The sequence below is a fragment of the Schistocerca nitens genome, chromosome 4 (genome assembly GCF_023898315.1).
Source record: "Schistocerca nitens isolate TAMUIC-IGC-003100 chromosome 4, iqSchNite1.1, whole genome shotgun sequence".
NCBI classification, from domain to species: domain Eukaryota; kingdom Metazoa; phylum Arthropoda; class Insecta; order Orthoptera; family Acrididae; genus Schistocerca; species Schistocerca nitens.
In genome coordinates this window covers 291,463,969-291,702,283 of record NC_064617.1, presented here as the reverse complement: position 1 = coordinate 291,702,283, position 238,315 = coordinate 291,463,969, and the positions used below count along the sequence as shown (strand labels likewise).

The 238,315-nt window shown below is 42.5% G+C and overlaps 2 protein-coding genes and 2 pseudogenes across 2 annotated transcripts; 2 read left to right on the top strand and 2 right to left on the bottom strand.

The window, feature by feature from the left end:
- The first annotated feature begins 36,392 nt into the window (after nucleotides 1-36,392).
- On the top strand, nucleotides 36,393-56,678 carry LOC126253015 (MAPK regulated corepressor interacting protein 2). Its single transcript, XM_049954073.1, has 6 exons — nucleotides 36,393-36,515; nucleotides 36,627-36,717; nucleotides 37,118-37,230; nucleotides 46,281-46,334; nucleotides 46,547-46,603; nucleotides 53,294-56,678. Exons 1-6 carry the CDS (start codon nucleotides 36,464-36,466, stop codon nucleotides 53,362-53,364), a joined length of 438 nt encoding a protein of 145 aa, XP_049810030.1. The 5' UTR covers nucleotides 36,393-36,463; the 3' UTR covers nucleotides 53,365-56,678.
- Nucleotides 56,679-64,779: 8,101 nt separating this feature from the next.
- LOC126252257 (uncharacterized) lies at nucleotides 64,780-228,467 on the bottom strand. The gene is made up of 12 exons (XM_049953130.1): nucleotides 228,348-228,467; nucleotides 207,828-208,017; nucleotides 181,023-181,174; nucleotides 173,593-173,844; nucleotides 164,159-164,464; nucleotides 146,031-146,256; nucleotides 134,078-134,205; nucleotides 118,998-120,366; nucleotides 102,663-102,856; nucleotides 84,683-85,060; nucleotides 77,695-77,878; nucleotides 64,780-65,632 (listed from the first exon to the last, which is right to left on the bottom strand). Exons 2-12 carry the CDS (start codon nucleotides 207,994-207,996, stop codon nucleotides 65,475-65,477), a joined length of 3,516 nt encoding a protein of 1,171 aa, XP_049809087.1. The 5' UTR covers nucleotides 207,997-208,017; nucleotides 228,348-228,467; the 3' UTR covers nucleotides 64,780-65,474.
- LOC126254253 (5S ribosomal RNA) lies at nucleotides 73,556-73,673 on the top strand (annotated as a pseudogene).
- LOC126254014 (5S ribosomal RNA) lies at nucleotides 211,431-211,548 on the bottom strand (annotated as a pseudogene).
- Nucleotides 228,468-238,315: the final 9,848 nt, after the last annotated feature.

The following is a 238,315-nucleotide window of genomic DNA, read 5'->3' as shown; positions in this document are numbered from 1 at the left end:
ATTTTTAGTACCAAAACCAAATTTTCCCATAACCCTTTCTTCTACTACCCTTTCTTCCAAATTCCAGCCCACCATGACTATTATGTACCGAATTAGCCATTCAATATCCTCATATACTTTCTACGCCTCTTTATCTTTGGCTTGCGACATTGGCATGTATACCTGTGCTATTGTTGTTAGTGCTGGTTTGCTGTCAATTCTGATAAGAACAACCCTATCACAGCACTGTTCACAAGAACTCACTCTCTGCTCTACCTTCCTATTCATAATGAATCCTACTCCTATTATACCATTTTCTGCCACTGCTGATATTACCCTATACTCATCTGACCAGAGGTCTTCTTTCCATTTTAATTCACTGACCCTCACTATATTTATTTTGAGTCTTAGCATTTCTCTTTTCATATTTACTTGCTTCCCTACCACATTCAAAGCTCTGTTATTCCAAGCACCAATTTGTAGAACATTATCCTGTCATTCGTTATTCTTTCTTTTTTTTCATGATCACCTTCCAGTTGGTAGTCCCTTCCCAGAGATCTGAATGCAGGCCATTACAGAATCATTAGCCAATGGGGAGATGATTATGACATTTTTTAATTACAGGCCACATGTCCTGTGGATACATACAAAGTGTCTTTAATGCAGTGGTTTCCATTGCCTTCTGCATCCGCATGCTATTGGTCATTGCTGATTCTTCTGCTTTTACGGGCAGTTTCCCACCCCAAGTGTAATAGAGTGCACTGAACCTCTGTTCACTCTTCCAGCATCTTTCACAAGGTCATTGACTGGATAACAATTATTTCTTATGCCAAAAGTATTTGTCCACCATTGTTGATGATTTTTATTCAAAATTTAAGTAGCGACATGGTTTGAACCAAGGAGTCAGGATATTCAATTACTGATTAAAGATGCTACCCCAATACCACAGGTAAAACTGATAACTGTACACATATCACCAAAGTCTTTTCAAGGATCTACTCTCTTCCCCAAAATTTTCTTTCTAAAGTTTTTCGTTGCTAAGAAAAAAAGTCATTGTCAGCTGGACTGAGATCTAAACAACCACAATACAAGTCACAAAAATAATTTCCTTGCAGACAATGGTCTAGGGCTCACAACGGACAAATTTCGGTGATTTATATGTAAAAGTGATCATAAATCATTTATCTTAGCATACTGGACAAATGTGGGCAATAAAACATGTTCGGTAGTTAAGCTCAGACCATAACTGGAAATCAGCATATCAGAAAGGTAACTAATGACACACTCAGAGAGTTTAGAGACAACTGATGGGAAAAACACTGGGAAAAAACTTCCAAGATAGGCATAAACTTTTCTTAACTTTTTAACTCTAAAACAAATGAGAGTAACATTAAACATGTGGATTATAGTATTTTAGCCAGGAAGTAAATATCTGCCTAATTAAGAGGCCAAACTGTAAGAAAAAGTTAAAATTGTATTACTATGAGAACTGCAAAATCCTCCAATCCCTTACCAAAAAATGAAAACACAGGCACTATGCTGTATAAACAGAATATTTCAAGAGTAAATCAAGATCAGACAGGAGCATTACGAAACAACAAACAAATGGAAAAGGTGAGAAAAATGAAATTCAGGTCACAGATAGTACCTGTGGCAGAAACAACACATTGCAATCATTCATCAGCAATGTCAGTGATTACTTCCTGATAATGGGACAAAACAGTGCACCTGTTAATAAACACACAGATTTATTCTAAGACACATTTACACCACCAGTAAACACTAGTTTCAAAGGTACAACCATAAGAAAGTTATAAAAATTAATATGTTACTACAAACAAACAATGGAAAATCCAAGATGGAATGTAACAATGTTATGAAAAGGAAAGTTGCTACTCACCATATAGCAGAAGTGCTGAGTCACAAATAGGTGCAACAAAAAGACTGTCACAAATAACCTTTCGGCCAGCAAGGCCTTTGTCAAAAATAGATGACAGATATATATATATATATATATATATATATATATATATATATATATATATATATATATATATATATATATATAACACACACACACACACAAAAAAAAACTGCATCTCCGGCAGCTGAAGCCACAATGCAAGCTGCAGCACCACTTCATGATGGGAGTGGCGACTGGGTGAGAGAAAGGAGGAGGCTGGGGTGGGGAGGGGGAGGGACAGTAAGGTAGGGGTGGGGGACAGTGAAGTGCTGCTGCAGTGCTGAAAACTGATTCCAACCTTATAATCCTACCTGTGGACAAAGGCTCCACCACTGTTGTTTTGAACTGCAAGGATTACTGCCAGCTGTCAGATGCATTCACCTACAAACCCATTCCAGGAATCCAGCAGGATTTCCAGTCACTCCTCATATCCTTAGGCCCAGCCCAGAATCTCTTCTCAGATTCCACCTCTCTGCTCACCCCTACCATTCCCCATATTCCTACCTTCTACATACTTTCTAAAGTTCATAAACCAAACCACCCAGGATGCCCCATTGTGGCCAGTTACTGTGTCCCCACTGAGACAATCTCTGCTCTCATAGACCAACATCTTCAACCTATTACCTGGAACCTACCCTCCTATATAAAAAATACCAACCATTTCCTCCACCGACTCTCCACAGTTCCTGTCCCTCTACCACACGGTGCCCTGCTCATCACTAGTGATGCAACCCCCCCCCCCCCCCCCGCCCCTTTACGCCCATGGCCTTACCTTCCTAGTCGTCATGACCAACTATATCCTCACCCAAAATTACTTCTCCTTTGAAGGCGTTATCTACAAACAAATCTTGGATATGGCTATGGACATTCGCAGTGTGCTCCCTGCCGCCGTTGGATAAGCAGCTGTAGCAGCAAGTCGTATACTCCTAGCTCACTCATTTGTTACATAGTTTAATTCTTAATTTCTTTGCATGTTTTTGGTACTTGCATTGTTTAATTCATAAATTTCGGGCATATTATAGTATTTGAGAGTTGTAGCATCGCGTTTTAGTACCTGAATAGTGTAAATTCGCGTAGTCGTTTGTCTTCTGTTTTTGTTTTGAACGGCCAGTGTCGGTTGGTCACAGTCAGTGTGCTCCCTGCCCCGTTGGATAAGCAGCTGCAGCAGCAAGTCGTATACTCCTAGCTCACTCATTTGTTACATAGTTTAATTCTTTGCGTGTTTTTGGTTCTTGCATTGTTTAATTGATAAATTTCGGGCGTATTATAGTATTTGAGAGTTGTAGCATCTCGTTTTAGTACCTGAATAGTGTAAAATCGCGTAGTCTCCTTCCGCCACCAAGCAGTGTGTCAGCAGTGCGCAAGTAGCAGCATTACTGCATTTACTAGGCAACCTTGTATTTTAATAACCATTTAAATTTTGTCGATTTGTATGCGCTCTCTGTAGATTAGTTCAGACGTTCTTTGCACAACAGTTTTTAGCATGGATAGGGACTGCAACTGCTGTGTTTGGATGCAGGCTGAGTTGGCATCCCTTCGCTCCCAGCTTCAGGCAGTGTTGGCTTCGGTCACACAGCTTGAGGCTGTTGCCAATGGGCATCACTGTGGGGGTCCAGATGGGGGTTTGTCGGGGACGGCCAGCTCGTCCCACGCATCCCCCGATCGCGGACTATGACTGTGGTTGCCCGGGATACTGCCCGCATTGAAGCTGATCCCTCACCTGTGGTAGAGTGGGAGGTCGTCTCAAGGTGTGGCAGGGGGTGAAAGACATTCCGGAGGGCTGAATGGAAGGCCTCTCCAGTTTGTCTGACGAACCGGTTTCAGGATCTGTCTCAGGCTGATACTGATCTTCGGCCTGACATGGCTGCTTGTCCTGTTCCAGAGGTTGCCCCTCAGTCTGCAAGATCTGGGCGGTCGCAGAGGGTGGGCTTACTGGTAGTTGGGAGCTCCAACGTCAGGCGCGTAATGGGGCCCCTTAGGGAAATGGCAGCAAGAGAGGGGAAGAAAACCAATGTGCACTCCGTGTGCATACCGGAGGGAGTCATTCCAGATGTGGAAAGGGTCCTTCCGGATGCCATGAAGGGTACAGGGTGCACCCATCTGCAGGTGGTCGCTCATGTCGGCACCAATGATGTGTGTCACTATGGATCGGAGGAAATCCTCTCTGGCTTCCGGCGGCTATCTGATTTGGTGAAGACTGCCAGTCTCGCTAGCGGGATGAAAGCAGAGCTCACCATCTGCAGCATCGTCGACAGGACTGACTGCGGACCTTTGGTACAGAGCCGAGTGGAGGGTCTGAATCAGAGGCTGAGACGGTTCTGCGACCATGTGGGCTGCAGATTCCTCGACTTGCGCCATAGGGTGGTGGGGTTTCGGGTTCCGCTGGAAAGGTCAGGAGTCCACTACACGCAACAAGCGGCTACACGGGTAGCAGGGGTTGTGTGGCATGGGCTGGGCGGTTTTTTAGGTTAGATGGCCTTGGGCAAGTACAGAAGCCAGAGATAAATTCTGCCAAAATTTTTACAAAGGTACAGACGGTGTTTAGAAAGGATAGATTGCATGCAACCGGTGGTGGAGTGTTCGTCGCTGTTAGTAGTAGTTTATCCTGTAGTGAAGTAGAAGTGGATAGTTCCTGTGAATTATTATGGATGGAGGTTACACTCAACAACCGAGCTAGGTTAATAATTGGCTCCTTTTACCGACCTCCCGACTCAACAGCATTAGTGGCAGAACAACTGAGAGAAAATTTGGAATACATTTCACATAAATTTTCTCAGCATGTTATAGTCTTAGGTGGAGATTTCAATTTACCAGATATAGACTGGGACACTCAGATGTTTAGGACGGGTGGTAGGGACAGAGCATCGAGTGACATTATACTGAGTGCACTATCCGAAAATTACCTCGAGCAATTAAACAGAGAACCGACTCGTGGAGATAACATCTTGGACCTACTGATAACAAACAGACCCGAACTTTTTGACTCTGTATGTGCAGAACAGGGAATCAGTAATCATAAGGCCGTTGCAGCATCCCTGAATATGGAAGTTAATAGGAATATAAAAAAAGGGAGGAAGGTTTATCTGTTTAGCAAGAGTAATAGAAGGCAGATTTCAGACTATCTAACAGATCAAAACGAAAATTTCTGTTCCGACACTGACAATGTTGAGTGTTTATGGAAAAAGTTCAAAGCAATTGTAAAATGCGTTTTAGACAGGTACGTGCCGAGTAAAACTGTGAGGGACGGGAAAAACCCACCGTGGTACAACAACAAAGTTACGAAACTACTGTGAAAGCAAAGAGAGCTTCACTCCCAGTTTAAACGCAGCCAAAACCTCTCAGAAAAACAGAAGCTAAACGATGTCAAAGTTAGCGTAAGGAGGGCTATGCGTGAAGCGTTCAGTGAATTCGAAAGTAAAATTCTATGTACCGACTTGACAGAAAATCCTAGGAAGTTCTGGTCTTACGTTAAATCAGTAAGTGGCTCGAAACAGCATATCCAGACACTCCGGGATGATGATGGCATTGAAACAGAAGATGACACGCGTAAAGCTGAAATACTAAACACCTTTTTCCAAAGCTGTTTCACAGAGGAAGACCGCACTGCAGTTCCTTCTCTAAATCCTCGCACAAACGAAAATATGGCTGACATCAAAATAAGTGTCCAAGGAATAGAAAAGCAACTGGAATCACTCAACAGTGGAAAGTCCACTGGACCTGACGGGATACCAATTCGATTCTACACAGAGTACGCGATACAACTTGCCCCCCTTCTAACAGCCGTGTACCGCAAGTCTCTAGAGGAACGGAGGGTTCCAAATGATTGGAAAAGAGCACAGGTAGTCCCAGTCTTTAAGAAGGGTCATCCAGCAGATGCGCAAAACTATAGACCTATATCTCTGACGTCGATCTGTTGTAGAATTTTAGAACATGTTTTTTGCTCGAGTATCATGTCGTTTTTGGAAACCCAGAATCTACTATGTAGGAATCAACATGGATTCTGGAAACAGCGATCTGGTGAGACCCAACTTGCTTTATTTGTTCATGAGACCCAGAAAATATTAGATACAGGCTCCCAGGTAGATGCTATTTTTCTTGACTTCCGGAAGGCATTCGATACAGTTCCGCACTGTCGCCTGATAAACAAAGTAAGAGCTTACGGAATATCAGACCAGCTGTGTGGCTGGATTGAAGAGTTTTTAGCAAACAGAACACAGCATGTTGTTATCAATGGAGAGACGTCTACAGACGTTAAAGTAACCTCTGGCGTGCCACAGGGGAGTGTTATGGGACCATTGCTTTTCACAATATATATAAATGACCTAGTAGATAGTGTCGGAAGTTCCATGCGGCTTTTTGCTGATGATGCTGTAGTATACAGAGAAGTTGCAGCATTAGAAAATTGTAGCGAAATGCAGGAAGATCTGCAGCGGATAGGCACTTGGTGCAGGGAGTGGCAACTGTCCCTTAACATAGACAAATGTAATGTATTGCGAATACATAGAAAGAAGGATCCTTTATTGTATGATTATATGATAGCGGAACAAACACTGGTAGCAGTTACTTCTGCAAAATATCTGGGAGTATGCGTGCAGAACGATTGGAAGTGGAATGATCATATAAAATTAATTGTTGGTAAGGCGGGTACCAGGTTGAGATTCATTGGGAGAGTGCTTAGAAAATGTAGTCCATCAACAAAGGAGGTGGCTTACAAAACACTTGTTCGCCCTATACTTGAGTATTGCTCATCAGTGTAGGATCCGTACCAGATCGGGTTGACGGAGGAGATAGAGAAGATCCAAAGAAGAGCGGCGCGTTTCGTCACAGGGTTATTTGGTAACCATGATAGCGTTACGGAGATGTTTAATAAACTCAAGTGGCAGACTCTGCAAGAGAGGCGCTCTGCATCGCGGTGTAGCTTGCTCGCCAGGTTTCGAGAGGGTGCGTTTCTGGATGAGGTATCGAATATATTGCTTCCCCCTACTTATACCTCCCGAGGAGATCACAAATGTAAAATTAGAGAGATTAGAGCGCGCACGGAGGCTTTCAGACAGTCGTTCTTCCCGCGAACCATACATGACTGGAACAGGAAAGGGAGGTAATGACAGTGGCACGTAAAGTGCCCTCCGCCACACACCGTTGGGTGGCTTGTGGAGTATAAATGTAGATGTAGATGTAGAACACCCTATGCCTACCTATTCATGGGCCATCTAGAGGAATCCTTCCTAAACACCAAGAAATCTAACCCTCTCACCCGGTTCGGATTTGTTGATGACATCTCTGCAATCTGGATTGAGGTTGAGAACACCCTATCCATATACCTCCAGAACCTCAACAGCTTCTCCTCCATTTGCTTCACCTGGTTCTACTCAACCCAGCAAACCACCTTCCTAGATGTTGACCTCCACCTCAAAGATGGCTACATCAGTACTTCTGTTCTTATCAAACCTATTAACCATCAGCAATACTTCCACTTTCACAGCTTCCACATCTTCTATACTAAGAACCCCTTCCATACAGCCTAGCCACCTGTGGTTGTTGCATCTGCAGTGATGAGCAGTCCCTCTTAAAATATACAGAGGGTCTCGCTGAAGCCTTCATAGACCATAACTTTCCTCCCATGCTTTAAAAAAATAAATCTCCCATGTATTATCTTTCCAGAGTCTCTCCATCTCCAAAGTTCTCACCTCTGGCCACAGAGGAGCATTCCCCATGTAGCTCTGTACCACCCACTACTGGAGTAACTGAATTACATTCTCCGCCAGGGTCTCATCTACCTCTTGCCATGCCATGAAATGAAAAATGACCTGCCCAATATCCTTCCATCCCTCCCACAGTAGTATTCTGCTATCCACTGATCCACTGAACCTACACAATATACTCATCCATCTATACAGAACCCCTGCTCCCAGCTCCTAACCTCATGGCTCATATCCCTGTAATAGACCTAGATGCAAGACCTGTCCCACACACCCTTCCACCACCAACTACTCCAGTCTGGTCGCAAACATCACCTATCCCATCAAATGCAGGGCTACCTGTGGAACCAGTCATGTGATGCACAAGTTAAGCTGCAACCACACTGCTGTATTCTTTGTAGGCATGACAACCAGCAACCTGTCCGACCACATGAATGGCCACTGTCAAATTGTGGCCAAGAAACAAGTGGACCACCCTGTTGCTGAGCATGCTGCCCAACACAACATCCTTCATTTCAATGACTGCTTCATAGCCTGTGCCATATGGATCCTACCACCAACACATTTTCTGAATTGCACAGGCGGGAACTTTCTCTGCAATATATCCTACATTCCTGTAACCCTCCTGGCTCCTGGCCTCAACCGTCATTAGTCACTGTCCCCATCCATCCAGCCTCTTCCCTGTTCCCATTTCAACACTACACATCCCTCATTTCACCATTGCACCCAGTCTCTTTACTTCTCTTCTTTTCTCCTACCCCCCCCCCCCCCCCTCCCCCTGACCACTCCCCTGCCTCACGTCTAACCACCCAACTCCACATAACTGCCCTACCCTCTCTCCATCACATCCCTGTGTGCTCCCCAGCAGCACATCATTGTCCCCCACCCCTGTCCTACTATCCCTTCTCCTCCCCACCCTAGCCTCTTCATTACTCTCACCCTGTCGCCATTCCCATCATGCATGGGTACTGCTGCTTGCAGTGTGGCTTCAGTTGCCAGAGACTGCAGTTGTGTGTGTGAGGTGCATCTGCATGATGTGTGTGTGTGTGTTGTCTATTTTTGATGAAGGCCTAGCTGGCTGAAAGCTTATTTGTGAGAGTCTTTTCATTGTACTTCTATCTGTGGCTCAGCATCTCTGCTATATGGTAAGTAGCAACCTTCCTTTTCATGATATGTTGCTACAAGTAGTTAATCATGTATGTATGATGGTATTTATAGCTGAGTATTAAATGCTTCATAGGATAAACTTTGGACTGTCTTTGTAATCAGACAATGTCTCAAGGCAAGTTTCTTGACACACTTCAAATAGGCTGTTGGGCATAATGACAACCAGACTGAAATGTGCATTGTGAATAGTGCAGTATAATTAACATTCACAATGGAGCATAATGCCAACTGTAAAAGAACAAAATGAGCCAAAGTATTATGTGCATTGCTCACTGTGACACTGAATGCTCCATGGTGGCATTGTGGGTATGTGATATGGTTAGGAGCAGAAGTGAAGTGTGTTTATAAGGGCATGCACAGGTCTCCCAGCCCTTAGTTGTTAAATGTGTTCAAGATGTGTAACTACCTTTACTGTATTCTTGTTTTTGTCAATCCATGACCCTTCCTATACTGTATCTGTAGTATCCTCATCGCCACTGTAGCGTCCTTGTCACCACTGTAGTGTCCTGTACCCAAGGAAGCAAGGGCGAGGATGCTGATATGGATGGCCGATATCCTCTTTCTACAATGCAAATGCACACATGGATTAACTTGGTCCTTTATTTACATGAACAGATAGCTGCTACATAACTTTAATAGAGTCCATGTATTGTAGCACAAGATAACCCATAATAGTCCTCTTGCAGACAATATTGGTAATCTTGCTATAATGTGATGCTGTGTACTGTCACAGCTGGAGACGTGAACAGAGCCCTCACTGCAAATAAATGACAGATACCAAACTGAAGTGTGAGTTAGTCCATCGGTGACTGAGAGTTAGTGGCTGAGTTAGTGAGATAGTGAGGCCCTCCAGTCTGCAGCGGTGACCTAAATACTTGCTGTCAAGAGGGCATTGGCAGCGTGTTGCTTGTCAATTTGTCTCTGGCCTCTCTTGTGACAGGTGTGCTTGATCCAGTGCCTACTCTCAATCTTCATGCTACATCTTTGCTCTTTGACAACTGGTGTGCTGGAAACAGCTTAGGCCAGCACATTCTGTGACCCAATAAATCCACTGACATAAGCAACTCAGACAAATGACACTTTCTTGTGGCCTAGTGTCCAGGAATGAGAATCTCAGAAACAGAAACCCTAGTCAGCTGCTCAGGTACTACTGTCATGACTATCTACGGGAAGTGGTTGAAACCATGAGTAAGTGGCAAGGTGTTGAGCATCCATCATCACAGAATGCAGAGTTTGGAGGCTTGCTCAGTCTGTAAAGTACAGTGCTGGTGTAGGCAGAATTGTTTCAATGCTCACTATTCAGCACATATTGTTGAAAATGGGGCTCTACAGCAGATGCCCTAACATGTTCCCTTGTTGACCCAATTATGACTATAGCAGGCACAGGACATCAAGATTGGATGATCAACCAATGAAGATTGTGTCATCTGATCAGATGAATCAAGTTTCTTGCTACACCAGGTTGATGGTGATGTCCAGATGTGCTGTCATTCAGCAGAATGGCTGCTTAAAAGATGTGCTGCATCACAGTCACAGGCTTGTGGGAGCAGTATTGTGCTGTGGGGAACATGCACCTGGCCTTCCAGGGGACATATTTCAACAACAGAAGACACCATAAAAGCTGTGGCTATGTGAACACTATTGTGGACCACATGCACCTCCTCATGCTTGATGTCTTCCCCAATAGCAAAGCCATCTTCCAGCAGGATAACTGTTCATGTCACAAGTTCAGAATTGTGCTACAGTGGTTGGAGGATCATCATAGTGAACTGACACTGATACTTAATTTGGCAACATTTTCTGATCTGTGCCTGATGAAACACATCTGCAACACTATAGGTGCTAGACCCATGTTCCCAAAACACCAGCCCATATTATTCAGGAATTGAATGATGTGCATAGACATCACGTGCCACATACCTCTGGAAACCTAACAAGGGTTGTCAAATTCACACCTCACTGAATCACTGGTGTATTTCATTCCAAAAGTGAATCAACCTGCTATTAAGTATGTTTTTTCTGCACCATTGTGTGTACTATTTTTTTAATAGCACAAGCTAGCAAGTTGCACAGGTAATAAAATACCCAGGATCATTGGCACTTTACTGATAAAAAATCATGGGGTCCAAAAACTCTTTTAAATTGAATATACTGGTTTTGCAATTACATAAAATAACTTCATTACTTACAGATTGCAGTGGCAGGGGATAGTGTAGATAATTTGTAGCCAGCCATGCTTGACAAGGCTCTGCATGTAACAACTACAGAGACAACACAGCAAACATAGGTCACTTGGGAATGATATATGACTGCCAGGTGGCTAGCATACACCACTCAGCTTGCTGAAATTTTTAGTTATTTTGCACAAAGTATGTAAACAAACATGCCATATCATGAGCAGATTACCCAAATTTTGACATACTCTCTGCCAAACCAAAAAATAAAATACTCATAAACACCTTAAACCACATAGTCCATAAGAATGATATAGTCCACAACTACTTCTCTTTGAATGATAAATCCAGGTTAATTAGTCCACATGAACACACCAGACTTCAAGAATTGGAAGAAAATTGAACGATCTCCAGTTTTTACCCTAATCTGGATGGTAGTCTAATGTTTCTCTGCAAGAGGCAATGAAAAAAATTATTGTTAAGGTTTATGTGACAAGCCTGTTTATATTGCTCATCAATTACCATGTAATCTCTTACACATGGCCATGCATTCATGCAGTCTTAATATTCAAATAATTATGCCTGTAGTAACGGCAGCAGAAGGCATAATGTTTGAGCTTTATGTAAAAGTGTCTCATGGCTAACATAATGAGCTGATGAACAAGAACTATTGTTTTTGGTATTTGCTCCCAACTCCATAGAGAGGAAGACAAATGAATGTTTAAAAAAGAATATATATCATTGTCTTGCTACACATTGCAGAGAACAACAATCAAACTGAGATACCTCAATGGCAATACAAGCTGATGAGGACATACAACCAATAGGAGTACATCCAAATTTGTGCATTCTGGAGTTATTAGACCAACTAATCTCAGAGGACCATAATTAATATAATATGTATAGCATTTGCACCAGAAGACAAACGTGGCCTATTATTACTTAGTGCAAAGGTCTAATTTGGTTTTCCCTCAGTGCTTAATGGAGTGTGACAAGGAATATTCATTCAGTTATGGCCCTATGAGCTTGATGTAGAATCTGCAGTGTGTGCAGTTTTTTGCCACACTTCTATTACTTCTATGCCCTAATTGGCTTGTTAATCTGTGTACAGTAATTGATAGACAGCTGCAGCAGCCACAAATAATAAATGTTATTACTATTATTAAAATTATAGGTATACCAGCATATGTTGTGATGGTGTATTTCTACATATATGACCCTCCAAATATGTATGTCTAAATGATCATATAGGTTTAGCTTGGAGGGTAATGTACCAGACGACAAGTCCAAAGTTCTTGGGTTCAAGCCCCCAGAGATTTGAGGATTTTTTTCTATTGCTTATCACTTCTTTCACCTCTGACAATGATTTGTTAATGTGCTGAATGCCAAGTTGTATTGTCTTTGTTTGGAGTTGAAGTTAAATTGTAGGTCCGCATATAACTGGTTAGGTAAGTCAATTCAAGATTGGTTCTAGGACCTTCAGGTGTCGTTATTGGCAAAGTTGTGAAGATTTTGAGCCTTTTATCAACTATAAAACTCACTGAATTGCACTCAGACAACAATTGTGGGTACTGTCTTTGTGCTTGTGCTTCAACATTTTTTTTAGAGTGGAAAACCACAGAATATTGACTCATTTCTCATTGAATAATTTTCTAAGTGGCTCTCAGTTCACTTCGTATAGGATGCTCTGCGGAAAAAAAAAAAAATTTGAAGAGTGGTAATTGTTGTAACTAGGAACACAGGGGTGACCCGACTGCCTGGCAGCTGCCTTGGGCAGTTGTAGGCATGTGTTTACATGTCAGCGCATACTTCACTTACCATAGTGGCCCAACTTCTGGCTCCTGTGGTGGTAGGTGAAGTAACCAGCAGGTTATTAGACTACTCCTTCATTGATGGGGGCAAAACCAGGCATTGCCATCCAAGATGCTGTGACCAAAGAGATGTCCAAGGCATCCTTGGCAGTGCTGGGGATGGCTGCCAGAGGCACAAGAAGTTCCTGCTCCACCCAGACCCACCAAAAGTGAGTGGACTGAGTGGAATGAGACATCTCCTCAGCCCATTGGGACCCATGGACAGGACCATTGATAATGGGGCCATCTTGATGTCACAGTCCATGTTGGGGGCACTGGCACAGACTGCGATGATGATGTACTGAAGACAAGAGGCTCTGGCAATGGAGACCCGGTTCCCATCACCATTGATATTGGTACCTGCTCAGTACAGTGGGAGGTGCTGGTACCTGCTGCAGGAAGCAAAACTACTGTCGGTGCTGACAAAGTCCCCACTGCCAGGATAGGTGGGCATGACCTGGCTTGCATAACTCCTCATCCCCAGTCTCCATGCAGCCAGAGCCAATGAAGAATGAGGTATCAGGGCGATGTTCTGGGGAGGGGGCCATGTGCTCACCCTGGAATGCAAATGTTTCTGGTGGCATGTCACAAGCCAATTAAGTCAATCTTTGGTGTGACCCATGAAGGCACAGCAACTACACCAGCTGTGGATGATGGGCAGAATCCACTGGGGGCACCATCCAAACACCCCAGCCCAGACTGTTGCACAAATTTCAATGAAACCACCATCACTGGGGGTGTCTGTCATGCAACAAGATTTTGAACTGTGTCTGCAGCTGATGGCCACGCTGAAGCTTGGTGGAACTCTTGGCCCCAATTGACATAGTTCTAAGAATTTTAAAAAAATGTGAGAGTGTTCCCAGTTAGGAAATCTTCTATGTACTTGTGCATTTGCATCTTAAATGTTTGGACAAGGCTTTCCACCTGACTTTTCAACTGTAGATGGTTGGGAGGTGGCATGATGTGGGAAATACCATTATGTGTACAAAAGTCCTTGAAAGATAGTGCCACAAACTGAGGACCATTGTCCAAGGGCAGGGTGCAAGGCAAGCCTTCTATGGAGAATATCTTCGACAGGGTCTCTACAGTCACATCTGCTGTTAAACAAATTATATGAGGAAAATGAGAAAATGCAACTACCAATAACCAGAAAGTGTTTATAGTATCAGTGAAATCAGTGTGGACTGTTTCCAAGGTTGTATACAGGGCGTACCAAAGTGAAAAAAAAAGAAAAAAGAAAACAGCATGCAGCTAATCTGGCAGAAAGTGTTCTTCCTCCTGACTAAGGCCCAGTCAAAACACTTGGCAGTGCGCGAACAGTTTTGTGTGAGTGATCCGCCAGTGAGACTGTGTAATAAATGGAGGACCTCATGCCACAGAGCCATCGGAACCATGACATGGGAGTAAACACTACTGTCAACAGGAGAATAATGCCATTCAAGAGAGAGCACAATGCACAAAAATTCTGAAGTGGGTCCGATGGCAGCCTGGATGGCGGTTGGGCCACCCATGTTAAATCGTGCACGCAACCTGCTGGAGCACCGGATCCACTGCCTTAGCAGAGGCAACATGGGAACTGGTGATATGGAAACCATCCACTGTGTGCCTCACCTCTGTATCCAGTTGAAAACAAAGCAGTTCCTGTTGGTTGAATGAGAGGTCAAGACCCATGAGGGGGCAGGAAAGAGCATCCACATTCACATGTTGCAACATGGGATGAAAATGGACCTCATAATTGTACTGCCACAAGAACAGAGCCTAGCGCTGGGGACAGTCAGCTGCTTTGTCTGGTAAGGACGCTGAGGGCCCACATAGGGATACCAAGTGTTTATGGTTCATAATTAATGAAATTTGGAATGTACAAGAACATATGAAATTTACTTAAGGCATAGAAAATAGCAAGAGCTTACTTTTCCACCTGAGAATAAGGTTGCTGCACCGAATTGAGTGTTTTCGATGCAAAGACAAAGGATTGTTCAGAGCTATCTGAATAATGATGAACCGAGAGAACCCCCACCCATACTTGAAAGCATCCATGGCCAAGACCAGAAGCTTGATGCAATGAAACGTTGGAAGACATGTCATAGAGTGAGGATCATCCTTAAAGCTGCAAACCATACTCACAAGTTGCAGACCAACAAAAGAGCATGTTTCCATAGCAACAGATGTAAGGGGTGGATAATAGCAGCCTCTCTGGGCCATATTGTCATGCAATGCCTGAAGTTCTTGCAGGTTAGCTACAAGGAGGAAAGTTTTAATTGCAGTAACATGTTGTTCCATGGGGTGTACACCCTGCCAGGAAATTTCATGACCAAAAGAAAAAATGGAAGGCTGAAGTAGTACTTAGGAAGATTACATTTGAGGCCCACCATCTCTCGGACAGTAAACAAAACATGGAGGTTATGTAGGTGATCCTCTGTCATAACACCTCTTATAAGGACAGCATAAAGAAAGTTATTGCAATGTGGAGCACTCATTATGACCTGTTCTAAAAATTTTGGAAGATGGCAGGTGCACTAATGAACTGAAACATTAGCCATCGATACTGGTAAAGGCTGAAAGGGTTTTGATGTCTCATCCAACGGAATCTGAAGATATGCTTGGTTAAAGTTGATTTTTGAAAAAAAAAAAAAAAAAAGAGGGAGAGAGAGAGAGAGAGAGAGAGAGAGAGAGAGAGAAGAAGAAGAAGAAGAACGACTCCCAGCCAACTCAGTAGGCAACTCCTCCAGGTGAGTCAGGGGTAAATGTGTACATCTTGTGACGAAACAAGCTGGGATCTCTTTATTTCCTCTCTTGTTTGCTATCTGTCTCCTTAAATAAATTCAGTTTTTCATTTTGCATAATTACCGTTAACATACATGAGTATAATTTGCATTTTTAAAAAAGAGGAAGGTTGGCCTTCAGTTTTAAAGAATATAGCCCCAGATCTAATTTTGTGCTTAATTTCATGTATGTCATCAATTTCCTAATTTATTTTGACTATTCCTAGTTAATACTTTTGTTATAGGGCGAATTCAGTAATTGTTTCATAACTTATATTCCATTGTTGACTTATAAACAAATAATAATTCTGTAATAATTATAAACATTTGGAAGAAGTAGTACTAGTATTCTTAAAGTATCCATTTGGCTCTATTCGAAAATATATTAGCAAAGCCAGCCCTTCATTAATTCCAAAGTAATTACCAGTTTTGTCAAAAGTATTGTTTATATTATCATATCTGTTAATTTCATCATTTAAACAAATAATTCGGCCTAACCCTTGCAGTAGAAGAAACTGTTAAAAATAAGGAATTTTTTTCTATATATTCAGTTAATGGAATGAGTTATGTTTTAATTGTAATTTCTGTAACTTAAACATCAAACAATGTATAGTTTCAGTACCTATTATTGTGATTATATATAAAGGCCCGATTTTTTGGTCCCAAGTCAGTCAGTCCACGACCAATTTTCAGACAAGGAACCTGTGTTGATTAGGAGTGAAATAAGTGTAACACAAATAGGCCATGTGCTAAAACAATGACAGTGTGTTCAATACATACCATATTATTCTGCAAGAACTCTATGGTTAGGTTTTTACTGCTCATAGATATTCAACAGTAAACTATTGTTGCAGTATGCTGGTGTTTGCCTGCATACTATTACTGAGGCTTATCAAAAAGTTAACCAATAGAGATTAACCACTGGAGAACTGGCTCTATTAAGAGTGTATTATTGGGAGGCTGCGAACAGTGAAAGTAAAGAACTGTGAAATGTAACTGTGCAACTGTTGGTTACATCATTTACAATGATCACTGTTGAACTTTCACCTCCATTTTTCAGCCCATATAACAATGCAGTACATCGACACCAAGGACTATTAACAAAGAATTAAGCAGGTGAACATCACAGTTTGACTGTGCTTCAGTAGTGATGGTGAAGTCACCACAGAGCCAAAGCCGGCCCAATGGGTTCTTGATGATCACTAAGGGCATAGCTCATTCACTTGTAGAAATCAGTAAGTTACTCCCAACGATGTTAAGAGATCCAGCTTTGTCAACCTGATCATATAATGCTACTGGCACTGGCTGCACCCAAACTAAGCAAGGGCAGTTGGAGGGTTTGAGGGTGATGTTTGCCATGAAATTGTTTGAATTGTTTATGCAATCTAATGCTGGGCAAACTGATCTGAAAACTCAGAACACAATGAATCCAATTCATGATAAAGGCAGTTAATCACTGCACAGCACCTGTAATAGAATCATTAATCAACAAGTATATGATGGAATGGACAACTGGATAGTAAACTGTATCAACAGTGAATTTACTGAGAATAGGAATCTGCTGTATGTTATAGCTTACCAATGGATGCCCAATGTGTGCCATTGGTGAGGGGCCAAGCCTGGCTTATGCCTGTGACTTGGGCAGTGACAAGAAAGTGTCAGGGTTAACTAACAGGATTAGTGGCTAATCCATCACTCATACTTCAATGTAAGGTTTGTTCTGGACTGCAGACAACAGTGAACACAACAACAAAACAATATCAATATCAATGTCCATTGTGTCCTGCAAAGACTACTAGTTGAATGGCAGGGGGAGGGGGCCTGGAGCAGAGATCAACATACTGCTACCAAGTGTTCCTTTTTTTTACATTTGTGGCTTCTGGCACTAGGCCCACTGCCTGAGTCATGCCACCTGCCTGTGCTGTGTAAAACAAGAGGGGTATGAATGAAGTGGTGTTGACTGTTCCTACTGCTGACAATGTACCTGTCCCCATCAGCCAGGTTGGTTTGTTTGTACTTCACAAGCTTCTCTTTTCCAAGCATGCATGGCTTCATGCACTGGGCCTGCACACCATCAACAACAGCGACCTTTCTCCAAGACTCTGATTGATGGCCTACTGTGTGAGAGACCTAACACAACTGTGCAATTTTCAGACCTTCTTCCAACATAGGTTTCTTAAACTAAAGGGCACATTGACACATCTACTCACCTGGAGCCAAATGAATGATCATGTATCTGACCACAGTGTCTGCGTAAGACTCCTGAGATTTAGGCATGATGAGAACTGACAAAGATGGTGGAGACCATGAAGCTCAGCTACCCCAGCTCAATACAACGGCTGTAGCTGCTTGCGCCGGCCGAAGTGGCCGTGCGGTTAAAGGCGCTGCAGTCTGGAACCGCAGGACCGCTGCGGTCGCAGGTTCAAATCCTGCCTCGGGCATGGATGTTTGTGATGTCCTTAGGTTAGTTAGGTTTAACTAGTTCTAAGTTCTAGGGGACTAATGACCTCAGCAGTTGAGTCCCATAGTGCTCAGAGCCATTTTTGTAGCTGCTTGCAACTTTGGTGTAATTCAACACTTTCAGTGCCACATTCATTCACTTTCAATGAAAGGAGGACAGCAAATTACATATATTGTCAAAACAGAGAGTTTCTGTTGCTGGTTCTTGCAGGGGAGATAACTCTCACAGTAAATGATACATATGAGGGGGTGTCCATGATATTAAAAAAAAAAAAAAAAAAAAAAACCGCTTCACAGACCTCCTTCTTGACCCAGGGGAGGTGGGGGGTGGTGGACGGGGTCAGGGGATTGGGGGGGGGGAGAAGATGGGGGATGAAAACTGGTGTGGTGACTTGAGTAAAGTCTCCATATAAGAGCCAAATGGCAGAAAAACCACAGAATTCAAAGCACACAAAAATTCAGTCCTTGCTTGTGGCCATTTGTGATTTGTGTCCTGACTAGGACCATAAGAAAACATGTGTCCATAAGAGAGATATGGTTTATTGGGTCGCAGAGTGACAATAGCAGTAGTACAGTGTAGACAGATACACTGAGTGACAACCATCAAACAAAAATGAAGGTGGTTACACATCTCAAAACCATTAACAACTGGGGACCTGCAGGCTTGTGCATCTACTTATAAAGATGCTGTCCCCATCAAGTATAACTGGTGTAGGGTTGTGCAAGCACTGTGGACCAGGTGAGGGTAATTGGTGACCGGACTGCCCACACAGTCCAACTCAGGTAATTGCACATGCACCATCTGAATGTTGGTGCACACTACACTTGCTTTAGTGGCCCAACTCACATCCACTGTGGCAGTAAGACTAGTAAGAGGTGGGGTACTGTGGTAATGTCAAACATTCGAAAAGCCATTTTTTTACAAAATGTGTTTCCAGAGCTGCTGTGTTCTTGGTTTTCTGATGCATGTTCCTAAACTTGTTCCAAGTGCCAAATCATATAGAAAATATTTCAAACATTTGTTACTCAATGACACATGGTGTTTGTGCCAAGCAGTACTTTCCTCTAGAACTCCAAAATTTAAAAACTTTGAGAAATGATTTTTGTTGACTACAGTTCTGCTGCTTCACTGCTGTATTTCTACACTTATACCATCACAAGTATAATGTAGTGCTTCAATATTAATGAAACTTGATACCAAAGCTATGTTGTTGGCATGTAGAACCAGTCAGTTCTCTGATATGATTCCTAGAACATTCTTAGTAAATTATTTATTTTCTATTTTGTCTCACTATATTTTGCAGTGATGAGGTGAGCGACATAATTCTAGCTTATCAGAATACCTCATCAATTTCTTAGGTACATGTAAGTTATGTGCAAAAAGAGATATGCTGTATTTTTATAAATACAAGATTTGGTACTTAGATCATTTTATATTTTCACTTTTCATGTATCATCACTGCGCTGACAAAACCCTTTATGCACACAGTTTTACAAAAGTGGACATAGTTCAGACTTTTCTCTGGAACTATTCCTTAAAATTGGGCAATTGAGACTTTTACAGTTACTGCCCTAAAAAGCATTTGAACATCTCTGGCTACATGTTTGTGTGTAAAATTTTGGGAGCAGAAATGACTTGATAAACTGAGAAAGTTTGCTTCACACTGCCAAATTTTGTGTCTCGCATAGTGCTCTTTCCATACACATGGCTACATTCTATAGAAAAGGGTGTAATGCCTATACATTTTTTGGGTGCTGCCTTACAAAGGTTAGCTTGGTTTCTGCTTACATGCAGTGTGATTGACTCCAATTGAACAGCTGTGCTGGGAGAATCAGTATGGAATTAGATGAGCTGCTTCAGGTGGCTACTGTATCAGACCTGGGTTTGGTTCCTGTAAATACTATTGGTAAATGGGATTTCACAACACATGACCTGCATTCCAACAGGAAGGGGAAGGGTGGATTGGCCAGAATGATAGCAAAATCTTTAAGGGGGGGGATTCAACATTGAATGAAATTAAACTTAATGAGAAGCTCAGACAGTCAGATAATAGGAAAGCTAAAATATCACAAGATTCTCAAAAAAAGTATTGTGAAAAATAATGTTAGTATATTGCATTATTCTCATAGAAGTAGAGTGAAAAATAATGTCAGTATATTGCATCAGAACATTAGGAGATTAAAAAGCAAAGTGGATGAGCTTCTCGTTTAATTAGAAGATTTAGAACCTGAGGCTGGAATAGATGTACTATGCCTGTTGGCACATGATATAGTCACAGATACGGGAAAAGTAAACATAGATATTTATAAGCTTCCAGCACATGTAAGTAGAAACACCAAGGAGAGAGGAGGAGTTCTCATATATATCACAATTTATAATAGAGTGAAAAATTTAGAAACTAAAAAGTTTTGTGTAGAGCAAGATATAGAAGAGTGTAACCAGTGAGATTACACTAAATAACGGTACTTTTCATAAATTTTGTTACATTCCATTCCGTATTTTCCATTGTTTGATTAATGGTACTTTTGTAATTGTTACTGTGTAGAGGCCCCCATTCAGAAAATTTCAGCTATTTCTGAAAAACTTGGATTCTTTGTTGTGTTGTCTGTCATACAGAGGGAAGTAAATAATTGTTTGTGGGGATTTCAACATAGATTTTCTGAAAGCATCTGATAGAAAGAATGACCTTCAAATATTACTTGGTTCTGCAATTTGACGTCAATTATTGAGTTTTCTACCCAGGTAGTATAGGAAAGCAGCACATTGATAGTTAATGTTTTTGTAGACCAAAATAAATTTCATCAAATAAAACTGTTTTTTTTTTTTTTTTTTTTTATCATTATGCACAGGTAGTTACAGTATATGACATAGTTCTGTCCAGTAATGCAAAACAGTCCTCCAAAACAGCTTATTCAATTAATGGTCTAACAGTTGGAAACTTTAGGGAAAGCCTGCAACAGTTAGACTGGTATGAGATGTCAGGGAACCTGATGATAATTTAAAATTTAACCTATTTCATGACACCTTGGTGAGTATATTTGAGAACAGTTTCCCTAAGAAAACAGTGGAACACAATTGTAAGAAACCATCTAAAAAGCTGTGGCTTACTAAAAGGAAAAAATATATTGTAAACAGAAAAGGGAAGTGTATCTTATAGCTAAAAGGAGTAATGATCCAGAAACAGTCAAACATTATAAAAACTACTGCAATGTATTAAGAAAAGTTTTTAAAAAAGTTTTTAAAAAGTTCAGGAGTAAGTGCATTATGTCTGAGATTAATACCTATGATAACAAAATTAAAACAATTTGGAATATTGTTAAAAGAGAAACAGGGTACCCAAGAGCACAGGAAGATTGTATTTCCATAAAACTCAATGAAAAGTTTGTTAATAAAAAGTCGGAAGTATAAAATATTTTTAATAATCATTTTTAAGTGTTGTAGAAAAAATGGGCTGCAGCTGTTCATTAGAAAATGCAAGGCTATGTATGGAAGAGGAAATAATGATTCAACTTGATAAAATTGAAATTCAACCCACCTCTTCTACTGAAATTAGGAAAGTAATAACTTCACTCAAAGGTAAAAGCTCACAGGGAAATGATGGCATTGCCAACAGAGGGTTAAAGTCCTGTTCCCAACAGATGAGTAGGATTCTCAGTCACATATATAACAGCTCACCGAAACATAGCATTTTTTCAGATAGACTGAAATATGCTATTGTTAAACCATTGCATAAAAGTGGGATAGGTCTGATGCTAACAACTATTGCCCAATCTCATTTCTGACAATTTTATCCAAAATTCTTGACAAAGTATTGTATTCAAGAGTAGCTTCACATATTTGTAAAAAGAAGTACTAACAAAATTTCAGTATGGTTTTCAGAAATGCTTTTCAACAGAAAATGCTATATATGCTTTCACTGGTCAAATATTAAATGCTCTGAATAACCAAACATTACCTATTGGGATTTTTTGTGCTCTCTCAAAGAACATCAAAATTTTCTAAATAAGATTAAGTACTGTTTTATGAGTGGGACAGTGCACAGATAGTTTAATTCATATTTTACTGGAACAATGCTGAAGGTTGTACAGTTAGTCTGAAACTTTCAACAGAGTCCTGTAACTGGAGAAGTATCAAGAATGGTGGTGCCCCACAGGGTTCAGTCTTAGCCCCTTATTGTTCTTGTTATATATTAATGACTTGCCATTCTACATCCATGAAGAGTCAAAGCTAGTTCTTTTTGCTGATGATACAAGTATAGCAATCACACCCAGCAAGCAAGAATAAGCTAAGGAAATTGTAAGCAATGTCTTTCAGAAAATTATTATGCAGTTCTCTGCAAAAGGACTCTCACTAAATTTTGAGAAAACACAGTATATACAGTTCTCCACAGCAAACAGCATAACACCATTGATAAATATAAACTTCAAACAGAAGTCTGTTGCTAAGGCTGAATATCCCACCCAGGATCACCTTGCACACATTTATTTAAGGAACTAGGGATATTCACTCTACCTTCACAATACATATAATCATTTATGAAATTTGTTATTTATAACCCACCCCAATTCAAAATAATAGCAAAGTGAATAGCTAAAACACTAGAAGAAATCATGATCAACACTAGTCTGGGTTAGATCTGTCTTTGGCACAAAAAGGGGTGGATTATGTTGCCACAAAAGTCTTTTGCCATTTACCAAATAGCATTAAAAGTCTGATAGATTTAAAAACAAATTAAAAGACTATATTTTGTAAAGAAATCTTATGTTAAACTGAGACATTCCACTTCCTTGTGAAATGTCATATTCATGATCCATGGAACAAGTGTTAATGCAATGTAATGTAATGATGACTGTCTGAAAATAAATGCAGGAGTGCTTCTCCAGTCATACAATCGAATACGTTAGCAATGGAAAATATTGGAAAATATATACTGACACTATCATTTTATACTTAAACAAAATGGGACTGATGACAGTAGCAGTCTGGTCCCTTCAAACCCACAAACCAACCTTAAGCAAAATGATATGAAAATATGGAAAACCAAGACATGACTATGCAGAATACAATAAATAAATATTTTTAGAGGTTTTTGTTTGCTGTTAGGCATTATATTGGTAATTTTTGTCAGCTGAGATTCATTGGATTAATCCTCAGAGTGTGTAGTACACCCATGAAGAAGGTAGCTTACAAAATCTTTATTCGGCCAATACACCACTCTCGTTTCTCAGTCAGTGGGACCAGTAAGGCTGACAGAGGAAATAGAGATTATCTGAGGAAGAGTAGCATATTCCATTAGAGGTTTGTTTAGTAAGCATGGAAGCATCAAGGTGATGCTCATCCTCTAAGTGATGTATTGTGCATCACATTGTAGTTTACTGTTAAAATTCTGGGAACTTGTGTTCCTAGAAAAGTCATACAACATATTACTTCCTCTTAAATGTATGTGTATCCACAGAAGATTTTATTTTTTCATATGTTCCATTCACAACTACAGCAGGAATGGGAGGAAGCAACAATGCTGTAAGTACAGTTTAACTGGAAACAACAGAAATTGTTGATGGTCAACTGCTTCTATGTCACTGACCAATTATGTAGCAGAAACCATCAGTGTACCCACATATCAGTATCATAAAATGTAGGTCTCCATAACATTTGATTTCCACAACCATTTAGCACTGTAACACAATCTTTGTGAGTAAGATTTGAAACTGTTTCCAGTTGGCTATCAACAATTTCTGTTGCTTCCTGTTAAACTGTATTTTATTGGTGGCTAAACTTTTCTGGTTGCTGGCAGGTCATTAAAGACTTGTGTTTCTAATGGATATCTTTCTGGCCTATAATAAGTGATTTTAAATCTTTCTATAGTCCATTCCCGTGCTTAGTATTAATTTGATTCCATGAACTAAGCTGTTCATTTGAAAGATAAATATATCTAAAAACAAAGATGATATGACTTACCAAACGAAAGTGCTAGTAGGTTGATAGACACACAAACAAACACAAACATACACACAAAATTCAAGCTTTCACAACGAACGGTTACTTCATCAGGAAAGAGTGAAGGAGAGGGAAAGACGAAAGGATGTGGGTTTTAGGGGAGATGGTAAGGAGTCATTTCAATCCCGGGAGCGGAAAGACTTACCTTATGGGGAAAAAAGGACAGGAATACACTCGCATACACACACATATCCATCCACACATACATAGAGACAAGCAGACATTTGTAAAGGCAAAGAGACTGTAAAATTTTATCTATGACTTGAGCAAATCCTTACACAGGGGTGCAGGTGTCATTTGAATTACCTTTCTCTGTTATGGGACTGTTTATCATCATCATAGCCTTTCTTGTACCAAATGTCTGCATTGTCCTCAAGCAGAACCCTGACATCTGCAACTGTAATATCACCTGCTTTACACCCTACCTGGTGAGGACAAGAGTAAAGAGAAGGCTCCAATAATTGTTGCAAAACATATGGGTCTGCACAGTGAATTACTTAAAGGTATATATTTTTCTTTCTGTTTCTTACTGCCTCCATCCTACTGATGGCTCAAATGGCTCTGAGCACTATGGGACTTAACTTCTCAGGTCATCAGTCCCCTAGAACTTAGAACTACTTAAACCTAACTAACCTAAGGACATCACACACATCCATGCTCGAGGCAGGATTCGAACCTGCGACCGTAGCAGTCGCGCGGTTCCAGACTGTAGCGCCTAGAACCGCTCGGCCACTCTGGCTGGCCATCCTACTGATGCATTTGGCTCATGTATGAACTGGAAGAGTGAAAATTACATTCCATTGTTGAGTGGGCACTGTTTGCTTCCACCAAAAAGTGAGATTTCTCCAATATTACTTGATTAGCATTGCTGCCTCTAGCTCACAGGGTCCCAGGTTCAATTGCTGGCTGGGTTGAAGATTTTCTTTGCTTGAGACAAGGTGTTTGTGTTGTCCTAATCATTTCATATCATCTTCATCAATGTGCAAATTGCCAAAGTGGCATCAAATAGAAAGACTTGCACCAGGTGGCAAAACAGCCCCAGATGAGGTCTTCTGGCCTATAATGCCATACAGTCATTTTATTTTTATCATCCTCCCTTCATCTTTGTGTCAGGTAACATACTTCCTCACTATAAGTATACCATCATGATATGCAAGTGGTATTTCTTTTCTCCCAAATTCAGTGCATCGCAAATGCCACATTCATGTCACCAGGGCTGGAATATGACTATCTGTGTACTGCCCAATATATCAATTTTGTGTGAAATGTAATGTCCTAAATTACATTTCAACATACATTAAAACATTTTATCTGTCTCAGGGACAGGATATTACAGAGATCAGTTCAAACTACTTTAAAACACAGTATGAATTCAATAACTTTTTCTTCATCTTTGGGTCCATCTGTACCTCTGTCAGTTCTAATTTAGCCCTGTTGTATGAGCTACACCTATACCACCCACTGTGTTATAATTGTGATCTTTCATCTAAATGCTAGAAAGTATTCTTTTTATATCTGTTGTTGAAACAATGTAATATTTTTATTCCCTGATACTTTTGCCATGTGTACTTAGTCTTTCTTCCCCTCTCTATTATATTTTTTTCATGTTTCAATTCCTGTTAAGATGCACTTGTTGAATTACCTGTATCTTGTGCACATCAGTATGTATACATTTACATATTTTGTATTGATTTGTCATTGAAAATATGTTAAAATATTCGCCTTATTCCATTCTTTCAATATGTGGTACTTTTAATAAATAACTCTCAGATTTTCAGTCAAGTGGCAGTGTTGAGGTACCACAACATTTCAACATGTGTCATATTCTTTGTGTTCTGCTGAAGTGATGAGCACTGCAACATCTTGGTGAGTGTCATACTCAATATCTTCTGGCAAAATGCTGAGATACTCTGAACAGAAGATGAGTATGACATTTGTTGATGTGTCAGGCTATATCAACACTGTCCTCCAGTTGGAAACCCAACAGCTTTTCATCAGCAGTATACAAATGCAAAGTCTACACTCACACATGTGGTATTTTCGTTTTTACTGTCGTGTTTTTCAGGCTCAAAGGTCTCCTTGCAGTGAGTTTAAAGACATTCAAAGAAATGTCCTAAGAAAAGCTGAGGGTTCTGACTTGAAAAATTGAGTGTTTCATATATACAGCTACAAAGGACTCTATTTAAAACAAGGCTTTTAAATAAAGGTTTATATGTTTACTGTTCTTTGTACCAGTTCCTTTATGGAATACACTATCGGCATATTCTTTTCTGAGCCCAGAAGATTATTCCCTATCTGATAACTGATGTGAAATATATTTTACCTAAAGTCTTTTAACTTCAATTACATTGTTTAAAAGCATAAATAAAACTGTTTACCTTTTTCTACCATAACATCAACATGATTTGTCCACATCAAACTTTTATTTACAACAACACCAAGAAGTTTAGACAGGTCATAGTTATGAGATCTGTGTCTTCATACTTTATGTCTGATGTGTGTTCTGTAGTTTTGTTAGTCCTGAAATGTACAATCTTAGTGTTACTCAAGTTTAATTTAAGATTGTTATCTTTAATCCAAGCATAAAGTTCATTAAGTGATAGTTTGACTTGACTGAGTACTTGTTCCTTGGTTCCACCACAAACCAATGTTGCTGAATTATCTGATCAGTTTGCAGAGCTAATCTTTGCTTTCTACATTTTAAGTAAGAGAATAGCCAGCCAGGAACCAATAGATAGCCAGTTTGCAATGGTGATAAAGATAATGTAAATAACTACAGATCCATCACAATTTCCTCCTGCATCTCTAAAGTATTATAAAAAGTTATCTATGACAAACTTACAACATTTATAAATAAAAAACAGCTTTTTATGAGTGCATCAATTACATCTTAAACCTGATGGATAAAAAACAGGAATGAATAGGAGTATTTATTGACTTGTCAAAAGCCTTTGTCATGTTGTTATCGTTGTCTTCAGTCTTGAGACTGGTTTGATGCAGCTCTCCATGCTACTCTATCCTGTGCAAGCTTCTTCATCTCCCAGTACCTATTGCACCCTCCATCTCTAGGTCTCCCTCTACAATTTTTACCCTACACGCTGCCCTCCAGTACTAAATTGGTGATCCCTTGATGCCTCAGAACATGTCCTACCAACCGATCCCTTCTTCTAGTCAAGTTGTGCCACAAACTCCTCTTCTCCCCAATTCCATTCAATACCTCCTCATTAGTTATGTGATCTAACCATCTAATCCTCAGCATTCTTCTGTAGCACCACATTTTGAAAGCTTCTATTCTCTTCTTGTCTAAACTATTTAACGTCCATGTTTCACTTCTATACACGGCTACACTCCACACAAATACTTTCAGAAACAACTTCCAGACACTTAAATCAATACTCGATTTTAACAAATTTCTCTTCTTCAGAAATGCTTTCCTTGCCATTGCCAGTCTACATTTTATATCCTCTCTACTTCGACCATCATCAATTATTTTGCTCCCCAAATAGCAAAACTCCTTTACTACTTTAAGTGTCTCATTTCCTAATCTAATACCCTCACCATCTCCTGACTTAATTCAACTACATTCCATTACCCTCATTTTGCTTTTGTTGATGCTCATATTATATCCTCCTTTCAATACACTATTCATTCCGTTCAACTGCTCTTCCAAGTCCTTTGCTGTCTCTGACAGAATTACAATGCCATCGGCGAACCTCAATGTTTTTATTGCTTCGCCATCGATTTTAATACCTACTCCGAATTTTTCTTCTGTTTCCTTCACTGCTTGCTCAATATACAGATTGAATAGCATCAGGGAGAGGCTACAACCCTGTCTCACACCCTTCCCAACCACTGCTTCCCTTTCATGTCCCTCGACTCTTATAACTGCCATCTGGTTTCTGAACAAATTGTAAATAGCCTTTCGCTCCCTGTATTTTACCCCTGCCACCTTCAGAATTTGAAAGAGAGTATTCCAGTCAACATTGTCAAAAGCTTTCTCTAAGTCTACAAATGCTAGAAACCTAGGTTTGCCTTTCCTTAATCTTTCTTCTAATATAAGTCGTAGGGTCAGTATTGCCTCACATGTTCCAACATTTTTGGGCCTTGCCGTTGGTGGGGAGGCTAGTGTGCCTCAGCGATACAGGTGCAACCACAACGGAGGGGTATCTGTTGAGAGGCCAGACAAACGTGTGGTTCCTGAAGAGGGGCAGCAGCCTTTTCAGTAGTTGCAAGGGCAACAGTCTGGCAGTCTGGATGATCTCAGACTTCAAGAAGAATATAATAATTCCAATCCCAAAGAAAGCAGGTGTTGACAGATGTGAAAATTACCAAACTATCAGTTTAATATGTCACGGCTGCAAAATACTAACATGAATTCTTTACAGACGAATGGAAAAACTAGTAGAAGAAGATCAGTTTGGATTCTGTAGAAATATTGGAACACGTGAGGCAATACTGACCCTACGACTTATCATGGAAGCTGGATTAAGGAAAGTCAAACCTACATTTCTTGCATCTGTAGACTTAGAGAAAGCTTTTGACAATGTTGACTGGAATACTCTCTTTCAGATTCTGAAGGTGGCAGGCGTAAAATACAGGGAGCGAAAGGCTATTTACAATTTGTACAGAAACCAGATGGCAGTTATAAGAGTTGAGGGGCAGGAAAGGGAAGCAGTGATTGGGAAGGGAGTGAGACAGCGTTGTAGCCTCTCCCAGATGTTATTCAATCTATATATTGAGCAAGCAGTGAAGGAAACAAAAGAAAAATTTGGAGTAGGTATAAAAATCCATGGAGAAGAAATAAAAACCTTGAGGTTCACCGATGACATTGTAATTCTGTCAGAGACAGCAAAGGACTTGGAAGAGTAGTTGAACGGAATGGAAAACATCTTGAAGGACGATATAAAATGAACATCAACAAAAGCAAAACAAGGATAATGGAATGTAGTTGAATTAAGTCGGGATGCTGAGGGTATTAGATTAGGAAATGAGACACTTGAAGTAGTAAAGGAGTTTTGCTATATGGGGAGCAAAATAACTGATGGTGGTCAAAGTTGAGAGGATATAAAATGTAGACTGGCAATGGCAAGGAAAGCGTTTCTGAAGAAGAGAAATTTGTTAACATCGAGTATATATTTAAGTGTCAGGAAGTCGTTTCTGAAAGTATTTGTATGGAGTGTAGCCATGTATGGAAGTGAAACATGGACAATAAATAGTTTAGAAAAGAAGAGAATAGATGCTTTCAAAATGTGGTGCTACAGAAGAATGCTTAAGATTAGATGGGTAGATCACATAACTAATGAGGAGGTATTGAATAGAATTGGGGAGAAGAGAAGTTTGTGGCACAACTTGACAAGAAGAAGGGATCAATTGGCAGGACATGTTCTGAGGCATCAAGGGATCGCCAATTTAGCATTGGAGGGCAGTGTGGAGGGTAAAAATCGTAGAGGGAGAACAAGAGATGAATACACCAAGCAGATTCAGAAGGATGTAGGTTGCAGTAGGTACTGGGAGATGAAGAAGCTTGCACAGGATAGAGTAGCATGGAGAGTTGCATCAAACCAGTCTCAGGACTGAAGACCACAACAACAACAACAACAACATCATCATCATATTCTTCTTGAAGTCTGAGGGAATATCACCTGTCTCATACATCTTGCTCACCAGATGGTAGAGTTTTGTCAGGACTGGCTCTCCCAAGGCTGTCAGTAGTTCTAATGGAATGTTGTCTACTCCTGGGGCCTTGTATCGACTCATGTCTTTCAGTGCTCTGTCAAACTCTTCATGCAGTATCATATCTCCCATTTCATCTTCATCTACATCCTCTTCCATTTTCATAATATTGTCCTCAAGTACATCGCACTTGTATAGACCCTCTGTGTACTCTTCCACCTTACTGCTTTCCCTTCTTTGCTTAGAACTGGATTTCCATCTGAGCTCTTGATATTCATGCAAGTGGTTCTCCTTTCTCCAAAGGTCTCTTTAATTTTCCTGTAGGCAGTATCTATCTTACCCCTAGTGAGATAAGTCTCTACATCCTTACATTTGTCCTCTAGTCATCCCTGCTTAGCCATTTTGCACTTCCTGTCGGTCTCATTTTTGAGACGTTTGTATTACTTTTTGCCTGCTTCATTTACTGCATTTTTGTATTTTCTACTTTCATCAATTAAATTCAATATTTCTTCTGTTACCCAAAGATTTCTACTTGCCCTCGTCTTTTTACCTACTTGATCCTCTGCTGCCTTCATTACTTCATCCCTCGAAGCTACCCATTCTTCTTCTACTGTATTTCTTTCCCCCATTCCTGTCAATTGTTCCCTTATGCTCTCCCTGAAACTCTGTACAACCTCTGGTTTAGTCAGTTTATCCAGGTCCCATCTCCTTAAATTCCCACCTTTTTGCAGTTTCTTCAGTTTTAATCTACAGTTCATAACCAATAGATTGTGGTCAGAGTCGACATCCGCCCCTGGAAATGTCTTACAATTTAAAACCTGGTTCCTAAATCTCTGTCTTACCATTATATAATCTATCTGAAACCTTCTAGTATCTCCAGGGTTCTTCCATGTATACAACCTTCTTTCATGATTCTTGAACCAAGTGTTAGCTATGATTAAGTTAAGCTCTGTGCAAAATTCTACCATGTGGCTTCCTCTTTCATTTCTTAGCCCTAACCCATATTCACCTACTATATTTCCATCTCTTCCTTTTCCAACTGTTGAATTCCAGTCACCCATGACTATTAAATTTTCATCTCCCTTCACTGCCTGGATAATTTCTTTTAGCTCATCATACATTTCATCAATTTTTTCATCATATGCAGAGCTAGTTGGCATATAAACTTGTACTACTGTCATAGGCGTGGGCTTCGTGTTTATCTTGGCCACAATAATGTGTTCACTATGCTGTATGTAATAGCTTACCCGCACTCCTATTTTTTTATTCATTATTAAACCTATTCCTGCATTACCCCTACTTGATTTTGTATTTATAACCCTGTATTCACCTGACCAAAAGTCTTGTTCCTCCAGCCACCAAACTTCACTAATTCCCACTATATCTAACTTTAATCTATCCATTTCCCTTTTTAAATTTTCTAACCTACCTGCCCGATTAAGAGATCTGTCATTCCTCGCTTCGATCCGTAGAATGCCACTTTTCTTTCTCTTGATAACGACATCCTCTTGAGTATTCCTCACCCAGAGATTGGAATGGGGGACTATTTTACCTCCAGAATATTTTATCCAAGAGGACGCCATCATCATTTAACCATACAGTAATGCTGCATGCCCTCGGAAAATATTACGGCTGTAGTTTCCCCTTGCTTTCAGCCGTTCGCAGTACCACAACAGCAAGGCTGTTCTGTTTAGCATTACAAGGCTAGATCAGTCAACCATCAGACTGTTGCCCCTGCAATGACTGAAAAGGCTGCTGCTCCCCTTCAGGAACCACACGTTTGTCTGGTCTCTCAACAGATACCCCTCCGTTGTGGTTGCACCTACTGTACGGCTATCTGTATCATTGAGGCACGCAAGCATCCCCACCAACGGCAAGGTCCATGGTGGATCATAAAATTCTGCTATCAAACTTGAAAGATATGGTAATTGAGGTCTGTCCAACAAATGGATCAGTTCCTTCCTGACTTATCGTAAGCAGACAGTATGCATCAAGCACAAAAATATTGAACAAAAAACTGTATCCAAATACTTATCTGACTCAAAACAAAATTAAATATTGTGTACCCCAAGGATCAGTAATTGGACCCCTTCTGTTCCTTCTCCAGCTAAATGATCTACACTTGAATGTTGATGCACATAAAACAATCATATTTGCAGATGACACCACAATTCTACTAAAAGGAGACAACAGTGAACAGTTGCAGCAGACAGTGAATGTGGTCACGAAACAACTTAGCAGCTGGGCACAGAATAATCAGTTTTTAGTAAACAGTAAAAAAAACCATTGCACTAAAATTCCACAATGCTCCTAACAAGGGCACGTTTATCCCATCAGTCTCTATCAGTGACAAATCAATTGGTAAAGGTACTGAAACCAAATTCTTAGGACTTTGGCTGCACCTCAACATCAGATGGAATAAGCATATTGAATATCTCAATGCAGAACTGAATAAAACATGTCACCTTCTTTGCTCATTAAAGTCATGCTGTAGTGAGAAAACAATAATAAATGCATATCATGCCTACTTTCATTCTCGTCTTAGATATGGGGTCACATTCTAAAACAGCTAATAGCACTTGTAAACTACAAAAATGGGCCATTAGAATCTTGTTTAGGCAGAAGCCTAGAGACTCTTGTAAACCTCTGTTTAAGAAATCTGGTATTCCTCCTTTACCCTGTGTATACATTATGGAAACCCCTTTTATTCTTTAAAGCAAATGTAATAGGTAAGGACGGCAGATTGAAGAGGATGTAGATGAAGATGAAATGGGAGATACGTTACTGCGTGAAGAGTTTGACAGAGCACTGAAAGACCTGAGTCGAAACAAGGCCCCGGGAGTAGACAACATTCCATTGGAACTGCTGACGGCCTTGGGAGAGCCAGTCCTGACAAAACTCTACCATCTGGTGAGCAAGATGTATGAGACAGGCGAAATACCCACAGACTTCAAGAAGAATATAATAATTCCAATCCCAAAGAAAGTAGGTGTTGACAGATGTGAAAATTACTGAACTATCAGTTTAATAAGTCACAGCTGCAATATCCTAACGTGAATTCTTTACAGACAAATGAAAAAACTGGTAGCCGACATCAGCGAAGATCAGTTTGGATTCTGTAGACATGTTGGAACACGTGAGGCAATACTGACCCTACGACTTATATTAGAAAATAGATTAAGGAAAGGCAAACCTACATTTCTAGCATTTGTGGACTTAGAGAAAGCTTTTGACAATGTTGACTGGAATACTCTCTTTCAAATTCTAAAGGTGGCAGGCATAAAATACAGGGAGCGAAAGGCTATTTACAATTTGTACAGAAACCAAATGGCAGTTATAAGAGTCGAGGGGCATGAAAAGGAAGCAGCGGTTGGGAAGGGAGTGAGACAGGGTTGTAGCTTCAAATGGCTTGGTTCAAATGGCTCTGAGCACTATGGGACTCAACTGCTGTGGTCATTAGTCCCCTAGAACTTAGAACTACTTAAACCTAACTAACCTAAGGACATCACAAACATCCATGCCCGAGGCAGGATTCGAACCTGCGACCGTAGCAGTCGCACGGTTCCGGACTGCGCGCCTAGAACCGCGAGACCACCGCGGCCGGCTGGGTTGTAGCCTGTCCCCAATGTTATTCAATCTGTATATTGAGCAAGCAGTAAAGGAAACAAAAGAAAAATTCGGAGTAGGTATTAAAGTCCATGGAGAAGAAATAAAAACCTTGAGGTTCACCGATGACGTTGTAATTCTGTCAGAAACTGCAAAGGACTTGGAAGAGCAGTCTTGAAAGGAGGATATAAGATGAACATCAACAAAAGCAAAACGAGGATAGTGGAATGTAGTCGAATTAAGTTGGGTGATGCTGAGGGAATTAAATTAGGAAATGAGACACTTAAAGTAGTAAAGGAATTTTGCTATTTGGGGAGCAAAATAACTGATGATGGTCGAAGTAGAGAGTATATAAAATGTAAACTGGCAATGGCAAGGAAAGCGTTTCTGAAGAAGAGAAATTTGTTAACATCGAGTATAGATTTAAGTGCCAGGAAGTCGTTTCTGAAAGTATTTGTATGGAGTGTAGCCATGTATGGAAGTGAAACATGAACAATAAATAGTTTAGACAAGAAGAGAATAGAAGCTTTCAAAATGTGGTGCTACAGAAGAATGCTGAAGATTAGATGGGTAGATCACATAACTAATGAGGAGGTATTGAATAGAATTGGGGAGAAGAGGAGTTTGTGGCACAACTTGACAAGAAGAAGGGACCGGTTGGTAGGACATGTTCTAAGGCATCAAGGGATCACAAATTTAGCATTGGAGGGCAGCATGGAGGGTAAAAATCGTAGAGGGAGAACAAGAGATGAATACACTAAGCAGATTCAGAAGGATGTAGGTTGCAGTAAGTACTGGGAGATGAAGAAGCTAGCACAGGATAGAGTAGCATGGAGAGGTGCATCAAACCAGTCTCAGGACTGAAGACAACAACAACAACAACAAGAACATTGAGATATGACACTACTGATTTTTTTATCTGGTTAACTGAACATATGCATCTTCTCCTTTTTTAAGTTATCCTTTGTACTTTGGTAATTATTGTTGCCACAACCACATCATGGTCACCAATACCAGTTTCGATGTGGACATCCTCAAAGAGGTCAGGTCTGTTTCTTGCCATTACGTCCAATTTATTTCCATCATGAGTGGGTTTCTGAACTGTCTGTTCTAGATAGTTTTCAGACAAGGCATTCAGTAATGCTTCATAGGATGTCTTTTCACGCCCACCACTAACAACACTGTAATTTTTCCAGTTGATTGTTGGATGGGTACGGTCTCCTCTAATGATTACAGAATGATTGAGGAACTAACATACAAGTGAACAAGCTTTCTTTGAAGTGTATGGTCATGTCAGGAGATGAGTCTGCTGGGTGATAGAAGAATCCAATTATCATTTATTGCCTACCCGTGATACTGAGTCTTGCCAAAACAATCTCACATGCAGCTTCAATTTCTATCTTGGTGGATCTGAGTTTCTTATATACTGTAACAAATATGCCACCTCCATTTCCCATTTGCCTACCATTTTTATGTACACTTAAATTTTCTCCAAAAATCTCATTGCTATCGATTTCAGGTTTCAACTAACTTTCTGTGCCTAGAATTATGTGAGCTCCACTGCTTTTCAGGAGTGCTTCAAACTCTGGTACTTTGTTGTGAATGCTTTTTAGTTAATCATTAGGATTTTAATACTCTTATAAACTTCTTTCGATCTTACACTGATACTTCTGAGTTTCCGGTAGCTATTGTTATCTGGTTAGGCAGAGTGCCATCAAACCTAAAGAACCCTTGTGTGCACCCCATGCAGAGTTGGCTAAACAAGTAGCAGCCTCTGATGTGTAGTACACATCTGACCGATTTAAAGGAACCCTATAATTCTCAACCTTACTGCGCAAGTGCAGGAAGTCACAGCCTATCCTGCCACAGAACCTTCGAAGACTCTGGTTCAGTTCTTTCAGTCGACTCAGAACTAAAGAGCCATGATCAGTTCTGGAGACAATGCTGCAAATTGTGAGCTTCCTTGAAACTTCAAGTGCAAGACTGGTCTTCTCAGACTTCACTGCCAGTTACTGAAATGACCCAAGTATGACCTCATAGCCCAGATGACAGGCATCATTTGTTCCAACATGCAACATAATCTGCAGTTGGTTGGATTCTGTTCCCTCAATGGCTGCCAGAATAGCCTCTTCAGCATGATGAATGAGGTACCTGGGCATACACATTGAGTGCACCTGGTATTCTATCCTGTCCCTTGCTGCCATTTCCCTAAGGGGTACCATAATACTTAAAATGTACAGTTAAATGCAAAGTATGATCAAACTGAACAAGTACAGTAAGTCAAGATATTTACAGACACTTATGTTCTGCCTGTAACCAAACCATACCATAACATATGATACCGTAATTACAACTTCTTCCTGAAGCAAATTAGTTCATCATATTTCACTTTCATGCTGATTAGAAACTGCATTTCACGAGAACATTTGTTTAAATGCAATATAAATTTTTGTAAATGAGGCAAACGTGGTAGGGTGTTAATAAGCCTTGTTAACATACCTTGCACATTCTTTCTCATCAAGAAAATATATTATGTATTGTCTGCTGTATTCAGAAGTCAATTAAAAATAGTGACGGGTGATTAGTGTTGTTCAGACACTGGGTTGTCATAGTATACGTGCAGGTTACGTCGTTTTGTTCATTAGGCAGCTTCAGGTCAAGGGAGTTTTACAAAAATCTGACCAATCGAGCCTGCTTACTGTAATAGAGAAACTCAGATATGGACGATTTTCATCCATAGGCAAATTCGTATGACTACAAAAGCAGTCTAGCACACGCGAAATACAACGATGCGCTCTTATTCTGATGTCCAAAAGAGTAATTACTTTTCCAGGCGCATCTTATAGGATCTATATCATTCTTTTATACATGTTACTAAAGAAGGGCTGTTTCTTAGTTTTCATCCTCCTTTAGTGTCTAACAAGGGAACAAGCAAAACTGCACTACGACTGCAATGTTTTTAAACGCCCGCGCATCTGTTATTCATGTGTCACCCGAAGTTGCTTGTTTGATTTTCTCCCTATCGAGCACTCTCATTGGTTCTTCTCCTTCCTAAGGTCACCAAATGAACGATACACGGCATCGTGTACGGGCTATGGAAATCGCAGTTTGCGCAAGAAGAGTGCAGAGAAAATGTATACTGTCTCCAAAGGGCCAAGTAAAATCGTTGCTAAAACGAGGCGAGGTGCGTGATAGGATTAATAAGCGATGCGATTGAAAGTCCTGATGCCTATAATGTGATCTTCCCCGCCTGTCGTCAAGCTGAATACATGAAAATAATGAAATTTTATTGCAGGACTTTCACACTCACAGAACATAGAAAGGCTGGAAACACTGAGGGACCAGACGAAAAAGCCCTTGGACTCCGATCAGGGTCAAGTTATGAAGTAAGTGAATAATTGGATGAATATTGTATTTGTTTGTTTTGCCAAAGTTTACGACGACCTGTTTAGCAATCGTTATCAAACACTTAATTATTATGTAATGCTAGGTCCAGATATATAATACTGGAAGATTTATCAAGAAATCGCTATAATTTACCCCTTTTTCATTTTATAGTAAAACCAAACGGGAAGTAGTGTTGTTAGGTAGCCAAGGTGTTTTAGAGACAACTGTTTTCATCGGAGTTAGTAGTGCGCTAATTTGGGTCCTACGCTGTATAGAAATAAAACACCGTAGAATGTATTGGAAAGCAAGCGATATACTTATGAATATTAGGTTTATTTATATTACTTCTCGAAGAGATTATATACTAGAAAATTCTGCAGCGTTGTTTTGTTGTTGCAGTGTGCCGAAACCCGTGTTCCACAGTGTGAATGGAAAACGATCCAATAATCAGAGAACGCAGCAAGAAGTTATTAGTCCACAACACGCCGAGCTGATAAACTTCGTTTGTGAATGTAAATAATATCAATATCTCTTGAAAAGTACAAATTATGCAAATCACCCGAAGCATATGTTTACTTCTTGGTTAATGAATTTTTTTAAAAAAAATATTAGCAGAGGTTGTGCTGTATATTTTTTTACATTTTGTTTTGTCGCAGGGGAGTTTCGAAATAAGGGAAAGTTTTTTTTCTTTTTTTTTTCTTCGAGAATTATTACATTTATGTAGGATTTTGCATACTGGACTGAATTAGGTAAGTTGTTTAAATACCTACTGCTGAATTGTCTGAATGTTGGGGTAAACAGTACAAACTGGTGCAATTAAGGTGTCTGAAGACATTATTCCGCAGCTACAGAACAAATGCGTGATAAATGTCAACATTTTTATTTTGGTTGGTAACAAACAACAATTGAGGCACTCTAGTGATACTGTAGATTATCCAGGAGAGAGAGGGGGGCAAAAAAACCACATGAATTACTAAACAGAAAAAAGTGCTCTTTATGCTTCATTAGAATGTTCTGTTGTGAATTTGAGAGGTAAAAACAGGAAATAATGTGAGTATTGATTGATTATTAAAAAAGTACAGGGAACAAGAGAAACTTTCATATAGCATTGAGTTAGTTGGTTTCATGTTCCAGGGGTAACTTTGTAGGCTACAGTAAATTATCATGATGTGGTTGACTTTCTGAAGTGAAGAAACAGAAAAACCTGAATAAGTTGTAGAATAACAGGAAGTACGAAAGGTTCGTAAGACCTACATCAGGTGTACATAATAAGCACAGTTGAGTAAAAGATGTCTTGCTGCTAGGCCAAATACCCGTTGTGGCAGTTATCTGAGTTGAAAGAAATATGAATATTATAATCTCATGCAAATGAAATTTTTGATGGTTTTTTTCGTGACTTCATCAGTCCTGACTTAATATTTCTGTAAGCCATGTAAATGAACAGTTGAGCTGACTCAAATGAAATCTCCAATTTATTACAAATTGCTGATATTGGGAAATGGGAACATGTTAGTTTTGGCCTCAGCCTGAGTATGAGAGTGTGATTGCAGAATCCTGAAGATTTTAACAAGAGAAAATGTTTGGGAAAGGCAACAATCACACAGTGTAGACTCACTGTGGATACAGGAGTCATAAGGTCCTCTTTTTAACAGCAGCTACAGGCAAGTATTCTTGAATGAAGTTAAAATATAATTATGTGTATATGAAAAAAAATTTTATCCCTCTAGATAATCAGGTGGTTGCAAAATGACTCAACACCTTGATGGCCCCTTTGTTAAATTACCCTCTGGTAATGAAAATTTGAGCAGGTTGCTGCTGATAATAGCGGAGTATTTTATGTTGATTGTGCCTCTTACTGTAATTGAGAGTTAGGTAACATTAATCATGGATTGTATCTAAATAGAAGGAAAAAGTAGATAAGATGGTGGTATTGCAGAAGTGTAGGTATACCCATTGTCAAACAAGGCAGCTTTCTTGTAATTATACTAAGGGGGAATTTTTAATCAATAATTTTGGGATTTGATAAATTAAATCTTGAATACAGTTGTAATAATGGGAGGCCCCTGTGAAATTTGTAAGAATACTCTGGAAAATAATTTTTTTTATTTCTTCAGAACATTGAAGAATTGATGAAGTATATAAAAATTGTATGTGTTTATACGATTACCATAGTATGGAAAGTGGATGGGTTGCATCTACCGATACTGGATGTCACTTGGACCTGTGCTGTAATTATGTGGTGTAAGGTTTCATTAATGTGTGTTGAGAAATGGAGCAGAAGTGCTCTCTCAGGTTTTCTTGGCATGAATGGACAATGATGTGCTCCCAGGAGTTCAGCAAAGTAATTGTTTACACTTTATGTACAATATTTCAACTACGAATGTACTAGTCGTATTCAGGTGCTGTGAGCTGTTCTGTTATGTGTAATACTTGCATCTTGGAGTCCAGGTGCCGAGTAAACATAGCAGCACAACTCGCAGCACTTGAAGAAGATAAACTATCCCAAGAAAGCCCACTTCTAAAGTTTCATGAACCCTCTGTAGAAAATGAATGCAGGAATATACTACGATCCTCTGTGTATTGCTCACATAGGGATTGTGAGGACAAGATTAGCTTAGTTACAGTGCACACAGATGTGTTTGTGTGGGAACAGGAAGAAGCCCTAATAATTGGTTCAATGGAAAGTATCTTCTGCTGTGCATGTTATAGAGGTTTCCAGAGTATTGATGTTGATGCTGACGGGGTCAGCCATTGAAATATTGTACATAAGGTGGAAATAATAACTGGGCTGAATACCTGGAAGCATGCCATTAAGTAATAGAACAGAATGCTGACAATATTTCTTTTGTTTTTATATTATTTCTTGGGTTTTTGATTATGGTAGTTGACTGACCTGTGGTGCTTGAATACATTTGTGTACACTGTCTGAACTATAGGCCACACTGAAAATTTCTGCAACCAATTACACATTGTTTTAAAACTGTCTTGTGTGGTTGTCAGTTAGTTTGTAATGTGTTCATCTTCATATTTCACAAATTATGAAATACTTTTATTTTCATTTTCATTTGATAAATGCAATAATGACTGTAAAGTTCAAATAGGTTAACTGTGAAAATAAAATGTGTCTGGTTCTGTGAATTCTAAGATCTAGCTTGTTGTTATTGGTAAAGTATTTGACTATTTAGGACAGGTGATGGTGAGACTAATCCATCTTGAAGTTGCGAATCTGTGCTTTCAGAGAACTATTAGCTGCACACACAAACTTTATGGCGGTGTTGATGCCTAGGCAGTGAAAGAGTTCAGTGATCAGTTTCAGTGTGCCAGATTTATCTTGTGATTGGTATGAGCATAATCTGTTTTACTACACAGCATTTTGGGGTCGACAGAAGCGTCCGATCCCACGTGTCAGCTTTGACCCGTGACGTAAGGGTGTTGTCGTGTGTGACGTCATGACGGCGCGGAGTTTGGTTTGAGTGTGGCTGTCTCCAGTACTGTTTTATCTTATTTTATTTACTTTTCTGATCTGTTCATTCTATCTCGTGAGTTTTTTTTTAATTTAAAAACACTTATTACTTATTTTAATTATCTGTTTCCTCCAATTTCTGTTTTAGTTTATTATATTTATCTTTCTGATCTGTTCGTTCTATCCCGTGAGATTTTTTTTTTTTTTTAAAGACAAAAAACACTAATCAGCTACTGAAGCATCTTTATCTTCTATGGGTTGCATGGGTTACGACCCCTGGGGAGGTGGGTGGGTATTCATGCATGGCTGTCTTCACTTACATGTCGTAGCTACGCAAGGCATCTAAATTTGTTTATATTTAGTTTGCCCCCCCACCCAAAACACCCCGTTTCCCGCGCTTGTCCCGTTAGTTTCATTAGGCTTCTTGTGGAAAGTGTGTGTGTGTGTGTGTGTGTGTGTGTGTGTGTGTGTGTGTGTGTTTTTCGATGTATTTTCGTCCTCACAATGTGTACATAACGACTTCATATGCACCATATTGGAATCGTGGTTTATGGTCGTTTCCGCCATATTTGTGACGTCATGGGTCAAAGCAGACAGGCGGGCTCGGACGCTTCCGTATTTCCGCATTTTGTTTAGGATTTTAACATTGGTATTAATACAGATAATCTTCATAAATGTGAAATTTCTCCCAGCACATAAAATGCATAAGATATGGTAGACAGGCACTGTAGAGAGACCAAAATCATCCTTTACAGATTCTAAAAGGGTCCTAATCATAGGCGGCAGTCAGGAACCACATCTCCATAGAATATGACCAGTCCTGTTGGAAATACTTCCTGCATAAGGCAAATACACCATAAACTTTGGTGTCACCTTATTATTTTCGACTCTCTCCAGACACACAATTCATCATCTGAGCAACACGCATCTCATCTGTCGTTCACTATAACCATTGTAGTGAAAGGTGACTTTGAGGTGGACTAACTTGGCTGACAAATTTTCAGGGTCTGAGATTAACTGGGGTCTTCCAAGCCAAAGTATTATTTACATCTTCATGATGACCTGGAAAGTAACAACTATGTCTGAAGAGTGACAACTATCAGTCTGAAGATATTGATTTGTATATATTTTTTTTAAACACAGGCAACACTTCCAATAGAAGTGGTCATATGCTACAGAAACGTGATGTGAAACGTACGTTTTGACCACCGTCTAAGATTTGGGCCCTGTCTGGGATCTGTTGATTTTAGTTTGCATAAGGTGTGTGTTGACTGTATCCCTTGGAGTTGGGGCACATCATACACTGATAAACAGTAGTGAACATATTTTGCCAGCAGAATCAGTTTTCATTGTAGATGGTTAGGGTCATTATGTTAAAATCTTTTGTATGGTCTGAATCAGTTCGTTAAAATAGAAAGATTTAGATGATACCTTTTCGCTGTTTGTTGTATAGGATAATGATATCAGAAACTCTTTCCTCTTGTCTGAACATTTGACACGAGTTGTTTTTTTGTTTGTTTTAACTTCAAGAAAACCTATTAATTTCTTACTTCCAGTCTGAATTTGTCTCTTGAGTATCCAGACCACTCTCTCCAGATTTCTGTGTCAGATCCTAGAGACTTTGGAATTATTATTATTATTTATTCTTTCTTTTCTCAGATGTTATATCTGGTCAAAAATGGAAAGTGACGCGGACCTTGGTCAAGCGTGACTTCCTTTTAACTGTACGGTATATGTTACATTGCATTTAGGAACTTTCGGGTAATTGAACATGTATCAATAATTACAGATTTCTGTAGTTGTATATATAAGTTTGGATGTAGCTGTATTGCGTTGATGTACTGGTGGATATTGTGTGGTATGACTCCTGTAGTTGATAGTATAATTGGTATAATGTCAACTTTATCCTGATGCCACATGTCCTTGACTTCCTCAGCCAGTTGGATGTATTTTTCAATTTTTTCTCCTGTTTTCTTCTGTATATTTGTTGTATTGGGTATGGATATTTCGATTAGTTGGGTTAATTTCTTCTTTTTATCGGTGAGTATGATGTCAGGTTTGTTATGTGGTGGTTTTTTATCTGTTATTATTATTATTATTATTATTATTATTATTATTATTGCTGTTATTGCCAAGGTTCCTAGATTGATTCATTCAGTAGAAATCTGAAGAGTATTGCATGCTAATGATTTTTGTCTGTCCGCTACCAACATTAATGATTTATGTTGCATATAAAATCAGCCAATTTTGGGACCTTGATGATTCAAATTTCTCTGTTTCTTTTTCCCTTAGTTGAGTTTACCTGTACCCTTGTTAACAAATACTATAAATTCTAACAGTTTTATATTTGAAAATTTCACGCAGCAATTAAGCAATTCTTACTGAGTGGTAATTATAGTACGCAAACATTCTCAGTTTACATGTTGTCTCAAGTCTGGGCACAGTTTGAGTTTTCAATGAAATTCTCCATTGTCTTTGTTGGGAACAATTGTTGTGGCTGCTGCTGTGGTAACCGTTCATAGCCCATAGGCAGCTTGAGGCTGATCCGTGCATGTCATGATTATTACATAATACTGCCAAAGGATTTGTCTGTGGCTGTGTACTGGTGGTGGCTGTGCTCTTGTAGGGGCATAGACTATTCAGTACATTCCTGTATGTCTTCTCAGTGTTGAGAGCTCACTTTCAGTGACTAATAGAATTATACCTGCTGTCCCAATTGAAGTTGTTCTTGCATAGCCATAGTTTTATTGCTTCTTTAACAACAGAATCCCAGTGTGTAGGAGTGTGGGACAATATTTCTATTTCAGCAAATCTTATTATGTATTTATTTGTAAGACTTTGTTCAGCAACTGCTGAGGGTTACAGTTTTATGCAAGGATGTCATAGTGAGAATCTTCGCTCTCGTCTCTTACTTCCTCACAATATTTGAGTCTCATTGAAGCTGAGTGGATTACAGTTGCCTTAACTGGTAGTGCTAGTTTCCAAAGTTGGTGGCAGGTTGCTTGCATTTGCACGGGTCACCATCAATTTCAGATACTTAAAATTAGTGTCCTTTGTCCAAACAGATTTGCTGCTTCTTTTTTAACTTAATCTGAGCCATGACATGAAAAAAATCATGTATGTGACATTACAAGTAACAGACTTCGAATGAAAACTTTGTGCAGATGTTTTGGGTTATTTACTTTTATACTGTGTGTCAGAAAAAGACTGCTTAAAATTCATATGACAAACATACAGAGGGTGATCATTAAAGCCATTTTTATACAGTTGTTTCTATTTCTGGTAACTTTTATTACTTAGATACGTTAGCAGGTATACATTATAAGTTTAATGAATATGTAATTTAATTTTTTAGTAAGTCTAACACCTCATTTTGATTCTTGAAGATTAGTTACGAGAAACTTTTGGTTCTCATATTTAATGTAATGTACTCCATTCTGAAGATCTCATTCTCTCACCATTTTGAAATTTCACCACTGTTTGTAAACACATACGTGAAAAACATAGTTATTGTTGGAAAAAAAACAACAAAACAGAATGGGTGTTTTTTAGAGTTGGTGTTTAATACAGTTTTTTTTTCAGATTTTAGTAAAACTGAGCAAATGTTACAGCAGTATCATGCTACATATCAAATTAATGTAAACCAAACCCTTTATAATGACACCAGTTTCAGCTTGCTCTCTGAACAGTGAACAATGTTCATTTCTTGAAATTTAGAACCAAATGAGCTTTCACATTTTTTTATTTTCTGTTGGCTATGGGTCCATATAGTAAACAAAAATAATAAACAGTGGGGTTCAAACCTTTGATTTCATATTTATTATGGACTGATACATTATCAGTGCTTATACATTGTCACAATAGTAGCAGTTGTGTTGTGATGTATGGTTAGGTTGTCTTTTTTTTCTTTTCTTTTTTTTTTTTTCTTGCCCCTCTGCTAATGCTTGGCGTGAAAAACAATGCATTCATGTGTGTGTGTGTGTGTGTGTGTGTGTGTGTGTGTCAGCATTTCACAAGACAGACAGGACTTGTTTGTCCACTCAAGGAGTGGAACCTTCAAGGAAGTGTTCCCCACACACTGCTCTGCTTCCCATTATAGTCATTGTGGTGGGTGGGGCACCGCTTTCTGGTTGAAAGTCTCTTCGGGTTTGTTGCTGGAGCCTCAAAGCAATGTGATTCAATATTTGGGAGATGCAACTGTTTTTCATCTTCAGGAGAATGCGGCTGCTGCCGCTGAGAACTCAGGGGGCTCAGCAGGAGTGGCAGCAGTATCCTCCTGAAGGTGGCGAACAGTTTGATCACCGAAACATTGAAGAATCAAGTTGATTTTTAGGATCTGGTCACAAACCTGAAGAGACTTTAAAGACTTATTGCACCAGGAAAGCCTGTGAAGTCATACTCCTTTCTGCTGCAGTCTAGAAAGGTATAGCAAATAATACTCTATGTCCAGAACAGAAATTATCCTTATATTTCCACATTCCATACACAGGGTGTATGCAGGAAGTCTGGTTGTCCACATAATTGCATAATTAACTGAATTTTTGTGAATATACATTTTTACTGTTTATGTTATATATCCTGAAAGTACTTCCTGGCGTATTAAATCTGAACAGTGTGCTGGACTAGGATTTGAACCTAGAGTGTTGCCTTTCATAGTTAATATGGAGGTTGACTGAAAAACCACGTGCATAGCTGTGCACATTAGTATGCCACATGACTAGCTGGTACTCACATCCACCTCAGTTACAAGATTCACAAACATTTCAAAAAATGTTCTCGCACGTTCACATGGATTACACTGGACACAACTGGATGGGGTACACATTTTGCACCCTGGTTAGGGAAAAGGGGGCGGCAACAGTGACAAGCGGCTTATCTGGCCAACCCTATACCAGTAACGTAGCCAAATTCAGATTAACATGCCGACATGGCTCAAAGGCAAGAAAAACAGAGGAGACTTTTACTGACAGTACTGTCCAGGTATGACTCACTTACAGAGACTTTACAGTTTTACCTCCGCCAGTACCTCTCTGCTAATTTCCAAACTTCGCAGAATTACTCCTGCATATATACCTACAGTTAGCATGTGAAATATTTTGAGTAACGTCATCTGTTCAGATTTGATAATCAATTACAGGACGTTCTTAATTGTAAAGAACTATGCAGCTATTCTTTCAAATTTCCACATTTTGTCAGTCATTTGCATTTGTTTCACACCCCACACAAATGAACAGTATAGTGCATAGTGGATCACTTGAGAATTTTGTTACAGTAATCCACATCTGCATATACAGTCTGCAAGCCACTGCGTGGTGTGTAGTGGAAGGTACTTCGTGCCAAGACAAGTAATTTCCTTTCCTATTCCATTCCCAAATGAAGCAAGGGAGGAATGACCATCTGTATGTCTCCACATGAGCCCTAATTTATCTTATCTTGTTTCCATGGTCATTATGCAAAATGTAAGTGCTTTGCCTATTCCCTAAACTTTTTTAATGGTGTCTCACAGAATGTCATCTTCCCTCTAAGGTACCGGTATCAAACCTAGCAGCATGCCGTTGAATTGCTTCAATGTTTTTCTTTAATCCCAACTAATAGGGATCCCAAACAGTCAACAGTTAGTCACACAAGTGTTCTATGCACGCTGTCCTTCGTAGATGTGCTTCAGTTTCCTAAAACTTTTCCAATAAACTGAAGTCGACCATTTGTCTTCCACACTGGCATTCTTAAGTGCTCATTGAAACCAGTTTCACTTGTAAATCAGTATTAATACTACTATAATCATAGACTGCTGTGTCATTTGATTTTTAACAGCATACCCCTGCTCCATTTGAGACTTCTAACAGCTTGTTTAGACCAAAGCCCACCCCCTCCCAAAATTTGGCCAGATTTACTGCATCTATGAAATAAATGCAGTGTGTGAATTGAGTGATAACATACTGGTGTAACTAATCATTAGTAGAAGTCCATAGTTTTTTGTACTAATGGGCACTTTCTAGACTTGGAGTGTACATGGTGGTCTTCATAGTCTGTGCTCAGTGCTATTGTTTTATGTTATATATTGCTCTACCCAAAGAGTTAACAATTGTGTTATCATTTCAGCTTGGCATAGGATATGCAAAGAATATGAGCAAGAACCATCAGAACATGATCGAGGTGAGTATTCCTCTTGCACCTCAGGACTTTGATTTTGAATTGTGTACGTACCTTTATACTCTAGATTAAGGTTAGTCCATTTTATTACTTTGTCTAATTTTCTTTTCTTTTGTGAACTCCACATAAATATATATTGCAATTTTTAGTTAGGTTTTGTCGTATAATTGGATTATACTGTTCACACATTCCATTTTCCCCATTTCTGTTCACAGGTTCTAATCATTGTATAGTCTATTACAATGATGGCGAACGAAGTCCAGTTTTACAGGGTAAGTCTATATGAACCAGATAACTGACAATCTGTAAACATATGTCTAAATACTTGCTTCAGCATCTATACTTCTGTTAATTTAGAGCTAAAATTTAAACACTGGGAACATTTAACAGGGTTTGTATTGTCACTTTGGCACCATTAAAATCTTGACTCCGAATAAAATTTGTGCTAATAGCCCATGAGAAACAAAGCATGATTTAGACATGTTGATGAGTTTATTTATTCTATATGGAGGCCATGTGGGTGGGCAATGATAGGAATAAACAGAAGAATAAAAATAGCCTAATTGCTTTTGCAAAGATAAATGGAATTTTCCAAACTAAGTATTCAGTAAATCTGTGAAGGGAAGTTTACAATCAGTGTGAATTATCAGTTTTGACTTATGGCAGTGAGACAGTTTAATGTGAAAACAGTTCAGAAATTGAAAGTTTTTCAGTGACTGATGGACACACAAGTGTTTTAAATTACTGGGGAGTCATGAAAACAAACAAATGGATCAGGGTGCAGACTGTATTTGAAGAAGTAATGATGACTATAATGAAAATGAAATGATGGCAGCAGGGCACATAGCCAGATGAAGAAATGGTAAATGGACCAAGGAAGTTCTTTGCGGATGTGAAGCGGTAAGAAAAGTCAGAGACAACACTCTAATGGAAGATATGTAGACAACATATGTAAACATGCAGAAGAAATGTGGAAGTGTTTAGCTGAAGACCATAATGCATGGAAATGTCTGGAGGAGGCCTTTATTCAGCTATACAGGTCAGAATGCTGGCAACAATATAGCTAAATGCTACATTTTCCATTGAACTTTATCAGGATGCTGGGAAATTCACAACTGAAAGAGGAGACAACCAAGGAGGTTCTGTATCACCTAAACTTTTCTCGGGAGACACAGAGAAAACGTTCAGATCCTTAAAGTGGAAAAAAAAAAGATTTTAATGATATAACTGAGAATAACTGTACCACCTTCATTTTTGATGACGACATTGCACTTTTTGCATCTAGTGCAGGTAAAGTTACACAGTGAGTGGAGCAATGTAATAAAGCAAGTTTGACTGAAGTCCATAAATCAATTAATTGTGATGTATAATCAACATAATGGAAGCAAACTGGAGTAATACAACACAGTTATATAACTAGTGGATTAATTCTGAATGAAGCAAAAGAAAAGTAAACCAGAAGAGTAAAAATGAGCTGAACTGTTTTTGAGAAGGTAAACATTGTTCAGAAGCAAGGTCTTAGGGATTTTTAAAACCAGTTTTGTGTTATCAAGTGAGATATGGAATTTTGATGTGGAAATCATTCTTAATATGAAGATTACTTGTTAGGAATTACTAGAAGAGACAGTATGACAAACATATGAATCGGGGTATATTCTGGAGTGTAAAAGTAATTATGACTGATGTGGTCTAGATGGTGGCTGGTAGTTATCTTCCAAGAGATAGCAAGGAAATGCAGTCACCTCGTAATGGAAGGTGGGTAGGTGACACTAGAAAACTTAGGAGTGAGGTGGACTCATAGCAATAAAGACAGTAATGCATAAAAAAATTGTAGAATATGTCTGTATCCAGCAATGGATGTCAAGTGGGTGATGTTTATGTTGAAAGGTGTTATTCCAGAAGGGGATCGTGTGTGTCTTCCATCTGTTGAATATGTATGCTGGGTGAGTCACGAGGTTTTCCCCCGGTTTCTGGAGGGTATTCCTTAGGTTACTTGGAACAAAAAATGTAGTTAAAGTAATGGGATCAGATCCATAATTAAGGAGCTACAGCAAAAGGCAAGGAAAAACTTTTATTTTAGGATTTCACTATCTAAAATGCGCATAATAATTAATTTAAACAATTTTTAGCAGTTTCTTACATTCAGAGTGGATTTAAAGCAAGCGTTCAAAATTTTCTCCCTGCATGTGAAGGCAAAGATTCCCATGTGAGTAGCATTTTGTAATTTCACGTGCTTGTTCCTTATTGGTGTTGCGGCATCAAAAATGCATTGTACCAATTCTTCTCATGTTTCCATCTTATCTTCGTACACGGTGTCTTTCATCCACCCCCAGATGCAGTAATCTAGAGTTGTTAAATCTGGGGATCTGACAGGCCAGTTGATAGGGCCCCTCGCGACCTATCCATCGATGTGGGAATTTCTGATTAAGATAAGCTGTTACCACATGGTGGAAGTGTGCAAGTGCCCTGTCATTTTGGACGAACATGTGGCATCTTGTTTCCAGAGGAGTACCTTCAAGAAGGTGCAGTAAGACTTCTTGTAAAAGGTTACTGTACATCTGACCAGTTAAATTTTCCAGGAGAATAAACAGCCCCAGTAACTGTTCACACACCACACCACACCAGACATTGACACTGAATCTGTGTTTGAATTGAGATACTATCGTGGTATGGGGATTTTTGTCTGCCCAGACATGCATGTTGTTGTTGCAGGTTGTCTCATCACTGAACATTATGAAGTGGTAGAGCTACCAGTTTCAATTTAACCAGTTACAAAAGTGCAAATGTTTGGCACAACTATGTGGTCCTAAATGTTGAACTTTCTGCACATGAAAAGGATACAGTCCATTCTCATGAAGAATCCTACATACCTTAGATTGTGAAACTTTCAACCGGGTAGCTAGGCATCTTGTACTTGAGCGAGGACTGCGCTCTACTGAATTAAGAATGTTTTCCTCTTCTTGAAAGTCACGATGTCTTTCGGAGTGAATATGAATACTGGGAAGAGTACCAGTTTCCAGCAATGTTCAGTATGTTTCACAAAATGTTCGGCACTCAGAATCCTATAATTAGGATACCAACGGTGATATTCTGCAACAGGAGCTTTTGCATTACCATCATAGAAACCCAAAATGTACACCCTCTCTCCATACTCCTGCAATGAAAACTTGTATGGCATTGCAAAGTGTACTGTACACAGGAGACTATAACAGTAAACAGTGACTGCAGTATCGACAACGTGGTTGTTATGCAAATGTAACACTCGCTGCACTTGTCTACCTAAGACTGATTGGGTGTCCTGTGAAAACAAGTGTAGTGCTCCTTACACCATGGTATGTTTTGGAATTCTGTTGTAGCTCCTTAATTATGGATCTAATCGCATTACTGTATTTGTGGTTTTTGTTTCAAATAACTTAAGGAATAACCTCCAGTGACCGGGGGGAAAACGTCGTGACTCACCTTGTAGATGTAGATGTAAAAGTTCAGAAGGTTGATATACTAGGAATTTAAAAAATAATAATTTATCCTCTTACACTCATTGCCAAAAAGGTAAAATAAACTCTTGTCCATGCAGCGAAGAGCACAAAAATTATTTTTAATGTGTCAGAGACAATGTAAGTTAATGTTGCTCATCTGTTTTCATTAGTTGCACATAGTAGTTGTTGCTTAAAATGATATTTCACAGTACATCATGTTTGTAAAGCAAGATATCATTGCCTTTTGTTCCACAATGCCATCCATCTGTGGCTGATGTTAAAGGCTGTAGAATATCTCATAATTGACATTGCACTGTGTATTCAGCACAAAGTTAAATGTTCAGTAATGGGTGGTAGGTGGTCATGCTGTCCCAGCCACCCTAAACTTGATATGGCTGCATGTAATCAATCATGGCTGGAATATAAAAAAAGAATGGTCTACTAGAAGGCTCTTTGCATTAGATCTTGATGTAAAAGTGCAGTGGAAAGAGCTTTCCAGTTTCATTAGTATTGTGTTTTGAAATGTCATAGTGCTGACAAGTATGGGATCACAACTGACCTGTCCACAGATGGTAGGGCAGATCATGTTGTATCTGGTACTCTGAAGTATGTTGCCAAAATACTGGTTGTCATATTAAATAGTAGGGGAGTAAAACACTGTTGTTTTATAAGGTGCATAAGTGTTCATATTTTATAGTTCAAAATTCTATCACATTTGTATATTAATGTAGGCTGTTATGCCTAGCTGTGTTCTCTATTTCTGTTGCCTTGATAGTTTGCAAGAGGATCTTCAAACTTCATGTGGGGTATACTCTGCTTATTATGTGTGCATCTACTATTAATGGAAAATGAGTCTTGCCATGGGAATGCCACAGTAAACTTGCTGTTGCTAACAGCAAAGAATCTGTCATCACAGCTTACCAGCATTTACTTTCGGATCAGAGAGAGGATAACTTTCTCAGGCAGCCTTTTTTGAACTGAATGCAGCGTGAAGATTATTGACTGAAGTGAGTGCATTATTTGTTACTCCACGTGAGAGTTTGGATCCATAATTTGGGATGTGCTCCAGGACAACTTACTTAATTACTTCCTACAAACACAGTGAAGACTAAATAAGGAGCTGCAGTAACTCTAGACTACTCACAGTTGTTGCAGTATAAACGAGTGTGTGCCGTCCTCAGACAGGGATGATGTCCACTTTAAGAGCAGAGCTTAACAGCATGACTGTTGATTTACGTTCTTTGTACCACACCTCATGGACATTTGGAGTCTCATACTGTAGCTTTACTTTCACCTTTTAATCCAAAGTGGTCAACTATACAGTTAATGTTGATATAAAGTGGAATGAACTGAACCTGATTTTGAACTTGTTAGATGGAAATATTATATTTGTAGCAAGTGTGAAAGAGATTTATAAATGTGTAGTAAAAATTGCTAATAATTATTATAGTTGGTCCACTTCACAATTTACTGTTGTATTCTAAAATTGGACTTTATCCTGGATCATTGCTAATAATAGACAGTGTTGTACCATATGGGCCATCCAGTACAGTGTCGCCCTACTAGACCTTTTCTTCTGCAGTTCCTACGTCACAAAGACTCTCCCTTGTCTAAACTGGCACCCTTATGTTCCTGGGGTCTTGACATTAACAGAATCCATGTATTACTACTGGTTGAATTACACAGCCCTGTCTTCTTTTTTTTTCTTTTTATCCACCCAGCACCCTGTTTACAAGTGCATGGATAGTGAGATTTCTTACCATTTGTGTAATTTCACTTACCATTAGGCCCCATGTTGTAACATTGTGCTCTGCCCTGTTCAGCCACTGCATCTAATTTCACTAACTGTACAAGAAACACTGCAATTGAGCACCTGTAATTGGCAACTTCACCACCCTAACAGACCTTCCATCTCACTGATGAAATTAACCACTCATAATCATGTAATCTGAAACCACAGTTTCTTTGTCATTTGTACTTTCCTATACTTTTAGGTGATGCTGTCCCACCTTGTGCAGATATTGTGACATTACACACTGCTGGCATACCCCTGACAATCACAGCTCTACTCCTCCCCTTTCCAATAATGGTATCAATTTTGGAAGACAGTATTTTTGTAGCATGCTCACACATAATGCTAAAGAATAAGTATCTTACATAGTCATTTTAAGTTTAGTACATACTGTGCACTGGGAGTTACTGCAGATTGTTTAAAGTTTAGGTATGATAAGGCAAGTAAACAATGTTCCTTTATTACATTTACCAACACATATCCTCTAATTCTTCTTGACTCATTAGTATCGTGTGCCACACTGGGAGTCTAACTCAGATCATGGTTATTGTAGGCAACACTGCATGGAGTAATTAATAATAATTTCATGTTGCTCAGTGGCTTGGTGAAAGTCTTTTTAACTAGGCATCAGTTCTGTTACTTGCATGTCCCTAACCTACCCCAGTTGTAAAATCAGGATAAGGGACCTACAGTTTAATGTGGAATGTGAACTACATGTTGTTTCTGGCAAATCTACACATCACTGAGAAGTGAATGCTTGGTTAAAAGCAGACTGGGATTTGATCCCACAACCTTGTGGCTTCCAGGCACCAAATTTTCCAGTAGACCACCAGGCATGATTGAGTAATTTAAACTGGACTTGTGATCTGACAGTGGTTAAGGCACTAAAAATGAGTCGCACCCCAGTCTGGCCATCCTGATTTAGGTTTTCCATGGTTTCCATAAATAAATTAAGCTAAATGCCAATATTGTTCCTTCCCCATTGTTGTCCTGTAAGAGCTTGTGCTTCATCACTAATGACGTGGTCAGATAGACATTACAGTCTAACATTGCCTCCTCCCTTCATCACACTCTGATAGAAAGTTTGCATGTTAATGCCCCCCCCCCCCCAACTTTCTCAAAGTTTCTCATGGCTCTTCAGCATTTTGTGATGGGCAAACAGCCCTATAGGAAAGGATATGCTTTAAAATTGCTTAGCTACAGTCTAGGCGATAGCTTAATAATGAAATATTCACTCTGCAGGTGTGTGTGTGTGTGTGTGTGTGTGTGTGTGTGTGTGTGTGTGTTTTTTAGTAAGCAATAAATGATGGTTATTCATAGTTTTTTAATGTAATAATACACCACAGGGGAAGAGTAGAGCAAGAATGTAAACAGCTTATAATTTCGTATTTATCTGATGATTGCATAAAACAAAAATTTGAATGTTTTTAAAGTAGATGTGTAACACAAATAATACTTTTGTTTAATTTTGAAAGCTGAGTGTAGAATTTAAATGTTCTGTTGTCTTCAAAATAAACTGCAACCCATGAATCTTCTCTGTTGAACTGCTCAACATGAAAGCTGAATAAATTACAAGTACACACTACTGCAGGACTCCACATTCTCTTGAAGCTGTTCCAGCTATGACTTTGCTCTACCACTAATTTTATAAAACTATAAATTAAGTATTAATATTATTTTCTTTCATTTTTCAGATTTTAAACCATTTGACCTCGAATCTTGGTGGGGTAAACGATTGTTCAATAACATCACAAAATCTATATAAACAGTCTTTTCCATGAGTAAGCAAAATGGATCGCAACAACACTGCTCAGACTACTTTGTGCAGTTGATGTTGATATTACAGCAGACAGTAGGCTCACATCTAGATGATTGAGAAGTGATATCTCCTTCATGAATTGGGCAGCTGGTAGTGTGTGGAAAATTTGTAGTGGCTCTTACCAGTAGCACACAGTGCCATAGCCGAGCAGACAAAAAACAAAACTACATGACTTGCCAATCATCACTGCAGTTCAGCTGTGAAACATTCATTAACTATGACTGATATCTCCGTGTGGTGTAAGTGTAAGACTAATAACAAATATTTCATTTGTGTGATTCCTGTGTGAACTAGTGCAAGAAGGACATTTATCTCATTCAATCCATAAAGGTTCTTTATGCAGAAAGTGACATTGGACACATACAGCTACCCTGAAGAAATTAAATGTAAGGATGAATCAACAGTGAAATACATTCACAGTATTTGTAATGCACCAAGTCATGTTGTTTCGTTTGTGCTCCAGCTTCTGGTGCTGCAGTGACTTGTGACGTGGTGAGATAGTGATGAGAGTGAGAATATAGACTAGTCCTTGTAGCAGCCAAAGAAAGCAAGAAGTTTCCACCTTAAATTTTAAAAAAATAATATGTATGCTACTAGTGCTGCAGGTGAGGAACATTGTAGTTACTTCAGTTTTATAATGGACAAGGTGTAAAATTGAAGTAATTCTGTGTTCATCAGACCAACAGATGCCTTTGCAATACTATTTATTTGCATCTTACAATCAGTGTGCACCAAGATATGTATATATTTTAATAATGATGCAGGAAGTTAATAGTAATGTTGTTATAATATGAAGTCCCTTGTAATGACAAATGAGTTTGGCATGAACCATTGGTTAAACATTTCTGAGTTTCCTATAGTAGTGACATAATATACTGATGATGAATTGCAACCCTTAAAGCATTTAAAATGTTAATGAGAGTTATTTTTTGATCTTTACTGCATTTGAAACCTCTTTGCTCATAGCTGTTGTTTGTTGCTTGTTTGATGAAAAAGAGGAAATTATACTTTGAAAAATTTTAGATGATGAACTTTTCTCTGATTGAGGGCAGTAACATTGTTACTTTTCATACACCACTGCCTTAAATGTTGTGAATTATAAGTTTTTTTTATAAATCTATATTTTTCCTGTATTTGTTGATTTTATATGAGGAATTTATCAAATGTTCACAGATTTATATATGTTTATACTTCATAATTGTACAATAATTATGACATATAATATAGTCAGTCATTTATTACAGAAACACTTTAAAATTTTGAATGTTAAGTGTATGTAATTTTGCAGATGTGATCTGAAATTGTTAATGCACCAATCATATAAGATTGAAATATGTTCCAGTGAAAATTTTAATCAATTTGTATACAATATTTTAGAGAGTTTATGATTATTACTGTGTGTTCCACAGCATCCTCCGAAATGAGTTGTAGAGCTATTTCAAATGTACTTGAAATAAGTCAAAACATACCATATGTATAACTTCTGCCTGATGGTCGATTCTGTAACTTAAATTTTTGTTTCAAATATTTGAAAACTCTTTGAGGTAGCTAGTAGGGACTGAACTTAATTAATATTAAAAAAAACACTACCAAGGTGTTCTGCACAGGAAAATAGGGCAAGTTTGTAGTGTGGCTCTCTTTCTACAGAAAAGTAGCAGATATTTGTGCTAGAGCATTGCAGTAAATGTGTTTACTTAACAAGAAACCCTTGGAGTGTTTTCAAGTTCAGTACAAATCAGTGCAGTAGAAACCTCCAGTAGTTCCTGTTAATTTTTTTTATCATTTTTGAAAAAATAGTTACATGTTGTTGCTTATGAGAGTTCCTCATACTGGCTTAATATCTGTGTATCACCATTGAACATAGATGAATACATTGCCCCAAAGCTGCAGTTCATTGTGCATGGACAGTTAAAAGTTGTACATTGTCTCCCACTCCCTCCCCCCCCCCTCTCCCAATCCCATACCCTCTCCCCTCTCTCCCTCCTCCCTCCTCTCTCCCTACCTCCCCCCCTCCCCCCCCCAGATAGAGAGAGATAATAGGGAACAAAGGTATCTTGCTTATATCTTTTGGAATTAGAAATCACAGTTAATTTTCTTATTATTTGCACTATACATTTCATCTGTTGAATGCAGGTGATAGTTTACAAATCTATTATCAAAAATGAGACAAAAAATAAGCAATTTCTGTGTATAATATCCATTGTTTTATAACTTTTTAGTGTCATATAAACTTGATTTTTAGGACTGAAAGGGTTTTGTAATCTTCAGAAGGTGGAAAATATTACTATTTTTACCTGTGATATACACTTTCTTCAGCAAGAAAATTGAACAATTTGGATTGTTACACCATTTTGTTCATTCATAATGGGCACATTGTTCAGGACACTGTATTGTAAAAGTGTCACTTAACAAAGAAATAGATAGTTTTCATATTCAAAGTTAAATTAAACTGCAAAACCTGTGAATGTCTCAAAAGGGAGATTTTGTTGTTGTTGTGTCTTGCAAAAGATAGGTAATATACGACATAGTACAAATATTAAGGGCGTTAGCATTTCTGTAGTTTATCTTGGCGCTGAAGAGCACTGGCTGACTGCTTATATGTTTGAAAGAACTGTGAAGATAGACGTTTGTGACAGTTATGGACATAGTACAGATGATACTAAATGCTTTAGACAGATCTCGTTGATAGTACATGTGCCTGACAAGAATAGCAATAATATTAATAAGATTGATTCGTACCTTAATAGTGGTAAAATAAAAATTTAAAGATTTTACTTTTTCTGGAGCTATCTGAAATGAAAGTTCTTTTCTACAATGTTATATTGTTCTCAGCTGGCTGCTGCAGGAAATAAAAGACAGTTGTTATATGCTTGTACTTTGTCTTTATTTCACAGACTCCTTAGTAACTGGTTTTTGAAGCAAGTTTTTGAACTAATTAAAGATCAGTGCAAGTCATTCTAGATCATACCTGAAATTTTTTGTAGTTATAGTACTGCTCAGTGGCAATTGTGTTCTATTCAGATTGATTGTTATCATTATTGAAATCTGCTGCAACTTGATCATTGTTGCTAAAGATGTACTGCAGAGACAAAAATTGTGCTTCTTAATGCAAGATGATGATGTGCTCAATGTAAATTTGGTACATGGCATAGTTATTGGTAAGTTAGTATGAGTAATAAAATATTATTGAGCTACAGGAAGATTACGTGTGTGAGATGGAAGGCGAGAAGGGACCTCTTGTTGGAGAAGTAAAAAACTTTCGATTATGGAAAAAATAATTTTTTTTTGCATGATAATTTGATTTACGCCATTCTGTACATTCCCATATAAATTTGAAAGTTGTTTGACTCCAACGGGAGTCAGTAATATCGTTAAAAGCAATAATGTTGGTCTTCTGAAAATGGCGCTTATTGGAAATAAAATTGACCAGACACGATGCCCATTTTCAAAATCTCGCAGCTGTGTATGCAAAACACCAAATAGCATCTCTTAAATTTTAGAGGCATTTTAAGGGGCTCAGAGTAGTTTTGTATAAAAGAATGACGTTTTGTGATTAAAATAATGCCAAACAAGTGACCCTTTTTATGTTAATTTATAAATGCCTACAAAATATTGCCAATTTGCCATTGGCCACAACATAAAAATGTCAGTACTTTGTCAAAACAAAGCAGCACAGACTTCACTAATTTGTCACTTTGGGACCAACGTACTTTGTCTTAAATCGATGTACACTGCAGTTTGCTAGTGGTCTGAAGAGGTTAAACACATAATATGCAACATTAACTTAAATACCTAGGTACCATTTGCCAAAAGACATTTTAAGGGCAATATATATACTAAATTTCTTTCTTAAATATGTACCATTAAACAATGGTAATAAAGTGAAACATTAAAATCTATTCTCTGAAGACACATCTTTTCCATCACATACATTCAACCTCTCATAACTCACCCAAATTCAGAGAGAAAATCTGTTTTTTTCCAAACTGTTTAGGATTTAATGCTGAACGTAAAAATTTCAATATCTCAAAATCTATAATTTTCGACAACAGGTCCTTTTTTGTTTTCCTAGTCACATATGGAGACAAATTAACTGAAGCTTTGTTAAATAGGCCAGAAAATATCAAAACTTCACTGACATTGCGCACTAGATGTGGTTCAGGTTGTATTGTATTGTATTGTATGTTAACCGGGAACCTAGAAACGACAGAGAGGCTCCGTCCTCGTCGCAGCCGCAGTGGTCCACAACCCAACGACGACGTGGGTCAGGTTACTAATGGAAAAGCTCAGAATTTATTCTTTGACAGACCAATGAATTCTTGTCACTTCGTTGTGTTCACTTCTAGGAACAGTATCTCTATGTGGAAAAATCCAGTCTACACTAAGTCAGACCTATGGCACTTGGGAACTTCTGTATAACTGGCTCGGAGACCGGTACGTGGTACAAGGATTGCAGGAAGCGAAAGGTGTACTGCCCCTAACAAAAGCAAGATGAATGAAGCATTTTGGTGTTCTGAATAATTATACAGATTAATTACATTTTTTGGTGCATTCAGACCATATAAAGTCAAAAGCACTTCTGATAAAAGTGCATACTGTATTGCCATGTACCCGTGGTCTAGGGTAGTGTCTTTGACTGTTCAAATGCCCTTGGTTTTGATCCCAGGCACTGCTTAAATTTTGACTAAAGAATCATCAGCAGTGGTGGACAAAGTCTTCCAGTATAAGGAGTCGACCCTTATTCTGCCAGCAGGCTTATAGAGGCATAAGAGTGGACAGAATTTCAGGGCAACACCTTGCCCTTATAGTGGGGAACTGCCCTTAAAAGGAAAAAGGACAAGAAATGATCAGTGAAAGGAAGATACAGAAGCCTGTGAAAACAATTGCATTAAAAGAAACTCTGTATCCACAGCATATGCGGCCTGTTGTTGAAAGTGCTATGATCCCTCCATTGGCAAAAGGATTCTGGATTTGTCCTTCACTTGGATTTCTGGAAGGGGCTGCCAAGGACGAGATAACCATGAGAAAAAATTGAATAACCAATGAGAGGATAACATTCTACAAGTCAGTGTGTGGAATGCCAGACATTTGAAAGTGGTAGGGAAGCTAGAAAATCAGAGAAGGGAAATGCAAACGCTCAATCTTCATATAGTGGTGGTCAGTGAAGTGAAATTGAAAGAACATAAAGATTTCTGTTTAGAATAATATAAGGTAGTATCAGCAGCAGAAAATGGTGTAACAGGAGCAGGATCCAATATTGAATAGGAATGTCAGACAAGGAGCGAGTTACTGCACACAGTTGTTCTCATCAGAACGGACACAAGCAAATGCAAACAGGAATAGTTAGATATACATCCCGACTAACATGCAGAAAGTATGAGGATACTGAATGGGTAATTCAGTATGAAAAGTGAGATGATGATCTATCAATCGTGAAGGATTGGACCACAGTAAACTTATGGGCAAAGTGAGCTTGGTAGTAGAAAGGAGAAAAACTTCATTTAGTTCTGCAATAAATTTCAGCTAGTACTAATTATGGGAGGAGGTGTTACACTTGGAAAAATTCTAGCAGGGTTGCATCATGGTCGGAGGGATTGCAGAATCAGACTGTAAGAGAAATAGTCTCAGGTCACAATTTAAAAATAACAAAGAGAAGGCTGAAGTTTAAGAGAAGTGTTCAGAAAAATCAATGTGCAGAAATAGTCTCAGGTCACAATTTAAAAATAACAAAGAGAAGGCTGAAGTTTAAGAGAAGTGTCCAGAAAAATCAATGTGCAAGGAATGGGATAATGATGTTCTAAGGAATGATGAGGTGCATTTGAAGTTCACTTAGGGTATAGATACTGTGATAACAAGTACCACAGTAGGCAGTTCAGTTGAAAACAAGTGAACAACTCTAAAAAAGTGCAATCATGGAGGTTGCAAAGACGAATGTAGGTAATTGAAAAAAAAAACCTTGGGTAACATAAGAAATTGATCGACAAAGGAAGGAAATACAAAATGTTGACTGAAATTCAGAATTGTAGCAATGTAAGTCACTAAGGACTGAAATAAGTGGGAAGTGCAGGGAGTGTAAGTGAAAGGCTGCAGGAAAAATATGAAGAAATTGAAAAAGAAATGGTCATCAGAAGGACTGATTCAGCATATAGAAAGGTTGAAATAATCTTTCAACCTTAAGAGTGCAATGGGAGTTCTGTTGTTGAATACAGTGGAGAGAGAGGATAGATGTAAAGTGAAGGCCTACATTGGAGGCCATTATGAGGGGGAGACTTGTCTGATGAAATGAAAGAAGAAATGGGAGTCAATATGGAAAACATGAGCGATCTGTTATTAGAGTCAGAATTTTATAGAACTTTGGAATACATGATCAAACAAGACAGAAGAGATAAATAACTTCCCTTCACAATTTCTAACATCACTGGGAGAAGTGGCAACTAAAGTTGGTATTCAGAATCTATGAAATTGGAGACATACTATTGGACAAATATAATCAACACAACTCTGGAGATAGCAAGGACAGATGAGTGCAAGAACTGTCACACAATCAGTTTTAACAGCTCATCCAACCAATTTGCTAACGATGGTAATATACAGAAGAATGGAAAAGAAAATTGAGAATGTGTGACATGACGATCCATTTGTCTTGCAGAAAGGTGAGTGCAGCAGAGATGCAGCTCTGACGTTGGGTTTCATAATTTAAGGTAGACTGAAGGAAAGTCAAGATACATTCATAAGACCTGTTGACCTAGACGAAGTGTATGACAGTGTAAAATGGTCAAGATGTTTGAAATAATGAGAAAATAGGAGTACACCATATGTATATATGGGTAATATACGAGGGCTATCCACAAAATACATTACGTTTTTGTCCGTTAGGGGCAGGGCTAGCGTGGCCATCTTGATGTCATGGCATTCCGCTGCTCAGTCGGCATCCTGCCGTGCTAGTGAGACGTTCGTGCTGTACTCTGTTGAGTTACTGTGACAGTTTGAAATGTCAGCATTAATTGAAAATGCTGCGAAGTGTTAAATGCGTGCTGTAATAAGGTTTCTGACTGCAAAAAACTGTAGAAATCTATCGGCAGCTTTGTGAAGTGTATGGGGACAACATAATCACTGAACGTGGAGTGCGTCAATAGGTCATAAAATTTAAAAATGGCCGAACTAACATTCACGATGAAGAGCGAAGTGGAAGACCCAGCATAGTGACTGCCGAACTTGTCGAAAAAGTCGATGCCGCGGTCCGTGAAAACCATAATTTCACAATAACGGAACTCTATGAGTTTTCCACAAATTTCACAAAGTTTGTTGCACGAAATCATTACCGAAAAGCTTGGTTACCACAAGTTTTGTGCAAGATGGATACCAAAAATCTTGACAGAGATTCACAAAAATCAGCGAATGGCTGCAGCGTTAAAGTTTTTGGACGCTTATGAGAAAGATGGCGACTCATTACTCGATTGCATTGTTACTGGTGACGAAACATAGGTTAAGCATGTGAACTGTGAGACAAAATTGCAGTCAATGCAGTGGGGGCACACAAATTCCCCCCAAAAACCCAAGAAATGCATGCAGACAATGTCGGCAAGGAAGGTGATGGCGACTGTCTTTTGGGACAGAAAAAATGTGATTTTTGTGGATTTCCTGGAAAGAGGCACTACAATAAACTCTCAAAGGTATTGCCAAACTCTGCACAACCCCAGAAGAGCAATACAAAACAAGCGCAGGGGAAAGTTGGGCTCAAAGATCTTGCTGATTCACGACAACGCCCGGGCCCACACGGCAAATGCCACTCATGAAGTTCTCGAATCTTTTAAGTGGGAGTTGTTTCCTCATCCGCCGTACAGTCCCGATCTGGCACCGAGCGACTTCCACTTATTCCAAGCAATGAAGAAGTGGTCGGCTATGCAGCATTTTGATGACGACGCACAGCTTCAAGAAGAGGTAACCATGTGGTTGAAGGCGCAGGCGGCCGAATTTTACGACGAAGGAATTTCCAAGCTCGTCCATCGCTACAATAAGTGCCTTAATTTAAATGGCAACTATGTAGAAAAGTAGTGTTTAAGTGTGGCTTTCATCTGTATATAATAAAAAAAATTTCCAATACTTTATTTATTTTTAATTCCAAAACGAAATGTACTTTGTGGATAGCCCTCGTACAATGTGTATATACAATATGTACGAGAACCAAGAAGGAACAATAAAAATGGGAGACCAAGAATGAAGTGCTTGTATAAGAGAGTTTATAAGACAGGAATGCAGTCTTCCACTCCTTCATCAAAGAAGCAGTGAAAGACTGGGATGAGAGATATCAATGATCACATTTATTGCTAAGATTTCTGTCCTCAGTGAAACTGAGGAAGAATTACAGCACATATTGAAAGGAATGATGTGTAAACTGAGCACAAAATGTAGACTGATCGTAAAGGAAAGAAGGACAAAAATTATGAGGAGGAAAATAAATTAGATTAATGATGTAATAAACATTAAAGCCAGGGACGGCAAAGTCCTCTTAACTAGGAAACAGAATAATGTGTGGAGGATGAATAAAGGATGGCATAAAAACAGAAGACTAGCACAGGCAAAGGTGGCATTCCTGAGCAAAAGAAGTCTACTAATATCAAACACTGGCCTTCATTTGCGAAAGAAATTTCTGAGAATGTACATCTGTAGCACTCCATTATATGGTAGGAAATCATGCTCTGTAAGAGAACCAGTGAAGAATAGAACTAAAGTGTTTCAGATGTGGTGCTATAGAAGGTTACTGAAAATTAGGTGGACTAATAAGCTAAGAACAGATGACGCTCTTCACAGAATCAGTAAGGAGAGGAACATGTAGAAAATATTACAAGAAACAGGGAAAGGATGATAGGATGTGTTTAGATAACAGAGAATAACCTCCATTGTAGTAGATGGAGCTGTATAGCGTAAAAACTGTTGAGGAAGACAGAGTGGAATACATCCAACAAATAATTGAGTAAGTAGGGTGCATGTGCTACTCAGATGAAGAGATGACACAAGAGAGGAATTGATGACTGGTCGCATCAAACCAGCCAAAGACTGGTGACTCAAAAAACTGTAAGGGCAACTTTGCAAAAGCAAAACTTTATCTTACTTTCATTGGTACAGTGTTTCTTGGCCATTTTACAGATGTAGCTAAGGACATATTCAAGGTCTCCTTATCTGGCAGTGTGCATCTGCAGAAGAAACACTGTACTACACTGGTTGAAATGGCATTGGATCTCATATCATTTAAAAACTTGAGAGCAGTTATGTCAATGAAGGATAGTGTTCAGTTTTTTGGGCTGCTTAGGTAATTTCATAAGTCCATAGTTCCATATGCTAGTGGTACAATTAAAAAGCCCTTCACAATAAATGTCTTCCTCCTTGGAATAAAAAAGGCTTAGAATATAATAGTCATTTGTTCATAAACGTTCCAATATGGTTATAGCATGAGGCTGATGCATTCTTAGAGTGAGTTTGAATATGGGTAAATGTTAGATAATGAAGCTATCTTTTATTCTAATTGTTTAGCCAGTAAAATTTTTGATAGATCATATAACTTCTCACACAATATTTTTACAGGTTGCAATGGACAAATGTGGAGATATGGGAATCTTGTATCTTTGTATTTGTTCTTTTTGTTAACAAAATGTAAGAGAAGCATATGTATGCAAACTGATGAAATAATTGCTAGGCACAGATGTGTAGAACAGTATTCTTTCCACGGTATTGGAAGTATCTTGAATAAGAAAACAGCAATAACAATGTTTAACAGAGCCACAGTATTCATCACCTACTTGCAACCTATCACTATTTCTCTGACATTGCTATTTGTGAATGATTCAGTAATGTTAATATGCAGGTTGCTGCAGAAGTACCAAGTATTTTTTACCTTGTGTGCCAGACCTGGATTGTAATCTGGACTCTTGTCTTTAACACCTAGTGTTCCTTAATCTGTCAGCTCCCCACAGTATTTCATCTATATCAAATGCTATTTTTGGCACATATCACTGGATAGAAATGAAGTTAAAAGTTTCATTCAGCCATCCTCACTTAAATTTCTGATGGATTTCCATAATCACAGTAAGCAGACACCTGTATGATTACTGTAACAATCCAGTCACTGTTAATTTGTTTCAACATGTCACTACAGTGTCCAGTCATGGTAAGCTTTAGGGTATTTTCTGCTACTTCTGTTCAGTGTTAACTGTTTTTAGTAGCTATCTGTAAATAAAGGACACGGGATGGCACCATAAATAAAATTCTGGCTGGGTTTGTTTACACTGGATATGTAATAATTAGATTGAGATAGGTGTGTTATGTCCATTCATTAGTGTCACGTTCCAGTGAGATTCAATGTTCAAGTAAACGAATGAGTTTTTTTTTAACAATGTATTGTAGTTATCCTGTATGTATGCTCTATAATACATTTGAACATCCCACAGTGGTACTTGTCTGCTAATAGAGTAAAATGCCATGCTTCCAAATGTATACAAGTGAATATGAATGTATAATGGGTACAGAGAGTCAATCCATAATCACTTCTCTATGCTTATAAATTCTTTTCAGTTGATCACATAATCAGGATAATGATATAAATAGTAGAATTGTAAAAATAATCCTAAGTATTGTCATTCAAATTGCATAATTGAACATATGCATCCCAGCTGCTTTGACAAAATTTTTTTAACTGATGTGTTGCTGAGAGAGCCATGTTGAAAATCTCAGTTATTGAACAAAACACCTAAATATTTACTGGCTTGTTGTTAGATGATTTCTCTCTGAGACAGAAAATTTTGCTAGCTCTCAGCTGAGGTTCTGCATAGTATATCTCAGAATTAATGGTCAACATGAAACTGTGTATAGTTAACTTTTAAGAGCAGAATGTCTTCTATGGGATCGTAGCTCACTCATTTTCACAAAGTTATCTGTGTACGGGGAACTATTAAAAGCTGGAAATCTGTGTTGAAATATTTTACTTTTGTTGTAATGTTGAAATAACTGTGCACTGAATATCTGACTTTGAAGCATGTTTGCTAGAACAGCTGTGGAGGTTTTTCAAGTTGGGGTCCTAGTCAAAAGGGAAATCTGTTATCTGGGTTGGAAAACTATGGACCCCAGCAATCATTGCCTGGAAGTGTGATTATGGTTGTGGTCTGCTACATAGAGTTTTTGTGGATTTTCCACAGTGTGTAATGGATATTATCTTGAATAGCAAGAAGTTTGAATAACCATGAGCTAGTATCATTTGACAGTTCATAAATGTTGTTAGATGAATTTGTGGGAATAGTTGTCAGAGGGAATGTTAGCAGATCAATCATATATAGGCTCAATGGCAGATAAAGTAAGTGACAGGCCTCAGACCATTGGTAAGGATTTAAGGAAACTGAAATTTGTCTACAAACCAGATTACATGACTGACAGTTGTCAGGTTATACTAACAGGCTCATTAATCAGGAACAGAGAAATGCAGCACAAATGCTCATGAGTTAGTTTCACACATGTTCCAGAATCTCAGCTTTTAGGTACCTGGAACCATGCAAAAGCCTACTTACTAAATTCCAAAAACTAGTTTTTAAATTGAAAGCTATGAATATTCTTCATACACATATGTGTGTCATAGGGCCAGTGAAGATAAACATAAAAACTACAACATATTACACAGAATTATATAAACAGTCTTCCCATGTTCCATCCATGAATGAAACAGGAAGAAATCTAAATATTGGTACAATTGCACTTAATAAAGGTCTGTACAGTACAGTTGTAGATGGAGATCTTGGAACTGGAATGAAGTTAAGTGTTAGGGACACATAAAGAAGCTACTTTTATGATGATGCCATTGGTCAAGTTGCACATGGGTTCTCATTCTCATGGCAGAAGTCACATTCCTTGACTATTTTTAAAAATATTTTATTCTTTAATGTTACTGCAAGGCTACTGTGATAACTGCAGGTATGCTCTGGATGGCTTGGCTGCATAGAGAGAAAGAAATGGAAATGCAGTGAACATGTGTGGCCCTGGGAAGTGCAGACCTGGATGCTGAATACTCCATCTCAGTGGTCAGCACGACTGGCGGCATCCATACGGTGTATCTCTGCAGCGACAACTGTTAGCAGCCGTGCCTCATCATCTGGTCCCAGTGCCACGGCCTTGTCCAGCTGTAGTCCCAGCTGCAGCCCACCAGCATAGCTCAGAATGCTCACACCCATTCCTGTGAACACACACAGCCACAGCTAAAGCCAGTGCTGAGGCTTGTTAGTGATTGTTTAGAAGAATCAGGGAATCCAAACACTTTTCTTTGGGTAGATCTTTCCTGAGATGGCTTATCACCTTCCTGTGCTCTCTGTACAATGTGTCATATATGTAACCATGCAGTTCTGATCCAAGCTTAAGGCAGGGCAATATTTCAGAGTATTATATGTGCTTAAATAGTAGATCAGAGTTAGAGAAATTAGGAGTCATTGTAATGACACATAACAGAACAGCATGCGATTTCAAAGGATTGACTCCTACAGTGTCCACTGTGTCATCTATTGGAACTTTCCCCATGCAATGACAAAAATGGAGCAGACCATGTGTACCTATTTCTCAGTTAACTTTCTGAGAATAAATTAGGGGGAAATGTAAGAGTCTAAAAAATGACATGCAATCTTCCCCCCTGGATCTGCTTCTGCTAATGCTCACACCCTACTGACATGAGGGTTGCTAAATGCTTTAGGGTCCAGATAAGATATCATCATCTTAGCATGCTACATGACAAGAATTTGGACAACTATGTGAAATGAGAATCCACCTTGTTCAGAACGTTTAGGGAGAGTGATTAATATTTCAGAAAGGGGTTGTATGGGCAAGTAAGAGTTAAAAAATGCAGTTGATAATGTAGGCAGCTGGCCATGAGTTCAGAACTACAGATGCCTGAAGCTGATTCATTCACTTTCTACACACAGTGTGGCAGGTCCTGGGGTGTTATGACTGCTACAGAGTGGTGGTGGTGCCATTCTTCTAGTTGTCAGGGTAGCAATGGCTCTCCCACATGGGCATTGTGGGTTCAGTGGGTTGTCAAAGGTTACAGGAATCCATTGTTGGTGAAAGTAGCTGCAGCAAGACACATGGCATGAATGTAAGCTATTTATTACTCCTGCAAGCCACAGCAGTTACAGGTGAACATCCTTGTTTGGTGGCATGACAAGGGCATCAAAATGAAGATCTCCATGTTCCATTGGCCACTGTGCTACACAGTGGTGAAAAGTTGTATTTCATAGGTGACGGGGATCTTGGATTAAGGGTTTGACTGTAAGAATGATAGAACACTCCACACAAAATAAGCCCAGATTTGAGATGTGGTACCTGACCCAGGGATGGATACTTATTAAGGTGAATCTGGTTCTAAATTATATCCACAAGGCCTAAGTGAGATGTGGAGGATACTTTATATCTTAGTAGTAGTGAGAGACAAATGATTCTCTTATATGCCTCCATATGCACCCTATTATCTTAGTCTCATGATCCTCACACTTGGTATACAATGATGACAGCAGAGTGGTCATACAATCTTCCTCAAATACAAGCTCCCTGATATGACCCAACTCAAAGGATTTTATGCAAGATTTCCCTTAGAACTTCCATTGCACTTTCACATGGGCTACAGTTAACAGGTACAATCTGAGCAGGGTATTTCTAAATCCATTCTTGGTCTGCTGCCATGCAGACTTGACAAGGACTCCAAATGCTGGAGCAGTACTATAGAACTGGACAAACTAGTGTCTTGTATGCAGTTTCCTTTGCAGCTGCCCTACTTGCCAGAACATTTATAACAAATCTAAGTTTTCCATTCACTTTCCATAGCCTTGACTTTAAGAGTTCATCTCACTTCATATCATCTCTTGATATTACCCATAAATATGTAAACAATGTGAAATGATTTGAATAGTTGCCACTAACCTTGTAATCAGACATTATTGGATTTTCTCTCTTTGTTATGGATGTCCTGCATTTACCTATCCTTAGCTGGAGATCTCTGGAGTACCAGCTGCATCCTAGTTTCATTAGACTTGAGTAGATAAGAGGCTCTGTCTGGGTCAACATCTATTTCCCAACATTTCATGGGAACACTATGTTTTCCGTTCTTCAGATAAAAACACTTCCACAGGATGACTGTACCATGCGGGAGCAATAACACATGCTTAACTAAGAGGACTTTGAATAGCCCACTGAGCTCAGGAAAGAATTCTGTAGTAAAGTGCACAGTGGTTTGGAAGATTCTAGAAAAATTCAGTTCGAGTATTAAATGAACAGAGCAATCATTTATGGAGGTTTCTCTCTTCAGTCTGCAAAATGGTCTTCAGTGTATAGAAAGTGGATTGAAATCAGTGGACTGTTTGCAAAATGGGACATAGTTAAAAATGGCTGTCAACCGGCAAGCAATGCAGATGTAGAATGCAAAATTGTTAGCACTCAGCAGCCATGAAACTCCAACAGACTTTGAACTACAGCAAGAGCATTTTATTGTGCAAAGACCTAATGCACACCTTCATTGATGAATTAAAGGATGAAGACATAACTGATGTGAAGAACAGAAAGATGAGGTTCACTGTCAAGCTAGAGAATGCAGCTCCATTTATACTTACACGTAAGTCGCCTTCATTGCCCAAACACACATCGACTAGTTTCATCCACCTCAGTTTGAGGCCTTATGTCGCTTAACCTGTGTGATTTTTGTCACTGTGGCCACATCACCACTGCTTGTAAGCAGTAAAGTGTGTGTGGGAAACATGTCCAAGTCCCCCATAACGCAGTTCCAAGAAAACATTCAGACTATTGTGTCAATAATGTAAGGCATTCAATGAACAAAATAATATACACGAGACAGAGATTACAAATCAAATTCAGTATCCTGAAGCATAGATGTCTGAAAGGGAAGGCAAGAGAGAGAATCTGGGGGTATAGTGTCTGTATAATTGACAGCCAAATGAAAATGGGACAGATGGAAGAAAGTAAGCAAACTGTTCATTATTTCGCCATAATTGTTAATATATTTACCCCACTGTGATACAAGATGGACAGTGTCCATATGGAAAAAATGTCTTCTACTGCTTACGGAAACATGATTGTGCCCAGGTGTGCGTCTCTTCCTTTGAAGCAAATTGATGGCCATGAATGTCTTTCTTCAAGGTTCTAAAAGTATGGGAATCACATAGGGAGAGAGCGAGACAGTATGGGGGATGTGTAAGGGCTTCCCAGCGAAACTTCAGCAGCATTCTGGAGACAACCTGGACAACATACGGTCCTGCACATTTGCATACAGGCTCAATCTCTTCCCCTGTGATTTCCATATTTTTGGAGCCATAAAGAATAACATTCGTAGCCGTCATCGTGCTGCGGATGAAAAGTGCTCACCTGGGTACAATCATGGTTCCTTAAGTAACCACAGATAGTTTTCAATGAAGGCATTGACGATCTTGTCCCACAGTGGGATAAATGCGTAAACAGTTATGGTTATTAGTATTACGTTTGAAATAGCAAAGAGTTTATATAATTTTTCCATCTGACTCATTTTCATTTAACTGCTCCCTATTTTCGTTACCTGAACAGAAATCGCATGCACTTCTCAGGATGATTTTCTATGATTCCACAAATCAGCATATTTAAAATTATGAAGTGCAACGGCAAAGACCTTCACTTTCTCAAGTATTTCATAACTTGAGTTTGTTTGAATGTCAGGCTGTTCATAGTAAATTATACCACTGCAATGGCGCTGCGGCAATTTCGGCTCTGATTTACTAGTAGCCTTTACAAAATATTACCAAGTTTCCTGTGTCGCCTCCTCAAACCTCGCTCATCGAGGCACAGAAATGAACAATTTCGATTTGTCGGTTTGCGGACAACGGCAACTCTTCCCAGCCCAAAGTATCCGCAATAAATCTATCATTTATCTCCTCCCATTTTCCACAGGGACAAACTCTTCCCCTGCTACACATTTTTTTTACAATTTGCCTGTGTCCAAAGGAGGTCACTGATATCTTGCTGAGACCACATTCAGTTTTACATGGCAGAACGATTTTACTAGACTTTGAAGAACATGACCATGCTATGTTGGAGGTGTTTTCATCTATATTTCAGCTACGGGCCCAGATGCAGTCGAAAAGAAAAATACCGTTTTCTGCGCAAGAAGAGACGAAAAATGTGAAAGTTCAAGGTCGAAACGATGTTCTGTCCGGTAATTGGGGCCTTCTTAAACTGTATTAAATGCGCAACACATCATCGATGCTGCCATACTGTTATGAATTCTCCATTGGAGTGGCTGCATTGTGTCAAACTAGGGAGACGACGACCATCTTTGTTTAGTACTAAGCTGTTAACACTCGATTCTGCTGACCAGTTTGAGGGTTGTTTTGGAAGGTTTCCCACATTCGTCTTTTCGGATACTGACGCTAAGTTACACTTTGTCCGTAGCTTCCAAAACACAGTTCGTCCAATTTTTATTATAGCAGTCAACAATAAAGATTACAAGATACGAAAAAAATGCAATAAAGCCATTAAAATGGTCAGATGTGAAGTTTTGTAAGCACAAAAATGTTATAGATGACATCGAAAGTGTATAGGAGTTTTTAAACTTTATTTGTTGTTTCATCACTTTGAGTACTAATCTGTGGCATTTTTGTTCTTATCCTATAGGATTTTCACAATCGATCTGATTTTTTTTCTATTGCATATTTTAGCCATCAGTATCAACCTACTATTATTGGTGTGTAGATAAAAGTATTTTTTGTGAATATTTTCTAACTTTATTTTCTGACTCGTAGGACACGCTAGATTTAATGATACAGCGTATCACTTCGGATCGTTAAATCTAAAAGGTGCTATGCATAATAACTATATAGGTAGATGTACATTGCTTAAACTAAGGAACTGCGCTTATCTTTTAGTTATTAATGTAATATACCTTCAAAAATATTGACAGGATGAATATCAAACGTTTGACATAAAATAAGTTTCGCATACATGCTCTCAAGTCTAGTTCTTGGGCAACGACACGTTCCCATACTCACTGAATCAGCTGTACAAAAATGTGGCAGTTTAGAATCTTCCTATCTCTTGGATAAACTTCTGTGTACCCCCATGTTCTGACGCAAAGAAGATTTATCAGGCTTAAAAATTTTTACTACATTGTTTGCTTCTGTAGCGAAAAAAATACGAGAAGAAAGAAATCACCCATATCAGCCCCCCCCCAACAGAATCTGTTACGGTGGTCTCGCTCGCCACAGACACCGCTCTGGGCATTTCGCTTTGTAATTCATAGGTTGGCACCAGACATTAGTAGAACTACTGCTAGAGGCAGCTACACAGTTACTGCGGCTGTTAAACCGATGGTCAAGCCCCCCTTGGACACGCCCTCCTCGGCCCTCGCAGGCAGCACCGATATTGAAGCTTGTAATAGGTAGCCACACTTCAATAGAGTCTCTACTACGGCTGCAGGTACCCAGCCTCTGTATCTCCGTGATTAGTGCATTACAGACTTGGATATGAAACTGGACACTTGATGTCCTATTGGACCTGACTGCATTCGTATTCTCTTTAATCCTTTATGTTAAATAAACGATTTTTACCTAACTGTTCTTGAGTCTCTTATTCTTTGCTTTCTTCCTTCACAACCCAAGCATCGCTACAGGTACAACGGTTGGATCAAATATACTTGGAATAATTTTCATGCAAAAATAAACCTCGAATCTGCTCCACATCGCCAGTTGTTGAAGATATGAGCCCAAGAGTGTAGCTATAGGGGCAGTTAGAGAGCAAACTCGAAAACTATTCTTTGCGACAAAGACACTATGACCAAACAAAGAAAAACACAGTGGAAATTTACAGAACAGCAAAACGGTTCAAAGCCATCAAATTGTGCTTTACCACTCTTAACTGACAAGGGGGGAGGGGCACAACGTTGGGATCACAGATTTACTTTAAGCTTTGTACGCCCTTAATAGGCCATTAAAATAACATAATGTGCAAGTACTAAGGCGCACTATTCTGGCAATTCCGAGAAAATCGCAAGAGAAGTTTTACAACACGTCCATTGTGTAACTGATGTATCTGTACAATGATGCCAATCGCAGGAAGCCACTGTGGTCAAGCGGTGCCGGCATGGTAACACAGCGTGTCTGGTCAGAGGGTTAACTGCCCTCTGTAATAAAAAAAAATTAAAAAAAACTGAGTGAACGGGAACGGATGTCATGCAACAAACAGTAACGAACAAAATGAGATAAAAAATTCTCAGAAATTTCTTCCTCAAATTACGGTCTATGTTTGATACTAGTAGACTTCTCTTGGCCAGGAATTCCCTTTTTGCCAGTGCTAGTATGCTTTTGATGTCCTCCTCGCTCCGTCAGTCATAGGTTATTTCGCTGCCTAGGTAGTGGAATTCCTTAACTTCATCTGCTTCTTGATCATCAAGCCTGATATTAAGTTTCTCGCTGTTGCCATTTCTGCTACTTCTAATTACTTCGGTCTTTCTTCGATTTACTCTCAGTCCAGAGTTTGTACTCACTAGATTGTTCGTTCCATTCAGCACATCATGTAATTCTTCTTCACTTTCACTCAGGATAGCTATGTCATCAGCGAATAGTATCATTGACATCCTTTCACCTTGTATTTTAATTCCGCTCCTGAACCTTTCTTTTACTTTCATTATTGCTTCTTCGATGTACAGATTGAACAGTAGGGGCGAAAGACTACATCCCTGTCTTACATCCTTTTTAAGTCGAGCACTTCGTTCTTGGTCGTCTACTCTTATTATTTCCTCTTGGCTCTTGTACATATTGTATATTATCCGATTCTCCCAATAGCTGAGCACCATTTTACGCTGCCGAACGCTTTTTCCAATTCGACAAACCTTTCCTTTTTTTTTTTAGTCTTACTTCTATTATCAACCGCAACGTCAGAATTGCCTCTCTGGTGTCCTCGTCTTTCCTAACGCCAAAATGATAAGTCACCTAACACATACTCAATTTTCTTTTCCGTTGTTGTTGTGGTCTTCAGTCCAGAGACTGGTTTGATGCAGCTCTCCATGATACTCTATCCTCTGCAAGGTTCTTCATCTCGCAGTACCTACTGCAACCTATATCCTTCTGAATCTGTTTAGTGTATTCATCTCTTCGTCTCCCTCCACGCTGCCCTCCAATACTAAATTGGTGATCCCTTGATGCCTCAGAGTATGCCCTACCAGCCGATCCCTTCTTCTAGTCAAGTTGTGCCACAAATTTCTCTTTTCTCCAATTCTGTTCAATACCTCCTCATTAGTTATGTGATCTACCCATCTAATCTTCAGCACTCTTCTGTAGCACCACATTTCGAAAGCTTCTATTCTCTTCTTGTCCAAACTATTTATCGTCCATGTTTCACTTCCATACATGGCTACACTCCATACAAATACTTTCAGAAACGACTTCCTGACACTTCAATCTATACTCGATGTTAACAAATTTCTCTTCTTCAGAAACGCTTTCCTTGCCATTGCCTGTCTATTGCTATCCTCTCTACTTCGACCATCATCAGGTATTTTGCTCCCCAAATAGCAAAACTCATTTACTACTTTAAGCGTCTCATTTCCTAATCTAATTCCCACAGCATCACCCGATTTAATTCGACTACATTCCATTATCCTCGTTTTGCTTTTGTTGGTGTTCATCTTATATCCTCCTTTCAAGACATTGTCCATTCCGTTCAACTTCTTTTCCCGGGTCCATTGCTGTCTCTGACAGAATTACAATGTCGTCGGCGAACGTCAGAGTTTTTATTTCTTCTCCAAGGATTTTAATTCCTACTCCGAATTTTTCTTTTGTTTCCTTTACTGCATGCTCAATATACAGATTGATTAACATCGGGGATAGGCTACAACCCTGTCTCACTCCCTTCCCAACCACTGCTTCCTTTTCATGTTCCTCGACTCTTATAACTGCCATCTGGTTTCTGTACAAATTGTAAATAGCCTTTCGCTCACTGTATTTTACCCCTGCCACCCTCAGAATGTGAAAGAGAGTATTCCAGCCAACATTGTCAAAAACTTTCTCTAAGTCTACAAATGCTAGAAACGTAGGTTTGTCTTTCCTTAATCTATTTTCTAAGATATTATCGTTGCCAGGGCAACGGCCTTGCCGCAGTGGATACACCGGTTCCCGTCAGATCACCGAAGTTAAGCGCCGTCGGGTGTGGCCGGCACTTGGATGGGTGACCATCCAGGTCGCCATGCGCTGTTGCCATTTTCCGGGGTGCACTCAGCCTCGTGATGCCAATTGAGGAGCTACTCGACCGAATTGTAGCGGCTCCGGTCATAGAAAACCACCGTAACGACTGGGAGAGCGGTGTGCTGACCATACGGCCCTCCTATCCGCATCCTCAGCTGAGGATGACACGGCTGTCGGATGGTCCCGATGGGCCTCTTGTTGCCTGAAGACGGAGTGCATTCTTGCCAGAAACTTGGATGCATGAGCTTTAGAGCTGATTGTGCGATAATTCTCCCATTTGTCAGCTCTTTCAGTCTTCGGAACTGTGTGGATATTATTTTTCCGAAAGACAGATATGTCGCCAGACTCATACATCTACACACCTACGTGAATAGTCGTTTTGTTGCCACTTCCCCCAATGATTTTAGAAAATCTGATGTAATGTTATCTATCCCTTCTGCATTATTTGATCCTAAGTTCTCCAAAGCTCTTTTAAATTCCGATTCTAATAATGGATCCCCTATCTCTTCTAAAGCGATTCCTGTTTCTCCTTCAATCACATCAAATAAATCTTCCTCCTCAGAGGCCTTCAAGATACTCTCTGCAGCTATCCGCTCTCTCCTCTGCATTTAACAGCGGAATTACCGTTGAACACTCTTTATGTTACCATCCTTGCTTTCAATTTCACCGAAGGTTATTTTGCTATATGCTGAGTCAGTTCTTTCGACAATCATTTGCCGGCCGCGGTGGCCGTGCGGTTCTGGCGCTGCAGTCCGGAACCGCGGGACTGCTACGGTCGCGGGTTCGAATCCTGCCTCGGGCATGGGTGTGTGTGATGTCCTTAGGTTACTTAGGTTTAAGTAGTTCTAAGTTCTAGGAGACTTATGACCTAAGATGTTGAGTCCCATAGTGCTCAGAGCCATTTTTTTGACAATCATTTCTTTTTCTATTTCTTCACATTTTTCATGCAGTCACTTCGTCTTCGCTTCACTGCAATTCCTATTTATTTGATTCCTCAGGGTCTTGTATTTCTGTACTCCTGAATTTCCCTGAAAATTCTTGTACTTCCTTCATCGATCAACTATTACCCATGGTTTCTTCACAGTTAGCTTCTTTGTTCTTATGTTTTTCAGTCCAACTTTTGTGATTGCCCTTTTTACAGATGTCCATTCCTCTTCTACTGTACTTCCTACTGGGCTATTCTTTATTGCTGTGTCAATAGTCTTAGAGATCTTCAAGCGTATCTCGACATTCCTTAGTACTTCTCTATCCAACTTCTTTGTGTATTAATTCTTCATAACAAGTCTCTTAAACTTCAGCGTACTCTTCATCACTACTACATTGTGATCTGAGTCTATATCTGCTCCTGGGTACGCCTTACAATCCAGTATCTGATTTCGGGATCTCTGTCTGACCATGATGTAATCTACCTTAAATCTTCCCATATAACCTGGCCTTTTCCAAGTATACCTTCTCCTTTTGTGATTCTTGAACAGAGTATTCGTTATTACTAGCTGAACTTCATTGTAGACCTCAATTAGTCATTTCCCTTTCTCATTCCAAGTACTAAGTCCATGTTCTCCCGTAACCCTTTCTTGTACTCCTTCCCCTAAAACTGCATTTGAGTTCCCCACGACTATTAGATTTTCATCCCCCTTCACGTAATGAATTACCCGTTCAGTATCCTCATATACTTTCTCTTCATCTTCAGCTTGCGATGTCGGCGTGTATACCTGAACTATCTTTGTCGGTGTTGGTTTGCCGTCTATTCCGATGAGAATAATCCTGTCACTAAACTGCCCTACCTTCCTATCCATAGCGAATCCTACACCCGTTATACTATTTTCTGCTAATGCTGACATTACCCTATACTCATCTGACTAGGAGTCGTTGTCTTCTTTCCATTTCACATCACTGACCCCTACTATATCTAGATTGAGCCCTTGCATTTCCCTTTTCAGATTTTCTAGCTTCCCTATCACGTTCAAGCTTTTGACATTCCACGCCCAGACTAGTAAAACTTTATCCTTTCATTGGTTATTCAGTCTTCTTCTCGTGGCCATCTCCACTTTGGCGGTTCCCTCTTGGAGATCCGAGTGGGTGCCTGTTCCGGAATCTTTTGCCAATGGAGAGATCTTCGTGACACTTCTTCAATTACAAGCCGAATTTCCTGTGGGTGCACGTTATGTCTTTAATGCAGTTGATTCCATTGACTTCTGCATCCTCATGCCGTTGATAGTTGTTGATTCTTCCGCCCTTAGGGGCAGTCTCCCAGCCCGAGGGCAAGAGAGTACCCTGAAGCTCTGTCCGCTCCTCCGCCATTTTTGACAAGGCCGTTGGCAGAATAAGGGAGACTTATTATGCCGGAAGTCTCCGGCTGCCAATGTTGCTTATGTGTTTGAAATCGGGACTGAGGACGTTTCGATTACTAATTAAAGGCGCTACCCCTAGACCATGAGTGTTGGCCATATTGGTGTTTATTAAGATGGCGTGTGCCCACCCTTCGCCTTTATGTACCCTTAAACTCTGCTGGAGACACTTCCAGTGAGATGTCTGAATATCTGTGGAGGAATGGCAGGCCATTCTTTCTCAAGAACCGAAACGTGAGTAGGTAGTCATTTTGGACGGTGTGATGTGGAGCGAAGTCGACGTTCTGACTCATACCAGGCCAGCGCATTGCAGCAGTGTAATTGTCCAGAAACGTTTGCCTCACAGATGCTGCTTTATGACACGGTGGATTTTCATACTGATACAGTCGTGGTCTCCAAACTGTTACTTACTGTATGGAGTACACAATGCTGTAAAATGTGTTCATATACTTCCACATTTAGCGTTTCCTCAAGAGCGATAAGAAGACCACTTCATAACCACCAAAAACACCGCCATACCATAACACAATGTCTTCCATATTTCACTGTTGGCATTACACATGATGATAGGTAACGTACTCCGGCATTCGCCAAACCCAAAACCCTTCCAACGGACTGCCATAGGGTATAGCACGATTCATTACTCATTTCCAGTCGTTCATTATCCGGGAGCGTCGATCTTTACAGTACCTCAAGCGTTGCTTGTCATTAATTACAGAAAAGTGTGGCTTATGAGGAGCTGCCCTACCATTGTACCCCAATCTTTTCAACTCTATACACAGCCATTGTGCTAGATGGACTGCTGGCAGCACTTTGGAACTCCCGAGTGATACATTCTGATGGAAATGGAAATGAGCGTTTGGCGTCATTGGCCGGGAGGTCCCTTGCGGGGCAGGTCCAGTCGCCGTGGTGCAGGACTTATTTCATTCGAGGGCCACATTGGGCGACCTGCGCCCCAGATGGGGATGAAATGATGATGAAGACAACACAACATCCAGTCCCTGAGCGGAGAAAACTCCCCGACCCAGCCGGGAATCGAACCCTGGCCCGTAGGACGGCAATCCGTCACGCTGACCACTCAGCTATCGGGGCGGACTACCTTCTGATGATTTCATGCGATTTTTTTATAACCACCTCCCAAAATGATCGACGGTCCCTTTCCGTGAGTACGTGAGGTCTTGGTTTAGCTACGATTGTTTCTTTGCGTTTCCACTTCACAATCACACTATCAGCAATCGACCTGGGCAGCTTTAGGAGGGTCGAAATGCCCCAGATGCATTTGTTCCTCGGGTGACATCCAATGACTAGTCCACATTCGAAGTCACTGAACTCTCATGACCGACCCATTCTGCTTCTCTGCTGACAAAACAGTACTCCCCTTCTCCTTCTGTATTGGTAGGCCAGCTTCTCATGGAGGCTAGTGGACAATTTTGCATTACGTAGGGTATTCTGGATACTTGTGATCTCATAGTGTACACAGCACTTGACTGACACGGCCCACGTCATTGGTGGAGGTTTACATGACCGCCTGCTACCATTTCTACACACTGTACAGCATTCCAAAGCTGTCAGTGTGCTGTTCTAAGGGACTGACCAATAGTTTGTCCAACGAACGTAATTTACCGCCCTAGAGACTAGAAAATGGACAGTGATATGCTATGAGCGAGAAACTGGTATTTAGTACGTACCGTTGGAGCCCCTGTTGGGCACCCAGAAGACGAGGTCTCGCACCTCGTGCCCAGCGATGCGCACGCGGTGGTCCGGCCCTTGTAAGTTGCTCACCACGAGGCTGGAGCGCGTGCTTCGCAGCGCGGGTCCCAGCAGCCCTGTCGGCAGCACACTAGCCGCAACTCGCATCAGCCACCAGTTCACCTGCAGGAAAGGATGCAGTGGGTTCATTCATACCGCAACACTGCGCATATGCCGCCTCAGTACCACCACCTATATACACACTGAAACGCCAAAGAAACTGGTATAGGTATGCGCATTTAAATACAGAGATACGTAAACAGGCAGAATACTGTGCTGCGGTCGGCAACGCCTATATAAGACAACAAGTGTCTGGCGCAGTTGTTACATCGGTTACTGCTGCTAAAATGGCAGGTTATCAAGATTTAGGTGAGTTTGAATGTGGTGTTATAGTCGGAGCACGAACAATGGGACACAGTATCTTCGAGGTAGCGATGAAGTGGGGATTTTCCCGAACGACCATTTCACGACTGTACCGTGAATATCAGGAATCCGGTAAAACATCAAATCTTCGACATCGCTGCGACCGGAGAAAGATCATGCAAGAACGGGACCAACGACGACTGAAGAGAATCATTCATCGTGACAGAAGTGCAACCCTTCCGCAAATTGCTGCAGATTTCAATGCCGAGCCATCAACAAGCGACAGCGTGCGAAACATTCAACGAAACATCATCTAAATGGGCTTTCGGAGCCGAAGGCCCACTGTTAACCCTTAATGACTGGACGACACAAAACTTTACGCCTCGCCTGGGCCCGTCAACACCGACACTGTTGACGACTGGAAACATATTGCCTGGTTGTACGGGTCTCGTTTCAAATTGTGTCTAGCGGATGGACGTGTACGGGTATGGAGACAACCTCATGAATCCATGGACCCTGCATGTCAGCAGGGGACTGTTCAAGCTGGTGGAGGCTCTGTAATGGTGTGGGGTGTGTGCAATTGGAGTGATATGGGACCCCTGATACGTCTAGATACTACCTTGACAGGTGGCACGGACGTGAGCATCCTGTCTGATCACCAGCATCCATTCATGTCCTTTGTGCATTCCGACGGCAATACCAGCCGGCCAATGCGACACCCCAGATGTCCAGAATTGCTAAAGAGTGGCTCCAGGAACAAAAGGATGGGTCAGTAATTAAGATCTCTTGCCCCTTACTTACGAAACAGTTCAACATGCATATGGGGTACGCCGATAAAGCAGACATGCTGAAATCTCTATATGAGATTGACAGGAACAGCATTTTTTGGCATATGCTGGACGTCTGTATTGTAAATGCATTCTTGTTGTTCCAAGAAAGAAGTGATGGGGCAACAATGTCTTTGAAGGAGTTCCAGATTGTGGTGGTCCATAACAGACTTATTGGCACAACAAATGGCACACCATCAAGAAGGTGCAAGATATGAAATAAAATTCAAAAAGACGGTGCTTCAGGAACTGAGAGAAATCAAGAGTGAACACATTCCAGTACAAAGAGGAAAAAAATGGTTCAAATGGCTCTGAGCACTATGGGACTTAACATCTGTGGTCATCAGTCCCCTAGAACTTAGAACTACTTAAACCTAACTAACCTAAGGACATCACACACATCCATGCCCGAGGCTGGATTCGAACCTGCGACCGTAGCAGTCGCGCGGTTCCGGACTGAGCGCCTAGAACCGCGAGACCACCGCGGCCGGCTACAAGGAGGATCTAGTCATTGTGCACACTGCAGCACAAAAGCTGAACCTCTTAAGAGCAAAATGTCATTGCAACGTGTGTAATGTGGGATTGTACCTGGGGAAAGTCCGAAATTGCTTTAAAAAATACCAATCGAAATTATAGATGGTTCAAGAACGTGTGTCCCAGTGGTTTCGCAGTGAACCACCTTCATTAAAGAACTAACTTTTTTATTTAAAAAAATTCTTCTATTCATCACTTATGAGGCTAATAAAAGTGACTTTGTGAAAATTATTAGAAGTTTACTTGTTTTTGACATATTGGGAGTCAAAGGGATAAGCACTTCCGCTGTCCACGAAGCTCCCCAGACGTGAACATTATTGAGCATATCTGGGATGCTTTGGAACGTGCTGTTCAGAAGAGATCCCCACCCCCTCCTACTCTTACGGATTTATGGACAGCCCCGCGGGATTCATGGTGTCAGTTCCCTTCAGACATTAGTCGAGTCCACGCCACGTCGTGTTGTGTCAGTTCTGCGTGTTCTCGAGGGCCCTACACGATATTAGGCAGGTGTACCAGTTTATTTGGCTCTTCAGTATAGTTCAGCAGTTCACCTACACCGTAGCACCCAGTGGTTATCACTGAAACAATCGGGTTTCAGTTAACGTGACTGTTAAAACCACTCAAAATAAGCGGTTTCTGAAGTAATTGATTTTCAGCAAATGACACTAACGTCCACGCTCTCAACGCGCAATTGTGCTTTATTTATAGTGGTGGCAAAACATAAGCTCACCAGGAATTGTATACGTTTAAAGCGAAATGGTGAACTGTTCGGAATAAGGGGGTTTTGAGGTATAATAACTCGCTCGTCTGCGCCACTTCCTTTCATAATTTTTGCTTTTATGATATTACGTTGGAGGGAAGTGAAGGGTTCTGAGGAGCGACATAATGCATGACGCTCTCGATCAGTTACGCAGCGCCTCTCTTTTGGAATGAGTTTCCAAATGCGTGTTAGAGTCTAATGTTCTCGATCGACAGCAAAGTTTGCTCACGATCTTCATTGGATTCTTGGGACTGCTTAAGGAACCCTCTTACGTTCACTACTATTGTCAATATATTCACAATACGTCAATATACTGACTGTCTGAGGGTGAGTATTGACGTATTGTCAATACTAGAAATATTAACACAGCAGTGTTGATGACCCCAAAAATATTCACCAGTTTGACAATATTTGTTGTTCAGTTGTGTGCCATGTTTCGAGAAACAGCCGCAAGGCGATAGCGTGTATCACAGAACTAATGTTTACATTTGCACTTCCTACCAGTCTTGACTCAACAAGGAATAAACACACCGTTAATGTTGAAGATTATTGAATGTTACAGGAGTAATTCTTGTCCATGGAATCAGTGGTCACCTAATTAATTCGACTTGAGCAAAAACCTTGATGGGTCTTAGCAGTTATTAGACATTTATCACTTGCAATATCCGGAAATGAAAATAGAAGATTTGAAAAGGAAAATTAACACGCTGCTTCCAAATTTCCGCAAGCAGCTGAAAAAGCGGAAGTGTCGGAACGTCAGACATTTATACACCGAACAACTGAACAGTCAGCGAGCTTGGTTTTCGATTTTTTCCCGTATGATCATAGGTAATTTGTCGTATAGTGTAAGAAAATTTTCGGGTCAGTGGTTCGGATTTCTGTCAAGAGATTCACGCGAGAAAAGTAATTTCCTTCTCTTTAACCACTCACGAAGCAGTTTCGTCTATTTCATTGTTTTCGGTTGTTTTTGTCAGCCAGTGGGAACATAATTATGGCACACGATTTTTCCTGGTTCGACATGTTGTCTTCACGAAATCGTTTCACTAACTGAAAATAATGACAGTATTATTGATGGAGTGATGCTCACTAAAATATATTGAAGATTTGACATTACATTGTTGACAGTATTATTGTCGTAAATATTGAAAGTGTGAGGGTGTCTTTAGTCCTTTGTCTTTTAGCTGTTCTGGTGTATTGAGAAAGACTCAACCGTTTCCTAGACTTTTTTCGTAAACGAAACGAAATAAAAATGTCATAAGTAGGTACCCAAATCACAAAGAAAACATAATAAATCGGTTTTTCCTAGTGACGAATATAAATAAAACCTATGGAAACAAGCAAATAAATGTCGCTAAGTTTTTAATACACAAAGTAAAGTCAGTAAATCCATATATCCTATCCAACTAAATCGATGTCAGTTTGTATGCGTAGATATAAAATTGCGCGCTTATTCTGTCACTGACGTAAACTTCCGAAAAGACTTGTGTATCCAAGGGCAAATTCGTTCCTAGGAAAGAAATTAAATAAACCTATCGAAAGAAGCAAAGGTAATGTCATTAAGTTTTTAACACACAAAGCAAAAATCAGTAAATCAGTATACCTTAGCTGAGTAAGATCGAAGATTGCGGTGCTTAATTCTGTCACTGATGTTAAGTTTTCGAAAGGGGACAATGCACCTTTCACTCCGTAAAAAAAAAAAAAAAAAAAAAAAAAAAAAAAAAAAAAAAAAAAAACCACATAGGGGTTTGGTTCTTTGTGCATTATGAAACTAAAAGTGCAATCTATTGGATCTTAGATGTACTACACCTTGATGCTTGAATATGCAAACTACTGATCTGCGCAGAGGATTTTAGGTAAAATTTTAAATTATGATATCTTTTCTTCCGCGCCCCGATTTTGATGAAAGTAAGTCTGTATGTTGTCCCAAGCTACGCTAAAGCAACCTGTCAACATATCACGACAATTCATCTAGGAGTTTTGGAGATTAGCGTATTCAAACAGACAAACAGAAAGACAGGACGATTTTAGATGAAACATTATATCCCAATGTCTATTCTTCCGTCAACCCATTTCGATGAAATAAATCCTAGACTTTGCCCCAAGTTATGCTCAAGTTATTTTTTTTATTTTTAAGAAATACCCGCCATTTGACTGTTAACAATGGATTTCTATATGACTGTGGTCCCCCATGAAAGAAAGATCATTTGTCTAGTATATGAGAAACAGTACCACCACAGCTGTATTTTGAGACTGTCTTTATTGTCTCACATGACTAATTTCGGCGACACATTACCACCATCTTCAGGCCCCACCACTGCCATAAGAGTCTTGTGCGACCGAAACTAGTCGTGTGAGACAATAAAGACATTCTCAAGACACAGGTGTCGTGGTACTGTTTCTCATATACCAGTATATCATCAGCTGAAGTCTGTCTTCCATGCAATACAATGGAGTTTGTAAGGTGCCTCTTAGGTGAGGAAGACATTTTTTACCAGTTTTAATGAATTGTTGTCTCTTATTGGTGTATTCACGATATTTAGGAAGTGCTGTAGTCCGTAGCCGGACATGAGTCGGAGAGCATTTCCCACGACAATTCATCAAGACTAGTTAAGTACGAACTTGATCGGAAATTCACGAACTGTGACGAAACTAGTAAGAGATACGGACTGTGCGCCAAAGTTGGCAGTCGGCGTTAAGAGCTGTTCCTGTCTTGTTCGATGGTAGCCATGCTCTCGGTTACGAGTAGTTTCTGACAAGAGTGTTTCATTATTGATCTAATAGGAATAAAGTGATATTACGGCATTCTGAATGTTAATTTCGAATATATAGATACCCCAAAGTTGATAGACAGCAATTTCAGATAATTAGCTTCCACCGACAGAGATATACAATGCGCCAATGAAGAATCTGCACGGACGACATTTTACGAGAGCTGCACCGCGCACAGGTAGGAGGAAATCCGACGACACGACCGACCAAGGCGGATCAAGGAAGGTCCGACTTACACTCGCAAATTCCGGGTGGAATACCACCCTCTACGGACTCGCGGCTAAGCTGAGTAATAACAGTATCAGTTTAGAAGCGAGGGGATCTTGCAACTTCGATATTCGTCTAGTAGTTTTGAAGATTAGCGTATTCAAACAAACAGATAGACACGAAGGATTTACTTTCTCTACCCGGGGACTGCGTGTTTGTGTTGTCCTCATCATTTCATCATCTTCATCATTAGTTACAGTGGCTAGACTGGACTGTGTAAAAAATTGTACTGAGTAAAAATGTGGAATTTGTACGGGCGCTGACGACCGCGTATTCGAGCACCCCAAATCCAGACATCATCATCATCACGAATGATTTACAGTGTTACTATTAGTATAGATATTTGCGGTGTGGGTCTCTAGATTGCAGGCTAGGTAGCCCGTGCGTGAACGAGTCCCTGTCCCTAAAACAGAATGCGTATTCTACGTTAACGTTTCGTGCAAACGTCTGGAGCGACTTAATGTCAGTATAAATTTGAAAAGCTGGCCGCGGTTGCCGAGCGGTTCTAGGCGTTTCAGTCCGGAACCGCGCTGCTGCTACGGTCGCAGGTACGAATTCTGCCTCGGGCATGGATGTGTGTGCTGTCCTTAGGTTAGTTAGGTCTAACTAGTTCTAAGTCTAGGGGAATGATGACCACAGCAGTTAAGTCCCATAGTGCTCAGAGCCATTTGAACCATAAATTTGAAAACTGAATAAATCACGGAATAATGTAGATAGAGAGGTAGAAATTGACACACATGCTTGGAATGACATGGGGTTTTATTAGAACCAAAAAAAATACAAACGTTCAAAAAATGTCCGAGAGATGGCGCTTCATCTGATCAGAATAGCAATAATTAGCATAACAAAGTAAGACAAAGCAAAGATGATGTTCTTTACAGGAAATGCTCAATATGTCCACCATCATTCCTCAACAATAGCTGTAGTCGAGGAATAATGTTGTGAACAGCACTGTAAAGCGTAGTTATGGTGAGGCATTGGCGTCGGATGTTATCTTTCAGCATCCCTAGAGGTGTCTGTTGATCACGATACACTTGCGACTTCAGGTAACCCGAAAGTCAATAATCGTACGGACTGAGGTCTGAGGACCTGGGAGGCCAAGCATGACGAAAGTGGCGGCTGAGCACACGATCATCACCAAACGACGCGCGCAAGAGATCTTTCACGTGTCTAGCAATACTTTATTCTTTTTTGGTTCTAATAAAACCCCATGTCATTCCAAGCATGTATGTCAATTTTTACCTCTCTATCCACATTATTCCGTGGTTTATTAAGTTTTCAAATTTATACTGACTTTTTGATCACCCGGTACCTCGAGCCTGATGAGCGAGTAAATTGCGCCCACGACCGCGTGTGAGACGCCACGGCCTCTGCGAGGACGAGAACCACCGGAAGCCGGCTGCCTACCTGGTAGTCCGGCGACGCGCGAAGGAGACGCGAGCGCCGCGCGACCTCTCGGAGGCGGCGGTTGGGCGGCAGGCGCGAGGCGCCGGCCAGCGGCAGCGGCAGCAGGCCCACGGAGAAGCGGTTCTGGAGCGGCGGCCGCGGGCCCGGGCTGTCCAGGAAGCTGGAGACGTCGGTGGCGGCGGGGCGCGGCCGGTCCTCGGGGGCGGCGACGCGGGCGGGCAGCACGACGGTGGCGCAGCGCGGCGCGCGCGGGCCCAGCCGGCGGTCGAGCGCCGCCGCCAGCGCCGCCAGCAGCACGTCCGTGAAGCGCGCGCACTCGCGCCGCCGCACGCGCCGCACCGCCTCCAGCAGCCGCGGCTCCGACAGCCACGTCACCACCTGCGGGCAGCACAGGGCGCGGCTCTACAGCGGGCTGCCCGTCTCTAGCGCACTGCTCGCCACTACAACTGCAGGACCGGGAGGTGTATACAGTCTGATCAATACTGTTGCGGCCACATGTAGTAAGCGCTGCTTCGCGCAGAGGAGAATGGCAAAACAGAGGCAGCCGGCGATCGCGGCATTGCGGAGTAGGCGCGGCACAGATAGCCTTGCTGACAGTTGCAGTCTACGAACCGGCTGACGCAAGGTCGCACACAGACCGAGCGCCGAGCGAAGCGTGGAGAGTGCTGAGTAAGGGAAGTGAGGCCAGCACGCTAAGTTACGCTGCAATATACTGCGGGAGTAATAACAAGCTGCCACTGAGGGTAAGAAACGTCCTCCTGCCAGATATAAATAGTGGAGCGCAGGCAGCAACGGACAGACGCCATTTGGAAGCAGTTCGGATCTGAGGACGGATGGTCCGTGTCCGAATGTTCAATCTTCGTAGGTGACGATTCCGGAAGTCTGTTCCAGCTCGCAGGAGTCATCCGTTCGCCGCCAGATGTCTACTTCAGCCCTGGGGGTCGGCCCGAGTCCGGTCGGCACCATGGCTGACTAACTACAGCGAGAACTTCCAGCAGGACCGACCGCAGCGCGGTCTTGGGCACAGGAGCCGCCGGGGACTGACGCCCGGACTCCACGGCAACCTGGCCTCACGGCGCGTGGTCCGTCCATGACGGGAGCTCGCGGACATCGCGACTGGCGGCTTCCCAGCCGCCGGTGCAGCAGGCGGCGGCAGCTGACCTCACGGCGACGAGGCTCCACTGGGCTGCCGAGCGGCGACGAGTTCATCTCAACCACAGGGCATCCTGACTTCAGCGGAGCGCTGGTGGCGCGCGTTGCGCGCATTGTCGGAGAATCTACACAGCAGCAGCCAGGCGGAAGGATCCGCAGGGCTGGGCAGCGGCGACGAGGGAGAAATTGTAAAGAAAGCTCAATAAATAATTGTAAAACTCCACGCCATCTCAGTCTTTGGCGCAGCCACTGTGTCTGCTGCTAACAAGTACTGCAGAAGTCGTAACAAGTAGCAAACGGCCATAACAAGTACTGCAGAAGTTCTAACAAGTGGCCATCTGACATAACAATACTATCCGGACACCTGTCAGTGGACGGTAATATGGGGTGCAGCCGCCCTTCGTCTTTATGACGGCTTGTACTCTTCTGGGGACACTTTCAGTATGGTGACTGACAGTCCATTCTCCCCCAAGAGCCGAAACCAGAAAAGGTAGTGATGTTAGACGCTGGGTTCTGTAACGAAGTCGACGATCCAACTCGCCTCAGGCTTGTCCATTTCAGGACAGCTGTTGTCCGCAGACAGTTGCCTCAAAGACGCTCCTTGAAGACAATGTGCATTCTCGTGCTTGTACAACTACACTCCTGGAAATTGAAATAAGAACACCGTGAATTCACATAGACACAGGCAACAGAGCATGCACAATGTCGGCACTAGTACAGTGTATATCCACCTTTCGCAGCAATGCAGGCTGCTATTCTCCCATGGAGACGATCGTAGAGATGCTGGATCTAGTCCTGTGGAACGGCTTGCCATGCCATTTCCACCTGGCGCCTCAGTTGGACCAGCGTTCGTGCTGGACGTGCAGACCGCGTGAGACGAAGCTTCATCCAGTCCCAAACATGCTCAATGGGGGACAGATACGGAGATCTTGCTGGCCAGGTTAGTTGACTTACACCTTGTAGAGCACGTTGGGTGGCACGGGATACATGCGGACGTGCATTGTCCTGTTGGAACAGCAAGTTCCCTTGCCGGTCTAGGAATGGTAGAACGATGGGTTCGATGACGGTTTGGATGTACCGTGCACTATTCAGTGTCCCCTCGACGATCACCAGTGGTGTACGGCCAGTGTAGGAGATCGCTCCCCACACCATGATGCCGGGTGTTGGCCCTGTGTGCCTCGGTCGTATGCAGTCCTGATTGTGGCGCTCACCTGCACGGCGCCAAACACGCATACGACCATCATTGGCACCAAGGCAGAAGCGACTCTCATCGCTGAAGACGACACGTCTCCATTCGTCCCTCCATTCACGCCTGTCGCGACACCACTGGAGGCGGGCTGCACGATGTTGGGGCGTGAGCGGAAGACGGCCTAACGGTGTGCGGGACCGTAGCCCAGCTTCATGGAGACGGTTGCGAATGGTCCTCGCCGATACCCCAGGAGCAACAGTGTCCCTAATTTGCTGGGAAGTGGCGGTGCGGTCCCCTACGGCACTGCGTAGGATCCTACGGTGTTGGCGTGCATCCGTGCGTCGCTGCGGTCCGGTGCCAGGTCGACGGGCACGTGCACCTTCCGCCGACCACTGGCGACAACATCGATGTACTGTGGAGACCTCACGCCCCACGTGTTGAGCAATTCGGCGGTACGTCCACCCGGCCTCCCGCATGCCCACTATACGCCCTCGCTCAAAGTCCGTCAACTGCACATACGGTTCACGTCCACGCTGTCGCGGCATGCTACCAGTGTTAAAGACTGCGATGGAGCTCCGTATGCCACGGCAAACTGGCTGACACAGACGGCGGCGGTGCACAAATGCTGCGCAGCAAGCGCCATTCGACGGCCAACACCGCGGTTCCTGGTGTGTCCGCTGTGCCGTGCGTGTGATCATTGCTTGTACAGCCCTCTCGCAGTGTCCGGAGCAAGTATGGTGGGTCTGACACACCGGTGTCAATGTGTTCTTTTTTCCATTTCCAGGAGTGTATCTTCTTGGAACTGTTCCTCTACTTACGTAAGTAAAGCGATTATCAATCCGAACATTGTTTTGAACATCACAGTGCTTTACTAGGCATCGTCCTCTTGGAACTGGTACACCATTGCCTTCCTCTGACATTCGAGCGGACTTACCCAGCCAGTTACAGGAGGACGTACAGTTTAACGTGGATTCTGAACCACGGTGCTACTCTCCTGACCTACACGTCTGCTATTACTGCTTCTCTATTGACAACAAAACACTCCCCGTCTACTGGTGGGTCCGCCTGTCGTGATATCTAGTGGTTAATTCTGCTTTACGTACGGGTGTCCGGATGCTTCTGAACAGATGGTGTAGTCTGTCTGCGGACTGAAAAGTGAGGAGGCTAGTTCCCGCTCTTACTATCACGCTGTCATAAGGAACAGCCACTACCGGGGGGTATATACAGTATTTTCCAGTAAACGCATTAACAGTGTGAGGGTTACAGAATTAGAACTAATGTACTAAGTGGAAGAAAGGTAAATGAACAGAATCTACGTGAATCTCCGCACTCAGCACTGGACTGCTGTACAGAAAACTGACTTATTGTTAGTCATCTGGTATGGGAGTCGGAGCGTTCTTCCAGGAGAGGCCACTTCACCTGCCACAACCGGTTTTCGCTCTCCAGCTTACAGAGATACGATATCACTTCCCGAAAATTTCCCTATTGGACATTTACAATATACGAGGGAGGCCAATAAGTAAAGCAACACATTCTTTTTTCGAAAGCAGATTGGAATCCTGCCTCGGGCATGGATGTGTGTGATGTCCTTATGTTAGTTAGGTTTAAGTAGTTCTAAGTTCTAGGGGACTGATGACCTAAGATGTCAAGTCCCATAGTGCTCAGGGCCATTTGAACCATTTGAAAGCAGGCTAGCTTTATCCGGATTACAACACACACATCATTCCCCACTTTTTTTGGCTTCAGAACTCTATTTTTCAACAAAAACTCCGTTTCAGTAGTGCAGCGAGGTGTTTGATTGTGATCCGTCGATCGCCTTCGCCATCTTATTGGGAGGTAAGTATGCCCACGTGGTACCAATGTACTGGTCGACGTCTGAGGCAACGTCAGGCTGCATCAATAACTTCCCCATCATCCAGATGCAGCTTCTCAAGCAGTGCATTCTTCATTGGGCCACACATACGGAAGTCGGAAGGTGCGAGATCCGGACTGTAGGGTGGATGAAGAGATACACACCTTTGATTATCCCAACTGGTGGACATATGTGTCAGAGACGTTCAGTTGTGCAGCGAGATGTTTGATTTTGATCCATCGATCACCTCGAATGAGAGGGTCCACACGTTACAACACTGCAGGAGTCACAGCTGTGAGCGGCCGTCCGCCACGCGGGAGGTTTCTGCGATCTTGTTGCGATGATGACAGATGCCTCGCTCAACGACTCCTCATGCTTTTGTTCACTGGTAGGTCTCTGTAACCATTCTGCAAGCCCCTATGAATATCTGCGATGCTCTGGTTTTCCGCCAAAAGAGACTCAATGACAGGTCTCTGCTTGGAACGTACCTCCTTTACCGGCGCTAGTTTTAGGGCTACGTATAGCGCTGCGAGTTACCGGAGCTTCATGAAACTACAGGAGCTGAAGCCGGAATATTCCACGACGTCCCACAACAAATTCTGCATTTTTCAACCAAATTTGGTCGAGAAAAAAAAATGTTACATAACTTATTGAAAGCCGTTCGCAGTAGGAGGAATACTAAATTTGCAGACGATCTGGCGTACAGAGGTTGTAAACTTTATTATCAATGCTGCCACCTCTGGCAGCAACAACGGCTTTAACCAGCGAGTCGATCTGAGCTTGTATCTTTGTTAGATACGACATTCTATTCAGCTTCATCTCTATTCCAGAGTTCACCAGTCATAGTGACCGGCGAGTGGTGAAGTGTCAGTCTCTCGGTGACCCACAATCAGGTTTTTGCAGTACGTGAGAGATCTGGAGAAGTTGCTGGCCAGGTCAGCAGTCGAACACTCTCTGCACCAAGGTACGTGAAGACAGCATGGGGAACATGTGGTCTCATATTACGTTTTTGTTCTTGAACAGCAAATTCTAGATCATGTTTTATTAATTTCTAATAAAACACCATGTTGCTTAAAAATGATAAAACAAGTTCAATGATTTCTCCTACTACAAAATGCTTCTGTGTACCCAATGTCACCCCATACCATCACAACAGGTGCTGATCCGCCTGACAACGGCGAATGTAACGAGGGAACGTTCGTTCATATCGGGGTCTCCAGGGACGGGTAAATGCATCATGATGGTGTATGGAAAACCAGGACTCGTCTCAAAATACGACATACGATCAGTCCTGTGCCCGTTGGGCACACAACTGTCTGTGCGTTCTCTCTGCTGCTATGTCTCTTGAAGCCGCAATAAAGGTCGCCGCCCTGACAATCTGTGGTCCTCCAGACTTCGTCTTAAGCCCATTTCCTGATTTAAGGTAGGTGTGTCGCTGCACGATGCTGCACTGCCGATTTCGTCACCAACAGGCCCGAAATTTCCTAGTGTTTAGCGTAGTTTCTTACAGCATTACTGAATGCGGCTGTAAATAGGAGTGTAAAGAAAGGTGGGAAGATATTACTGAATAGCAAAAGCGACGAAAACAGATTTTAGGTCATCTGACCGGTCAACAACAAAAATTCATCTCCAGGACCGAAAATGTTTGTCATAAATGGGCAAAGTTCAAGACTATTGTACAATGTCCCCTAGACAGGTATGAATCGAGAAAAGTTGTGAGAGTTGGAAAAGACCCGCCGTGGATACACAGTCGTGTTACAAGGGTAGTACGATAACAAAGAGAGCTCCAATCCACGTTTAGACGTAACCAAAGCCTCATAAACAAACTGAAAAAGATCAAAATTAGCGTGAGGCGACATTCGTGAAGCATTTAACGATTTCGAAAGAAAATTCTGTTTACCGATTTGGAAGAAAACCCTAAGAAGTTCCGGTATTATCATATGTTAAATCACTAAACGGATAGAACATATCTGTTCAGACACTTGCTAGTAGATGTTTGTTACATGAAGCGTAGCAACAACTTTCGATAAACAAGCAACAATCAAATGCACTTTCTGAGTGAGAAACCCGCTGCGTGATGTTTCATTATACAGCGCGTTTCAAAAGTGATGGTCAATAATCAGGGATATGACAGGAATGATCATTCCAAACAAACAAGTCAAGTAAACATGGGTTCTAAAGCGCATACCTTTGAGCTATGAGCAGTTCTTGATCTTCGATACTGTGAAACAAATCTCTTCCACTGCAAGCGACGATGAACAAGTGCTCATACCTCTTAAGGTATGCATTTTAGAGCACATATTTACTAGACTTTTTTCTTGTTTTGATCCATGGTACTACTTCCCCAATGTGGAAAGCAAAGAGCTTACAGAGGAAGAGATTTGTTTCACAGTATCGAAGATCGAGAATTGCTCATGGCTGTTAAGGTATCCGTTTTAGAGCCCATGTTTAGTTAACTTTTTTTATCTCGAATGATCGTTCTTGTCACATCCCCGAATATTGACCATCACTTCTGAAACTCGCTGTATGCATAGTGAAGATGGCGTTACTGTTTTTGCTTTGGGCGGTTCCACTGAAATGCTAAGCAAGCAATACACTTCCTTTTGTTGATTCTGGCTTCATACTGCTGCATTTTAAATGCCCAGCAGTGCAGTTGAGTACGTTATTGTCGCTTAGAACCTGAACACTATAGGATCCATGCTGCATTGACCTTTCCTCGTGCGTCGCCATTCGTGTGACCATTAGCTTTATACGAGACTTGGAAGTTTAGTAATAGTAACTATTTTTTTACAACATAGACAAAATTGATACATATTTGAAAGTTTTAATGTCCTTCAGAGTAGTCGCCAGCATAGTGTGTAACCCGCTGCTAATGATGTGGAAGTCGTAAAATACCCTTAGCAGCACCAGTGGTGTTTATAATTCTAGAGGAGCGGTTAATCGCCCGACGAATCTCTGTAACAGTTCTGAAACGATTGACATGAATTGCTTCTTCTATTTGGGAATCCAGTTTAAGTCACAAGGGATTAAGTTCGGGGAGTGTGGTGGGCAGTACACCGCTTCCCAGCCCAATCTATCGAACAACTAGTCACAACTTGCGTCATATGTGCCCGAGCATTGTCCTGGAAAATGGTGGGCAGGTCGTGCGGAAAGCGTCACCGCTTGTAACTCTAAGCTTGTCGCATGCTGTTTTCCGAAAATGAACCTCTTACAGAAAGTGGCGGCGACACTTTCTGCAAGACTCGCCAGTCATTTTGCAAGACAATGCTCGGGCGCATAAGATGCAAGTTGTGATTGATTTGTTCGATCGTTTATAGGAGATGTCAGGTTTCAAAAACTTTCTGTCTTCTCTAGTGTGATGCTGTTTAATGTAACTGAACCCGGGGTTCGCATATTTCAGACCTAATTGTGGGTTCAAAAATGGTTCAAATGGCTTTGAGCACTATGGGACTTAACTTCTGAAGTCATCAGTCCCCTAGAACTTAGAACTACTTAAACCTAACTAACCTAAGTACATCACACACATTCATGCCCGAGGGAGGATTTGAACCTGCAACCGTAGCGATCGCTCGGTTCCAGACTGTAGCGCCTAGAACCGGTCGGCCACACCGGCCGGCTACTTGTGGGTATTAATACACAGCCCATATTGTTAGAGTCGACCACACCAACTTTCATTTTGTTGCTAGGAGCTATCTGTGGTTGTAATAGCAATTATGGCATCTTTAGCGTACAGCACAGCCTGTGGGACTTCTTTCTGTATACTCCTATGATGGCGTCCAGGATGAGAATAAACAGCAGAAGCAATAAAGCAGATCCCTGATGTACGCGTACTGTTGCAAGGCAACTTCCGGGTAACCCTGCTCCGATATTTTCTCGACTACTGGTTACTATTTGTAATCTCGCCTAGCCAATAAGTACCTCTGGTCACCTCCGTGGTTTCGTGGTTAGCGTCTCTGGCTACTAACCCAGGGGGTCTTGTTTTGAATTCCATGTGGAGAACTCAGATTTTGTGATGAAAGAGTCTGGAACGGTGTTCACTCAGCCTCGTGATGCCAATTGGGAATCTATTTGATAAATAAAACAAGCAAAGGAACTGATACGAAAAGCGCAGAAGTGATGTCAAATCGAAAGTCTTGCACTAGGCTAGTAGCCTGTTGACATTTTTTTGAGAAGTGTCTCTGGAACACCTTGATCACGGATGCCATACCGTGTATCAATTAAGGGGGCATATGGACGGAGGCTTTTCCAAATGGAAGTAAACCAGACCAGGGGCTCCTCTTTATCTCTGCGTTTTTGTATGAGATAGCAGACTGAAAAAATTTCGTCTGTGATACCACATTCTCTGATAAAGACATTTTGCTTAACAGTATCTCACAACATACATGGACTGAATAAACTTTTGTAGTCTACAATGCGTGACTTTCATGATCACTTTCTTTGGCTGTATGTATGCTCGTACGGTACTGCGCTTCAGTATTCGACGCAAATGGACTCACTTTTGGGGTAAGCCTGGCGAAGTAAGTACGATGAAACGACCGTTTATAAAGGTTGCAAAATCGAACTCTCAAACTAGCTTTGTAGGATGTCTCGACGGCGGGACAGAGGGACAGAGTGGGCGATAGACCAACGCCTTTTAAGAGAAATTTGGATGTCACAGAACTGACAGATTCAAAAGGGCGGCAGGGTGAAGCGCAATAATGTCACCAAGTGGTCGCACCCGATGGCGGAATAAATTTTCTTGTAACATCGTAATTTCAGTGTTTCAGATCGACACCAAAAAGGACAGTTGAGGAAGAAAAGGAAATACTCTGACGGAAAAAAATCCCCAAAACAACAAATTGTTAATGTAGAATAATGAAATTTGTCTACATAATATATTTCAGTAATTGACATTGAAAATTCACAGGTTAATGTAAGCACAACAAAAGCCATTGCAAATGTGAAATGCTGGTACATTACACTTAGGTGACAAAAGTCATTGGATAGCGATACGCACACATACAGATGGCGGTAGTGTCGCGTACACAAGACATGAAAGGGCAGCGCAATGGCGGTGCTGTCGTTTCAACTCAGGGGATTCATGTGAAAAGGTTTCCGACGTGATTATTGCCGCACAATTGAACTTTGAGCGCGGAATGGGACATTATATCTCGTAAATTAGTACGGAATTAAATATTCCGAAATACACGGTGTCAAGAATGTTCCAAGAATACCAAATTTCAGGCAATTACTCCTCGCCTCGGACAAAGCAGTGGTCTTCACTTAACGACTGAGAGCAGCGGCGTTTGAGTACAGTTGTCAAGCAACACTGCGTGAAATAACCACAGAAAATGAGGGACGAACGACGAACGTATCCATAGGGCAGTGTGGCAAAATGTGGCGCTAATGGGCTGTGGCAGCAGACTATCAACGCGAGTGCCTTTTGTAGCCATCACTGGCAAATGTAGATGTTGGTGTGTGGGGGAGGAATGTTGGACGTGGATGGAAACTGTCAGGATGCGCCGTATTAAAACTCGGCCACGATCTTCAAGTATTTTTTTATTCCCGCCTACAGTGCTGCATTCCTCTCTGTCTCTGTCACAGGGTCCCGTGATGCCGAGGATGCAAAACAGCTTGGCGTAGAAGGGCTACCTCAGCGACCCATGCAATGTACTGCGGCATGCCGGCCATGTTCAGCCACAGTGTTTTGACAATGTCAGGATGCACCAGCACCCAACTCAGTGACCTTTGCCTCAGGATGCCTCCGGCATGTGTTGGGAGTCAACAGAACTGCCCGCGGTAGTGAGCCGTCGAGTGGCCTGCCGCTGGCTGGGTATGGACCCCGCGTTGGCCTCAGAGGGTCAAACCAGCCACTCGCCGTGGACTGGAACGCTGGCACTCCTCCTGCTGCTGCATGTAGCCCGTGGTGTGACACGCCCCACCGTCCAGGGGAGCTGCCACATTTGAATCCCCTCGTTAGAAAACCGGCACCTACACTCCTGGAAATGGAAAAAAGAACACATTGACACCGGTGTGTCAGACCCACCATACTTGCTCCGGACACTGCGAGAGCGCTGTACAAGCAATGATCACACGCACGGCACAGCGGACACACCAGGAACCGCGGTGTTGGCCGTCGAATGGCGCTAGCTGTGCAGCATTTGTGCACCGCCGCCGTCAGTGTCAGCCAGTTTGCCGTGGCATACGGAGCTCCATCGCAGTCTTTAACACTGGTAGCATGCCGCGACAGCGTGGACGTGAACCGTATGTGCAGTTGACGGACTTTGAGCGAGGGCGTATAGTGGGCATGCGGGAGGCCGGGTGGACGTACCGCCGAATTGCTCAACACGTGGGGCGTGAGGTCTCCACAGTACATCGATGTTGTCGCCAGTGGTCGGCGGAAGGTGCACGTGCCCGTCGACCTGGGACCGGACCGCAGCGAAGCACGGATGCACGCCAAGACCGTTGGATCCTACGCAGTGCCGTAGGGGACCGCACCGCCACTTCCCAGCAAATTAGGGACACTGTTGCTCCTGGGGTATCGGCGAGGACCATTCGCAACCGTCTGCATGAAGCTGGGCTACGGTCCCGCACACCGTTAGGCCGTCTTCCGCTCACGCCCCAACATCGTGCAGCCCGCCTCCAGTGGTGTCGCGACAGGCGTGAATGGAGGGACGAATGGAGACGTATCGTCTTCAGCGATGAGAGTCGCTTCTGCCTTGGTGCCAATGATGGTCGTATGCGTGTTTGGCGCCGTGCAGGTGAGCGCCACAATCAGGACTGCATACGACCGAGGCACACAGGGCCACCACACGGCATCATGGTGTGGGGAGCGATCTCCTACACTGGCCGTACACCACTGGTGATCGTCGAGGGGACACTGAATAGTGCACGGTACATCCAAACCGTCATCGAACCCATCGTTCTACCATTCCTAGACCGGCAAGGGAACTTGCTGTTCCAACAGGACAATGCACGTCCGCATGTATCCCGTGCCACCCAACGTGCTCTAGAAGGTGTAAGTCAACTACCCTGGCCAGCAAGATCTCCGGATCTGTCCCCCATTGAGCATGTTTGGGACTGGATGAAGCGTCGTCTCACGCGGTCTGCACGTCCAGCACGAACGCTGGTCCAACTGAGGCGCCAGGTGGAAATGGCATGGCAAGCCGTTCCACAGGACTACATCCAGCATCTCTACGATCGTCTCCATGGGAGAATAGCAGCCTGCATTGCTGCGAAAGGTGGATATACACTGTACTAGTGCCGACATTGTGCATGCTCTGTTGCCTGTGTCTATGTGCCTGTGGTTCTGTCAGTGCGATCATGTGATGTATCTGACCCCAGGAATGTGTCAATAAAGTTTCCCCTTCCTGGGACAATGAATTCACGGTGTTCTTATTTCAATTTCCAGGAGTGTATTTATACGCATCCGTGCGCCTCTGTTTTGCTAGCACGCTGCTCCGAGTCATGTAATCTTTACACCTAGGTAGGCCAGTGGCCTCCTTCTGCCTGTAACATGCGCCATGAAAACTGCTGCGTTTACTCTTTTCAGTGGCTCTACGGCCCTGTGGCCTCCATTCTACTTCACAACCGCTGGTAAGCGTAACTTACTGTCAACAGGCCCACGCCTTGCTGTAACTTGTGTGCTCCGAAATATTGCACCAAATCTGACTTTTTCCTATCTTAAACAGTGTTACAGCTACACTTTGCTAACAGCACGACATCGCTTGCAGCGCTCCTCCTGGGCTCCTGGCCTTATCAGTTGGATCCTGGAGGACTGGAAAACTGTGGCCTGGTCAGAAGAGTCCCGATTACAGTTAGCAAGAGCTGATGGTGGACATCGAGAGTGGTGCAGACCCCACGAAGCCATGGACCCAAATGGTCGACAAGGCACTGTGCGAGCTGCTGGTTGCTCCGTGATGGTGTGGGCTGTGTTTACGTGGAATGGATTAGGTCCTCTGGATGTTCGGGTACTCTGAGACCATTTGCACCCATTTGTGGAAGTCATGTTCCCAAACGAAGATGGTACTTTTATGCATGACTATGCATCATGTCACCGAGCCACAGTTGTTCGCAACCGGTTTGAAAATCATTCTGGACAGTTCTAGTGACATGAATGCCCTCTAACATTTATGGGTCATAATCGAGAGGTCAGTTCGTGCACAAAATCCTGCACGGCCACCACTTTTTCGATTATAGATGGGTATAGAGACAGCATGGCTCAATATTTCTGCAGGGGACTTCCAACGACATGTTGAATCCTTGTCACATGGAGTTGCTGCACTATGGCGAGCATAAGGAGGTTCGATACGATATTAGGAGGTATACCATGACTTTTTTCACCTCAGTGTAGTAACCGGTATTACCACTAGAATCCATCACTTGCTTATCAACATTTGTTAGCCAATCTGAAGATGTCTTGGTCAGGTGAATCGCGCCTCATTGACGAATAAATGAACAGTAATTTCAGCATCGCAACCAAGACTGTTTTCTTCTGCTCACTCCTCGGTTTTTAACAGTTATTTGTGGCACTGTGGTGCCAGATACTCCTGGAATTGCTGCTTCAGACGGTGAAGATGTGCCTCAACTATACCACCCTCTCGATAGTGCCACAAGGCTGTCTGGAGCCCGGTCTTCTTGCGAAAGTACCTTTCCACTGCGAACACTCGTTTACAGTGACTACTTTCCTGCAAAGTCTTTCTGCAGTATCGTGGAAGGACCTTCCAACTTCCTGTAGCCCTGTTACATGACCTCGTTCAAACTCGGCGTGCCATTGATAATGGCGTCGTCATCTTGAAAAGCATTCCTGGCTGACATCAACCCACTACGTCTAGTCTCAAAGGTAAATAATGCTCCCAAATGTTACAGTGTGTATTTAAAGCAAACCTAATTTGCATCCTCATATCGGCACTAGTACAGCCACTCTTATGCGACTGCCGCGAAATTTGAATAGACATCTTCCAGTTGTAGAAACACGCCTAGCAACTTTCGTTTATCTCGCACAACTCCTTCTTAGTCTTGGGATTTTTTTCCGTCAGCGTAGAAATGTACATAAAACGACTGAAGGAACATTCACCAGGACTACCAAAGATCGAGAGGAATACTCGTAAAGAAGATCGATGCATTTACGTATTCAATTCTGCCTTGTTGTTACTGCTACTCCGAACAAATCCTCGGTCGTGAATTAACGTAAGAGCCCAATCTACAGGTCATCCTAGAAAAATCCTACAATAGTCTTAAATAACTAAAACCACTAACCGGCCGAACATCGGGATAGCATATATCTACCATTGTATTGTACTATATGGAACTGGGGACCTAGAAACGACGGAGTGGCTTTGTCCCAGCCGTAGCTCTCAGTGGTACGCAACCCCACAACAGGCTACAGCAGTCCACTCAAATGGTTCAAATGGATCCCAGCATTATGGGACTTAACTTCTGTGGTCATCAGTCCCCTAGAACTTAGAACTACTGAAACCTAACTAACCTAAGGACGTCACACACATCCATGCCCGAGGCAGGATTCGAACCTGCGGCCGTAGCAGTCGCGCGGTTCCGGACTGAGCGCCTAGAACCGCTAGACCACCGCGGCCGGCAGCAGTCCACTCACCCTACCGCCGCCCCACACCGAACCCAGGTGCGGTTCGGACCCCTGCCCCCGGGAACGTCTCACACCAGACGAGTGTACTCCAATGTTTACGTGGTAGAGTAATTATGGTGTACACGTATGTGGAGATATTGTTTTGTGCAGCAATCACCATCATAGTGTAATTGAGGTGGAATAAAGGGAACCAGCCCGCATTCGCCGAGGCAGATGGAAAACCGCCTTAAAAACCATCCACAGACTGGCCGGCACCCCGGACCTCGACACTAATCCGCCGGGCGGATTCGTGCTGGGGACCAGCACGCCTTCCCGCTCGGAAAGCAGTGCATTAGACCGCACAGCTAACCGGGCGGGCTATCTCTACCATACTACACACTCTAAAGCCTTAATCCTACCAATGCTACCTTGCGCCACTGTAGCTTGGTTTATGGCTTGACCAAAATTCTATGATTTCTTCCAGATCCTCGAATGCTACACAGTCTGCGTCGCCTTCCATATCCGTCTTCATCCCCCACTAGCACCGTGTACGAACTTTTTAATTTTTTCTCTCTCCTCTCACATTGAACACTTCCCGTAAACTTGACACCAACCACCCTATAGTTTCATCGCTAAAGATTAACTCTTATATTTTGTCTCACTTATAGCAACACATCCCCCCAAATTTACACCTAGACATTCCCTTCATCCTGTTCCAACGAAATTTTAACCGCCTCCATCTATCAGATCGTGAAATCTGCCCATCCTCTTAACTTCAACAGAACACACCCACCCCATTTCCTTCCTTTCTTTCAAAAAATTTGGTTCAGTGTCCCTCTCTCTTTCTCCCGCTCCACATAATACCCAAAACACCATTGCCCCCCCCCCCCACCCCAAAAAAACCCCGCCAAGACTTATTTTCTATAAGTTAAGTGCATCATTTTATTATACAGTCACCCATTGACTGTATTTTATAAATGTGCAAACTTCTGTTTTACTAATATTGAAAACATGTGGGTATTATATATTTTTAGTTTTTTGTAAATTATGTCTTGTATTTTGTAAATGCTCTCGTCTGAAGAACGACAATGTAACTCTACCAACGTACCATCGCCCTCATAAGCGAGGGGATAAAAACAAAATGAAAAAAACTAGAACGGTATTGTGTAGGGGGGGGGGGGGGCGGCGAGGCCTCTAGCGATCGTTTCGAGTCAGAAATGCACTCATAGAAGAAGTTTGCTTTGTTGAGTGTCCGGGACCGATACGAGAATTTTTTCCACACACGCGATATATCATTCAACGAGCCTTCCCACGAAATTTCAATCACAAACATTCTCCTCCGAACGCGAAAATATTTTGTTGACGCCAACCTACTTAGGGAGAAAGGATCATCATAATAAAATAAGGGAAATCAAAACTCGCACAGAAAGATACAGGTGTTCGTTTTTTCCGCGCGCTGTTCGAGACTGAAACAATAGAGAATTATTGTGAAGGTGGTTCGATGAACCCCCTGCTAGACGTTTAAGTGTGATTTGCAGAGTATCCATGTAGATGTACACTATGTGATCAAAAGTATCCGGACACCCCCAAAAACATACGACTTTCATATTAGGTGCATTGCGCTGCCACCAACTGCCTGGTACTCCATATCAGCGACCGCAGTAGTCATTAGACATCGTGAGAGAGCTGAATGGGGCGCTCCGCAGAACTCATGGACTCCGAACGTGGTGAGATGATTGGGTATCACTTGTGTCATACGTCTTTACGCGAGATTTCCACACTCCTAAACATCCCTAGGTCCACTGTTTCCGATGTGATAGTGAAGTGGAAACTTGAAGGGACACGTACAACACAAAAGCGTACAGACCGACCTCGTCTGTTGACTGACAGAGACCGCAGTAAATTGAAGAGAGTCGTAATGTGTAATACGCCGACACCTATCGAGACCATCACACAGGAATTCCAAAAAAATGGTTCAAATGGCTTTGAGCACTATGGGACTTAACATCTGAGGTCATCACTACTTAAACCTAACTAACCTAAGGACATCACACACATCCATGCCCGAGGCAGGATTCGAACCTGCGACCGTAGCGGTCGCGCGGTTCCAGACTGAAGCGCCTAGAACCGCTCGGCCACCAACGGCCGGCCAGGAATTCAAAACTGCATCACCATTCACTGCAAGTACTATGACATTTAGGACGGAGGTGAGAAAACTTGGATTTCATGGTCGAGCAGCCAAACATCACGCCTCGCTTGTTGTAAGGAGCGTAATTTGGACGACTGAACAGGGGAAAAACGTTGTGTGGAGTGACGAATCACGGTAAACAATGTGGCGATCCGATGTCCGGGTGTGGGTATGGCGAATGCCAGGTGAAAGTCCTCTGCCAACGTGTGTAGTGAAAACAGTAACATTCGGAGGCGGTGGTGTTATAGTGTGGTCGTGTTTTTCATGTAGGGGGCTTGCACCCCTTGTTATTTTGCGTAGCGCTATCACAGCACAGTCCTACATTAATGTTTTAAGCACCTACTTACTTACCATTGCTGAAGAGCAATTCGGGGATGGCGACTGCCTCTTTCAACACCATCGAGCACCTATTCATAATGAACGGCCTGTGGCAGAGTGGTTACTCAACAGTAACATCCCTGTAATGGATTGGCCTGCTCAGAGTCCTGACTTGAATCCTATAGATCACCTTTGGGATGTTTGGAACCCCGGTTTCGTGCGAGGCCCCACCGACCTCAGTGCAGCACTCCGTGAAGAATGGACTGTCATTCCCCAAGAAACCTTCCAGCACCTGAAGTATGCCTGGGAGAGTGGAAGCTGTCATCAGTGCTAATCGACGTGACTGTGTCAAGCGCTACACTACTAATGGAGTATTCAAACATTACGGAATTCTTTTTCCTATTCATCTGCATTAATTTACATTTATCTGTTGTTGTGTACATAGTTCCGCGTAGTCAGCGCGTACACAACTTTCCCACTAGAGCGCGCCCCGCTAAGCACAACAGCGCAGGCGCAGCGCTCGTCCGTCTCCGCACTACGAGATGGCGCTGTCTTAGAGACGGACCAAATTTCGCTTCCGCCGATCCGCGTATTAATATGTAACGCAGCCAATGAGATTGCTGCTAACGTAGAACCTTTTCTCCTCGCGGATCACACTCGCGCAGTGATACATGAACGCGCGATGTATTATAACGTGTGTACAGACCTCCAATTAGTCAGTCTGCATTTGTCTGCACCAGTCTGTACCAGTCTGCATTAGTCTGTACCAGTCTGTACGAGTTCTACATTTGTCTGTACCAGTCTATAGTCAAGTTTCAGTCTGCGCCTAATAAGATTACCATATTCCTGTGAAAAAATGAAATGTCGTGTGACGAGGGCCTCCCGTCAGGTAGACCGTTCGCCTGGTGCAAGTCTTTCGATTTGACGCCACTTCGGCGACTTGCGCGTCGATGGGGATGAAATGATGATGATTAGGACGACACAACACCCAGTCCCTGGGCGGAGAAAATCTTTGGATTGACAGTCTGTCGCGCTGACCACTCAGCTACCGGGGGCGGACTACCATATTCCTGTACATAGCCATGAAGATAAATGTATAGATACTTTTGTCAAGTATCAGAGATATATGTGAGAATAAGATTAACGTACCAATACCAAAGGAACTTCAGACTGTCAATTGTAAATAGCATCCAGAACCAAGTTAAGTAATTTTTATGCTTGTTATTATTTTAATAAATGGGTGTGAAAATTAATCAAGTTCTGTTTAAAGTTGGTCACCGTCAATCTGCAACTCTAAGCGTGCAAGTGGCATTTCTATCGTCTGACGTAACGGCAGAAGATAAACACGCCACGATAAGACCACGAGACATATTGGTGACACTCGCCTACTTCGTTAGAGCGACAAGTTAAATAATCTGATGGTGTGTGTACTGAAGGTCTTACAGTACTCACACCACAGTGGGCCAACAACATATTGAACTCCAGCATTACCAATGAATGGTGTCACGAACTTGCAAGTCATTTTAACTAGGTGTCCGGATACTTTTGATCACATAGTGTAGATGTAGATGCGCAATCACTTAAGATTTTGGAGCTCTACGCTTGGCACAGTCAGTTGATCAGGCTGGTTTTGACGCAAGTGCGTAACGCGCCCCCACAGGAACAAGTAGTCTATTCTGGGCAGAAAGTACTGTTTGAACCGGCCCTGAGAGCCGCCCCCACCTTGTCCCCGGAGAGCTGTCCGGCGGGGCAGGGCAGCTGGTGGTCGGCGTGCAGCAGCGCCTGCTGCAGCAGCGCCGCCGGCGTCAGAAGCAGCGAGCAGGCGCCGCGAGCCGCCTCCAGAGCGCCGGCGGGCCGGCTGCGGCTGGACTCGCTGATCGCCTGCAGCAGCGGCGCGTACGGGCTGCCCGAAGCACCTGCTGGCACGCAGAAGCAACTTTGCTTTCCTGTGGAAAGTCTACAGGGCTGTTTAAGGGCGAGGGAGGAAGGAACATTAGGCTGTAACGTCCTGTCGACGACATCTTAAGGCGAGTGGGACCCAAGTGATGAAGGCCGTAGGCTATACCAGTTCTTTTCGGATGCAAGGGAGAGACTAAAACATATCGATCTCAGCGGCGGTATTTCTTAACAGGACACGGCCCTTGCCCCACGCATTTTAAGTGCGTAAGTCTGAGGCAGACACCAACATCTACATCTACATCTACATGACTACTCTGCAATTCACATTTAAGTGCTTGGCAGAGGGTTCATCGAACCACAATCGTACTATCTCTCTACCACTCCTCTCCAGAACAGAGCGCGGGAAAAACGAACACCTAAACCTTTCTGTTCGAGCTCTGATTTCTCTTATTTTATTTTGATGATCATTCCTACCTATGTAGGTTGGGCTCAACAAAATATTTTCGCATTCGGAAGAGAAAGTTGGTGACTGAAATTTCGTAAATAGATCTCGCCGCGACGAAAAACGTCTCTGCTTTAAAGACTTCCATCCCAACTCGCGTATCATATCTGCCACACTCTCTCCCCTATTACGTGATAATACAAAACGAGCTGCCCTTTTTTGCACCCTTTCGATGTCCTCCGTCAATCCCACCTGGTAAGGATCCCACACCGCGCAGCAATATTCTAACAGAGGACGAACGAGTGTAGTGTAAGCTGTCTCTTTAGTAGACTTGTTGCATCTTCTAAGTGTCCTGCCAATGAAACGCAACCTTTGGCTCGCCTTCCCCACAATATTATCTATGTGGTCTTTCCAACTGAAGTTGTTCGTAATTTTAACACCCAGGTACTTAGTTGAATTGACAGCCTTGAGAATTGTACTATTTATCGAGTAATCGAATTCCAACGGATTTCTTTTGGAACTCATGTGGATCACCTCACACTTTTCGTTATTTAGCGTCAACTGCCACCTGCCACACCATACAGCAATCTTTTCTAAATCGCTTTGCAACTGATACTGGTCTTCGGATGACCCTACTAGACGGTAACTTACAGCATCATCTGCGAACACCCTAAGAGAACTGCTCAGATTGTCACCCAGGTCATTTATATAGATCAGGAACAGCAGAGGTCCCAGGACGCTTCCCTGTGGAACACCTGATATCACTTCAGTTTTACTCGATGATTTACCGTCTATTATTACGAACTGCGACCTTCCTGACAGGAAATCACGAATCCAGTCGCACAACTGAAACGATACCCCATAGGCCCGCAGCTTGATTAGAAGTCGCTTGTCAGGAACGGTGTCAAAAGCTTTCCGGAAATCCAGAAATACGGAAACAACCTGAGATCCCCTGTCGATAGCGGCCATTACTTCGTGCGAATAAAGAGCTAGCTGCGTTGCACAAGAACCATGTTTTCTGAAACATGCTGATTACGTATCAATAGATCGTTCCCTTCGAGGTGATTCATAATGTTTGAATACAGTATATGCTCAAAAACCGTACTGCAAACCGACGTCAATGATATAGGTCTGTAGTTCGATGGATTGCTCCTACTACCCTTCTTAAACACTGGTGCGACCTGCGCAATTTTCCAATCTGTAGATACAGATCTGTCGGTGAGCGAGCGGTTGTATATGATTGCTAAGTAGGGAGCTATTGTATCAGCGTAATCTGAAAGGAACCTAATCGATATACAATCTGGACCTGAAGACTTGCCCGTATCAAGCGATTTGAGTTGCTTCGCAACCCCTAAGGTATCTACTTCTAAGAAACTCATGCTAGCAGCTGTTTGTGTTTCAAATTCTGGAATATTCCATTCGTCTTCCCTGGTGATGTGTGGGGAAGGAGGCTCTCCAGCACATCGTCTTCTTCTGCGGTCAATATAGCAACAGCACACACATATTACACTTAAACCTCAACAATATTCAAGACACTATACACGCAGTGTTCAGAGACGAAGACCAACGGACCATGTTAAACGCTATCACTGACGATATATCCAAAGCGAAATATAGAAGCCTCGCGGGATTAGCCGAGCAATCATGGACAGTGCGGCTGATAACGGCGGAGGTTCGAGTCCTCCCTCGGGCATGGGTGTGTGTCTTGTCCTTGGGATAATTTAGGTTAAGTAGTGTGTAAGCTTAGGGACTGATGACCTTAGCAGGTAAGTCCCATAAGATTTCACACACATTTGAACATTTTCTTCGAAATATAGAGAGTATGTCCGAGACAGACAATGAGTCTACATGCAAAGACAGGAAGGAATCTACAGGGTGGAAAACAACGTTGATTCCGACGTGGAACCAGGTGATGATACTGATCCCGACACGATCATCAATGAAAATCAAGCAATACCCAAAATAAACAACGAAATAGCTTTCTTTCTTTTTTTTTTTTAAAAAAAAAGAAAATTAATCTCAACAACTCTGTATGCAAGTAGAAAAAGAACGTGCTGACAACATGGTGTAAAGACAATTATTAGAGGTTAAGGTTTGGTTTTTAGGAAATCTAGATGGCGCTGAGCACTATGGGACTTAACATCTGAGGTCATCAGTCCCCTAGAACTTAGAACTACTTAACCCTAACTAACCTAAGGACATCACACACATCCATGCCCGAGGCAGGATTCGAACCTGCGACCGTAGCAGCAGCGCTGTTCCGGACTGAGCGCCTAGAAACGCTAGACCACCGCGGCCGGCGAAATCTAGAGTTGTTAGGTTTAGATGAAGAGCTGTGATTGGCGGTCGGCGGCTTGATGGAACATTCAGAGGCACTCACCATCGTACATACTTGGTGAAGTGACGTTCTTCCACTATCATCTTTCCTATCTTCTCTTTTTATTCTTCCAAAAAAATGTGGTTATGGTTTGTATTTCTTTTTTTCCAAAATTATGTTAATTTCATAAATGTTTACTATCTTTTATTTATCCGTTTTAAATGCAAGAATTTTTTCATTTTAGAAATATTTTTCCGAATTTATAATATACGTCTTAAAGCATTAATACATCGCAAGAATCATAAAAGAAGGTTGTATACCTGGAAGAATCCTGGAGATACTAAAAGGTATCAGATAGATTATATAATGGTAAGACAGAGATTTAGGAACCAGGTTTTAAATTATAAGACATTTCCAGGGGCAGATGTGGATTCTGACCACAATCTATTGGTTATGAACTGCAGATTGAAACTGAAGAAACTGCAAAAAGGTGGGAATTTAAGGAGATGGGACCTGGATAAACTGACTAAACCAGAGGTTGTAGAGAGTTTCAGGGAGAGCATAAGGGAACAATTGACAGGAATGGGGGAAAGAAATACAGTAGAAGAAGAATGGGTAGCTCTGAGGGATGAAGTAGTGAAGGCAGCAGAGGATCAAGTAGGTAAAAAGACGAGGGATAATAGAAATCCTTGGGTAACAGAAGAAATATTGAATTTAATTGATGAAAGGAGAAAATATAAAAATGCAGTAAATGAAGCAGGCAAAAAGGAATACAAACGTCTCAAAATTGAGATCGACAGGAAGTGCAAATGGCTAAGCAGGGATGGCTAGAGGACAAATGTAAGGATGTAGAGGCTTGTCTCACTAGGGGTAAGATAGATACTGCCTACAGGAAAATTAAAGCGACCTTTGGAGAGAAGAGAACCACTTGTATGAATATCAAGAGCTCAGATGGCAACCCAGTTCTAAGCAAAGAAGGGAAGGCAGAAAGGTGGAAGGAGTATATAGAGGGTTTATACAAGGGCGATGTACTTGAGGACAATATTATGGAAATGGAAGAGGATGTAGATGAAGATGAAATGGGATATAAGATACTGCGTGAAGAGTTTGACAGAGCACTGAAAGACCTGAGTCGAAACAAGGCCCCGGGAGTAGACAACATTCCATTAGAACTACTGATGGCCATGGGAGAGCCAGTCATGACAAAACTCTACCATCTGGTGAGCAAGATGTATGAGACAGGCGAAATACCCTCAGACTTCAAGAAGAATATAATAATTCCAATCCCAAAGAAAGCAGGTGTTGACAGATGTGAAAATTACCGAACTATCAGTTTAATAAGTCACAGCTGCAAAATACTAACGCGAATTCTTTACAGACGAATGGAAAAACTGGTAGAAGCGGACCTCGGGAAAGATCAGTTTGGATTCCGTAGAAATGTTGGAACACGAAGGCAATACTAACCTTACGACTTATCTTAGAAGATAGATTAAGAAAAGGTAAACCTAGGTTTCTAGCATTTGTAGACTTAGAGAAAGCTTTTGACAACGTTAACTGGAATACTCTCTATCAAATTCTGAAGGTGGCAGGGGTAAAATACAGGGAGCGAAAGGCTATTTACAATTTGTACAGAAACCAGATGGCAGTTATAAGAGTCGAGGGGCATGAAAGGGAAGCAGTGGTTGGGAAAGGAGTGAGACAGGGTTGTAGCCTCTCCCCGATGTTATTCAATCTGTATATTGAGCAAGCAGTAAAGGAAACAAAAGAAAAATTCGGAGTAGGTATTAAAATTCATGGAGAAGAAGTAAAAACTTTGAGGTTCGCCGATGACATTGTAATTCTGTCAGAGACAGCAAAGGACTTGGAAGAGCAGTTGAACGGAATGGACAGTGTCTTGAAACGAGGATATAAGATGAATATCAACAAAAGCAAAACGAGAATAATGGAATAAAGTCAAATTAAATCGGGTGATGCTGAGGGGATTAGATTAAGAAATGAGACAATTAAAGTAGTAAAGGAGTTTTGCTATTTAGGGAGCAAAATAACTGATGATGGTCGAAGTAGAGAGGATATAAAATGTAGACTGGCAATGGCAAGGAAATCGTTTCTGAAGAAGAGAAATTTGTTAACATCGAGTATAGATTTAAGTGTCAGGAAATCGTTTCTGAAAGTATTTGTATGGAGTGTAGCCATGTATGGAAGTGAAACATGGACGATAACCAGTTTGGACAAGAAGAGAATAGAAGCTTTTGAAATGTGGTGCTACAGAAGAATGCTGAAGATAAGGTGGGTAGATCACGTAACTAATGAGGAGGTATTGAATAGGATTGGGGAGAAGAGAAGTTTGTGGCACAACTTGACTAGAAGAAGGGATCGGTTGGTAGGACATGTTTTGAGGCATCAAGGGATCACAAATTTAGCATTGGAGGGCAGCGTGGAGGGTAAAAATCGTAGAGGGAGACCAAGAGATCAATACACTAAGCAGATTGAGAAGGATGTAGGTTGCAGTAGGTACTGAGAGATCAAGCAGCTTGCACAGGATAGAGTGGCATGGAGAGCTGCATCAAACCAGTCTCAGGACTGAAGACCACATCAACAACAACACATCGCAACCTCTTCTCTGTCTTCATAAATTCTTATCAGCTATTCATAAATAATTAATTTTGAGATTTTCTTTTCTCAATTACCTGTAAATCGATAAGTATTCAAAGCTTTAATATTATTAATCCTTATTAAAAACAAGAAATAATAAATAAGTTTCACATTCTGTACACGTAAAATCTCGTATTGTGAAAGTACGACCTGTCGCAGAAACAAGCTGGCAGATCATTTGTAAGAGGTAACCAATAAATAAAAATACCGACGACGAGGTCGTAAGAGGCATAGCTTAGGACAGTATGAGTATCGCCGGTGTAGTTTTCATGAAAGGAGGTTTCGTACATGTAAGAGAGCCGGAGACATCGGAAGGTTTCGGATAGATTACATACATCATGAAGTAACAGATTTCAACTGCGAAACATTTCCAGAGGTACGGGCATAATCTGACCGTAATTAGTTTATGAACTGAAAGTTAAAACTGCGGAATTCGCAGAAAGTTGGAAATTAAGGAAGTGGACCCTGTATAAATTAGAAACGTAGGAGAATCTTGAGAGTTTCAAAGGAAACATTTGGAACCATTGACTGAAAGATGGGAATGAGTCGGAGCTGGAAACAAATGGACAACTTTGAGAGATATAATACTCAAAGAAACAGAGGATCTAATATGTGAAAAGACAATGACTAAGACAACTGCATGACAAAACATGGCATATGGAATTTTACTGATGAAAGGAGTAATAACAATGTAGCAAACGAACTGGCAAAAGGCAACACAGATGTTTAAATAAGAAGATTGGCAGATAGCGCAAATGACGAAGCAGGAATGGCTAGAGGAGAAATGCAGATTTGTAGAAGCGTGTGTGTCTGTGGGAAAGATAGATATGGGAAAGTTAAAGAAATCTGTGGAAAAAAGAGAAACAGCTACATGTACACTCTTTGACATAAAACTCGACCGGCGGCCGGCCGCTGCAGAGGCTAAGTCTGCGCCGATCGCGACATGGGACAAATAAACTGGCCACCTCGCTAATTCTCTAAGTCCAGCTATCTGCACAATCTGGCGACACTGTAGACTGCGGCACGTCCTGGAGGAAGTCTTGTCCCATGTTAGACAAAAGGTAAACTATATACGCCCGTGGTCTAGCGGTAGCATTCGTTGTGTCTGTCTACAATGTCTGTGGATCGAGACCAGCTGGTGCAGAAAATTTTTATAGCAAAAATGGCTCTGAGCACTATGGGACTTAACTTCTAAGGTCATCAGTCCCCTAGAACTTAGAACTACTTAAACCTAACTAACCTAAGGACATCACACACATCCATGCCCGAGGCAGGATTCGAACCTGCGGCCGTAGCGGCCACGCAGTTCCAGACTGTAGCGCCTTTAACCGCTTGGCCACACCGGCCGGCCAATTTTTATAGCCTCTTCTCTCTGAATGCTGAAGACGTGAATGTAATGGTAGCGCAGATTCAATGAATTTCACTTTCTGACACACCGATAACAAAATTTTATCCAGTAACCATTTTGCGGCATATTTCTTGCAGACTGTCTGTCGTCTTCTGGTTGCCGTATGCGGCAAAGCTCCGGGATCCATTTGCTGGCTAGCGGCAGCGGGCGTGGCGACAGCAGCGGCGCAGCACTCCCCCGTTCTGTATTGAAAGAGCCTGCTACCGCTCATCGCTTTTCATAATTTAAAACGCTTTATTATTAAATGTTACTCCACAGAAAATTTCTACGATTTCCATTCTCGCTCGAACGCAACGGAGACAGACGCCCTGATTAGTAGATGGGTATTGTATTACATTAATCGGCAAGATATGCCCCACATATGGACAATGAGGAAGTCTGCGTCTTCATACGTTTCCTCCTTGAAACCTGTATGGCCAGAAATTAATTTTATAGACTGGGACGAAATCAAACCACCTCACTACATTCGATGATAGGCGAAAAGTAACTTGAAAGTTAATGGAATTTGATATTTCCGTTGAGTAATTCGGTGAACGGTAAAGTGTTAGAATTCAGTTGTAAAGAAGGTAGGACACAAATAGGATGCATGTGACGAGCTATTATACCCTAAAGACCTGGCACTCACCACAAAGGTCTGATGAAGAAAATGATGAAGAGTGGGTGACTGATTGCTAGGAACCATTAGTTTATAAGTTGGAATGTGTTGATTTACCATAATTCTTATTAGTAATGGTCAATTTAAATTCATGGTTTTGGTTAGTTTGTTTCAAAATATGATGTGGAAGTGTAGGAAAATACTATCTCGTGGCTTTAACTGATCGATCTGCTAACAGAAATTCATGGTAGAAAGTAATGCTCTTAATTTTGACCTGAAAGAATTAGTTTTCAAAGAAGTCATTTGTAGCTTGCGTGTGTTTCAATCTGTAATTCGACGAGTTTCTGAAATTCATGGATAAAGGCAAGGTTGCTAATTTAATATGAAAGATTAAGAAGTCACCTTTTGTGAAATGAGTCAGTAGAAATTTACGGGTGAAGCTGATTCTTAGAATAACGGGATTTGAAAGATACGTGGGAATCAGCGAGATTACTTTCCTGAATTGAATAAAGGGGAAACAGCATAATAGTAATTCGTGTAGCTATACTATGCACGCTATACAAGAACTGTAAGTATTGTGAAAAGTTCTGTGTGTTTATTTAAGTATCTTTTTGACTGGAGCTTCTGGATGGTATATTATTTAATGGTGCAGAGGTATAATTAGGAAATCAGTCTAGGTAACTTGTGGAGGTTTTTTTTCAGTTGCAATAACGTGCCGCGCACGAATATGAGGGGAACGTAAATCTCGGACTCGCGACCGCGCGAACTTTCCAACCACGCGAGAGTTAGTTAACGTCCAGGCACGTCAATAAATGAGAGGTGTTTTTGGGATCAGACAGTGACTGAAGAAGTTATAGAATTTTTCTAGTGCTGGTCCGCGTGGAAATACCATCATTGCTTTGCCCAGTGGTAATAAGAGTGATAGTGTGTTGCTGTGACGTAATTAATCAAGCATTGTGGGTTATCCTTCATTCCTTCCCGTGGGTGAGGTTATCTTCGTAAGAGACCATAGGAAGTAGAAATATATTTATATGTGCTGTTACAAGATCAGCAGTTAGGCAATTTTATCCTATATGTTACTGGTAATACCGTTAGTATGTTTTGAGAGATGAAAGTAAGACAGAATGAAAAGAAAAGAAAAGAAATAGCTTACAGAACGGAGGAGGAGTTATTATGCAGGCCCAGTTACAATTCCGGTTACTTACGCATTTTCTTTAAACACAGTCGGTTGATTAGCAGTGTACGAAATTTGGGGTTAACATTTCAAAATCAAACATTTATCCGTTGCGCATACATTTGTTTATTTCTTTGAGTAAAGAATTTAATTATTAGTTACTATGTGTAACGCAGTGACACATTTAATGAGAATACACAGGGTCATTTAGCTTTAGTAGGTTTCTGGAACACTTTAGGACCTCACAACTGGTTTGGCCTTCATTTTTCTTCCTGTACCCTACCCATCCTCCCTCGTTTTATATAATTGCTCGAAGGCGTTGGCGAAGTGATAAGGCTCAATTCCTCGAGAGATTGTGATGATCGTTTATCTCCCACCATGTATTCTCTATATTTTCCCAGAGAGTTTCTGAATTCCTTGACCCAGGTGGTAACGACCCCGTAACCGCCGCCCACACATTTTCAGTGGGGTTGAGGTCCGGAGATTTTGGCACGGAAGGAAGAAGTTTTATTCTCTGCTGACCTTGGAACCAGTTATGGACGGCTCTGCTATTATGAATCGGGCTATGGTCCTGTAAAGAAATGATCATCCATTAACACAGAAATTAAATACTTCCGACTAATACATGAATAGATAATTTCCATACTGTGAAAAAATTCGACAACTGCAATGGCTCTGTAATCTAAGCTACAGGTTTATAAATTATTCGGAGAATTCCACATTCCAAAATACTTTGCCAATAGCTATTGACAAAAACCTACGGTGACAAGGGAAGGGTGCTGGAACGGAGATAGGAACACAGAGTGAATGGTAATATAGTTTAAGGCGCCAGTTATAACACGCAGCAGTGCCTTGTTCGCACAGGAGTAAATACTCCCCTTACCATAATCGTAGCTGACGTATACAGCCCGCAACGTGAAACATGAGAGTATGGCCACCTTTTGCATGAAGCGACCATTTTGAACTGAAATACGTTTCCTAACTCAAACGCACTCTACTATATGTGTTTTTTTCATTAGTTCCAGTTTTTCTGCAAAAGCTTTATCTTATCAATTCCTTCCGCTACTGCTCTTTTTTTAAGTTGCCTAAGGGACCAAACTGCTAGGGTCATCAGTTCCTAGACGTAGAAACTGCTTACACTAACTTAAACTAACTACACACACTTTCATGCCCGGGGGAGGACTAGAACCTCCGGCGGAAGGAGCCGCAAAATCTGTGACACGGCGCCCCAGACCACCCGGCCACCCCACGCGGCAACTGCTATTCTAAAGGTCACAACTAAGAGACCATTCATACACCCTCCGTATCATATGTTTTCTGGAAACCTCTCAGGATTTGTGGCAGTAGTACTCTTCACGAATACCAATTTACATCAACAACAAAACAAGACTAAGTCCCTGCAGAGACTAGAATTAACTGTCATCGACACGAATTTGTGTTGTTTACATCATCTAGGTGTCAAACAAGACGGTAACAATTACTGAAGCAATAAACGAGGTTATTATTGATGTATTAACTATGGCAGCTATGAAGATAAAAACGTATGAAAATGCACATCAGCGCATTTTCCCATTGTCTCTTTCTTCATCAGTACATTACATTCTTCTTTGTGAATCCACTATATGAGTTCCATGTGTTGGACTATTATCCATAATAACACCTGATATTCTAGTCATGTATAACAAATTTCACTGAAGCTGACCGGTATAAGTGCACAATTCATTCGTAGATTTCAGTGGTGTAATGTGCTATCGGGTTGGCGTCTGGCAGTGCAGCTCCACTAGGGCTGACACAAACAGGCTGTGGATAGCAGTGAGGCATTTCTGATCTGTCCAATGCTTTCTTCATATTGCTACTGTTTTTGGTACTTGGCAGACGTTTTGAAAGTGTTTGGCATACCTGTGGTCATTCACTCTCTTTCAGTCACACACATGTGTGTGTGTGAGGCACCATGCTCAATTCCCATAACATTACCTTTTTACATTGATGAGTAATCTGGATAGTCGTCACGTTCATGTGCCATCTACATCGCAAATTTAATATTACGGTCCTAGGAACTACCCTGCAATACGTTTTGTGTTTCATGTAATCGGAACTATCTGCATTAATGGTCATCAGAACAATGTTAGGGAACAGAATGCAGCAGTGCCTTGGTAGCTACTTGGGGACCTGCTTGAGTCGAGTTCTAAGGAAAGGGTAGTTGCTGGTTAACATTGTATTACAATAGCGAGAAGTACCTAATTTTCCTTTTTCTCTGCAAACTTCCAGAGCTAAATTCAGTAGCAAAATGCTAAGAAGATATTTGCATTGTGCCAACTCAACGATCAACCTATTTTTATAGGTTTTTATTTTCACAGCCATTGTCGTTCTGCATGGCAATAAACTTCATTCAGTATTTGCTTGTTCTCGTTACGATTATAATTGTCATACTCTCACTCGCAAGAGTTTTCACATCCCTATTTGGTATTGATGCACATGAAGAGTGCCTATGAAAGAAGGGAATACTGAATGTTACGTCATGCAGAATACACTCATTTACTTCGGCACCTCGCGATCAACGCTACAGGAGAAGCGAGATACATAAAGTTGACAATGGGAGGACAGATATGGTGGCACAACTCTGCAACTACTCTTGTTGATTTAGCACAGTGTTACCAGATAAACTGGTGCTGCGGAATCGAAAATGTAGTACGGACTTTGCCACAGTAGCAGAGAGCTGCTAATTTCGGACCATGACCGTGGATTACCCTTGGGTCAGCTGCTGGTTAGAGTGTTGCAACTGTAAATGCAAGGCTTTGTTTGATAGTCTTGTGCTGATGCTGACTGAATAAATTATGCCAGTGGATAAAAAACGATTTAGTTTTGAGACCTAACCGTCGAGGGGGGGGGGGGGGCACAGCGGTCTGCTTCATGAATTCCAAGCAAAAAAAAAAAAACACAAAAAACAACGCGGGAAAGGTTCGAACAACTACTTTCATGCAGAGACATGCATTTGGAATCTGTTCATCGGTTAAGGGGCCAAACAAGAGGGTAACATTACTGAAACAATGGTCAGGCTACTTAGTATATAATAGAGCATACAGATTCCAAGGAGGAAACGTATGAAAAAAATGGTTCAAATGGCTCTGAGCACTATGGGACTTAACATCTTAGGTCATCAGTCCCCTAGAACTTAGAACTAGTTAAACCTAACTAACCTAAGGACATCACACACATCCATGCCCGAGGCAGGATTGGAACCTGCGACCGTAGCAGTCGCGAAACGTATGAACACGCAGACTTCTTCATTATCCATATGTGCGGAATATCTTCCGTGTTAACGAAAGTAATATCCCGCTTTACCTCGTCTTAAATCCCAAATGAAATGAATGCCATAAGGAATCGAATATTTGTTGATTGCATCTCTTCTTGCTTCCAGCCCTACCAACATATTTCTTCATTCTCGTGGTAATCATGAATGACATTCTATATGTATGCTGCAAAAGATTGCACGTGGACACATTCCACATCGATGTGCAAACCGATTGTGTATCTTACATTATATTCAATTCGAATAAGCTTTAGATGTATTTTTACTTCCTTTGTATTTTGAGATGATTATGAACGTTATGGAAAATTATCTCACGTGCTTTGTGCTGAATGAGAAACACTGAATCATCCGTTTTGTTTCCCTACGTTGAAATGATATAATGTCGGCGTCACAGCCTTCTTCCATGCCAGAAACTGAAACTTGGATCATTCTGGATTAATGATAATTGAATGCCTCAGATGTATAGATAGCCGACAAGGCGACGTCAGAAACTATCAGGGGAGAACGCCGCAAAGAAACCAAACGTGCGCGCGCGTCTCCCCTCTGAAGAACCGTATCGGAAAATCACGACAAGCATTTCGCTAAAGAGTTGCCTCGTAAGAGAGCTGAGAATTGGCAGCGTCGTAGCAAGTATTTGTCAACACAGTGGTAGTGCATTTACTTCCGGGTGTAGCCTGGCTTGCCTCGTTAAATTCACTTGCCATTAGTTTTTCACATCGAAGATTCATACGATATAATCCACTGCAAGATGAGACACTTAGAAAGTATATTTAATTTCTGGACTCTAAGAACGGCTTTCTTCACATAAGTAACACCTATTTGTGTGTTTAATGTTGCGTTTTGAGGCTCAGGCAATATCGCAGTGACTATAGTCCACCTGTTGCCACCACTGTGTCGTTAACTCAGCGGTTCCCTTATGAGTTGCGGTGTTAGTGCTATACCAGATGACAGTTCCAACCTCGGTGAAAGCCGATGAACATAACCTTTTATTTTCCATTTTAATTAATGGAGTTGCAAACTGCTAGTAAAAATTCCTTATAAGAAATCTCAAGAAGGCCTTTACACATAAATCTTCGTGCAATTTCGAATTATGTTAATATCATGGATGTCTGCTTTATAAATGCCAAGGTGCTTCACTGTAAAATAGTTTCTGAAAAGATTCAAACCGACTGTCAACGATACGAATTTGAGCTTTGTCCGTCATATAGGTCTAACATGTCAGGAGGTTGTTTATTATGTGAACATGTTGAGTAATATTGTTCCTCTCTTCTAAATTTTTGCAATAGCATTTAACTGTAGACGTTTTATGACACCGGTGTTAGCAATTCCTTTCCGTTCTGTGAAACCTCAAAAACGATAAATTTTTCTCGTTTAAATATGATGACCTTAACTGTCACTTCTGATCAACATTAAATACCTTTTGAATTCATGCATAGAACTCCAAAGGTTCAGTGTTCCTACATTGCTACAGAGCATGCATTGCAAGGTATTCACACAGTTTATCGCATAGACTTACCAAAAGGAATGAAACAAAAACTGTAATACACTTGTCACCACAGACGCTCTCTCTGGCTTGACGAATGCATCCGAATATTGGCCAAAAGTTGCACAAATAATTGACTTTGAAAGGAAAATAAGCGAGGTAGGAAGCATTTATAAATTCATCGAATGTAGTGAGGTGGTTTGATTTCGTCCCAGTCTATAAAATTAATGTCGGGCCATACTCAGCTTTTGCCGGTTAATCTAATACAGTACCCATCTACTAATCAGGGCGTCTGCCTCCGTTCGAGCGAGAATGGAAATCGTAGAAATTTTCTGTGGAGCAACATTTAATAATAAAGCGTTTTAAATTATGAAAAGCGATGAGCGGTAGCATGCGCTTTCGATAAAGAACGGGGAAGTGCAGCGCCAGCGCTGTTGCCACGGCCACTGCCGGTAGCCAGCAAATGGATCCCGGAGCTTTGCCGCATACGGCGACCAGAAGACGACAGTCTGCAAGAAATATACCGCAAAATGGTTGCTGGATAAAATTTTGTTATCGGTGTGTCAGAAAGTGAAATAGATTGAATCTGCGCTATCATTACATTCACGTCTTCAGCATTCAGAGAGAAGAGGCTATAAAAATTTTCTGTACCAGCTGGTCACGATCCGCAGACATTGTAGACAGACACAACGAATGCTACCGCTAGACCACGGGCGTATATAGTTTACCTTTTGTCTAACATGGGACAAGACTTCCTCCAGGACGTGCCGCAGTCTACAGTGTTGCCAGATTGTGCAGATAGCTGGACTTAGAGAATTAGCGAGGTGGCCAGTTTATTTGTCCCATGTCGCTATCGGCGCGGACTTAGCCTCTGCAGCGGCCGGCCGCCGGTCGAGTTTTATGTCAAAGAGTGTACATGAAGAGTTCAGACGGTAAGCAACTGCCAAGCGAATGCTAAAAGATGGAATAAATACAAGAATTTTATAAAGGAAAGCCTCTGCAGCAGCCGGCCGCCGGTCGAGTTTTATGTCAAAGAGTGTACATGAAGAGTTCAGACGGTAAGAAACTGCCAAGCGAATGCTAAAAGATGGAATAAATACAAGAATTTTATAAAGGAAACGATCTTGAAACGAATATTATGGAAAGGGAAGAGAAGGAGGTAATATGGGAGATATGATACTGGATAAAAATTTGACAAGTCGACACAAAGCACATTCCCTCAGAATTACAGAAATCCTTAAGAAAACATACAATTACGTAACTACTTCACCTGCTAGGCAATATATATGTGTCAAGGGATATACCTCTCAAGATTCAAGAAGGATGTACTAACTCCTATTCCAAAGAAGACGGAGTGTGAATATTACCGTACCATCAGTTTAATAAGTCATAGAGTTAAAATGGTGATACTAATTGTTTACAGAAAAATTGAAAAACTGGTAAAAGGTATGTCGGTGAAGATCTGTTTGGTTTCTGGAGAGATGGTAGAACGTTCGAGATAACACTGAACCCACGACTTTCTTTATCTTAGAAGATACATTGAAGAAAGGCGAAACTACGTTTATAGCATTTGTTAGACCGAGACAAAGCTTTCGATGTTGTGAACTGGACTGCACATTTAGAAATTCTGACAGTAGCAGTTATGGGGAACAGAGAGTGAAAGGTCATCTACAACAGAAATCAGAGGACAATCGTAAGGGTAGAATGGCAACAAAGAGAAACGTTCGTTTAGAAGAGCGTGAGACAGAGATGTAGCTTATCTCAGATGTTATTAGTTTATACACTGCGCAAGCAGTAAACGAAAACAAGGAGATATTTGGAGGCAGAATTAAAGTTTTGGGATAATAAATAAAAGCGTTGAGGTTTGCAGATGACGTTGTAATTTTGTCAAAGACTTCAAAGGACATGGAAGATCGGTTGAACAGAACGGATAGTGTCTTGAAAAGAGATTATAAGATGACCATCAACGAAAATAAAAGACAGGTGATGGAATGTAGTCGAATTAAATGAGATGTTGTGAGAATTAGATCAAGAAAGAGGAGACTGAAAGCAGTAGAGGAGATCTCCTATATGGACAGTAAAATAAGACATGACGGTCAAAGCAGACACGATATAACATGCAGAAAGGCAGTAGCAAGAAAAGCATTTCCGAAAAAGAGCGATTTTTTGACATGTAATACAAATGCAAGTGTTAGGAAGTATTTGTCCGGGGTGTAGGCTCACACACAAGTTAAACAGTTTAGACAAGAAGAGTATAGAAGTTTCGAAATTTGCTCCTACAGAAAACCGCTGAACATTAGATGGATAGATCGAATAGATAATGATAATGTACTGAGTGGAACTGTGGAGGAAAGAAATCTGTGGCAAACTTAACTAAAAGAGGGGACCGGTTGATAGGGAACGTTCTGAGGCATGAACGAATCATCATCTAATAATGGAATGATGTGTGGGAGGTGAAAACTGTAAAAATCGTAAAGAGAGGCCAAGGCTTTACTACAGTTAGCACGATCAAATGGATGAAGATTGCAGTAGTTACGTAGAGACGCAGATATTTTTACATGATAGACTAGCGTGGTGCTGGGAGCTGATCAGTAAAGTTATGGTTTCCATCGCACGTGCTACCTCTATGCACCAAAAGTCTAGAGCACAGCATTTCTTTGTGATGATACCTTGAGGTGTGGAGAGAAATGTGATGTACAAAACTGGGACTATTAGCTTGGTTAGATCCCAGGACCATACGTCCTAGAAAATAAAAAGAGTGATATAATATACTGCACCATTTGCGGTCATAAGCTGCGCTTCTACGCGCAGGAGTTGACCACCTTCAGGAACGAGCTTGAACTTCGGAAGTTGCCTAGCCTTGCATTCAGAGCTCTTCTGCCGTCCTCCAGTAGGCAGATCCTTGTTACGCGGCTCCATCTGCTGAGCCTGTATTGTGGTCACTTGGGCTGCTTCAGTTTCAGTACCAGGTTGGAGAGACACTTCTTCTACTTTTACGGCCGGCACGAGCAACGACGGTTTCTGCGGTGCGTCATCGACGGCGATCTCCTTTTTTGCTTCGGGACTGTCTTCGAAATTAACTTTCTTGACTGGACTGTTGTGAACTTCAAGTACTGCAGCCGTCTCGGTATCGTTGTTGTTCCGGTTCACTTCCTGCTCGATGATTGACGTCTGCGGGAGAGTTTCCTTGTCAGAGCCGTCCAAAACCTCGACAGGGCCGAAGGAAACGGATCGCGCCAAGTTTTTGGACTTGGTTCTCTCGGGCGTGTCGGGAGCAATGGAGCGCTCGTCATCGTGAGAGAAGTTCCTCGTCAGCTTCCTGCAGCTGCCGTCGGTCGCGCTGTAGTAGTATACGGTGGTACCCCCGCGACTGTCGAGCCCGCAGCTGCTGTCGCAGAGGTCGTCCGCGAAGGCGGCGGCGCCGCCGCTGTAGCAGTGCAGTCTGGTGAGTGCCGGAGCACTGGGGCTGTACGGCCGGTGAGGGGTCTGGCCGTTGAGGACCCTCCGCGGGGGCCGGCGGACGGGCGAAGCGGGCACGCCCGGGATGTAGGGCGGCACGGGCGACGCCGGCCGCTTCACGGGGGAGTCCGGGGGCGCCAGGGGGGACGTGGGGCGGCTGCCGTCCCCCGCGGGGCACTGCCCGGCCCCCACCTGCGTGGGACACCTGCTGTTGACCGCGGCCGTGAACGACACGGCGTCGCCCGCGGCGTCGATGAAGCACTGGAAGGGCGTCGCGGGCCGCGAGCTCGGCGCAGAGTGGAAGGGCGTCGCCGGACGAGAGCCCGGCGCCGAGCTGTCGCGGAGGCCGGGGGTGGCCGGACGCGGAGGCGCCCACGCCGCGGGGGAGGAGCGCCGGGCCGCCTCCACCCACACGGCCAAGTCCCTCTCCCTGTCGCCTGGAGCCGGATCCGGCGCTGGAGCTGGGGAGCGAGGCCGGAGAGCGGCGACCGGCGGCGCGTGCTCCGTCTCGGTGCTGAGCGACGCCGGCGGCTGCGGCGGCCACGCGTTGGTCGTGGCCGGCATGGCACGCAGCGTCGGCACCTGGCAGATGATGGGCGTGGCGCGGCCGTCGCCGGGCGTGCAGGACGTCCGCTGGAAGAAGCTCGCTTCCGAGGCCGGCGGGGGCGGCGTCGACGGTGGAGACGACTGCGGGGAGCACGAAACGTCGCTCGTGTAAAACACAGTTTGTTATCTGATTTGATCCATTATAAATGGTTTTTGTTTATATAAGATATTTTCTATATGTAAGGTGCACAACAAGTTGTGTGCATTTTGGCATACTATGTCTGATTCATAATTTTAGGAGTCTTATTTACTGTTACATTCCATCTTCCTTCTCCTCCTGTTCGCCTTCAGTGTCACTTTTGTCGCTGTCACTCTGGGCGTCACTGTCCACCTTTGGATATTGTTGTTTCGTTGCTGTAGGCATGTCTCTTATGTCGTGTCCTCGGGTACTCTCCATGTGTTGTTTTTGGAACACTATTTGTTGGTTCAATGGTTCAAATGGCTCTGAGCACTATGGGACTCAACTGCTGAGGTCATTAGTCCCCTAGAACTTAGAACTAGTTAAACCTAACTAACCTAAGGACATCACACACATCCATGCCCGAGGCAGGATTCGAACCTGCGACCGTAGCGGTCTCGCGGTTCCAGACTGCAGCGCCAGAACCGCGCGGCCACTTCGGCCGGCCACTATCTGTTAATGCATGTAGTTGTGCCCGTTCTCCTTTGTCTCTTATTGCTATGTATATATGCATGTTTCTGTGTAGTCTAAGTGTAGTGTACGTCTATTGTTAGCGTACTGCCCACAGAAGAAGACAGCGTGTTCTGAGAAAACTTCTTCTCCGCATGTGCGTGTGGGAGTCTGCTTCATTTTCACGCGTCTTAAGTGCGTGGGAAAAGGTTCGTGTCCAGTTAAGAAATGTACCATACCGCGACTGGGATCGATATGTTTCATTCTCAACCGCTCATGTCAACGAGGAAGTCACACAGTCTACGTCCCTTATCGCTTACATTCCATTCATCTTGCCATGTATCCAAAGGCCAACTTCTTAGATGACTTGTCTTCTGTATCGGTACACCAGCCATTGTGTGTACCTTATCGAGTCTGACCATCTTTAACCAGTACCGTACAGCTATGTATTTAATCGTAATATCTGTGGGGCATATTACGAACACCATACACAGTGCATCCATTGAGATGGTGCCGAAGGCTCCAGATAGATACTTCGCAACTCTCGTCTGACTGGGTCTTTGTTCTTAACCAGGTTCAGTCTGTGTGCCCACGTGATAGCTGCGAAGCTGTGTACTGATTCTAAGTAGTGCGGAGTGTCAAGTTTCATCCCAAAGGCAGGTCAGTAATCGTGTTGTACGGCCGCGCGGGGCAGCCGCGCGATCTGGTGTGCCTTGTCACTATCTGCTCGGCTCCCCCTGTCGGGGGTTCGAGTCCTCCCTCGGGCATGGGTGTGAGTGTTGTCCTTAGCGTAAGTTAGTTTAAATTAGAGTAAGTAGTGCGTAAGCTTAGGGACCGATGCCCTCAACAGTTTGGTCCCATAAGACCTTGCCACAAATTTCCAAATTCATGTCGTACTGGGAGCAACAACATCGTGCGTTCGCAGGGTGTGCTATTTTCGCCAAGGTGAATCTGTGGTGCGCGTGCAGCGTGGCCTTCGTAAGCATTTCGATTCCTGCTCGTGAGACAGTATTGAATTGGGTGTTCAAAAACTGAGCCCATTATTTGTCCTATGCAGTATTTCAGAAGTAAACTTGAATAAATATTGTACTTTGTGTAAAATGTTCAACTTTTTTTCGCGGTTACTTCGTGTACTATTCAAATTCCAAATCGTCAAAGCATTGTGAAACACCCTATATCAGGACATCCCTATGTAAAGGAATTGACTACTAGATATCACGACAGCCGGACCTGAGAGTATTGTTATGTTATAGTTCGCTCCACGTACGATTGCGGTTCGTGCAAGTCGAGAGACGGACGGGGATTTCATTGTTGCCGGTTCTAAGCGCCGGTTGCGGTAAACGCATGCAAGTGCTCTGCGCTTGAAGAAAGCACTTATATTGCAAATTATGTCTCTCGCTTGCTTGTGCAGAATTTGAACGCTTACCGCCACTATCCGCTGTGACAACTAGCAACAAATGGAATAAAAATTCTCTAAATAAATTTCCTAACATCACGCTTAATCCTCACAACGGCTACGAAGAAGAGAACAGTATTGAAAGCTCATAGGTTGTCGAAGAATGCGGGACGTAGATACGCAGAACAAGCCTAAACTCGACCCCCATCGTTCGTGACTCCAACTACAGTAGAGGAGTAACAGCAGGAGGGCTCAGCGATTTCGAACGTGGACTAGTCATCGGATGTCACCCGAGTAGCAAAGCCAACAGGGACATTTCAACCCAGTCGACTGTTGGCGATGTGGCTGTGAAGTGGAAATGTGAAGGAACAACCGGAGCCCAGGTAGGGATCGTCGAGCATTGTGAAATGTGGTTGTAAAAAAAAAAAAATAAATAAAAAAAAAAATCGCATGAAATCAAGGGAAGGAATTATTTGTGACTTCGAAAGTGCTACCACCAGTATAGATTGCACAATGACGATGTGTAAGGATTTTAAAATCATGCGGCACAACAGTTGAGCAACTCCTCGTAAGTCACACATTTCTGTTCAAAAAATGTGTGTGAAATCTTATGGGACCCAACAGTTAAGGTCATCAGTCCCTAAGCTTAGACACTACTTAACCTAAATTATCCTAAGGACAAACACAGACACCCATGCACGAGGGAGGACTCGAACCTCCGCCGGGACCAGCCGCACAGTCCCTGACTGCAGCCCGCTAGACCGCTCAGCTAATCCCGCGCGACACACATTTCTGTAGTCAGTGGTAAGTGACGCTTGAAGTGGTATAAAGAAGGATGAGATTATACAGTGGATGGCTGGAAGGGAGTGAGGCGGAGTGATGACTCGCGTTACGCCGTGCTGCAGTCCGATGAAATAGTTTGAGTTGGGGGAATGTCTGGAGAACGTTACATGCCGAACAGGGCTTGTGGCAATCCGATGGAAAACTTTGGGTCTGCCGAATGGCTGGAGTACTTAATCTAACTTAAACCAACTTACGCTAAGGACAACACACACAGCCATGCCCGAGGGATGACTCGAACCTCAGACGGGAGGAGCCGTGTGAACCGTGGCAAGGTGCCTCAACCGCGCGGCTACTCCGGCGTAGCGTTGCAAAGCGTTACGAAATCGAACGAGCATGTGAGGATTGTAATAGGGAAGGCGAATGGTTGATTTTGATTTATTGGGAGAATTTGAGGAAAGTGTGGTTCATTTGTGAAGGAAATCACATATAGGACTCTGGTGCGCTATATTCTTGAGTACTGCTCGAGTGTTTGGGATCTGCACTCGGTCGAATTAAAGGCAGACATCAAAGCAATTCAGAGGCGGACTGTTGAATTTGGTACCGGTAGGCTCGAACATCACGCAAGTGTTACGGAGATGCTTCGGGAACTCAAACGGGCCGACCGCGGTGGCCGAGCGATTCTAGGCGCTTCCGTCTGGAACCGCGCGACCGCTACGGTCGCAGGTTCGACTCCTGCCTCGGACATGGATGTGTGTGATGTCCTTAGGTTAGTTAGGTTTAAGTAGTTCTAAGTTCTAGGGGACTGATGACCTCAGATGTTAAGTCCCGTAGCGCTCAGAGCCATTTGAACCATTTTTGAACTCAAACGGGAATCCTTGGAGAGAATGTGACGTTCTTTTCGACGACCACAATTCAAAAAAGTTAGATAACCGGCATTTGAGGCTGACTACAGAACGATACTATTGCCACCAACGTACATTTCGCCTAAGGACGACGATCATAAGAGAAGTTAGGGCTCGTACTGAGACATATAGACAGTCGTTTTTCGAATGGAACAGGAAAAAAAAAAAAAGAATGGTTCAAATGGCTCTGAGCACTATGGGACTTAACAGCTGAGGTCATCAGTCCCCTAGAACTTAGAAGTACTTAAACCTAACTAACCTAAGGACATCACACACATCCATGCCCCAGGCAGGATTCGAACCTGCGACCGTAGCGGTCGCGCGGTTCCAGACTGAAGCGCCTAGAACCGCTCAGCCACTCCGGCCGGCAGTAGTTAGTGCCTTCAGTAGTTACAATCTTTTATTCAGCTGGCAGTATAGGCGCTCGTTGTATTGCAATAGTTCGAGTAACGAAGATTTTTGTGAGGTGAGTGATTCATGAAGGGTATAGGTTATTGTTAGTCAGGGCCGTTCTTTTGTAGGGATTATTGAAAGTCAAATTTCGTTGCGCTGAAAAAATATTGTGTGTCAATTTAGTGATGGTCAGAATAAGTAAAGAGAAAATGTCTGAGTACGTTCAGTTTTGCTCAGCTGTTTGAAAATCAAATAACGTAAGGGGTTTACCAGCACAGTTATTTATGAATTTTCTGAGGGGATGTTTCAGAGGAAAAGTTCGGGCAGGATGATTTTTTATTACAGCGTGACAAATGCACTTTGTCATAAAGCATCAGCTGTGAGGCAACGGTTTGTGGACAATAACATGCGTGAAACTGGCTGGTCTGCCCAGAATCCCTACCTGAACTCTGGGATGGCTTAGAACGACGAAATCGCTCCAGACCCCCCCGCCCACCATCCAACATCGCTAGCTTCTCTAGTCTCTTCTCTTGAGGAAGAATGGGTTGCCATTTATCCACAAACATTCGTACATATAACAGAATGTGTCCCCAGCAGAGTTGGAGCAGTCATAATGGCGAAGGGTGGACGCACTCTATACTAATGGGCCGTAATATGTGTCTGGACACATTCGATGTGTTAGTTTATGAAGAACACGCGCAGGAAGAAGGGAGAAGATGATAGAACATTTGTTAAGACATCAAGGAATACCTTACAGGTAGTATAAGATTTTGCAGAAGGTAAAAATTGTAGGGGAACTCAAAGGTTCTAATATATCTAACAAGTAATTGAGGATGACGGTTGCAGGGACTACTGTGACGGGGGAAAAATAGAACAGGTAGATTCAGTTTTCCTAGATTTCTGGAAGGTGTTCTATACTGTTTCTTGAGTAAATCTGCCTAAATCGCTTATTATGTTTCTTATTTATGACGTCGTTTCGGCTACTGCCATGCTCAGATCGAAACTTGGAACCTATAAAACAACGTTCAGTGTCAGAATTTGACACTGAACGTTGTTTTAGCAGAAGTTGTAAATTTTAAACAGATCACAGCAGTAGCTGAAATGACGTTCTAAATAAATATGTTAAGCGATCTAGACTGATCTAATCATGAAATGTCCCAATGTTCACGAACAAATTCAGGAAAATTACTTCCGTCTTGAATATGTTCGACACTGCACCACATCATCGACTAGTTATCAAGATACGATCGTATAGACTATCTTCGCAGTTATGCTTTTGATTGTAGGAATATTTAAGTAACAGAATATAGTACTTCACACATGTGCCGTGTACGGCGCTATGAGATGAGGTTGGCACTAGCCGCCTAGGTTGGTCACGCTTCCTCTCGCCGGTATGGCGACCAGTTATGGCGACCAGTCGTCGCGGGAGATAGCTAGAGAGACAGTCCCAGCGTTGGCGCGAGAAGGAAGGGAGCGGCGGACGCAGTGCTGGAGTTGTGGACAAGCAAGCGGCGTACCGGAATGTTGGACGCTAAGATTGCTTCTGGACGATGCAGTGTCACTGGGGAACTGTGTACGGCCAACGTTACCTCCCGATCTGTTTTCTGTTCATTTGGCCGGCCGGGGTGGCCGAGCGGTTGTAGGCGCTACAGTCTGGAACCGCGCGACCGCTACGGCCGCAGGTTCGAATCCTACCTCGGACATGGATGTGTGTGATGTCCTTAGGTTAGTGTGCAGCGCGGCGCTTATGGATCACTGATTTGTTTCTTGTGTGACTTGAATTACGTACCCCACGGCAGACTGCTTCTGAGGGTGCTTATTAACGAACAAGAGTAAAGTTCTGTGTGCCTTGTTGTATCAGCAGATGGCGTTTGAATATTGATACTAAAAATATTCACGAACTAGTTTCATGCCCTGTCTCTGCTTATAGAAGCGCCGGTGTTTAAGCGCCGTGCGTCGCTGGTGTATGTTGTTGTTGTCTGCTTTTTGATTGAACGGCTGGTGTGATCCTTATACGAGGACTGAATGAAAGGGGAGTTCCGCCAAGGACCAAAATCTACAAAAAGGAAAGGGAAGAAACCGTTACTTATTTATATTATTTACTAGTATATATTGAAGTATGAGTTGTTAGCTCTCTGTGTAATCCTGTTCCTGATTGTTTGGTGTATGTTTATTTAATATGCCTGGAAGGTATTTGTTCCTTACGTATTGTGTTGGTTCAGTTTAAAGTCAAAATATGCGGATTATAGCTTCCAAATATCTAGTTTTGTCTGTTATGATAAATCCCTATGCTGGACAGGACGAATCGTAGTGGTTAATAATATTTCTTATATGTTAAGTTTGTTCTAAAGGTTGTGGCCTGATATTCTTATTTTAATGTATTTTTTGGGGGTAGTTATTCAGAAAACGGCCGATGGAGCTCCAGTCAGTATTCTGCGGAAACTGAAATAAATCTTACTAAGATTATTAAAAGAATCCCTCCTCCTGATTTCGTATATGAGAAGACTTATATGTTGTCTTTGGTGGTTTATGTACATGGTAGCTTATTTGTGCAGTTAAATTGGTTTTGACATGTGTCACTGAACTCAGTCGAATGCTCCATTCGCATTCCCGTCCGAAATTTCCATTAACGCGCTTCACACTGGACACCGAATGTACAGCAAAAACGAAAGTTACAACGTGTGTGCTCCAAGGACGTTTCCAATATACATAAACGATCGGTTGGATAGGTTCAGCAGAATTATAGGTCTGTTCGCGGCGATACTTGTATGTACAGAGAAGCATCGCAGTTGGACGGCTGTAAAGAGCTGCAGAAAGCCTCGGACAAAATTTCCACGCGCTGTAATGAATGGCAGAAGTCTTTAAATGTGGGTAAACGTGGGATAAGGTCTATAACGAAGAGAGAGAACGTATAGTAATCGTACCTGATTATAAGAGTAATGGTTAACATCTTGAACACGTATCATTTTATATGTGTTTTGAAGCGATATAAAATGGGACTATGGCATAAAATTAGTATTAGACAAGACTAATGGAAGCATCAGATTTGTTGAAAAGGTTCTGGGAAAATTTGATTCTTTTTTAAAGAAAATCACAATCAAGATGCTAGTGCAACCAATTCTAGAATCTCCTTCCAACTATGGAGCCCTTATGAAGTTTATATGGCAACAGACTTTGAACGAATTTAGAGACGCACTGCTAGTATGATAATAGGTCGCAAAAACCCATACAAAAGTGTAACAGAAATGCTCGGCGAACGTAAGTGGGAATTCGTGGAACAAAGATGGCATTTGGACCTCCAACTAGGCACCCAAGAATGACCATTGCACTGATACGATGGTTATGTTTATGTACAATATTGCAGTATGTTGTTTCCGTCATTAACAGGCCGAAGCGAATCCCTGGCCAAATGGGAGGTGGACAGTCTATAACTGCCAAGGCAATAACCATTTTTACGTTAAGTCCAACCATTTTTATTTGTAATTCAAAGTTCGTTCCAATATACATTAAAAGTAGGAGCAACTACAGTAAAGTTTCCTGTGCTATATTACGGACACAATATAAATGGAAACAAAAGGAAAGAATGAAATGTGTGAACGGAAAGACAACCATCAGTAACCCTGTGTCTCAATAGGAAGGGGGGCCGTCGGTCTCTAGCTCTTCATTCCTGCTTTATACCCCTTCCCAACTGTCACGGTTTGTGGCTACAAGCCGATCCACAACCGACGATTGGTCACCTGATTTGGAAGGGCTGTTACATTTTCTTTATTGGTGAACAGCTTTGTAAAGTTGAATGTAAAATTGTATTTGAAAAACAACGGTTGCTATAATCTTATGAGGACTCGCTGAATTCTTGGGGACTGTCAGATTGAAGTCCCGTAAGTTTTGTAAAACTCCATCACAACAAACAAATTGAAAGCATTCATTGAGTCAAATACAAGCATTCATTGCAAGTAGCTTGGAATACCCACCCTACTTAGTATCCAACAGAAAGCCTCAGTAGCCCAAAACTACTAATCGATGTAATACAGAGCTTGCATTCTTCTCTCTCCTCCATTCCCTCAAAACTTTGACCGGGCTTAAGACAGCATCACCATGATATCTGCTCACTTTAAGTTCTGTCATGGTCAACGTATCTTCGGAAGATATGCGCTTAGATTTTCTCAATCGTTTATCCTCAATTACAGGAATCCTCTACGAGCTCACCAAATTCACCATATATTTAAAATCCGGCAAGCTAGGTTCCAGCATCCCATTATTTACCCCAATCCTGAAATGCTGTCGCATCTCTACCAAAACACCCCATAGACTTTGAAACTATACGCCCATCCTATCCTGTCAAAACATCTTCATCAGACTTCTATCGTCATGCAACGATAATCGCGCTGTACTTTATCCTTTCTAGCAAATCTAGCCCGGTCCCCTCTGTCGCTGCCCAAATCACCACTTCCCTTCCTTTCCGCCGTTTCCTTTATTTTACACTTCGTAACCATAGCACTGGCACCAACCTAATTTACTTCAGCGTTAAAAGCCATAATTTACTACCACTCACCACTTCACATTACACTCATTCCTATATTTCAGCCAATTCACCCATACCCCTGACTTTACAAATCATTCAGCCTTCCATCTCCTAACATTATCTTTTACCACTTCATCAATTTAGTGCTGCGTTGTTTCTAACATCCTCATCACGTCAGCGTAATCGATTTGATAAAAGAACATGTTGTAACACCAACACTTCATGTCACTCGCAATATTTCAAATGGTGCAAATGGCTCTGAGCACTATGCGACTTAACTTCTGAGGTCATCAGACGCCTAGAACTTAGAACTAATTAAACCTAACTAACCTAAGGACATCACACACATCCATGCCCGAGGCAGGATTCGAACCTGCGACCGTAGCGGTCGCTCAGTTCCAGACTGTAGCGCCTAGAACCGAACGGCCACTCCGGTCGGCTCGCAATATTTGTTCGTTTGTAAATAATGTTTTATCTGTATATTCTGCATACTTTGTTAGTGTTTATGTTGATTTATAATACTGTAAAGAATATGGAATTTTTTTGTACATGCATTGTAAACTGTAAAATACAGGGCGTCTATAAATGAATATCGGGGTTTTAACGCTTTATAATATTTATTATATTAAACTTAGAGTTATAAATGATATGTCAAATGAAAGAGCAACTCAAACAGTTTTACCAAGAACCTTATAAATGTTCAATGTGAGCACCATTTGTCACACGGCATACATCAATTCTAATGCCGAGTCCTTCCCAAACGTTGATAAGTGTGTCTTCTGTGATTGTAGCAACAGATGCTTCAATCCGGGTTCTTAATTCAGGTAGGTCTGCTGGTAGCGGAGACACGTACACACGATCCTTGATGAAGCCTCAAAGCAAAAAATCGCATGGCTGGATAGGTCCAGCGCTTGGGTACAGTGAAGTTCAACTAGTCGTGGAAACATCGCGCGCTGCGCATGCGCACTGGTGCCAAACACAACTGTTTGAGTTGCTCTTTCATTTGACATATCATTTATAACTCTAAGTTTAATGTAATAAATATTATAAAGCGTTAACACCCCGATATTCGTTTATAAACACTCTGTACTGTATAGTTCACTGCTTAATGTACAGGTGGAGGTAAAAACGCTCCAAAGACCAAGGTTGAGGCTCTCAGAAGCGAGCTGACTAGAACAAAGAACCGGTCGGTGGTTAGCCAGCGGATCTTACATACATCCCCGCGTGGTACCAGTTTCTGACGGATGTTGGCTCTGCCTTTAAACATGTAGAATGCTAGTATTGTGCTCTGTAGCAATTAGTACGTGGGAGAAGAACCTGTACGAGCTACGTAAATGGTGAGGCTACGTCCGTATAATACAGAAACGATTGCTGCACTTAGCATCGTCATCTCTGGCAACCTGTTGATTTCATCAGAAGCGTAAAAATGCTTGGGCAAGTATTTATTGTATGTTCTTTTTTGGTGAATATAACGACATAATTTACTATGTGTCTGTATCCAGCCTGTCATTGCTCCAAGTCATGTTACCTGTGATAGAATACTGATCAGATTCCCAAAATCTGCCTGAGATTCACAACTTTAAAGAAAGACAGCAAAATCTATTCCACCAAAGCTTGTTAATGACTGATCTTGATGTAAAATTCATATACTGACCTGAGCAGAGGCACAGCTGTGTTACTGCTGACCTCAAGGCTTGAGGAACCATCGGGTAGTTCGATTCCCGGCGGGGTCAGGGATTTTCTCTGCCTCGTGATGACTGTGTGTTGTGTGATGTCCTTAGGTTAAATAGGTTTAAGAAGTTCTAAGTTCTAGGGGACTGATGACCGTAGCTGTTAAGTCCCATAGTGCTCAGAGCCATTTGAACCATTTGAACCATCGGGTAGGGCTTCAGGATACGGATGGTAGTGATTGAGGGAACTCTGACGGCGCAGCGGTTTGTCAAAGGTATCATGTGTCCTCGTATGTTACATCTCATGCGACAGCATCTTGGTGCCATTTTTCAACAGGACAATGCTCGCCCACACACGGCACGTGTCTCTATGAACTGTCTGCACGTTGTTGAGATACTGTGGTGCACAGTAAGTTACCCAGATCTGTACCTGATAGAACATACACTCATGTTCAGAAAAAGCAGAACACCTTGAACGATAGATATAGGACGTTCATATTCACAGGACATGTATATTAGTATGTTCCGCAAAAATGATTAGCATTTCAGTCACTTCGGTTCAGCATGTGTCCAGTTGCTTAGTAGGCACAGGGTACGCCATGGGCCCTGATAACACGTTCCATGCGTGATGGCAGCGACGCGTGTAAGTCACGAATGGCGTCATGCAATGTAGCCATCCATGGTGCATTCACTTGTTTCTGAAGTTCATCTGTGGTGCTTGGCATTGGATAACAGTGATGCACCCGTATTTCACCATATCCCATACATTTTCGATTGGCGACAAGTCTGGTTATCTAGTGGGCCAGGGTAAAAGGTTGATATACTGTGACAAATGATCGTGTGGTAGTGCATTGTCTTGCTGAAAAATGGCGTCTGGGGTGTTGAGCAGAAAGGGCATAGCTTCGGGTCGCAGTATGCCATTCACTTAGGCCACAATGGTCACATTGCTCTGGACACGCACCAATTGTGATTTCTGGTTGTGGCCAATAGCACCCCACACCATAAGGCCTTGAATTGGCGTTGCATATCTCTTGCGAATGGAGTCACTGTGATGCCACTCCCTCTGTCTGCGGCGAATCAACATGCGGCCATCATTTTGAAACAAATAGTACCTGGATTCGTCCAAAAACACTGTCCAATGCCATTCCTGTCCCCAGTGACGTCGTTCCATACATCATTGCCGTCTAGCATGTTTCTGCACATTCATCAAAGGCAGGCGGAGAAGCGGACGACGTGTACGTAACCTATGCCGTCATAAAGGACGAAGGACTGTCACCCCTGATAGTGTACGATATGTTGCACTGTTCCACTAGAGTCGAGGAGGACGCAGATCTGTACTACAATTCCATTGAAGTGTCCATCTTCTCTGGAGGTGGTGTGAATGGTGCTACTGACCTACCTCGTTGTGTTTTACTGCCTTCCGTGAACCATTCAGCACACACCTGTTGCACTGACGACACACTTCGTCCCACACCAGCAGCAATTTCCCAGATGTATGCATCACATTCTCTGATGGCAATAACGCACCCTCATTCAAACTCACTGACTCGAGAATACAGTTCGCGCATATATCTGAGAGGCGTTCTCCACGTCTGCTCAAGTCACACTGATCCATTAACTTCGGTCTATAGCGACAATGAGAACTGCAGCCACATTTTACCGGTAGGTGGTGTTGCCCCGCGATATTGATGTTGATCTTGAACCCGCGAGTCTCCTATTTTTTTTATAAGTACATAGACCTGTCTATTTCTACAATGGTTTACATCAGTTTATAGCTTGAACGTTTAGTTATTTTTCGACATAATCACCATTTCTGTTGACGCATTTTTGTAGACGCTGTGGCAGTTTTTGTATGCCCATGTCATACCAGCTCACTGCCATGCTGTTTAGAAAGTTATTAACCTCTTCTTTCACCTCGTCGTCGGAGCTGAATCCTTGGGACCACAATTAACGCTGACAGGTACTGTGAGACTCTGGAAAAACTCAAACTGGTAATTCAGAACCGGAGAAGAGGAATGTTGAGCAAGGGCGTACACATTATCCATGAAAACGCTCACCCACACATCGCTCGGCAAAACGTTGCTCTCCTGCAACTGTTTCAGTGGAACATAATCACCCACTCACCCTATAGTCCTGACTTCACGCCGAGTGACTATCACCTGTTCCCTAGGTTAAAAGAACATTTGTCCAGAAAGCGAGTCAGCTCCGACGACGAGGTGAAAGAAGAGGTTCATAACTTTCTAAACAGCATGGCGGCGAACTTGTATAACATGGGCGTACAAAAACTGCCATAGCGTCTACAGAAATGCATCGACAGAAATGGTAATTATGTCGAAAACTAGCTAAATGTTCAAGCTGTAGATTGATGTAAACCATTGTAGAAACAAACAGGTCTATGTACTTATAAGAAAATAGGAGACCATAGTTTTGGGATTACCCTCGTACAAATGTACATGTCCTGTTAATATGAACATCCTATCTCTAGTGGTTCAGAGCGTTCTGTTTTATCTGGACATGAGAGTATGTGGGACCAGCTTGGACGTCAACTCCGTCCCATTGACAGTGTTCCAGATATTAAGGACCATTTGTGGGCCATCAGGAGAGGGTACATCAGCTTTGTGACACCCTTCCCAACCGAATCATTACATGGATCCAAGCTGGAGCGGGTGCAACATAATACTGAGAACTGGCTTCATACTAAGATCTTTGTAAATCTGACTCCATAACGTAATCACTGCAGTACATCACTTATCGTCTCAACCGGTGAAATTTCGTTTCGTTTACTCTGCCTCTTCTGGAGGGACTGTACTGGGCGTTCAGGAACAGCCTGAAAAGCTTGTAAGGGCGTTACTGGATAGGTTGTGTTAATAAAAAACGATACGTTGCGTCGTTTCCGAGTTAATTAGCAATGAAGTTAGCCAGTCAGGCAGCTGCGCTAGGAAATTCAAGGTACCCGCCAGAGACGGTGTCGCAAAAGGGGATCCTTGTTTGATCTGCTAAAGCAGGACAAGAGAAACGATACAAAAATTGGATATGGGACGGTAGTAAGGATAGAACGTGAACCAAAGGCTGAGCAGTCTCGTGCGCTATCATCTCCGCCATGAGGACGCCTGACTTTAATTGTATCTGGCGGGCCGCTTGAATCTGCTAGCGCAACGGCCTGATTTGCTAACTTAAATGCTGACTAACTCAGATGTGGCGCAACGTACTGAATTTTTTCTTAACAGTTATTTCTCAACCCAGCCTACCTAGCAACACCCTTACGGGCTTTTTAGATTGTTTCTGACCGTCCTGTACATTAATGCATTTGACTGTTGTCTGTAGTAGTGCATTTTGCTGTTGGAGGCGGTTTCAGCGACGCAGGATGGCTTTTTTAATGGCAGTGTTTAGCTGATGCTAAACATAGTCAGAGGCTCTTGGTGGTTCTTAAACACAACATTCTTCAGATAATGACGCAGTCTTTGTACACATCTCCGCTGCTCGCTGTGCGTTCCCTACCTGTGGGGAGCCTGAGAGCGCGTGCGTCAGCAGGTGCAGGAGGGCCACGCCATCTCCCAGCGAGTGGTGCACCCTCAGAAGAACCGGGAACACCCGGAAACCGCCCCCGACTACGCCTTCCGGCAGACCTGCAACACACACGGAAATCACTTCCCTGCTTCTTAGCTTGCTTTCTAGTTTAGTTTTCAGAATGTTTCCATTCTGATAAACCATCCAAACTAGCATCCGATGTTCCTTAAAACATCCTACGTTATTACGACCTTCTGGAGCTTCGTCGACGTCACAAAAAGAATCATTCGATTTGTCACGTCTATATTTCTGAAACTAATAAACATATACAATGAATTTTGTTTTTTGATGAACAGGAAACACAATAAAGCTTTTTTTCATGTCTTCATAGGTGTTCAATATGCCCCCATTGAGATGCACGGCATATGTCAATGCGGGCCGGCGGTCGGGGAGAAACAAAACGGAAAGAAGTGAAGGAATGACGAGATACAGTTGAAGTTCTCTAAGGCTATAGATACAGCAATAAGGTATAGCTCAGTAGGCAGTACAGTTGAACAGGAATGGAGATGTCTAAAAACGGTCATCACAGAAGTTTGGAAAGAAAACGGAGATACAAAGAGGGCAAATGCGAAGAAACTATGGGTAACATAAGAAATACTTTGATGAAAGGAGGAAGCACAAAAATGTTCCGGGAAATTCAGGAATAGGGAAATACAAATCGTCGAAGAATGAAATAAATAGGCAGTATAGGGAAGCTAAGACAAAATGGCTACATAAAAAATGTGACGAAATCGAAAAAGAAATGATAGTCGGAAGGACACACTCATCATACAGGAAAGTCAAAACAACCTTCGGTGACATTAAAAGCAAGCAACGGAAATTCCACTGTTAAATGCAGAGGAGGGAGCGGATAGGTGGAAAGAGTACATTGAAAGCCTCTATGAAGGGGAAGATTTGTCCGATGTGATAGAAGAAGAAACAGGAGTCGAATTAGAAGAGAGTGGGGATACAGTATTAGAATCAGAATTTAAAAGAGCTTTGAAGGACTTAAGATCAAATAAGGCAGAAGGGATAGATAACATTCCATCAGAAAAATGCCGGCCGGGGTGGCCGAGCGGTTCTAGGCGCTTCAGTCTGGAACCGCGCGACTGCTACGGTCGCAGGTTCGAATCCAGCCTCGGGCATGGATGTGTGTGATGTCCTTAGGTTAGTAAGGTTTAAGTATTTCTAAGTTCTAGGGGACTTATGACCTCAGATATTAAGTCCCATAGTGCTCAGAGCCATTTGAACCATTTTGTCAACGTAGTATTCAATTTGTTCTCACACTTCAGCTAATACGTCTGAGTTACAGCTTCCATAGCTTCTGTTATGCGATGTCTCAGTTCATTCTTTGTTGTTGGTAACGGAGGCACATAAACAGAAGCTTTTATAAACCCCACAAGAAATAATCACATATAGTCAAGTCCGGTGGCCTTGGAGGCCAGTAATGTAAGGCTGAATCATCTGGTCCAGTGTGACCGATTCATCAAATGGTTCAAATGGCTCTGATCACGATGGGACTTAACATTTGAGGTCATCAGTCCCCTAGAACTTAGAACTACTTAAACCTAACTAACCTAACGACATCACACACATCCATTGCCGAGGCAGCATTCTAACCTGCGACCGTAGCAGTCGCGCGGTTCCAGACTGAAGCGCCTGGAACCGGCCGGGATCGATTCATCGTTCAGTAATCCTTTAATTTAAAAATTCCCACACTCCCAAATGCCAGTGTGGCGGTTCCCTATCCTGCTGGTGAATGAAGTCGCTCGAATCAGTCTCCAACTGTGGGAAAAGAAAGTCCTGAGGCGTATGAGATATGAGCTTTCTATAACAGTGTTCTCGGGAAAGAAAAATGGACCGTACACTTTTTCCCATGAAACCGCGCAAAACACATTAAATTTTGGAGAGTCCCTCTCGTGTTGTACAGTTTCATGTGGTTGTTCCGTTCCCCATATTCTCATATTATGGCGGTTCACCTTTCTATTTAAATGGAATGTTGCCTCGTCACTAAACTGTCATCCTCCATCTTGCCAAGAACGAAATTACAAAACACCAACCGTTGTTGTTTGTCACCTTCACTAAGAGCTTGCAGTAGTTGATTTTTGTGTGGTTTCATGTGCAAACTCCCACGAAACACACGCCAGTCGGACATCGGGGGGCATGCTGAGCTGTCGAGTTGCACGGCGAAAAGATTTCTGCGGTCTCCTTATGAAACTATGGCGGATCCGTTCCACGTCTGCGTCAGACGCGCGAGGACGGCTCGGCGATTTGCCTTAACACAAACTACCTCATTCTCGGAATTGTTCATGCCATCGTCTTGTGACGTCTCCTGTCAAGACATTCACGAAATCGTTGTAATGTATGTGAAAAAAAGAAACATTTAACTGTATTATTATTATTATTATTTCATTTCTGTATGAACGGTTGTCGATTATGCAGACTCTAAAAAAAAGAAATAATCTTTTTTCATCTTTATGTTTGTGCAATAATTATGTATCTATATTTTGCAAATAACGCCTGTGGTCGGCGAGTATAGAAATCGAAGCAGACAATGATAATTAAAAAAGATAACATAGATGCATATTAAATTGCCTATAAATAGTGGAGGTTAAAACATAACTGTCTCTCTTCTTGTAGCCGTCAAAGTTGTAAGAGCCTGTAACGCTCGATTGACGAATGTAAAATGTGTGTACTTTAAATTTATGTTGATTTTTGAATATAGAGATTGTTAAAAAATCTTGTAATAATTTATTGCTAGCTTGCCCAGTATTTCATTCCACATTTTTAGCCGTTTTCAGCATATTTAGAATTTTTCATGACGCAGAACTGTGCAGCGATCGCGGGAGCTGCTGCCGTGGTAAATTAAAATTAAATTGAATGAAAGCAGTTTTCCTGCAATTAAGCGGGCGGGTAACGGTACATTAAAATTATTTCTTTCAGCTTCCGGGAGACCTCAGAGGTGAATGGTGGATTTTATTATGTCATTTTTAGGTGGACATGAACAACTGCTATTACAATATCAGTGACGTAAATAATTTAAGTAAATCAGAGCAATAACATTTTACTTGTGTGATATCAAAGACTGCTGTGATGAAACCTGTTCTGGCTAATAATATAAAAAACAAATTTCATTGTTAGTTTCATGCTCTCGTGTTAGTCGTGGCAATCAATAGTGTTCATATGTCAAAAAATCCACTGCAGCTTTTACGTTTAGCGAACATAGCATGCTGTAACTTCTGTACGTGTAATAAGAGTAATTTTCAGTGCATTTCAGAGATGAAAGTAGCGAAGGACATGTTTAATTTCATAATTAGTTACGGTAATGATACCGTGTTCCATTTCTAACAAGCCAGATCAGGGTTATATAAAAATAGTTTGCAAATTAAAGATCATACGTGCACAGCAGGAAATCTTTTAGTGTTGTGCGAATCCCCACGTAACAGATTAAGGCGCATAAAGTTAAAATATTTTCAACTGCAGAAACTAATAGTGAGAATCGCATTTTATCTGTTGTGCTCGCAATAATAAGCAATATACAATTAATTAAAATATTATGCCATATAAACTGCGTATAAAGTCAAAAGCGGGGTGGGGATTACGCAACATTCTACAGCTCCGTGCTGTAAGGGGATCCACACCATAACTAGTACGAAAGTCACGCTGAACAGTTATTACTGAAGCACACTGCGGAAAACGTAGAATACAAAACGCTTTCTGTTGTCCGGCACCATTTGTACTAGAACTGAAGTGGGCGCACACCGCTGCTACCTAGCGGGAACCATGTAAAACTCGACAGTTTCCTCTTTCAGACAGTACGTTGTACACGTACATATCTCAAATAACATAATAGTGTTTAAATCGAATGCTTCTTTTTGATACACCCTGTACTTTGGGATTCATTTAACGGGCTCCTGAAAGGTTCAAAATCATGAAACGTTCAATTTTTAGTTTTTTGCATTTAAAAATTTACAGGCTTCCCCCTTTCAATTGATATACAATTTATTCAGTTTTGAAGACTACAACTATTTTTAAGATATTTTTGAAATGTGTTGTGGATGGGTGTGCCCGCTGTGGCGCTGTTAAACTGCTATCAAATGTTCTATTCATGAATCTACATGCTCATCACGTACATTTCAGTGATGTGAGAGAACATAAGTGTTACCAAATAAGTGTTGTGGTTAACCTGTGATAGTTCGAAATATTGCTCGCTCGATCGTCGTGTGTTTCATGTTTATTTTACTCTTTTGTAATCTTGCTAATATTCGTAATGAATTCTGTTCACTGAAGTCTCTGTTTCATTGAAGAATAATCACAGGTAAACGTAAAGTGACTAGAAATCCTCTGAAGGCTTTTAAAAAAGGAGAAATGTTGCAAAGCCAAAGATAGGTGTTATTACCGTAAACAATAAAGATTATAACCAAGTGTGTGAACCTAACCTTGCTGGTACACCTGCCTACTGGAATGAAAGTGAGAGATAAATTACTTTCCAGACGAAGCTTGGTTCAGTTAGTGAAAATTATGAATGTTTTATGGGCGAATCGGATGTGAATGAAATATCTGATATGTCTGTTCTCAACGGAAGTTGCAAGTTGTATTCAGTGTAGTGACGTCGGCCTAGAACTCTCTATAAAAAAATCACATAGAACTTGCCAGTGAAATGAACTGAAGTTTAGTAGGTGTTCATACAAGACGACATTTTGGAACAGTGTTGCAGTAACTCCAAATCAAGAAAATGGTAGCAAAATATATGAACACAACATTAGATTTGTTCGTGACTTGCGTCCAACTGATAAGGGTGCTACTACAGGTGCTGTTTGCCTCGGGCATGGATGTGTGTGATGTCCTTAGGTTAGTTGGGTTTAAGTAGTTCTAAGTTCTAGGGGACTTATGACCACAGCAGTTGAGTCCCATAGTGCTCAGAGCCATTTGAACAGGTGCTGTTTCCTGTGGCATGATGAATCTTCCAAATCCTCCAACCAAGTTTACGAACTATAATAGATTTATAGGAAATAAATTAGAAGATGTCTGTACAGAATCTATGAAGATAGCTCTGAAAGAGGCAATAATAGGAAACAGTGGTAACAGAGACTTGACTGCAAGCATTCGATGGTACCTGGCATAAACGTGGACACACATCTCTTCATGATGTAGTATCTGCCACCAGTACGTACACAAGGAAAGTTTACATATAGCAGTAATATCTAAATATTTTAGGTGTCCACAAAAAACTAAAGGTGCACATGAAAATAATTGCACAGTTAACTATAGTGGTAGTAATGGAGGAATGGAAGTGGCTGGTGTTGCTAGTATATTTCAATGTTCTTGGACCACAAAAGAGCAAAGTTAACAACTGGACGAGGAGAAGAAATGGAGATCCATACAGAAACATAGAAACAATCACAGACATAATAAGAAAGAGGCGATTGAAGTTTTACTGTCATATTTACAGAACGAATGACAGTAGGCTAACGAAGAAAATTTTTAATTTTATTTCCAAATTAAAAAACACCGTAGGTTGGCTGGAAGAGACAAGAAGGAACTTGAGAAAACTTAACGTCACAGAGGGTACCATACAGTACACAGAAAGTTTGAGGCTTCTGATCAGTATCGCAAAATTTCCTGTCGAATAACAAAATTCGCAGCCTAGGAGGGTGACGTCAAATGAACAGAGGCAGGCCATCAGCCAGCGCATGAAGAAGTTCTGGGAAGATAAGAGGAAAAAGATTGTACATGTGTCTTGGGTTCTAAGCGGCCTTTAAGTGGTCGAATTCTGTAATAAAAAAAATGGAAAAGAAGTACGTGGGCAGGACTTGAACCGAGACCACGGTGTGGTAGTCGCAAACCTTACCACTTCCAGTACAGTCGCTCGATCGAAACATCACTGTGATTATGAATATAGAAAGTACGGATAAAACTTCAATATCGATTTTCTCGGAAACTAGGGGTGTCGCATGAAGAGCAGCTAGCCAGGTTCCCAGGACACGTCGCTCTACAACACACCAAAGATTCATCAAAATCCACCGCTAATAGGTCTGATGGTTCTCTTGTTACTCAGCTCACGTACTTCGGCTGTCGGGAGCCAGTGAGAGGGCAGGCCAACAAATTTAGTTGTAACGACACGCTCTGTGCGGAGAAAGATAGATATTGGCATTTGGGTCACACGTAGATACAGTTCAAACGTTCTGGAGGAAGATTGTGGTGGGTTGATGCTTCAGAATGCTGTTTGGAGTAACTGGGTAAGACTGTTGCTTGCTGGAGCCACTAACCGTGCCTTTGACCCCCGTTTCGTTCATTGCTGCCGTGTTTCAAGTATATTTTCAGGTAATGTTGATACAAAGTAACTTTTCGAACCGTGTATTCGACGATTTTCTACGCCATTTTGTTATTGATTTATGAGCTATTAGAATCCATCCGCACACGTGGTTGGCGTTATACGGTTATAAACTTTCCAACTGTGAGAAGAATTTATTTACGTTATTTCTCTCGCAACAGGCACTGGAAACAATTTGTAGCTTTCATTGCGGATGTTATAAGGTGATTAAGTGATTCATAACGTTGTAAATCAGTTATACGGTTATCTATACTGTTCATGTGGGACTACTATTTATGTACTATTTTTCTTATGACATTGTAACATTCACGTTCTTAGATTTATTGTCCGCCGATTTATTGCAATATAGAATTTTCTGTTGTCCTCCAGTGTAGCCATGTAGCTTCGTTCGTTCGTACTGATGCGAGGTGGGCTCATGGCACCTGACCCCATCGACAGCCTCATAGTTTCTTTCCTCCCTGAACTTTACGTCCATTTCCAAATTTTTGATTGACTTCGTTCGCTGCTTGCTCAATGCATCGATTGAACCACATGGGAGACTGGCTAGAAGCCTGTCTAACTCCCTTCTAAATTACTGATTTTGTTAGATGTCTTTCAAATCTTATAATTGTGGTGTACAATTGTAAGAGTTGTAGATAACCTTTCGCTCCCTGCATTGTACTGCTGCTGCCCTCAGAATTTCAGATCGTCACTGTCAAAAGCTATCTCTAAATCTTGAACTTCTACAAACATAGGTTTGCCTTCTAACAATCTGTCGTCGATGATACGTTGTACAGTCAGTATTGCCTCGCCTGTTCCTGCACTTCTCCTGAAACTGATCTTCCCTAAGGTCAGATTCTGCCAGTTTTTCCATTCTTCTATAAATAATTAGGTCAGTTATTTGCAACCTCGATTTATTAAACTGAAGTTTCGATAGTTTTCACACCTAATAGCATCTACCTTCTTAGGAAGAGGGATTATGACATTCTTCTTGCAGTGTGAGAGTATTTCGTCTGTTTCATATATATTACTAACCAGGTGGAATTGTTTTGATATGGCTGGTTTCCCCAATCAAAATTTATGAGGTAACGTCGTCTACTCCAGGGGGCATATTTTCGCTTAGGTTTCAGAGCTCTGTCAAATTCATCTCAGAGTGTAACCTCTCCTATCTCATCTTCATGTACTCGCTCTTCCCTCTCGATAACATTGTTTTCAAAACGTACACACCATAGGAGGATATGTAAATGGTTCTGAACACTATACGACTTAACATCTGAGGTCATCAGTCCCCTAGACTTAGAACTACTTAAACCTAACCTAACATAAGGACATCACACACATCCATTCCCGAAGCAGGATTCGAACCTGCGACCGTAGCAGCAGCGCGGTTCCGAACTGAAGGGCCGCAACAGCTCGGCCACAGAGGCCGGCTGATAAGTATTGCAGTTCTCTGTGACAAGTAAATCGGCCACCAGAGTGTATTAGTGTTGTTTTTGTTAAGTGTTGTTACCAGGCTTGGTGGAGTATATAAGGTACGTGAACAGCAGCAGATGTTGTGTCATTACTGTGAAGGGCAGGAAGATGCCGGGTACTCGGGTGACCGAGTTACGAGCATTTGACAGTCTGAAAGGTTTCTCATAGTAGGTCTCCTGGAACGGCTTGTCCGATCGTGCAGTATTCGGATTTGTGACGCATTCGAATGAGACGGTGGCACGATGTTGAACTGCATGGGAACGTGAGGGCAGACATTCCAGTTGATCCACCACAATGGAAGATCGCGGTATTATGCATATCGTAAACCTGTCACATGGGCGCCTGCCATCAGAGAACAAGCAATGGCCTCCCTACAGTACTCTGTGTTACCTCACACCACTGGTCCGAGAGTAGCAACAACCCAACAACGGAATTACTCTCCCACGCGTAGGCTGCCTTTACCACCACATGTGATGCCGTGACCGGGAAGCTTGGATTGCCGATGAATGGCGTCGCATTGAATTCAGCGATGAATTGTGGTTCTACACTATGCTCGATAACCATCCTCGGTGAATATGGCTATGGGCTGGGGATGGATCTCATCCTACCAAAGGTTTGGAGAGGCACGGCGGTGTTCACGGTATTGGGGGGAGGGGGCGGTATGACCACATCACAGCTGGTAGTGACTGAGGGAACTCTGACGGTACGGTGGTGCGTAAAGGAGATCGTCAATCCTCAGATGTTACTGCTAAGAGAGCGCATCGTAGTGTACGAGGTGCGGCTAGAAAAAAACCGGACTGATGCTGGAAAAAACATTTATTTACAATTATTTACAATTTCATGTTATCTCCTTCAATGTACTCTCCTCCTCGGTCTCTACACCGCTCCATACGAATTTTCCACTGTTCATAGCAATGCTGCAGATCATTTTCGGTAAGTCCATACATTACTTCCGTCGCTTTTTCTTTTACTGCTTCAACAGTCTCAAATCTAGTTCCTTTCAAAGCTGACTTGACTTTAGGGAAAAGAAAAAAGTCACAGGGGGCCAAATCAGGTGAGTAGGGTGGATGATCTAAGATGGGAATGTTGTGTTTTGCCAAAAACGTCTTCACTGACAACGCACTGTGAGCTGGGGCATTGTCTTGGTGAAGGATCCATGAGTTTTTTCTCCACAAATCGTTCCGTTTTCTCCGTACTCGCTCACGTAGGGTAGCCAGGACGCTAATGTAGTAATGCTGATTCACTGTTTGTCCCTCTGGTACCCAATCAATGTGCACAATCCCTTTGATGTCAAAAAAAAAAAAAAAAAAAAACAGTCATCATTGCCTTGAATTTCGATTTTGACATTCGTGCTTTTTTTTGTCGTGGAGAACCAGGAGTTTTCCAATGCATCGATTGGCGTTTAGTTTCGGGATCGTAAGTAAAAAATCACGATTCATCGCAAGTAATAACATTTTGTAAGAAGGTGGGATCACTTTCAATGTTTTCCAGGATGTCAGAACAAATCATTCTTCGGCGTTCCTTCTGTTCAATTGTGAGACACTTTGGAACCATTTTTGAACACACTTTGTTCATGTTGAAACTTTCATGAAGAATCTGCCTAACACTTTCCTTGTCAACTCCTGTTAACTCAGACACTGCTCTGATTGTTAAACGGCGATCTTGTCGAACAAGTTTACCGATTTTTTCAATGTTTGCATCAGTTTTTGCTGACAATGGTCTGCCAGTGCGAGTGTCATCACTGGTGTCTTCGCGGCCATCTTTAAATCGTTTAAACCACCCGAACACTTGTGTTCGCGATAAACAATCATCGCCGTACACTTGTTGTAACATTACAAACGTTTCACTTGCAGATTTTCCTAGTTTGAAACAAAATTTGATGTTAACACGCTGTTCTTTCTGTACACTCAACATTTTCCAACGCACAGACAAAACGTCAACTACTTAAAACAGACGCCACGGGCAGACTGAGTGCAGGAGGCAGATGAAACTCGAGCAGTAGGCGGAGTGAGAGTCACGTGACGGGCCACGCGACTTTCAGCCTTATTGCATTCGTTTTATTGTTTCACCAGTACTAGTCCGGGTTTTTTCTAGCCACACCTCGTAATTTTTCACCATGACAATGGTCCTACTCTCGTAGGCAGCAAGGTCCCCTGATAGAACATGTGTGGCATCTGTTCGGACGTCATTTCCGTACCAGTGTCAGTATCCAAGAAATCGGGGGCCAGTTACAACAGTTATGGGGGGCAGTTTGTCTCAGAAGAGGATACAATGACTTTGAGTTATCAATTCTCTGGTTTGTTGCGACCCACCACGAATTCCTCTCCTGTGCCAACCTATTCATCTCAATTATTTGCTGGATGCTCTGTCTTCCTCTACAGTTTTTACCCTCTACAGCTCCGTCTAGTACCATGGGAGTCATTCCCATGCCTTAACAAATGTCCTATCATCCTGTCCCTTCTCCCTGCCAGTGTTTTCCACATATTCCTTTCCTCCCCGATTCTGCGCAGAACCTTCTCATTCCTTATGTTATTGGTCCACCTAATTTTCAACATTCGCCTGTAGCACCACATCTCCAATGCTTCGATTCTCTTCTGTTCCAGTTTTTCCACAGTCCACATTTCACCACTGTGCTCCAAATGTACATTCTCAGAAATTTCTTCGTGAAATTAAGGCCTATGTTTGATACTAGTAGACTTCTCTTGCCCAGGAATGCTCTTTTTGCCAGTGCTAGTCTGCTTTTGATGTCGTCCTTGCTGCGTCTGTCTTTGGTTACTTTGCTTCCTAGGTAGCAGAATTCCTTAATTCCATCTACTTCGTGACCACCAATCCTGATGTTAGGATTCTCGCTGTTCTAATTTCTACTACTTCTCATTATTTTCGTCTTTTTTCTATTTACTCTTAATCCATATTGTGTACTCAGTAGATTATTAATTCCATTCAGCATATCATGTAACTCTTCACTTTCAAAAAATGGTTCAAATGGCTCTGAGCAATATGGGACTTAACTTCTGAGGTTATCAGTCCCCTACAACTTAGAACTACTTAAACCTAACTAACCTAAGGACATCACACATATCCACGCCCGAGGCAGGATTCGAACCTGCGACCGTAGCGGTCGCGCGGTTCCGGACTGTAGCGCCTAGAGCCGCTCGGCCACTCTGGCCGGCTCTTCACTTTCACCCAGGATAGGAAGGTCATTAGCGAATGGTATCATTGATATCCTTTCACCTTGAATTTCAATTCCAATTCTGAACCTTTCTTTTACTTTCATCATTGCTTCTTCGATGTACAGATTGAACATTAGGGGCGAAAGGCTACATCCTTGTCTTACGCGCTTTTTAATATAAGCACTTCGTTCTTGATCGTCGACTCTTATTATTCCTTCTTCGCTGTTGTACATATTGTATATGACTCGTCTCTCCCTACAGCTTATCTCCACTTTTTTTCAGAATTTCGAACAGGCCGGCCGAAGTGGCCGTGCGGTTAAAGGCGCTGCAGTCTGGAACCGCAAGACCGCTACGGTCGCAGGTTCGAATCCTGCCTCGGGCATGGATGTTTGTGATGTCCTTAGGTTAGTTAGGTTTAACTAGTTCTAAGTTCTAGGGGACTAATGACCTCAGCAGTTGAGTCCCATAGTGCTCAGAGCCATTTTTTGAATTTCGAACACCTTGCACCACTTTATATTGTCGAACGCTTTTTCCAGGTCGACAAATTCTATGAACGTGTATTGATTTTTCTTCATTCTCGCTGCCATTATTAAGAGTATTGTCAGAATTGCCTCTTTGGTGCCTTTACCTTTCCTAAAGCCAAACTGATAGTCATCTAACACATCCTCAATTTTGTTTCAATAAAGACGGGAATAGCGTGACATACCCTCTCAACTGGTGAACTTTGATTTGTTACCGCCTTCCCTTCCGGGCGCTACTTTTTCTTTTATCGAGCAGTGTGTGATGCACATAGCATGCTAATAAATAATTGAACGAAACTAACTAAAAGAAGAAAACAATAACCTCGTAGAATGTCGTTGGCTTGGATTAGCTTGCGCAGTGTTTCAGCATGTCGCGATATTCAGTACGGAAGTGTGTGTGGAGGACACCGGCCGGCCTGCCCACCCACCTTCCTCCATGGCGGTGAGCGGGTCCTGGCCGGCGTCGGCGGGCCCGGCGGCCAGGGGCGCGGCGCTGACGAGCACCTCCCAGCCGGCGGCGTGGCCCTGCGGCAGCGGCGCGTTCGCCAGCTCGCACAGGCGGCGCCGCAGCGCCCCCAGCCAGCACCACTGGCCGCCAACCCCGTGCTGCCGCCTGCCGCCCAACCTGCACACGCCGGCGCTCTGCTGCAGTCGCTGCACGGCCAAAGCTGCACGCTCACCAAACAAACTGTGTATCGGCTCAACACGAAAGCACCACCGACGGATATTCTTCTCACTTATGGTATCTTCTTTTTTTTTTGCTTGTTGACCGTCTAACTACAACTGAATGAAACACAGTTATCGAGCCATAAGCGTTTCGCCTTTACTCTCTGCGAGGCGTCTTCAGTGGCCTGCAATATGTACATATTTCTACTGTTTAGTTTACATTTTGGAAGTGTATAACACGCCCAGGTGCACAAATGGGTGGGTTCCTTTAAACTGATTTCACTTCTGCTTTTCTGGACCGTGCGCCCTGTCCACATCACGTACCTGATAATCCCGCTGCGGTCGTACTGTTCTGCTCCACACTGCTGCTGACTGGCCTGAAATTATCTATCTAAATATGCAGGCGGGTTTAGGGGAGCCACTCAACGTCAAGCACAACACTGTCCTACGTCTGGAATGAATATCTGTATTTTGAGACGATAAGAAATCACAGGTTGCACTGTTTACTATCTAAGTCGTAATTGTTTATTCCAAATGACAGTCTTGATGATTATCTGTCCACAATATCACTTGGGCGAGCGTACGCGAACCGAACAGGTCCCGGATGTTTGTTGATGATGCGAAAGCCGAATAACGGAACGAAAGTTCTTACGCTTAGCACGCAGACACATATTTCTTTTGGTACCAGTCCTCCTTGTCACTAGTAATGATATAACACTGATCATAAAGTTAATTTTTCAGTTCTCAGTTCTCACATGTACGAGCGTACGCGTAACTGTCGCGGCGCGGCTGATTGTTGATAATGCGGAACGCGATGATCGAACGCACCTTCACACGCTCTTTTGTGGTTAATAGTATTACTGATTCATATTAGTTTATTCTTGGAGACCGAACAGGGCGCGGATGATCGAAGCTGTGCGACACGCAACGAGAGGATACACAAATACATTATCGACGGCACTGCTCATTTTTTCATTCCTCCTGACGCACTTTCCTCTGAATCACTTCCATATTTCATCACTTTACTGTAACAGCACTTGTAGCAACACTACAACCTGAATACTAACAAAGCTTCTTACAGGCAGAGCTACCCACAACATAACACACCAGTTCCGTATCCCGGGTTCGACTCACTACAGACACGGCTGCCCGCAAAGATACTCCACAACTAAGCCAGCGATATGACAATACACTTACAAGTGTATATATAGATTATAAACAGTTCTGGTGGTTAATTTTTCTATGGCGCAGAAAAATTTTAAATTCTGCTTACATGTTCCCTGATTTTCTGCATATTGCGTTTTAGTTCCGTTTCTGACACTGTTCTCCTTATAACTGCACTAGGAACTGAGCACTTGCTTTGAAGCTATGCTTTGGTTTGTGTTGCGGACTGTCGAATGTTATGCCAAAGATCAAATGTTATTTCCATCTTTCAAGTGTAATTTTTTTCCTTTTTTGCGATGTCTGTGATCTGATTGTGTATCCAAGGATATCTGTGTGTTTTAGTGTGTATTATTTCTCATGGTTTTTCATTCACCTTATTTTCATATCTTGTTCCATTTTTGTAGGATGGTGGTTATGGTGTTTTACGTGTTCCGCAAATGTGGAATGATTTGTTTCGTACTTCCAACACCTGATGCGTTCTTTGTATCGTATTTAAACGCACGCACGCACACACACACATACACACACACACACACACACACACACACACACACACACACACACATACGAGGGGCGTTTGAAAAGTCCGTGCAAAGTCAGAGAGATGGCATCGCCGGCGCGTATCGAGGTCATGTTTAGTTAGTAGCATCTTTGGAAAGAACGCACACCAAGTTTCAGCCATAGCGGTCTATTTCTCTGTGTTTGGCGATCGTGTGAATCAAAGAAGTCGCTGGATTGTCAAAAAATGGACGAAAAAGAATTTCGTGTGGTGATTAAACATTATTTTATGAAAGGCAAAACGCCTCAGCAGACTAAAGAGATAGCCGGCCGCGGTTGCCGAGCGCTTCTAGGCGCTTCAGTCCGGAACCGCGCGACTGCTATGGTCACAGGTTCGAATCCTGCCTCGGGCATGGATGTGTGTGATGTCCTTAGGTTAGTTAGGTTTAAGTAGTTCTAAGTTCTAGGGGACTTATGACCTCAGATGTTGAGTCCCATAGTGCTCAGAGCCATTTGAACCATTTTTTGACTAAAGAGAAGCTTGATAAACAGTGACTCTGCACCTTCGATTACAACAGTTTATAAGTGGTTTCAAAATTTTCGGAGTGGCCAATGGGCCCAAGTGATGCTGAACGTTCTGGACGCTCTGTGGAGCTTACGACTCCAGAAATCATTGATAAAACCCATGATATGGTGATGTATGACAGAAGAGTTAAGGTGCGTGAGATTGCTAGTGCTGTGGGCATCTCGAAAGAACGGGTACATAATATTTTGCATAAACATTTGGACATTAGAAAGCTATCCGCAAGATGGGTTCTGCGATTGCTCATGCTTGACAAAAAAACGGAGACCTGTGAAGTGTTGCAAGGATGGTTTGCTGCTGTTTAGGAAGAATCCCCACTACTTTAAGCGTCGTTTCGTAACTGTGGATGAAACATGGATACATTACTATATTCCTGAGGCCAAAGAACAATCTAAACAATGGGTTACCAAGGGAGAATCGGCACACAAAAAGAAAAAAATACCGAAGACTATTTCTTCCGCCGGAAAGGATTTGGCGACTGCCTTTTGGGATTCGCAAAGGATAATCCGCATTGACTATCTGGAAAAGGGTAAAACTATTACAGGTGCATATTATTCATCGTTATTGGACCGTTTGAAAACCGAGCTGCCAGAAAAACGCCGGCGATTGGACCGCAAAAATGTTCTTTTCCATCACTGTAATGCACCAACACACACCTCAGCAGTTGTGGTCGCAGATTTAATGGAAACAGGATTCCAACTCGTTTCACATTTCCGCTATTCTCCAGACTTGGGTCCCTCGGACTGCTATTTGTTCCCCAAGTCGAAAAAATGGGTGGCGGGACAAAGGTTTTATTCAAACGAGGAGGTGATTGCAGCAACTAATAGCTATTTTGCAGACGTGGACAATTCCTATTATTCGGAAGGGATCAACAAATTAGAACAGCGTTGGACGAAGTGTGTAAGTCTAAAAGAAGACTACGTCGAAAAAAATAAAAAAGGTTTACCCCAAACACGTAAGTATTTTTTATTTTTGCACTGACTTTTCAAACGCCCCTCGTACATAAACTCAAAAAAGGACCAAAACAAATACCGTTTCACAAACACACACGAAAGCGGTGCACATGAATGCATACACAATTAGATCGTAGATATTACTCGAAAGTTGGCAATAACGTTTTATGTCTGCAATAACATCCGACAGTCGGCCACACAAACCAAAACATAGCATCAAAACAAGTGTTCAGTTTCTAGTGCTGTGAAGTGTGGAAAACAAAAACCCAAATGGCAGTCATAAGAAGAACAGCGCCAAAACCGGAACTACAACACAACATACTGAAAATCATCCATGTAACCCGTAAGTAACATTTCAAATATTACTACGTCATATAAAAACCAACCACCCGAACTGTTTATAACCTATATAATACGTTGTCCCAAAATGAGAACTAAACAGTAAAAATATGTGCATATTCCAGGCCACTGAAGATGCTTTGCAGAGAATAAGGGGGAAACGGTGAAACGTCCCCTTTGAACAATTATACATGACTGTGCTTAAACTGACACACAATATTTTTGGCGCAACGCAATCTGACTTTCAAAAATCCCTACAAGAGAATGGCCCTGACTAAATTAACCTATACGTTTCACAAATCACTTACCTCACAAAAATCTTCGTTACTCGAACTACTGCAATACAGCGAGCGCCACTACTGCCAGCTAAATAAAAGATTCAAACTACGGAAGGCACTAACTACTGATAGGCATAGTTAGCAAATGAAAGATTTTAATAGAGAACAAACAATGTATTTACCTTAATAGTGTTGAAAAATCATAATATACATAGCAGTTCATGACATCCAGCCTTACAAATTTCAAAACTCCGCCATTTCTCTCCCCACATCCACCACTGCTGGCGGCTCACCTCCAACTGCGCAACGCTACGCACTGTTAACAGCCAACTGCCCAACGCTACAATGGCGAGTATTACAACAATGCAAAGCAGCCACAGACGGCACACAGCACAGCCAGTGATTTCCATACAGAGTGCTACGTGGCGTTACCAATAAGAAAACATAAACAGCCTACTTACAACGGGTATGGCACGAAAATTGTTTCATCCAGTTGTAGTAAGACCGTCAACAAGTAAAAATTAACAATGCGCCGTAATATTACACGCAACTGAGGAAGACAGGACTACAAAAGTAGAAGATTCTTCTCATGTGCAAAATCATAAGGGTTTCACTGTGCAAAATCATAACAGTCTTGTAGAAAAACTGAGGTTTCATTAAATTGATGCCCTACTTAATAAATGGCTTACGTCGTACTAAATTAATGAAATACTGAAAGCCGTATGGCAGATCAGTAAACATGCACAAGGAAGGACGTCTTACTAAAAAGTTCCACAAGGCTCAGTCTTAGGTCCTGTATTGTTTCCCAGAAATGCGAAGTACCTTACATCTAATGCAAATACAATGGAATTTGTCCTTTTTGCAGACAATTACTCCGAGCACACAGCATATGAAGGTATTTTAAATAAACACAAAAAATAATTATAGATGACACTAGCTGTTACCCACTTCTTCGCTTGCAGATCAGTGATTCTGTTATGGTAAAAAACTCTGTGATGGTGAGAAAATATGCTAGAGTTAATGAATATATAAGTGTACAGTAGTGTCGATATATATGTGTGTATGAATAGATGTTTATGGTGCTTGTAAATAGGTACACCGTGAGTGTGTTTTTATTTTTTTGCATTGTATCTAAACTTAGTTAAAAATATTAAAAACTACAAAAACTTTTCTCCCTCATCAATTATTCATTTCAAGATTTTAACACCGACGCATCAAAAATGTTTTGGTCTTCCTTCTTTTGTAAGGACGTACAGATTTTGTGTGCTGGATAAACGTGAGCACGCCACATAGTGTTGTCCACGAGAAAAACATACCTTTTTCTAAAAGCACACGGAAACTTTGAGTGCGTGCCCTTGGGTTTCATTTATACTCCTTCCAAAAGCAATTTTTAGCGGGAATTGCGATCTTTTAAAATTAAAAGGCAAATCCGTCAGTATAATTGAGATTCGTGCAATCAAAAGACTTTCTCCTTTAGCTGAGTCACTAGTTATATTAGCTCGAACACTATTTTGACTCAGACGTGTAATTTAAAAGCGGGTACAGCTACACATTCTAGTCGCATCGAGATTTCTCATTAAGACGACTAGATCATCAACCTTTAACTTCAGCTTGTGAGAAGGCACTGCTGGCAATTCCGAAGAGTTAAGAAACCTATATAGTAAGAGGAGACTTGTTCAGTGTCTATATTATCAACAGAGATATACTCTACAACATCTGCTTCTACTTGTGACATAATTTTATTCTTTAGCTGTCCTATTAATTTATTAGTCAGTGCCATAATTGCCCTTTCACACAGCCATTCGTTATTTCCCATATTTGCTTGCAGTTTAGGATAAACTTTGCCAACCAATCCTTCGTACTGTGAACAATATTCCAGAATTCACGATGTAATGTAATCATACCTTTGAAATCTGTATCAATATGGTCTTTGCCGATTTTCAGAGAAGCACCCGGTATATGGCGCAGATTCTGTGTCACTGTGAGGTTACATGCGCATATTTGTTGTTAACATAATTTTTTAACGTTACCATATGATTGTAGTCTCCTTTAAACATGCGTTTACTTCACCTCTGGATGTTTCTCTAGTTGTTACGGGTAGAGTCTGCCAAGACGTTGTACATTCGTCCCAAACCAATAGCTTACATTGCTACAACATCCGTTCACGATCGCTATTTTTATTGATGTTACAAATAGGTATGTCTTTGTGAGGTAAGTTCAACGGCAGCTTTTCGGTCATCACTAAGCAGCGTGGCAGCTATTCCAGAGAAGGCTGCTGCAGCAGCAGCTCTTTTAATTTAAGAATTTGTTCTAAGATCAAATTTAAAAGAAAAGTATTAACAGATCCTTCCAGGAGCATAGTGCAAGTCTTTTTATTTGACGCCACTTCTGTGGCCTGCGCTTCGATGATGATAAAATGATGATGAGGGCAATACGTGTACACACAGTCGTGAATGGAAAAACACCTCGACGGGTAGCGAACTCGCGACCTCAACACTCAGAGTTACAAAGGTGAGCACAAGACCACGACCTGTTCAGGCAAAGCACTAGCCGACGTGTCTCCAAAGCTAGAACAAACGCGAAACGCTAAGCGGCTAACGTGCACGGGACTTTCACTGATACTAGTATGGATTAAACACGTAAAGGACTGTATAAGCACTGTATTCATTACGTTGAATCGTATTATGTAGAACATATCAAACAATAAATGTATTTTCACAAATACGATGAAGTTCTAAAGTCGAAGAGCAAATAGCTTTTTCGAAGAGTAATTCTTGTTTCATATTTAGCGTTATATTATTAAAATCAAGGAATATGTTTACTATACACTTTCTAAAGTAGCCTATGTTCTTCCTCAGCGTTCAAGCTATTTCCGTATGAAATTTCATCAAAATCGGTTCAGCTGTTTTGTCGTGTAAGAGCAACAGAGACAGCTTCGAACTTATAATACTAGTATGGATACAGGTACGGACTGTGAAGTGTCACTTCCTGCTCTCCCATGTTCCCTACCCCTGCCTGCTATTGTAGTCGCTCCAGGCAGTTTCCAGCTGCAAGGGTACTGGGGTTTTTATCCGGTTGTAGCGGGCTGCCCTTGAGCTAGTTTGTTAATTAGTACTTGTCGTCATAGGTTTCACTGAACTCCTTTTGTAAAGTTAATCCCAGCGGGAGAAGTATTTATAGTGGGTGATTTATGTGTATATGTCAATATTTTCTGACTGTATATTCATTTGTGCCGCTATAAGATTTTTATTATTACTGTTTTCCTAGATTGTTATATCAAGTATTGAGTTTTTTGGATAATTGAGAACGATTTCGTTTTCTTCTTATACATGTGCTCGTAGAAATTGCGTGGTGAAGGCTCCGTCTTGCACAACCTCCAGGCAAACTCCACTGCCAGCAAAATCCTGCGCTAGATCACGTTTACTACTCGATGAGGGATGAGGAAACTCAGTTCCATTATGCACCCCCTTGAGATAATGTTTCGACATTTAGATAAAGGAGGAACCGTAATGCCTTCATCCATAAATAGGTAATCACACAAACATCCGTTCGTATGCGCATAGCTCTATTCCTGCGTATGCATATTCGTCTTAGACCAAATGTTATCCCAATGAATGGCATAAGTTCGTACAATACAAAATCAGGTATCTCAAGGTAGACAAGTTACTTAGTTTAAGTCGAGGATTATTAAATTAAGAAGTGGACTTGTTTTTATCCTGATTTGGTTGCCATCTTTGGAATCAATTGTCTACAAAAAAATGGGCTTTACGTCCGAAACCTAGGTAATGTTTCATGAAGCAAGGCAGAAAAGTGTTTTGTTCAGCTAATAGAAGTAAATAAACATACGTATTAGAAATTGAAATGCGTCTTTCTTGCTGCAGTCTGTGTTTATTTATTTTTCACACGCGTTTCGTCATTTACATAACGGTATTTTCAGTAGATTTCGGTTGGAAACACTTTAAAAAATTAAGAAAAGAGACACCAAGTGAAGAAACATAGAACAGAAATTGCTCACAGTTCTCGTAAGAAAAATCTGCAGTTCCTGGCAGGTCAGAAGTTGTGCTCCACAAAAAATTTATGGAATTTAAATACTACAAAACAAAAATATCGTGACGTAAAAATGAATCGATGTTTTATAAGCAAGTGACGGTGTGACCTCTGACTTAAGACCAGTTGAGAGTAACGACAGATTTCAGCGAGTAGCTATTAAGGCCACTGCCGGTGTCTTAATGTTATAGGCGAAACGCATCCCTAACGTAACTAAAGATAGAATGTAGCAAGAAAAAGGCGTTTCAGACTAAAAACGAATATGATAAATTACGTTTACTTCTTCAGACCGTATCGAATGGAACTTTTGGTACGCTTTAATCATCGGAGTATAGCTCGTCTTTGTTTTCACGAAGGTATGAAGCGCTGTCAAACGCTTTATTTAACTGACTTCGATGCTTCAAGTAATGTTTCCTGTAATCAGCCTACCTTACTGATGTTTATTTTATGCGAATTCCACAGGAAATGCATTCCGGAGCACCTCTTGATTTTTGGTTGGTTCTTTTCGTTATGATGTTGACCAAACGTCAATTATCAGTGAGTCGATGTCAGTATAACTGCAACAGGTCATACTTAATAACATTTACTATGTCATACATCTCACTTGAATCCGATATGTTTTACAATTGAAGGCATATAGCTACTCGTTACTTTTATTTGTGTCATTCGAGCTTTGAACCATTTTCAAATGAATTATTGCCGTTACAAGTTCGTCGTTCTTTTGGCGAATGCATTTTAAATGCCGCCACTGTCCGTTTTCTATTCATTAAAATGAGTACTGCGGTAACACAGTTTTGATTAGCAGGTAAATGTAATATACGCTGATGAGTGTGTGGCTAGAAAAGTTATTTCGCACAGGTCGACTGCATCGTAGAAAACGCGGCTGATGAAAGAGAACGATATGTGACAACACAGGTGAAGATGGGTGTTTTACCCGAAACGCGTTTTGGCAAAATAACGTGCAACAATGTGACATTGTTGTAGTGTTTAAACGATTTAATCCACAGCCATGGTGCTTAGCGTTATTGTCATGAACTACATCATCATTTCCCTTTAATATCCCTTTCACTGTAGACCACACAGGAAATCCTCAGTTTTCTCTACATCAACCTCATACTCCGCAAGACACCTATTGGTGTGGGGCGGAGGGCATTTTTTGTACCACTAACTGACCCCTCCAACCCTTTTCTACTCGCGAATAGCGCGTAGGAAGAACGATTGTCGGTAAGCCTCTGTACTGGCTCTAATTTCTCGAAGTTTCTACTCGTGGTCACTACGCGAGACGGACATAGGGGGGGGGGGGGGGGGGGGGGGGAGTAATATGTTGTCCGACTCTTTCCGGAACGTGCTCTCTCGAAATTTCAATAGTAAATCTCTCCGTGATACACAACGCCTCTCTTATAACTGCCAATGGAATTTGTGGAATTTGTTGAGCATCTCCGTAACGCTCTCGCGACGACTAAACGATCCCGTGACGAAACGTGCCTCTCTTCGTTGGCTCTTCTCTATCTCTTCTGTCAGTCCTATCTGGTAGAGATCCCAGATAGATGAACAAGTGCCTTATAAGCCACTTCCTTCGTGAATGAGCAACATTTCCTTAAAATTCTTCCTATCAATCTGAGTTTGGCATCTGCTTTTCTGACTATTTGTTTTATATGGCCATTCCACTTAAGGTCGCTCCGATTAGTTACTCCTAGATATTTTACTGCAGATACTGTTTCCATCTGTTTGTTGTCAACACTGTACCTATACAGTAGTGGTTTTCTTTTCCTATGTAAGCGTAGTATGTTTCATTTATTTACGTTCAGGGTCAACTGTCGGAGCCTACACCATTCATCAGTTCTCTGGAGGTCATTCTGCAAATCGTTACTGTCTTCTGGCGTTGATACTTTGTTATAGACAACCGCATCATCTAAGAACAGCCTTAGAGAGCATCCGAAGCTTTCTACTAGATTATTTTGTAAACAGTAACGGTCTTATCACACTTCCTTGGAGTACACTAGAAATTGCCTTTACATGTCGATTTTGTTCCGTCAAGAGCGACGTGTTGAGTTCTGTCTCCAAGGAAGTCTTGAATCCAGTCGCAAATCTGCTCCGATACTTGATAAGCTAGTATTTTTTCACGAAACGGCAGTGCAGGATGGTGTCAAATGCCTTCCTGTTGTCAAGGAACACGGCATCAACCCGAGCGCCATTGTCTGCGGCATTGTGGATCTCATCGAGGAACAGAGCGAACTGAGTTTCGCAGGATCTCTGTTTGCGGAATCCATGTTGAGTTCTCCAAGAATGTCATAATTCTTGGGCATAAAACATTTTCCACAACTTTACAACAGATTGGCGTCAACGATATAGATCCACAATTGTGTGCGTCTGTCCTACGATCCTTCTTAAAAGCGGAAATGATCTGCGAGTTCTTCCAGTCGCTAGGTACCTTGCATTGCTCAAGGGATCTACAATAAATTACTGCTAGATGGGGAGCACGTTCTTTCGTGTAAAATTTGTAAAATATTGCAGGTATCTCATCTGGTCCTAACGTCTTTCTACTTACTACCATTTCGCGATACGTGAAATTACACTAATGAGCGAAAACATTATGACCACCTGTTTAAAACAGTATTCATCCGCCTTTGGAAGGCAGTACGGTAACTATTCCGCCTGACATGGATTCCACAAGTCCTTGTTAGGTTTCTGGAGGTATGTGGCACCAGATGTCTATGGACAGGTCTCACAATTCGCGTAAATTTCAAGCCGGAGGTTTTCTGGGTGCAGAGCGGTCACCCGATAGTGTTCCCGATGTGTTCCATCGGTTTCGGATCAGGCGAATATGGTGGACAATACGTAAACGTGAGTTCACTATCGGGGCAACTCAAAACACTTTAGCACGATTAAAGGCCTTGTGACGCGATTAGTTAGGCTGGTGGAAGGTGCCATTGCCGTCGGGGAAGGCATCAAGCGTAAACTGGTACAGGTTATCCGTAATAAAGTTCACGTTGTTGACAGCTGTCATGGTGCCTTAGCATACTGTCACAGGTGCCGTGGATGTCAAAGTGAATGTCATCCACAGAGTAGTACGAGGTCTGTTCCTGAACATTCGTAATTTGGAGAGAAACGCTATTGGCATCCCTGCACACGCCTGTGTTTAATGTGTAACTGCATAAAGTTTCATTGTTGTATATCTGTTAGGTATTGTGTGACCCAGTTTGCGAATTTCGACACGCAGAGTTAGAGGAGCAACGCTTCTGCATTAAACTGTGCGCGAAACTCAAGAAAACCTTTACAAAGACATACCAAATGATGCAGGAAGATTACGGTGATGAGTGATTAAGCCGTACTCGGTGTTACCAATAGTTCATACGGTTTAAAAATGTCTGAACGGAAGTTAAAAATGAACCTCATTCAGGACGCCCTTCGACGTCTGCCGACGAAGCTCATAAGGTCAAGGAAATTGTGCGTGCCAATCGAAAACTGGCTGTCCGAGAGACTGCAGAAGAATGTAACATTTCAGTTGGATCATGTCATGAAATCCTGACACAGCATTCTGGAATGCTTCGTACTGCCGCCAAGCGAGTCCCACGGCTCATGAGTCAAGACCAGAAAGACCTTCGCCCCGCAATCTGTGAAGAGCTTTTGGATCGCGCAAATGAGAACGAGATGTTCCTTAAGAGAATCATAAATGCTGATGAGACATGGGTCTATGGTTATAATGTTGACACAAAGGTTCAATCTTCACAATGGGTCGGGAAAGGTTCTCCAAGACCAAAAAAGCTCGTCAAGTCAGGTCAGATGTCGACGCCATGCTGATAGTTTCCTTTGACCTCGAAGGATTCGTTCATCACGAATTCGTGCCACAGGGACAAACTGTTAATCGATGGTACTATCGAGAGTGTTCCCACGCCTGCGAGATAGTGTGAGAAGGAAACGGCTTGAAATGCAGCGAGACAGTTCATGGCTCTTCGATCAGAATAACGCACTCGGTATGTTCATCCCTGTTGATGCGTGATTGTTGCACTGTGCTGCCTCATCCTCCGTGTTCTCCAGATCTGGCCCCTGCGGTTTTTTTTTATTTTATATGCAAAGTTGGCAACTTCGTTGAAAGGACGAAGATTTGCAACGACAGAGGAGATAAAACAAAATTCTCAGATGGCGCTTCATGCGAACCAGCAAGAGGCGTACCAAGACTGCGTCCGGATGTGGAAACGGCTCTGGAGGCGATGTGTCGATTGTGGAGGAGAGTATTTTGAAGGACATCCCTTGAACAATAAGTACAAGGTACCACAGAAAAATTTTGTGGGCAAAGTTTTGAAATATTTTGAACAGACCTCGTACTGCACTCGCCGGCCTGCCTCCGTGCCGCAGCACATGTTTTGAACAACCATTCACCTGGATGCTGGCGTATCCGGACACGAGTGTCAACCTGGTATGACTAGAAACGTGCTTCATCCGCCCAGCCTAGCCATTTCCATTGATTCGAGGTCCAGTCTCTACGATCCTGTGCCCAAGGCAGTCGTATTTGGCGATGTCGTTCCGTCAAAATGGCAGCACGCAGGAGTCGTCTGTTGCATAACCACATGTTCAGCAACGTGCGCTAAACGGTGTACTTCGAGACATTTGTGCATACATCATCACTGCACTATGCTGTCAGACCCCGCTTTGCAGAGCGGCCAAGCGTCCGTCCTCCACGTCTTGTGATGAGGGGTGGACGTCTAAAATCTTTTCGCCTACTCATGACTTCGCCGTCCTTCAACCACTTCCCATAAGTGCTCACGAAAGCTGCACGCAAACAGTTGACCTCCCACATCACCCGTTGGTTCGCTCGTTCCCACGGCCGCGCCATAACAAACTGACCCATATCAAAGTAGGTTATGGCAATGGATTTACTCATCTGCGGCTCCTATCATCGCCACATTTATTCCCCATTCGTCTCTGCTCCGCAAATATACTTTCCTCGACGTGTCACGAGATGGAATTCAGTCTCGCAGTGGGCAGTGGTCATAATGTTTTTGCCCATCAGTGTACGTTCCCAAAGTTCTTCACGGGGTGCAGCTGGAACTCAGATGGACTAACTGATCCACACAGGATCTTTCAGGCTTGTCTACATCATCATCGTTTATCAGCACAGGTCCTATTTTGTAACTTTTATTTTTTATATTCCTTGCCAACTATGTCAGCGATTCTTAAAGAAACGACATGGATTACTAAGAAATGTAGACATAAAAGTATTTTTCCTAGTAGTTTGTTTGGTAAGTTATGAAATACGTGTAACTTTGATCTAAAAGAATCTTACTACTATTCAATGGCTTTAGTACATTCATAAACATCAGCAGCCTGTGGCGCACCCCTTCGCCATTACGATAGCTTCAACATGCCGCGGTGGACATTCCACGCCGAATTTAACATTCCAAATTAAGAGAATATCGCCGCTGCGTGATGTCAGTTGGCGTTGGACTGTGACCGTGAAGTGTGAAGAGTTCGCACTGAATGACCGTGGCTATGAAGGAGGCGGAATTTGTTAGTTTAAGAGAAAATTGTTGGATGGCGAGTAGTTTGGCATTAGCATTAGCAAAGCATTTAGCAAAAGCACAGAGAGTGCTGACGTTGCACTTGGTCGTAGACGCAAGGCTTAAGGAAAATCAAGACATATTCATAGCATACAAAGGAATTAAAGATATTAACTACCAACGAGCACTGATATCAATGGGGCAAGTTGAAAATTTGTGCCAACCGGGGTCTGAACCCGAGTCTCCTGTTTATTAGGCAGAGTGCTGACCACAATCCAATCTGGACACAGTGACCACCACAACAGCACGAACTACCCTAGCGCACCTCGTGACAGATCCAGATTCTCAACTTATACCACACACTACTGATGTAGTGCCCCTGCTCATTAGCCTCTCCAATCTCTCCAATTCCCGTAAGAGTCTGAGCTTGGTGTGCATCTGCACTGAAGAATCACTGGCTGTCATCGCTGTAATTATATGTGGTGTCTCTGTTCATTCGAAGTTGTTAGAAAGAACGGACACCATATATTCATAGAATCTGGATACCTCACGTGTCGCTTGCTTTTCCCACAGGCTCTGCCTCCGAGACACCTCCTAGTGCATCCGACGCGGTGGATCCGCCTTCACAGCACGGTGAGTGGCGGGTGGCAACGCGTTCGCGTTGCTCGAGGCACAGAGCCAATGAGGAGACTGGCCGCCTGGCCTCACCCATTCACCCTGTGAGTGGACAGGAGGCACCTCCTTCAGCAGGGTTCGGGCGGGTATATTAGGGGAGATATTTACTAGTTGTTTGGAGCTCCAATGTTAGGTGTGTTATGAACCCCATTAGGCAGATAGCATTCAGGGCTAGAAAGAAAGCCAATGTGCACCCGGTATATCTGCAGGTAGGGTCTCATTCGAGACGTGGAGGCGGTCTTGCCTGTGGCTATCGAGCGTGCAGGGTGAAGTCACCTGCTTGTTGTGGCTCACGTCGGCACCAACGACGCCTGTTGCATGGGTTCTGAGGCGATACTCAGTTCGTGCAAGTGGCTTGCGGACGTGATGGAGACGGCTGGCCTCGTGCGCGGGGTGCGAGCAGAGCACGCAGTTTGCAGCATTGTTCCCAGAGTTGATCGGGCTCCTTTGGTTTAGAGCCGAGTGGAGGGTCTCAACCAAAGGCTTCGTCGAGTCTGTGATGGTTCAGATTCTAGACCTGCTATATCGTGCGGGGATTTGTTGGACTCTCGCTTGACAGACCAGTGGTGCACTACACAATGGAAGCAACTACTCGGGTAACAGAGTACCTGTAGAATGCACACGAGGCTTTTTTAAGGCTAGGCTGTAGTGTGAGGTGCTCTGATGAATACCCGCCAGTGTAGCAAGGGAAGTCAAACGCTGTCCAAAATAAAGACAATTCGACTGTTACAATTTTATCAGAAAACTGTCGCAGTATTCGTCTTAAAGTTCCCGAATTTAGTGCCCTCCAGGAAAGTTCTCGTGCTCTTATTATTCTTGGGACCGAGAGCTGGCTCAAACCCGAAGCGGAAACCTCCGAGATATTTAGCGAGTCCTAGAATGTATATTTGAAAGACTGATTAGAGGCCATAGGAGTTGACAAAAATCTTGTCTCTAGTGAGGTCGAAGTTGAGTGTGACAGTGAAGTCACATGGCAGCGTAAAACAGTTGTGGGTGTAACCCAATTAATTGTTGAATGTTTCTTCCGGCGACCCGATTCTGCCGTGACAGTTCTAGAGTCATTTAAAGAAAGTCTACAGTCAATAGCGCGTAAACACCCGGATCATGCAATACTAGCTGGATGCGACTTTAACCTGCCGAGTATAGATTGGAATGTCACGGCTTCATTGCGGGGGGTACAGACAGACAGTCATGCGAAATACTTTAGCACATTTGCTCTGTCTTGAGCATCTAGCTCGGCAGCCCACAAGCAATGGAAATATGTTAGACCTTGTAGCTACAAATATGCCGAACGTTATCGACGGTGTGAGTACAGAAACGGGCATTAGCGATCATGATGCCATTACAGTAACTATGACTATGGAAGTTAATAATCAGTCAAGAAGGCTAGGAGAGTGTTTGTACTACGTAGAGCAGATAAGCAGTTATCAGCATTCCAGTTAGAGAGTGAACTGGCATCAGTTAGTTCCAGTAAGATGGGTGCAAAGGAATTATGGGAAAAGTTTAAAATAACGAAATTCGGCATATGCTGAGGAAGCAGAGGCTGTTGTACTCTCAGTTCAAAAGCGAACGCCCAAATGACGACAAGCGAAGATTGGTAGAGATTCGTGCGTCTGTGAAAAGATGTATGCGCGAAGCATACAACTACAACCGTCACACATTAGCAAAAGATCTGGCAGAGAACCCTAGAGAATTCTGGTCTTACGTAAAATCGCTATGCCGGTCGAAGGCCCCTATTCAGTCCCTTGTTGGCGTGGCAATTGAAGATGGCAGAACGAAAGCCGAAGTTTAAATTTCACGTTCAGGAAATCGTTCACACCGGAGAATCGTACAAACATACCGTCAGTCGACCACCGGACAGACTCCAGTACAGACGACACAGTAATAAGCATCCCTGCCGTAGAGAAACAGCTGAAGGATTTGAAAGCAAATAAATCACCAGGTCGGGATGGTATCCCAGTTCGATTTTACAAAGAATGCTTTACGGCATTGGCCTCTTATTTAGCTTGCATTTATCGTGAAGCGCAAAGTCCCAAGCGACTGGAAGAAAGCGCAGATGACTACAATATATTACAGATCAAAATCTCTAAATTCTGTTTGCCGCAGAACACTTGAACATAATCTCATTTCGAATATAATACACTTTCTTGATACTGGAAAGTTTTGTCCACAAATCATCATGGTTTTAGAAAGCATCGTTCACGGGAAACTCAGCCTGCCCTTTTCTGAGAACTATGGATGAAAGGCAACAGGCAGATTCCATATTTCTGGATTTCCGGAAAGCATGTGACACGGTGCCCCATTGCAGGCTGTTAACGAAGGTACGAGCATATGGAATAAGTTCACAGGTATGTGAGTGGCTTGAAGACTTCTTAGAATCAATTATGTTTTCCTCGACTTTGATTTTCAGAGACAAGAGTATCGTGAGAAATGCTCAAGGGAAGTGTGATAGGAGCGCTGTTGTTCTCTACATACATAAATGATTTGGCGTACACTGTGGGCAGCAATTCCGGTTGTTTGCTGATGATGTCGTGGTGTACGGTAAGGGCCGAAGTTGAGTGACTGTAGGAAGATATAAGACGACGTAGCCACAATTTCCAGTTTGTGTGATGAATGGAACGAGCCCTAAACGTGGAAAAATGTAAGTTTATGTGGATAAGTAGGAAGGTCAAATCTGTAATGTTCGGATACAGTATTCCTAGTTTCCTGCTTGACACAGTCAAGTCGTTTAAACATCTGGGCGTAGCGTTCCAAAGCGATATGAGATGGAAAGAGCATCTGAGAACTGTGGTATGGAAGACGAATGGTCGACTTTGGTCTGTTGGGAGAATTTTAGGACACAGTGGTTCACCTGTAAAGGAGATCGCATACAGGACACTGGACACTGGTGCGACCTATTCTTGAATACTGCTCGAGTGTTTGGGATCCGCACCATGTCAGATTGAAGGAAGACATCGAAGCATTCAGAGGCGGGCTGCTAGATTTGTTACTGGTAGGTTCGAACAACACGTGTTGCGGAGATACTTCGGGAACTCAAATGGGAATCCCTGGAGGGAAGGCGACGTTCTTTTCAAGAAACACTATTGAGAAAATTTAGGGAACTCGAATTTGAAGCTGACTGCCGAACGATTCTACTGCCGCCAACATACATTGAACGTAAGGACCACGAAGATAAGATACGAGAGATTAGGGCTCATGCGGGGGTGTCTACACAGTCGTTTTTCCATGGCTCGATTTGCGAGTGGAACTGGAAAGGAAGTGACCAGTAGTGGTACAGGATACCCTCCGCCATGCACCATACGGTGGCTTGCGGAGTACCTATGTAGATTTAGATGTACATTCTACCAAGTGAAGCGCTGCGTTTCTAACTGAGAGGTATCGGCAATACGACGTAAAGGAGTGTAACGTTTGAGAGGTGAATGATGTTATACACTTTTCAGCTGTAGAATAAAAAATTTAACCAAATAAGGCTGTGGAAAATAAATGCTCGTACGTCATCTACAAGAGGGCTCCCACCAAAGTGTTAACGTAACTGTTTCTCATTTCAAATGTAGTCCGCCCCCGGTAGCTGAGTGGTCAGCGCGACAGAATGTCAATCCTAAGGGCCCGCGTTAGATTCTCGGCTGGGTCCGAGATTTTCTCCGCTCAGGGACTGGGTGTTGTGTTGTCCTAATCACCATCGTTTCATCCCCAACGACGCGCAAGTCGCCGAAGTGGCGTCAAATCCCAAGACTTGCACCTGGAGAACGGTCTACCGGACGGGAGGCCCTAGTCACACGACATTGTTTTAATTTGAATTGTCATTGGTGGGGCTGCCTAGGCCGCAGCGCAGGTAGCCTGCGGCAGAATGCTTGCCAGGTGCTCCAGCAAGCTCTGCGCTCGCGCCACTGACCTGGCGGCGTCCTCGTCGAGGTCGTCTTCGTCGTCGAGGAAGCGGACGTGCTCGCGGACGACGGCGTCGAGGCGCAGCGGCTGCGGCCGTCGCTGCCAGTAGAAGTAGCCCAGCGGCGAGTGGCGGCGCAGCAGCAGCAGCTTCTCGGGCAGCGCGCCGCTCTGCAGACGCTCCAGCAGCAGCGACCGCAGATGGCGCAGCAGCTGAGCCCCGTCCACGCCGTCGTCCTCCACCTGCCCACACACCGCGTGAACAGTCTCTCTGTCTAACTGCAAACACACAGTTTATTATTTTTTTATTTTACATTCGTGTCCGAAATTAACCATAAACTCACGAGGTGTGGTCTCTCGGACCGCGCGAAAATTTTCAAACTCGCTTCCAAGGCCAGTTGTGGAGGAATGCTTCTATACTCCCACTACCCTCCTTAAACTTCCAAGCTCGTGTCTGTGATGCAGCGTCAAGGATAACCGCAGCCATGGTCTCCGAGCTGATAGTCGATGCTGCTGCAAACGTCGTCGAACTGTTCGTGCAGGTGGTTGTCGTTTTGCAAACGTTCCCATCTGTTGACTCAGGGATCGAGACGTGGCTGCACGATCCGTTACAGCCATGCGAATAAGATGCCTATCATCTCTACTGCTAGTGATACGAGGCCGATGGGATCCAGCACGGCGTTCCGTATTACCCTCCTGAACCCACCGATTCCATATTCTGCTAACAGTCATTGGATCTCGACCAACGCGAGCAGCAATGTCGCCATACTATAAACCGCAATCGTGATAGGCTAAAATCCGACCTTTATCAAACTCGGAAACGTGTTGGTAGGCATTTCTCCTCCTTAGACGAGGTATCACAACAACGTTTCGCCCGGCAACGCCGGTCAACTGCTGTTTTTGTATGAGAAATCGGTTGGAAACTTTCCTCATGTCAGCACGTTGTAGGTGTCGCCACCGGCGCCAACCTTGTGTGAATGCTCTGAAAATCTAATCATTTGCACATCACAGCATCTTCTTCCTGTCGGCTAAATTTCACGTCTGTAGTACGTGATCTTCGTGGTGTAGCAATTTTAATGGCCAGTAGTGTAAAAATGTCTTGGCACGAATGTATCGTTTTTATCTTTATCGAGTTTGATGAAATTGTTAGTTGGTCTTTGGAGGAAGGTGTCTGTGATATACATCAAGAAATAAACGAAAAAGACGACACAGTTCTGAATATCTAACAAGAGTATCACTCAGAGGAAGAACTTCAGGAAAGTTGTGATGGGGATCTGTCTGTTTCTTCAATGAAATAATAAAATATCTGTTAAAATCGAATGTGTTCCGAGTGCTGATAAGGAAAATGTAGTTCCCAGCAATGACTGTGAATTTGACAGACTTTCTTTTTGTACCTATCGGGTGGAATTTTTATGCGCAAATTCAAACCCTGAAATTTGGTTTTAGTTGGAAATTATTTGCTACAGAGATTGTATAATTTTGCAGACTGTAAAATTCAGTACTCTGACAGTCTATTTATGTGTACTATTTAAAAGAACCACACAACATTATGTGCTTTTCTGTCATAAATTGTAAAATACTACAGGCTTTGTTTCGTGCAATAAAATAAACTAGACGCATTTAAATCTCTTCTTAAGTTGCCAATCCTAAGATTGATTTGCAGCAGCTCTCCATTCAGTGCGATTGTCGGCCAGCCTCTTCAATTCCGTGAAACTTCCGCATCCTAGGTCCTGCATTATCTGGCTTATGTACTTTCTTCTAGGTCTGCCTCTCGCCCTTTTGCCCTCCACAAGGCCTTCCGTTATAGTATGGAGAAGACTTTCATGTCTCAGAATGTGTCCCATCCATATATCTCTCCTCTTCTTGACCGTCTTCCAAAGAACTGGAACTTCCTCCGCTCTCTGCAGGACTTCTTCATTTGTCATCCTGGCCGTCCATGGAATTTTTAACATCCTTCGCAGACACCACATTTCGAATCCTTCAATCCTTCTTCTTTCGTCCTCTCTAAGTGTCCAGATTTCGCTGCCGTAGAGAAGCACACTCCCAACAAAGGTCTTTATTAACCGCTTCCTTAACGACAGACTTATCATATTTGATGTGAGGAGTCCTTTCCTTTTATAGAATGCAGTCTTTGCCTGATTTATTCTACTTATTACATCTTTCCTACTACGACCATCTGATGTTAGTCTGCTTCCCAAGTAGACAAAGTCTTGTATTTAAATAACACTCAAATAATTGTAAAAATATATGTTATTTAGCATAAATTAAAATTTTTTGCCTTAAATCTCGGTTTAATAGAGGTTTAATAGAGGTTCGCCGATGACATTGTAATTCTGTCAGAGACAGCAAAGAACTTGGAAGAGCAGTTGAATGGAATGGACAGTGTCTTGAAAGGAGGATATAAGATGAACATCAACAAAAGCAAAACGAGGATAATGGAATGTAGTCGAATTAAATCGGGTGATGCTGAGGGGATTGGATTAGGAAATGAGACACTTAAAGTAGTAAAGGAGTTTTGCTATTTAGGGAGTAAAATAACCGATGATGGTCGAAGTAGAGAGGATATAAAATGTAGACTGGCAATGGCAAGGAAATCGTTTCTGAAGAAGAGAAATTTGTTAACATCGAGTATAGATTTAAGTGTCAGGAAGTCATTTCTGAAAGTATTTGTATGGAGTGTAGCCATGTATGGAAGTGAAACATGGACGATAAATAGTTTGGACAAGAAGAGAATAGAAGCTTTCGAAATGTGGTGCTACAGAAGAATGCTGAAGATAAGGTGGGTAGATCACGTAACTAATGAGGAGGTAATGAATAGGATTGGGGAGAAGAGAAGTTTGTGGCACAACTTGACTAGAAGAAGGGATCGGTTGGTAGGACATGTTCTGAGACACCGAGGGATCACCAATTTAGTATTGGAGGGCAGCGTGGAGGGTAAAAATCGTAGAGGGAGACCAAGAGATGAATACACTAAGCAGATTCAGAAGGATGTAGGTTGCAATAGGTACTGGGAGATGAAGAAGCTTGCACAGGATAGAATAGCATGGAGAGCTGCATCAACCCGTCTCAGGACTGAAGACCACAACAACATCAACAACAATAGAGGTCCCAGAGACTCCACCTCGTGGTATAAGTTACAGGAAGGTGACCTCGCGAGTTAAGGGTTAAATCAACAAACCGCTAGGTCTAATTCAGGATATAATCATACAGACTGTCAACAATATCGTTACGATTCTGTTCTGCACGGAGATGGCGTTCCGATGAACGGATAACCACGCCATTAACGACGTCAGGACAGCCATCAAGCAGGGTAGTGTTTGCAGCGTAGCGTCGCATTCATAAAAGCTGTGACCACAGTCACACAGGGTGCAGAACGGCACCGAGTAGACGCTTCTGCTAAGGAGGGCCGTAGGAAGAATGGAAGCAGGAGAGTCGCAAACTGACGTGGCCCGATGGTTTAATGTGAATCGTTCTGCTGTTTCCAGGATGTGGCGACAGTTTATAGAGATCGAAACTGTACCCAGAGACCAGGACAAGACCGACCACGTGTGACATCAGAAAGGGGGGGGGGGACCGTTAGTTGGCTGTAAGGACACGACGGTACCGCCTTAGTACTGCACGGCAACTGGCATCTGACCTCGCAGCATCTCCTCCACGTATTGTATCGAGGCAAACGGTGTATAGAAAGCTTCAGCAGAGTGGCCTTTTTTGTTGGAGACCTGCTGTCTTTTTTACCTCTGGCGTGTCTTCACAGAAAGGAGCGTATGGAGTGGAGCCCTCAACATGCCTCGACGGTCGGAGCGCAGGCCAACGTTCTTTTCACAGATGAGTTCAGATTTGGTCTGGAGAGTGATTCTCGAAGGATTTGCATCTGGAGAGCACGCGGAATACGATTTCGAAACCAAAATATTGTGAAAAGAGATCGATATCGAGGAACATCCCTAATGGTGTGGGCAGGGTTTATGTTGACCACTAGAACAGCTCTTCATGAAATTCTACGGTAGAATCAGCAAGGAGTAGCTGCTACCGGGTACCGTGAGATCTTGGGATCTCATGCACGGTTGTTGCGAGGTGCTGTGGGCTCAGACATCGTACTGATGGACGATAATGCTCGACATCATAGAGTACGGGTGGTTGATGTTTCTTTGGAAACGGAAGATATTGCACGCATGGCGTGACCAGTCCGCTCTCCCGCTTTGAATCCCATAGAGGATGTCTGGGATGCACCAGGGAGACGGGTTGCATCACGTCAGCATCCACCAACCACTCTCCAACACTTGCGAGCAGCTCTGCAGGGAGATTGGGCGGTATTGCCTCAGCACGAGATTGACGACATCCTTCACAGCATGTCCCTTCGTTGTCAGGCCTGTATTGGTGCCATAGGTGGTCACGCCCTATGCGGAGTGGAGTAACCACCTCTCAGAATGTCTGTGCAAATCCATTAAGTTGGAAAAAAAACGAAGAACATTTTTGTCTACAGTTATGCACACGTTCTGTAATCTTTAAATCGTTTCCACTTTACTATCATCTATTTATACAGTTTTGTGGCACAGTTAACGCAACCTGGCAATATTTCCGTTCGTTTGTTGCTTTAATTTTGGACACCACTGCATATGTCGATTCGTAGGACCAAATTGAAGAGCAAGTCTCCCCGATAATGGAACATAAGAGTAATAACAGATAAAATGAAACATGTATGAATCCTATGTAGACTACAAGCCATAAATTTAAACAAACGTAACCAACAACGTAACACTGGAATTAGCTTAATTTTTTTTTAATTTTTCCAGAAGTTCCTCTACAGAACAGGAGTGAGCCACGAGGAAACTCATCTGTTTGGACTTGAAAGTGCTTGATTAATACTAAGATTTGAACTCTTGTGGCAGCTTATTCGAAATAGATGCAGCAGAATACCTCTCGCCTTTCCACACAAGAGTCAAGGACCTAAGTTTTAAATGCAGATTGGATTTCTCCCTAGTATTAACTGAGTGAAAGCTGCTAGCTCTTGGGAATACACTGATATTGTTAACAACAAACGGCATTAAAGAAAATATGTATTGAGAAGCCAGTGTCAGAATTCTCAAACTGCTGAAGAGGGGTCGAAAAGAGGTTTGAGAAATTACACCACATATTGCTCGAACCACCCGTTTATGAGCCAAAAATACACTTTTTGAATCAGAAGAGTGGCCTCAAAAAATAATACTATACGTTATAAGTGAATGAAGCTGTAAATTACTTTTCCTGTTGTACTGTCACGTATTTCAGATACTGTTCTATTAGTAAATAAAGCAGCATTTAGCTTTTAAGCAAGATATTGAACTTGCGGTCAAGAGGACTGCGGGTGGTGGCACGTACTTCCTTTGGCTGCTGTTGTGACTTGACCAATCAACTTCTTCTGCATAGCTATATAAACATACAGTCTCGGTTTCAAAGTTATTTGTAGAGCTACATCTACATCAACATGCATACCCCGCAAGCCGTATGGTGCGTGGCGGGAGGTGCCCTGTCTACTACTAGTCATTTTCTTTCCTGTTTCACTCACAAATAGAGTGAGGGAGAGGCGACTGTCTATATGGCTCCGAACGAGCCCCTATCTCTCTAATCTTATCATCATGGTCCTTACGAAAAATGTACGTTGGTAGCAGTAGAATAGTTCTGCAGTCAGCTTCAAATGTCGGCTCTCGAAATTTCCACAGTGGTGTTCCTCGGAAAGAATGTCACCTTCTCCACAGCAATTCCCATTTGAGGTCCCAAAGCTTCTCCGTAGTACATGAGTGTTATTCGACCCTACTGGTAACAAATATAGCAGCCTCTGAATTGCTTCATCGTCTTCCTTTAATCATACCTGATGCAGATCCCAAACACTAGAACAGTACTCAACTATGGGTCGCACTAGTTTCATATGTGCAGTCTCTGCAGATGAACTATGAACTAAACTTTCCTAAAATTCTCCCAATAAACTGAAGTCCATCATTTGGCTTCCCCACTAAAGTCCTTACATGCTCATTCCATTTTATATTTGCTTCGCAACGTTACACCTAGGTATTTAAACGACGTCACTGTGCCATGCAGCACCTTACTAATACATTATGGGTTTGTCTTGCATTAACTTACATTTTTCTACATGTAGAGCTAGTTGCCATTCATCAGACCAACTAGAAATTTTTTCAAGTCATGGTCCCTGTAGTAAAGCAGCAGCTGCGAGGCAGTGCTTTGTGGACTGTAACATTCGTCAATGGATAAGCTTGCGCAGACTCCCGACCTCTGAGATAAGGATTTCAGAAGTATAAGTTCGATTTCTCATGCAGCAAAATATTTATTAAGGGTGATAAACAAAAGACTTCACGAAATACTGGAAAGAAAGTATTGCAAAGGCGTAGTAGGGACTTAGAAGAGGGAAAGGAACAAGAGGTGCAATACGACAGCTGCGAATTATAGGTGAGAGACGATGAAAGCGGAAGAGAAGTTTATGCTGTTTTCATTGACTTGCAGAAAGCCTTTGATACAGTGGAATTAAATAGTGGACAGTCTAAAGAATGGTGGCGACTGGAGGGTAGAAGACTGATAAAAAAGAACCTATACTTAGAGCAGCAAATACGAGTACAGATTGGGAATGAGATGACAGAGGAAAACACAGCTGGAAGGGGAGTGAGGCACGGCTACTGTCCCTTCTCTGTACCGTTTAACATATATTTGGAGTATACCGATCAGAAATATTTGAAACAAGATAGAGGAGTGGGGTTGTGGTAGGAGGATAGGATGTATTCGATTTGCGGATGATATGGTATTACTGGAAGAGAGCGAAACAACTATGACTGGAATGTGGAAAGAATTAAATAAGACATGTGAGGTGTTCGGAATGAGAATTAGTAAGGAAAAGACAAAACGTATGTTGATAAGTGCAAGAAAATTAAGAACAACTATAAAGTTAGGACAGGAAGATACAGAACTACTTGGTGCTTTCAGACTTCTGGGAAGCATTATTACAGACGATATGAAATGAAATAAGTAGATGAAAGCACGGATAGCAATTGCCAAGAAAGCGTTTAATAAGAAGATGAGGGTTCTATGTGGGTGCATGGACAGAGACGCAAGGAAGACACTGGCGAACTGCTATATATGGAGCATGGCGTTATACGGAGCTGGGACATGGACACTGAGGAAAGAGGGAGAAAGAAGAATGGAAACATTTTAGAGGATGGAAGGGGTAAAATGGGTAGACAAAATGAGAAATGAGGAGATGTTGAGAGAAGTGGAGAGAGAAATTTTAAAGGTAAAGAGAAAGAGGAAACACAACTGCATTGTAGCACTGCTGCTACGGTCGCAGGTTCGAATCCTGCCTCGGGCATGGATATGTGTGATGTCCTTAAGTTAGTTATGTTTAAGTAGTTCTAAGTCTAGGGGAATGATGAGCTCAGATGTTAAGGCCCCTAGGGCTTAGAGCCATTTGAGCCAATTGTATTTCATTGGACACTGGATTAGAGGAGATTGTTTATTGAAGGAAGCTATAGAAGGAAAGGTGAATAGCAGAGGAAGAAGAAGAAGAGGGTGAAGATACCAAGTGGTGGATAATGTAAGGATAAGAAACATAAGAAAACTAAGAGGTTAGCCAGTGAAATGACTGCATGGAGAGCTACATGTTAAGACCTGTCCTAGGGCAGGACACTGATGACTATGATGATGTAGTGACGGATGAGTTACAAAGTCAACTTCGCTCCAAACCCCAGCGTCGAAACTCTTCAAGAAGAATTTGCTGCCATTCCTTCACAGACATTCGGACACCACATCAAAAAAGTCGCTAGGAGGGTTCAAGCACTCATAAGGTAAAGGGTGTACACACGGCGTATATCTGTCCAGTAATACGTGTTTGGGTACTTTTGAACAGATGTCGTTGTTGCTGTTGTGGTCTTCAGTCCAGAGACTGGTTTGATGAAGCTCTCCATGCTACTCTATCCTGTGCAAGTTTCTTCGTCATCCAGTACTTACTGCAACCTACATCCTTCTGAATCTGCTTAGTGTATTCATCTCTTGGTCTCCCTCTACGATTTTTACCCTCCACGCTGCACTCCAATACTAAATTACTGATCGCTTGATGCCTCAGAACATGTCCTACCAACCGACACCTCTTTCTAGTAAAGTAGTGCCACAAATCTCTCTTCTCCCCAATCCTATTCAATACCTCCTAATTAGTTATGTGATCTACCCATCTAATCTCCAGCATTCTTCTGTAGCACCACATTTCAAAAGCTTATATTCTCTTTTTGTCCAAACTATTTATCGTCCATGTTCCATACATGGCTACACTCCATACAAATACTTTCAGAAACGACTTCCTGACACTTAAATCAATACCTAATATTAACAAATTTCTCTTCTTCAGAAACGCTTTCCTTGCCATTGCCAGTCTACATTTTATATCCTCTCTACTTCGACCATCATCAGTTATTTTGCTCCCCAAATAGCAAAATTCCTTTACTACTTTAAGTGTCTCATTTCCTAATCTAATTTCCTCAGCATCACCCGACTTAATTCGACTACACTCCATTATCCTCTTTTTGCTTTTGTTGATGTTCATCTTATATTCTCATTTCCAGACACACTCCATTCCTCCAATAAAATTCTTCAGGGTATCAGACCGCATCGTCATGATTTAAAATGCGCATTTTAAATCATGACGATGCGGTCTGATACCCTGAAGAATTTTATTGAAGAAGACAACGGCCGCGGAAGTCTACGCTTACACACTCCATTCCGTTCAACTGCTCTTCCAAGTCCTTTGCTGTCTCTGACAGAATTACAGTGTCATCGGCAAACAGATAGTTGGTTTGAAACTTCCTGACAGATTAAAACTGTGTGCGGACCGAGACTCGAACTCGGGACCTTTGCCCTACAAACTTCACAAAAGCTCTTCTGCGAACGTGCATGGTAGGAGATAAGGTACTGGCAGAATTGAAGCTGTGAGGACGGGTCGTGAGTCGTGCTTGGGTAGCTCAGTTGGTAGAGCACTTGCCATCGAAAGGCAAAGGTCCCGAGTTCGAGTCTCGGTCCAGCACAGAGTTTTAATCTCTCAGGAAGTTTCATATCAGCGCACACTCCGCTGCAGAGTGAAAATCTCATTCTGGAGATAGTTGGTTTGTAGGAGGGGACCAAACAGCGAGGTCATCGGTCCCATCGGATTAGGGAAGGATGGCGAAGGAAGTCGGCCGCGCCCTTTAAAAGGAACCATCCCGGCATTTGCCTGAAACGATTTAGGGAAACCACGGAAAACTTAAAGCAGGATGGCAGGACGTTGGTTTGAACCGTCGTCCTCCCGAATGCGAGTCCAGTGTGCTAACCACTGTTCAGACAGTTTTTGTGTGATTACGTAAGCCTGGTTACTGCACGCGCGGCGCCTGTCCGCATGGTACCTGCAGCGTGGCGAGCACGTTGATGACGGAGCGCGCGGCGTCGTCCTCGACGGCCCAGACGGCGTCGGGCCCGGCGAGCAGCCCTGCGAAGTCTCGGCCGGTGGTGCAGGCGAGCACGGCGGCCGCCAGGCGGCGGTAGAGCGCGCACGCCGCCACCAGCGCCGCCGCCCCCGGCAGCGCCGCCGCCGCCCCCGCCACCCACGCCGCGCTGCACGCCACCCGCACCGCCCACGCCTCCGCGCGCTTCCGCTCCTGCCGGCACCCGCGCCCGCAGCTCATGTACACACCACGACAGGCGTCGCATAGGCAACCAGCTGCACACCAGTTACGTTACTTATCAATACTGCTACTTCCACAGCTTTCAGGACCCATTAGAAGCAAATGAGCAGAAGAAAGAGTTAGTGATGTTTTTCAAGGATGGATTGTCCCTTAACCCTTTATCGAGCATACACAGAAATATTATGGTGATAAACAGGACAAGTACGAGTCTTGATCATGTATACACAGAATGTCCATAATTAATGTTCCAATTTCAAAAATCTGTAGAAAAACAATCACGCCTCGGAATCACGTCAAATTTGAATAGCATATTATTAATCACGGAGAAAAAAAAAAAGAAAAGACGGCGCTATAGGGGCCTTAACGTCAAAGGGGTTAGGTACAACTGACAGATGAATCACAATACGACATCTATGATTTGAGTTGCACATTACACCATCCGTACTGTTCAAGATGCCTGACTGCGTGAGTTCGGCAGTCAAAAGTTGTTGCACTGTCAGTTAGATAAGCCCGTCCACCAACACAACACTATACGCTACTGGCCATTAAAATTGCTACACCAAGACGAAATGCGGATGATAAACGGGTATTCATTGCACAAACATATTACACTAGAGCTGAGATGTGAGTACATTTTCATGCAATTTGGGTGCATAGATCCTGAGAAATCAGTATCCAGAACAATCACCTCTAGCCGTAATAACGGCCTTGATACGCCTGGGCATTGAGTCAAACAGAGCTTGGATGGCGTGTACAGGTACAGCTGCCCATGAAGCTTCAACACGATACCACAGTTCATCAGCGTATTGTGACGAGCCAGTTGCTCGGCCACCATTGACCAGACGTTTTCAGTTGGTGAGAGATCTGGTGAATGTGCTGGCCAGTGCAGCAGTCGCACATTTTCTGTATCCAGAAAGGTTGGTACAGGATCTGCAACACGCGGTCGTGCATTATCCTACTGAAATGTGGGGTTTTGCAGGGATCGAATGAAGGGTAGAGCGAAGGGTTGTAACGCATCTGAACTGTTACGTCCACTGGTCAAAGTGCCGTCAATGTGAACGAGAGGTGACCCAGACATGTAATCATCTGAAAAAATGACGTTTTGGCATTTTTACACCCAGGTTCGTCGAGTACACCATCGCAGGCGCTCCTGTCTGTGGTGCAGCGTTAAGGCTAACCGCAGCCATGGTCTCCGAGCTGATAGTCCAAGCTGCTGCAAACGTCGTCGAACTGTTCGTGCAGATGGTTGTTGTCTTGCAAACGTCCACATCTGTTGACTCAGGGATCGAGACGTGGCTGCACGATCCGTTACAGCTATGCGGATAAGATGCCTGTCATCTCGACTGCTAGTGATACGAGGCCGTTGGGATCCAGCAGGGCGTACCGTATTACCCCCCTCCTGAGCCCACCGATTCCATATTCTGCTAACAGTCATTGGATCTCGAGCAACGCGAGCAGCAATGTCGCGATACCATAAACCGGAATCGCTATAGGCTACAATCCGACATTTATCAAAGTCGGAAACGTGATGCTACGCATTTCTCCTCCTTACACGAGGCATCACAACAACGTTTCACCAGTCAACGCCGGTCAACTGCTGTTTGTGTATGAGAAATCGGTTGGAAACTTTCCTCATGTCAGCACGTTGTAAGTGTCGCCATCGGCGCCAACCTTGTGTAAATGCTTTGAAAAGCTAATCATTTGCATATCACAGCATCTTCTTCCTGACGGTTAAATTTCGCGTCATCTTCGTGGTGTAGCAATTTTAATGGCCAGTAGTGTACAACATCGGATGGGGAAAATCAGTTTTTAACTGTCCTTGGCCCAGCAACCGCATAAAAATCGGTTTTTAAGTGCCGTGAGACTGGCGAAGTACATGTTCAATATACTGTCCAACGTTTTCTGCCATACGTTGACATGGAAAAACAGAACGTTCGACAACACATCGAAGCGTCTTGGGCGTCTTCGCCGGTATTCGGAGCGCAGTTCGAAGAGGAACTCATCACTGAAGACAATTCTACTACAGTCATTGATACTCCAGGCCGAAGACTTGCCTGGAGACGCCACGTTCAGCGATAGGACACCAACTTGACTGTCGCTCGCCATGCAGCCTGATAACGAGGAGTGATATTCTGGGGTGCCATTCCTTTGCTAGCAGGACCCCTTTGGTTGTCATCCGCAGCGTATTTACCGCACAGCGGTATGTCGACGATAGTCTACGTCCCGTTTTGGTGCCTCTCATGGCAAGCCATGCTGTGCTTAGATTTCGGCAAGATAATGACTGTCCGCACACGACGAAAGTTTCTACTGCTAGTCTTCGTGCGTGCCAAACCCTAACTTGGCCAGCAACGTCGCCGGACCTCTCCTCTATTGAGAAAGTTTTGAGCGTTATGGGCAGCGTGAGCCGTGCATGGCTCGTGCTCATGCCATTTATTGTTTGTCATCTTCTATTACGGTACTGTCGCCTCGTTTTCTTGTTCGATTTAGCGGCGTCATTAACTTCCTGCCTGACTTGTCCGTATCGATAAGTCCACTGTCGTACCATCTCTGGAGTGACCGGTAGTATTTCTGGGTCGTTGTGTGTCTGGCAGTCAGTTCGGGAGAGACCAGCAGTGCAGTCGGGACGCAGCAGCAGGGAAAACGGGGACGGAGCGCCGGTCAGCGCAGACAGCCAGTGCTCGCCCACCGCTGGCCACACACATGAACTGTCCGACGGAGAGAGATTGGAGCGGGACGTCTCATCGGCCGACATACACTCCTGGAAATGGAAAAAAGAACACATTGACACCGGTGTGTCAGACCCACCATACTTGCTCCGGACACTGCGAGAGGGCTGTACAAGCAATGATCACACGCACGGCACAGCGGACACACCAGGACCCGCGGTGTTGGCCGTCGAATGGCGCTAGCTGCGCAGCATTTGTGCACCGCCGCCGTCAGTGTCAGCCAGTTTGCCGTGGCATACGGAGCTCCATCGCAGTCTTTAACACTGGTAGCATGCCGCGACAGCGTGGACGTGAACCGTATGTGCAGTTGACGGACTTTGAGCGAGGGCGTATAGTGGGCATGCGGGAGGCCGGGTGGACGTACCGCCGAATTGCTCAACACGTGGGGCGTGAGGTCTCCACAGTACATCGATGTTGTCGCCAGTGGTCGGCGGAAGGTGCACGTGCCCGTCGACCTGGGACCGGACCGCAGCGACGCACGGATGCACGCCAAGACCGTAGGATACTACGCAGTGCCGTAGGGGACCGCACCGCCACTCCCCAGCAAATTAGGGACACTGTTGCTCCTGGGGTATCGGCGAGGACCATTCGCAACCGTCTCCATGAAGCTGGGCTACGGTCCCGCACACCGTTAGGCCGTCTTCCGCTCACGCCCCAACATCGTGCAGCCCGCCTCCAGTGGTGTCGCGACAGGCGTGAATGGAGGGACGAATGGAGACGTGTCGTCTCCAGCGATGAGAGTCGCTTCTGCCTTGGTGCCAATGATGGTCGTATGCGTGTTTGGCGCCGTGCAGGTGAGCGCCACAATCAGGACTGCATACGACCGAGGCACACAGGGCCAACACCCGGCATCATGGTGTGGGGAGCGATCTCCTACACTGGCCGTACACCACTGGTGATCGTCGAGGGGACACTGAATAGTGCACGGTACATCCAAACCGTCATCGAACCCATCTTTCTACCATTCCTAGACCGGCAAGGGAACGTGCTGTTCCAACAGGACAATGCACGTCCGCATGTATCCCGTGCCACCCAACGTGCTCTAGAAGGTGTAAGTCAACTACCCTGGCCAGCAAGATCTCCGGATCTGTCCCCCATTGAGCATGTTTGGGACTGGATGAAGCGTCGTCTCACGCGGTCTGCACGTCCAGCACGAACGCTGGTCCAACTGAGGCGCCAGGTGGAAATGGCATGGCAAGCCGTTCCACAGGACTACATCCAGCATCTCTACGATCGTCTCCATGGGAGAATAGCAACCTGCATTGCTGTGAAAGGTGGATATACTGTACTAGTGCTGACATTGTGCATGCTCTGTTGCCTGTGTCTATGTGCCTGTGGTTCTGTCAGTGTGATCATGTGATGTATCTGACCCCAGGAATGTGTCAATAAAGTTTCCCCTTCCTGGGACAATGAATTCACGGTGTTCTTATTTCAATTTCCAGGAGTGTATATTTGGTCCTTTCACCGTTTCCGAGCCTGCGCAGTCGGTCGGTTGGCGTGGAGCAGCAAGGAAGTCCCCATCGCGCGGAGTCGGCTCGGAGCCGCTGGTGGCGTGCACGCGCGGTTGCTGCTTGCGAGTGCTACGAAGTCTTTCGCCCACCGATCTTGGACACGAAAGTTCAGTCCTCACCTAACCTACTATCGAACCTCAACTCTTTGCATTTCTTCGTTTGATCCTACTTGTCGCCTTGGGATATTCCTGCGAGCAACAACGTGTGTGTATTTAAGTTGGCCAAGATTCCAACCTTATTCCTGTGGAGTTTAACATAATTTAATTTATTCCGTGTTATTGAAGTTGAGCAGCGGTACTTTCTACCTTTTGGCCGTTGATGTTCCGGTTACCTGCGCTGGTCGTTGACGTAATTTTCGGTGGTGTATTTTCCTCGTTGTGTTGTTGCTGTTCAGCGCAGCTGATGTGTTGTTGGTCTTTGTGGGCGCCAATATTCTTTGTGTCGTTGTGGTCGTTTTGCTGGTTGCGTCGAGCAGAACTGGGGGCGTTTGTGTTTTTCTCATCATTTCATCACCATTCGTGAACGTGGCGAGACTGGACTGAGCGCTGATAACCGCGCGGTTGAGCGCCCCACAAACCAAACATCATCGTCATCGAGCAGAACTGATTGATAGATTGGTCGGTCGCCTGTCTGTCGGTTGGGTTGCCTTCAGATTAAGAAGTCACCGTACAGGCTGCCTGTCTCATCTAAACGCGCGTTAGTGTTACAATCACAGGCCGACCCTTGCAAACTTCTGAGCGCCGTTCCTTGTGTGCTACTTAGTAATTTCACTTTCTGGGTTTTACTTATTTGGTTGACGTGCGGCCTTCAGCCGAGTTTTAATATTTCTTAAATTAATGTTCTTGTTTTGCTCTTTTGCGTGAAATGTTTTTAAGATAAGGCCTTCTGCCTTTTGATTGTAACTCTCCTTATTGCTCAATATGCAGCCTCGCACTAAGTTCCATTAAAATTAAACTGATAAGACCTTCAGCCTTTTTAGATTGAAGATTTAGAAAATATTTTTGGGTGAAACATCCAGAATAACCTTATAATTCAATTTCTTGCTTAGGCCTTGTGTCTTGGATCTTGAGGGTGGCCTGCAGCCGATCTAAAGTTAATCAAGCGAGGTCGATTAAAGTTTTAAGTGTTTTGCATCCTTATTCTAATACTGTGTGTTGATAAATAAAGTTTGTATGTTGAGTGCAGCTGACAGGAACTCATTTTGGCCCCTTTCCACAACCTAATCCGCTCTGTCCTGCTAGCGCAGGTGTTTCACAGGGCTCTCCAAGCATCTTGCGGTTTTAACGCTCTAAAGCGCTAATTGGACAGAAATTGTCACGATGTCCTTCAGGAGGGCATCCAACAACTTTACCAATCAATACCGAGCCGAACAACTGCTTATGTTATTGACTTGCTCATTTTGTGGAACTCTTTCTCTTGAATAAATCATCCAGTTTTTCTGAAATTGTAATCATTTGTTTGTCTTTGCATGTACTTGCGTCTACCAATTTCCGCCCTTCGCGATGCGTCTTTCTTTTAGTGTGTGCAACACGAACAGCAAAGGTCCCACGTTTCTCGCTTCCCGCGCCCGGGTTCCCGGGTTCGATTCCCGGCGGGGTCAGGTATTTTCTCTGCCTCGTGATGACTGGGTGTTGTGTGATGTCCGTTAAGTCCCATAGTGCTCAGAGCCATTTGAACCATTTTTGAGCAAAAGTCCCAACACAATTGCCAGGACACACTTGAAGTTACTTGAAACATTAGACAGTACAGTTTTGCGTAACGTTTTTCCTTTGCCGCAAACCGGGACAGAAAAACAAAACACTTAGAAAAGGACAACTGATTTCCTCAAAACTACACCACTGGCCATTAAAACTGCTACACCACGAAGATGACGTGCTACAGACGCGAAATTTAACCGACAGGAAGAAGCTGCGGTGTATGCAAATGATTAGCTTTTCAGAGCATTCACACAAGGTTGGCGCCGGCGGCGACACCTACAACGTCCTGACATGAGGAAACTTTCCAACCGGTTTCTCATACACAAACAGCAGTTGCTGCTCGCGTTGGTCGGGATCCAATGACTGGTAGCAGAATATGGAATCGGTGGGTTAAGGGGGTTAATACGGAACGCCGTGCTGGATCCCAACGGCCTCGTATCACTAGCAGTCGAGATGACAGGCATCTTATCCGCATGGCTGTAACGGATCGTGCAGCCACGTCTCGATCCCTGAGTGAACAGATGGGGACATTTGCAAGACAACAACCATCTGCACGAACAGTTCGACGACGTTTGCAGCAGCTTGGACTATCAGCTCGGAGACCATGGCTGCGGTTCCCCTTGACGCTGCATCACAGACAGGAGCGCCTGCGATGGTGTACTCAACCACGAACCTGGGTGCACGAATGGCAAAATGTCATTTTTTCGGATGAATCCACGTACTGTTTACAACATCATGTTGGTCGCATCCGTGTTTGGCGACATCGCGGCGAACGCACATTGGAAGCGTGTATTCGTCATCGCCATACAGACGTATCACCCGGCGTGATTGTACGGTGTGCCATTGGTTACACGTCTCGGTAGCCTCTTCGGCACTTTGAACAGGGGACGTTACATTTCAGATGTGTTACGAGGCGTGGCTCTACCATTCATTCCATCTCTGCGAAACCCTACATTTAAGCAGGATAATGCACGACCGCATGTTGCAGGTCCTGTACGGGCCTTTCTTTATGCCCAGGCGTATCAAGGCTGTTATTACGGCCAGAGGTGGTTGTTCTGGGTACGGATTTCTCAGGATCTATGCTGCAAAATTGCGTGGAAATGTAATCACATGTCAGTTCTAGTATAATATATTTGTCCAATGACTACCCGTTTATCATCTGCATTTGTTCTTGGTGTAGCAATTTTAATGTCCCGCATTGTGGACAGCGCACCGACCTTGAAGGCGTCTCGGCGCGCGTTGAAGAAGAGCGCCAGCAGCAGGCCGGTGGCGAGCCCCAGGTGCGCGGCGGAGGGTAGTGGCACCGGCAGCGACAGGTGCTCGTACAGGGCCAGCGCCGACGGGCTGGGCGGCGCCTCGGCACGCAGCTCTGCGGGCACCGCCGACACCTGTTAGCACTCCTTCCAGTGAAAGATCTTGTGACGGCACTACCCGTCACCACGCGCGCGGCAAGTTGTGACTCCCGCGGCTACTCGTCGCGTCTGAAGAGCGCGTGGCTGTACCCAACCTTCTGGCCACACGGTGAGTTGGAAGGACGCTAACAACAAGGTCGGTTGGAATGCCATCCACTAAAACAAATTAGTATTTTAAGAGTAATTAAATATACCATAATTGGTATTAATAAATCAAACGTTCGTTGATATTGTTGGGAAAAAGAAACAATAAAATGAACCATTTTATTGAAATAAAGAACACATAACTCTATGCCCAAAAATTTTCGGTCTTACATGTATTACTTTACCAGTGTCAAATCACATAATCAGTTACTTTCATCACATTACTTGACTGGACCACTGTATTCCAACAAAGTCGACAATTCATTATAAAATAATTAAAAATAGCAAAAAATGTAATAAGTGTTCCATAGGTGTTTGTGGCTAAACACCGTTCAGCGTGCATTGTTGAACCTTGCCTCTGTAGCTCATGAACTGTATGTGTTTCTATGTTCACCCATAGACATCATCAGTTACAGTTACAGCCGGCCGAAGTGGCCGTGCGGTTAAAGGCGCTGCAGTCTGGAACCGCAAGACCGCTACGGTCGCAGGTTCGAATCCTGCCTCGGGCATGGATGTTTGTGATGTCCTTAGGTTAGTTAGGTTTAACTAGTTCTAAGTTCTAGGGGACTAATAACCTCAGCAGTTGAGTCCCATAGTGCTCAGAGCCATTTGAACCATTTTTACAGTTACATTGGGGACGCGATCATCGAGACTGCACTGTGAATCACTGGAAACGTGTCGTTTAGTCGGATGAATCACTTTCCTTGTTACAACAGATCGATTCTCGAGTCCAGATACTCCGTTACCCAAGCGAATGGCTGTTCGGAGTATTCACTGTACCACAATCACAGGCTGTTGGGTGATATTCACGTGGTCTTCCATGGCACCTATGGTAGCAATCGAAATAGCCAAGACGGCTGTGCTCCATGTAAACATTATTGCGGCACACCTGTATCACTTCATGCTTGACGCCTTTTCCGACAGCAGTGGCATGTTCCATCAGGATAGCATATCACAAGGCCGGAATCGCGCTGCAATGGTATGACGAGGATGACAGTAAACTGATGACGTCTTGACCACCAAATTCGTCTGAGATGAACCTGATGGCTCACATGAGGGACACTGCAGTCGCCAGGTATTGCCCACAGGCTGAGAATGTACGAGAATCGAGTGACCTGTGCAATGGCATCTGATGTCACATACTTCTGGAATCATACCAAGAACTTATCGAATCCAAGTCATGCAGGACTGCTGCGACCAAAATACTAGTAATGTTTTGAGTCAGCAGTTATTTATATATTTACTACCTGAGAAAGCCAGCGTTGCCAAGGTATTTATTTATTCCAGTCTTCTCTTCCACCTCCTCCTCCATAATGCCTCTATCTGTCTCGTACTTCCACCTCTCTCCGTCCATCTCCCCTTCCCCCTCTCTCCGTCCATCGCCTCCTTCTCCTCTTTCTACCTGTCTCTTTCTCCCCCCTTTCTCTGTCAGTCTCTTCCACCCTCCCTATCCACCTCCTGTTCCCTCTATTTCTGTCCATTCCCTCCTCCTCTCCCTCTGTCCATATCCTCCTCTCCATGCTCTGTCCATCTCCTTCTGCTCTATCTATTCATCTCCTCCATCCCCTCTATCCTCCTCCACATCCCCTATCTCAATATCCTTATTCTTCCTTCCTGTCTCCACAGAGCTGTGAACGACTTCTTGTGTACCACCTGTAACGCACTGCGATACTACCCTCACAGCACACCGGTTCTGCGGGAAATCCAATTGGACATGCGGTTCTCTGGATTCTTAACAATATTGAAGAACTATTTATTCAACCTCCCTCTCCAAGCCCCTATGGGAGGTAGGCGTCCTTACCTCCAGAGCACTTCTTTCCAGACAGTAAGCAGCATATGAACCAAGTATGGTTGAAATCCATACAGTTATTTAGGTGTAGAGTGAAACGTACATATATACCAACATCCACCCATCCATCCATATATATGTGTCATGGTGTGAGAATGGCCTATTGTGCTTTATTCACTGCTAAAGCTGAAGGGTACTTTAGCTTGATTAAAATCTATTATACCTTTTCTATGTGGCTGATGATAACTTTTAGCAAACATTTCGTGCATTATGGATAGATCTGTGGTTCACTTATGTCTTATCTGACTTGTTAAATATAGTAATTGCTGTATTAAGAAACAAAGGAATTAAAGACGTTAGCTGCCAGTGGGCACTGATTTATATCAACGAGACAAATTGATAAAATATTCCAGACTGGGTTTCGAACCTGAGTCTCCTGCTTACTATGCAGATATACTGACGACTAGGCCATCCAGACACAGTGGTCGCCATAGCTGCACGCAATAACCTAGCACGCCTCCCATCGAACCCAAATTTTCAACTTATACCACACACTACTAGCTGCCAGGGCAGTCTATGCGGTTGTCGTGACCACATTTTCCAGATGGCATACTGGTCAGCGCATCTGTATACAAAGCAGGAGACCTGGGTGCGAATCCCGCTCAGGCACAAATTTTCAACTTACGCCACTGATATACATCAACGCCCAATGGCAGCTAATGACTTTAATTTCTTTGTGTCGTGATGCATAGTGGCGGCAGCATCAGAATGGTGTTTGTTTTTTCGGGCATGTCTGAAAGAACAGACACCACACACATTGTTCTCGTTAGGAACTGGTTTCGCATTTCGACAAAAAATATAGAAGGCGACGTTTCCATGTGAACAGAAAATCGAACGACATAGTGATAATGTAGAATCAATGTTTGTGAAAGTATCACAACTTCTAAATAGCTCACAATAACTCAGAACAACATAAAATTACATAATTCATACGTAAAATGATTATGTTATAAAATATTATGGAACTGCATTCTCTAAAAGAACCACGGGGGTCTGAAAATAAATGAAACGGAAGAGAAATATGATAATGACTCCGGAAACATAGTGGTTACTGCAGTCTTGTCTAGCATCGTTGTACCTCTCCTCGTATGCGAATTTCGCGCGTGCCTCTTCTGTGGCCTGGCACATATTTGTCTGTTCTGTCCACAGGTGGTTTGCAACCAAGAAACTTTGACGTTAATTATAGCCCAAACAAAATAGTGGTAGAGCGTTTTTAGTATAGTAAATGTCTGCACATCAAAAAGTCGCCCTTTGTAATTATTTAAGACACGCGCTTTAAGGCGCTGTGTCACGGATTGGGATGCCCTTTCCGCCGGAGGTTCGAGTCCTCCTCGGGCACGGGTGTGTGTATTGTTCTTAGCATAGGTTAGTTTTAGTAGTGTGTAAGTCTAGGGACCGATGACCTCAGCAGTTGGGTCCCCTTAGGAATTCACCCACACATATTTTGTAATTATTTAAGCAACAGTGAAGAACGATCTGTTATATATGTACTATAAAGTAATGGTAAAACGTAAGGAGACTGAAAATACAGAAAAATAATAAATCATGTAATATAATATACAAATGTACTGCTGAAAGTGTGGGTGTACATGCTTTTACAAACCACAATAGCATTTGGAAACACTGGCATGGCTGTAAGAAATCGAATTCCTAAGGTAAAAAAAATAAGTACTGAAATTCATTGGCATTTGAGTCATTTTTTCCTTGAATGGCACCAGCGCCTAGTCCTGAAACGTCTCGGTTTCTGGGTACATATCTGTGTTTCATTATTTTGTAAAATTTAGTGCCAATATATTCCGTATTAGCCAGTTATTTTCAGCAACTTTTCATCAATTCAGAAAGCTCATTTTGCTGGTACTGAAGACCTCATATTTTAAAACAAAACACACAGATTAATCGAAGTAAGTCAAAATCATAATAAAAAATAACGAGACCAATAATGGGCGAATCCCGCACCATTCTGCGAGAGATTGTAGAAGAAAAATGCCGTACATACTTTGTTTGACAGTTACAAGAGAACGACGCAATACCACATCCGTCACTACGATGTACTAATACACTACTGGCCATTAAAATTGCTACACCACGAACATGACGTGCTACAGACGCGAAATTTAACCGACAGGAAGAAGATGCTGTGATATGCAAGTGATTAGTTTTTCAGAGCATTCACACAAGGTTGGCGCCGGTGGCGACACCTACAACGTGCTGACATGAGGAAAGTTTCCAACCGATTTCTCATACACAAACAGCAGTTGACCGGCGTTGCCTGGTGAAACGTTGTTGTGAGGCCTCGTGTAAGGAGGAGAAATGCGTACCATTACGATTCCGACTTTGATAAAGGTCGGATTGTAGCCTATCGCGATTGCGGTTTATCGTATCGCAACATTGCTGCTCGCGTTGGTCGAGATCCAATGACTGTTAGCAGAATATGGAATCGGTGGGTTCAGGAGGGTAATACGGAACGCCGTGCTGGATCCCAACGGCCTCGTATCACTAGCAGTAGAGATGACAGGCATCTTATCCGCGTGGCTGTAACGGATCGTGCAGCCACGTCTCGATACCTGAGTCAACAGATGGGAACTTTTGCAAGACAACAACCATCTGCACGAACAGTTCGACGACGTTTGCAGCAGCATGGACTATCAGCTCGGACACCATGGCTGGGGGTTCCCCTTGACGCTGCATCATAGACAGGAACGCCTACGATGGTGTACCAAACGACGAACCTGGGTGCACGAATGGCAAAATGTCATTTTTTCGGATGAATCAAGCATCATGATGGTCGCTTCCGTGTTCGGCGACATCGCGGTGAACGCATATTGGAAGCGTGTATTCGTCATCGCCATATTGGTGTATCACCCGGCGTGATGGTATGGGGTGGCATCGGTTACACGTCTCGGTCACCTCTTGGTCGCAATGACGGCACTTTGACGTTACATTTCAGATGTGTTACGACCCGTGGCTCTACCCTTCATTCGATCCCTGCGAAACCCAACATTTAAGCTGGATAATGCACGACCGCTTGTTGCAGGTCCTGTACGGGCCTTTCTGGATACAGAAAAAGTTCGACTGCTGCCCTGGCCAGCACATTCTTCAGATCTCTCACCAACTGAAACGTATGGTCAATGGTGGCCGAGCAACTGGCTCGTCACAATACGCCAGTCACTACTCTTGATGAACTGTGGTATCGCGTTGAAGCTGCAAGGGCAGCTGTACCTGTACACGTCATCCAATCTCTGTTCGACTCAATGCCCAGGCCTATTAAGGCCGTTATTACGGCCAGAGGCGGTTGTTCTGGGTACTGATTTCGCAGGATCTATGCACCCAAATTGCGTGAAAATGTAATCACGTGTCAGTTCTAGTATAATATATTTGTCCAATGAATACCCGTTTATCATCTGTTTTTCTTCTTGGTGTAGCAATTTTAATGGCCAGTAATGTATGATGGTGCGTCATTTGTAGAAAATCCCACCGGATCGTGACGTAGATCATTCCAGTTACATCGGTGTTTAGTTTAACACACTGTCGTCGTTGTGAAATCGTTTGACCCGTGGTGATGCTTCACGTGGCTACAATAAGTCTTACTGGGCTAAGTCCGGCCGCTCGGTTTATACGGGTAAACAAAGTCAGAGCGTGAGAAATTGTGCGATAAATGGTAGCCTCTGTGTTATTACGCAATATACATGCCGCAAGAGCTTGCGTAACTTTCTATTTCAGGAAGCACGTAAGTTGATTTAACAGAGAGAACACGCGGAAAGATGGCGTTTTACGGATTCAGGAAACCTTTCGTGAGTAGCCTGTGTGGCATCAAGTTTGTCGAGCTCTCCATGATACCAGGCAACAGCCCTTTACTCTCCGTGTAGGTCACCATAGCACCACATTCAAGATTTAATGCCTTTTCTCTTCGTGCCAGTTATGCACGCATTTGTCACAAGAGGTATTTGATAGAAGTAAAAGCCATTCGTTTCCTCCGACGTTCAATCCCTCAACGAGCGAAAGGAAGGGAAGGCTGATTTCGAAAGGTTATGAAAATACATTGCCTGAAGAAAAAAATGAAGCACCCATAAGACATGGTCGGATTTAAAAGTAATTTTGTAATCGTACACACCATCGGCATGTATTTATATGATTAGAGTTCAAACTGCCTGTGACAGATAGAACGGCCACCCAAGTGGATTAGTGTTGCCGGTGTTTAATGTTGTTGTCAAACCTGATAGGATATATAAGAGATGTGAAAAGAGTCAGATGTTCGAGCTGCAAAGACGGGGCGAGTTTTCTCACCACAGACAACGAGGATCCGTTTCCGTGGGAGCTCGCACGGTATCACGTCAGTGAGCGAGGCGACTCGCATTCTGAAGGACGACTGTTGAAATCCGCATCCAACCATTCGAATTACAGGTTCCCTTGCTCACCCTAAAAAGCTCGCGGCAAATGGTGCGATGGTTGCTTTGGAAGGGCACGGCCGATCCTCGAAACAGTCGGACCATGTGCTTCGTCAATAATGACCTCGATGTCGATGGGACGCTAAACTCTACTTTTCTTTCATTTTCTCCTTCCGCACGACAACAGAGTTTTCAGGAGTACGTAGAGACCGTACAGCCTCACTAAACTTTTTTTTTTCAAAGCTAAACAATATCTTCGAAATTACGAACCAACGTTGCGATTGCATGTGACGACGGAACTTGACCTCGAAAATGGATTTGACAGTGGCGGTCGGGTACCTGTCAAACTGTGACCACATTGGAAGAAAGCCCGTACGGCACTGCAGGCTGTGCACCGTCCCACTGCTCAAATGTCCATTACTGCTACATCGGTCACGTCATTTTCCTACTTCGGAGACCGCTCCGTGCGAACATCCTGTCCACGAATCTGGTGACGACAGATTCTGTTGAACTGGACGATCACACTGTGAATGCTCTACTTCACTTTTAAGTCCATATTACTTCAGTGAATCGTCAACCAGTTCGAAAGAACTTTTTAGTTTGGAGATGCGAAGCTATTTCCGACGATTATCAGAGCTGTACCTCGTATGGGTCTTGGCAGATTTTCTTCCCACGAAACTGTTTGCCTCACAACCATTTTAAAAGCATGGCGGTCTCTCGCCTACCAGGTGCTTCTGGCAGTAGTGCTCAGGAATGCCGCCTGCTCGATTTGACACTGCAATGCTAATACCGGGCTACCCCGGCACTAACTGGAGCTGTGCACTGGCTGAGCGCCGAACCTGGAACACTGCGCGAGGCGTCGCGAGCACCCGGAAGAATGCCTTATCTCCAGTGCAGGCTATCACTTCCGCTGCTGGCAGTGCACTGCAGAGTGGGCTGATTTGTGTACAGTCTGTCGAAGTGCGTTTCTTGCGTACATTGGGTACGTTAGTTAGTAATATCTGTATATTTCATACAGTGTTCACACATTTAGTAGAAAATACACTACCGCGTCGTGTCTGTGCAGCGCGTCGTCACTATTTTAAAAGGTACCCAGCAGAAGGGCCGGTATTAGTTTAGCGCCCTGTGACATGACAGGAAAGACAGAGAGAGGGGACTCGCCTGCTCATTCTTCAGCAGTAGAAGGTTGTGGCTGGTTCTAGCGCACGGGAGCACTTTTATCAAAATAGGAAAACCATCAAATCACACGGAAAAAATAAAATTTCAAGGGAAACATCACGACTTTGCCCAAAAAGGTCAGTTTTCTGATAACATTTAGTTTACATGATGCATGAAGAAAACTAAGCAAAAATTAAGGAAAACAAACTGAAATAGCGCCTTTTTCTTTCTAATAATTTTTTATACTACATTTGGCCAGTTCTTATTATACATCACACTAGGACGTTCATCTTTGACAGCCTCTTTCGACCTTTTTCTATTATTTTCTCCAACCTCATAATCAGAAATGGGAATCTTTTCACGTTTATAATGTTTTGAAATATTTCAAGAAGCAGTTCTTACTCTTCAACATTATAATTCCATGTCATGTTTTGTGCCTTCATTGATACAGAAAAAAACTGCATAAATATGTTTTTCTAATAAGTGAAAGCGTTTAAGCCGAATTATCATTCACACTGGTATACAAACAAATATGAAAGAATGTGTTAAAACCTATCCAAAAAATAGGCTTAGTAGAGTGTTTTGTGTATGTGGGAAATATGTCACATCTGAACATTATAAGAAGCATGTGTAAGTAGGCTGTTTAGGTTTTTATGTTGGTAACGTCATGTAGCGCTCTACAGGGTGTTACAAAAAGATACGGCCAAACTTTCAGGAAACATTCCTCAGACACAAAGAAAGAAAATATGTTATGTGGACATGTGTCCGGAAACGCTTACTTTCCATGTTAGAGCTCATTTTATTACTTCTCTTCAAATCACATTAATCATGGAATGGAAACACATAGCAACAGAACGTACCAGCGTGACTTCAAACACTTTGTTACAGGAAATGTTCAAAATGTCCTCCGTTAGCGAGGATACATGCATCCACCCTCCGTCGCATGGAATCCCTGATACGCTGATGCAGCCCTGGATAATGGCGTATTGTATCACAGCCGTCCACAATACGAACACGAAGAGTATCTACATTTGGTACCGGGGTTGCGTAGACAAGAGCTTTAAAATGCCCCCATAAATGAAAGTCAAGAGGGTTGAGGTCAGGAGAGCGCGGAGGTCATGGAATTGGACCGCCTCTACCAATCCATCGGTCACCGAATTTGTTGTTGAGAAGCGTACGAACACTTCGACTGAAATGTGCAGGAGCTCCATCGTGCATGAACCACATGTCGTGTCGTACTCGTAAAGGCACATGTTCTAGCAGCACGGGTAGAGTATCCCGTATGAAATCATGACGGTGAATCGAGGAAGTACAGTACATACTGACGAAATTAAAATGAGCTCTAAGATGGAAATTAAGCGTTTCCGGACACATGTCCACATAACATATTTTATTTATTTGTGTATGAGGAATGTTTCCTGAAAGTTTGGCCGTACCTTTTTGTAACACCCTGTATATGAAAATCACTGACTGTGCTGCGTGAAGGCTGTGGTTGGTTTGCATTGTTGGAGTAATATTCGTCATTGTAGTGTTGGGCAGTTGACTGTTAACAGCGCATAGCGTTGCGCAGTTGTAGGTGAGGCGCCAGCAGTGGTGGATGTGGGGAAGTGAGATGGCGGATTTTTGAGAGCGGATGATCTGGACGTGTGTCCATCAGAGACAGTACATTTGTAAGACTGGATGTCATGAACTGATATATATATATATATATATATATATATATATATATATATATATATATAATATGACTTTTGAACAATATTAAGTAGTTTGAATCTTTTATTTAGCTGGCAGTAGTGGCGCTCGCTGTATTGCAGTAGTTCGAGTAACGAACATTTTTCTGAGGTAAGTGATTTGTGAAACGTATAGGTTAATGTTAGTCAGGGCCATTCTTTTGTAGGGATTTTTGAAAGTCAGATTGCGTTGCGCTAAAAATATTGTGTGTCAGTTTAAGCACAGTCATGTATAATTGTACAAAGGGGACGTTTCATATGTCGACCCTTAGCCTAGGATACCTCACTGGAATCTTCTGATTTTTTCTTGTAGTTTGTGTAATTAGTGTAGCTTTTGTTTATTGCTAGCGCGTAATTGTAGAGAGAATCTCCTTTGTGGTTGCAGTCTTTCATTGTTGTACAGTAAAACAGTTGTGGCATGCATGTAGATTTGCACCAAGTATTTCGCAGCTGCGCTTGCGATTAACTAGATATTATTTTCAGTGCTATGTTAATGTGTTTTCTTATTTTTGCTCTTCAAATTGTTCTTTTCTGTGTTATCGTGTGAAATATTGTGACAATTATGGCGTGTGAAAAACGTAATACTAGGCTGCAAAGTAAACTGAGAAATGACAGTGAAGACGAAAGCAGCGTGTTAGCACCACCGTGTATTGAATTAACTAATGTTCAACATAGTAATTTGGTAATTGTGCATAGGGAAATGGAGCGGGCGGCAAACAATGGTGTAGACAGCGAAACAATTAGTGAACAGGGAAGCATTATCGATCGATCGGTCGGCAACAGCCCGCCTCAGGAATCAGGAATAACAGAACACAATCTTGATAATACTGCAGATTCAGGTTTTGGGTCCTCACCGTTTTCTCAAATAAGTCAAGACTCATTTTCTGCTTGTCAAAATGTGAATGTTGCCGGTGCAACTTCACTGCCGAAAAGCACAGAGGAACATGTTTCAGACACCAGTGCATTGTTATTACAGTTAATGCAACAAATGGGACAAAGGCTACAAAAGTTAGACACAACGCTTGAACAAAATCAGAAACAAATGGGACAAAATCTTCAAAAGTTAGACACAATGGAACAAAAGCTTCAAAAGTTAGACTCAGTGGAACATACGCTTGAACAAACACGTGAAGATTTAACTACTGAGTTACATAAAATCGAATCGAAATGTCAAAAAGTCTGTAATGACGTAAAAACACAAATTTGTGAGCATTTCCAACCTATTTTGTCGCGGCATGAAAAAAAGATTACAGAATCACGAAGCAGCCATAAAAGAACTGCAAATTATTGTTCATGAAAATCATGAGACTTTGCAAGCTAAAATTGACTCAGTTGCATCTACCGATTCGGTTACGCAACTTGCAAAAACTCAAGAAAACATAAAGGACACAGTAGAAACGATTTCAACACAAATGGACTCTCTGAAACTTGGTTCAGAAAAACACACTGAGCAAATAAGTACACTATCGGAGAAAGTAGCCGAACTTTCAGATCAGTTCACTAACTTATCTGCAAAGGTAGATGATGATCCGAATGACACAAGACCCGTAGCCATCACTGACACAGAAGAGTATGAACAAATTAAGAAATTCAAACAAAATCGGAATAAAAGTAATACGCAACACAAAAGAGAAATCGGGGAAGTACAAGATCAGTTGGCACAAGTAATACAAAAATTACATATTTCAGAGGACTCTCGCGCTCCAACACGGGCAGAGGGACTTAGAAAGACGGAAAAGCCACAAAATAATAACACAGCGCATTTCGGAAATTATGAAAGAAATTGGCAAGGTGCACCGAATTTTGAAATGGAACCGCCGAAACGACGTAACAATGACCGACATGCGACTCGCCGACACGATGATTTTGACTATAAGCTGTTCATTACTGCACGTAAATTCAAAACATTTAAGAATTCTGGCAACGACATTCATCCACAAGCGTGGCTCCATCAATTCTCTCATTGTTTTCCTCCCAACTGGTCATTAGAGCACAGATTAGAATTTATGTGTGGCTATTTGGAGAATGAACCAGCTGTAAGAATGCGATCGGTCATTCACGATTGTCACAGTGAAGGAGAATTTTATCATGCCTTCCTCTCAGCATATTGGTCTGAAGCTACACAAGACCGAGTAAAACATAGCATCATAACGATGAAACATTCAGAACAATCTGAATTTTCCAGTCTTGTGAAATATTTTGAAGACATGTTGCACAAGAACCAGTACCTGTCAAACTCATACAGCCCCTCAGAACTCATCCGCATTTGCTTAATCAAACTACCTGAACATTTACGACATATTATTTTGGCAGGACGTTGCAAAGACGACATTGAAGCTTTTCAGGCACTGTTACAAGAATTGGAAATTGACACTGACAATCGCGGAACGCGAAAACAGGAGCACAACAATTACAGGTCACATCCGTCACAATTCCGCAATGACAGAAATAATAAATGGACCCGACAAGGCTATTCTCACAACACAAATCGTGACCAAAACAGACACCACCCGTATGACAACCGTTGGCAGAGTAGTAATAATTACAGGGAAAGATCACCTCTCCGTGGTAGTGACTATCACAGAGACAGAGAAACAGACAATATGGGAACCAAAATAATTATTATCAAGGGAGACAGAAGAGACGCAACAGTCTAGCGCGCAGTTACGATTCAGGGAGAAATTCTCCACCACGTGACTGACAAGAAAGAAACTATGGAATCTACCGACATGACGACAGACGATATGATCGTAACGACAGACCTGAATTGCATCAGAACTGGCGGGATTCAAACAGGGCAGGGCCCTCTCAGCAAGGTGAATTTGTAAAAGTTAGGTCTCCAAATCCCAATAACGACGCGGGCCATCAAAGAGACAATAGGCAATGACTCATACCGCTGGGAGCCACAAAACGTACTTATGAAACTGACGACGCAGCTGCCGTAGCTAGTAATTACGTAAAAATGGAAGACATTAGGGACATCTTACTCCAGGAACACGACGTAAGACATAACAACATTGCATATCCTGTGATTTACATTACAGTAAATGACGTAAAATTTACGGCAGTATTTGACTCTGGCAGTCCCATTTCAGTAATTAGTGAAACAGCCTTTAGCAAATGCAACAAATCGAACGATTGCCCCACACTTCCGTTACATAAGATTAAACTACAAGGTGCAATCTTTGGAAAAAGTGTAGATGTACGCCAACAAACCAACTTAGAATTCTTTTGTCAAAGCCACAGCTTCTCTATGAACTTTCTTATTGTTCCATTATTGTCGACGGAAATTATATTGGGAGTAGATTTTTTGAATGAATACAAAGCAATCTTAAACTTTCACGATGCTGAAATAAGTTTAGAGAAAGAAGGTAAGTCAATAGCTTTGAAATTTGAAGATTGGCTCTCAAACCATGACGAAGAAATTAATCGGCTTTACCTCCTGTTAGACAACAGTTCGGAATTTTCGACAGAACTTGACACTAACAATCACTCTGCAAGTACGGATAGGGATGATATCGACGGCGCATTTGATACTAATGAGTTAATTCAGAATAAAATTCAAACAATTGAGAATTGTAATGACACTGATAGGCAAGACCTTTTTGAGATTTTACAACCACATTCCACAGTTTTTACTCACAAAACAGGAACAATCAAGGGATTTCAATACCAATTTCGTGTTCGTGAGCACACTAAATTTTGTGTTAGACTATACGTAATTCCGGCACATTATAGGGACTGTGTTAGAACAGAAATACAATCTATGCTTGACAAGGGCATTATTGAGCCTGCAGTAAGCTCATACAACAACCCATTACATGTTGTTGAGAAAAAAAAACGGTCGATCAGACTTGTCTTAGATTCGAGACAAGTCAATACTATCATCATTCCTGAAACAGGCAGGCCGCCAACGTTGGAAGAACTTCTTCAAAATTTTAATGGTGTAAAAGTGTTGTCTTCTATTGATCTCAGATCCAGCTTTTATCAGATCGAACTTCATCCAGAATGTAGAAAATACACAACTTTCCTTTGTTTCGGCGTTTGTTATCAGTTTCGGAAACTTCCTTTTGGTTTGAACATTTCTTCGGCAGCATTCATTCGCGGGCTAAATTCCATATTACCTGAATTCTTAAAACGTCACATCACCTTATATGTGAACGATATTCTGATAGCAGAAGCCTCATGGGAACAACACAATCGCATCCTCAACAGCGTGTTACATATTTTTGCAGAATCTGGAATTACAGTTAACTTGGAAAAGTCTGAATTCGGTAGGACAAAGGTGAAGTTTTTGGGACATATTATTTCTGCTGACGGCATTCAGCCGGCTCCTGAAAAGTTAGAAGCAATCAGAGCCATTGCAGTTCCACCCACAAATAACAAGTCCGCAGTTTTCTAGGTCTCGTAAATTTTTATCGTCGTTTTCTGAATATGCAAATTCTAGTTACACCAAAACTTTGTTCTCTCACAGGAAAAAATACTATTTGGAACTGGGACGAACAAGCACAGTTGGAATTCAATTCTTTGAAAGAAGCGTTACTTAACGCGCCAATACTAGCTCATCCAGATCTGTCACAAGATTTCTGCCTTAGCACGGATTCTTCTAAAGTCGGTCTTGGTGCCCATTTATTTCAAGAAGCCATAGAAAATGACACTACTATTCAGAATACCATTGCTTTTGCTAGCCGAGTGCTAACAAAATCTGAAAAAAATTATTCCGTTACTGAATTAGAAGATTTAGCTATCGTTTGGGCATTTAACAAATTCCGTTTCTTTCTTTCTGGTAAGCACGTAAAAGTATACAGTGATTATCGTGCATTACAATGTCTTATGTCTTCAAAATTAAATCATGACAGGTTAAAACGTTGGGCATTGTTTCTGCAAGAATTCCACTTCACAATAGTCTACATTCCCGGCAAGGAGAACATTGTTGCGGACGCACTGTCACGTGCACCGGCTGGGCTTGAGAAAAGTTACACAGAAGGCAACCTCGAAAAAAATTTCAGTATTCTTTACATTCAGAAAGTCGCCTTTGAAAGCTTCATCACCACATCTTTAAAGGACATTGCTCATGAACAAGATAAAGATCCGATTTGGAAAGACATCAAAAGTAAGTGGCATGAAAAGACAAACACACAGATTCGGCATTATTATCTGGTTAGAAAGAACATACTGTTCAAACGCTGCACTGTTGATGACAAGCTATGGGTACTCTGCATTCCTGACGATTTTGTTAATAAGCTCATTTGGTACATTCATTTCAGCTATGCACATTTTGGTCCACGAAAATGTTATCATATTCTTCGGACGACTTGTTATTTTAACAATATGGAAAAGAGAATTCGAAGAGTCTTGTCCATTTGTAAACTTTGTCAAAAGGCTAAACCATCTACTGTCTCACATCGTACTCCGTTGTTTCCTATCATTCCTTCTAAATTAAAAGAATTTCTGCTGTTGATCTCTTGGGACCCCTTGTCAGAACATCTAATGGACTTTCGTACGTTCTAGTCGCTGTTGAACTTACTTCAAAATTTGTTTCTTTTACTCCGTTACGTAAAGCCACTGGACGGTCTCTATCCAACGCCTTTGTTAAAAATTTCTTACGTGAAGTTGGACACGTTAGTTAAGTCATTTCAGATAACAGACCGCAATTCAGGTCTGCTGTTTGGTCACGCATGCTTCGGAATCATAAAATCAAACCTGTTTTTATTTCATTGTACTCACCACATTGTAACCCGTCTGAACGGATTATGAAAGAAATCAATAAGCTTTGCAGACTTTATTGTCACAGAAAGCATCAGTATCGGGACTGATATTTACACTTATTTCAAAACGTGCTGAATGAAATGCCTCATGACTCCACTGCTTTACCACCTATTCTTGTACTGAAGAATGAAGAACCACCGAACAGAATCAGAGAGCTTGTACCTTTCCCAAATACATGTAAACTTCGACACAAAGACATAATTGATTTGGCTATTAAAAATATAAAATCTGCAGCAGACAAAAGGAGAAAACTACACGGTAAAGCAAATGCAAAGAAATTATATATTGGTCAGAAAGTTCTCATTAAAGCTCATTCATTGTCACATAAGAAGAAACACTTGAGTCACAAATTCTTTCTAGTTTACAATGGACCTTACAGAATCCGACGTATACCACATGATGCGTTGAAGTTGAAACTCTGTGTACTACGAAGAGTAAAGGTTTACACCACATTTCACGTGTAAAACCGTTTATTGAAAGATAATATGTTTTTTAACTTAGTCTTTGCCATAAAACTTTTCACTTCACGCTACTAGTACAATTTGTCAACTGAGAAACTGTTAACATGCAACAATGTTTTGAAGTTAACTATCCAGTCTAGAACCTAGGGAACATTTTTAAACAGAAATTACGAATGCATTGTTATAGTGAACAGACGACACAGTGTTGTTATTTGTACATTCTTGCTTGTTAGTTGCACGATTACATAACGACTATCAGGCTTACATACTTAGAACACATACTGGTACTGCTAATGAGATTTTAATGCAACATTTTGGTTCACTTGAAAATACATTCTGGATTTAAAGTACTTTCTGTGAGATATCAGATGACACAGTGGTTAGTTTATTTGACAGCTACACGATTTTATCACGACGCTACTAATGAGTGACAATTTACAGTGTTGCTTTTGCGGTGTTTCTGTTTTATATCTGCACAGTTTTTCTGAATTCTTCTGGAAAGGAAAACATGTTTTAGTAGTAACTTTTGTGGCATAGCTACAATGAGACATCCTTTTCCGTAGCACAACAATACATTACAGCACAGTACTTTCTTCATCACGGCAATAAGCGTAATAACTACGATATCTATACGCAAAGCATTTCACTTTTGTTTATCATGACGTAAGTACATTGAATTCTGCAGAACTTAGCTTTCGGAGGACAATAACTACGACACTTCTACAGAGATTATCTTACAACAAGACGCACAGTTTAGCGCTACAGTACACGTATTTGAGTGATTAATTTTGTACTTAAAACATTTATTTTTAAAGATTTTTGAATTACAATGATGCAAAGGTTTTCCGTGATACATTTCATTCCATTGATGTAATCTGTAACACCTGAGGGTATAATTGCATTAATCCTTAGGGGGTACACCCCTACATTGTGTACTATGTGTCTGGCAAGCACAAGGAGCCCTAGCTAATAAGGTATTTGCTTATACAACTTTACACATCGGTACCATATTTCTCTAACACATAAATTACACAGCTATCTGATCATTTAACTGAGCGAGACAAACATTTATTTTACTACATCAGTGACAGATGTTTACGTAATTACACCGTTGGATCACTTCACACTTATGAAATTGTATTTTGTCTGTACTTTGTGAACTGTTCATATTTTTTCGGAACCATTGTGATATTATGAGAACTTTGAATGATGTGTTTGGTATGGGATCATGATTTTTAAAATACGTTTGAGGTAGATGACACTATTGAAGTTGCAGAGATTTATTTTATGTTTTGAAATTATTGGAGGAAGCTACAACGATTTTCAGATTTGACTGAGGTGTTATGATGTTATTATTACGATGACGATGTGTATTATGCTGCTGAGGTATGTTTGTGATCAATAAGCTGATGCTATATGAGGAATTTGATTATGCTATGTATCTGTTATGATGAAATATTGAAGAAGTGTTGACGAATATGTATATGTGTAATAAGGTAAGGAATAAGGAGTAGTGGTTAGGGACTCTGATTTATGAAAAGGATGTTGGAAACCAAGAATCGTACTTTGAAAGTTATGAAATGTGTGTAAATGCATGAATGTATCACAATGCCGGCGAAAATTTTTTGGACACTGTTATATTTAAAGGATTTTGTTTCTACACATTTGTAACGCAAATTCTCCATCTGTGAACTTTTATATGAGACTGTCACTGTAGCGGAAACTGCTGTCGTAAATATTTCGGTAAGAAAGGTAAGTGACCTTGACGTAATGCGTTTTGGGCGCCCAGCTGAGAGATAGTCGTCTGACAAAAGAAAGCCATTAGGTGAAAAAAAAGAGGCCATTATCCTCGCTATTGACATTTCCTTGTCAAAAGCATCGCAAATACGACACGCTCAAACTTGAAAACATATCATTACACTGCGGAGCTCTTAATTTATGATATTTACTGAAATGCCTAATGAAATGACGAGAAATATTTTATGTCTATACACCTGATTATGACTACTGTCTTTCTAGTTGAGAGATTTTTCACTGCCTTATGAAAAGCCATATGGCTAGTGAATGATGTTTCATGCCTTCCTTTGTACATATTTGCCTATTTTGTTTAATATCTAGTTTCTAGTTGCACTGCAGCATTGGTTAATATAAAATTTAATAGATGTACTAATGTAGATGTTTTCTGTCTACAGATCCATTAAACAATAATTTTATGATCTACTTAAAAAAACGAAGAAACACAAAAAGACATTTCCCTTCACAGGAACTGCATAAATAATTTTTTTACGATTTGGTAACTTGTCTGCTAGAGTAAGTTCTTGTGATGCATCACTCTAGTGTTAAGATGTGACATAAGTATTAGACATGGCCATTTTTAGTGTAATATTTTTTTCTGCTTGAGCTTTGTCATATTTAGATATAAGTTATTGCATTTGCTGCTGCTGTTTGCCAGGCATAGTGCTACTAAATTTCACATTGTATTGCTCCTTGTATTACTCAGTTTTACTACTGATTTATTTTTCTTGTTGCTTCACATTGGCTCATATTAGATGTAATGTTGCATTTGCTTGGTAATTTACATTTACTGTAGCTTGCTTTGCCAATTTCCATTTTTTTGTCATTGCTGTTTGTGTTAATTGTTTTGTGCTGCTGCATTGCCTCGTCCCTTAGTTTAGCATCTGAGCTCAGTAGATTTAAGTTAGCTTAAGATGGGGTAGGCTATATGTGAGAACGAGTTGTGATGAATTGGAAGAAATGCATTGAGAAGCTATAAGAAAATGGTTTGTCCAAAACAAGAATTTTGAAAGAGGATGTGAACAGAATACAGAAAGCATGCTTGGATAGGATTTTTTTGGTGGAAACAAATGTTGAAATAAGAGGAAAGATCTACAGAACGAAGTTTTGGGTTGGACTGCAGTACCAAATGTCACACTGAAAACGAACCTTGTCTTTCCTTTTGTATTATTCCACTATGTGTTTATGTACCCTTGTTTATTTGTCTTTTTCCTGTGCTTAAGTGTTTAGCTAATTAGATTTATGTTGTAGAATTTTTCAAATACTATGTTATTTTCTTTGTAAAGATATTTAGACATTATTAATTCTGTTCTGTTTCAATGCTCATGTGTGAAGTTGATGTTTCAAAAGCTATTCTGATATTTTATATATTTACTTATTTCATAATTCCTGTAACACTGATGTATATGTTTATTTATATTCTTTTGTAAAGTCTGTGTTACTTCAAATGTTATCTGTACTGTTATGTTCTTTAATGATGTATTTTGTACCTTTGTTATTGTATTCTTATGTTATAAAATTGTAATTGACACCAGATCATCAAATTAAGTAACTTGTAAGTTACATTTGATTGCACACGTTTCTGTTGGTCATAGTATATGGACAATATGTGAGAAGTAGGGACTGTTAGTGTTTGCACGTGTGTTAATAATTCAGCAAGGGACTGGATAACAGTACTGCTGGTTCTAAGGACAATTCCAAAAACTTTGTGAGTGCACAAGTGGTGGTTTATGGACTTGCTATATTGTCCGCAAAACTCTTCGATTGTGATTGTGCACCTGCACAGTCGCAACAGATGGCTGCTGGCCGTCTCTACAAGGACTGCAGTGGGTCTGCACCTCTGGTGGCCCACCAATGCCATAATCTCTACCAGGACTACAGTGGGTCTGCTCTGTGATGACCTACCTACCGATATTCTTCAAAACTTCGACTGACTCTGCTGTGGGTTTGCTCTGTTGTGGCCCATTACCTGTCTGCATGTCAAGAGTCAGCACTGTCTTTCCGTTGGAAGGACAACACTACTTCTTCAAGACTGCATGGAAATCCACTACTTCCATGTGCATTTTCTTTTACTGCTCAGACTTTGAGAAAAACACTACAATTTTACTATGATGAACGATCAGGACTTTCTTTATGGACTGTGAGAAAATTTTAGCTTTTGACCAACATTGTATCAATAAGTGTGTGCATTTGATTTCTTTGTTATTGTAATTGTGAAAAAATTTTAACAAATATGTATTGGCCAGTGCCCAAAACAATTTGCAAAATTTTTTGTGAGGAGCATGGGGGCTATGTAAGTAGGCTGTTTAGGTTTTTATGTTGGTAACGCCATGTGGCGCTCTATATGAAAATCACTGACTGTGCTGCGTGAAGGCTGTGGTTGCATTGTTGGAGTAATATTCGTCATTGTAGTGTTGGGAAGTTGGTTGTTAACAGTGCGTAGCGTTGCGCAGTTGTAGGTGAGCCGCCAGCAGTGGTGGATGTGGGGAAGTGAGATGGCGGATTTTTGAGAGCGGATGATCTGGACGTGTGTCCATCAGAGACAGTACATTTGTAAGACTGGATGTCATGAACTGATATATATATATATATATATATATATATATATATATATATAATATGACTTTTGAACAATATTAAGTAGTTTGAATCTTTTATTTAGCTGGCAGTAGTGGCGCTCGCTGTATTGCAGTAGTTCGAGTAACGAACATTTTTCTGAGGTAAGTGATTTGTGAAACGTATAGGTTAATGTTAGTCAGGGCCATTCTTTTGTAGGGATTTTTGAAAGTCAGATTGCGTTGCGCTAAAAATATTGTGTGTCAGTTTAAGCACAGTCATGTATAATTGTACAAAGGGGACATTTCACATGTAGAAGAAATTTCAAACGATGAGCGCACTAAACTGTTGTCATCCATGTAAAATGATGAAGCTGCTTGAACTTCCATTGAGCGTGGAAACGCTTGTTCGACAACCTGTATAAATTACCAATAAATTGAAGATTTTGGCTGTTTTTAGTTAAATCCAACACCTATGGACAAGTTTATAAGCAGATGCAGACCATGTCTTTGAGAATGTAATAAATATGTTGAAGCGGTGTGTAACTAAAGAGAAGAAATATTGAAAAAATCTCAAAAGAGATTTACTGACAAGGAAATACAAAAGTTCAACAGAAATACAAGAAAGTGATGGTTTTAGATAAGCCTCGCCACATGGACACAGTCCTTAAATTTACACATTTTTGTCCTATAACTTCACCTCTAATTTTATTTTAAAATTTCTTGTTATATTTTCCCATCATTAAAAACTGATTATCCGAAAAGTCGCTAAGGGCTGAATTACAGGAAAAAGGCTCATGCATAAATTTTAAAATTATCAACACACAATGAAAGACCTGTTCGTTATTTACCCAGAATCTTCATACACAATTCAATATAAAAAAAATTGGTTTTTGTCACTGTATCAGATGTATCGATGGACAATACAAAGACCGACTCATTTATAGAGGACCAAACCGCCATAAAATTCGTTGAATGTATGAAACAAGAGGTTGAAGAAATTGTAAGTATTCATTCCGAAATTGAAGAAATGAGAACATTAACACCTAAAGAATAAAGAAAACACTATAGATCCGAAAGACGTTTCTTGTTTGGGTTTCGCTATCGACATAAAAACAGAAAAATCCGTCACCATGACCATTTGACTGAAAAATATGTAGGCCCTCTATGCAAATGGTGTAACTTAAAGTTAAAGCGTACGATATTAGTAGCCATTTACCTAAATAATTTGTCAGGATATGACTCACATTTGCTTGTGAAGCACTTGGGAAGGACAAGAAAGAAATAGACTTGATACCCAAAAACGTGAGGTACACCAGTTTTGACAAGAAGATACAAAATTTGAAGATGAGATTTATTGACACATTTAGGTTCATGGCCTCAAGTTTTACAAAATTGCAACAAATCTGAAGAAAGAACAGATGACAAATATTAGAAAATAGTCAATCTAACAATTAATTAGACAAACAGTTGGATGAAATTTGAAGAAATCAGTTTCCTCGAAAGGAAGAATTATACAATAAACTGAATGACTGTGGTATAAGTCATGAAGACTACAAGCATGCAAAATTGGTCCAGAAAAAAATTAGACATCGCCCGGAAGGGCTCTTGGATCTTCTTTCCCATCTAGAATCTTGGTGGTTATCACTATCTGTCTCTTTAACCAATGTTCTGTTGTTGACTGAGGTGTTTAAAATTTTTAGAAAAGCTTACATAATAACATACGATTTAGATCCATCTTGGTACTATACAGCACCTAGTCTATCTTGGGATGTGACGCTGTAAATACACTCCTGGAAATTGAAATAAGAACACCGTGAATTCATTGTCCCAGGAAGGGGAAACTTTATTGACACATTCCTGGGGTCAGATACATCACATGATCACACTGACAGAACCACAGGCACATAGACACAGGCAACAGAGCATGCGCAATGTCGGCACTAGTACAGTGTATATCCACCTTTCGCAGCAATGCAGGCTGCTATTCTCCCATGGAGACGATCGTAGAGATGCTGGATGTAGTCCTGTGGAACGGCTTGCCATGCCATTTCCACCTGGCGCCTCAGTTGGACCAGCGTTCGTGCTGGACGTGCAGACCGCGTGAGACGACGCTTCATCCAGTCCCAAACATGCTCAATGGGGGACAGATCCGGAGATCTTGCTGGCCAGGGTAGTTGACTTACACCTTCTAGAGCACGTTGGGTGGCACGGGACACATGCGGACGTGCATTGTCCTGTTGGAACAGCAAGTTCCCTTGCCGGTCTAGGAATGGTAGAACGATGGGTTCGATGACGGTTTGGATGTACCGTGCACTATTCAGTGTCCCCTCGACGATCACCAGTGGTGTACGGCCAGTGTAGGAGATCGCTCCCCACACCATGATGCCGGGTGTTGGCCCTGTGTGCCTCGGTCGTATGCAGTCCTGATTGTGGCGCTCACCTGCACGGCGCCAAACACGCATACGACCATCATTGGCACCAAGGCAGAAGCGACTCTCATCGCTGAAGACGACACGTCTCCATTCGTCCCTCCATTCACGCCTGTCGCGACACCACTGGAGGCGGGCTGCACGATGTTGGGGCGTGAGCGGAAGACGGCCTAACGGTGTGCGGGACCGTAGCCCAGCTTCATGGAGACGGTTGCGAATGGTCCTCGCCGATACCCCAGGAGCAACAGTGTCCCTAATTTGCTGGGAAGTGGCGGTGCGGTCCCCTACGGCACTGCGTAGGATCCTACGGTCTTGGCGTGCATCCGTGCGTCGCTGCGGTCCGGTCCCAGGTCGACGGGCACGTGCACCTTCCGCCGACCACTGGCGACAACATCGATGTACTGTGGAGACCTCACGCCCCACGTGTTGAGCAATTCGGCGGTACGTCCACCCGGCCTCCCGCATGCCCACTATACGCCCTCGCTCAAAGTCCGTCAACTGCACATACGGTTCACGTCCACGCTGTCGCGGCATGCTACCAGTGTTAAAGACTGCGATGGAGCTCCGTATGCCACGGCAAACTGGCTGACACTGACGGCGGCGGTGCACAAATGCTGCGCAGCTAGCGCCATTCGACGGCCAACACCGCGGTTCCTGGTGTGTCCGCTGTGCCGTGCGTGTGATCATTGCTTGTACAGCCCTCTCGCAGTGTCCGGAGCAAGTATGGTGGGTCTAACACACCGGTGTCAATGTGTTCTTTTTTCCATTTCCAGGAGTGTAACTAAGCAGCCGCTTCAATTATTACATGATTATGGCATGATCCTAATGGTTGAAAAAGACATAAGAGCTGGTACATCCCAATGTTTTAAGAGATACGTGAAGGTAGACAACAAGTATTTGGAGGATAATGACGCAAAAAAGACTTCATATTATTTGTAATACTTAGATGCAAACAATCTGCATGGTGGGGTATGAGGCAACCCTAGCCTATGGGTTGACCCAGATTCTAATAAAACAAGTGAAGTTTCAGACGATTGTTTTACAGCAACATACTTGAAGTAGATCTAGAATATCCAAAAAAAAATCCATGATCTACACAAAGACGGCTCCTGAAAATAAAACTGTGCCTGATACTAAAAAAACCAAGTTGTTGACTACTTTGACTGACATACACAACTATGTGGTCCACTACAAAAATCTTCATATATCTCTCTAGAAATGAAGACCACAAAAATACAAAATGTTTTAAAATTCAATCAGTCTGACTGGTTGAAAAAATATATAGACCAGACCACGCAAATGAGGAGCAAAGTAAATAATGATTTTGAGAAAGATTGCTACAAGTTGATGAACAACTCGATGTTCGGGAAGACGATAGAAAACACTAGAAGTAGAGTGGGCATAAAATTGGTCTCAGATGCAAATTAGTGTGAAAAACTTGTAGCAAAACCAAACTTCAAAGGAAAAAAAATTTAACTAAAACCTTCAGGTCATCCACTTGCATAAGACCAAAATTATGTTCAACAAGCCAGTTTACATTTGTATGAGTATATTCGACTTTTCTGAAGAATTAGTGTATAAGACTTTCACTATAGAGTGATGAAACCAAAATATTGAGAAAATATTCAACTTTCTTATCAAGAAACGGACAGTTACATCTACAAAATACAGACAGAAGAGTTCCATGAAGACATGGAATCGATGATTCATCACTTTGATGCAAGCGACTTTCCACCAGCTCTGGTGCTCGTATTGCATCAACAGGAGCAATTTGAGCAGCATTTGGCACCACAGCGACACAATGAGCTGGTAAAAATCGGTTACGTCCGGAACAGCTCCTAGTCAGATGCCATATAGCGTGCATTCAACTGATTACAAACCACCGCCATTTGCGACTTCAGTGGTGTCAAGCGAGAGTCCATTGGAGGGCACAGTGGAGGTCTGTTCGTTATCCGATGAAAGCTGCTTCTGACCTGGCGCCAGTGATGGCCGTGTGTTGGTTAGGAGGAGGCCAGTTGAGGGCCTGTAACCGAGCTGTCTGTGTGCTAGGCACATTCGACCTACACCTGAAGTTATGGTCTGGAGTACGATTTCGTATGACAGCATTCTCGTGGTTATCCCATTCACCCCGACTGCAGATCTGTACAATCTGGTGATGTGACCAGTTGTGCTTCCATTCAGCATTCCACGGGTGTTTTTCAACAGGATAAAGCTCGCCTACATACCGCCATTGTAATCCTACATCCATGTGTCGATATGTTGCCTTGTTCTGCTCAGTCACCAGAACTGTCTCCAATGGAGCACATATGGGACATTATCGGACAACTGTAGTGTCATCAGCAACCAGCATTAATCTTCCCTGTATTGACCGACCAAGTGCATAGGGCAGGGAACTCCATCCATCGAAATGACATCCGGCACCTGTTACCAAGCATGCATTCAATATTCTGGATGTTACACCGGTTATGAATGTACCAGCATGTCTCATTTGCAATGGCTTATCTCGCGCTCTCATTAACTTGTGATCTTGGAATATTAATCACTTAAATATATTTCCTAGACAAATGTATTCCAAAAATTTCATTACTCTAAATTAATTATATTTTGGCGTGCGATTTTTTTCCGTCAGTGTATGTTCATAGGACTTTATTCCCGTTCTGGACAGTGCTGCCTCACATACGTGAATCATATAAAGTTTTTTAAAGACTATGTATATACAGAATACATTGCCCAGCAATTGCAGTGTGTACTGTTTTTGTGATGGGGTCGTTGTGTTTGTCACGTAAAAGCTCTTCTTTCAACAGAAGGTTATCCTAACATCCAAATATCATCCCCTGCCTGTAGGGAAGCGACCTTGCCTACAAGATGCGATGTGCTTGAGCAGGTTGGTACACAGTGATTGGCTCTGTCTGCGAAGAGTACAGATGTACAAATTCTCGTTCCAGCCTGCCTGCCCCTATTTCCACGGCAACCATTAAAGCAGTTCAGCCTGCTGCAATTTACACAGAAGGGTACATGGGTACCGAAGCACAGTGTTTAAATCAGACCGACTTGGGTTTCCACTAGCGTGGCAAGCTACAAAGCCTGCTGCACCCGACAACAAGCTACGCTATCAATCCAGCGTGACTAGCCAGGTATATGTTTGCATAGGAATCTCCACTGCAACTCATTTATGATAACGGTGGGTGCAGCAAAATGAACAAATCAGACTTAAAGAAGAATGAGGGTAAACTAAGACTTGGTGATTTTTATACCAGGCCCAAAACAGAGCGCAAGTCCAGCAGTGAAAAGCTGTCTTTTGTTAATGAGGCAGCTTCAGATAAATAGGTCGATGTCTCGCATTGAAAATGGTGTAAAAAGTTACTGATCACTCATTCTGGAACCTCGAGTACATTTTCAGATTTGACCAGCAGTTTCCTCACTCAATCAATGTTCTGAAAGGAGACAAAGAAATGCGTGCTAAGGACTTGAAACCATGTAGCAGTATATGAGCTTTTTCAATTTTGGGTAAACATTAACTCAAATAAGAAAAAAATTGGCTCATTCGATATTGAGAACCACATTCTGGAAGTATGCAACTTAGTACGCTGTGTGTGCTAAAATGTATTTTGTGAATTTAATTTAGCATGAACGAATCTGGACACTTACTGTTAGAATGAAGTCAACGAATTCGCATACATATCCTGGAAAAAGGAATTAAAACTAATATTTGATTGGAAAACACTAAGGCTTCAGAGACTATACTTTTAAAAGCTTGCTTTAGATGGAGTTGGAGTGTAATAGAGATCTTCAGGTTCTTACGTGCAGAGGATCTCGATTTTCAGAGATGGTTCTCACTGCTAGAGAAAACGTGTATTAGAGAACCTGATGATGGTTAGAACTGTCAATAGCCAGTACTAGTCAGAGGAGGGTGAAGTTGCGGAGACAACCGTTCATACAGCAATAAGTAAATAAGCGAGAATTACGTTGAAAAGGAAACAAATGGACAAATAAAATCCACAATTTTCTGGCCTGTAGTGACCCAAAATGCATACATGTTTCATTGAGCCTCATCTTGTAATAGTTGGGTATTTTCAATAACTTCCTAACTCTATTCATAACTCTACAACGAAAGCCTGAAGAACAACCTACTACGCAGCGTAGTACAGCGAGAAGACGCGTAGGCGAGTAAGACTGCTGTAGCCTGCTTGGCTTGGTTCGGCTTGGACGTGAGTGAAGCAGGCTGCCCGTTCTGCTTGTAACGTGCAGCAGCTTGCTTACCTGGCTAATAGGCAAACTTGGGCAGGATAAAAGCAGAATGCGTACACCTCTGGCTCAGAGTCGCACTCACCGAGGTCTGTGGAGTTGCTGACGGCAGAGGCGTTGTAGGCGGCGTATGCGCTGGCGACCTCTGACGAGAAGAGCCACGCCCACGGAGAAAGCCACGCCCACTGCCAGGGTCCAGGGGCGAGCAGGGTAGAGGTCCGCTGCAGCCACGACGCCGTCTCCGCCACAGCCATCGCTGCGCTGTCTCGCCGGCCCTGCACAGGATGGTTCAAATGGCTCTGAGCACTATGGGACTTAACATCTGTGGTCATCAGTCCCCTAGAACTTAGAACTACTTAAACCTAACTAACATAAGGACACCACACACATCCATGCCCGAGGCAGGATTCGACCCTGCGACCGTAGCAGTCGCGCGGTTCCGGACTGAACGCCTAGAACCGCTAGACCACCGCGGCCGGCCCTGCACAGGAGGTGTGGCTCAGTGACAAGTCTGAACCCAGAAGTTTATGGTCCAAATTACGATGGCTATTAGAAAATTAAGGAACGATCGGTCTCGAAATGGAAACCACAGTGAAAATGCGATGAAGCTTTGAACAAATGTGTTAAGCAATGTCTCTAGAATGGCCATAGATGGGTGTCATGTCGCTGCTCTTAGTTCTGAGCGCACAGTGAGTGCATAAAAACGTCTATAAAAGTATGGGTACCAGCCGAGAGGCTACGCCTGATTTCATGCAACCCCAAATAACGTAACTCTTTTGCAGTTCTTTCTTCATCACAGTTCTCGGCCTCACACTGCGGGGGCAATGAGCACGCTCCTTCAGCCCCTTCGGCGGGAGGTGTTCGATCACTCACCATGCAGTCTGGACTTAACTTCCTCTGATTCTCATTTCTGCTCAGATGAACTGCTGGTTATGAAGACAACATTTTGGCGCAGACGACAAGCTGCAGTCCAGCGTAGAAAATTGTTGGTAAGCACAGGAGGCTGCCTCTTATGATGACGTTATTGGAAAGTTGGTACAACGCTACATCAGATGCCTAAGTTGGTTTCCATTTGGTGACCTTGCTTTCCGAATATCCCTCATGCGTAGGCAGTAGACGGTACCAACATCACTATTCTGAGCTAGGAAACTAACGAAATAAACACGAGACGGAATATAAAAATTCCCGAAAAACGATAGCTGATCAAAAGTATTTGGACTCCCCAAGACAATGCGGAATAGACCACTAGATGCTAGGAGAGGCGGACGCGTCAGCATAATAGGAGGGTAATACTGTGTCGTCAGTAGAGAGACAGCAGCAACAAAATCGGTCGGTCGCGAGAGCTCATTGACTTCGAACGCGGACTTATCATTGAAAGGGGGCATGAGTAAGAAATCCATCAGGGATATTTCAACCATTCTATGGCTGCCCAACTCGAGTGTTGGGGATATGATGGTGAACAACCACAATTAAACCAAGGCCAGGCAGACCTTATGTACCACATGGACACGGTTCGTCGAGGATTGAGGAAGGTGATTATAAAAAATCGCATGAAGTAAGAGAAATGACTCACACGACTTCCAAAGAGTTACCAGCTATGCATGTAGCACAATGAAAGTGCTTAAGGAGATAAAAATGGTCGAACACTCACATTTCTGTAGTCAGAAATGCGCTTCAGGTGGTGTGTAGAGTGACGCTACGAGGTAGTGAAAGACTGGAGACGAGTAACACGAGTAATTTGGAGTGGTAACCTACGCATATCCTGTGGCAGTCCGATGGAAGGGTTCTGGTTTGGCGAATGCCTAGAGAGAGTTGCCTTCTAAGAATGAATTGGTGTTACGTATGGTGATGTTCCTCGTGGTTAAGGTGTGGTCCCCTTACTGCGCTTACGAAAAACCTAAATGCAGAGAGAAATGACAGTGTATCCTTTCATGAAGCAGCATTTGTGAAGTAACTGTTTGTTGGCATTCGTGAAACACCTTTGGGAGGGTTTAGAATGTTGACTTTCTTCCAGACCACAGCGGCCAACGTCACTACCTTCTGTGGTTTCGGCTCTTCATGAATAACAGGCCGTCACTGCTCCACAGTCCGCCCCGATAGCTGAGCGGTCAGCGTGACAGATTGCCGTCCTGCGGGCCCGGTTCGATTCCCGGCTGGGTCGGAGATTTTCTCCCCTCAAGGACTGGGTGTTGTGTTGTCTTCATCATCATTTAATCCCCATCCGGCGCGCATGTCGCCCAATGTGGCCTCGAATGTAATAAGATCTGCACCACGGCGGCCAGACCTGCCCCGCAAGGGGCCTCCCGGCCAATGTCGCCAAACGCTCATTTCCATTTCCATTGCTCCACAGACATTGAGACACTTCATTGGAAGTGTCCCCAGCAAAGTTCAAGCCGTCATGATGGCGAAGGTTGGGCACACCCCATAATAATGTCCACTAATAGGTCTCCAGATACTTTAGATGAGATAGTGTATTTTCATCATATTATGACTGTCATTCAGGCTTACTTTCAAAGTTGCTCTACTGAGTTCCTCCGCTCGTTGTCGTAGATATCTCCACTACAGGCAGACAGTCCAACTAAAGTGGCCGATGTACATTACATTAACACGAATTCCATTTTTCCCCAGTTTGGGAATGTTGTAACTTCGTCTAGGTCTTTGTGTGATATGGATCACCTTGCTTGACTCATCTCCTCAAATTTACTCCACTCTCCATCGCTGATATTTCTTACACCTCTAAGATGGAGCATTCTACATTCGATCACGAAAAAACTTCAAACATGCAGATATAAAACAAGGTTTGTACTTAGGCGTCGAGTTAATATTGTCCATCGCGACAGACTCCTTGCCCTTTCACAGTTGTTAATTACACTGCCTCGCAAAAGTGAAGTTCCAGAAAACATGACCAGATGTAAACGTAACATCGTACATGTACACACCGTCGATGGCTATGTAAATAATTACAGTTGCATCTTTGTGTACAGAGAGAACGGCTGCCAGAGTGCAATGGCGTTGATCGTGTTTAGAGTCTTTACCGTGCCTGGCCGGGTATATGAGGGACGTAAAAACTGTAATATGCGGAACGATCACTGTGAAAGACACAGAACTGCCTTGTACTCATCTCAGAGAGCGATATCAGCATCTGACAAGTGTTTCATTCTGAGTCTCCATTTCGCCGGCCGGCAGTATCGTGCAATATCCAGATTTGTGCGGCATTCAGCTGTGACAGTGGCTCGATATTCAGCTGCTTAGGAACGTGAGAGCAAGTATAATCGTCGTCAAGGTTCTAGTCGACTACGTCTCACTACCACAAGGGACGATCGATGTGTTCTACACCAAGCACGTCTAACCGCTTCGCGTCTGTGCCTCTCATATTAGACCCAGTAACGGACTCCCTGCAACATTCTGAGCCATCTCTCACCACTGATTGGACACTAGCAGCAAGTGGACGGTTGACTTGAGTAGATTCTAAAAACTAAACTCCTCCTGCACAGGCTATGAAGGCCCAAGGGTACCGACTGGCCGCCGTGTCACCCTCAGCCCACAGGCGTCACTGCATACGGATATGGAGGGCCATGTGGTCAGCACACTGCTCTTCCGGCCGTGTGTCCGTTTCCGAGACCGGAGACGCCACTGATCAGTCAAGTAGCTCATCAGTTTGCCTCACAAGGGCTGAGTGCACCCCGCTTGCCAACAGCGCTCGGCAGACCGGATGGTCACCCATCCAAGTGCTAGCCCAGCCCGACAGCGCTTAACTTCGGTGATCTGACGGGAACCGGTGTTACCAGTGCGGCAAGGCCGTTAGCCTGAGTAGATTCAAAATGGCTGAAATATCCCTGATGGACTTGTTACTTAGGTGGCGTCTAGTGATTAGTCTACGTTCGAGGTGAATGAGCTCCCCTGACAGACTGAGCCTGCTGTAACTGCTTATCTACTGAGAATATAATAATCCCTGCATCCTCCAATACTGGTGATATCTATGGTCATTTCCCCATTACGTACTGTGTCAGAATCCTTTTGATCAGATAGTGTATACACATCAATAGTACAACTGAACAAATTAACGACGAAGTAAGGGAATCAGTTGATTAGATTTTGTGTTTTCATCAGCTATGTAGAAAAAAAGTTAACAAACTAGTAAAAACGTTCTGAATGCTTATGGCGAGGAAAAAAGGTTTTCAGATTCAAGCGTCCAATGTGCTTGAAAGGATGCTTTACGGTCAACGAATATTAACATTTTTCACTTATGCGAACTTGTAATACAAAACCGAGAGTATGTCAGTGAACAATGGATTGGTAGGGATTGGGAGTCATTAGGCGAGACAGGAGAAGACACTGTAGTAGAAGATTTGATTATGTCTGTATTGAAAATGAGCTGGAGTGGACCGGTACTTGTAGCCAGGCGAATGGTTGGTAGTTACACCGTCTGCCCAAAAAGTTCTAGACTGACTTTTTCCTGGAATACAAGCGACGTCGGCGCAGTAACTACAGTGCGCGTTCGGTCAGTCAGTTGTGAGTAGAGAGTGTTAATTAGTGGACGTTCGGGCGTAGTGTGTCGACGTTATTGTGTCACAAATTGCTTTGGAGCAGCGTCTCTAAATCAGGTCTTCAAGACATTCTGCAGAATGTTTTGATGAAGAAAACAGTGTATGCAAAGTTTGTCCGGCACACACTGACTCACGAACATAAAGGGCACACGGACAGCTGCCGTGACTTGACTGAAACGCCAAACGTGGACAATTCATTTCTGGAAAAAAAATCATTACCGGTGACGATACTTGAACACGTAACTATTACAAAACAACAAATTGCAGAAACTCACACGAAGTGTCAACCCTTTGACGACATAACCGGTATTCAAGCCATTGAGATAAGCGAGTTGAACAACATACCAAAGACGAACTTTTTGACAATCCGACAAGCTTATATGAACGTTTTGTGCTTTGTGTGTGTGGGTAGGGAAATTATGTAGAACACCAGAAGCATTAAAACCGCCATCTCAACATTTCTCGTTTTTTTATTAACTGAGTCTCACAACTTTTTGGACTGACGTGACAGACCAAGAAAGTTGGTTAACTGAATCCAAAACTGAAGAAAAGATAGAGAAGGCGAGCTAATGGAAGGTGAGAAGATGGCTGAAGAGCGCAATACGTGCATAAGTCTAGAGGAGACATTTACGCAGCTGAGTGTCAAATGGTTGGTGATGATAGTGTTGACGAATAATGTAGCCGAAATATCCTGTGAGCATCCACATTAATCTAAGTGATGTATGACTCGTTGGTGGGCTCCGGTCCATTATGCATGACATTCTGAGGTGTTATAACATCTGCCATTTCCAATTGTCTGCAATACACACCTACTATCTGTCTTGTGCTACAATGTGTTGTCAACGATGAAATACTGTTTTCAGTGCAATAATGCACTTTGCTGCAACATAGAGGAGCTGTTAGGATTTGCACCAAATTGCGACGAAAATTGGCAATAAAAGTTCTGTGGAAGACACTTACCATGAAAAACTAATTAAGACCGAACTTCAGCTCCACATTCATCTGTCAGCAGTAAAAATGCATTTTGTAGTATTTATGAATAACTGTATCACACATTTCTCTTCGTAAAAGGTTGTTAGGGGGACGTCTTATCTTCTTGGGGAAAATTTAAAAAACTCTTTCACAGATTGGTTACAATATGACCTAATCCATATCTTACAAATTTAGGCAACTAGCTTTTACCCTTAAGGCAAATATAATTTTTGATATTGATATGTGATTTGCCGGAACATAGGGTGCCTCGAAAAGGACTTTACAACTTTAACAATTCTTATATATTTATTGAAAGAAGATATAGAGCGGAGTTTACTGTTGCTTTGTTGGGAAACACATAAGAGTATTTTTACCTTAAACGAAAGATGCTGTATGTGGCTTCCGTTGGTTATCCTGCACACATCCCATCAGACGTCAATTTCTTCCCAAACTCACTGTAGCATCATCGCAGGTGCAACTTGCTCAGCGGCGGCGTAAATTCTTGCTCTAAGTTCAGGTAGGAAAGCCGGCACAGGAGGTACAAATACCTCCCCATAAAAAAAAATCGAGTGGTGTCAGGTCTGGGGAACGTGGGGGCCATTGCAATTTGCGCATCACGGCCAATCCATTGACTTGGAAAGCGGTCACTGAGAAAATCCCGGACGTCAGCCGGGTATTGGGGTGGTGCACCATTTTGCATGAAGTAAACATTTCGTTCTTGGTCATCCGAATATATCTGTGGTATCAAAAATTTTTCTAACATATCCAGGTACACTATCTCTCACGGAAAAAAACGGGGCCGTACACTTTGTTCTTGCTCGATGTACAAAAAACGCTCAGTTTAGGGCTATCACGAACATGTTTCATTGATTTATGTGGATTTTTCACTGCCCCAAATCCTACAGTTACGTGTGTTAACCTTGCCACTCAAGTAGAAAATCTACCTGTCTGAAAAGATAATTTTGTTCAAGAAATGTTCATCTTCACGTAATCGATTAAACATATCCGCACAGAAGTCTTTGCGAGCAATTTTCACAGTGTCTTTTATTGCTTGTACGATCGTCAATCTGTACGGTTTCAAATGCAAACGGTTTCTCAACACACGCCAAAGAGTCGTATGTGGGATTTGCAGGTAGCGAGATGCACACCGGGTCTTTCGTAGGGCTTTTGACAGAACATTGTCCCACTCGTTCAACGACGTAGTTTGATGTGCTTGGACGACCTGCTGATTTCCCATGTCTTACCGAGCACCATGTTTCTACAAAACATTTATGCCACTCATAAATTTTAAGCCTACTAGGAGGATCTTTAGCATAGTTGGTACGGAATTTACGGTGAACTGTTGTCACCGAATTCGATTCTTCAAATCAAAACACATAGCTAGGACGCTCGGGTCCAATGAAGGCATTCATCTTTAACGCAACTGTCGCTAGCGCTCCTTATGGTGCGATTCGGCATTAGAGAAATACGCGAGATAAAACTTGATGTATTTCCCTAAAAATTGACACTACAAGCACTTCTTTAGGTACTATGAATTAATTTATTTGCATTTTAAAAGTTGTAAAGTCCTTTTTGAAATACCCTGTATTTAAAGTTGCGACATCGGTTCAACAGGAAGCAGAAAACTGCAGGTAATAACAATTGTTTTCGATGTTTCTTGTACGGCATCCTGAATTTTCTTTACGGTGTGCCAAATCTGCGAGGGGACTTCAAAAAGTAAGTCACACATTATTATGCCAGGTAAGTAACTTTAACTGAATACTGGACTACACTTTAAAGTGACAGAGATACATGACACTGTTTTCAACATAATCACGAAGTTTCTGTTAACAACAGTCGGAACGCTCTACCAGTCACTCAGTTCCTCGACGGTAGATATGTGCTGTTACTGCCAGTCGGTTTCGCGATTGCCTGGACATTATCGTTTGTGATCGGCGTCGATGGTTTCCCTTCCGTACCAGTATCACCATCTGTGCGGCTTTCGTCATGTTGTTGGCACGTTTTCACTTGAGCTGAACGTAACACTGAATTTGTCCAAATACCGCCAGAATCGGTGTGCAATTTAGATGTCTTTCCCATAGGATCGTACTGTCCTCCGAATCTGTACTTCTAAGTACGTTTCCAGTTGCCTCGTAATTTCCATCGCACACTGCGTTGCAGCTGTTATCCGTATCGCAGAACTGTCTTTGCAGGAAAAAGCTGAACACATACTTACTTACTTACTTACTTTCTAGGGGCCTGTGTCCCGCTTCAACGCGGGGTCGGTGTAGTTACTATTGATTTGGCAGTGTTAGTTGCGGAGGATGGCCGGATGCCCTTCCTGCCGCCACCCCAAACCCCCCGGGACAGAATGACTGTACCCCAGCTGATTGTGGCTAGTGTAAGACATGTAAGAGTGCGAACATTTTCAAATGTCTGCGAGTCGTGTAACTGAGGCGAAACGTGGGGACCAGCCCGGTATTCACCTAGGGGGATGTGGAAAACCGCCTAAAAACCACATCCGGCCCTCATCGTTAATCCGCCGGGCGGATTCGATCCGGGGACGGCGCGCCTACCCGAGTCCAGAAAGCAGCGCATTAGCGCTCTCGGCTACCCTGGCTGGTAAAAAGCTGAACATGTACTCTTCTCTGACAACACACCGCGCTCTTTGCGCCTTGGTCTTAGCGTGCGATGACATATGAAACTTACTCTGTAAAGTCCCTTCGTACTAGACTTCAAGCAGCACAGATTTTCGACAGAGAGCAATGAACTATTATTCTGAAGTTTTATAACAACATTGACATCACTGTGCTATTCAATTTTCATTTTGTGTTCACATTTGCTATTTTTTGCTTCTGATACGGTCAGCCTGCTGTCAGAAACAGTTAAATTATATATTTTGAATACTTTTTTAAAATGTAATTAATGATATTACAAACGACTTTTTTTATTTTTTTGGTACTGATGTCGTATTTTTTCACGATGAAATAATTTTATTTTAATTCGTTTGTACTATTCTTACAAAAGTGGAAAAAAGTCAATACCTTGTACACTCACATTACTCTGACGACCCGTCAAAAGCCTGAGTAACCACCTTTTGTAGTGCAGACCAGTCCGAGACATGCAGGAAGGGAGGCAGTAAGGTTCTGGGAGTTACTGACGGGGACGTAGAGCCATGACGACTCCAGTGCCTCGGCCAGTTGCCCTAGGTTTCTCGGTTGAGGATCCATGGCGCGAACAGCCCGATCAAGGTGGCCCCACAGATTCTCGACTGGGATTTTGGTGGTCAGAGGAGTACGGTAGACTTGTCCTGGTGCTCTTCGAACCCTGCACTCACACTGAGAGATGTGTGTGACGTTGTATTGTTCTGCTGGTAGATGGCATCCTGCTGAGGAAAAACAAACAGAATATAGGGGTGAACATAGTCCCTAGGGACAGATGCATATGTGTTGATCCATTCTGCTTTCCAGAATGACGAAATCACCCAGGCTATGCCACGAAAACATTCCCCAGACCACAATGCTCCCTCCTGTTTGCAAAATGGCTCTGAGCACTATGCGACTTAACTTCTGAGGTCATCAGTCGCCTAGAACTTAGAACTAATTAAACCTAACTAACCTAAGGACATCACACACATGCATGCCCGAGGCAGGATTCGAACCTGCGACCGTAGCAGTCGCGCGGTTCCGTACTGAGCGCCTAGAACCGCGAGACCACTGCGGCCGGCTCCTGTTTGCAAGGTGTTTGCTCTCAGACTCTTCATACCGTACACGCCAATGGCCATGAGCATAAAATGTGATTCGTCTAAAAAGGCCACTGTCGCCACTCAGTGGACGTCCAGTTGCGCCGGCCGCTGTGGCCGAGCGGTTCTAGGCGCTTCAGTCCAGAACCGCGCTGCTGCTACGGTCGCAGGTTCGAATCCTGCCTCGGGCATGGATGTGTGTGATGTCCTTAGGTTAGTTAGGTTTAAGTAGTTCTAAAGTCTACGGGACTGATGATCTCAGATGTTAAGTCCCATAGTGCTCAGAGCCATTTGAACCATTTTTCGTCCAGTTGCGGCACTCGCGTGCAGATTCCGGCCTTCGTCGCCAATGAACAGCAGCCAGCATGTATGTTTCAACCAGGCACCTGCTGGGGAAGTTGCTACGCAGCAACGTTCGCTGAACACTCGTTGAGGAGATACTGTTGGTAGCCCCTTGGTTCATATGGTCGTTCAATTGCTCAACTGTTGCACGTCTACTCGTTCATTCACATGTCCGCAGTCGTTGTTTACCCTTTTCATCTATGGCCCATTGTACACCACAGTTACATTGGCGCCGGTTTGAAGAGTGCCGTTTTGCCATGCACGGCACACTTTCACCATTGCTACACGTGACCAGTTTACAAACTAAGGCATTCTGGAAATGCTTCCACCTGTGTCCTAAAAGTCAATGATGTTACCCTTTTGGACGTCAGATAAATCGCTCCAACTCAGCATTACGCCAACGACTGCACTGTTTTCCACGTCCCCCCGACACGCTTTATATATTGCTGCTAACGCACTGATAGTGCTGCCACCTGCCGTATCGGAGCGATTGTTGCACGTTGACCTCAAACATAGCCCGCGGTCACGTTAACGTGACTGGACGGTCTATGTACATCACTGGGGCAACTTCTCTTATAAGCAATCAGTACATGGACAAATAGGTACGAGAGCCCTGCAAAACATGTAACGCACTCAGCTTCTCAGCTCCTCACTCAGTATCATACGCAATACGTACAGATTGACTGATTACTTACGAATAACAAGTTTTGCTTCGATCAAAAACAGTGGTTTATCAAAAGTCTACACAGTAGCGCTTAACAACTATAATAAACATTTACATAACGCAAAGAGTATAAAATAATCTGTTTCTGTCAAGATAAAAATACGAGGTGCATTCAAGTTCTAAGGCCTTCGATTTTTCTTCTAATTAACTACTCACCCGAAATCGATGAAACTGGCGTTACCTCTCGACGTAATTGCCCCGCAGACGTACACATTTTTCACAACGCTGACGCCATGATTCCATGGCAGCGGCGAAGGCTTCTTTAGGAGTCTGTTTTGACCACTGGAAAATCGCTGAGACAATAGCAGCACGCCGGCCGAAGTGGCCGTGCGGTTAAAGGCGCTGCAGTCTGGAACCGCAAGACCGCTACGGTCGCAGGTTCGAATCCTGCCTCGGGCATGGATGTTTGTGATGTCCTTAGGTTAGTTAGGTTTAACTAGTTCTAAGTTCTAGGGGACTAATGACCTCAGCAGTTGAGTCCCATAGTGCTCAGAGCCAATAGCAGCACGGCTGGTGAATGTGCGGCCACGGAGAGTGTCTTTCATTGTTGGAAAAAGCCAAAAGTCACTAGGAGCCAGGTCAGGTGAGTAGGGAGCATGAGGAATCACTTCAAAGTTGTTATCACGAAGAAACTGTTGCGTAACGTTAGCTCGATGTGCGGGTGCGTTGTCTTGGTGAAACAGTACACATGTAGCCCTTCCCAGACGTTTTTGTTGCAGTGCAGGAAGAAATTTGTTCTTCAAAACATTTTCGTAGGATGCACCTGTTACCGTAGTGTCCTTTTGAACGCAATGGGTAAGGATTACGCCCTCGCTGTCCCAGAACATGGACACCATCATTTTTTCAGCACTGGTGGTTACCCGATATTTTTTTGGTGGTGGTGAATCTGTGTGCTTCCATTGAGCTGACTGGCGCTTTGTTTCTGGATTGAAAAGTGGCATCTACGTCTCGTCCATTGTCACAACCGACGAATAGAAAGTCCCATTCATGCTGTCGTTGCGCATCAACATTGCTCGGCAACATGCCACACTGGCAGCCGTGTGGTCGTCCGTCAGCATTTGTGGCACCCACCTGGATGACACTTTTCGCATTTTCAGGTCGTCATGCAGGATTGTGTGCACAGAACCCACAGAAATGCCAACTCTGGAGGCGATCTGTTCAACAGTCATTCTGCGATCCCCCAAAACAATTCTCTCCACTTTCTCGATCATGTCGTCAGACCGGCTTGTGCGAGCCCAAGGTTGTTTCGGTTTGTTGTCACACGATGTTCTGCCTTCATTAAACTGTCGCACCCACGAACGCACTTTTGACACATCCATAACTCCATCACCACATGTCTCCTTCAACTGTCGATGAATTTCAATTGGTTTCACACCACACAAATTCAGAAAACGAATGATTGCACGCTGTTCAAGTAAGGAAAACGTCGCCATTTTAAGTATTTAAAACAGTTCTCATTCTCGCCGCTGGCGGTAAAATTCCATCTGCTGTATGGTGCTGCCATCTCTGGGACGTATTGACAATGAACGCGGCCTCATTTTAAAACAATGCGCATGTTTCTATCTCTTTCCAGTCCGGAGAAAAAAAATCGGAGGCCTTAGAACTTGAATGCACCTCGTACATAAATGTCATTCAAGTCATTAAATACAACTGTTCATAACACAAAACTTTAACACTTCCTTGCATAGTAACTTACACACTCTCATATGAGGCGTGCTTTTTAAGTAAGGTCCGTTTGAACGTAAGTACACGACGAAAGGTTATTTCAAAAAAGTAAATTTATATTCAGAAAGTATGTACTTCACTCTATTTCTCAACATAGTTGCCAATTTTGTTGAAACACGTATCATACCTCTCAACAAATTTTAAAATATCTCATAAAAACTTCCCGCCTGCTCCGATAACCAAGAGTTCACTGCCGTTTTCACGTCGTCGTAATCACTGTAACGGTTGCCACTGAGGTGTTGGAGGTGGAGGAACAGATGGTATTCGCTCGGCGCAAGATCAAAACTGTAGGGTGGGTGCTCTTAAACATTCCAGCCAAAACTCCAATAAACTGCGGGTCTGACCTGCAGTGTGAGGTGTTGCGTTGTCATGGAGAAGGACAATTCCCTTTGTCAGCATGCCGCATCTTTTGTTTTGGATCGCTCTGCGTAGCTTTCTCATGGTTTGGCAGTCTGCTTCTGCATTCATAGTGATTCCTCGTTGCATGAAGTCGACCAGCAAAACACCATGCCTATCCCAAAACACCGACGCCATGATTTTGCACTGGGACAGAGTCTGTTTGGCCTTCTCCATTTCATGCTCTGTTGCTTCGATGCGAAACCCATGTTTCGTCTCCAATTACAATCTGACTCAAGAAGCCGTCACCTTCTCTGTGATAACGAGCCAAGAACTTCATCGCACACTAAAATATTTTGTTTTTGTGGTCCACTATAAGGAGTTTCGGAACCCAACGAGAGGACAGTTTCCTAAACTTTAGGTGTTCAGAAACAATGTTGTAAAGCACGGATCTCGACACGTCAGCAAATTAGTTTGAGAGACCTGTTATTGCGAAGCGCCTGTTCTCACGAATCCTCACTTCAATTGAAGCCACCAAATCGTCGTTAGCCGGCCGAAGTGGCCGTGCGGTTAAAGGCGCTGCAGTCTGGAACCGCAAGACCGCTACGGTCGCAGGTTCGAATCCTGCCTCGGGCATGGATGTTTGTGATGTCCTTAGGTTAGTTAGGTTTAAGTAGTTCTAAGTTCTAGGGGACTAATGACCTCAGCAGTTGAGTCCCATAGTGCTCAGAGCCATTTGAGCCACCAAATCGTCTGTAATCAAAGAAGGGCGACAGGAGCGGTCCTCATCATGGACGAGTTGGTAGTCTTAAACATTTTGAAAGCACAGGACAAAACCGTACAGGTTAGCTACAGAGCTGAAACCGAGCACAGTTGTTCCCGAGGCATGCCGGTACCCGACGCACGCGCTCGTTGCGGTATGCGTGCGAACTACTAGTATTATTGCGCAACTGTCGTAGTCGGACTGCAAATAATGATTTTTAATAAATCTGCAAGTCGATTTTCTGTATTTACTATTGAAATAGGAATTTCACCAGCTGCAACAAACTCTCGAACAAAGAGGTGTCTGAGACGATCATGTTTTGTCCGCTGGTGAAATTCAGGAATCTGTGCGAGTCCAGCAGCAGCTCCATTGTCCACTGGTGGGCAATGTTTCGAATCCTTAAGCTGGCAAAGTTCACTTAAAAGTCTCTTGATCCAAACAGTTTCTCGTATTCATTCAATAGCCGGTACAACTTCAGCTTCTGTAGTAGAGATTACAACTGAAGTTTGTCGCTGACTCATTCAACTGATAGGTGCACCGACGCGCAGATAAAGAATACCTGAGGTAGCTCGTCCATTCCTTAAATCACCTCCATGATCGGCAGCACTGTAACATGCAAGAATGTCTTTGTCTTCAACACTTTTGTAAATAAATCCATAGGCCCTATGTGCGTCTCGAATACCGAAAGATTCTTTTTACTCTTATTCCATAATGTTTTGTCGGATTTTCAAGACTTCTGAATATTACTCCAATAGCATATGCTATGTCTGGTCTTCTCCCACACATCAAGTACATCAAGAACCCAACAGCTTGCTTATAAGGATATTCAGTGTTGATAGGGTTCTGTTTACTGCCGTCGTCCTTGATATAAATGAAGTTACAATATCTTTCCAATTACTCATGCCAAAGCGCTTCGAAACCTTCTTGGTTTAATGAGTCTGACTGACGTGAATGGATCCATCTTCTTTTCTACTAATTTCCATCCCTAAGAGCTACGATGCCAAGTTTGATTTTATTTTGCATTCTCATTCAAGATCTTCAATAAGTACTATAAGTTCGCTATCATTGTTTGCCGCAGTCAGTCCGTCATCAACGCAGAGCGCAAAGAAAATCTTGTAAGAATAGCGGGGAACTGCTTCAGTTCTCTTAAATCCTAAGTCCATGACATAATTAGTGATGTTTCAGCTTGTATAAGCTTTTCATTACTTGACATACTTTTCTAGAACCACCATTATAACCTTTAGGCTGTGACTTAAATATCATTTCTTCAGGTCACCGCGATGGAAAGAAGTAATCACATTTATCTGTGCAATGTTCATCATATACTTGGCTGAAACGCTGAATAATGTTCGAATAGTCGAGACACGGCTGAAAGTTTGTTCCTACTTACTTCCCTTTTTTTGAAAAAATCTTTTGATAAACAACCTTGCTCTGAATCTGTCAACCAATCCATCACCATTCGTGTTCAGTTTGCAGATCCACTTACATGGAATTGCCCTTTTTCCAGGAGGTATGTCTTCCTGAGTCCAAGTTCCATTTTCTTCATTTGCCGCCATTTCTTGATCCATTGTCGCTTTCCAATCGTCTCGTTGAGTCGAATTCATGGCGTCACAATGACATTCTGCTTCCAATGGTTCCAATGTCTCTGAGCACTATGGGACTTCAAATCTGAGATCATCAGTCCCCTAGAACTTAGAACTACTTAAACCTAACTAACCTAAGGACATCACACATATCCATGCCCGAGGCAGGATTCGAACCAGCGACCGTGGCGGTCGCGCGGTTCCAGACTGAAACCCCTAGAACCGCTCGGCCACACCGGCCGGCGATTCTGCTTCCTCAATGGTCATTAAGTGATTACGTACTCTTGAAATCTTTTTGGACGTTTTAGCGTTAAACGTTCACGTAGTTGTGGCCTAATCCTAGCATTGTAAGATTGTTCTAATTTCTCCTCTTCAGCTCAATCCTGTACATAAGCATAACTACAGAACTCGTTTTCTCTTGGAAAACTAAATCTTAAATTTCATTTTACTTTCCTCTAATGACTCTTGAGACTTCCGATGAGAGTCTGTAAGGCCCATAGGAGCAACTAAACTAATTTTCTCTTCGAAAATAACATCTCGTGACTTCATTAGCTGACGATTTTCTTCACACCGTATCAGATAACCATCACCATAGTCACAGCCAATTAGACTCCCTTTTATTGCTTTTCGATCCATATTCACTCTTAATTGTTTCCAAACGTGAACGTAACATTTAGAACTTATACGTAGTTGCTACACGCCAATTTAGTATGGAGACGTCCCTAGAATACTGGAAGGTACCGTTCGATTCAGGATCTATGCTGCAGAATTTATGATTTCAGCCCAAAGCGACTGAGTAATGTTTCCGCGAGCATGCTTCGCAGCCCCGGCTGTTTGAGCGAAGGAACGGTTTTGTCTTTCATTGGATCCGTTTTGCTGCGGAGTATATGGCACAGTGAAACGCTAGATTATGCCCTCCTTCTGTAAAATCTCCCTGTTCTCTTTATTGTTAATTCTACTCCATTACCATTTAACAATTTTTTAATTGTATGCCCAGCAGTCTCTGTTTCGGTTATACATTGTATTAGTTTATGAGGATCTTCTGATTATTTTTTTTTTGACGAAGTACACAGCTCGAAATTTGCTGTAGTCATCTTTGAATAAAACGTACCGATACCCAGTCTTGGATTCGGAGAAGAACCACAGGCATCTGTATGAACCAGCTCTCTTCCTGGTGCCAAATGGAAGCCGATGTGCTGTACCATAAATACAGCCTTCGCACAGATCAGAGTCCAGTACCAAGTGTGCGCCTAAGATCTTGTAGATTAACATCTTCACATGTCGCTTATTTTAATTTTTGGTAAATGTCAACATCACTCAAAGTGATTTTGGGCCACTTTCCATTTACTGCTGGTTCCCTTTCTACGATACCCTTGCCAACAGCGCCAACATTGCCACCATCTACTCATGTGACTGTATGTGTCTAGAAACTGGTTCAAATGTCTCGAAAAAATTGTCACTATTGGTGGTATGACTTGTTACAAGCCAGCTAGCAGTGTCACATTCAGATCACAAAGCAAGAGACGTTTCAGCGAAGAGAACCATATTTCGATTTGGAGTTTCAGCAACTCCCAACACATCACTTTTCTGAGACTTTTGTAGTCGACCATCAGTAATCCACTTTGTTTCAGGGAGTTGCTTATGAGTGCCTCTTGAGATAAAGAATCTCCTCCTTTACTCGACAATGCTTTCACATGTGCACGAAGTTGTCAAGTTATCAACAGCCCTACCACTTTTTGACATAAGCATCTACTATGTTGTTGTTGTTGTTGTGGTCTTCAGTTCTGAGACTGGTTTGATACAGCTCTCCATGCTACTCTATCCTGTGCAAGCTTCTTCATCTCCCAGGACCTACTGCAACCTACATCCTTCTGAATCTGCTTAGTGTATTGATCTCTTGGTCTCCCTCTACGATTTTTGCCCTCCACGCTGCCCTCCAATGCTAAATTTGAGATCCCTTGATGCCTCAAAACATGTCCTATCAACCGATCCCTTCTTCTAGTCAAGTTGTGCCACAAACTTCTCTTCTCCCCAATCCTATTCAATACCTCCTCATTAGTTACGTGATCTACCCACCTTATCTTCAGCATTCTTCTGTAGCACCACATTTCAAAAGCTTCTATTCTCTTCTTGTCCAAACTGTTTATCGTCCATGTTTCACTTCCATACATGGCTATACTCCATACAAATACTTCCTGACACTTAAATCTATACTCGATGTTAACAAATTTCTCTTCTTCAGAAACGATTTCCTTGCCATTGCCAGTCTACATTTTATATCCTCTCTACTTCGACCATCATCAGTTATTTTGCTCCCCAAATAGCAAAACTCCTTTACTACTTTAAGTGTCTCATTTCCTAATCTAATTCCCTCAGCATCACCCGATTTAATTTGACTACATTCCATTATCATCGTTTTGCTTTTGTTGATGTTCATCTTATATCCTCCTTTCAAGACACTGTCCTTTGCTGTCTCTGACAGAATTACAATGTCATCGGCGAACCTCAAAGTTTTTATTTCTTCTCCATGAATTTTAATACCTGCTCCGAATTTTTCTTTTGTTTCTTTTACTGCTTGCTCAATATACAGATTGAACAACATCGGCGAGAGGCTACAACCCTGTCTCACTCCTTTCCCAACCACTGCTTCCCTTTCATGCCCCTTGACTCTTATAACTGCCGTCTGGTTTCTGTACAAATTGTAAATAGCCTTTCGCTCCCTGTATTTTACTCCTGCCACCTTCAGAATTTGAAGGAGAGTATTCCAGTTAACGTTGTCAAAAGCTTTCTGTAAGTCTACAAATGGTAGAAACGTAGGTTTGCTTTTCTTAATCTTTCTTCTAAGATAAGTCGTAAGGTTAGTATTGCCTCACGTGTTCCAACATTTCTACGGAATCCAAACTGATCTTTCCCGAGGTCCGCTTCTTCCAGTTTTTCCATTCGTCTGTAAAGAATTCGCGTTAGTATTTTGCAACTGTGACTTATTAAACTGATAGTTCGGTAATTTTCACATCTGTCAACACCTGCTTTCTTTGGGATTGGAATTATTATATTCTTCTTGAAGTCTGTGGGTATTTCGCCTGTCTCATACATCTTGCTCACCAGATGGTAGAGTTTTGTCATGACTGGCTCTCCCAAGGCCATCAGTAGTTCTAATGGAATGTTGTCTACTCCCGGGGCCTTGTTTCGACTCAGGTCTTTCAGTGCTCTGTCAAACTCTTCACGCAGTATCTTATCTCCCATTTCATCTTCATCTACATCCTCTTCCATTTCCATAATATTGTCCTCAAGTACATCGCCCTTGTATAAACCCTCTATATACTCCTTCCACCTTTCTGCCTTCCCTTCTTGGCTTAGAACTGGGTTGCCATCTGAGCTCTTGATATTCATACAAGTGGTTCTCTTCTCTCCAAAGGTCTCTTTAATTTTCCTGTAGGCAGTATCTATCTTACCCCTAGTGAGACAAGCCTCTACATCCTTACATTTGTCCTCTAGCCATCCCTGCTTAGCCATTTTGCACTTCCTGTCGATCTCATTTTTGAGACGTTTGTATTCCTTTTTGCCTGCTTCATTTACTGCATTTTTATATTTTCTCCTTTCATAAATTAAATTCAATATTTCTTCTGTTACCTAAGGATTTCTATTAGCCCTCGTCTTTTTACCTACTTGATCGTCTGCTGCCTTCACTACTTCATCCCTCAGTGCTACCCATTCTTCTTCTACTGTATTTCTTTCCCCCATTCCTGTCAATTGTTCCCTTATGCTCTCCCTGAAACTCTGTACAACCTCTGGTTCTTTCAGTTTATCCAGGTCCCATCTCCTTAAATTCCCACCTTTTTGCAGTTTCTTCAGTTTCAATCTGCAGTTCATAACCAATAGATTGTGGTCAGAATCCACATCTGCCCCTGGAAATGTCTTACAATTTAAAACCTGGTTCCTAAATCTCTGTCTTACCATTATATAATCTATCTGATACCTTTTAGTATCTCCAGAATTCTTCCAGGTATACAACTTCTTTTATGATTCTTGAACCAAGTGTTAGCTATGATTAGGTTATGCTCTGTGCAAAATTCTACAAGGCGGCTTCCTCTTTCATTTCTTCCCCCCAATCCATAAGCATCTAACCTGATATTAATGAAGAATACTTCTGGTAATTTGCTTAAAATTTTGCAATTGAAAAATAAATCGGGTAAGTCTGGATTATATTCTATATCTTTGCCCGTATCTTGTTTCAAGTCATTCCAACATTTTTCAGATTTCATATTTGAGTTGCTACTTTATCATTAGAATATTTCACAGATCCAAAAAATTGTAAAAAAAGTCGCAAACTTTATATTCAGAAACACGGTGAAATAAATTTTACAGTTCTTTCTATTCTTCTCGAGACGCATTATTTTCTGCTATGTTTGCTCTGTCGAATGGGTAGTCAATACGATTAAAGTACTGCTGTTAGCCTTTAGATAATTATTTAATGCTTTCGTAAATGTCTCTTTTACTTGAGCAGTAGCACCTCCCGCAGGTTCTACAGGTCTAGCTACCTTCAGCAACGTCAAGCGCTCCAGGAATACCATGTAGACAGATATTTGATTTGTATTACGATGTATTCCAGTTTGATTGCTTATCACTCTAGTACTAATCCATAGTCGAAATTCACAAACTGACTCCAAAAGTTGCGCCGAATTATGAAATTTGCAATGCGCTCATTTTAAAATTTACACAACATTTATGTACGAAACTTACAACTTGGGTATCTTCATTCACTTTAAATTCAGCAGTAGCAAACCTGGGCTTATAACCTGTTTGGTTATTTAGAAGTAACACAAGTTTTTCTTCTTTCAAAAACATTAGATTGTTTAAAGTCTATACATTAAGGCTTGACAACCATAATAAACACTACCATTGAGCAAAGAGCGTATAACAGTCGGTGTATGGTAAGACAGAGATATTTCAATGTCATTCAAGTTGTTAAACAAAACTGTTTACAAAACAAAACCTTAGCACAGACCATTTAACTGCCTGGAAGAAAATGGAGTAGTTCATAAACGACATTTATTTGGAACTTGAAATGTTGGAAATGCTATCATTCTACATTTTATAGACACGTCATTTGGTTGCAGTGTACGTACGTTAACGCTAGCCTACTTCTGAAACTGTTCTATGCTGTCGTTGATAAGCTGACATACAATGTTCGTCTTTGATGATGATCTTATAGATAAAAGCCTATCATGAAATAAAGGAAAACATCTTGCGATCAAAATCTCGTGTACCTAAAACATTTCCTCTTTCACGTTATCGAGTATTCTGCAATAACTAAGCTGCCTCTGTTCAAAAATGGTTCAAACGGCTCTGAGCACTATGGGACTTAACTTCTGAGGTCATCAGTTCACTAGAACGTAGAACTACTTAAACCTAACTAACCTAAGGCCCGAGGCATGATTCGAACCTGCGACCGTAGCGGTCGCGCGGTTCCAGACTGAGGCGCCTAGAACCGCTCGGCCACTCCGACCGGCGCAGCCTCAGTGACTTAGTTCTTAGCATTACGTTGATATGAACGCAATGTTTTCGGATCCAGGTGACGTGTTCATATTTTTATATTTTTTAGGAATGTAAAGATAAGGAACAAGAATCACTTATGCAACTGGGGAGCTGTCCAAAAAAGAAAAAAACAAGTCACTAAAGTGATCAGCACTCAGCGATCTAGGACAGGGCCTAGACGACAGTATTATTTCAAGGCGTTGCCATAGCAATAATGCATAGAGTCAGTTTTTGAAACACCGGTTGACAGATAGCATGCGCACATAACAATGAGTTTTGCCAAGACTCTGGCTATCACCAGCTTCACAGGCAAGTGCACAGGAAATTAATAAAGTCCATATGATATTGGCACCTTACCTTACGCTATAGGTGATTACAGTAGAAACGTTACGAGCACCAGGAGAAGTTCGTCACTGGACAGCCGGTTACTGGTGATGGGAAAGAACGTAATGCAAGCTCCGAGACTGGTCCGCGTCCTTTTACGGGCGAAGCCCCTGATGTGACAGGGCATCCTGTTAGCAGCCTGGAAGTCTGTTGCACCGACGCAGCCCGGCAAATCTCCTTACGTCAAAGTGATTAGCTGACGCGCGCGCAAACACACCGGGGCTCGCGCCCGTCTTCGTGTCCGGCTTCGATTCCGGAAACGACTCCATCGTCATATCATCACCACTGCCCCATTTTACACATTTAGTATGTAAATCTGCTGCTTACGTGTGAAAAATCTGACACTCATAACACTCTACGTCTATATTCCGTAAGCCATGGTACAGAGTGAGGCAGAGGGTATTTAAAGCACTATGTAAGGAAGGAATGCGAAGCGATAAACAGAAATAAAAATATGTCGTACACTACTGGCCATTAAAATTGCTATACCACGAAGATGACGTGCTACAGGCGCGAAATTTAACCCACAGGAAGAAAATGCAGTGATATGCTAATGATTAGATTTTCAGAGCATTCACTCAAGTTTGGCGCCGGTGGCGACTCCTACAACGTGCTGACATGATGAAAGTTTCCAACCCATTTCTCATACACAAACAGTAGTTGACCGGCGTTGCCTGGTGAAACGTTGTGATGCCTCGTGTAAGGAGGAGAAATGCGTACCATCACGTTACCGACTTTGATAAAGGTCGGACTGTCGTCTATCGCGATTGCGGTTTATCGTATCGCGACATTGCTGCTCGCGTTGGTCGAGATCTAATGACTGTTAGCAGGATATGGAATCGGTGGGTTCAGGAGGGTAATACGGTACGCCGTGCTGGATCCCAACGGCCTCGTATCACTAGCAGTCGAGATGACAGGCGTCTTATCCGCATGGCTGTAACGGATCGTGCAGCCACGTCTCGATCCCTGAGTCAACAGATGGGGACGTTTGCAAGACAACAACCATCTGCTCGAACAGTTCGACGACGTTTGAGGCAGCATGGTCTATCAGCTCGGAAAGCATGGCTGCGGTTACCCTTGACGCTGCATCACTGACAGGACCGCCTGCCATGACGTACTCAGCGACGAAACCTGGGTACACGAATGGCAAAACGTCATTTTTTCGGATGAATCCAGGTTCTGTTTACACCATCATGATCGTCGCATCAGTGTTTGGCAACACCGCGGTGGACGCACATTGGAAGCGTGTATTCGTCATCGCCATACTGGCGTATCACCCTGCGTGATGGTATGGGTTGTCTTTGGTTACACGTCTCGGTCACCTCTTGTTCGCAATGACGGCACTTTGAACAGTGGACGTTACACTTCAGATGTGTTAAGACCCGTAGCTCTACCCTTCATTCGATCCCTGCGAAACCCTACATTTCAGCAGGATAATGCACGACCGCATGTTGCAGGTCCTATACGGGCCTTTCTGGATGCAGAAAATGTTCGACTGCTGCCCTGGCCAGCACATTCTCCAGATCTCTTACCAATTCAAAACGTCTAGTCAATGGTGGCCGAGAAACTGGCTCGTCACAATACGCCAGTCACTGCTCTTGATGAACTGTGGTATCGTGTTGAAGCTGCATGGGCAGCTGTACCTGTAAGCTCTGTTTGACTCAATGCCCAGGCGTATCAAGGCCGTTATTACGGCCAGAGGTGGTTATTCAGGGTACTGATTTCTCAGGATCTATGCACCCAAATTGCGTGAAAATGTAATCACATGTCAGTTCTAGTATAATATATTTGTCCAATGAATACCCGTTTATCATGTGCGTTTCTCCTTGGTGTAGCAATTTTAATGGCCAATAGTGTAATGTCAACGACAGCAGAAAATGTTACGGTATTAGTAGGATATTTATGAATGGATAAGTACGACAGAGTGAGTTACCGTGAAAAGCTCAGTGATAGGGTTATTCCACCAAAATCGACAGCAAGCCAACGCTAACAACAGCTAACGCACAGGCAGTTTACCATTCCAACTGGCTCGCTTTCCCATGCAACACTTGTATCAGCTACGTTACCACTTGTTACCACTCCTTCTGCCCTTTCCCTGCCGCTTGGATTCACAGCCATTTATACGGTCTCATCTAAAGCAAACTCGGCTCCGTCAGACTCTCCAATGGATTCGCCCCCGTCCTCCCCACTGGCCAATTCCGTTTCCGAATAGCTTTGTTCTAATATTCGTAATAATTTCGCATCCATTAGTTTTTGTACGTTTATTGCGTCCTGTATTTTAAATTTTAGGTTCTGAAGGGCCCGCCGTGTCACGATTGTTTTCCATTTTCAGTCCCACAATCAGAGATGGACAGTATTTGTGAGCATTGAGGGAGAACTCAGCATGTAAAGGGAGATGAAAATCTAATAAACGTGGTTGCTGGATCACTGTAGTAGGGGAAGGAGCGGAAGACAGAATTACGAGAGAATAAGGATTCGGAGGTATAAGTTACAAGGGAATACGGATTCGGTAGTGTAATTGTCTGTGTGTGCGTGTGTGTGTGTAAATATGAATGAATGATCTGTATGTAACGTAATCGTAACGTGTTGTATGAAGTTGTCTTTTAAACAGATAATGGTTCATTATTTTTATCATAGGTCTTCTTGCATTATTTTAAACTGTAAAAATGTTAACATAGACTTCTTACACCGAACGCTTCGGTGTGCTGAATAATTAATTACAATTATTTCTTTTTTTTTTTTTGGAGATACGTTATCGTACATACACATTATTGCACATCCAAAGCCAAAACAACAGATGAACATGCTCTCTTTCGGTTTCAGGGGTTGGAGCTTTTGGATTTTATGTCTGTATATTTACAAGTAGCGCACTGGTTTCTTAATTTTAACCACATGAAGCATATTTAGTTATAGCTTTCTCTGTAATGGCGCCTACGTGAAAAATTACTTACTCGTTATTAATGATCCAGTGCGGCAAAATTTGCATCAGAAATTGAAAATAATGACGGAGATATTTTAATACTTCCATAAACGCATAATCTAAATTAGTTGTCTCCATAATATTTCAGCTAGAAGATCCGTAATTACCAAAAATAGTTGTAACGTCTGTAATGGCTGACAACAGTAGGGTAAGATGGTAACTAATAAAATTTAATAACCGGAAGAAAGGACGTAATTCTCCTATAAATAAATGACGGTTTCAATAGTAACAAATAACATTTTATTTTCTGAAAATAAAAGATAAATTAACAATTATTCCACTTGTTTCAGATCTCTTAATATGCAACGTAGGAAGATTGCGCCTTGCTAGGTAAGCGGTACTACTCCAAAAGCTACAATGTCCTCTCTTTTATCAGACAAATGAAAATTAACAGAGTATCTATGGCCTTCTTTAGTCATTGTCTACGCAGATAATAAATCGTGCTTATTGCCTTTGTCATTTTCACTTGATGCACTTCACATGAAAAAATGTCTATGTTTTAGAAATATTACAGAAAAATATTAAGTTCTTTTAGCAACTTTATTCACAGGGAACAATATGCCAGGAGGCGGCAAAGTAGTAAGAATGGAAGAAGAGAAAGACGCTTTGAGTTCTGCAATATATTTTAGGCACTTATGGAAAATACATTATTCAATAATCACAAAAGAAAGTAGTGTATTTGGAACAGGCCAACAGGCACAGGAAGAAAGAGAATTGTCACAAAGATACAATGTACAAAGAAGTGGGATATTGAGGAATGGGGATGCACATATGAAGTTCTATAAAACTACAGGTACTGGGATAATGAATTCCACAGTAGTCAGTTCAGCTAATAGGGGAAGGACATGTCTGAGAAGGCAAATACGGAAATCGGACAGAAAAATATTTGTTTAAGGAAGAGAACTACGATGATATCCCGGGTAGCAGAAGAAATACAGTATATTACTTTAACAATGAAAGAAAGATACGCAATAATGTCCAGGAAAAGGGAAGGATATGGTACTATAAGGCACTTACTAATGAAATCAATACAAAATGCAGAGAAGCTAAAACAAAATGTGCGTTTGAAAAGTGTAAACCTATAAATGATAAGAGCTGGCCGAATCATCCACGCGAATGCCATTTAACCTGTCAATCTGAATGAGGAGCAAGATCACCAGTTTTGTAGTGGTCTTCAGTCCGGAGATCGATGCAGCTCTCCACACTAGGCTATGCTGTGACGGCCGCTTCATATCTGCATAACTACTGCTACCCTCATCCACTTGCACCCACTTACTGTAACCAAGCCATGGTCTTCCTCCACAATATTTACTCACCAAATATGCCATCATAATCCAAGTGGCTACCTGAAAATTCCTGGGAGATTACAACTATGTGCCAGGACCGAGACTCCAATTTGGGATCTTTACCTTTCGCCGGCGAATACTCTCCCAACTAAATTACCCAAACTCGACTCATGACACGTCCTGCACGGGTCGTGAGTCGTGCTTAGGTAGCTCAGAGACACTCCGCTGCAAAGTGAAAATTTCATTCTGGAAACGTCTTGATGCCTCAGGATGTGTCATGTATTCCAGTCACTTCTTTTAGTCAAGTTGTGCCATAAATTTATTTTCTCTCCGATTCAGTCCATTATCCCCTCATTAACTGTCTAATCTATCCTTCTAATGTTGAGCTTGCTTCTGTGACATCATGTTTCTAGAGCAGCTGTTATATTCTTCTTCTCTGCACTCTTCACCGCCCACATCGATACAAAGCTACACTCACTCACTTAAATTTAAAACATATGTTAGACGTTACAACATTTCTCACTTTCACAAATGCTTTTCTTGCTATTTCCACTTGCATTTTATATCCTCTCTTCTTCTGCCATCATTAGTTATTTTGCTGGCCAAATAGCAAAAATTGTATACTACTTTTTCACATATCGCAATCTCATTCCCATTGTATTACCTAGTTTAATTAGATTACACTCCAATGCCTGTTGTTTGCTTACTTTGATGTTCATCTTATTACCTCTTTTCAAGACACTATTCCATTTCGTTCGACTATTCTTCCAAGTGCTTTGCCTTCTCTGACACAATGCCAATGTCTTCGGCAAACCTTAAAGTTTTCATTTCTTTTCTCTGAACTTTAAATTCCTTTCCAAATGCCCGCATCTCGTGGTCGTGCGGTAGCGTTCTCGCTTCCCACGCCCGGGTTCCCGGGTTCGATTCCCGGCGGGGTCAGGGATTTTCTCTGCCTCGTGATGGCTGGGTGTTGTGTGCTGTCCTTAGGTTAGTTAGGTTTAAGTAGTTCTAAGTTCTAGGGGACTGATGACCATAGCTGTTAAGTCCCATAGTGCTCAGAGCCATTTGAACCATTTGAACCTTTCCAAATTTCTCCTTGGCTTCCTCCACAGCTTGCCCACTGTAATATCAAGAACAGACTACAACCCTGCCTCACCGCCTTCTCAATCACTGCCTCCCTTTCATGTCCTTCGACTCTTGTAACTATAGATAACCTTTCTCTCCCTGTATCTTATCTTGGTTGTCCTCAGGTTTTCAAACAATTTATCCTCGTTAAAACTGTCAAAAGATTTCTCTAAATCTACAAATGCTATAAATATAAGTTCGCCTTTTTCAATCTGTCTTCTATGATAAGTCGTACCGTCAGTATTGCCGCAGTGCATTGCTACATTTCTCCAAACATCAGTTGACGTTCCCAGAGGTCGGCTCCTACCATTATTCTAATCTCCCATCAATAAAACGTTTTAATATTTTACAATCATTATTTATTATACTTGTGATTCAGTAACATTACTGCCCGTCAGCATTCTTTGTGTGTTCATTGACAATAACTCGAAAAGCGCAGCAATGTAGCATGTTAAGACTCTTGAACAAAATTAAAGAGTTACTTTTTTCAAACCCGTCAATTTCTACCATTGCTACGCAGAAGTTTGAATTTTGGCTTGAAAGAGTCAACGATCTTTCTCTGTAATTGTGCAACAGTGTGGCGTCCTGTGATGTCACCCTCAGTCTCGGAGGGCTGGTATCAATAAATCCAAAAAAAAGAAAAAAAAGGACTCAGAGCTCAGAAGTTCATGTCAGGTGCAAGGTGAGGTTAATAATGGCAAAATGGTATCAAATTTACTCACAGTTCTGCCGAATGCCATCATCCGACGAAATTTGTACGTAATCCAAAGCCGAAAAAGGTGTTTGTTTATGTTTTGTCAGCTCCCCTTTCTCGCGCTGTCCTATGGCGTGTACAAGGGGGAGGGGGAGAATAAAATGTCAAATACATCCTCTAAGCCCCCCCCTCTCTCCACCTTCCCCAGTTTCACAACACTTACTGTGCCACCCACGCATCTTTGCTGAGCAGTTTAAAAATCTTCCTGTGCGGGTACAACCATTCACAGATTCCTAGGCGCCTGGTTGATAGGCAATCCTTTCTACAACGCTTAGACTTTGCGTGCAGCAGACACTAGAGCAGCAGTGTAGTGTGACTCAGCTGACAGGTGTCAAAGGGGTTGCCTGTCCCACAGGCGCCTAGGACTCGCTGAATTTCTATATTGCTCAATAAAAGTGTGCAGTTAGCACCAAGTGTGTTGTCGGACTGGCAGATCTTAGACGGACTCTTTGCCTTTTAATTAAAGAATGTGCCAATATCGCTCCCTCCGTCGCTCCCCAACATGCACACACCACAGGAGAGTGTGAAGAAGGAGGGACGAAAAACCTGAAAATTCTCTTTCTGCTTCGAATCATGTTCAGACTTCATGGAATGGTTTTGAACAGCCCCAAGTGGCTCCATCCTGTGTACCACAGCAAAAATTGTAGACATGCTACACTACAATATGGTGAGATCACATTCTATGAGGCTGCCTTTAGAAAAAATCTGAACCGTGCTGTGGTGTCAGCAGTATCAAAGGTTGTCAACAACGTCGTCTAGTTAAACGTCACACTGCAGGCTGTCGTTTTTGACTACGAAGTGTGTGAAAATTAATGCCCCAAGGAAAGGGATGGTTTCAAAAAAATGGCTCTGAGCACTATGGGACTCAACTGCTATGGTCATAAGTCCCCTAGAACTTAGAACTACTTAAACCTAACTAACCTAAGGACAGCACACAACACCCAGCCATCACGAGGCAGAGAAAATCCCTGACCCCGCCGGGAATCGAACCCGGGCGTGGGAAGCGAGAACGCTACCGCACGACCACGAGATGCGGGCGGGATGGTTTCATTGGCGCCCTTTATGACAATTCTTGGCGGCTTTCTGTGTCGATTCTAAGCAGCGTTGTGTCAGAAACGTTTTCCTCGATTACCCACAAGAAAGCAAATTAATTCTACACTTGACATCGTGCATCTGACCTCCACTGCAGACGTATCAAGAGAAAATGGTTCAAATGGCTCTGAGCACTATGGGACTCAACTGCTGAGGTTATTAGTCCCCTAGAACTTAGAACTAGTTAAACCTAACTAACCTAAGGACATCACAAACATCCATGCCCGAGGCAGGATTCGAACCTGCGACCGTAGCGGTCTTGCGGTTCCAGACTGCAGCGCCTTTAACCGCACGGCCACTTCGGCCGGCTATCAAGAGAAAGGTTGAGATGTGAATCATAGGGGACGTGGCGGTCCTCCCGTGGTATAAATCGTCCACGGTGGTGTTTGGCCAATCTGTGGTGAAATCTGGTGCCAATCACTAACCAATCTAACTCCTCACATGAAAATACGAACTCTGGCCTCTTTTTTGCGAACGTCACCGAGCTCGAAGTTGACATCGCAGGGGCCATGCATTTTCACCTTTACAGAGGAAGTCTGTAGACAGCTTCAAGCTAAATTTCAAGCTTCTGCATAGCAATGTCAAAAAATGGAGGGGCTTCAAAAAAGTGACTCTTAAGTTTTGTTCTGCAGTGAACCAATAAGTATTATGAAATACTTATTAATATCTCACATTTACTCACGTACAGGGAGGTGCAAAATGTGCCCATTCAGTCAAATAAAGCAGCTGATGCCAAGAAACTATTTTCGAACTAATAAAATAGAATTTCTGTTTTGTAATTCATTCTACGCCACTGAAATATTTTTGAGTAAATAATGCATGTTTGTCGGTTAATATTTTAAATGTTGAGCTACGTCACAGCAAATGTATGCACCAGCCATGCAATCTGAAAAATGAATAGTCACAGAGGAAGCATGTATTCATTGAGAGCTTACAATAAGATCTATATCATAGTTAAATGTCGCAAAAATGCAACTAGCTAACTTTGTAAATATGATGACGGGCTCACCATCTTATCGATTTCATAACAAGATAAGGTCCTGGCCTTGGACGACTATTCTCTGAAGGTAAATACTATTGACATATTGGATAAACACAAATTTTCTGCTATGGTGCGATGGTTACCTTTTTCTCTGAATTTAAATGAATGACTTCCTTCACCACACTGTCATCTATAACTCTCCACGTTAAACATTGCTGCCTATCAGTATACTCAATCAACACTATGTGTGACTGGTAGACCGTTTCACCTGAATGTCGGAGTATGGGTACCAACTGCCAAATGCATTTGCTTTTTTTTGTTTTGTTTTAGTTATCCCCAGAAAAGTGTAAATTTTATATACCAGGTCATTATCTTATTTTTTTTGTTATTTATTTTGAGGGACCACTAAAGTCATAAACTGACGTAGCTACAGTTCATGATTATTTCTAAAATTATCTTCGATTTATTAAAAATGTGCTGGTCAGAAATGGTGATGGTTATTATCTATGATCACAGTTTAAAGTAAAACAATATGTGAAGCCTTTAATGAGAGTTTTGACTTCAGTAGCATTATTCTGCATCAGATTATTTTATTAACGTATCAGATGTAGTTTTTTGAAAGGAATGAATTTTTAGTCCATAGAAAAAGAAATTTATATTTTTCGTGTCATCAAGGAAGTTTATGCTGGTAGTATTAATCAATTATTAACATTATAATACACATGTCGAATTTTGGCTAGTGGAATCTCATCTCGGCGTCTGTGTTAGGAGAATCTCATTCTTTCTTACAGTTTGCCAAAAGAAGCTGTCCATGATCATGATTTCATGACTCGGCAGCTTCAAGGCACATCTGAATTCTCACCCCACCCAGCAAGTCGCACCAGCATGGCTCATGTGCTTCTGGCACATCTTAGAGCACACACATCTGGCGTCGCTGAATGCAGCGCTTCATGGAAGCCAGAAGCGGCGCCCAGGCAGAGCTGATGTCGGTCTGATGTTGGGAACTTTTCACATCATCAGTATTAGCTTTAGCCAGCGCCGTGCCAACGTGGACTGCGGTGGACAAGTCTTCAGTTCAACATCGGGGGCCAGGCGTGGCTCGCTGACCAAGTCTGTTTTGAACAACATGGCTGATCCAGAGGTTGAGAGGTTGGCCACTGTCGTCAACCGAGGGGGACAACCAGGGGAGAGAATCGGCCAGCAAATGTAACACTTCTATCAACTTGAAGCAGGAAACATGTGGCAGAACAGCAAGGCAGCCTGGCAGATGGACGGCTGAAGCTGTAAGAATGGGGCTGGAGCAGAAGACGGTGCTGGGTTTCGTGAATCCAAGGAATGCAGCATACCCAAGACTGAGGAGCTATTTGCTGTAGTGTGTTTTCGGGCACGACAGTTAAAGGACTGTGTGGCTACTGTGCTAAGTGGTGACTGTAGTGCGTACATCCGAGGCAGGGCTGGACTACCTGAGTCGCCTGTTGATAATGCGGTGAAATATAAGGAGGTTGTTGTCAGGCCTAGCGTATTTAACCCAGGGCGTGCCGAAATTCACGCGTGCCATGCGTGCGGGCTTCGTTCGGGCCAATGCTTGGCCCTTATCGGCTTTTCTCGGTCCTTCTCGGAAGTACCCGTTACAGGGCAACATTTAGTTTAGTATTGCGGTGTGGCAGTTTTTCGGCCGCCATAACTCTCTTCGGTTCAGCAGAATCGTGGTGTCAGCGCTAC

Excerpts from the sequence above, each read along its gene's own strand:
- LOC126253015 (XM_049954073.1), top strand. The coding sequence starts at position 36,464 with ATGTATACTGTCTCCAAAGGGCCAAGTAAAATCGTTGCTAAAACGAGG. Across the intron at positions 36,718-37,117 it reads GATCAGGGTCAAGTTATGAA|TGTGCCGAAACCCGTGTTCC; the intron begins GTAAGTGAATAA and ends TTGTTGTTGCAG. Across the intron at positions 46,335-46,546 it reads ACCATCAGAACATGATCGAG|GTTCTAATCATTGTATAGTC; the intron begins GTGAGTATTCCT and ends TTCTGTTCACAG.
- LOC126252257 (XM_049953130.1), bottom strand. The coding sequence starts at position 207,996 with ATGGCTGTGGCGGAGACGGCGTCGTGGCTGCAGCGGACCTCTACCCTG. Across the intron at positions 164,465-173,592 it reads ACGTGCTCGCCACGCTGCAG|TTAGACAGAGAGACTGTTCA; the intron begins GTACCATGCGGA and ends GTGTGTTTGCAG. Across the intron at positions 65,633-77,694 it reads GCCCAACAGGGGCTCCAACG|GAATGGGTGTGAGCATTCTG; the intron begins GTACGTACTAAA and ends GTGTGTTCACAG.